Source organism: Bradysia coprophila, chromosome X (genome assembly GCF_014529535.1).
Source record: "Bradysia coprophila strain Holo2 chromosome X, BU_Bcop_v1, whole genome shotgun sequence".
NCBI classification, from domain to species: domain Eukaryota; kingdom Metazoa; phylum Arthropoda; class Insecta; order Diptera; family Sciaridae; genus Bradysia; species Bradysia coprophila.
The window spans coordinates 1851074-2139431 of NC_050737.1; the positions used below are offsets into that span (position 1 = coordinate 1851074).

At 34.1% G+C, this 288358-nt stretch overlaps 19 protein-coding genes and 2 long non-coding RNA genes across 44 annotated transcripts in view; 10 read left to right on the forward strand and 11 right to left on the reverse strand.

Moving 5' to 3' along the window:
- Positions 1 to 10021: 10021 nt before the first annotated feature.
- Positions 10022 to 32379, forward strand: LOC119082975. The gene is made up of 3 exons (XR_005088761.1): positions 10022 to 10160; positions 20192 to 20196; positions 32369 to 32379. It is a non-coding gene; the product is annotated as an uncharacterized LOC119082975 (long non-coding RNA).
- Positions 10192 to 56148, reverse strand: LOC119082681. Its single transcript, XM_037192258.1, has 2 exons — positions 55520 to 56148; positions 10192 to 11472 (listed from the first exon to the last, which is right to left on the reverse strand). Exons 1-2 carry the CDS (start codon positions 55608 to 55610, stop codon positions 10709 to 10711), a joined length of 855 nt encoding a protein of 284 aa, XP_037048153.1. The 5' UTR covers positions 55611 to 56148; the 3' UTR covers positions 10192 to 10708.
- An 8494-nt stretch (positions 56149 to 64642) lies between these two features.
- Positions 64643 to 70614, reverse strand: LOC119082116 (alkaline phosphatase-like). Its single transcript, XM_037191500.1, has 12 exons — positions 70249 to 70614; positions 69968 to 70185; positions 66821 to 66895; positions 66474 to 66654; positions 66360 to 66396; positions 66173 to 66302; positions 65928 to 66077; positions 65682 to 65859; positions 65409 to 65578; positions 65258 to 65346; positions 65021 to 65187; positions 64643 to 64956 (listed from the first exon to the last, which is right to left on the reverse strand). The coding sequence occupies exons 1-12, from the start codon at positions 70328 to 70330 to the stop codon at positions 64793 to 64795; spliced, it is 1641 nt and encodes a 546-aa protein (XP_037047395.1). The 5' UTR covers positions 70331 to 70614; the 3' UTR covers positions 64643 to 64792.
- An 8527-nt stretch (positions 70615 to 79141) lies between these two features.
- On the reverse strand, positions 79142 to 85364 carry LOC119081818 (N-terminal kinase-like protein). The gene is made up of 13 exons (XM_037191057.1): positions 84767 to 85364; positions 83495 to 83718; positions 83328 to 83418; positions 83027 to 83262; positions 82875 to 82953; positions 82589 to 82810; positions 82368 to 82523; positions 82040 to 82304; positions 81808 to 81975; positions 81591 to 81739; positions 81392 to 81529; positions 81149 to 81323; positions 79142 to 79820 (listed from the first exon to the last, which is right to left on the reverse strand). The coding sequence occupies exons 1-13, from the start codon at positions 85148 to 85150 to the stop codon at positions 79699 to 79701; spliced, it is 2409 nt and encodes an 802-aa protein (XP_037046952.1). The 5' UTR covers positions 85151 to 85364; the 3' UTR covers positions 79142 to 79698.
- A 2554-nt stretch (positions 85365 to 87918) lies between these two features.
- Positions 87919 to 110872, reverse strand: LOC119082439 (transcription factor kayak). Of its 4 annotated transcripts, none has more exons than XM_037191984.1 (6): positions 92291 to 92998; positions 91919 to 92169; positions 90340 to 90426; positions 89970 to 90168; positions 89801 to 89908; positions 88221 to 89658 (listed from the first exon to the last, which is right to left on the reverse strand). In XM_037191984.1, the coding sequence occupies exons 2-6, from the start codon at positions 91970 to 91972 to the stop codon at positions 89090 to 89092; spliced, it is 1017 nt and encodes a 338-aa protein (XP_037047879.1). In that variant the 5' UTR covers positions 91973 to 92169; positions 92291 to 92998; the 3' UTR covers positions 88221 to 89089. The 4 variants fall into 4 exon arrangements, with proteins under 4 accessions (XP_037047867.1, XP_037047865.1, XP_037047879.1 ...); XM_037191979.1 differs by having other exon boundaries at positions 91919 to 92097; positions 92196 to 92998; XM_037191972.1 differs by lacking the exons at positions 91919 to 92169; positions 92291 to 92998 and adding an exon at positions 109960 to 110872 and having other exon boundaries at positions 87919 to 89658.
- Positions 110873 to 118227: 7355 nt separating this feature from the next.
- Positions 118228 to 121183, forward strand: LOC119082509 (D-beta-hydroxybutyrate dehydrogenase, mitochondrial). The gene is made up of 4 exons (XM_037192025.1): positions 118228 to 118732; positions 118802 to 119001; positions 119072 to 119624; positions 120952 to 121183. Exons 1-4 carry the CDS (start codon positions 118581 to 118583, stop codon positions 121058 to 121060), a joined length of 1014 nt encoding a protein of 337 aa, XP_037047920.1. The 5' UTR covers positions 118228 to 118580; the 3' UTR covers positions 121061 to 121183.
- On the reverse strand, positions 121105 to 124670 carry LOC119082747 (probable glucosamine 6-phosphate N-acetyltransferase). Of its 4 annotated transcripts, none has more exons than XM_037192358.1 (9): positions 124485 to 124670; positions 123967 to 124013; positions 123691 to 123901; positions 123544 to 123627; positions 123441 to 123484; positions 123220 to 123281; positions 123060 to 123158; positions 122926 to 122999; positions 121105 to 121781 (listed from the first exon to the last, which is right to left on the reverse strand). In XM_037192358.1, the coding sequence occupies exons 2-9, from the start codon at positions 123973 to 123975 to the stop codon at positions 121768 to 121770; spliced, it is 597 nt and encodes a 198-aa protein (XP_037048253.1). In that variant the 5' UTR covers positions 123976 to 124013; positions 124485 to 124670; the 3' UTR covers positions 121105 to 121767. The 4 variants fall into 4 exon arrangements, with proteins under 4 accessions (XP_037048253.1, XP_037048236.1, XP_037048243.1 ...); XM_037192341.1 differs by lacking the exon at positions 124485 to 124670 and adding an exon at positions 124179 to 124215; XM_037192348.1 differs by lacking the exon at positions 121105 to 121781 and having other exon boundaries at positions 122596 to 122999; positions 124485 to 124668.
- Positions 124671 to 125213: 543 nt separating this feature from the next.
- LOC119082575 (complex I intermediate-associated protein 30, mitochondrial) lies at positions 125214 to 127416 on the forward strand. Its single transcript, XM_037192103.1, has 4 exons — positions 125214 to 125624; positions 125689 to 125906; positions 125976 to 126161; positions 127034 to 127416. The coding sequence occupies exons 1-4, from the start codon at positions 125297 to 125299 to the stop codon at positions 127262 to 127264; spliced, it is 963 nt and encodes a 320-aa protein (XP_037047998.1). The 5' UTR covers positions 125214 to 125296; the 3' UTR covers positions 127265 to 127416.
- Positions 127409 to 129286, reverse strand: LOC119082549 (probable cardiolipin synthase (CMP-forming)). 2 transcript variants are annotated; one of them, XR_005088656.1, is made up of 6 exons: positions 129074 to 129258; positions 128461 to 129010; positions 128179 to 128394; positions 127867 to 128002; positions 127596 to 127798; positions 127409 to 127562 (listed from the first exon to the last, which is right to left on the reverse strand). XR_005088656.1 is itself a non-coding variant. In XM_037192069.1 (5 exons), exons 2-5 carry the CDS (start codon positions 128956 to 128958, stop codon positions 127659 to 127661), a joined length of 990 nt encoding a protein of 329 aa, XP_037047964.1. In that variant the 5' UTR covers positions 128959 to 129010; positions 129074 to 129286; the 3' UTR covers positions 127409 to 127658. The 2 variants fall into 2 exon arrangements, 1 of the variants encoding a protein (XP_037047964.1); XM_037192069.1 differs by having other exon boundaries at positions 127409 to 127798; positions 129074 to 129286.
- A 2222-nt stretch (positions 129287 to 131508) lies between these two features.
- LOC119082597 (progestin and adipoQ receptor family member 4) lies at positions 131509 to 147157 on the reverse strand. 5 transcript variants are annotated; one of them, XM_037192150.1, is made up of 8 exons: positions 147043 to 147157; positions 145219 to 145220; positions 144622 to 145007; positions 139945 to 140157; positions 139780 to 139877; positions 139540 to 139677; positions 135007 to 135147; positions 131509 to 134484 (listed from the first exon to the last, which is right to left on the reverse strand). In XM_037192150.1, exons 3-8 carry the CDS (start codon positions 144866 to 144868, stop codon positions 134383 to 134385), a joined length of 939 nt encoding a protein of 312 aa, XP_037048045.1. In that variant the 5' UTR covers positions 144869 to 145007; positions 145219 to 145220; positions 147043 to 147157; the 3' UTR covers positions 131509 to 134382. The 5 variants fall into 5 exon arrangements, with proteins under 5 accessions (XP_037048045.1, XP_037048064.1, XP_037048068.1 ...); XM_037192169.1 differs by having other exon boundaries at positions 146829 to 147114; XM_037192173.1 differs by lacking the exon at positions 145219 to 145220 and having other exon boundaries at positions 147043 to 147103.
- A 45895-nt stretch (positions 147158 to 193052) lies between these two features.
- LOC119085662 (probable serine/threonine-protein kinase DDB_G0282963) lies at positions 193053 to 215072 on the forward strand. The gene is made up of 14 exons (XM_037196110.1): positions 193053 to 194116; positions 194792 to 197842; positions 203759 to 203970; positions 205912 to 206134; positions 206227 to 207363; positions 210322 to 210400; positions 211438 to 211504; positions 211595 to 211708; positions 212309 to 212399; positions 212467 to 212637; positions 212725 to 212894; positions 212964 to 213077; positions 213305 to 213513; positions 214297 to 215072. The coding sequence occupies exons 1-14, from the start codon at positions 193286 to 193288 to the stop codon at positions 214416 to 214418; spliced, it is 6591 nt and encodes a 2196-aa protein (XP_037052005.1). The 5' UTR covers positions 193053 to 193285; the 3' UTR covers positions 214419 to 215072.
- Positions 215073 to 218030: 2958 nt separating this feature from the next.
- On the reverse strand, positions 218031 to 229374 carry LOC119082136 (activin receptor type-2B). Of its 4 annotated transcripts, none has more exons than XM_037191526.1 (9): positions 228947 to 229374; positions 226237 to 226395; positions 225998 to 226171; positions 225774 to 225928; positions 225516 to 225704; positions 225123 to 225456; positions 224850 to 225055; positions 224682 to 224774; positions 218031 to 223305 (listed from the first exon to the last, which is right to left on the reverse strand). In XM_037191526.1, exons 1-9 carry the CDS (start codon positions 228987 to 228989, stop codon positions 223129 to 223131), a joined length of 1530 nt encoding a protein of 509 aa, XP_037047421.1. In that variant the 5' UTR covers positions 228990 to 229374; the 3' UTR covers positions 218031 to 223128. The 4 variants fall into 4 exon arrangements, with proteins under 4 accessions (XP_037047421.1, XP_037047439.1, XP_037047429.1 ...); XM_037191544.1 differs by having other exon boundaries at positions 225774 to 225913; positions 228947 to 229349; XM_037191534.1 differs by having other exon boundaries at positions 225774 to 225925; positions 228947 to 229349.
- A 4491-nt stretch (positions 229375 to 233865) lies between these two features.
- On the forward strand, positions 233866 to 239160 carry LOC119081687 (probable serine/threonine-protein kinase kinX). Of its 2 annotated transcripts, none has more exons than XM_037190785.1 (6): positions 233866 to 234106; positions 234475 to 235334; positions 235393 to 235554; positions 235610 to 238102; positions 238217 to 238367; positions 238433 to 239160. In XM_037190785.1, the coding sequence occupies exons 2-6, from the start codon at positions 234651 to 234653 to the stop codon at positions 238960 to 238962; spliced, it is 4020 nt and encodes a 1339-aa protein (XP_037046680.1). In that variant the 5' UTR covers positions 233866 to 234106; positions 234475 to 234650; the 3' UTR covers positions 238963 to 239160. The 2 variants fall into 2 exon arrangements, with proteins under 2 accessions (XP_037046680.1, XP_037046688.1); XM_037190793.1 differs by having other exon boundaries at positions 233868 to 234106; positions 235610 to 238096; positions 238211 to 238367.
- A 2166-nt stretch (positions 239161 to 241326) lies between these two features.
- On the forward strand, positions 241327 to 243874 carry LOC119082219 (leucine-rich repeat-containing protein 70-like). Its single transcript, XM_037191676.1, has 5 exons — positions 241327 to 241791; positions 242099 to 242306; positions 242373 to 243130; positions 243220 to 243434; positions 243508 to 243874. The coding sequence occupies exons 1-5, from the start codon at positions 241741 to 241743 to the stop codon at positions 243800 to 243802; spliced, it is 1527 nt and encodes a 508-aa protein (XP_037047571.1). The 5' UTR covers positions 241327 to 241740; the 3' UTR covers positions 243803 to 243874.
- Positions 243875 to 243964: 90 nt separating this feature from the next.
- Positions 243965 to 246514, reverse strand: LOC119082125. Its single transcript, XM_037191509.1, has 5 exons — positions 246361 to 246514; positions 246085 to 246278; positions 245807 to 246013; positions 245053 to 245245; positions 243965 to 244993 (listed from the first exon to the last, which is right to left on the reverse strand). Exons 1-5 carry the CDS (start codon positions 246385 to 246387, stop codon positions 243998 to 244000), a joined length of 1617 nt encoding a protein of 538 aa, XP_037047404.1. The 5' UTR covers positions 246388 to 246514; the 3' UTR covers positions 243965 to 243997.
- A 2438-nt stretch (positions 246515 to 248952) lies between these two features.
- On the reverse strand, positions 248953 to 264027 carry LOC119081947 (NADP-dependent malic enzyme). Of its 3 annotated transcripts, none has more exons than XM_037191237.1 (10): positions 263695 to 264027; positions 259058 to 259176; positions 258873 to 258979; positions 250944 to 251102; positions 250693 to 250869; positions 250222 to 250620; positions 249812 to 250151; positions 249621 to 249748; positions 249262 to 249556; positions 248953 to 249187 (listed from the first exon to the last, which is right to left on the reverse strand). In XM_037191237.1, the coding sequence occupies exons 1-10, from the start codon at positions 263757 to 263759 to the stop codon at positions 249072 to 249074; spliced, it is 1905 nt and encodes a 634-aa protein (XP_037047132.1). In that variant the 5' UTR covers positions 263760 to 264027; the 3' UTR covers positions 248953 to 249071. The 3 variants fall into 3 exon arrangements, with proteins under 3 accessions (XP_037047132.1, XP_037047122.1, XP_037047141.1); XM_037191227.1 differs by lacking the exon at positions 263695 to 264027 and adding an exon at positions 259365 to 259616; XM_037191246.1 differs by lacking the exons at positions 258873 to 258979; positions 259058 to 259176; positions 263695 to 264027 and adding an exon at positions 254050 to 254071.
- On the forward strand, positions 260015 to 267949 carry LOC119082831 (protein hemingway). 4 transcript variants are annotated; one of them, XM_037192496.1, is made up of 3 exons: positions 260015 to 260110; positions 267345 to 267532; positions 267592 to 267949. In XM_037192496.1, exons 1-3 carry the CDS (start codon positions 260060 to 260062, stop codon positions 267875 to 267877), a joined length of 525 nt encoding a protein of 174 aa, XP_037048391.1. In that variant the 5' UTR covers positions 260015 to 260059; the 3' UTR covers positions 267878 to 267949. The 4 variants fall into 4 exon arrangements, with proteins under 4 accessions (XP_037048391.1, XP_037048400.1, XP_037048384.1 ...); XM_037192505.1 differs by lacking the exon at positions 260015 to 260110 and adding an exon at positions 266422 to 266700; XM_037192489.1 differs by lacking the exon at positions 260015 to 260110 and adding an exon at positions 266752 to 266992.
- A 1653-nt stretch (positions 267950 to 269602) lies between these two features.
- LOC119081943 (patj homolog) lies at positions 269603 to 274521 on the forward strand. The gene is made up of 4 exons (XM_037191211.1): positions 269603 to 270024; positions 270122 to 271113; positions 271182 to 271544; positions 273670 to 274521. The coding sequence occupies exons 2-4, from the start codon at positions 270184 to 270186 to the stop codon at positions 274330 to 274332; spliced, it is 1956 nt and encodes a 651-aa protein (XP_037047106.1). The 5' UTR covers positions 269603 to 270024; positions 270122 to 270183; the 3' UTR covers positions 274333 to 274521.
- A 3732-nt stretch (positions 274522 to 278253) lies between these two features.
- On the reverse strand, positions 278254 to 281364 carry LOC119082518 (retinol dehydrogenase 13). Its single transcript, XM_037192035.1, has 6 exons — positions 281085 to 281364; positions 280956 to 281026; positions 280363 to 280890; positions 280244 to 280307; positions 280034 to 280180; positions 278254 to 278381 (listed from the first exon to the last, which is right to left on the reverse strand). Exons 1-6 carry the CDS (start codon positions 281180 to 281182, stop codon positions 278279 to 278281), a joined length of 1011 nt encoding a protein of 336 aa, XP_037047930.1. The 5' UTR covers positions 281183 to 281364; the 3' UTR covers positions 278254 to 278278.
- On the forward strand, positions 279456 to 279881 carry LOC119082940. Its single transcript, XR_005088750.1, has 2 exons — positions 279456 to 279591; positions 279651 to 279881. It is a non-coding gene; the product is annotated as an uncharacterized LOC119082940 (long non-coding RNA).
- A 3439-nt stretch (positions 281365 to 284803) lies between the features above and the next one.
- Positions 284804 to 288358, forward strand: part of LOC119081788 (serine/threonine-protein kinase D1) — a 15335-nt gene continuing 11780 nt past the window's right edge. Inside the window, exons 1-2 of one of the 4 annotated variants that reach the window (XM_037191028.1) lie at positions 284804 to 285107; positions 286750 to 286880. In XM_037191028.1, the coding sequence (XP_037046923.1) occupies positions 286755 to 286880 (126 nt within the window). In that variant the 5' untranslated portion in view covers positions 284804 to 285107; positions 286750 to 286754. Of the gene's footprint in view, positions 285108 to 285394; positions 285550 to 285804; positions 285979 to 286749; positions 286881 to 288358 lie in introns of those variants that run through there. The other 3 variants (XM_037191001.1, XM_037191010.1, XM_037191018.1) reach the window with 3 other exon arrangements.

Here is a 288358-nt window from a genome sequence, read left to right on the forward strand (position 1 = left end):
TATATACGGTGAGCGTATGTCTGTTTGAACTGCACCAATTAGATGTAGCATCATAGAAGAAAAGAAAAACACATACAATAGTGATTAAAATCTCTGATATTAGAGAACTGTAGTGTTGATGAATGGAAATTAGTATGCAAGTCAATTCCAGTTTAATAATTTTTATGAGATAATCAACAGGAAGGATAAACTTTGATATTTCACAAATCACTCGTTATCCTCTTCACTGTTCTCTTAAGTTTGAATGTTGGGAATACGGTCAAACAAACAAACCTTAATAAAGTATGAATGATTTTCCATTGATGATTGTAGAGTATTTCCTTCTAGGGAACCGTTGTGTTTCAACTTGCAATGAAAGCATGCATCACAGACTTAACGATACGGTACGAAATGCATAACATTAGCCAAGATCTGGTAAAATCATACATACAATGGTTGAAGTAACCGGTACTTCATTCGATTCACTGTCTTCCTAAATTTTCTGGAATTTTTCGGAAGTTTTTGAACCACTTTACACTTTCTAGATATTCTCGATTTTTCTAAATTTTCTCGAATTCTTGACCTTTTCGACATTTTCTTGATTTCCTTAAATCACTCAATCCAATTTTCGTGATTTTTTTTTCTAGATTTCCTTGACTAAACATATGATGTTCGAAATTCGAAGTTCGAATTTCGAACTGACGATTCTATTTTACATTGCAAATCTGTTATCGATAACGACTTCAGGAATAAACGACAAGCTATGACTAGTAGCCTTATATAGCAAAAAATATGTCCAACATAATGAAGTAAAAGATTTGTAATCTTTCAACATTTCAAGTAATCGATCCTCGTTTTAGATATCAGCTAATGAAGCGGTTAAAAATAAATTGTAAAAAAATTGCTGTCTTTCGAATGCATATAATATTGGGGAACGATAATAATAAAGAACGCTTTACAAAAACGTAAAAATTAGAGCAATGAACTGTAAAGGGTACCTATTTTGTTTTCGAGGCAAACCATTTACAGTTCTCACTATTCTGTAGGGCAAAAACTTTGTAGTATTTCAAACGCGATAATGGTATGGTAAAGATGTGATTACTATAAGAAATTTCACTCATCCAGAAATTTTACTTGGTTGTAAGGTAGAATAGACAGTGAGACAAAATATATATCGGAGAACTTTGAATTTGATATATTAGTTTTAAATTCAAATAAAAAAAAATATCTTGTGGTCATTGGTGTGGAAAATTTGGAGAACTTCCAGAGGAATCGTGCTTATTTATCAAGGCGTGTGGGAATATTACGAAATTAATCAGAAAATCGAAAGTCTTAGACAACAGTTGAACGTCGATTTTTTGCCAATTCGTCAAAAGAATCCGGCGCTTGTTACACAGTTTACCGCCACCTCAATTAGGAACTGATTTGAATAATGATGAGTTTCGCATATCAATCGGCGTACGTCTTGGCGTTGTAATTGTTAACAAATACGGCAGATATAGATTATCATGCAGCAAAGCATCCGGAACACTTAAGTGGAATTCCCAGACGGTGAGACATGGATCAGGAAATGATTTATTTCAACGAGCATTCCGATCAGCACCGATTCTCGTACCTTGGGCGAAGGGTAAATCACTCCTATAGGATTATACGTGTGTAGACACTTTTGCGAAATCGTATGTGAACAGAACGGCACGTGAATTGGGTTGAGCAGCGAAAAAAGCAGAAGCTGATAAATTTGACCATTACACCGATTTGATGAGCCAATTTATATTCGTTCCGATTGCAACGGAAGCCTCTGGTGTGATTGGCAAATGCGGTTTAGATTTAATTAAAACAAATTGGCAGCAGAATAACGGAAAAAACGCACGAAAAACTTAATTAATTAACTTAATTCAAAGATTAGGGTTGGTGGCAATGTTGCGTCCGTTTTAGGAACATAACCACATTCGAAGGATTTAAATGAAATTCATTATTTGTGAACTAATTTTGTTATAGAAAATAATAAAAAATTGTATCATCTTGTGGTTAGTCTTACCGATATGCCCCGAACCAATCCTGATACGACAGCACTAAAACGAACATTTAATTATTTTTGCAATATTTTAGACTGGTTCTTATTTCAGCATATAACTCAAATAGAATCTTAATGTAACATGACAAGATTTTTCAAGCAGCGGTTTTTCCTATCCGGTCTGCTAGATTTATTGCTTGATTTTCCTTTGGTTCAAACCCTAATTTAAAGTTTTGGTTTTAAGAACAAGAAAAAGAAGACTCGGCGGTTCATTGGTTCAATGCAACCGGAAAAATTGCGGAACTACGCGACGCCGCCCCATTGTTAATATTAATTGTTTTTGATAGTTGTGCATTTTGTTCGCTGTCACGGTTGATTATGTTCGAAAAAAAAGTGCTTCGATAACACTGTAGGCAATCAATACAGACTTTATGCAATCCGCGATTTAGCGTTCATTTCACAAACAAAATCCATACACAATACTTTCAACAAGCAGTAATGTACCGTACGTACAATATTTATACACACGTTACAAACGATAATTTCATTTTAATTACGAAAACGTACAAAATTTTTCTTAATTTCAATAAAATTACACACTCCACAGGGACTTGCATCACAAATTATACGTTATCCAAAAGCAAATATATAGACAGGCATTTTAATTCCACGTACATATTACATTTATGTACGATCCATAACACGATATAAAACATCAACAAATCATCACAATAATAGCAAAGTAAAAATGTAGAGAGTGAAAAAAAAAAGAATTCCAATAAATTAACATCTGTGTGGTGTACCGCATTTGATGGCATCACGAAATGTGCTGTGTTCGTTTTTATTTGTGACTGTTGCAAACGTTTTTCTTCCTGGATGCTTCTGCATTTGTTTTTTCATCTTCTTCGTCTCTAAAGCAATTGTGCATTTTAGTTGCATTTAAAATTAGCTTTGTCTTACAACACCATTTAAATCATGAGAGACAATGTACATTCTCTTGAATGTTCATTATGTCTATTCATCGTTGTGAAGGTGAATTTTATAGCACCATTAAAATAATATTGTCATATAACAAATGTTCCTTAGTAAATGTTTGTTCACTATCTAGCTGGGTGACGACGGCATAGGATTTTCTTTGCATTTATTTATCGAAACAATCAGATAACTCAAACATGTGTTATAGGTGAGTAAATTCTACGTAATCTGTTATCGAAAACAACGAGGAAAAAGGCATCTATGTGTTTAGAGCAAATTTATTTTTTTCCAGCAGCAAAATTAACGTTTTTGTCTTCAAATTAATTTTTTTTCTGCAAAATTATTCTTGTCATATGCAAGTTTATCAGTGCCTTAGCAGCGGATTTATTGTTCTATCAGCAGCAATATTATGCCAAAAGATTTCTTGCAAATTTTTGGTAGCATTTTTATTCTTTTATCTGCAAAAATCTACTGTTTCCTGAGGAGCAGGTTATTGCAATAATTTTTTTATTTTTTTTATTTTTTCCTTTTTCATCCGGTAGCAGAACGCACAACGAAATCTTCGTAGAAGCCAGTATTCCCTATGGTTAAACAAATCGTTTTTTCGACACTTTTCGTAGAAGGAGGAATTCTCTTTTGTTTAACAAATCGTTTTTTTGACACATTATATACCCAAACGTACGTGAATGGTCGTAGGATCAAGCATAGTTTCCATTATATACTGAAACGTACATGAATGGTCGTAAGATCTTCGTAGGATCAAGCATAGTTTCCATTATATACCGTTTATTGTTTCCTGAGAAGAACACAAAACGTTTTTTGCGCTTGAAGACTGAAATTCGACGAATTTCGACACGTACTTTGATCGAGAAGTTATTGGAGAGCGTTGATGTAATACATTCACAGATCTTTCGTCTAGGTCGATTTCTGGCGCGACTATGAACGTATAACGCACAAATAGCCAAATACCTAAAAATTGTTCAATTTAAAATACTAGTCGCAAGAATTACCAGGTAATGCTACAAAATCTAATAATACTTCAAAAAAAATTAATGTATCCTTTTGTGGCCGCTGACCACCACACCTGAATTTCTAAGATATACCGAACCACTATCATTAATTAACCCGTATACAAATCGGTCATAAAAAAGCAAAACAAATTATGATGATGCAAGCTTCGCACTACGCACGTAGAAACTATGCACTAATATTGAAATGCATCGTAATCTCGTAATAAATTGAAGATTTCATCACAAGTGTGTATACAATGAAATTATTCATCAAGTACCTTCCATAATACGTATATCATTGTTAAGCGACATCTCAAAAGACTCTCAGCCTTAATTATTATTATACTTTTCGGTGAATTTCGATACAAAATAAAAGATTCCTCTGTTGATTGGTATTATGTGCAATGGATACGCATACAGTTGATCTTAATAAAGTACAATCTACAAAAATGAAGTAACAAAAAGATCAATCAGACTTATACCATGATTTCAATGGTCTTGTTGAAGAGGCAATCAATTCTAAATTTTATGCCCAACGCTAAGATATTTTCGGATGATTAAAATAAACAATCGAAATTTGAATTATGAAACATTTTTATTGAATATTTAGTTGATGAAAAAGATTATTATTTTTAGACTTTGTACGCAGTGAAAGGGCTTGCTAATCGTCCTACACAGCACTTACAGTTTGTAGAACGCGAGCCATTTTAATTTCCGAAACTAGTAAAAGACTTCACAAAAGGCAAAATAAATTGTTTGAATAGATATTGAAGGAAGAAGAGGAAGAACTAATCACTCACATACACTAACATGGTCCAACAATTTTCTAAAAATTCACATTTTGTCCCACTTAGCTGTCCAGTTTCAAAGAGATTTCGTGTTGCGATGTTGCGTGTTGTGGCGCTGTTAAACGAATTTTTATTGAGCATTTGGATGCACTTTTGATATTTGTAGATGTTATTAGTCAGCTTGGAGTCATGAACATCGGTACCGTCGTTTTGGTAGCAGTGGAACCTGGCGTAGTCTACAGAGAGAGTGGTTGAAAGGTGGTTGGGATTGCAATCGATAGTGGTTGGAATTCTAATAGCAATTGGACACAAATTCGGTCCCATAAATCCAAGGGAAGTCGATAGAGAAACACCAAAGTTTAAAAAACATGATTTTCAGTAGCTCAGTCCCCTTGCTGTTAGTTATAATATAATCAATATTTCCGATTAGATGGAAAATTAGGAAAAATTCTTAAATGGTACTGTGGTGGAAAATTATTTATCAAATTAATTTTACTCCCAAACTACCGTTATCTACAATTCCCTCTTCTTTTATATCAATAATTTATAAATAAAACAAGGCTGAGCGAGTCCATAATGCAGCAGAAACCAAGTGTATTGTTTGAAAAAGAGGAAAAAAAACTCCGAACCTTTTATTACCAACAAGCCTACACTCAATAACAAACAATAACAACGAAACCATTAAAGGTTAAAACATCAGATTTGCATAAATTGAATGATTAAATTACTCATTGTTTTCTGATGCAGTTTAACAGTTACTTACCCAAATATCTCTCTCAATGTATGTCTATATGAACTGAAATCATTAATCACATTTCAAAAAATCTTATGAAATTCTCAAAAATGTATTTACGGAATTATATCGCTGGTTGAAATCATTGTAGGTCTCAGTGATTAACAGCTTGCCTTAACATGCTTCAAAATATTTTATTACTTTTTTGAGATTTTTCCGTTTTTTCCGTATTTTAATTTGAATAGAACAAACCCATAAAATGCAATCAGCATGACTTTAATCATTTCCTAACCATAAAACGTTGTTTAGTGTAATTAGTTTTCTGTTAACCGCAATATCGACTCTATCTGTACAAAAGTATACTCAATCTGTTCGGTCGGATTTCTTTTCAATATTCTGTTTCTTAATTTATTTCTATTTCGTTCCAAGACAATTCCACTCTACCAATGACGGTCTCGCTACTTCATGCCAATTTTCAACAATAAACAATGGTTTTCTACCTCTAAACTGCCCAAGACCAATTTCCATTCGAACATTAGTTTATTTCCACCATAAATCTCGTGATAAACTGACTTTTCGTATGCCATACCATATATCTATCCAGATAGATTTATATATAAGCACATCTGAACTTGTATTCAAATATATACAACGCTCTCTGCTCATAAATAGTTAATCAAATTTGTTAACTTTTGTCTTTTAAAGTTATGTGTGTTTTGCATGAACGAATTATTATTTACCTACACACAATGACTGTTGGAGTTATAATAAAGTCATGTATGGAGTGTCCACAATATGGACACAATGTTATTGTTTGAAATTTAAATTCACTTAAAATGGCAATAAAAGCAGAGAGATATTATATCAAAGCAAGAACTAGAATGTAGATAGAGTTACCATCTGGAATTTTTTTGTTTGTTCATATGCAAATACACCTCACTTAGTCGACAACAGTTACTTCTTTGCAGATTCTGTACTGCAGACTGTAAATTTAGACAGGACTAAATATGGGAAATGGCAGAGAAGATAAGATACAGAGAAAATTTTGTCCTCTGCAGTTTTTAACGAGTTGCAATGTTAAGAGGCATCGGTGCATTGCTGAAAAGCATACATTAAATACTGGATTTTAGTTTACTTTTGATGATATATTTCCATCTGAATCCTTTTTGAAAAATGTAAGACCGCAATTCCCTACACGAATGTGGTAGCTTTCAGCAGAAAATAGATTTGGTCGTGGCAGTTTGACCGGCTCTGAGAAACGTGAGCCGTTTATGAAAATTTCGTTAAATTGCTCACTTTTCTCAGAGCTGGTCAAACGAATATAGCCAAATGTATTTTCTGTTGAAAGCTAACACAATCGTATTGCGGTCATACATTTTTGAAAAAGGATTCTGATGGAAAGATATCATCAAAAAAGAAATATGAGGCACACAAATTTAGGCTACAATTTTAGGTAAGTACCGGTGCCTCTTAATTAACTTACGATAATGTTTCAAATGACAATATTTACAAGATCTTGAGTGAAATAACTCATGATTAATATCAGAATTAGTTAGAACAAATAGCTTTTTCTGTAGTTTTCACGTGATCTTTCGAAATATTGGGTGGACTACAATATCATACTATCTGTTCTACTGCTACAGAGGAACAACACTTACCCCGATTTCTTTTAGAAATTACAGAATTTTACTATGGCCTTTTATTGACTGGAACCTTAATAATATTGACAATATTAGAGCACCTTCGCTGGTGTTATATTTGTTTAACTTTAAGTGTCAAAACGGCAATTATATTAACATTTTATTGACGAATCTGTTAGTTCTTTTATTCAATTATTTTTATGAGATTGATACAGAGCGTATTTTTAGGAATTCAATTCGGAAAAATTCCAGCAATTTATTTTAAAAAAAATCTTTAAAATTCCTAAATTTACAAATTACGAAATAGGAATTTTTTTAAACAATTTTATCGAGTTTTTAAGAATTAAATTCCTAAAGTTAGGTCCTAGATTGATATACAATCTTTTACTTGAACATACAAATGTTGCTATAAAAGACTTATTTATGTTGCTTATTTTTGTCGTCAAAGTCAATAATAACGGATCAACGGCTGTAAGCAATTATTCAAGTATTGGAGTTGTTTTCTTTACTCTAAAATAATATGAACGTGTAGTTTACGAAACCAGAAACTCCAAAAAAATAGTCTTCATTAACCTGTTACAGACGGCAAACATATGACCAGTATTATTATCGGGTCTATTACTTCCATCGATCAAATTATTTTTAATCTTTTGATTTCAATTCTTGTACTTCAATTGTTTTAACATAAATTTTACTATATAAGGGACCATATTACCCAGAGCTGTCATTATTTTTATCGTCGTTATCGATTACAGATGAATATCCGTAGTTCACAGGTCAATAAATTTCTGCCTTCTAACTCTTCAATTTTAGCTATGACAACGGTGACAATACACAAAAGAAAAACTCGTCAGCGCTTTTTATTCTTAAATAAATTGTTTTTATTACATTTTATGGTTGTTGTGTTTTACATGAACTTATTTTAGTATAAAATTATATACAAAAAAGTACGTATATCAATAACACTTACTTACTAGGCACATGGGAAATAAGTAATTTTTCATATAATATTCTTTAGCACAAAAATAATACCTTGTCATGGTTTAGTGAAATGTGATTCGAAATGGATTAAAATGTTTGACGAATAAGGTAAAATTGTGTTAAAATGTTATACATATATTCAACCGTATCTAGGTAATCTTACAGTAAGTTACAGTTTCTTAATGCTTGTTCGTAGAAGATTTGTCTTTCTGTTTTTGGCTATCGATATTTTCGGATAATAAAAAAAAATATTTTGAATTTTCGCATTACACAATATCAACTCGATCAACCCTTGCGTCTAGTCAGTTACATTTTCCACAGAGTGTACTCTCTAAAGATACATTAAGAAAATGAAAAAGTGAATGAATCACCGCTCAGTTAGCCTTAATCATCCCTGGATTCTTCAAGAGTACTCGGCGAAAAAAAATCACTGATCTGAGGATAAATATTTTTGCTTAAGTCAGACCTACTAAACCCACTATGCCATCATTAGTGAAAATTTAGGATCGTCGCCTAGCGTTATTGATTTACAAGTTTTATTGCAAACTCCGCCAAAAGATTTCTAAACTAAAGCACATTACCATGGCAGAGTAAAATAAACTTTACTCTGTCGTGCACATTACACATTTCGACGAAAATTGTTGGACCTTGATTCAAGCAGATGCCGAGGTCAATAGACAAGAAGCTCTTTCCATCCCTTTTCCGATATGAATAAAAGGTAACTTTTAGTCGACACAAATTGAAGTTTTTTAAATAGTTTTCCTCATGTTGATGTTGGAGTGACGCCCTAGAATTTTAGTACTAAAGTACTTTTGTAAATGAAATGTTGAACATTTCATGAATATATTCCTCTACACTCCGATTGAGGATCAAAAGGCGTATTTTGTATTGTTTAAGTACGCTGGATAGCTCCATCATATAACACGAAAAAAATATGTTTAGATGGCTATTGACCTCTGATCTACCTCGGATCAGATTCTAAAAAAGTTTTTTTTTGGATTTTGCACACCGAGTAGAAAGCAAGAGCTGTAATCACACAAGCCAAAAATATTTTTACCTGAGTTGCGTGGCAAAGTTGTTGAAATTTTGTGTTCCTCATTTAGAGGTGCGAAAATACATATTTTCGCACCAGACGAATAAAAGTAAACATTTATTGCAAATAACAATGTCTGGTATTTCGAAGCAATTAAGCAACTTTTACATCTCCATTAAAAATGCAATTTACGAATTGAGAAAAAGAAGTCATTGTGTCGATGACACTGACCTAAACCGAGTTAATTTTAATTTCGAAAATAATTACTTAAATTAACTTTGAATCTAAACTAAATAATTTAAAATTGGTAATTTTTGTTGTTGTTGGATTGGATACGTTGGTCTTGACAACATAATATTAATTACAACTTTTCTCTGGAAGGTTTTCACTTCACTGGAAAGAGCGATTACAAATTGTTCATTTTACCACTCACCATACCATAATGCGGGAATATATTTGTTGTCCAAGCAACGTAATTTGATATCTTTAAAGTTTCTTTTAAGATCCAACAGAATTTCGATTAAAATGCAATCAAATCGTTCGTTAATCCAAGCTGAGCCAAGTATTCAGCAAGTTGTACTTTCACACCAAAAAATTTAATGCAAACTTCTTATCTACGACTTGCTGAATAATTGCCCTCGGACGAATGAGTGTGGAAAATGAAGCCTCAAAATGCAATTGGTTATGTCTGCATTAGATTGAAACCTTTTCCAAGTTATATATTAAGGTCATAATAGTTTTCCTCATGCCTTCCAAAAGTTATTATTTACATTCGGCTCAAAATAAACGGTAAAGAAGATAACTAAAAGCTGAACAACATATTACGTGTTCCAATTTGAAATTAACAGTGGGTACACGTTCTAAGGCTAAGTACACAGATCGCGAAAAATACCTGAAAAATGATTGTATGTTGAATAAAATTGTGGAACGAGTTGAAAAATGATTGAAACAACACTTTTACAATCATACAACTATGATGTGTCATCTGGTTTTCTTGCATCGTAGATGTACGGCTTTCATTCCTTTGAAATGCTTATGATGACATAGTATGTAGAAAAGGTTAAAATTTTTCTTGATCATTTGCTAGGTGGTTTCACTTAATTATTCAGACATTTTTCATGAGCTGAGTACTCATATGGATGAGTCAGAAATGATTCTGTTGGTTCGGTAAAAGTTATTGTCTTAAACGTCTAAATAATTAACTAAGAAAATATGCCTAAGGAATTTGCATAATTTAAAAGATTTTTTCTTTATTTCACTAACGGCAGCTCAATTCACATATCAATAAAGTGGACATGTCCGATCAAATTTTTTGTATATTTTTTTCACCATTTTTATTTTTAAATCGCCTAATAGTCACTGTTTTCGCGTTTAAAATCATTAAAAATGAACAAACTCTCATAAAAATCACAGTTTTTATTTAAAATTAAATTTCTATAGAAATACTTTTTGCTTCACTAAACGGTAAAAGTAATGGTTGGCTAACTCAAAACTAAATTGTACACAATTGCGAAAAAAAGAGAAAATAGCACCCCAATCATTCGACATAAAAAGTTTAGCTCAGCGCCAACAACGGCTCATATTCACCGCCCTCTTTTGGTCCCAGCTTCTTCTTGTACTTTTTCTCCAATTTGGTCAGGGTCAATTTCTTCTTGATCTTACTGATGCTCGATTTCTTCTGTTTTTCCTGAGCCTTTTCCTCATCCAACAACTGCAATTGTTCGAAAATATTTTTCGGATTCGGATGGGTCGATGTGGAATTTTTGTTCGCATAAACGACCACAAAATGTGAGTAAGCTGGATCGGTTGGTGTATTAATATCGGCAAAATCACGGAAATTCGAAAATTGATCGTCACCGAATGAATTGTATTTAGCTTGGGTGTATGGAGCGGCTTGCGGACCATGTCCATGTCCATTGTTTTTGTAGAAGCTGTAGTAGTCGTTACTCTCCAAACCTCTTATTGGTGGATCATTGTCCTGATAGAATGTTCCACCACGAATAACACCAAAATCGCCCGAACCCAATATCGATTGATCGTATTGACGATTGGCGGCGAAGCGATGACTGTCCTGTGTGTAGTATGGTCGGGAATGGCCGAGTGGTTGTACATCACGGAAAAAAGATGGTAGGAAATTTTGTGCCGCCTGTGGCTGAGGATCTACCGGCACGTCGTCCGATGACCGTTCAATGTTGCCGAATTGCTGTTGATATGGTCGATAGTTTTGCCGTTGATAGTATGTTTGGTGTGATGCTAATACGGATGGATGAAAATCACTCGGTTCCATTAGCATATCTGAGTCGTCTTCCGCAATATGCTCTGAAAGTGAGAAAATAAATTTCAATGAATTTTATGAAAGATTTCTGTGCATTGTTGTTAACGACTAATCTATTTAGGCAATCAAAACATTCTACTTCGTGCATCAAAACATTTGCTGTGTGATGAAAACTCGTTGAATAATATAAAATCAAATGCGCGGTTACCATATTTTGCGAACGAAAGAAAAAAAATTGTAATAAAAAGATCAACTCTTAATTAAACAACAAAATGTCAGCAATTGGAAAGGAATCGATTTTTTTTTCAATTCATTTCATTTAGAATAGTAACACAACCAACAACGAAGAAATAAAGAAGAAGGAAAAAAATATTGCAATACGAATCCAATCGATAGAGAAGCGACAAATCGTGACTTATGATTTGCGACACCACGTAACGTTTCATATAAAATGTTGTGTCTCTCTGCAAAAAGTTTTATCGAAAAAAAATAATATAAAAACGAAAATCTGCTATTATAGGATTGCACTTTGTTGCATCCATATTTAGATATAGCGGAAAACTTAGTCTGTCAGTCGCGTATTTAAAAGTTTTATTTTTTGATATTTGTAATAAACAGATGAATCGATGGCGTAAATACTTTTAACACTTTCGATACCTAAAAGAGCATGCGTTATGTAAGTCACGATGATGGAAATTTGAATAATATTTTTTACATTGATGTCCAGCTCGTTTAAGTGCCTATAAGTTGAATTATCTCAATGACTTATATCCGCATTATAATAGTATATTACGCAGACGCACCGACTTTCATAGTAAGGTCGTGTGGGGCAAACGTTTTTGATAGCAGTTTAAATTAACATTAACACTGAGAATTCGTCACAGATAATTTTGTTTAGAAAAACTGATGAACTGATGAAGATGTCATCAAAGCTATTTTTTACTATGAGGCATGATAGCTCATTTTTGTGCAATTGCATAGTACAGAAAAGTAGATCATGGTGGTTTCACACGGGTAAAATCAACGCACTTCAAGCAAACATGCTTCTCATGACAGCTGCCAAAAAGAGTACTATTTTATATGAAAATTTGTTCCAAATTGTTTTACGGTGCTAAAATTGTTAGACAAACTGTCGAGTTTCTGTTCCCTATTAAGAGTACATACCACTCATGCTTGAAGTGCGTTGGTAAAATTTATTTTCCTCACAGCACCTTCTGGAAATTTGTTTTCCATCAATGAGAGTGATGGGGTCTTTCGTGAATCCAATATGGTACGGTCCGTAATCTACTATCACTTGCAGCACCCTACAAAAATTAGTGACACCTGATGATCTCCATAGAAGATCGTAATCTCATCTAATATTTTGGAACGGCCTTAACGCTGACTAGACAGGGAATGTTTGATTCTAATTTAAAAACATAAACTGTGTGGGAATCGATACGATTTGGATCGAATATTCCTGCTTAAATGTTATATTCACAATTGAATTCTCATTAAATAACTTTTTCGAATTGCTCAATTGTACAGTGCAAAAAATTAATCTACACGGAGAGAATACAGTGACTTTATGACTATAGGTGAGGAACTTTTTCGTTCTAACTTACAAGCCTGTGAAATTTAGCTGTAGTCTATCGAATCTATTACTTCTTTTGACCTAACTACATTTCATAGATTACATAAAATCTTTTATTTCTGTAGTTATGTGCATTTTACTTTATAAGACAACATTTGCCAAATATGATTGCTTATTTATGTCATCAATTTGGGATCAATAGCGCCGATAACAGATGACATAGCTCCAAAGTTTTTTTATCAGACAGAAAGTAGCGTGTGTTTATGCACGGTTCTACAAATTATCTTTAACCTGTCACAGGCGGCAAGCATGTGACCAGTATTATTATCGGGTCTATTACTTCCATCGATCAAAGTATTTTTAATTAGATGATTTCAAATCTTGTACTTCAATTTTTGTAACATTAATTTTGCCATATAAAGAACCACATTACCCAGAGCTTGTCATTATGTTTGTCGTCGTTGTCGATAACAGATGAACAGCCGTATGTGACAGGTTAAGTTTTTCTTTTGAATTACTTAATTGGAACAATTCGATGTTCTCTTTTAATAGAATCATTCTTCAAAAACTGTGATACGTCGGTGAGGGAAAAAACCGGAATTTATGTGCACATTTGAGAGGTAGAAAGGGTCTACGTTGGAAATTTAGTCAATCTTAGTGATTGTCGGTCCAAAATGACGTAAAAACAAATTCTCTGACCCAACCAGTTCATTGTTGCTGTTTTTCTTTTTTTTTTTTTAATTCCTTAACGACTTTGACAGTTTATTTCCATGTAGTTTCAATGAATTTAGATACAATTGGGGAAGAGAAGATAGTAATTATAAAAATTTAATCACAATATACCATGTACGACTGTCTGGAAAGTAAGCTCTAGGATCATAATTCCCTCCACACACAAACATCGATAAAATTGAAACCATGGAAAACCCTCACAGAATGAAGAAAAAAAAAATACAAAATCAAACACTACAATTAAATCCACAAAGCAATATCATACACACACTCTAATTCAAATTGATAGGTTAATTATGTCCGGCAATTAAAATAAAAATTGTGTTAAATATTTCCTGATTATAACGTAAATTGTTAATGAAAAGGTGTTCAACTATTAACGAACCACTATTATTTGACTCGCAGTCCAATCAATGTATTGTATACACAACGCTCATACACGATTTTGAATTCCTTTTCAATTAAAACTTCGTACTTAAGTGTAACAAAAGTGATTATAACAAAAAAAAATCTCTTTAATAAGAATTTCCACAGCTTATTATAGCCTTGATGCTATTAAAGATTTTTTCCCCATTTCTCATGTGTGAAATCGTGACAAACTGTTGAGTGGATAACATTTTGATGTCTACCATAAATTAATGTTAATATTCGAACGATTTATAAATTAATAAATTTTCAGTTTAGATCGCGTTTCAGTTTCAGCTTCATAATATTTATTGAGATATTTGCATGCGTGCCACACTCATTACTCTTTTTCTGTCAGTAAAAATATGGTGTATGTGGTAAGTTGTCAATGTCTTCCAATATCAAGGACTGACAAACGGGCGATATAATTTTTTTTTCTTTTTCATTCTCATTTATTATGGTAAGTTCATTAACAAGGTGTTCGTTTAATCGTGTGATTTACTTTGCATAACGAAATGGTAGATATATATATATTGGCAAGTCAGACATAATAAAAAGTGGTGCTTATGGACGCCTTTGTAAGTTTGTCGATACGTTTGTAAAGAGAGCAACAAAAACAAAATTTATTGATATCTCGATAGATATTCAAATTGGACGGACGGCAACGATTATGATTGCGAAACGTGTAAGGTCGAACATTTTAAAATCGTAAAATTTGATTATCGTTACCGTTGTTTCGATTGAGTTAATAGCTTTAGACGATATGGAATGTGATTTCATATCTTTTTTAATGGTCCACGGTCAGCAAACTCAGGTAAATATTTGAAGATGCGAAACTTTGCGCAGTTTCGGTCAATCTTACCACCTAATATCCTTTGCTTATTGATTATCGTCAAATGACAAAAAAATGAAGGGTGAATTCGCGAATTCTTCGTCTAATTTCTTTGAAGTAAAATACCACGGATCAATTCAAATTGTCGGTAACATTTGACAGCTAGAGCCTTAATGAGAAAATCATGGAACAATTTTTGCCCATAGGCTCACTAATTTCGGTTCCACGGTTCGAGAATGTTGGTTGAGAAATCGCGTTTACATAGAAAAATCCACCCTCTTAACTCAAAGTTAAATAACTTTCACAAAAAGAATCGAACTTGATATTTTGGAATACGACAGGGCTTGAGGAGCGCTGCAAGAATAAAGTATAAAATTTTGAAAATTGTTAGTACTGTAAGCGAGAGCCGTTTCTGGAAAAAATTGAAAATTTTTTGAGGATCTGGTAACATTCTGGACAATTGGCCCTTAGACCCTACTAACTAGAAATACAAAAACATTTTTCTGCTATGTTATGTTATGTGTGCAACTGATAAGTTTGTTGTACGTCTAGACCATTGTAAGTACTAGTGCGTGACTATCTGGAAAGCTGGTACTGTCCTACTATGTCTACACGAAACTTTCGCGATTTATATCGTCAATTCGTTAGAATCTAAAGGAGAATTCGATCTAGTGAAAACGTTCAATCGCTGAACATCCGAGTTACATGCAGACTTTATTGCTCCGAATCTTCATTTCGTTTACATTTTAACAGGTTGTGAAATTCATATCTTTATACATTACAGGCACATCAAACTGTGCCAGACATTGTGAAAATGCTAGAAAAATGCATTATTCGTTCTACTATAACAGCGAAGTCAACTAAACTTCAGCAGCTGAATAATACGGTTGGTTTCTTTATTGTTTTTTATGCTTTTCGTACAGTCTGCATTTGTTTCATGTCGTTATTGTCATGTTAACATAAATATTTCATTAAAAATTAATTACTGAATCGTGCAGATATAGGATTAACGATACGGTTTTTTTAAGGACGTTTCACAAGTTAATAAATTATTGTGAACACACACACAAAATAAATTTAAAAACAAAACAAAAAAGTTCGTCTCAATGTTCTGAATCTAATTACAATCCATTATCTATTCAGATATTGCTCTCAATCGATCCGTGCCGAAGGTCGAATCTCTCAATTGCATAGCATTAAAATGAGAAAATGTAAATCTTTGGCTGGTAGAAGCACATCACATCATTTACCATTATTACCATTATTATCGCTGTTCAAAATCTTTTGTTGAAATTTTATATCTATCGAAAATAGTAATCATTTGGTCTTCTATAAATATATAAATATATTGTAGCTGCCTGATGCTATGTGTGTGTCCAATTGTGAGTTTTATGTATACTCAATGATACATGTGTCCCCAAGAAGTGTATGCATTATATACAACATCTATTAGGTATAGGTATGCACATAAAATTGTATAATAAAATCAACGTCTCATAAAAGACATTATTTATAACTGCGGTCACACATCAACACGAGTCATTAATTATAAATTATTAATAAACTCTTAAATCAATATCTTTTAATGGTAATGTCTTCCTATGTGTAAGTCAGTTTTATTAACATTGGATGGCCTGCGGCCCCGTACGTACTTTTTTTTTTAATTAAAAGTAAACCGACAATTTGTTTTTATTTCTCGGAATACATTGAAAAATAATTTCACTTGGATTGGATGCACTGTGATAGAATTGGTAGCAATAATTTGGATTGGTTCGGCAGCTTGATTTTAACTGGTTCTACACCAGTAGCGCCATGAATAGAGTTTTTTTTTTGTAAATAAAGAGTGATGGCGGAAACTGTTAATGTTGTTATACATATTGTAGGGTTCAATTTGTTCGTATAAATATAATTGTGATGAATTCGCTGGTGAAAAGGGAAAGGATTTCATATGAAATTTAGTACGACCTGCTGTAACGAGCTGAAACAAAATGTGGTTTAAAAATTGTATTTTCCAGTTTGTTCCTCCTTTAAGGGAACCAAAAAACCAACCAGAAACGTACTAACGGTAAACGCTGAACCTTGGGCTAATATATGGTGGAACGCAACTTGTTCAGATACTTTGGCCCTATCGAACATTGTACTTTCTTGTCAGAATAGAATCGCGGGATAGCAGTTGGTTTTATAAAGAAATCATCGAGAACCACACTTTCGGTCCATTTGCTGTAATGAAGTTGGGTCCAAGTTGTAACGAAGACCTTAAATTATTCACAGATGTAACCAAAAGAATATATCTTGTAATATGTAACTGGTGGAAGAATGTAACTGTTCGGGACAATGTTTGATTCAACGAATTATTGTGCTCAGCGCCACAATGCTAGCTGACAAAGCGTTTTCACGAATTTTCATGTTTTTCGTGAATTTCAAAAATCGTGAAAGTTTGCGAAAAGTTATTAAAATTCGCAAAAACGTTTTCAACAAGCTCTGTTGGTTACGTTATGAAAACCTTATGGGAAATGCCGACAATCCTGATTAATATAAACTCTTAAAGAGATCTGAATCGATCGAAAAAGAGAAGCCTGAGTGAGGATTTCTTTATTATGTAGAAATTTATCATTCCAATTCCATTTACTACTAGGGAAGCATAAGTCAATCCATCCGTGTATTAAACACGTCTAAATGAGCATGAAATGATTCCTATCGATTTGAAATAAATGTTAGTTTTGACAATACGAAAACGAGGCGTCGCGAATGTACTTATATCCACTTTAGAAATTATAATAAACAGTTGAACAGATCGGACTCTTTTTGCAAGTCACTTTATATGCCCATAAAATATGGTTTGGTGTACACAACAAGACACAAAGATTCAATCATAAATTATGTGCACTGTCTTTTGAAAGAAAAAAAGAAAACTTTTACTCGCCATGCAACGAAACACTTATAACTCTCGCATGTTTCACATAGATTCATCAATAATTGCAAATTTGATTATTTTCAGCGCGCTAAAATGCAATTAAATTTGACGTATTGGAAAAGATTAAAATTATGTTATTCAAGTGAAAAGTAATAACGGCCGTTAAAATTGTATTATATGCAATATCATTCATCATGGAAATGCACCCAGTCAAAAGTACCAACCGAGAAATTGAAAAACTTGCGTTCGGTGTGTGCGATTAATAATTGATTAATTAATGAACATTTTGTAGTGTTGCCGTGTGTGTTACCAATCGACAGCATTTTAAATTGCATTTTGAATGGGAGAATTTTTATATAATGCGAATGAGATTTGTGTTCTACAGAATTAAACATCATAAGACTGTAATTTATGACTGATAACTCGGTTTGAAAATGAGGTTCTGTTTATGGCTAGTGCAGATGGACAGTCATTATTTGCGATCGCTTGGAACTGGCTAATCACTGGTCTGGTATGTGCAACAAGGACAATAACGAGCGATGGGCTGAGTCTTAAATATTTTGAGGGATTCTTTTGAAAATCCACCTATCAAAATCGGACCCATTTCGTCTAGGATGGATATATACATGGTTTAAAGGGTCTTTACCAGTAGACCTCAAAACAGGCTTCACACAGTCTCGAGCCACACCTGGTTGCTGGCGGAAGATCTCCGAAGCTGGAAAGATAGTGTTTTTTATCCGAATTTTTTGGCCGTTATAAATAGACGTTCCGGTTGAGAGTGGGCTTGTTCGAAAGCTCAGCTTAAGTACTTTCGTGTAATGCCTAGTTTGATTAGATTCATTGATATATGTTTGCAAAAATGAGCAAGAAAAATTTTCAAAATCTGTGTGAACTTTAGACAGGTCAGGGCTGGTACTGATGACGCTTAATGTGAACCTAAGATGCTAGTCGTAACATACATTGTCTAAGCTTCCCATTGATACCTCATTTGCAGTGCTGATGATTGCTGCCGAGTTTTACGAGTAGCGGTTGTACTAACATAAAATTCTGTTATGTCGACAATCACCAGAACTGCAAATGAGGTATCAACGGAAAGCTTAGACAATGTATGTTACGACTAGCGTGTTAGGTTCACATTAAGCGTCATCAGTACCAACCCAGACCTGTATAAAGTTCACACAGATTTTGAAAATTTTTCTTGCACATTTTTGCAAACATATATCAATGTATCTAATCAAACTAGGCATGACCCAAAAGTATTCAGCTCAGCTTTCGAACGAGCCCACTCTCAACCGGAACTATGACATATAACGGCCAAAAAATTCGGATAAAAAACACTATCTTTCCAACTTCGGAGATCCTCCGCCAGCAACCAGGTGTGGCTCAAGACTGTGTGAGGCCTGTTTTGAGGTCTACTGGCAAAGACCTTTCAAACCATGGATATATCCATCGCAGACGAAATGGGTTCGATTTTGATAGGTGGATTTTCAAAAGAATCCCTCTTTGTGTCGAAGATATTTAAAAGAATAGAAGTGATAAATTTAGCAATTATACTTTGATAAGCTTTCCGTATCTATAAAGTTAAATGCTACCCACACATTAATCAAATCCCGACAGGGCTCAATATTTGGATATGTAATCAGGGCCTTTTTGGGAACTTATTCGAAATCAAGAAAATTTGAGAAAATCATTCAAGTTTTTTTGATTTTTCAATTTTCCAAAAGTCCTTGATTATCTTTAATTTTCTAAGAATAACACCCAAAAATTTTATTTAATGTTATTTGAAAACAGAAACAAAATTCTAAGCTAAGTACATCGGGTGTAGTGAAAAATGATCAAAAAATATTTTTTTTTTCGAATTTTCTTGATTTTGTCTTTAAGAGTCAATTCGCCAAAACTTCGAACAGCTTATATGGAATCGGGATTCAAGTAAACGAGCTACGTCTCAAATGAATCGCCGTTCAATTCTGAGAATATCGTGAAACAACTTTTTTCCCGAAAATTTTTTGTTGGTCTGTCATGGCCTTTAGAAAATTTTTCTCCGAAGTGGTCGCGAAAATCCTTTTTCATCAATTACTCAAACATGCGATATGTGAAAAATGTCAAATTGATCACGTTTATAAAGGTCAAACAAGGTTCGGCCCACCCAGCCGCGGCAACAAGTCAAAAACCTCGAGAAAACCGAAATTTTTGAAGGGCTCTGGGCGGCTGAGAAAGTTAGTTCGATTGAGTATTCGAATATAAATTGAACATGATTGTGATAACCGATTGGAAGCCTAAAACAATACAAAATTGTTCAGATACCAGACTCTGTCTCTTGCACTAAAGATATGGAATTTTTCCTTCGATCCATTATTGCACTTGGGCTAGTCACACTGTTTCATCCGTTTTTCTGTCACAACAATTGAATCTAATTGATAGAAAAAATTGCATAAAAATTGCAATGCAATTTCAAATGTATTACCAATCGCATCGCATGAACATGAATGAATGAGTCGATTATCGATGTATTAAATAACAACGTGTACGCTCGATGGTAAAACTGAATCATTTTGACCATGACTGCTATTATACATTTTGCGCTTGTAATAAAGTCATGATGTATCCAATAGGTGACTTTAATTAGAAAATATAAAACGAATCCAAGTGATTTGTTATGACAGATTTATGTTAATGTTAATTCTGTTAAACTTGAAGTCTCTTTGGTAATGACATATGCACAATTTAAAATTTGTAATTGAACATTTTATTTCTAAATGCAAAGGTTGATTTACCTTAAAGACATTTCGATTTGATATTTTTTTTTTAAATACTTTATCCAAGTGGGATTGGCTTCATTTTATGCCATTCAATAAAAGATAATTGATGATCTTGGAATATATGATTTTTTTCTCGAATGAATTCAACTTGAAAGTTCAGCATGCCAAAAGACTATTTCTCTCCTACACATTTAATTGGAGATTTCCCAATAGTTTTGGATTAGTTAAACAAAAGACATAGTACCTTGTAGAAGAACATAATGATATTGTGAGGAACGATGGGAATTTTTTCGAAATTGCTTTGCATGCATCGAACCATTAAAATGATGACTCAGAAAGAGTTTAAACGAGTCGTTAGGCTTAAAAATTCGAATCCAAATTTTCGATAGAAGAATCCAATATCCTGTCCAATTGATCTTAATCTTAATTGGTTCTATATTTTAAAATGCCTGCTAAGACTAATGAAGTAGTAGATTTGTTGTGCACCAATCTCAATCTGTTCATTATAAATGCTTAGCAAGACTTGTTAATTATAATTGTGATCTAGGCATAGAGAGGACAATATAAATTACCTCTTCAACTCCTGTGTTATGCCTGCAATTACCATTTGCGTAAGTCAAAGACCTCTTTACCATTCTCTCAATCCAATGCATAGAATTGTTTTAATCATGGTCTTCCTTCTGTATAGGAAGTAGCAATTAAGCAAACATTGGTGTTTTGAGAAACAATGGACAACAATTTACAAAATGAAATGAACTTTAATTTTCCATAAAAGAGCCGTAAGACAAATCAATTCAACGGCTTTGTGTAATTATTATGCATTTGTAAAGCATTTAAACAATAGACATTTACCCACACCTTTCTTTTTCGGGAAATTTACGTAACATAATTAATTTATTTCCGACCATTTATTCACTTTTGACGAATTTTTACGTTCGTCTTAAAAAGAAACAAGAAAAAATCCACAAAAAAATAATTTATTTTCATTTTTAATTTGATTACGTATTATAATATGCACGCAGTGGAAACCGATCAAAATCATTGATAATAAAACCAATTAACGAAAACAAAGTCTATCACCGCACAACACCGATTCGGAGATTTTTTTTTCTTTCTTTATTCGATAAAAAAAAGTTACGTCAATTTTCTAACATAATTTCTTACATTGTGCTACATAATTTCGCCAACATCCGATTTTTTTCTCTCATTTTGAAGAAATTTCTTCAAAAGATTTAAAGCGAATAAAGAAACAAAACAACATCAACGAAAAAAAAAATCTCGTTAAATCGTACATCAAACTGACCTATCCAAAAATGAAAATGAAAATTTGTATGTTACTGAACCGGTCGTTTAATATTAATGTGTGTTGTTGGATATATGGTACCATATACAACGCAAGTGTCATGTTCATAACGAAAAATATGTGTGCTTTGCATAAATTAGCCGAATTTTACATCATCAACGAAAATTATGGAAGGTATAAGTAAATATTGCATATGGTGTGTCGCTTGTTGAGCCAAAATTATGTAAAACAAGCACCGGAATCAGAAATAACATGAAATTGTTGCAGTTGTTCGATTGTTTATTAAATTTATAATGTCTACACATCCAGCAACAACAACAACAACAACATAAGCAATATAAATATTCGAATGGTGTTGTTAATTGTTCTAATGATGTTCAGTTCAAATTGATTTTACAGGGCGACCGATGGTGTCTTTTACATAAATTGTACTCCATTAGTTCGCTTTATTTAATGAAGAAATTATTCTTCCTGCACCTGCTCGTACGAGATGCAATTTTCATCGTTCGTCCTCGTTTGAAATTTTTTTTACATAAAAGGAATGTCTGAGATTAGCTAAGGGAACTAGGAAAAGCAAACAATTTTCTGCTGCATCGTCAATTTTCCAACAGGGACTGTGATTAGGGTCGAAATTTCTAGGTCGAAGTGTAGTCAGTGTAGATATTGAAACAGCATCAGCTCAATCCTTTTTAGCAAATGGGTAAATGTTTTAATTCGAAAGATTTGTAAGCTAAAGCAATAAGTAAGTACATTCCGTTATATATTTGAACTGTGCGTATTATACACCCTGTGCATGACTTGTGTACTTTTAACACTCACTTTGCTTTTGTTTAATAAAATAAACATAATTTAAATTGGCAAAATAATATAGCGAGAAAAAAAGGAACACGCGGAGAAAGTGGTGGTTTTTTCATTGATTTCAGCCTGGGTGTGTGTGCAATCTCAGCAATAAGATCTTTAACAAGACATCGATGTTAATATTTATTATTGTTATGTTTAAAGTTAATTGAAATGAAATAATATTTGCTGTTAGATTTGGTTTTTGTCTAATCTCGCAAAAATAATCAAATTTACAATATTTTCGTCGAGAGCATAAATATATGCCCGCGTCCTGTGTGTATGTACAAACAGTAGAGAGGTAATTTTTTGTTGCAAAAAAAAAGATGAGTCGGAGCGATAACAGACACGGTGTTATTAATGACTTAATCACTTTCTACGAGTTACTTTGCGCCATTCAGTTTTAGAAATTTCATAACGATGTGTTTTGTTTAGGAATTACGTGATGATTTTAAACCATAATTTTAATTTAAAAACAAATTTTAATAAAATGTCATCGTTAAATTGCTGCTATAATATTTGAAAGAGATCAGCGTAGAATATTTACGAGGGAAAACCATACCGAAGCATTTACCCGAGCGAAAAAAATAGCAAGTTTAAATATAGTTTTATGGATTATGGTTTTATGGTCCGTGTCCGAATAGTTTTAATATGAGCTGTCTCCATTAATGGGCGGAGGGGTATAAGATTTTCATAATAATATATCTCTATGCACTTTACAGCAAGCTTTACAGTAGACCAAGCAAACTTTTAGTAGCGCGATATATAAAAAACTATTTTTGCTATACTAGAACTTGAAACCGGTATACAAGCTTGTGGTAAACAAGGCCTACTCCATATCGAAATAGAGTCCACCTAGATAGCCAAAGCAGACAACATATACCGGTCTCATTCTATCAGTCCCGGAGGATCGACTTGAAGTTTACCTGATTGGGTATTTCAACCTACAACGTCTGATACGGCAACCGTCTGATATGTGCAACGGAAAGTTGTTGACCAGTTACTCCTACTTCAAATCATGTTAAATTCGATGTATCGCCTAGGTCTCAAGAAAGCGATCGATTTGTTTTTAACTGATTTTGATTTTTGACGTGATAGAGCCCTACAAATGTTATATTTCTTGACCTATATACAACAAACCGGAAAAAAAGATCTTTTCCTTCATTAGTTTTTACACATCGACTTTCCTATACAAGGCAATAAGACATACTTGATGGCTTATTTTTGTTGTCGTTGTTATTAGACGAAAAAGATTGTTGGGTGTAAATGGACCCCTCAGCCTCATATATCTTGTGTCTTTTTTCACTCGGGTCAGTGCACGGTCTTTGTACGCTTTATTTAATTCAGCTAAACGCTCTCAAAAATTTAATAAAACACAAATTCACGATAAACATCAGCGTATGAACCATGTAACAAAGACGAATAACCTTTCATTCTCAATTAAAGAGAAATTGTTCGTTCAGTAATATCTTCTTTCATCGTTTTTTTGTAGTTATATTACAATTACCGTTCAGTGTGGGATGATATACCTCTATACGATCCGAATAGAAATAATAATCACATAAAGTACACCAAGGTCCAACAAAAAAAGAACGAATAGGAAAGAGTGATGATCAATTTATATATATCCGAATAAAGGTTACACTTTCGTTGAACTTGGACGATGATTACTTGATGGATGGTAGATGAAAGTTTATCGTGTATGAGACGACGTCTTGAAAAGAAAAATACCGGCTGGCGCATCAGTGAAAAGAATTTTTTTTGTAAGTCACACAATTCAATTTAATTGTCAGACATTCATTTGGCAGAAATTTTTAATTTATTTCCGCATATAAAATATGCATATCATTGCTGCATATCGTTGATGATGACACAAGATAAGTAGTAATAAAAACTATCCGAGTAGATATACGAGAAGTTGATGTATACAAGTGTAAATACATGAAATCGCAGAAACAGAAATGTTGAATGATTTATTTCAATGGCTGATTGTTAAAGTTACCGTTGATTTATTTGTATCCATAAGAGTTTTCATTAGCTAATTTTACAATAAACTTTCCTGTTGCTTCGAACAAATACGTTTTCCGGATATTTCAAATGTTTGCATAGTTAGATCAGGCAGTCATTACAAATGTCGTACACAGTCACCTTCGTTGAGTTTCTTCTTCTTTTGAATATTTTTAACATCGATAAAAGTTCACATATCTACCAAATTTTACATTGTAGATTCTAGAAGCATGTACCGTAGGGATGACCATAAGATCGAAGGATTAAATAATCAGTCAAAAAGCCCTAAAGGGTGAAAATAACTGATATCGCTGAGGGTGATTCTACACCTGTACGAAAAATTTTTATCGACCAAAAATTGACCAAAAAAATTGTAGAAAGAAAATTCTAACAAAAAAAATTGCTTACAGTAAGTCGGCAGAAACACTTGCACCACTTTCACTCTCTATTGGCATGGCCAAGATCAGAGGAACAAATAATTCGATGATGGAAGTAAAATTACGTGTTTTTATTAAAGAATTTTTTCTTTAAACATAACATAATTGGCCGGCTAGTATGCTTTAGTGTTATGAGAATCTTTTACATGCGGTATTGCTGTAGTTGTAGTCGTTAAATCTGTTTTTTGTTTAAATCATCGCCTAGTGTTTGAAAATCTTTTACTTCAGAGGTTTGGACATATAGTTAGGAATATACAAGAAAACAATAACCAGATCTTTTCGGTTATTTTTATCGCAATTTTTGAAGACTTTGCAGATGATTGCTGCCATGAAAATTATTTTGTTGGAGATATTTTAGCGAGATCTATGACGAAACTTTCATTTTACTGTTTCTTTTCGGATCTTCTTTTATAAAATGAATTCTGTCTGTTCTTATCCTTTCTTCTTAAATAAGTGGTTTGAATTATTAGATGTATTTGTAAGAACGATTGCAAGTCACTAAAGTCGGTTTAAGCTGATTTCGATATACTCTTCTGACTCTCTTTTACTTTTTGTTCCTTGATTTTCATGAGTCGAACTCAGTGCGATTCTGTGTGATATCTGATAAGTATTGAGTTTTATCACGTTACAAAGCTATGCTTTCTGGATGGATGGATTTGTTCTAAGATTTTTCAACTTCAAAAACCTAAGAAAAAAAATTCAAAATGAAGCGAAACGTCAAGCCTAAGATTATAATAAGCAAATGAAATTAATATCCGTTTCAATATCACAAACAAATGCACCGCAACTTAACATAAAAGCAATAAATAAACTGAGTAAATTACGAGATCAAAACATCATTTGTGGATTGCAAGAATAATATAAACACACCGTTTACTATCCACTATATCCAGCCAGTCGCTAAGAAGCTAAAATCCAAATGGTAATTTGATCGAAATCGCATCTCCTTGAATATTTATTCGAAATATCTAATTAATTTAAATTCGATGAGGTTAATACTATTTCATTAGACACTTTTAGTGGATTTAATCTAGATCGAGTAATCAAAATGGAATATTTATTTACCAAAGGCTGTGTGCGTTTTCCAACCAATCCAAAAGTACATTTTTATCCATAAAGTTTCTAGTTTCTTGAGGAGGTAAATTTATTTTTACCCGCGCACTGGATTGTTTAACCGTTTGTCACTCAACGAGCGATATGTATATTGCGACAATGTTATATTGTACACATAGCACGTTATACATATATTGATAGGTATCATGTTTTTTTTGTTCAAAGTCTCTGTCGTATTTTAATTTCAATTTTACAAACGATTATTTTTATCGTTAATTTGTCGTTATTGAAAATTTATGGTTATGACATTTTTAGTTTCTAGCTCTAAAGTTGTCTCAAGTTTATCGAGTTATTGGATATATTTCATTGACGCATAGATATGTGTATATACCGAGGGATCACTGTATAATCAGCCACAAGAAAACCTTCCCAGTACATAAATTAACCACAAAGTGTTCGAATCAATTATAAAGAGCTGAATTTTTCATTCAACGCAAAATGGACATCTCCACTAAATTGAATTTTTCATTCAACGCAAAGGCGGACAACTCGACTTAGCTGAATTTTTCATTCAACGCAAAAACGGATTCGAACGTAAAACAGTTTCTGTTTGTTTACCGGTTGAAGCTTTTCGGAGAATGCTTCAGACAGATTGACAAAATAATAGAAACCGAAATGATCGGATACCATTTTGTCATAGAGGTTAAGGTTACAATATTTCGTTGCTGAATGATTGCACGCATGAATTTGTGCCACCGAGAATTGAAATACGACGGATTTCAATATCGATAACTAGATTGAAATGTCCAAAATTACAACACCCGTTTTCATGGCTTATTACAACACTCAAACCAGTGTTGAAATGAAATTCGTATGAGTTATTACAGCATTCGTTTTAAAAAAATGCAAAGCAACGTGATCGATCAAATTCGAAGAGTGATTGTTTACAATGAAAATTCTGAATTTTTGTGCATTTGTCTATTTCAATTCTCGGTTGGCACAAAGCATGATGTGTTACACGTATTGTAATGAGATTTTTTCAGCACACGACCCAATTTTCCTTACTCGCTCCGCTCGTAAGGAAAACTTGGGTCTAGTGCTGAAAAAATCAACATTACAATACTTGTAACACAACATACTATTGTTGTTTTTTTTTCTATCTGTAAAGAATAGCGTTGTGCAAAACATTTTTGTGCGGTAACAATTGTAAATTTAATTAATAAAAAAAAATGAAATAAATTTTGTGATTAGAAAATCAATAAAATAACTTTATTGCAAAAGTCTTCTTTTAACAATAAAATTACTAATTCTTTTTGGTAGTCTTATGCATCGCTAGTTTTTCTATTACCCAATTCTTTGCTTATATTTTTTTTTTTAAATTTAATTCTGCGTTAAAACATGAAAAAAATGTGTTAAAAAGTGAAATCTAATTTCAGATACGCTTAATGAGCAGCTTAGCTGCACATAATTTTAAAATATCGAAATATATTTACGGTGTACACAGCACTCGCAATATAAAAATATATTGGAAGAATTTCATCAAACCAATCAATATTATATTAACTTCAGCGTTTCTTCAATCCAACAGTAAAATATATGTGTTTTGAAGAGTTCCTATTAATTTTATAATAAATAATTGTTCGCGCTATTTCATCTATATAATATGTACTTTATAGGCAAGACAACACAACACATAATGCTTTTAATTACTTTTTAACAGACAGGAAATATTTTTTTTTAGAAATATTCGATGCAATTTTCTTGATTAGAAAATTCACTGCAGACATGATAGGTGACTGTTAAATGGTGGACTAAATTTAAAATAATATTTGCCGCATCAATTAAAAATATTTTGCATTCACTTCGGAAAAAGATGTTTTAGCGAACGAAAAGAGTTTCATAATTAATCGATTCTGTTACTTCGTTCGATGTAAGGACGTTGAACAGATGGGCACAAAATCTTTTACTTCACTTGATTCAACATTTTGTTTGTCTATTATTGGGGTTGCTAACATAACACAATCGAGTGAAACTCAACATACAGATTGCAATTTCTCTAGTAGTCAGAATTTACGAAAACAAAGACATTTAAAAAAATCTCAGTCAGTTCTTCTCTTCTTTGTGAACCTATTGTTACAAACCAAATTCTACTTTTCATCATTTTGGTGAAATGGTATTTTTCATGCCTTGGGCAAAAATTACGGAATTTTTCTCGTAATTTGGGCCCTCGGCATGAAAAGTTGTATACGCATCTGTTGTGGACGGTTTATTTTAGGCACTTTCGCTTGTCGCCCTCACTTCGTTCGGGCTACAACTCGCGAAATTGCCTAAAATATACCGTCCACAACATATACGTAAATAACTATTACATAACTAGGGATAAAAAGATGAAAAGTAAAGTTTTCGTGTGAATTTTGTTGATCCGAGGCGAAGCCGAGGTCAATAAACACACGAAAACGAGACTTTTTACTTTTATACCGAGTTATGTAATGGATTTTACATGCTGAGGGCGTCTAAAGTAGTGCTTAAAACATTAAAAGTACGGCTTTCGACGCATGTAGCATGTAAAAACTAATGTTTTGTCGCCAAGTTTGCATTCAGAGAATTTTTCGTAACACTATTTCATGTTATTTTTAAGACGTTGAGCCTACTTTGGAGAAGTAGTCCCATGCGTAATTTCAATATTACATAGTAGTTTGCCCCCAGTGAAAACGATCCATTACCGAACCTTATTGCTTAAAAACACATTCAGAGTTTACTTTTATCACAAAACTGTTACGTAATGTAAAGAATTACTTTCGCAGAATCCAATGTAATCTATCAATACTAAAAAGTTTTTGAATTTTTTGGAAACATTTCACCAAATTTTCGTGAGACCTACCAAAAATCCCTTAAAATGTAATACTCTGTCTACAGAATAATTACGAATTCCAATAAATGCAGTTTCATTCTCGGAAATCATTTTATTTATTTATTCGCATTCCTTATTTGCTTGTAGGCGCCATTATCGCTTCAATATATTACCACCCAGTACACAGCCACAAAAAAAGCCCACACAATGATACAACCAGTCAAGTCCAAAGCTATTCAAATTTGATTCAATTGTTAAATAGAACAAACTTTTCTGCATGGTCATTGCGAAAAGTAAAACGCACTAATAACTTAATGACTCCAAATTGACAATTCAAATTCAAATTACCATTTTTTCGCTCAACAAAACTTAACAATACACTCCATGGAATCGGTACAAAACTAATATGTATGTGCTCCATCAGATATTGTTTGTTATTATGCACATTACACCTCAATTTTGAATTTGAAAGAAAAAAAAATCCTTTCAAAATCACATCAATTCATTACAATTTTAATATGTCAATGCTTTTTCATTGTCAATGTTAAGAAAACGTACGAGAGCTTTATAGATGGTTTATAATTTCACGCTATGCATAAAAGTTTTTCTGAGTCTTTTTTTCTTTTTTGATGATTGGGGTCTTTTCGGTTATTTGAAGTGATTCTTTTGTTATTTTAATTTTTATTAAATTATAGTCAGACGAGATCGAATGCTAGAGAAGGCAGAGAAGCAAAAAAAAAAAACGGCCATTAAATGAATGAATATTTAATTGGAACGAATTGTAATAGGAGTGTTGATTCTTGTTATAAATTAACTTGTGAACATGAACTAGTTATTTACCTTGTGATTTACAATTAAAGTGACGTAGAATTAGATTTAATTTGTAAGTCTCTTTGTAAGATCTAATCTAAATTATCCAATTGATATTAATTGCCAACGCCGAACAAAACAAAAAAAGAAGATCAGAAAAAATCTGAATATTTTGCTCAGCAAAAGGTTAAATCGATCGTTAAAAATCAGAGCTTCGGTCAATGCAATGGAATTATATTGAGCAAGTTTTTCGACGATGAACGTATATTGTTTCCAAGATGAAAAGAACTTCTAATGATTTTAGCCTATCAACATTATAAAAATGGGGAGATCGGTAGAGATTAAAATGACAAATAACTTGACTGTATATGTTTTGGATACCTACACGAATTATAGGTTGCAAATTATGGTTTCTCATATTCAATACTAATTTTCAGAATATTTATTTAGCTTGTCATTTGATTTTTAAAGCCTGATTCTGAGTCCTATAAGACTCGAAAGATAATCAAGAATCTAGCATTAAATTTTTTTTTATCAATTGAGGCCATAAATAGACAAATAGCTGGAAAACAAACTACAAATCTGTTGTAGACAACGATGAAAAAATGGAGCAGTTAAGCAACGCACTTCAAGAATGAGAGGTACTCAGTACTCTAAACAAAGTAGTGAAACTGGACAGTGTATCAAACAATATTTGGCACTGTAAAAAAATTTGGAATTTTTTTCGTTCGAAATAGTACTCTATTTGGCAGCTATCACTTGAAGTGCGTTGATTTATAGTATTTTTCGTACCAAGACAGGAAATGACGATTTTTTCAGCACCAGTCCTAAGTTATTAAAAATTAGCACGTGTGCTGAAAAAAACCATTTCCTGTCGAGGTACGAACAACGTTTTGTGCATCGGACAACTGAAATAGACAAAACACATCAATTTACTTGAAAACATACACACTTCACATTCACCATATTAAATTTAATCAATCGTATAGTCATAGAAAAATTCATGTAATTCTTTTCCCGCACTATAAATCGTAAAGAAATTAATTTTTTTTCCCGCACGATATATAGTTCGGGAAAAACCGACATTTCTTAATGAAAAATCATGGCAAAATAGGTCGTATTTCAGTTGTCGGATGCACAAAGTCATTTGAACTACTGCCTTTTATGATAAAATTTTGTTCAAACTAAAACAAAGTAGTTAGAAGATATGCCAATACCAAACACAATCTTTGTAAACCAAAGAACTTATAGATTTAATATCACACGGTGATATGCTGTCTAGTAAACAAGAATTATCGCGATCAGAGAAAAAATAACTAGTGAATGTAGTAGTCCTACATTGTAGCCCTCCATAGCCATAGCCTTCCATTTTTGTCGCTTATCATGAAACAAGGCTTCATTTAGTGCCAAAAATGTACAAAAGCACACTTCTTAGACTAACTGGACTAATTGTTCTCACTATTTTATATTGCGAAGTCTTCGAACAAGAAAACAAACCGCTCTCGTCACGGTCGATCATATGCAAAATTTATCGAAGATCATTTCGATTTATGGCATGAATAAACTCCCATATCTCTAAGTTAATTTAAAATTGATTTACAGCGACTGGGACCAGGTGATTATCTTTAGTATCTTGTGTGTGTGAGACGAAACCACAATTATTATCGATGTAAGTGTCATATAATTTGACAATAAAAAAGCTTTCGCGTGTACCTTTAATTATTTGTTGGATATTGCGTGTTTAGTACTTTGGTCAAATTAAGTTTTTTTTTCTTAGTCTGGCTTAATGAACAATAAAAACATCAATTTTACGCCATCCGTTATTATTGACATTATAAAAGCAGAAATTATCATCGAACATAATAAAAGTCTCTTATTATACTAAGTAAGTTTTTCGTCTCAGTCTCAAACAAAACGGTTTTGTCACTACAACAACCTTCATAGTTATATATATGTGTACAACATTATATTGACTTATTACATTTTCTGCCGCATGTAAAATGCATGTAATGCATAAGCTGAATAAAAACATCCATAAATTTTTCCAGTTTTTTTTTCTTCTTTCTTTTTAGACTTTTTATACTTTATTCGAATCAAGAAAACTTTCTCTCTGGAATTCAAGAAATGTAATCAATTATGGCTTTAGACATTTTACAATATATCTACTCATTTATGGGTGACTTCTTTTTTTCCGCGACGAACACGTATGTCAACATATCTGATGGAAAATTGAGAATGATTTTCTGCAACTTGATTTTCGCTATATTTTATGAAATACAGAAATTTTATTTGCAAATACTCTGCATGGGGTTATGTAAATATTAAAAAAAAAAGAAAAAAAGAAAATCGCTATGACGATAGATAACACAGACTTTTTTGTCGTTTTGTGAAGCTGATACGATCAAATCGTCCAACTAACTGAATCAGATCATTCAAAATTCGCTTACCAATTAAATTCTGTAACCAATGGACTTCCATTGGAAAAACTTCAGCTACACTAATTGAACTATTGATCGTCGATGTGATTAACTGGCTTTTTATAAAAATGATCAACTTAAATTGGAATAGCAGTATTTATGTGTATTTTAAAGTTTACACATCATCGAACGAACCTTTTCGCAGACTGTTATGTCCTTTGAATGAATTCCTTGCTCGGATCGATTAATCGAGCCAATCACACTGTTTGGTTCACACAATTAGAACAGTTTTGTGGCGCTTGCGTGAAGTACACTGTGCTACTGTACACATAATGGTCTGTTAATGGTGTCATTTTGCACACCTGTATCTCATATCCTTTAATACGTAACGTGTACCCTATACCCTATGACAGGGCATATTTTATAGATGTTAAAAAATTCGATAAAAGCTCTTGGAACATTGAAACACTCAAAATAAATGCTTCTAAAGTATAAATAGAGAAAATTTAAATTTGTAAAATAGGCTCAGCTAGTCAGGCCACTTTTGACCTATTATCACCACTACGTCGGCAATCGAAATAATTTCAGTATTTTCATTTTAAACGGGACAATATTGAGTGGCATAGATTTCATAAGTTAAAAAAATTATCAGTCCAGCCCATACATATGAACCTTTTACGAAAGCTGAAAGTGTTATTCTCGTGCAACCTTCCTGTATCAAGTGAATTTGTTATACCAATGGCAGCAGAGCATTTTTGATTGATTTTACGTGTTCACTTCATATTAGTCACAATAATAAGCTGATCAGTAGAGGACCTAGATATTAAAAATGTTCCGAATTACAATTCACAAAAACATTAATCGAATAATTGAGTTCTTTTATCGAGTGGGCCTTTGGCATCGACAAGACGAGAAAATATTTGGAAAATTGTTTTTTTCAATGTATTATACCCTCTTCCCAATATCGATCGTAGCAGGAGCGATTTCAAGTGATAACCAAATGGAAGCGAAAATACTCCTCGTTGAATCGACCATGATGGCCACCCTTTTGCTGATGAAACTTTTGTATGTTATTTGGAGGAAACGAGAAATACTCGAGCTTCTGCATCGAATCGGTGATTATCATATCGATGATGGCGAGACTTTCACCACAGTTAATGATAAATTGAACATTTTCATGACATTTGCAATGGTTCTCCTATGTTCGGTTTGTCTTTGTGCAGCATCAATTTCTTTCGTTGTACCGTTTGTCGGTACAGACAGAAATCTTTTTTTCCGAATCGGATTTCCATTAGACTGGAGAAACAATGAATTTGCGTACTGGATGGCATTTACGTTCATCTCGACACAAATGGCATTTTCAGCCATTCTAGTATCATTTTCCATAATTATGTGGTATTTAATGGCAAACTGTAGCTGGAGATACGAGATACTTGGACAGCAGGTGATGAGAATGGGCAAAATGCGAAACCCAGAGTCAGAAGAGGAACATCGAATGTCGGATACTGAAAAAGATGACATGTATATTCGAGACGTAGTTAAGACCATTAAAAGGAGCAGCCCTTTGATAAAGTAAGAGATCTTAGACTGAGACTAGATCTTTTAACAGATTTTGCATTTGATGTTGGGACAGGATGACAAATGATATGGATTCATTCCTATCCAAGATATTCGCTGTCCAAATGACTACCAGTGGTTTGAGCATCTGTACATCGATTTACAGCATGGCATTCGTTAGTTGATTATACATTTTATCTATTTTTGACTACCAAATTATTCTTACAGACCAAAGAAGACAATTTCATCGAACTTATAATTCATTCTTTTGTTCTGCTCTATAACATTTTTGACATTTTCATGATCATGTTCTATGGCAACGCAATAATGGTGGCAAGTGATCGGCTCACATACCATTTGTACGAATCAGATTGGATTCGTCGGTCGCAGTCAATTAAAAGGAAAGTTCTGATTTTTGGCGAACTTCTAATGCAACCACATTTGCTGATTGTACTGAAAACATTTCCACTGACACTGAAAACATTCATGAGGGTAGAAAATAATATAACTGAGTCTGTGCGACAGGATATTTTGAGCGATTTCGTATTTCAGGTTCTTAACTCCGCGTACAGTATGTTCAACATTTTGAAGAATTTTAAATAAATGACGGATACTGCGGGTGAAAATAACCTGTCATCCGCATGAACGAGATAAATGGGTCAAAAGCTTACATGGGATTGATGAATAAAAAATTCCAAAGAATAATTCATTGAAAAATTTACAGCCAACAAACTGATCAATTAGGCTGGTCAGTGTTAAAATAAACAATTATTCGAAATCATTTTATTTTTCCTTAGACGTTCGTTTACCAAATATTTGTGTCCACCCGCCCAATTAGGGAAAAAGTGTGTGAAAATCGGTTAAAATGTTTCTCGAAGTGAATCTGAAACCAATCTGACTACGCGTTTAAAAATGAATTATTTTCGGAGTAAGTATCTGAATCTTTTTTGACTGCAATTATTAGTTGCTAAGAGAGTGTAGCACTACACACTGAAGAAACTGCAAGAACAATACGAGACTAAAAGATATAATAAGTCATCTGTTATCGGAGACAACGACAAAAATAAGTAATGACCTCCTTCCGATGTGGTATATACAGCAAAGTGCGTGGTAAAACTAATGAAGTAATGTTTGATGAAAAGATGAAACGAAGTAACAGACTTGATAATTTTACTGGTGGTGCCTGCCACCTGTGTTAACTTTCGTAATTTGCTTTGAGATGCCATATTACTTCAACAGTTTTGTCGTGAGTTCACGTACAAGCGTACAATCCTGAAAGCAAGAACAACCATCGGTAATGGTATAATGTGTCACAGTCTCGTTATAGTGAGACTTTAATTTCTTTAATTGATGAACCGGTCAGACATCAAACATAAATTTGTTAGATGACGGGAAAGAACCCTTATTCAAAACATATAAGTTTTGCGTCGCTATTCGTAGCTAGAGTTACACATCGAAGATAATTTCTGGAAAGTAACAAGAAAAGTTAGCCAAACAAATGATTTTTCAACATAAGATCAATTTTATTCACGTGTACCAGTATATGCATTCATCTGTACGATAACTCTGAATATAAATCATCTAAATTGAAGTTATAAATTCCATTTCGAACAGATGAAAATGCTGTTCGGAAAAGCACACACATGCTAGACTTATGATGATGTTTATCGCTTGGCAATTGTGTATATTTTGTATATTATATGATGGCAAGACAGGGAATCAATAAATTATTTATCGGAAGAAAGTTGTTGCACATTATCTAGCCCGTTCAGCGTACATTAATAATAATAATTCGTTTCATAATAATTACGACAACCATTACCACCAGCATATTAGCATCTTCACCTTATATTCCATGTTTAGCAAAAATTAAAAGTAAATGGTCGGTATGTTGGTATCGAATCGAATTGTGTATTTTGTTGATGTTTTGTACATTATATGAAAGGTAAAAAAGAAATATGGAAAAAAATGCTGACTTTAGTTCGCTTCTTCCGGCGATAAATCTTCTTTGTATGTTTAACGAGTGTATGGTCGCATAGTTACATTTATTACACATTTCTCCCAAACAATTTTTGATAGATTTCTTATTTTTTTCTCTGTCTCTCTCCGAATAACAAGTTTTGGTTTAATACACTGAATTTAATATCACTGCGACTCGCAATGGAAGTTTAATTTTTTTTTTGCTTTATTTTATAAATAAATTAGAGTGTTCGATTGCAGCAAACTGACAGACTTTGTCCGACAGGAGAAATTGATTTACAATCACAAAATGGATATAATTGGCTGAAAACGCATAAAAGATTGAGAAAATAAATAACTGCGAACTGAGTCGATGGGGACACATTTAACAGTTTACCGCGTCTTCCCTTCGATGGAACACCAAGATGATGATGTCATTTTCGGTGTAGCTTTTTTTTCTTTCTTTTTTGTACTCGTCTTTTGATTTAACGTACACTTATTTATCGAAAACGATATTTTCATATTTCGGTTCTTTATGTGCAAAAACAAACATGTTTCATGTGCAGAGAAAGTGACAACCGTGTATCTAGAGATGAAAATAAGAAATAATTACAATGTTTTTTTTTTGTCGGACGGTATATACGGAATGCCGTTTATAATATGATGCGATCATTTTGTAATGAGATGATTATTATGCACTTTGGCGATATAAACAATTTCATCTCTCCCATCGGTATAAGATCACCGTAATTATTTATTGCGTAACGGATGTGTTAAATTGTTTTTAACATTAATATCACACCAAATCTCGTTTCGATTATAGTCATGTGATATATTACTTTAAATAATGGGTTCCGGTTCCACATTGTGGAATACGAAAATCTTTTATGCTCACACGCACAGATTATTATCGATGAAATTGCAGTGGTGAAAATTATTCTTACAGCTGCGTTGGCGGCGAACTAGTTTTTAAAAAAGCTTAAAATTTTAACAACAAATTAAACTAATTGCACTGAATCGGTTCAAATCTGAGATAAATTAAGGTAACATACGAAAACTGTTACACGAAAATGTGAAAATATATACTTTGACCGACTGGCGGCTTACTACGGAAAGTGGAGGAGTGAAGGTCTGGCAAGCATTTAGTGGAAGAAAATGAGATATGTTTACCATCGATAAGAACTGATTGTTCCTTTTTGTTTTGTTTTGACGTGGGAAATTAAATGTCATAGCATTGCTCCTAGCAATAACAAAGCTGATGGTATCAGAACATGCTCTACATTTCTTTCGTTAATAAGGAAGATATGCTTAGTTTGCACGCATACATGTATGGAACTTTCGAGGCATTTTTACGTCTGATCTAGGAGTGCTCATGCTAGGAGCAGTGATGTGTAAATGTTCTTGCAACATCTCAAAACCTTACAAACTAAGCCAAATCACGATAAGCAAATCTTTTACTTCTTTCGTTTAGGGTTTCCTATTGCTTGATAAAAAATGTTCTACTTGGATTAGTCACAATAAAAATTTCGCCATATCAGAGAACACTATTCAGGACTCTTCGGTTATTTTCGACGTTGATATCAGATGATTATGATCAGGTAAAGAAAATAAACTTATAGAGTTGACTAGAACGAATGTTTCAGGTAACTGGATCGTTATTCACCGACAACGTATTTAACATTAATGAATGAGCCATTAGCTCGATCACAACTGTCTTCGGGAACAATGACTGCCACAGTTTCAATCTTTCAAGGATTGTTCGATTAAAATTGTTCCGAAAATATGGCGTCCAATTTCAATTTCTGTATGTTTCTTCGGTAGGTGGAATGCTGTCTCATGCTTGCCTTTTCACATTGTGAATTTTGTATGTTTCGTAATAGAATTAGGAAAGAATATCTCAAGTCTACGAACAAAGAAATCGAAATGTAGTTTCTCAAGGGATTAATTTTTTGGATTTTAATTTCGAAACGTCTTCTTAACAAAAGCTCATATATGTGCGGTCTACCGAAAGCATACAATATTAGTATGAGTCGTCGATTCGTCGATGTAATATATTATCGCAGTTACGCACTCCAAATCTAAATCCAATTTAAATTCGTTATTAACATTGAATCTACAAACATTTCATTTTCCATTTCGTTTTTTTTTTTATTTTAATTATTCTCTCTTTGTGAAATAAATTATTGCGATTGTTCGTTGATATATTAAGTAATTTAATATCAGCGTTTCGCGCGACATTATTGTACTATGATTACCGAACTTCGTTTGTGACAAAAAGTCATGAAATATGTTGTAATTCAAGAACGCGAAATTGTCGTTTAAATTTTTTTTCTTTATTTTAGCTTTTGTTTGTGAAATTTGTTCAGCAATCGAAACATCAATACCACAGTGCTTGTTACTAGGAATTTTTTTATGTAACATATATCGTTTAAACGTGAAGACGTGACTCAGATATTAATTAAATATTCACAATAAAGAAGAAGAAAAAAATGAGAGGAATTGTTTATAGTGTAGATGAGGCGTAATATTGTTTTTATGCAAAAGTCTGATCATGACAAATTAACGTAAATCTTCTTTCATTAAAAGTTAACGAGACTGCCATTAGCACCTATGTATAAATGAATCATCAATATAATTTAAATAGACTAATTTCTACATGGCAATATTGTATTCACATTAAGAAAGATATATCTCTATTGAGTTGATGAATATCTTAAGTTGTCTTGGTTCGGTAGATGAATGATGCTAATTTAAATAGTAATTATGAATGATGAAAGTAGTAGATTAATCATTTGTGTTGAAAGGAAGTTTCCGAATACAATTGTTTTAGTCGACAGAACGTTCCAGTTTATTTGCGGAAATGGATAAAATTTGAAGGTCTCTTCTCTGTTGAATATTGTCTATTGATAAAATAATGGACCTAAAGAAATGCAAAAGATTTCGAGTCACAAACAATCGCTACAAAACGAAAATTCGGTATAGCTGATCAGCAAAAATTTGAATGAAACCTTCGATACACTCCTGCTGTGTGTACACAGCTTTCCGAAACTAATTTTTCCACCATTTTATTTACAAAATCCTCAGAATTCTAGTTAAAAAAAATAATGAAAAGGCGTTTCATAATGAAACTTGGAGAAGTTAACGTCTTACGGACAGATATGTATCTAACTACACGACAAAAGTAAGCAATGAGCTCTGGCTATCATGTCTTATAAAGCAAAATTTATGTTGAAACAAATGAGGTCATGAGAAGCTTGTCATCTGACAAAGATTAAATAAATTTTAAATTAAATTCCATCACACGTAACTAGGAATTTTCTATTGGGTGCTCTTGACCCGGTCGGTACAAGTGCAAGTCAATAATTACACGAAAAACCAGAAAAAAGTTATTTAATTTTTCCCTTACATATGTGTTTCATCTGAGATTATTCGTATTGTAACGTGATAGTGAGACGTAAAATTCGAACAACTGTAACATCTCAAAGGAATTCGCCATGGGAATCTCGTAGTTACATCTTGTACCATTTTAGTAGACATAGGACTCATAATGACTCACTCATTTGGTAAGTTCTTCGAAAGATTATGTATTTAAAAAAACACCTGGATTTTCCTACCCCAAGCTCATTCTTGGATGAATAGACAGAGAAAAATTTATTTATTCATTTGCAATGTGAAAATAAATACAAACTTTCATGAGTTTGAAAGTTCAAACCAAGTAAAAAGAAGAAAGAAAGAAAAACATTTGTGAAAAGAAGTAACTGATTCCTAAGCCGACTGAAAATTACTTGATAGCACCGATACAATAGAACTGCTGGTAATTTTATTGGAAACATTAAGAACTAGCGCTGCAGATTAAATTTAGTTTCCAATTTCATAAGTGTAAAATTGAAGATGAGAAACGCAATTAAAATGATTGCGGAAAGTAAAGCACACTGAAATTGCTTTATACCACAAGCGCAATTCAATTTATTTTTTAATCGACAGAAAAGCATAAAAAAATCTAACAAATAATCGAGTATATGAGACATGTATGTGAAAAAAATGAATGTACGTGCCATATGAAAACTAAACAATAAGTGGATTTACTTCTTAGTTACACTACGGTATTTCATATTGTTATATAATTATGTTAATACCGAAAAACGAGTCATCAATTACAACAACAACAAAAATTAAAATATTTCAACATTTCTCTTCAAAAATTAATATTAGTTGACTGTGGTGCATAACGAGCAAATTCAACGAAACAACACAAAAAAAGCAACAAACTCGCCTTAATTTGTGTAACTACCTCCGAACCGTACCAAGCCAAACATATAAACCGAAGGTCAGCTTAATTAATTTTGCACAGAAATTTCTTAAAATATGTAATAAAATTGCTCGAGCAATACATTTATTATTTCTAACATTTTTATTGAATATAATACACGAAATATCGCTTCGAAAAACCGTTTACTTGATGTGTCCACATAATATTTGTAATTTTAGACAATCCATATATTCGATTTTTAATATGCAATCACCTATGACGGAATCATTTTATGGAAAACATTGGGTTGTATATACGAATATTGTTCGTTTTACTTTTATTGATATTAATATTATATTGTCTTGCAGACCACGTGCCGGGCTTACTCGTAAGGTGAGTACAGGGAGTGCATTTCATTCTGATTGGAGATGGAATTTAAAACGGAACCGATCCAACCTTTAAAATCCGGTTAACCATCTGTTACCGGCATCAATGACAAAAATAATAGATCGACCTCCAGTTAGTGTGGTCTGATAAGGGGCCATTCAAATAGTGCGCACGCACTTAAGGGGGAGGGGGTGTCTAAAATTGGGACTTTTTATATGGAAAAACGCGTGCGAAACGGTGGGAGGGGTCAAAAAATAGCCGCACACCACGTGCGCACTTTATGAATGGTCCCTAAGGTCAAATGTATGTTAAAGCGAATGAAGTAAAAGATTTTGCAACAAGCACTGTGTTATACTCTAAATAACTGAAGTAAAAGGTTTAATGATTTTGTTGCGATAAAAGGTTAATATAACAATCAATTAAGATTACTTGCAGATGATCAATATTTCTTAATTGACACACTGCAAAGCAAAGACGGAAGTGACTTTAGAAAATCAAGTCCAACACCAACATAAACTGAACTCATCATTAGATTTTAATTTTCTTGCGTTTAGTATCTTTGTTCGTCCTACATCGTTCCACATGTTGTCAACAAAAGAAGCGTGAAGAGAGTCGTTTCACTCACATGTACTCGTGGAATTGAAGAAACGTAAAGACAAGCGCTTCTCATATGATATGGAATGCAAGTGAAACGAATACAATCAAAGAAACAAACGAAACCCACGGAAAATAAAATCTAATGATGAGTTCAGTTTAGTTGCTATTCATATGTCATAGCTCTTAAGATTATAGTATGAACATAGGAATTCATTAGAAGAGGTAGAAAACAATTTGACTGTGTTAATCATCTACTATTGACAACGACGACAAGAATAAGTGACGAGCTCTAGATAGTGATCTTTTATGTAGTGAAATGTACGATAAAAATATTGAAGTGACAGAATTATCAAGAGTTGAGAGGTACCTTACTCAAACGAAGTAACAGATTTAATGATCGAAAACCGTACTTTTCATGTTCTTCCGACGCCTTTGGAATGTAAAATCCATTACATAGCTAGGGATTAAAATGAAAAGTCTAGCTTTCGTGTGTTTATTGACCTCGGCTTCGCACACGAAATTTTCATCTTTTAATCCCTAGTTATGTAAAACACTATGACATAACTAGGGATAAAAAGATTAAAAGTAGAGTTTTCATTTTTATCCCAAGTTATGTAATCGATTTTACATGCGGAGGGCATCGAAAGACGTGCTTGAAACATAAAGAGTACGGTTTTCGAATTATGTAGCAAAATAACACAATATACCCGACCGAGTGATCTCTTTCGTTAAAAATGAATGAATGAATAATGAGTGAAACGGAGAAAATTCAAACTGGTTATTTATTTTTTGTTGTTCTGGACTGAGATACCTTGACACCCTGTGAAAAGTTCAACTAATTAAAAGCGTTTGTAAATGTTTTAATAACAAGGAAAAAAAATGTGATTTTTTCTTTCAAACAAATTATTTTTACTGAAATCTCATTCCATAAAGGCGACCACATATTTTGAAACATAATTCACAGAAAGATATCTCGAATATACTGTAGTGGATGAATGGTGGTCTGATTCCGTTAGTTTTACAGAAAATATTGTTAACACGATTTGACATAATTATTCATTTTATTCGAAATAAAATAAGTTTTTATTACAAACGGCATCTGAACTGGAAAATTGCTTTAAAAGAGTAGGTTGGCATTAGTAAAAGGTATTATGTATATGGGAGATTTGAGATATATATATAGATTAAAATCATTTTTTAATTTTCGTGAGATATTCAAATTCAGTGTCTGAAAAGAAACAAAAAAAATGGTTTTTATTGCAGACAAAAATTTCAAAAATTTTAACTAGGCACGCGAAACTTGTCTGGTTTAATTCATTGAATTGTTCATATATAGTTTTGTAAATTAAAATGTAATTGAAGTGTGACCAATTCCGAATAATAGATAGGAGACATAGATTACTTTTCAATTTCAATATTACAAGCGTTTCAAGTTTAAACTTATTTCTGCATTTATATTATTGGCACATAAAGCCATCATGCGTTTCCATTTATTTTCTCTGTATTCTTGAATGACTCCATGACTTAAGGAAACATTCTCAATCTTTCAGTCTCAGTCACGGGACCAAATAAATAAGCGACGAGCTCTGACCAGTGTTACCAGTACAGCAAATATCATGTTGAAAATTGTGAAGTAGAAGATTTTGTATCGAATAAAGGTTAGCTTAAACAACCGAAGTATCAGATTAAACACAAATATGTTTACCGTTTTTATAAAAATAACGCTACTTTTGATATTTTAGTAATTTAATCCTACTGAAACATCAGTTTCAAACTAAAAAATAGAGCTGATTATCGAAAAAATTATGTAAGAAGTCTATAAGCAACCGAGCAGAAATAGCCTCGTAAGTTAAACACCTAGAACGGTGAAAAGCTATCAACTTTCTGAATTGTCCAAAGTTTTATAAAGTCTCTGTTTCAAAAAACGATTGAACACCAGCAACATTTCGTTAAACTGACGGAAACAAAAATATTCTGAAAATTCTGTAACATTTTTAAGCTTCTGAACTGTGCGGATAATTTAGGCTGTTTTATGTCTCCGATGTAAAACTTAACACAGGTTGGAAAATGTGAGTAAGATTTTGAACAAAAGTGGTTTATTTTGTATAAAAAGTAAATTCGCTTTGTGCAAATGATTAGCCTGCGTGTCTGTAGCACATCATTTCATTTATATCCAAAACGTATTAGCAGCAAAACATTTTAAAGTAATTTCTCGAAGCCAGTCTGTCTCCCCGCTCTCCAACCGAAACATAATAAAATTTAGTTGTTTAAATGTAACAATTAATTCTATTTGAGTAGATGATAAATTGCAAAATAAAACTTAGAAAAAAAACCTGAGTGCTCGCTTAAGTGTCACACTTTCAGTTATACATTCGTTTATTAATTGTGGAGAACAACAGATTAAAATTTGAATGTACCTTTTATAATACACAATCCCAAGCACCATTATTCAATGGAAAGTTTGATGTAATTTTCCCTCTGTATTTTTCCGAGAACACAGTTTTGATTGTACTGTTCCAATATATTGCACATAAATATACTATGCTTACGATTGTAATTATTGCTCGTACAAAGTGACATTATAAACGCTGTTATTATTGGAGATTATTGTTACGAATTTATAATTAATATTTTCTAATCTGGGGATTTATTTCAAAATACAGACATTAAACTGGAATCAAAAGCAAATAGATGAATGATTTTTGTGTGTAAGAATATTTCATTTTTGTCACGTAGGCTGTAACTTGTTTTGTTTCGGTTTGCAAGTGAGTGAGCCAGGAACTATATGTATAATAATTTTCAAAACATTTATTTAAACACATTTAGAAATGTACTTACAACGTGCAATAATTAATGGAATTGCTTAATTTCAATTCAGTTAATTTTATAAAATGTAAATTCACGAATACCGTTTACTTTGTGCTACCACATTTAATTCTTAGAATAACGTCTTGTAAGTGAATCGATTTATCACGCCCAAGGCAACTAGGGTTGTACTTTAACATATTTACGGGAAAGAAAATTGACATAATCTCTATATTGAACATTTATAGAGTGATTCTTCATGGAAATTAGGAACTGAATCGTCCTAACTCTTACCTATTCCTGACCTCTTGACTAGATCAGCGCATTATTAGTACATTACCATGCTCCATAGTTTATAGGAGAATGGAGTTTAGAAACCAAGGGTAAAATCTATTAGTATTTAGTACTTTTCTTCATAAAAAGACTGCTGTCACTGAATTATTTTTTCATGAACAAACTTCACTGCTGTGACATTTCATGGGAATGAATCAATGTGAAGTTGTTACACAAAAAAATAGTCCAGTGAGATTGAAGTACTATAAAAAATGTGGCGCCTCTACAGGCCAACCGACTAACTAGGCGAATAAAGCTTTATTGCTGAATAAATTTCATAATTTCAATTTATTTACGTCTGTTACACTGAAGTACTAGATTTGGAATTTATTTTGATGAACGCACACATAGCGCACTACGAATTTCTAATCTTTAAGAAAGGAAGAAGTAGGAGAAAGTTTCTTAGCTAATGTTGGTGGCTGTAAGGATGCAATAAGCTTATTCAATATCGACTATTTGTTCAATCAATTTTAGTTAAGCACTTGGAAATAAACTAGCAGATGTGAGTAGGGCGAAAATGATTTCTTGCGACCCTGGTCCCACATATGACATATTTACCGCTAGCAATAGCTATTTAGATGCTACATGCGTCGAAAACCGTACTTTTCATGTTTCAAGTTTTACGTTACTTTCCTAACGCATGCTAAAATGCTTTTTTAGGGAATGAGAAGTTTCCAGCTCGAGCAAAAGACGAGTCTATCTCTAGTTATGTAATAGTATATTACTCTAAAACTTCAAGACGTTTTTTCCCCAGTCGCTTGCAATGTTCGGTTTTTGGAACAATTGCTACACTACTCGCTCTGACGACTTCGAATTATATTTGTCTCACTCGCACTTATGGTAATTCTAAGTGAATGTGAGAACTTCATTGATGTAGCGAATTCGGTAAGGGGATCGAAATTCATTAGCATTTTTAAGTAGATGCTTAATTACAACATGAATTTCTTGCGAGAGAGCTTTAAAGCTTAGTATGACTTTCTAAAAAAAAATGTTACGTTAAATTGGTAGCGCACTAATAAGTTTGATAAAAAAAATCGATTCAATCGTTTCACGACCGTATCACGCTGATTCACGTTTATTGGAGTCTTACAGTCAGCTAATTAATAGAATTTCCCGCAGAATAAAATTGTTATAAAAAAATCCTTTCCATAATTTTCAACGTATATTCAACGTACAAACAATTTCATAACCACCATTTCGAACCTCATAACAAACTCATCACATTAAAAATATCATCATTTCAGTAATGATCCCTACCGTATTAAAATTATTATTAATTATTATTATATTCCGAGTTATTACTTTTTTCTTCAATTTCTATCCTCTTTCATTTTTCAGTGTTGTGTTATTATAATATACATACATCGAACTGGCTGCAGATATAGATAGTTACATAAGCTTGTACTATTGATATTTCAAATTTAACGTAATTCATATCATAAACTCTTCAATTATGTGTGTTTGACATGCCGTGAATGGTTGGATATATATAAGTATGAAATTCGATGGCATATTGTTAAATAATCTCTTTTTTCATCTTCAGTAGCAAATATCAATTTATTTAAAGTTTTTTTATTATTTCTACTTCTTCTCTTCATTTTATTTTTAAGATTGATTTTATTTGCTGAATAATAATTCAGAAAACGTGAATTTCAAATAAACCATTTTTTTCCACTTCAAGTAATATATATTTTTGCTGTTGTTAAATGTCACTACTTATCTTCCATGTAGAAAAATAATAATTCAACAAAACATAAGTCATGTTTGGAAAAGTCAATAAAACGATTATGTGTTATGGTCAATATGATTATGCTGGTTTTGTTCGAGTTATTTGTTCACTGATGTTTTTGGCATATTGAAGTTTTTGTTGTTGATTTTTTTCTGTCATAGAGCAGAAGACGACGAGGAAAAAATGCTATACAACACCGGAGAAAGTGTTTCTGTCGTGTTATATCATTATTTTATAAATATGAGTATAAGAAGCAATATTATGTGTGTAAATACAAACTACTTGAGTAAACATAGCGATTCATTTATTTGCATTTTTAAGAGATAACCGTTGTGTGCCTTTTTTATACAATTTTTACAGAAATGTTATGCCATATAAGTCATATATGGACCATCATCATTATATTCCATATGTTGTGCTACTGCAATTTGGATTTTAAAAAAATAAATGCTTTCGTTGGCATTGCAAAAGGTTGTCTGCGGTCAATAAACATAATCTCTTTTAGAGGGTTAATTTGGTAGATAAATAAATGGAAATTATTTGCTTAGTCTAAAATAGCATTCGAAACGATTTTAGGATTTTGGAAGGGCAAGATATAATTATCGAATCTGTTACTCCTTTTGATCAAATATTTTCAGATAGAAAAATCTTGTACTTCATTAATTTTTAACATGAATTTGGCTATTATATTAGATGACATAGACCAGTGTTCTTCGCTTATTTTTGCTTTTACTGTTTCTTAAAGTATTTCTAATCATTTTCAAAAAATATAGACCGCAATGACGACCACAAATGTGTTAACTTTCAATAAAAACAGATTCTTTGTCCCAGTGTGACCAGTTCTGAAGAAAATGAGCATGAGTAATCATCAATGTCGTCCTACGTTTAAAAAAAAATCTTTTCATAGGTCATCATCAAAAATTCAAAGGAAAACGCAGAAAATGTATCGAAGCATCGTTTGCTCTTAAGGAAGTGTTATTATGATTAATCAAAATACTTCTTGTGTTTTACAGGCGAGTGAATTCACCACCTATGATTTCATTGTCGTGTAACATCTCATTTTTATTCCGTGCTGTGAATTCGTTCGTGAACGTCGTTATATATAGTTTCGTATAAAGACCCAACATTATCGAAAGTCGGATAGACTATGTATTTAAATTATACACCGGAACCAGGGGCAGTTCCAGAAAATGTTCTGACCCAGGCGATCGGAATTTAATAAATCTCTGACTTTTTTTGATTAAATACATTCTATAGGTAAAAAATTCGTAAAATTTAACATTCTGAGCGGTATCGATGCCAAGCTGTTTGCTATTGAGTGATGAGTAGAAATTTTCTTGATTTTGCAAAACAGTATCAATGTTCGATTCCACAAATGGCTGACTTCCAACTTAAGGGTATCGTTAGAGAGGATCTCCTTGCTGGAAGCGATTCTTTAACTTTCAAAGACAACATCGACGGCAAAGATACGCAATTATCTATCCGGTTTTATATAGCAAAATGTAAGTGAAAAATTTTGAAGTAATAGATTTTGCTGCAATCAGTTGACAATGAATTAGATCAAACAAAGTAGTAGAATAGAAGAAAATACTGGAGGTATGTTTGCTATCTGTGAATTCGCTACACTATAGAAATCGTCTCACAGCCCAAGCGATGACTCTTTTATTTTGAGTAATGCAGAAATATATTTGCCGAAAAATCCAAAGCAAATATCTAAACACAAAAAAGATCTTATCAATTTCCGATCAAGTAAATAAATAGTCCAAGCCACATATCAAAATCAAATTACCCTTGGACTCCATAAATAATAAGTCACGCAAATATTTATAGCTACGTTCGACTAACAAATGATGAAGAAAAAACTGTAATATCAAACAAAGCCCAGATTAATGTAGGTGCACTATTTCCTAACAAAAATTCGGTACACAAATCGACATTGAAATTAAATTCAAAAATCAATAAACTCAAATTTTAATTACAATTTTCATGAATTTATAATATATCTCATACACGGTGTCATACGGTTCATGTTCGCTTTTGTTATGCTTATTACAAAAAAAAAAGCTCAGACCAATTTATCACAAGTATTTTAATTAATGATTGTTTCCATTGTTTTCGATCACCTAATCTGAATAAAAACAATGACCATAAAATGCCTCGAAATCGTTTAAGGTGAAAAACAAACAATTTCAAATTAAACGTGTGAATAATTAAGTGTAACCGATACTTGAGACTGTTTGTTTTTCGAATTAGTTTTTACAAGCCATACAACAAATCACCTGCAAACATCAAATTATGTTGGAATTGGCTTGAACTTCACTTGTTCTCTAATTAAACAAAAAAATGCGCACACATAATACACAACAACACAGAAATTTATTTATTCGAAGTAAAATGATCTATGGTTCGACAACAAATTGTGAGAAAATAGAAGCAAGGTTAGCTCATTAATAATGTAAAAATGTCTTTAACTTTACGTACACAAACACATATCTGAAACGAAATCCCATTACGTTAAATTGTCTACGGCATGGCATTGCAAATTATCTTCCATAGAAAGCAAACATAAATTTACGTTTTGGTTATGTTCAACTAAACTTATTTTTATATTTAAAAATTTAAAAAAAAATTATTGTGTGGTTACGCGGTGTGTAGCCGAATGATTCATGATTTATGGAAGAATTACATTTAATTTTTCAGTTTTTTAATTATTCTTAAAAAATATTTTATTTTAATTACAACGGGAGTAATCTTGTTGAAGCTTGAAGGGCATCTGTTGCACATTAAGCACAAGTTCATAAATCAATTATTTCAACATTAGCTTTATGACAGACTTTACATAGTTGCTCTTAATTGAATGAAGAGTCAACTTCTGTATGCACGCACAGGAGTGAATCTTTGTGTCAATCTGCCACAAAGATTCACGTGGACGAAGCTAGCTAGACTTTAACTAGACTGTAAGGAAAAGTTACAATAATTACAATTCAATAATTAAAATATTCAGACACAAGACATCACCCTTCTGCTCTATAGATAGGTATAATATTGGGAAACAAAATTTTTAATATATCTCTCAAAAACAGCTAGTCACATATTATCGACAACGATAACAAAAATAAGTCATGAGCCCGAATAAGTACTCTCTACTCTCTTATGTAGAAAACTATACTGTGCAGCGAAAGAAGTAAAATATTTGATATCTAGCACTAGCAGCTACTTAAAGCAAATGAAGTAAAAGATTTAATCGTTATGTGGTTTTGATGCCTCATCGCTCAAAGATTTCTCGAAGATTTTCTTTGATTTTTAGAGATATTTTTTACACTTTCAAAGGATTTTCAAGCATGATTACTCGATTTTTAAGAATTTGTCTTTAATTTTCAAGTATTTTCTTTGATTTTTAATGATTCTCTTTAATTTTTTATATTTATCTGCCCCTCAGCCACATGTAAAAAAATATATTATCTCGCTCAGTTCATCAGGAAAAATCGACAGGCGAATAGCGCATCTATTCGACCATCGCTGTGTTTAGATTATATTATTATTATATACATGGGAGGTATGCGTTACTAATTGAAATGAATTTATTGCAATGTTTTAATTAGAATTTTAAAATAATTCTTGGACGCATGAATGAACGGTTCTTCGTAGACGCTTGAATAAACGGTGCCACCATGATTTAGAATTCCTATATGACTGTATGGTACGGATCTAAGAAATAATTAATTGCCAGCACGATAATGCATTTATAGATTACTATCGACATTTCAATTGAGCATAAAATATTGAATATAAAAAGACAAAAAAAAATATTTATTGAAAATGGAATTATAATTTATGTAGACCGCAAAAATGTAACATCAGATAATGAATGCACTTTGAATTGATATTTCAAAATATGAAAACACCAAACCTTGTACAGAAAAATGTATCGATCGCTTATGAATATATATTATTGTGCAGCACAAACATCGCGTTATACACATTACAACGTTGTTTATTGTTTCTCACTGGAAGACCATTTTATTTTATAAAAGGCGCTTTTATACACTATTTCAGTTTAAAAAACGAAATATCTATATCACTCTGCTAAAATAAACACTGGCAAACAACATGATCTTTTATTACTGAAAACAAAATCATAAAAATATAATATGTGTATGGCCTAGTGCGGCTTTTCGTGTAATATCCAATACACTACACATATTACATAAAATGCTTGCAGTGACATAAATTCAATAATTGTGTGAGGTGGAGCATTACACTGATGCAATAATAATCCTAATATTCTTTTATGCCAAGATGCGAATTATAATGGCATTGCGCTCCATTGAAATTAGCATTATTTTCCATCTCTTTTGAGATGTTTCGGGGTCATGTTTGCAATTATTTTTCATTTTGATACACTCGTACGTACCGAATGTAAGCGAATCGGTCTTACTGGTGTATCGTTTCATGCTTTTGTGAATGTTCTAAAAATGTAACGATCGATCGATCGATTTTTTTTACTTAATCTTTTCTACAGGAAATCGTTAATGTCAGATACATGAGAGCTAGGGTCAAATTCGGTTAAAAGTTTTAACAATAAGTTTCACGATCGAATTGAATGTTTCGATTTATGTTGTTCGTGTACTGTTGGCCGTATGAGTTGAAAGTAAAAACACAAATTTTATCCATTTGGAAATAACAATTTAACTTTCAAAAGCTAAACGTTGTTATCCTAAAACTAGAAAAGACAGCAAAGGTAAAAAAATAAATATATGTCAACGGTGGTCATATTCCAAATGATATTCCTAGTAAACGTATGCATGAACGATTTCTTCACACAGATGGTATGCTCAACGAAAACAGAACTAATATAAAGGAATTGTGATTATGTTGACGAACTAGGTCCCACCTGCTGGGTGGGTCAGATCCCTTGACTGTTTGTCTGAGCTTCTCAAGAGTACTTTTATTGGTCAATTCAATAAAATTTAATCTCGCTTCGCTCTGGCCGCAAACTTCACACTCATTAATTTTGGTTCTGTTTATTCAGTTTTCAATCAAATAACAAGACTCCAGATCGTTTTAACAAAGAGTATAAAAGGATTCTTTTGAGAATCACTCACAAAAACTTATTTAGAATAGAAGAACTACTAGAACGGTCTAATAAAGCTCTCATTGATGATTTAATTCTGGTTAATTTCATTGAAAATCTATGAAATGTTGTCTATAAAATGACACGGTAAAAAATTGCATATGTTTTAAATGAAACTTAAACCCGTGTGATTTTCGGCCCTCGCTTCGCTCTGGCCGCAAACTTCACACTCGTTAATTTTTGTTCTATTTATTCGGTTTTGTTTACATGTCACATAACAAGAAAAGTACTATTGAAATAGATACAAAAATTCTGTTAGCAACATCAGATTGTTCGTTAGACCAACATAATCTATCTTGGAACTTAACCTCAGGAATTAATTCCATTCTCCACCAAACATTTTTTTTAATCGGTTGAGAATTACTCTAGTTGTCGTGTTTAAAAAAAAAGAGCAGAAAAGGCTTCTTTCGAGAACTACTACCAGATGGTTGAACCGATAACATCCATTTTCGAACTTGACCTGAGGATTTCAATCCTCCATCAAATAAAAAAAAGAAATTTGAAAATCTATTCAGCTTTGCTCCAGTTATCGTGTTAACAAAGAGCAGAAAGGGCTTCTTTCGAGAACTACTCCCAGCCCAGATTATTTAACCGATACCACCCATTTTCGAACTTGACCCGAGGATTTCAATACTTCATTGAATAAAAAAAAGTTTTTGAAAATCCGTTGTGATTTACGGATTTCATCGCGTATTTATAACGTCGTTTGGGAAAAACGTTGTTCCTAATAACTTATGCTAAAATGATTTTTTTAGCGACTTAGATTAGATTAGAATTCGTTTGGAAAATAACTTTTAGTATTCTACAATCGACGAGTGTATCACATTACAATATCAAAAATCTGTGATTTAATGTATGAATTTGCTAGACACAAGTCAGAGCTCATTGATTTCTTTGTCGTCACCGTAGATAACTACTGACAACAGAGGTCTGCAGTTCATTCAGGAATTGACATGAAAAGTGTCCAAAACTCAGATTAGTATGGATGTACGGTTACGCTTTTTAAAAGAACATACAGTCGATCATACTTTTTGTTTGTGATAATTATTATAAGTCCGTTGCAACGTAAGCTGTAGATCCTACAGCCCGGTGTAGGATGTTTTCTCTAGAGCTTTGAGATTTCTTACACACCTTGAAACAAGGTAAGATTTATTGACAAGAAATCGTGTGAAAAACCGTCTTGGCTTGTTTGCTTGCGTAGTTCCTTTGTTATCGAGCAAGTATTAATTTACATTCCATCAATAGAACCAATAAAATAAATGAATAGATGGGCAAAATGTGTTCGCTCATGCATCAAACCTAGTGAACGATCACAAATATCCAAAATGCATTTGAATTTCAATTATAGAATGTGACATTCAATTTATAGAAGTCAATTAATGATTAACAAACTGATGAATGAGCATAAAACCGAAGAGAAATGGAATTACGAGATTTACATAAAAATTAACACAAAAAAGCCGATGTTTTATGTAACACCTTCCATTGGCCTTAGTGACAATATTTTTCCATAATCGAATAGCAAATCGGTGTTTATACGACTATCAAACCATTAAATAATCATGTGAATGGTCTCGAAGTTGGAAATAAAAATATTTTCGTTTGCATTTCTTCGCGGCGCTGGAGAGCAATGTTTTTTTTTGTTGTTGTTCCGAATCAGGAAATCAATCGCTTCCATCAGATTAGTTTGTGTTTTAATCGACTCCATATACCATAACGATGAGATTAAGTGGAAATGCAGTGTTTTCGCATGGTTTTTTTTCCTTATCTTTCTTTTGTTGAAATTAACTCAATTTTTTTTTTAAAGATCGCGGCTTTTTCGTATGGTTTTGGAACAATTTTGTGTAAATGCATGGAAATGTTAGATAATTTTTAATTTCATTGATCAAATTATTGCATAAGATAATACTGTTTCATTTTCACGATTTTGATATTAAACCGAATACCGTAACCTATACTTATCTGGTGTATACACACCGAATTATAATGAGAAATAACCATAACAACTTTTGTGTTTGGTATTAATGGGTAGGCAAACGAAAAACTAAATGAAATTTCTGTATTGGATGATTTGAACTCTATCGCTCAGAGGTTAATGGACATTTAATTTTTTTTTTCTTATTTTTATTTTTTTACTTTTTGTTTTTTTTTTGTGTGCTTTGAGCACTGGTAGTAATTTAACTATCAACTTAATGAACAGGTTGATTATGGGGTAATTACACGAATTAACTTGTTGGTAGAAGTGATTTCAATAGCTTCCTGGATATAAAATTGAATTGTTGCCGTGATGAAGAAGAAAGAAAAAAAAAAGATCACGAAAAAGAAAGTGTCGTTATGAAAAAAACCCAATTTTAACGAGTGATAGGAGAACATAGAGTTTTTACATAAACGACACTTTTGTGAACGTGGGACCTGATTTTCTAATGAGTTAAACGCTCCACTTCTGACTTTCTGCTGAAACGACCTATTTTAACCTAAATTCTACTCTGAGACACCCGACTAATTGAACTTTTAGTACTTAATTTCAAGGATCTGAACACAGATCTTCAAAAATTTTATTTTGCTACAAAAAATTCAACAAAGAATTTACTTAGCTTGATGCCGAATCATAGGTCATATTGAATTGCCAACTGTGACATGGCACAAAAAAAAATGTGTACCTACTGTGCAAACGCTTTAACAGATTTATTGGGGCCATATAACATTTAATTGGAGCATTACTTGATGATATTATGTGGCGCTAACGATTCACAAAAAGAAAAATGAAAAAAAGAAGTTTCGTAACAGTTACCCGAAGTTACCCAATAATGGTTTGATTCTCAATTTAACAAAATTCGTTCAATTCGACATTTTCGGAAATCTTTGCGTGTTAGAGATCACAAATATTACGAGTTCATACGAACACGTTATGAGCTACTTAGGAAACAGATCTGGCAAATATTTAAAAACGATGAAAATGGTATCTTTGCGGCCGAAATCACAGAAGTGTTTACTCAATAGAGAATACGTTCTGCATTTTTTCCGATACATTTGGTTAATTTTCTAGAGTTTTTAGTTAACTTATTGGAAATTATTCTTAAATATCAGGCTATGTTCCGTCGTATGCTCTTTCCACATTAAATTGCACTTGACAATCCATCCGAAAGCGGTTTTGTTGAAGTAAACTTATTATTGTTATCCAATTCACTTTAACAGAAAAACTGGTTCCAGAGAGTGCCCTTCGAAGTATAACAAAACATTCACAAGATTCCGAGCAAAATTCATAGAGTTTAAAAACCGACATAATTTTCAAGTGGTAAATTTTAGTTTTGAATGAACTCCATGCAATCATCATGTCAATCTTTATGGCGATCACATGAATAAGTCTTTTACAAGCTTCAGGTACGTAATAATGTCATTACTGATGTAAAGTCGGACTGTGGGAAGTAAACGTAAACTTTAATTCCCGCTTTATTAGTTAGCATGGTATATTACTTAATTTATTCGATACAGACTGTTACTTCCACTCTAAATATGTAAACTAAAGTACGAAACTGTTAATTTAACTAGAATTCCAGTTCATGCTTAATTTAGTTGGAATTTGAAAGGGATGTCACTTGTAGCTAGTTTCATAACATTAGTCTGAATAGAAATTTTGATCGAAAGAAGTGAAACTTCATGTAAAGCCGAGGCGAAGCCGAATTTGACAACACACAACACAAATAAACATAAGCGCAAAAATCCAGTTTAGGCCTGAGTTTGGAACAAAATTCACAACTCAGCGTAACAATGAGTAAAATTTGCATACTTTGCAACGGCCTGCAGCCTCGTGGCATAATAGTTATTTTCCTAACGCATGCTGAACGGCTTTTCTAGAAGTTTCCAACACGAGCCGGAGGCGAGTTCTGGAATCAAATTCGCTAAAAAAACCTTTCAGCATAAGTTAACGAAAATAACAATTCTGTGCACGAGTGGGATCCTTATGTTCACACGCGTAACTTTTACGCACAAATGAGTAAATATATATAAATAATAATTCATTTACATTTACGCACTACGTGTATATAAACATACAATTATGAGTATGCTGTCGTATTTCGTATCTTCTTTCAATTGAACTGCAGATCAATTTTTAATCCATGCACGAACAATTGTGTTTCATTATTCTACATTGAGTTAGAAATCAAAACTTGCCATTCTATAAAAAAATATTTATTTTTGGTCATGCCCAGTTTACACATAAAATGTGCATAAAATTAAATCAAGGAAATAATAATATTCTATGACTATTTGTAAGTTTTATTGCAATAAAAAGAAATTTAAAACAAAACGAATTCCATTTGACTTAAACATTTTAAAATGTGATGTAGACAAGGATTGATTGCCGTTAACCAGATAAATTCAATTAAACAGAAAAATTGTAATTACTAACCTTCGTATTTATGATTTTCTGATGTGGGTATCCCATAAACAACAACTGCACAAAAGAGTGTCACCAACCATATTTCCATGGTAAGCTTCATGTTTATTATACAAATTTAATAATAATTCAAACAAAAAAACAATAAATTTTCAATTTTCTCACAAATTATCTTTTTACGATGAATTAAGAGAAAAACGTTTTTTTTTATTTTAAATTTTCTGTTTTTTGCAATATGACGAGGAACGATGTTCGTATATAAAACTTGGATATTATTAATAACCAGTAACAACAACAACAACAACCAAAAATTATTTATTCATTTTCCAGCAGAGAAAATATTAAGTACACAATTTTAATGTTGGAAGACAAATTTTCCTATTTTCTCAATGACACAAAAATTGGTTAATTTAATTTTTTTTATATTTTAAGTGCGTTCGCGTGCTGCTTTAAATTTATTACAAGACGGAAAATATAATTACTCCAACACTTTCCGTTTTCATTCATTCAATGAGTCAACAGAAACAAGCAAATTTCAAACAAAATAAAAAGAACGATTTTGTATCAAGAAAAGACGGAAAACTTTTTCTTTCACAGTATACTGCAGAAATACACGTCTGTTTCGTTTGACTGCCGCAGTCAATCTGAAACACACAGTCCATTACTTTCTACTTTGCGTATAAACATATAGCACGTTGTTGTTACAGACTACAAGTCTTATACCGTGATGATTGTTTTGAATGAAATAAAGAAAAAAAAAATCCCATTCAATTACAACGCGTCTATAAGTTTGTATATTAAATGTACGATCAGTATTTATATTCCAAAATATCTAATGTGGTGCATTCGAAAATTTGCGCTTAGAAATATATTTTGTTAAAAGGTGCAAAAATATCAAAAAAAACAATGAGAGTCACGAGGGTTAGTATGACGATATGAGCGAAGCGAATGCGATGATTCGTGAAATATAAAGACAACTAAGAATACTGACAGTTGTAGATAGGTCCGATATTTGTAATTTTAAGGTCCACCTGGAAACATTGATTCTTGTACTTTATTTTACTTTGCTGAAACTAGCGATTGGAGTTCTATGGTCGATCCTTTTGTGACAAAACCCATGGGCTGGGCAGATATTTCTAAAATTAGTTGACAAAGGTTTTTCAAAAAGAATAATTTTAAGTTGTGAGGATTGTCTTCTAATTGAAAGAATTTTTTTAGTTTTCAAATGATTTTTGGAGGTTTTTTTCGATGAAAGGACTTTTTAGTGTTCAAAAATTTTCAAAGGATTTTAAAGTTTTTGTTCGGTTGACAGATCGATTTTCTAGGTTACCAGTTGAAAAATGCTTTGGTTCCGCCAAAAAATTCTGAACATCATGGAGTCATTTCGGAAGTCCTACATCAAAAAACTGGTAGTGAAGTTTGGAACGAAATACAAAACAACGATTTTTCTGTTGTTAGTGTTGGAGTGTGTGGACTGGCTTCAGGATATTACGGATAAGTCCTTTATACGGACTTCCAATGAAACGCGACTTTACCTTTCGGCTGTTTATTGGAGAGTGACTTAACACAATTTTACACTTAACTAAGGTCACTAAGTTCTTACTATTACATTTAGACTTCATTGGATCACTAGATAGAATTATATCAAGTGTATATTCCAACAGTTAGTGTTGATAAATAGATAAAAAGTTGAAAAGTAGAGTTTTCGTGTGAATTTTGTTGATCCAAGGCGAAACCGAGGTCAATAAACACACGAAAACGAGCATTTGAAATCTAAACCAATTTTCTTGTTTTCTCTTTTCTCTAGGTGTAATAAGCCACTTTCAACCCTAGGGAAAACAAAAGTATGTAAAAAATGTAGACTGGCAGAAAGGAACCACAATTACGTTTACAGTTACAAATAAAGTCCAATCCAATTTCCTTGAAGCAATAAAAATGCTTTGAAATTTGCATGTATACAACACTCTGTCAGTCAAAATCATTTTTTAATCATGCTATATATCCAAGCTAAATTGACAACAAAATTGGACATCATTTTATCATAAAAAAGTGTGGGCTGCCCATAATGAACTCCACGTGTTCTATCGATTAAGATAGACAAAATAAAATTTCAAAAATTTTCAATATAAATTCTGCGCGTGATGATCTATATCAATTAGTTTGTATACAGATGTAATGATATCTAAGCGCCTATTGATCTGTTGTATAACGCTTCTCATATCACTCTTTGACTAACCTGTTATTTGGTTTCGGCCTGTAAGTTCAACGTTTGAAAAGGAACAAAATAAAATCAATCCCTTGGGATGTGCAGTTGTATGTAAATACTAAAATTATTAACCAAAAACATTTTGTGATCCAGCGCTAAAGGATTATTTTGGAGTAAGATTCTCTCATTCAACATAAATAGCCTCAATAAACAACACACTCTACGGATCCGTAGAGTGTGTGTTGTTCGTATTGAGGCTATTTAATTCAACATGCGAAACATTGAAGCAAGAAGTCTTGCACATCAATAATTGCGTAAAGGATTCTCTCATTCGACATGTGAAATACTGATCCATGAAATAGTATTCAACTTGTCTTGTACATCAAGAGCAATTTATCAAACCAGACTTACATCACTCGATTCTAACTTACAACTTGACGTAGAGCTTTATAATGTTTACGTACGAAAATAATAAAGTGAACACTCAACAACACATCATCCAAGTCACATTCCCCATTTTTAGGTGATGACAACATTTTACTACAAATTCGGAACAGCTTACCGGCCACATATGATCAAAATGGAACAAGAACTATGTCAGTTTTTAAAAGATAACACAAAGTCAAAACTATATTTTTTGTTGTTGTGAGAAAATGTAGAGAAACAGAGAAATAGGTAACTTCCTCGTCCAATAAAGGTACAAGAATATAGAAACACATTTTGGATTAAATGATTCGATTAAGAACTTCAACATGTGTAGGGTCGCAGATATATCAAAGATTTTGACTGGGAATGCAAAAAATTTCTAATACACTGGATACAGTCTCCTCGATCAGTCAATAAATCTAAAGTTAAGCTATTTGCAGTTAGCGAATATTTCGAAATAAAGACAAAACCCGCTTTACAATGGAAGAAGTTGCAACCATTACTCTGAAACTCGGCTCCGAAATATCAAAAATGTATTCGCATGTGATAAACCTCAATTCAATCACACTGTAACGACTGTAACATACATAAATTTTACGAATTTCACGGTAGAAAATTCTTATTCGACGACGGAATGGTTTTACAGATAACCTCTTAAGCCAGACTTTACGGTCCGTAGTCACCTGGTTCTTACTTGAAAGCGAATTCGTCACTCATATAATATGAAATATAACAACATATTTTGTAACATCGCTATTCCTCGCTCATATTGACGTACAACCGAGGGGTGACTCACTTCTAGATTAAATGGATTAAATGGATTAAATGGATTAAATGGATTAAATGGATTAAATGGATTAAATGGATTTAATGTATTAAATGGATTTACGTGTTACGGCATGTTTCATTTTCATTTACATTGCCTAATCACGTAAAGCATTGTACTTACAAGGTTCCAAGTTGTTATTTGACAAGTGGGGAATACAGCCCTCCCCTTCGGGTCGGGCTGTAACACCCCACTTATCAAATAAACAACTTGGAACCTCGGAAGTAATATACTATTAATGGATTAAATGGATTAAATGGATTTAATGGATTAAATGAAATAAAAATTGGATTAAATGGATTAAATAGGAAAAAAGTTCATTTTACCAAATACTGTAAAAGTCTTAAAAATTGTTGATTTTGATCGAACCACGTACTACAACTCATACTACAATGTTAAAAAGCGAAAAAATCCACTTTTAGGAGTTTTTGGTGTAAAGTGGATTAAATAAATTTAATACCATTTTTACAAAAAAAAATCCTATACCTCACGAGTACTTAAACGAGCTGGGGTTCGTTTCTATTTTTCGCAATTACTTTACAAATTTTTCAGGTGGGTAGCCTAATTATTTCGGTAAAACTAAAATTTTTTTTTGGATTTAATGGATTAAATGGAAGTGCGTCACCCCTCGCGTACAACTGTGTTAATAGACATAAAAAATCAAACGATTTTTAAGCCAGAAATGTTACATTATTGCGAAAAAAAATCCTATTTTAGTGGAATTTAATTTAACCCAGATTAGTCCAACCAAATTTGGTGTGGACATTAGGATGTATGATCCATTTGTAACTGTAATATCGTAGCATGACACGCCAAAATCAAATCAAAATATTATTCAACTTAAAGTGTATCAACAAAAGAAGTGTCTCCCCAGTGAAAGCATTCCAATTTCCATTAAACGCAATAAAGCCATCAGACAGTGGTGTGCCCACATATAAAAATTGTTTGTAACAAAAGCCAATTATTATTATTTTTCTGTATGAAGCATTTAAACAATAATGTGCTCACAACTGACATGTATAGTATATTGCTTTTATATATGCTAATTTCCAGTGGTTTATTAAATCTAAGCACAAAAAATGCTCAAGTCTCTTCTGATGCTCGTTATGTAAGTTGTAAGTTGTTGGCATAAACTTTTTGTTCATTAATAATGTCGCCAAATAATATTGAATGGCTTGATTCGATTGTTCATACTGATGTATAAAACATAAGTTAGTGGACTGCACACTTAAAAATTATAATTTTTGTGATTTTCAAATATAAATTTTAAAGGAGTCATCATTAAATTACTATTCGCTATAAAATCTATGTAAACTCACTGGTACCTTCTCGTTTACTATAGTTATATTTACTTATCTGTTTTCGACGATTGATTTTACACGCGAAAGTCAGATCAACCGTTCAACGAGATACAACACTTCACATGTAAAAAATTAATTAATTAATTGTCACGAGAAAAATTTAAAAATTGTCTTACTTTCGCCCCCAAAGCTTGTAAAAACTAAACTTTTACGTTTAACCTTCACTGAATTTACAGGAATCGGTCGAAATTTGACAGAAGACCTTTTTAGAAACAGTAACGACTAATCGACAACAGTGACAAAATTAAACATTGAACTGAGCCAAGTGTTCACTTTTATGGCAAAAAGTGCAGTAAAACGAAAGAAGTAAAATCACTTCATAGTACTTGAAACGAAAGATGTAGCAGATTCAACTGTCAAATCGTTATCTCTTGTCATTTCTGAAAGGTAAACATATTGGGTTGACTTTGAAACAATGGAATTTCATTTCGTTTTTATTGGATGCACCTTTCTGTCTCTCTGGGCGACTTTCAGATGAGAGTCGCTTGAAAGAGCCATGGAAAGACATAGAATTACAAACCAATGGATTAGACAACAAACAAAAATTTTGGATGTCATGAAGGACGGCAGAGTAAAATAAACCAGGCGGAAGCGGTTCATTTTCGAAACGTCAAATAAGGAACCTAGTACACTAGATGAAAATGAACTCAAATGAACACTGACATAAATTGAAAAAATTTATTCGCAAAAAATATGGGGCTACTAGATTATTCAGGTCCCTCGCCAAATCGGCGCTCCTGCCCGGTTAACTTTACTCTGTCATGCATGGAGTGTTTAGCATCTCTGAAATGAAAATGGTCTGGCGATATCGCAAGAATGACTGATGATTGGACAAAAACAATCATGAATCACCCACAACACGACCAATCGACCACCAGAACGATGTACAAATGTAATTAAGAGAGCAACAGGGTCGAATTGACATCAAGTGGCAATGGAAGAAGAAGAGACCTTTATACCCATTATCGAATCTTGGCATTATAAGCGTGACAGAGGCGTTTGTTGAAACTACTGAAGTAGATTAATCACGTTTATATCAATCCGTTGAAAATGCTTTAACAAAAGAGTCGAAACTTGTAATGATGTATACGTACATTGTGTATTGATATGTTATTTCGTATGCTCCTTGTGCAACTATTCCTATCTTAAATATGAACTATCATGTGCGGACATCACTTCGAATCCCTATATCTTTCATTATCTACACACTAAATAAACAGTCAACATGTTAAGTGGAACAGATCAAGTTGTTATCCCATCACAAGAACGGTACACATTGGGGAGCGTCATTCTTGCCTGAAATAACATTTCACATCACTTTAAAACATATCAAATTCAATCAAAAATGGACTCAACTGCAAGAAGGTAGGTAAAAATGTAAGATATGTTAAAGCTGCGTTGTAATTATTATACCGAAATAAATTGACTCATTTTACATAATCGTAATTCTGTAATTCTATTCTGACAATTTAAGAACCTGGCATGTACATATAAGCACACACATATCCCAAATCACGAACTAAATTTGAACCATTGGCGACCTTTTAATTGTAAAAACTTTCAATAGCTACAAATTCTTAAGATGATCGTGAAAAACATTTAATTACGTAAAAATTTCTGCCTCAAAATTAAAAACTAGAAGCGAAATGGGCTGACATAATCGCTTTAAGGTGTGCTGCATTGAAATTAAACTCTTTTTTTGTTGTTGAAATTTGCATACCTAAGTTTGGATACTTTCTTGGCAAGATATTCATACACTGATCTTACATCTCTCATCTATGCGATCGAGAGGAGTTACCAGAAATTCGTGTAACAAAACTTTTTTTTTTGCTTTTCGCTTTTCTTAACAACATCAGAATAACGTGAATGTTTTGTGTTATGCATAAACATACCAATTTGATTGAGATTGGAATCTGATTCAAATAATGCGTTGGACTAATTTTCTGAATTGTTTCATTGATCGTTGTGATATACTTTTGGAAACATGTAATTAAGATGTAGATTTTGAAGATTTATTGTTCGGTGTTTGGCTAGATTGGCTTGGAATTATTGTATACAGATAATAATTCATGTGCTTGTATAACCGATATTGATATTTTCGATGTGTTGTAATGGCAACTACAAGACTTTTATGTGGGGTGTAGCGACATATCAATGCTAAAGAAATGTAATGCAGAAAAGTAGCTTGAATTGGACGTTATAACATCGGTATGCCACACCAGTAATTTCAGATCATTTTTTTTGCTAATCGGTTTGATTTTGAGTTTGCATCAATGTGGAATGGAATCTAGGAGTTGGCGAGTAAGACCTCGACAATCTACACATAGTGCTTAAAAAAGCATTTATGCACTCGATGGCATAAATAACTATTTCTCAACACAGTGACGTAAAGGAAAAATTTCGTTGAGAAAACCATCGCATGCAACATCTACTACATCGTGCGAGAAAATTCCTTCATACCTCCTTGGCAGATGAATAATCACTTACAATAAAGGTAACGAAAGTCTTACTTTTTTTCAATGAGCTGATAAAGTATTCAGCGACTTCAGCTCAGAAATACCATCCTACATTCACATGTTATCGAGACTTGGCTTTTCAGCAGGGAGGTTTGTTTTTATCTATTATAAAATAATCTTACCAGGAGGCGGAAAATTCGATAATCATATCAGGAAGACAGTTTCATGTACATTTCAACCACCGACCGTAGCAAGTTTATTTGAATCGAGAAAACCTTCGGCAATAAAAATTATCGCAAAAACCGTATTATTTCCATGGACTGATGCGGTGCTGTGAGCAAAGCAATATATCCATAGAATTACTTTCTTATTACTTTGACGAAGAGTCAGGGGTGGTTTGCCAAAAATTTTGAGCCAGTTAGTAAAACGAAAATTTCTATATTTTTCCAACTCGATGTGGATTTATCGGGAAGATAAATTTTGGTCGAAATCATAGCTCTCCTAGCATATGAACATGATAAATATTCAGAGGCTTATGCAATTAAAATAGGCCTTGTACTTCTTTCGACATTAGTCATGATTTCTTGGTGTGACAAAAACACACAAATTTGTATCATTTTTGACGTTGGAAAAATGAGTGTTCGTGCTAGGAGCGTGCTATGCTAAAACATTTACCAATATTAGGAAAAAGTCTTTTCATAGCGATGTGACAATGAAGCGTTGTGAAAAGGGCGTCTTCTTGTCATTCTAAGAGGTGCCATTTTAGGTGAGAAAATCATTTTCTCCCCTAAAATGGCGGGTTAGCCATATTGGGTGAGAAAATGATCATTTTCTCACCGGCCTTCGCTTCGCTTTGGCCGCAAACTTTTGCTCTTCGTGAAATTCCCTATTTTCTCCCCTTGATTGTTAGCACATAGCTAACAGTCCAGTTAGCTCAATCGGTAGAGCGATGGACTCATGGCCTATGGGTCCCGGGTTCGACTCCCGGTGTGAACATGCTCATATGGTTTTTCCTAATCATGGATGATTAGTGTCTGCTATTAGTTTCAACTAATTGGCTTTATCGACTGTAAAATAGTCTAACAAAAATTATCGGAATCGCAAAAAAATGATTTCTGAGGTGTAAACACCATCATGACTTAAAAAAAAAGTCAAAGAATGCTGTTCAGCAGCTCCATCTATGATTTCCACCTATAATTTCGAATTGATAGATATTCAAAAAAATGCGTGGGCACGCACAACAGGCCCTTTGGCGGCCAAGGTGCAGGAGTCTATGAATATAAATTCCACCCACTTAATCTATCTATCTATCTAGCACATAACTATTCTATCATCATCATCTGACTTCTTACTCTCGAGGGAGCATAGAGAGTCTACAAATTGTCGCCATCGAATTCGGTTTGGAGCAAGCATTTATTCTTTCCCGGCTTCGACGACTGTTCGTTTCCACGTGATTTTGGGTCTGCCTCTTTTACGTGTTCCCTGTAGGTTCCAGTCCAGTGTGCAGTCCTTTGCTAAGAAATTTCCCACATAACAGAAGCTCTCAACTTCGCCCATTGTTTCTCCTTCGATTTTCAGGTTGCACGCTGCAGTTGCGCATTAGTTTCGTCTTCGTCACGTTTATCTTTCGTCCCACTTGCCCAGCATATTTAACAAGTAGACGTATCGATTCTTGCATGTCTCGTGCTGCCTGTGCCATGAGCGTCAAATCGTCAGCAAAATCAATGTCTTCGAGACGTTCGGTGTGCGTCCATTGAATACCTCTGGTTCCGGTATTTACTTTTGCGCATCACCCAGTCTATTCTATAACATTTGGTAAACTAACGGCAAACAAATTCTTCACCTTCGTTCAAGACAACATCCGTTTAAAAAATAATTTTTATTTATTTTCAACATTTTTCGCGAATTTCAATTACATTTTGTACGGTAGAAATTTTAACAATATTAAATAACAATCGACTAGAGTACGAAATCAACTACAAATGAAAATTCTCGCAGAAAATTTTCTGATTAGACAAACGCTAGAACCAATAATACTACAGATAAACTGGCCACGGTGAACACTTTATTCGGTGATATCTTCGAACCACTTGAGCAAAATCTGCCTTTGTCACCAGGACTAATGCACATCGCATACTTTATGCCTTCAGCAATGAAGTTCTGCTCATAGGTGCCTAATGAATAGCAAACCTTGCAAAGACTGATTTAACACATACTAATGAAGAAGTTAATGCGAACCTGTAAATAAGTGGGACCAGGGACCAACAGCAAATACAGCTACGTCTTCTCCGCCATGACTTTCCATATCCAGCGGCACAGTTGCTGGATGCTGAAAATCGGTTCGGTAAAAATCCATCGTCTTGGGATTTATCCGGGTGCCATTCGGGTGTACGTGTTTGTAGTGGCTAAGTGACAAACAAAGAAGGAAAACCAATTATTTCAAGTCGAAATCAACTGTTATTTTAAACCATTTACCTCATTCCATTAGCGTAACTCAATGTGAAAAATGGCTTTCCATCTTCGGTGGACGTATCGCCTAAGCCTAGAATATTGTTTCCACGCCGCTAAAATGAATCAAAAATCAATAAGAAAGTGGTAAACGAGCATCTCGCTTAGTTTCATTTACTGGATAACCACCAATGGACATTGTATGACTGTGATCCGATGTTACAATAACGAGTGTGTCGCTTAAATCAGCTTGATTTATAACGTAATCCACTGCATGATGCAATTGTTTTGTTTCATCAAGCGCAATACGTGCACGGTTTTCGTGATGAGCCATATCGATTCTTCCAGCTGTTGAAAGATATTTTTTTAAAGATTGTGGTAAAACCTTAAGAAAATGTTGTCGTGTGGAAAAGTATGAAACTACGACCGTTTGTTTGAAAACGATACATACCTTCAATCAGAAGCAGGTAGCCATTAGGATTTAGGTTCAGCATGTTCATCGCAACCAAAGCCATTTCACTTAAATCCGGTTCTGTGTCAGGTTTTTCCAAATTATAGCTCAAATGATCATCGTTGAAAATTCCCAGTAAATAGTCAACTTCAGATGTATTCACACTGAGCATGCTTTTCTGTAGACACGAATGTCGAACTGTTCTTGAATATGTATTCTGTTAATTCAAGGCTCGAAATTATTTACCCTGTCGTCTACGAATACAGGTCTGCCGGTAATAGATCGTTGTGCCAGCCATTCATCGATCAAATTTCTCTCATCATTGCGAAGACCACCTTTAACCGAATTTTTGTTTCCGGTTGGAACAAATCTGTTTCGACCACCACCTAAAAATACCTTCACAGAGATACACAAATTTAAATTGTGATTTCAGCGAACTTTGAACGGAATATCGATTCCCGAAATGAAAAAAATTCCCTTCTACAGTGTACCTGCATATTTTTACCAACATCACTATAAACCAGCTGATGTGCAAGGTCAAGGCATCCCTTTGGCGTAACACCATCATGTTCCCAGTTCCTATGGGCCGACTTAGCATACGCAGCTGCTGGTGTCGCGTGCCTAGAAAGTTGTTAAATTCAATGCCTAGAAGCCAAACCACTTTTAAAGACGACTCACGTTAATCTTGTTGTGGTGACAACACCAGTCGCCTTGCCTTCAATAAATATTTATTTTAATGTCGAATTAAATATTATGCAAGCACTAGAAACCGCAAAGACCGTAAAAATTTACCCGAATCCTGTGCCCATTTGAAAATATTCTCCAGATGATAATCGCCATTCTGCTCAGCCGTACAATTTCCATACTGAACGGATGATGTTACACCCAATGTACCGTAATTATTTTTGACACCGGAAAATAAAGCTGTCGCTGTACAGGCTGAGTCACCGACCTGGTGATTTACGCAATACGTCTAATAAAGAATTCAGACGGAATTAAATTTTATCTGACTGATGGCCATCGCCATACAGTTGTACATAACATTGATCCAATAAAATATCCGTCCAGAAAGTGATCGAGGTTCCTGCGGATGGTTCAGTATTATGTATAACTGCTGGCAAGGTTTTTTTTTAGTTTACTTTAGCCAATCCAGTATATGGAAATTTTTCGAACGATAACTTCTTTTCCTCTCCACCCATGTACATCCTTGTAGCCTAAAAGAAAAGTTGAAATGGAACGTTATTCTTACATATAAGTGATACAGGTTTTCTAGTTTCAGAAATATTGCAAAGTATTGATATAACATTAAAGACACCCACTACAAAGTACAAAGTACAAGGTGTAAGGACACTCGCGAAGGCGGCTGTCACCAAAATATTTGGATAGTTTAGAGTATATTGGTGCACAAAACGTTATATTTTAAGTTTAATTCAGGGGTTGCTTAAAAATGTTTACGCTACCATTTTAATAACCTTGATTGATTGATCAATTCAACTGAAATAAAACTGAACTGACGTTGAACAATCTCAGAAAATATCACCGAAAGTCAGAGTGCTGTAACCATAGACTATTTTTCGGAAAACAGTTTCTCAATTTTTAAAATTTTCCCGCTTTTCCCTAACATTTTCCTAATTTTACCAAATAAAAAAAGAATTGGTAAAATTTAGGAAGAAATAAGAAAACCAAAAATTGTCTTCATCTGTAACTCAATCAAACAGAGTATGGAATTACGTGGAACTAAATTATTATCAGTCAGGAAAGTGTTTGATTTCTTGTGTCCTACCGGTGTTGACGTGTGGAGCAGAAACGTTAACACTAACTAAAGCATCCGAGAACAAGCTCATAGTAGCACAAAGAGCAATGGAACGCTTAGAGACAAAATGACGAATCAGTGAATTCGGCAACAAACGAGAGTCGTAAACGTGATGGAAGGGATAGCATCGCTGAAGTGGAATTGGGCAGGACACATTGCGACGAACGTTGACCACCAGAAAGATAGACGAACTTGATCAAGCGAATGGTGAGGACAAACTGGCAGCAAATGGCAACGGATCGTTCAGAATGGAAGACAAAGTGGAGGCCTACATCTGGCAGTGAATATCAACGTGCTGATTAAGAAGAAGAAGAAGAAATTTTTATACTTTGTTGTACTATGTGTCAATTGAACTATAAAGGACTATTCAAAGAGTGTCCGTTCCCACTTGCACGCTATAATACGTTCTTCGAAACCCCCTGAAAAAGTGCGTACGAAATGTGGTTATCGAAAATTCAAATTCAAATTCTCTTTATCTGTTACTGGTGGTCGCTTATCATCGTAAACACATCTTGATTATTACTCGAATTTTACTGTCCTTTTTTCAGAACCGTTTTAAAAGACTAAAATATGACATTACTGGGTATGAAAGGTATGAAAAACAAATGAATACATCAATTATTCACCTTCATTGATGATAGATTTAATAAAATAGTTATAATCATTTCACAGTCGATAAAATTTATTTAAAATGTTTGGGACTTGTGTGTGTGGTTTGAACATATTTATTAGGGAATGGGTAAGGATAAAATTTGCGTAGGATTATTGGACGGAACGGAACAAAATGTGGTTGTGGGCGACACTGATATTTGATTTTGATGAACACTCAATGTTCTCATCACAATTTTATTGCCCAGATTGTCCAAAACAATTAACCAGTAAGATATTGACTCATTTCAATCCGAAATTTACCCATCCAAACTCTTCAAATATAACTTGAAGTTATAACAAAATTTGAATTAAAATTTTTATTGAGAAAATCCATAGAAGTTGGACCTCTAATGATTATCCTTCTACTTAATTCACTTTTATTCCACAATTTTATTCAATGAGACATAAAGATATCAAAACATTTTTCTACAAGCAACTAATAAAACCGAACAAACTGTTGACTCGGTTAACAAGAATTTACTAAACTGTGGTTGAATGGAAAACCAATGAATGATACCTGTTCATGCGGTTTACTGAAAACTACTCCGTGCTTTTTTTTTAATCTATTTATACTCAAAAAATACCCCTTTGAGTGAGAGTTATTTGGAGGCATTATTAAATCAATTTTATTTATGTCTCATTATCGGTTTGGACTTGGGGTGAGACATGGAATTTCAATTAAAACCGATTACGAATTACAATGGATTCTACATTATGTCTCTCAATAATCACTCAAGACCCATCAAAAATTATTTTTCATGCTTGCGGGTCGAAAATTGTTCTTTCTATCCTTCATTGAATTTAATGAGGTTTCCTTATCTTGTAAAATACATAGCAAAACTAGTGATAAACGTGAGAAGTCATGTTTTCGTTTGTTTATTGAACGCAGCTTCGCTTCGTATCATCAAACTTCACCCGAAAATTGGATTTTTCAACTTTTTATCTCTTTATCTCTGCCAATTTATACCAATAACTTTTACATGACTAGTGTGAATGTTGTTGATCCGAGGCGAAGCCGAGGTCCCTAAACACATGAAAAAGAGACTTTTCATTTTTAACCCGTGTTGATGTACTGGATTTTACATCGGCGGCGCAGAAAATGATGCTTAAAAAATTAGGGTCAATTTTGAATTCTTTTCTCGAGTTTTCGTGCATGAAAAATTACATACGTACATGTCGTGGACGATTGATTTTAGGCCTAAAGTTAATTGTCCAAGACACACACGTAAATAGCTATTGTTAACAGTCTATCAAACGGATCCGGACCGACAACATTGGGACACTCGAGGTTTGGTTAACCGAATTTACGATCTGCAATTTTGCATTAAAATTGAATTTGAATGAGTTTGGATCATTTGAATTTATGTTTTCGCGAATTTTCTGCACATTTAACCGATTTCGAGTTTCACAGGCTGAATGTGAACTAATTTGAACCGAAAGTGTGATGTGTCACTAGTATCGGGTTTGCAAATCTTCTATATTAGAAATGGTACGTATGTATTTGTGTGTCTTAGTCGAATTGCTCAAAAACCATGAGTCAATAAAAGTGAATATCTTTTTGTACTGAAATAGTTATAAACTTCGCTTTGTATAAATAAACCTCACTAACGTAATTGAAACACTAAAATTGTACTCATATAATTCAGTTATTGTAAAGAATAAAACGCGCCAAAACGTAGTCAGAATTTATATCAAGAAAATTGATAAACTTTGTGTGCAAATTAGTAGCAAAATATTCTCAATGAAAATGCGAAAGCTTTCCTAGACAACCTTGTGTCATAGCCAAAATCTCGTTTTTTTACACGACGCCCCAATAACTTACCATTAACGTCGGTATAGACATTCCATCTCCAATGAAGAAAATCATATTTTTCGCAACGTTTTTATTGAGCTGGTCTAACTGCAGTTGACGGTGCAATGTAGCCAGAGTATTTTCATACCAAAAATCCTTTGACGCCTCTCCCAATGGACCCACAGCTCGTTCGGGATTGGGAAGATTCCACTGGGGCATCGGATTGCTGGGCGGTTCATCGTTTTTCGCTAATATAGAAATAGAGACAATATTTGCACTGAATTACGCTGAATTTATTGTCGGTTGTTTACCATTTGTTTTTGGAGCACAATTAACATGATCGGTATGCAGCAGACATAAAATTAAGAAAATATTCCGAATTTCGATTAACATCTTTTGACGACCTGTTTTTTTTTCTCGGTTGTACTGTTTTACGTTTTTAATTACAACAATTACGATAAATTGGAGTGCTGGTAATTATTTGTCTGCTGACAACACTTGACTGAGTAAATCGAAACCTTTTGAATTGTAATATACCTCAACAAGTCAATACATTTGAGTTGCTGGGCGATATAAAAAGTGACATGTGAATACACACTTATTTTAAAATTCTGTTAAAAATTCAGAAACAAACTCATTTAATGGCGCACTACGACAATCGACAATCAAAAATGTAACAAAACATTCGGTTGGTATTACGTACAGGTGGTTTGTATGAGATATATGAGATGCCACTTAACATTGTTCTCATCAATTAGACTTTTTGTTACAATTTCATTTAATCCAAAACCAGACGTTTGTCACTATCTCCTACATACATATCGAGTAAGTGAGACTCTAACGTGATCAGTATATAGGTAAATAGAATGTTTGCAAATTTTTGTTCTGTCTCTGTTTATTTTGAAGGTCACGTCTCGCACGGATCTAGGGCAAAATACATATCGGTCGTTTTCAGACGAGACCATAAAATTCGGAGGGTTTTTGAGAGTAGGAAAAAGTTGTTTACGCGTTTAAGTACCTTTTAATGACAAATAATTTGAGGCAACATCGCTGAGGCATACAAAAGTGTCTAAAATATACCGTGAGTGAGTGAGTGAATTTTTGGAATTTTACGCGTGATTTATCTATACATTTGCCCGTTTGGGCAGCTGATTTTAGCCATTTTCGCAATGTACAACCAGAACCTGCGATGTAGCGCAAAACCAATTACGTCCATAAAATATGCGTATAAATACAAAGCAACAAAATCACGAGAAAAATTCCAAAAAATTTCATCACTTTCGCACCCTAATCATGTAATTTATTTTTCATACCTAGGACCCGAAAAGTGCGACTTCGTCGCACCTTTTTTTCCGTCCAATATGAACAATACTATTCGTACCACGGACTAAAAGTCTTTTTTAGCATATTCGATTCCAGACCTCGCCTTCGGCTCTGTCTGGAAACTTCTCACACGCTAAAAAAGATTTTTAGTCTTAGGTACGAAATGTACTATTGTATGCTTGCTAAGAGGGCCGAAAGTAAAGCTGTCAATTCGCGGGGCGAAAGCTTTCGCTTTCGCCCCTTGAATTGACATTTCTTTACTTTCGGTCCTCTTAGCAAGCATACAAAACTTAATACGTAACTCTTTCGGCCTCCTCAATCGATACGTAAATAACTATTGTATGCTTGCTAAGAGGACCGAAAGTAAAGCTGTCAATTCGCGGGGCGAAAGCTTTCGCTTTCGCCCCTTGAATTAACATTTCTTTACTTTCGGTCCTCTTAGCAAGCATACAAAACTTAATACGTAACTCTTTCGGCCTACTCAATCGATACGTAAATAACTATTTCATGTGTCGGGCCGAAAATGAGGGAGTTTTGAGCATGTACAACTCGCGAAATTGCCTAAAAACAATCGTCCAAAACAGATACACAAATAACTATTGTGTAGTGTATACTGCATATCTTAGACTAATCATACCTAGACAGGAAATTACGAACAGAATTACGTAAAATTTGAGGTACCGTCATTTAATACGAAATATGTAATTTTTCCCTGCTAAATTGGTTGGCAAATTAGCGCATAAAATTTAAATGTGTCTACTGAAAGGATGAAAATTGTCAACGCTTACAACGAAAAACTCTACGTGAAATTGTAGAAAATGTATAAGATACAAATTGGTGTATCACACATTTTATCGTACGAAATGCCAGTCTATGTAAAGAATGAATTTCGCGAAATTTGTGAAAATAACTTTTAGGTTGTCGCCTAATCTTTAGTTATTTTTTTTTAAATACTGTTTTGCCAACGTAAAAAATCATTTTTTTCATATCTAAGCTGTTCCTCTCTCATTTTCTCTGAATTCTTTTAATTCGTATGCTATTTGAAATTGCAAATCAGAGAATACAGTGAAACCAAGAAGCTTAGATACGAAAATGTAACCTATAAGCGTGAAAACGCTTGCGAGAATTTTTCCGAATTTTCGTGATTTTATAGATTCACAAAAATGGTGAGAATTTTGCGAAAGTGGGATTTTTTACGTGTACAGTCAACGTTTTTCTAGTTTTACTAACAAAAATACGATACTCGATAAATTTGCCACTGTTAAATTTCAAGTGGTTCTTGCCTTAAAACTAAAGAGGCACTGGTAGTAGAGATCGCATCACCAATGAATGATACTCTGAATTTTACTATGGTGTTCCATTATTCCTCCTCTATCCCATTTTGTATCAAGGCAATATTTTTTTCAAATTACGGTTCATTGCAATGCTTTGGAACGGTGTCTCTGTTGCGTATAAAATCTATACCCTACGTGCTAACGCAAAACATTAAAAGGAATAAATTATAATGTGAAATGCCACATATTCATAAATATTTTAATTTTCATGGAATGAGAGTAGCATATTGTCACTTTGCTTTTAAATTTGGAATGCGATTGACTGGCATTGACCCGTTACAAAGTTTTTGTATTGATTTCAAAAAAGAAAGTTAAAAAACTTTTTCTTAAATTTTAAAGAGGTCACGTTATTCCCACAATTTCTTAACATTGAACCTCATCAATCTTCAATCAGAACCTTTTTTTCACGTTTAACGATTTCTACACTTGAAAACTGCTGGCCTCAAATCGTTTAAAATGATTCAGTGAGCTAGACATTTCATTTGATACGAGTGTGTAGGCTTTAAAAAAATCTTTAATTTATGACGAGCCAACTTTAAAGCTTGCGAATCGTCTTCGTTTCTCATCAAAATGTAGTCAATGTTAGGTTTCTACTTATTCACTAAGTGAATCTCACTTTAAGATCATGTTCTTCATTGAACTCATAAAAGTAAAACAAATAGTAGGACACTACTAACATATGCATGTGAGTGCAACCGGGCTCATTGAAATGGTATAAAAACGGAGTCTAATCCTTAGATGAACATTAACAATTAATAAAAATAATTTCTTTATCGTTGTCTGAAGTTAAACACTGGTTTTATGATTGTATTTTACAGTCTTTACACTCTTATCTTTATTGTTTCGTTAGATACGTTAAACCTAGAAACATCTTACGGCTCGGAATCATAAAACTTACTTTGGCCAAATGGAGAAAAATGTAGATCTGGTTGTGGTCTCCATCATGGCTTCATGGTGAAAAATCGATTTAAAGAATGTCTTGGCCATATTTATGGTAAGTAATTTTTATGATTCTTTAAATATTTTAAGAATGAAAAAAGTTTCAGTTGAGGAATTGCGAACCATGTAAAAAATAAAGTTGTTCGGAGCTTTATAGCTACTTCTGCTACTAGAACTGTAAAATTGTACTCTATGTGAGACGTGAACAAATTACGAGCCAAAACAAGTGCGTTTTATGTATAAAGTACAGTGCATGGTGAGTAGAGTGGTCCATATTTGTATGCATTTTTTTGTGGCTTGTTGACAAAGTCAAAAATTGGAGAAACGAAAGTCCAATTGTCCATTCTCAAGACGAAACCAATGTTGCAAAAAACCCTTTCAATAGACATATTCCATGTGCGTAAAATGGGAAGACCTAGCAGCGATTCGGTCTAACGGAACGAAATTACAAACACGCGACCCGTAACAAGATCAATGAGGTACGCGCTGAGACCTCAATCTAAATTACATAAAATAAATCATTAAACTCTGACCCTGGTTGAAACAACTAAAAATCAGGAATATTTTTGCATACATTAGTCGTAGACAAAAATTAAGCATTGAAGAAAAAGAAGAGTTACAAATTAGGCCAATTTTCAAAAAGAATAGAATGAAATAGTAAAATTATAAGTTAACTCTTATTCGGGAACTTTGAACTAGCCGTGATTGTCGGTTTTATGTGGAATTGGTCTTAACTGATTTTTATAGAGTTCTGTATTCCAAGTGTTTTTAAATGATGTACACATGCAGCAACACCACTCGAAAATTTTTGTAACACAAAGCGATGACTTTTATCTTAGCTTTCCCTAAAACTATTTTTGGAAAAATTTAGGAAAATGAAGGAAATGGTTTCCTGCAAAATCACGACTTCACAATAAGATAAAAGATAAATTTCATCTGAGAGCAGCAAGATCTATGGACTGGATAAAAAAATCGGCTGGTGCGACTGGCTTAGCTGACCGACGCATAGATATATAGATACAACATTTCCAAATTTCCGATATAAGTCGACCAGCTATCACACATTATATTCCATTGGTTCACATTTTTGCCAGAAGATTGGACAAGGTGGCAAGGATGGGTGGGCAGAAGTTTATTCGTGACAAAAAACACGCAAGATTTGATACGAAATGTTTTTACATAATTTTTTATTTAATATCCTAAATAATTATAATTTTACAAACTAAAATATACAAATTGTACAATTGATCAGACAAAACCAAAAAAATAATGAAAATTAAAGTCAACGTCAGTGAAATCTAGACACGAATTTGCTTCAGCTTGTCCACTCAAACAAACAAAAGCATGCGCTGTGGATTGGTAAAACCATATAGGTACGTAGGAACAGTTTTGTTTGTATGAGTGTACCAACTGAAAAACAGCTGTTAGCAAATTCATGTCTAAATTTCACTGACGTCGACTGTAATTCGTCTGAACTGAGAAATTTTCTAAACTTTCTTTTTATAAATAACGGCGACTGTAAATCAAGGTACGAAATGTTCACCCTAACTACAATATCGATACTTTTGTAAAAAGCTCAAATACCATTTACAGTTCGTGTGTTGAGATTATGGAGAAACTGGCGATTCCGCTACCAATAATGTGAGTAAATTGAAAGGGACAAAAAAAATTAAAAAATCCCGAAAATAGCTGGTCTTTCTTCGATAAAATTACGAAAGATTTTTAGTAAAAATTGCCATGAAGTGCAATACATTCAATGTGATGTTGTTGTTGTTTTTGACCATACCAACAACTGTTTTCTTATGATGACAACTTTAATAGTACATTGAATGACAAGGGGCGAAAGTAAAAAAATTCAACCGTGTGCGAGAGTTGGAGCCCGCGCCGAAGGCAAGGGCTCTAATCGCACAGGTTGAATTTTTTTACTTTTGGCCCGAGTCGTTCATACTATTTTTTTTGATACCAACATTGAAAATTGATACGTATCGCAAACATCGCAACAAAATGTTAAAATAAAAAGGCATTTAGCCAGAAAATGCGGGGGTCCAGGGGGCGGCAGCCCCCTGGTATATGAAAAATTAAATAATTTAGCCATCCCAACAATAACACACACAAAAATTAAGATATAACTAACAAATCATTCAGTAACAAAAAGTATCAACTTTGTATGCTAATTTCAATAAGAACACTGGCGCACAGTGTTTTACAATTTTGATCAAAGTATTCTGCATAATATGAGCGGATTTTGTTGACAACTCGACTCATTTCTCTCATTTTCTGTGACGTCAGTCACTTTCGCTGTTCGTTCAGCTGCGTTCGCTCTTCGTTAAGTACTTTCTCCCCGTGGGATGCATTTTTTTACTTTCGCCCCTCATATGCGGGGCGAAAGTATCATTTTTCAATGTTGGTATCAAAAAAAATATTATCCTATGAAGTAAGAGAGCGATCAATTCAAGGCCAAATAGTAAAAACATATTTCGACCTCAATCGATACTCTAGCTTCAAAAACTACTTTTGAAGGTCGACGCCCATTGTGAGGATTTGTTACAAACAATTTTTTTTACCTAACACAGATTGGCCATCAATTGGCTTAGGCTCAGCCCATCCTTCACGAAAAGTTGTGCTGATCTTGTACTGGAATGAGTTAAAATTAACGGAAAGCTAGGGCTCTTACACGTTAGCTATAGCATAAGCTCTACACATCATAGTGAACAAAACGTGATTAAGATTCATCTAGCAGATAAAAATCCACGCTAGATGGTTGCTTGTTGATATTTTTTCTATTAATGATAAACGAAACCAAATCTGAATTATTCCGTTCCGTACTTGTCACTTTTGTTCAAAAAACCTCGAAAATTTCTATTAAATAGAAACAAAGTGAATCGTTTGATCCATCGAAACTGCATTTCCTTTCAGAAACAGTTAGTTATCTAGTGTCGACAGCGATGATAGTAATAAGAAATGAACTCTGCAGGAATCGTTTTTATGAAAAAAGATTTAACACTAGCCAGAGAACAACTGGAAAATGCGATAATTTTCATCTGGTTCTTGTTGCATTTTCCAGGACAGTTGCTATTCCTGGATTGTAAATGATATGGCACGTTTGTGAAAGCTTTAAGATGAACATCTGAAGTGAAATCATTTTTGCTCATAATGTCCGGAGCTGGGCTGGAACTAGCAACCTCTGGTTTATAAATCCAGCGCCTATCTATGAGCAAAAATGCTTTCATTTCAGATTTTGATGTCTAGTATGTTTCACTAAATAAAAATAAAAATTTGTTGGTTTTACACCAGAGTTCATAGGAACTCACAATTCTCGTCGTTAAGATGAAGGTGAATATGAAATATTCCACTGCGATCTTAAGTTTCCTCAATGACTTTGAAAATAATATATACCAATCGGGCGGAAAATACTTGTCAAACATGATAAATTAGCATAGAACAAAATGCTTTAATCAAAAACGACACAAATTAAAGAGAAAGCCTGTAAAGACGAAAGTAAATTTGCTAATAATTTGGTCCTTGCTGAAAAATTAGCTCCAATTTCGTTCAATATTTTTTGTTTTTTTTTTGTTTTATTCGATAATCTATTGAAGAAAATCCATTTAGAAATATTCAAACGACATTATATAGGATAAAAACGACTGTTCGTTCGACAGGACAAATTTTTTTTATCTATGATTCTTATTTTAATATGAAAGGCCATTAATCATTTCTTCATTTTTTTTTTCGTTTATATAATTTTATCAAAAGATCTTTTTTATTCAATTCACTGACTTCTTTTTTACGTTTTCGATCTTTCGTTCGTCCATTTAAATAATTTCCCCTCACCAGAAACACCATTTAAATTGATGAAGCAATATTTAGAGCATCTACCTACATTCATCATTGCGTCAATTGCTATTTTGCGGACTTTCATTCAGGAATAACTACGGATATAATTGGGAAGATCAGGTCGACCTGATTTGATTCAGGCTAAACTGAGAATGATCTTAACCTGAACTCGAACATAAGATATCAGTTTCAACCTGAACCTGACCTGAAGTTAACACACCTGAAATGACAATTTCGGTTTCAGGTTCATTCAAGTTCAACCTGAACGTGACCTGAGACAGGTTTTCTCATATCAGGTTCAGGTGACATATTTCGGCATTAAATGGAAGATTACTTAAGTTGACTGGAATTTATAAGTCTGGATATGATAAACGTTACTTATGAATCAGTTTCAATCATCGTGTCAAATACTTCAATTGCCAATGTCCTAGACATATAATTCAAGCGGCTAAACTGGTGTTATTGTGAATCCGTCCAAAGAAGGAGTCTGGTTCTATAGAGTGTAATGAATTAAAGTTTTTAAGAACTACTTAATGCAAAGGCAATGGTGGAAAGACTTTTGAAAGCCAAAATGATCTCTGAGTGATGGTATGATAAAAAGATTATTTACGAGCCCCAGGTTTCCAAGCACACATTTGTTTGACTCGATATTTTCTTTCAGTGCTCTTAATTGGGAGAAGGCAAATAATTCAAATACGTTGTTATAAGGGCTACACCGTATTCAATTCACAATTGAAAAAATCTTTTATCAAACACCAAGGCGTCACTTGAAATAGATGGTTAATATTTGGTTGTTCATCGTATAGGCTCACTAAAAAGCGAGGCCATTTGTACCCTGGGGCATGAATGCGTAGGAAAAATTGTGTCGCTAAATAAGGAATTGTACAATCAGAAAATGTCTTAATTGCTAGCAAAACCAGTATCGATTCGTATTTATTGTAGCATTTCCACCACTGTTTCATAAGTGTGACGTAGAAGGCACGATGGCTCTGCAATGTTGAAGTTTATACGTAGAAGAAGTTCAAATAGCGCCAAACGACGAAGTTGGATAAACCAATGCGTTTTGCTCTGTCAGTCTGAATAACAATGACTTTGAATCGTTTCTAAAAATTTTCAATTTTTCTAGGGACGAGTGAACGGCAAAGCATGGAATGTTACACTTGGCGACGCATTTCGAAAACCTACTATATGAAAAATTACCCTCTAGTAACATAGGCAGCCGTAAGCACCTTTATCTTGACAGAATGGAAACAAGGGCCTAATATTGAGAATTGTTTCACTAAAAAATTCATCCAATTAAGTGAATTTTTTAAGTGGAATTAGCTAAAATTCAGTGAAATAATTCTCAATATTAGGTCGTAATGGAAACATTAACTTCGGAAAACATATTGTGATTTTGAATGACCACTGTACGGTAGGTACTACTCATATGGTAGTGAAAGTGAAAATAATAATTTCAGCTACAATAAATGTAACGTAGATGGCTCTAACAGAAACATAAAATTTAATGATTTCTGAGGGACATTTTTCTTCGCGATTTTTTATTCGGTTACAAGTGATAAACGTTTTCATTCATAAGAAATAATTTATCTGAGTCTAATGCACTTATCAATTTTAGCATCAGCGCAAATGGAAAAGGAAAAAGGAATACATTTTTGAATCACAAAAAAACGCAATGAACCACAAAATTTCCACTTCTAGACAATTCTTTATAAATTTCGATATCACATTATCAACATTCATATTTTTGTTTTATAAAAAGGAAAAACTTTTTTTTTTGTTAAGACGTTACAATATTAAAAATGTTGAAGCTGTTTCTTTGTTTGTTTGTTTTTTTTATACATTTTAGTTTTATCATCTGTGTGATTCACAGTTAATGTCAACCAAATTTGGTCTTCGTTTGATTCAGTTTGTTTGCCAGTTGGCCGACTCACAAAAACACATTGTCATAGAAAGGATATGCGGTGTAATTGTGTATGACCGGACAAGCTGACAAACAAGCTGAAGTAAACTAAGACACAAATTTGGTTGACATTTACTGTATTTCCATTGTTTTCTTTTAATCTTTATAATTTATATTTAGTGACGTTAATTCTATCTAAAAAAAATGTCGAAACAATTTCGTTCTCTCACAACTAATGATAAGTTTCCCATTGAACTGATAAAACGATTTTTTCTTTTTTTTCTGTTTGTTTTGCTGTTGTTTTAAATGTTTTTTGTTTGTTTGTTTGTTTAAATAATTTTTTGTTATTTATATAGTTAGCAATTCTTTGACCAATTTCTACTTTCCACAGAAAAAAATAATTATTAACAAAACCTCGAACCTTATTTTTAAAGCTTTTTTGCTCCTAATTTTAAAGGACCCCGTGTTGCACGAAGTACTTCCAGTTCCCTTTGTCGTTGCATCTTCTTTTCTTCGCGTTTCCGGCGTGCCTCGTCGATTTTAGGATTACCTTTGAAATTAACATTCAGCTGCTTAGTTTCAACAGAAGAAATAAACTTTGTTTAAGAGCTAAACACAATAAAAGTCAACCATATTTGTGTCTGAGTTTGCTTCAGCTGTTTTTTACCAGCTGGTCCGCTAATACAATCACACTAATTACACGGTTTTACCATTACCAAGCGTGTGGTATGTGACTAGTGTAGTAAGCCGTACAAGCTTATCCAGTGAGTTAGTATGAGTGGGCCAGCTGAACAAAATTTAGACACGAATTTGGTTGACTTTAACTGTAAATTCATTAAATTAGATGGGATAAGAACCTTTCACGTGACCATGCGTTTCAACATATTAAATAGAAAATGTTCACATGATGTCTGTGTACAATGTGCGTACATAACATAGACTGTTAAAAATTTGAAAAAATCAAGAAAGTTCCCGAAATTGTTTCCGAAATAGTCTGGCGTAGTAAATCTTGCATCGAATATCTCTGAGGAACAAATTTATTTGACAAAAACTGCACTACCAAAGGATATAAGCATCGTGATTGAAATGAAAACGAATGAAAATTTAAAAAAAAATACTTTGTTGGTGGTGTGCTCTGTGATTTAACATATAAATCCAAAAACATGGGGTACAGACTGTAACTCATGCCAGTCTGCATTCTGATGATTTTCTTGCAGGAAGAACTTGTTGATTTCTCCGCTCGATCGATCGATAAATTTGAACTTTCGGAAAGAGTTAGTCATCTGTTATCGACAATGACGACAAAAATAAGCAATGGCCCTGTGTGGCTAGAGTTCTCTTATATAGGTATGCTTAAACTGATGAAATAGTAGATTTTCATCAAACTCTAGGCGATATTTTAAACAAGTGAAGTACTTAACAGATTAAGCAACTATAATTACTGCGAAACATGTACAGTTTATTGAGGTGCAAGTTCTGAAGAAACAGAAGCAGTACCCAGATACAGCATATTTGGTAGTGCCGCTGTCAGTTTTATTCCACTAAACCAATTATTTTGATTAACTGTGCATATCACCACATCCATCAAAGATACATTGTCATTGCTTTTACGTGCATCGAATACAAATTTAATTTCACAAGGGCTTTTCGTGTAACAATTGTGCGTGAAAGGATAAAGCACTTTAGAATGGGCAACCGTTTATGGGTGATTTTGGATCACGTCATGGTTGGTATGTTTTACAAAACCTTTTTGGTGAATCTTTCACTTTTCTCAAATTCAATTCTATCGAAATGTGTGGTTGGTGCTTTGAGCATTAAACGGCAGAAAAGGATAAGGACCGAGTAACGCGAATCTGTACTTTCAACGACTAATTTTACCTGTAAATGTTTCTTCATTGATCGGTTCAAATTCACCATCGCCCCAAGTGTCATTGCCCCAGTTTGTGTTCGAATTATTTGAAGTTGGGCTAATGTTGTTGTGGTTATTCAATTCATTTGACACCTCTTTGGGGTCTTTTGGTAGATCTTCCTTAATGTCAACCGATTCCTCATTCTAAAGTGAATTAAAGTATGAGTGACGTGGTAAAGTGTAGAGGAAAATCTTAATTTTGCTTGTCTTACCGGTTCTTCCTCTAAACTACCCCATTCCTCATTGTCCCAACCATCACGGAGATCCAACAAATTTCCTGCAGCTAAATTATTGCTCGTTGATGCTGGTGCAGATTCAACTGCATTCGGTGAACTAGGATCCTGGGATGTCTGGAATGGAAAACTTTTATTTTTCTCTGCCTAGGTCAAAAATGATCTTTCGTTCCCGTACATCCATGTCACCCCAATTTTCATTGTCCCAATACTCGTTGCCGTAATCACTAGCCGATACTGATGTTGTTTCATTACTTTCATGTTCCAATGAAGTCATCGACGTTACGCTAGATGTTGTCGTCGATAAACTACTACTTGATGGATGTTCTATTGAGATGGTGAGAAATCAAACAAATGAACGATCACCGTGACCGGACTGTATCGTGTTAAATTACCCAGTGAAGCAGGTTTGCTCAATGTTTTAGTTAAGTGTCGTTGACTTGGTGGTCGCGATGAATCACTCTGACTTCGATAGAACTTTGCCGTTACGGTAGTCATTGCCCATCCAGCCCACGTTGCTGCTGCATTTCCCAGGGATGGTGTAGCCGTGTGAACATCAGCCTCTGCGATTTCAATGTCGTATTTCAATCGAATTTTCTATTTTCTCACAACAAAATGTAACATTACCCATTCGTTCACGTAGGCTAGGATCTTCTGATACGCGTTCCAATTTTCCCAAAAATCCACGTAACGTTTTGAAAGTGTGATCGCGCACAGTTTTATCCGGATCCACGGTCAATGTACATAGTGCTGGCAATATACGATTGGCTACTTCAGACAATAAAAAATATTGCTGCGTTGTAGCTAAGGCTAATACACCAGCGCCACGAGCAGGTGGAAATGTATCTTTGATTGCACGCATAAACGCAGACACTAATACTCGTTGCCGCACCTTAAACACGATCCGCTATTAATTCCTCTGGTCGTTTTGAGTAGCTTTAGCAATTGAATTTACCTGCGGGTGAAGATGCTTGGCTATATTCCCTAAACAAACCGTTGTGTTAGTCCTAATGCCTCCTTGATCATCTTTCGCTTGTAAACGAGCAAAATGTCTGAGGACTTCGACATTTAAGTTATTGTAATTCAATTTTGGCGCCAAATGTATTATCGACTGGAATGGAAGGATTTGTATTAGCTCGGCAGCGTTGGAGAATGATGTGGAGGAAAAAAAATTACTTCGATAGTTTGATCCCGTATGTAAGGATTAGTGTCCAAAAAACCATGGGCTACATTCGGAAAAATTTGTTCATTAACTACTTGTGGTTGTAAATGTCCAACGAAATGCACCAGTGTATTCAATAGTCTAGCACGTGTAACGCGATCGGTAGAGGTAAACAATTTTACAACGCATGGCACGATACGCTTCTGGTATTCGGCTTCGTCCAGTAAATTTCCTAGCTGAAAATGATTTCGAAAGTGACTGACGGAGGCGCAAAATTGCTGCAAAATTTCGAGAACTTACCTTAAACATTGGGGGTAATATCGCTGAACCAGCATCTCCATATTCATATGCCGTAATTAGTTGGGGAAGTATTTTGTGTCTGTTGAATTTGAAGATAGAAAAAAAATGAAATTTCCCAAATGTCCAATGTGGTCGACTCTAATTCGACTTACTTGCATACGCTTTTCGGAAAATTATCTAATTGTGCCGTTATCGAGTTAAAAAATCGCAACTTTTCAGCCTTGTCTTTGATTTGAATCTCTTCCAGGAACAGCAACGTATCGACCAAATCATTCTTGAAAAATCCGTCCGGTTTTCGGCATTTCGTTATGATATCGGCTGGATTCGGTCTACTTGAAGGATTAGCACCAACCAATTCACAATACAGAGGCGCTAGAGATTTAGGTATCTGGAAATCGGAGGATGTTTAACAAACTATTCGACACAAGTCCGGTCGTATTTCAATCGCCTTACGTTTTTGATATTTTGTAAATTCGTACTACTTTTCAGTGGCCCGTTGTATGATTCCCAAACTAAGCAACCAAGTCCCCACATATCGGTCGAACTGTATTAGAAAGAACCGGAAAAAGTGTTCAATAATTTCCAACGGCCAGCAAACAAAAAATTGCAAAGACACGTACCATTTCGTTACGCTTTTTAATTTTGATGGATCATTTTTCTCCGGCGGATCGTACACTTCTAACGACGGTGGAACCTTTACTGGTGGCATTGGATTACCATCGATTGGTGAAACATATTCTAAGCCACCCAGTTTCCATTCGCCGCAAGTATTTACATACACGGACCATGATGAGACATTGTTATGGCGCAGATTTCCGTCGTTGTTCAGGAATGATAATCCGCGCTAGTAAAATTTGTTTAGAATTAGACTCAACGGCTTAATTACAAACTACTGGTGGAAGTTCGACTGTCGATTTTCACTCTTACTATTTCTAAATTCGTAAGAATGGCTTTGAGTTTCCCTTAATTTAAATAACTTACCTCCTCCCCTTCGACCCTGAAACCCAAAATATAGTCGTGTAGCTACGACGGTTCTTTAAACATGAAACAGTCGTAGCTTCTCGAAGCCTAGCGAGAGACCACGGGCCTTTCATTCCCCATTTTCGAATCCGTCAACGGAAGTGAGTCACACAATCAACGAAACGTACAAAGACTTGTCATTGTCTGGAGTTTTTTCGACTTTAAAAATGAAGATGCATCACGACACACATAATAAACAAATCTCTGAACGAATGGATTTGATACTCTGGGTACTCTGGATATAATCATACATTTGCGCGATTCCATAGATCGTGACTCCAATCTTAACGTTGAATGGTCAAGGTCTCTGTCACAGGCAAGTACTAGCGCACGTCACAAGGTGTATCGTAATAAAGGTATAAAATATGGAGAGGGAGGAGGAGGGACATTTCAACAATGCGGTAAATCGTGTAATTGTCAAACCGACTCAAATACTTTCGATGATAAAATTCATCGCAACCTCAACGTTGACATCATCAATTTTATTAATTAATCGAACATTTTGACGGCGTAAGAGTGTGTTGGTTTTACAACCCAATACAGTCGGTGCAGTGCAGCTAATTGATTTTCATAATATGATGGAAAATCGGTCAGAGGATCCATTATAAATTGAGACAATTCGGATATTCGCTAAAAATTACAGAATTTCCACATTTTCGAGATATTAAGTGGAAATGATTCACGTATTCACCTGTTACACAAAATGGAATAATTTTTTATTCCGATTTTTCCACTATTTTCGCCTTTTTGCATAGTCTATTAGCACTTTGTTTACACAACCGAAACAACATATGTTGGCAAAATGAACAGAAAAACGTACCAACTCCAAACATTGAAACAATGAGTAAAAAAAATCGATACAAATCACTCACCGTTACTTGAAATATGCCCCAAGCAAGGTAAAGATCTTTTTGCGGTGATCCCATATCCAAATGTTCAATGTACGTTCCCAGCGGTTCGACTAGTTCGGTAGCCACATAAAGTACCTTATCCGTTTCTAAGCTATCCAAAAATTGCAACAAACACGGATGTCGCAAAGTCTTCAGTTTCTTAATTGAATGTCGTAGTATTTCCAGTTTCGTGTCCGACCCACTTTTAATATCATAAACAAACACCGACACCAGCTGTTCGTCCGTGGTATTTTTCTTTTTGCCCCTGTGTAGGCTCCAAATACTTTTCGATTCCAGACCGTGTACCTGTTCCCCGATTTCATACGGGAAGTCTTTCGATTGATCCCGCGAAAAGAAGGACCACATCTTACTGTTTAATTTGCGAATGGCAATTCTGTTTTACTGTGAACAATCCAAACAAAATTTATTTCTTTTCACCATTCCACAGAGTTTATCTTGTGGATTTATTGGAGTGTTTCCGTTCTTTCTTTCTTTTTTGTATGTGTATTTTTGTCGAGTTGCGTTGCTATTTTTGACGAGAAAAATAAATTCTAAATTAGTCGTGCTTTTAGCCCGAATCGAACTGTCAATGCTGTTTTTCATTGTTCGGATGTTGCGTGACATTTCTGTGAAATGCGATAAACAAATGGCGCAAAATTTTTCAAACGGTTAGTGAAAAAGAAAGAATCAAAGTACGGTTTTCGGAACAGCTTGAAAATATAGTGGAGGTTGATATTGAAATCTTATTTTAAGATCTTAAGTTGGACGGCTCAAAATAGAATTCAAAAAAGAATTCAGTTAGTATTTGAGGCATAAACACAGTCTGTCATCTGTCACCCACATTGAGCTACCATAAAGCACTTAATTTGATTCCCTGCCAGAGATCACATTAGTAGAGCTGCGGTAAAATACATTTACAGTGTGAGCGTGCGCCGAAACAAGTGAACACAATTTTAAACTACTTTTATGGTAGAGAAAACGAGCGAAGCGAGCTGTTTATTTTTTCTTTTGTTGTCGCTCCTTTGATCGAAATAGTACTTTTCCTAACGCATGCTAAAGTTGTTTTTTCTTGCGAATCAGAGTTTTCCACCACGAGCCGGAGGCGAGATATGGAATCTAATTCATAGAGTTAAACTCGAGAGGTGGCATGGTGGCACTAATACTAATCGGCACCCCAGATATGTTTAAAAGTGACAGCGCCACCATGCCATCTCTCGAGTGTACTTCTGTGATCTAATTCGCTAAAAAAACTCTAGCGAGCGATAGGAGCAACTTTTTGTTTATAGTATACCGGAAATTAGCCACACTAGATACACAATGTTCTTATCCCAAACCGCTATAGAACTACTTTTATGACTTGCACTTTGACCCGGTTAGAAATCTAAAATCCAGTAAGATCTAAGTTATTTTTGCATCTGAACAACGTGGCATAAATTTTTGATTTATCGTAATTTCGTCGTTTAATACTTTGCAAACAGTCTCGGAATTATAAGAAGTAACAATTACAATCCAATCGGCGCTGTTCATTCTACATGCATTACCAACGTTACACCATTTACGTATGTATAACGTGTAAATCGATTGGATTGTAATTGTTGAAAATGTAATTTCTTATAATACTCCCACAGCTCAGCTTTTTCAATAAAAAATGACCTGAATCCGCTTCACAAAATAAGTTTTTTTTACAGAAAATAGTCAAATACGCCCTAATGTCCCTAACCAGCGCTTCTCTCTATTCAGCTTCATCCAGACTATCCGCTTACTACCAACAGCAATTTCGATTTTCTACGATTTGTGACTGCTGACGTACCCTCGTTCAAGCCCTTCTATCGCTAGATAACAAAAGTCACAGAAAAAATGTTTTTCGTATTGGATAATGTAACAATTTGGCATACGTGGCCTTATGAGGGAATCAAAGTTCCGTGAGGCACTGGCCTATGATGTAAGTGGAGAATGCGAATTCAAAACCAATTCATTCTATTCGTTTCATATGAAATATCCAAGCTATGAAACATATAAAGATGCATAGTTACGCATTGCATGTACGTCAACCAACTGGTCAAGGGCGACGAATTGGAAGTGAAATGTTATAAATATAGGATCCGAGCGGAGCGAGCGAAAAAAAATAGTTCCATCACTTCTGTGTAAATGTCAATTACTTACATAGAACTTGATAGAAGTTTAAACTGCACTGATGTCTGATGATTCAAGGACATGAGAAATTAGGATTTTATGAAGAAACGACGTGTTGCTGCAGAATTCAATAAGTCTGTATCTTATTCTGTGCCAAGTGATGCGAAGTATGAGTGGTGACTAATTTGGAATGTCAAAAAGAAAAACGCCCAGATTTTTTTTTTATTTCTTTTAAATTCAATTTAATTCTTTTGTATTGAACTATTTTATATTCTTTTATGGCATCGGAAAAATGCGTAATTTTTTGTTTTTTGTTTTTTTTTAGTTTTTTTTTAAATTTTCGTTTTGTTTCTTTGAATTGTTTTTCGCTCTAAATATTTATCAACTAAATTTGTTTTAATATAAAAACTTAATTTTATTCTAAAAAATATATTTTAGTTTATTAAAAAGTGTTTCTTTTATGTGTGTTTTGTGTGTATTTGTGTGTGTATATATAAATATATAGATGTTTCGAATAACACTTCTTTATTATTGCAATTTACATAAGTTCTGGTTTTCTCATTTATGGTTTCAAAAAGAATTCAGAAAAGTTAGAAAAAGAATGCTTCACTTTTCAAAAAATAGTTTTCTAATTGCAAATATGTTTTTTTTTTACTTTATTTAAACTTATCTTCTCTTAGTTAATTTCATTTTCTTTTTTATTCAAAATAGATTGTAGATTAATAGAAAAATTTATAATTTATTTATCATGGTCATACCATTTCATAATAACACAAACATTATTGGATGGATATTGACATCATTTCAATTTATTTTTATTTTTAAATTTAAATATTACCTTTTTTGTTGCATTTTTTTATTTAAATTAAATTTGCTTTTAAATTATTATTGACAAAAAAATCGTTTTTGAGCGGTTTCTCCCTTTCTTTCTTTCGTTCTTTCTCTCTCTCTCTAAATATTTATTTAATTTTCTCTCCTTCTCTTTTCTCTAATATAATTTACCAATTCCGCCATTTCTAAAGCATTATCAATTTGTAATTCAAATTCTTAAAATTGACCATAAAGTTCATTTGAAATGTAGAATCAGTTTTGCATGATACTTTCACTAATTCCGATTCGCTTTTAACTGGAAACAACATAAATCAATTTGTTAGAGCTTTGCGGAGCCTTTGAGTTTCTTTTGATTTTTTTTTCGAATTTCCGTGTGGATTTCCTTGGAATTCTTTAAGTTTCTCGAAAATTCGGGAAAAATCTTGAGAATTTTATAAATTTTCGATAATTTTGAAGAAGGTTCAAGAATTTTTAAGAATTTCAATTCGTGAAAATAGACTCAGATTGTTAATCCAAGACAAACGTTCAACAGCTCGTTCAAGCTCATAACAAATTGAATTACTCTATTTCGTCTTAAGATGCCAGTCTTCCATTTGCTAATTTTAGGTAGATTTTCTTAATCAAAATGCAAACAGACACATGATATCAAACACGAATCGTTTAACAAAAAATCTGCAAAATTGATTCCATTTCAAATTGATGCGATCCTTCAAGTATGAAAAGAATATGAATTACAAACAATGAGTTCTGTTTTTTAACGCAAAAAAAAATTAAAAATATTTTGTTAATGTCATAAAATCTTTAGTTTCGGCTATAAAATGTAAAAAATAATTTGCTTAAATATTAAATATAAATTAAAATTGATGCCAAGCGACCGGAGAGAGATGGAGATTTTCGTAGTTTTTTTTTCTCTTGTTTTCTTTCGTTTTTAGTTTAATTTTCGTGTCTTTGTCCGATCTCTCCGGCCAGTCGCAAGTCAAACAATAATAAATAACAGAAATAAAAAAAAAAACAGAAAATATAAAATAATTATAAGAAAACGAAATTCATACAAAAACAAAACCAAAAATATTTTGCTTTTCGTTGATTAATTTAATGTTTTTAGATTGGGGGATAAACGGCGACAAAAAATTAATTTTTCTTTTCTTTTCTCTTTTAAAAGAAGGGAAGAAACGGAATTTCTCCTCTCATTTTGAATTAGAAACTAATAAACAAAAAAAAAGTAATACACAATATCACAACGCCATCTATTTCTCTCTTTTTTTATTAGAATTTAATGGACACAATTTAAACTTTACCTTCGTCCATACATCTCGTCTTTCATCCTTTCAACATTAAACATTATAAACTGACTAACTTGGATGGCTCTGATGTCGGTGTGACCAATTCTAATGGATTTCGATTCAATGAAGGCATCAGCGGCTGTGAAACCGGCGTCAGACCGGTGCCACCATCCATCAAACTGTCATAATTGAATACACCGGTTGACGGTGTGGTGATGGGCACACCAGCAATGTCCATTATATTTTTGTTCATGCTCAACGCTTGCGATGGCGTTATGTGGGTGAACACGTTCAATGAGCTGGGCCGATTCGGTTTGGTTTGAGTGGGAGGACAGAATGGCGATGCGGATGGCGGTGCGGCAATGACTGGATTGGAATTGGACATTAGCATTCGTTTGGGTGGTGGCGGTTCGTCATCTTTGTAGGCTGGATCGATTGGTTCCGCTTTGATTTTGTCGAGAATCAGACGACATTGGGCACGATGATTGTCCAGACAGTATTCTAGGTCTTCCTTCACCAGCTGTAATTCCTGGATGTCGGACTGAAGTTTCTGTTTCTCCTTTTCCAATTGGTTGACTTTGTCGACGAGGTCGTTTGTCTGGTCAACGCGTCGTTTTCGACATCTTGCTGCAATGGGAAATTGATATGAGATTGGGGGGTAGATGTGGATATGCAGATGTTATTTCTCGAGGCTAGCAATCGTTGTTCGTTTGACTTTCCGCTCGAAAAAGAACGAGTGCCTTATTTCATCTTAAACAGCAATCCTTACCAGCAGCTAATTTGTTGCGCTCTCTGCGTACTTTTCGCTTAGCTTCTTCCTCCGGAGTTAAATTTGAAGGATGTTTCGGTCGACGACCTCCCATATTTCGTCTTGTTGCTATAAAAGAATGGTTTAACGTTAAACCAATACACGACAAACAAAAATTTTCAAATTTTACCTTTTTGTCCTGCTGTAGTTACTTCTTCGGTTACAGCTGGTGGCGATGTTTGCCACGATGAACTATCTGAGCTGGATCCAGTTGATCCGAGACTGTGATCTTGATGATCTTGTTCAAATGAAAATGTTGGTAATGGCGCAACGAATCCCGCCTGACAGGGTACCGAAGTTGGTGGATCGTTTGTTAATTCGAAAAATGTCTGTAAATTGGAGATGATTTTTATTTAAAAAGTTGGTTTGAAACTTTGCATAAGCAAAGGAACTTTTTTTTGGGACTGAGATCTCACAGTTAGTGGATTAGGATAGGTCGGTGAATGGATATTGGTAATTTCCAAAGTTAATAGGTTTAACAAACTCTGTGCAGTACTAACCTGTTCAATATTTCTTAGAGTTGTAGGTGTTAAGGTTGCAGTTGTTCGAGTAGGTACACCACTGTGTATGCCATCCAAGGAAACGAGCTGAAATAAATGAAACGAAAAAATGTTAAAAATTGTTATTCATAGAACGAAAATATTTAGAATAAAATAATCTTGTAATGAAGTACAAATCGACGACGTCCAGTACCACGAAATTGGCAAAAATATTTTTTTTCCAAAGTCACAAAATAAGCATCGTGTCTTATCAATGTTTTTTACCTAATATTTATTCATTATCAAAGCACTGACAAAATGTAAATTTTCCCCAAACAGAAATCCTTCTACATAACGCAGTGAACTGAAAGCGATCAAAAATATATAAAAAAATGGTCGCGTCAATCCCGATAAAACAAATATATTCACCATGACTAATCTTACCAACATAGGAAGTAAAACGATGAAATAATCTTATCAATTAGAGATTGTCATTGCATTTTGTTTCAAACAGAAATTAGGGAAATTTGTGACTAACGGTGATGTGGATAATGTTATCAGGAAGACCAGTATCGGTTACTGTTGAGTTAAATTTTAAAATTAAATGAACTGTGCGAAAATTTTGATCGGGAAGACCAGCACTTGGTTGTTGATGTTTATATTTATCAACTATTTGCTATCACAGTTCGTTAACAATTTAAACAAAATGATTGTACTATGCTAAGACGATTGGTCATATTGGGATCTTTTTTGTTTACCGAGAAGATTTGATAAAGAATTTCACAATTTCCGTAACATTTTAACCTTTTGGAATAGAAAAGATATAAAGTTAAATTTTCGTGTGTAATCCGTTGACCCAGGTCTAGCCTAGGTCAACAATTAGACAACAATAAAACCTTTCATTTTTGAGTAGAGTATAACACTTTACATGCTACATGCTTCGAAAACCGTACTTTTTATGCTTCAAGCACTACTTTCGACACCCTCTAGCTTGTAAAATCCATTACATAATTCGGGATAAACCTGAAAACTCTCGTTTTCGTGTGTTTATTGACCTCGGTTACGCCTCGCATCACCAAAATTCACACGAAAACTCTGCTTTTCATCTCTTTATTTCCCTAGTCATGTAAAATACTATCACACGTGAAACGCTCTTGAAATCTGCCTAAGAGCCGAGAAAATTGCTATTAAGGGCGCTGGGTAAAAATTGGTAAAATTTTTGGTAATTTGATAATTTTTATACCGCCCAGTACACACTTTAAAGCAGAAAGATATATTAATTACAACATATCGCGAAACACAATAATTGAATTGTTGAAACGTTTCTTTTCTACAAGTTAAAGGAAGAATTAATGAAATAGTTATTTTCAATCATTGGCTGCAGTTGTAAAATTAACAAATGAATGTCAAAGGAAAAGCAAAAAATCTCATCATTTTGTGAAGAAAACCAATCGAATCAGCGAATCCAATTTCGATTCCAATTTCCCAAATGTGTGTTTTTCGGCTAATCCCACTTTACACCGTTGAAATATAAATATTCACATAACGCTAAGATGTTCTCTGAACAATTTTTTTTTCCTTTGATGAAATGAAAATTTACCTGTTGCATGAAAAGCTCGGTTGCTAGAAAATTCGCTATTTCACAGGCATCCATAGTAATAAATATACACAAAAAAAATTATCTATACAGAGAATGTCTATACACACTCTATAACCACACACAGCACTTAACGTAAATTTTATTCGATTTTGAAACAATAAAAATAAATTGAACTAAAACTGATGCAAAAAAAAAAAAAATTATTCTCTGAATGTGTGCTCGTTGCTCGATGATTCTTTTATAAGAATTTTCTAAAAGGAAAGGCAACGTAACTCACATATATAATAAGTGTGTACACAATGATATGAGTATTTAATATGTTCAATTCAATATTAATTGTCTCTTAAAAAATAAATTTTTATAAACACCCACTGGAGAGCACACGGTTTTCGTTTTAATCGTGCGATGAAATCAAACAACAATAATAATTGTATTACGAAGAATTATTTTCGAATTTGAATTTATTTGTATTTCCGTTGTGTCGTTTTTTTTATATTTTTGGTGTGATAAAAAAGAAACAGTTGATTTCAATGTATGGATGGATGAAAAACGGAAAATTCTTATCTCTTTTTCTCTCCTCTTTTCTTTTCGTTTTAATTCGTCGAACACACAATAAACTTCAGCTTTTTTTGTTCTTGTATTTAAACTTTCGTAGTATATCTAAACGTTATACATATCATTCGAAACAAGATAAATTAAATTCGCGAATATTTTAATCTTTTTTCTTGTTTGTCCAAAGTTTTATTTTTGTTGTTGTTGTAGTTGTGTGATTTATTTTTAAACAATTGCGTCACAATTTCGCGTCGATTTCGTATGATCGTATAAATGTATTAAAATGAAATTAAAATTTACGATAAAAATTATAATTTTTTTTTTCTTTAAATTAGATTTAATTGAAAATATCTTTCTATAATTATTTCGTTCGTTCGTTTTTAGTTTTGTTTAAATTTATTTAAATAAAATTAAGAAGCCTCTGGTCTGTCTAAATATATTCAAAATTTCAACGAGTTAGAAATTTCTCAGCATCGAAACTAAGAGTGTAAAATTTTAAATTGAACAAATCAGAGGCTTTCGGTCGACTGTCAGTAGCTTCATTTAATTAGTCAACATTTACCTACCGATTCATACACCAAGACCAGAGAGATGAACGAGAACCAAAAAAATATATATAAAATAACATTCGCGTCGTTTTTCCGACGACGATGTATTTGAAAATTAAATTATCATTTACAGTTTTAAAGCGAAAGAAAATACAGATGATATTTGTATATATGGAGCATCAGCTTGAAAAACAACGGAATGAACGAAAGACGAAAAAAAATCCATGACGATTGTGAGAGTGCTGAGCAAAAATTATTAGTTTTTTTCAGTTTAATTGACTCAACACTTTTTGGGTGAAATTAATTCGATGGATTAAGAATTACATTGTACAGAGTTTATAGTATAAGTCGTGAACAAAATTATCATTATGCCATTGCAACATTATAAGCCCACAATACACATGTTCGTCTTCTACATGCAAAATCGTTTTTTTTTCTCATTTCTTCTAACGATCTTTAAAATTCAATTAAATTTTGGACAATTGCCAGTAAAGTGTCTTGTTTGCATTACACTCGCTATTATAATGTATTGCATATACACACAGAAAAACCGTGAAAATACATTTCGCATTCGTACATTGTAGATGAGAGGTACAGTTTTTGTTGATGCTGAAGTCACATACTAGCGAAAAATAGAAAAATTGAAAATTTGTTTTAATGGATAAAATACCTTGAATAACAAGAGAGATAATTTTGGGGACTACTCGCCGATGGGTGAGCCAGCACATCCCATTGAAATATCGATATTGTTTTTTGCAACAAGATGTCACATATTTTGCTTATTTTAGTTTTTCAAAATATCCTACTCATCAATGCCGATCGAATGATATCAATTTTGGGGACTACTGGCCGATGGGTGAAGTTAAGTAACGTTTTTAACATACCTCGTAGGTTGAATGGCTTTCATTGATAGAGGTGCTTATATATGTTAAATTCTTCGCTTAATTTGTTTATGACACTGTGAAATATTCTTCGAAACGTTTGCTTTTATTATTCTTGAAATGCATTTGACGGCGATTCGATTAAAATGCGGAATTTTATTCACCTTTGATTTTGTGTATTGTTTGCGATCTATGTAATGTTGAAAATGTGATCAACAAAACGAATGACGACATACATCAAGTCAATTCAATGAGAAATGATAGAAAGTGTAATTTAGTATCAAATTACAATTCAATTGAATTGTTCGTTTCCATTATGTATTCGATGTAAAGTAAACTCAATCGAACGATTTTAATGTATGTACGAGCCAAAGTTCTGCTAACGATAAATAGTTACCTTTAAGTTAAAAACGCCAAAAGAAGCAACAAACTATGTTTACCGTCAAGTTTAAAGTTAAATCTTTACAAATACGACATAGGATTTGAAATTTAAATGGGAAATTGCTTTGCTATTTACTGTTTTTTGTTTGTTTAAATCAAAAAAAATAATAATAAAAATTCGTTAATTGGCTGAATTCGAACAAAACAACAACAACAAAAGAGAAGAGAACGTAAATAAGAATCAAACAAAGTCAAAAACGTATATTTTGCATGTGCGTCGAGAGTGTTCGAATATTAAGTATATCCAACAACAAAATTATTATACCAGCCGTGAGTTAAGTTAAGTTTTGTTACAAAGAAAAAAAAAAGGTTTTTACCCTTTCGGATTTCCGCATTGATATATTGTTGGAGGTAATTACAAGCAGAAGTTGAGTACTAATTCATTATGCGGGACACTCCAAATGTGTTTTAAGTTGTGCATTTGGATTCGCGGTTCGTTTAATTAAATCACACAACACACACGGGTAAGAGATGATAATACACTTGGAACGAGACGCTTGAAAAATGTTTATAAAAAAAGAGGAATGAATTCGCCTGCAAAATCTATTTCGTTGTTTATGTATACGGTTGGGTTTTATAATATCTACATTTACAATAGATTTTCTATGAATCAATTAAGCAACAGAGGTTTACCATTTGCACCTTGAAATAAAACAGAAGAATTTACAGATAGGTTAACACACAGAACAAAAAAAAACTCATATAATAACCGTATGGCTGTGGATATAATATTGTTAATTGCGCTGAAACTATAATATTGATTATATTTTATAAATTAAACATTACGATTCTTTTTTTTTTGCTGTGGTTGTTGTATTTATTTAAAATGTCATTGTTAATCGCCGAAGGAAATGCCATTCTTTATCGAATATGATTGTTAAGCGCAAAATGAAGATTTTATATTATTTTTGTTTGTTCATTAGATATACATTTATACATTACATACGTTAGTCGCATCGAAGCTGTACACGGCTCAATTGAATTAATAATTGCACATAGAATTGAGTATAATTTTTAACCTTGCAAAAATGTTTACTTGATTTTGATGGCCTTGTTTTTGTTATACATCGGCATAACGAACCGTTCACTGGGTGTTCGAAAAACGTATGGTGATAAAGTGCTTCAGACCGATTTTCTTATCGAATCGACGAATATTTTTTGTTCGCCTAATTCTAGTGCGATGTGCGAATTAATTTGAATTCATCGATAGGACAGGGTATAGCGATAGGGGGATAAGCTCATCTTGTGAATATATTGAAAGGAAGACCGAAGATTCTTGTAATCCTCCCGAGCTAAATGTTATTCTTCTTAGATTAAGTTCGTCGAAAGTTTAAGAAATTGAAAAACGCGTGTCTAATACGTATTTGACCAAATTCAGACGATATTGTCTGATTCCACATCCTACATACTAGAAAGAGTTTGCATCGTCATATAATCGCATTGTTTACGGCATTTAACAAAACTAAAAGATTATGCGAACTAATAAATCATCGGTTCGTCGACCAAATCAAATTTTATCTGAATAAGAATCTCTTTTAGAACCGCGCATCAGCAAGACATGTTTCACGTGATGGTACACCGGCTTTCTGCTTTTTATTAAAATTAATTGGAAGCGACAGAAAAGTAAAAACCCTCATAATGAATGTTAATTGAAGGCTTAATTGTACGTGATTTCTTTATATATATAGTTGAATATGGCAGAGATGGTGCCATACCACACATGGGACTGTGTTTGAAGTATTTTTAGTTTTACGATTAATTTAACCACATATCACATACAATTGGGCGTAAATCGAGGCGTAAATGCTCAGCCATGGGCAATTGAGTGTATGAATTATAGCTCTGATTGAGATTTGTAATGGGAAGAAGTAATTGACTCTATAATGTAAAATTAATTTGAGACATCCCTGTAAACCTTTCTTTGGATCTCTTATAGATATGAAAATTGAAGTTCTCCCAATTTTTGCAAATTCCTCTCTGTCCCCCTTTCGTACTTTTTTAGTCAAACTTACGTCAGACGCTATATTTACGCACGTCCCCAAAGACCCTCCAAAACCGAGCCAGATAAGTTCAAATACATTTCCAATATAGTCAATATATTGGGCGTATATCTGGCGATAGTAGTGGCAACGATTTCAGATAATGAACATGCTGCTTCAATTATATCAAATGGAAAAATTACGCGTGGTTATTGTTTCTTTTTATCCGTAAACAGATTGCAGTGTTCGTTTTTTAATCAAATTTTCCATGACTCATTTGTCATCATCAGCAAATATAGGTTTAAAATTTAAAAAAAAATATTTAAACTTATGGTAGTTCGTTCATTATAATTATTATCTTACTAATGATACTATACTACTACTGCTGCTGCATATCACATTTTCAAAAATACATTTCTTAGAAAAGCATATTATCAACAACGGAACAAGCGGATATTTATATTTATTGTATTATTAAACAGAAAAAAATAACGAATTCGCAACATGCGATGACTCATTGAAAATTCAATGTATTTTTCTGTATACGCGTGCGCCACAAACTTTAGTCAGGTACCTCTTTTTTTCCGACTTCATTGTGTAAATACCAGCAGTTTAATATTCTTTTTTTTTGTTACAACGTCGCGCTCAATGTATAGCAATATTTATAACTGGTGTTGTTGTAGTATAGAGGTAACTCAACTTGTATTATAACGCAGTCAGTTTGCAAGACAATATGTACCAAGTCATAAAAATGAATTAATTAGACAACACGAAACCAACAACCAACACCCAAATCTATATTTTATTGTTCACGTTCTATTGAGTAGGACAAAATTGAATAAAAAAAAAAATTGAAATAAATTTCTTCAACGAATTTATTGATATTCGCGTATATTTGTGACGTTTTTCGAATGAAAAGAACGAGAAGATGTAGACGTAGAAAAAGACACCAGAAGACAAAACAAAACTCAAAACAATATTATGTAGGAATTGTACAACATTAAAAAACTTTTATTTTCCACACACGAAACTTGTGGTCTCCTATAACATTTTTGTTGACTTTTTGCGTGTGCAACGCAAAAAAAAAGCACACTGTACGACGTGCTTAGACCCAATATTCTCAGAAGAGAGCGAGATGCTCGAATGTTCGAATTGGCCATGGTCATGCATACATTTAAATTTAAAATTCGATCAAGACGTTAAGTTAATGATTTTGTTTTTTAATGTATTTTATACATATATATATATATATATATATATATCGACACTCGCAATCACCCATCTAACCTTTTTACTATTCGTATCCATTCAATATTGGTGTTTGTTAAAAGCGAAATAACAATATCGAGAACACGTGTTCGCAGTATATATATTGTAATGAATGGTATATGTATATAGGAGTTAGATACATTAATGGAGTGAGTTATTAGGTTTTATGCTTAAAAATGGCTAGGTTTTGAATTTTCGCTCAAAAACAGACACAATTATTTCGCAATTTTACGTTATTTATATTGTCAATACGGAGTTTGTTTTATTTGTGAATTTTGCAAAGGCAAAAGCAACAGCGAAAAAAAAAATTGAAAAATATAATTCCCCGTGTGTGTTGACCAAAAACTTTGTGAAAGTAACACAAGAACAAGTTTTGCAAACGAAATAAAATGTTTTTATTGATTTTTTAAATTTATAATGAATAGATTGTTCTCGATATTTTATGCAAATTTTTTTGTTTTTAATTTTTATGTTACTGAATAATTGGTTGTTAAATATTTACTTTTGAGATGTTCCCACATGATTGAGTCAAAATAATTTTTTTTTAAAATTTTCATTTACGTCGATATCGGTTCTTTACCGTAAAAAACGGGTGGCAACAATTCCAACGAAAATTGTTTTCATATAAACACTTTTGCAGAATTGCTCCTATTTCAATTTAGTATTATATATCGTGATATGTATGCGGTCATGATCTAGTTATACATTTCGGTCTCAAGGAATTTTGTCGCAATTATTACCGTACGAAATTGTAGGGGTTTTACCATGTCGTCATTTTTCGATTTATTTTTGCTATACACCTCTTTGACTTGACGGCAGGTAAGCAAATTTGTCTTTGGGCATATGATCTTTGAAGATGCATATTTGAATATGAATACCGAAATTGGAAATTTTATTGGGTCATTACGTATAGGGTTCGAATAAGGTTCTCCCGTGAGCTTCCAGACTAGTAGAAACAATAAACAGCAAGTCGTTTATGACACTGCATTGTGAGGATGAACCTCATGAAAATATAAAAATGAAATAAATGGCAGAACAAGAAAAACAAAATACATTTCACTGAGTGGTGTGTGTATGCTATCAACGTTTTGTTGTACTTTCAGTATTTAGCAATATCTTTCTATTTATATTGAGTGACGCATTCCACAGGTGAAAAAACATACATTTTCAATAACGTTATCTGTTTCAAGAATTTATTTTATTTTTCTTATAGTACAATAACCAATGATAAATGATTTACAGAAAACAAATCAGTTGTTGGTTTTTTTTAAATATTTTTTTTTTTTTCGTTCGTGTTTTATACGAAACAGAGTGAAATATTTGTTTAAGAAACGTAAAATATGGGACAGACACTCCATAATTATTGCCAAAGAGGCGAGCCATATTAGATTAATCCTTTGTCTAGTGGATAGGATCTTGAAATCCGAGCACGAGATCACACTAAAATTGATATACGTGACGGGAAACAATACCTAATGCATAGTACTTTACAACTTGGAATCAGACTGATTCCTTAAAACTTCGAGCCGGATATACAGAGGCATAATCGGGTCAAAGATGTAGTTATACCAACGTGCAGGCAGACATGCTAGTGCCAAATAAAAATATTTTGCAAATTGACACTTGCCTCCGTCATTGAATTATAAGCCGAAGTATCTGGACACCGTCAGCCTGGTGTCAAGTTGAAATAAAGTGCTAGATAGTAGATACACTTCGAAAAAATCGGATTTTGACATCAGCCTGCCAATGTCCAAACTTTTTGAAACTAAATGATTGAAAAAGCTCATCAGCACCATATCGGTCATCTGTTACTTTCAATAAAATAAGTAAAAGATTGATTGACGATACGTCTGCCGTTTCTGAAAGACCATTCACATACAACGGACAGCTCACGATTGATAAAAATCGCGATGGCATTCTGTTAATGGGTCAATGACATCGAATATGAAATCTAATCAAATATACGACGGTTATGCCAAGTTTAATGGTAAACAATAACATGAACTCCGATCATATGAAAAACGGTAACCATTTGAAAATTTCCCGATAACCAGAGATTTTGAAACAAGTTTCCCGCTCAGATTGTTCTGATCTATTCATTCGGCAAAGATTGCATTTTTCAGAAACCAAAAACTAAACAAAAATCCCAGTGACCAGATTACAAGGTTACCGCTTGTCCTGTATGCATAAATTGATTTCTTTTAATCTCGATATAATGTTTTGACAACACATTACTGATATCGAAACAGAAAAACGCTCAGAGATCTTTCGTTTAAAGTAAAATTTGATGCAGCGCTATGGTATGAGTCATGGCCAAAAAGGTAACGGATCTTTTTCTAGTACCTTCATTGGTTGTATAGCTTATTTTTAATCAATTTTTTCAATTCAAATTTTTTTGTAAAGACCAAACGACAGCACAAATATTTGCTCGACGCTAACAGTTAACAAGTTTTTGTTTTTCGTATTTAATTTATGGAAAACGTTTATCAGACAACTTTGTTAATAAATTGCAGTGTTCGATTGAAATCCAATTCTGCAACGAATTTGTAATTAAATACAACTATTCGTTTGAAAACGTTTTTTTTTCACTCTTCATTTGCAAATTACTGCATGAGTTTGAGCAGAAATATACCGAGTAGATAACAAATAAAACATTCATGTCAGGTTTATTTGTCGAACGTTTTATCAGATATTAATTCCAAAATTATCAAGTCGCAAATAAAAAAAAAAAAATTGAAAATATTTTGCTATCTGAAACGTTAAACAAATAAACAAAAAAAAATTGTTATCTATGAATGAAATCATCGTTCAACTTTGTTTTAAGAGTTTAAGTTGACATTTTCGATAGATTTTTTTGGAAGGCGCACTTTATTACGCTATTTCACCGAATGGAATTGACGAGAGAAAAAAAATCACAACAAAACACGTCAATTGATTCGTCTTCAGTTTAACAATTTATGCAAACTTACCATTTTAGAAATAGGAGTCAGAGGAAGATTTGAATTGCCAATCGAACTGAACGAGCTATTCAGATAAACGTCGTTAAAGATGTTACTGTCCAGCGTCATTTAAAGACTTATTGCGAATGTTATCGCAAAACGTTCAAATTGCAAAAAAAAAAAAAATTAATTTCAAGTTGAAACCACCGATGTAAAGTGTTATGTAATTTTGTGTTTCTCGACACAAACTGAGAAACCACACTTGTTGATTGTTTGAACAAAAAAATATATTTTTTTTACACAAAGTCGAGGTTCACTGTTCTACGTACTGGCACGAACTGATAAGAACCGAAATTGTTCAGAAAAAAAAATCAATTTGAAGAGAAAACCCAAATTATCATTTTACAAATTTAGTTGAAAAATTTTTCTTATTTAAATAACACAACACCCACAAAAATTTTGTATACAAAAATTTCAATATATTTATTTCTCAATTTTCAAGTTGTTCACGCGGACAGCAGTGTTGAACTGACTGGATCTGACTGTTGACTGACTCATCAACATTTCTGTTTTATACCGCCATGTGTATGTATCTTGTATAGAAAGAAATTTTGTACGTATTCCGACCACAGCTCGTATATAATACTTACAATATAATAAATTGTTGTTCCGAGAGGCTTTAAACAAAGAGAATATTAACTGAGTGAGAATTTATTTGCTAATGAATTTTTGTTACACTCTTTGCAGTTTTTTTTCTTCAATTTTTTTTTTTATATTTTGCTGTGTTGATGTTTGAGGTGACATACAGGTACATTTTATTCATTGATATTAAATTTTTTGTTGTTATCTTATCAACCATTTTATTTGCTTGTCTGATATATTTGTATAAATTTACAGACAAGCAAATCATTTATTAAACGCAAAATGATAAATGAAATATTGTGAAGCTTATTTCATTCAACACCCAGGCTAAGCCTAGCACATTAAATCGATCAGGTTGAATTTTATCGAAAATCCAAGAATTTTATTTTATTCCCGAAACTAAATCTTTTAGTTTCGAGAATTATAATACCGATTATTATGAGTACAATCGGAAAAAGTTATTTTGATTGATAAGAGCATTGCAGGTGTTATTTGGAACGAACAATCGATCCGCAACGTTTGGTTACATCCACTAGAAGGACGTACCCGTAATCAGTCTGTGTTCAAACCAGCTTTTCCCAGCTTATAATATCGTTGTGTATCCCAGTTTGGACAAGGCGAAGTGGTAAGTAGTAAAGAAGAAACACAGATAGACGAGGTCCTTAATCTAGAATCTCCATTTTGTCGATCTCCTTTTCAATAATGCGCTTCAGAATCTTAAGAAGGGAATTCATCCAATCTGTCAATATTAAGGGTCCAGAAAAAATGTTTATGATGGACTGAATGTACCATGCATGATAACAGATATAATAAATGCGCAAAATAATTTCTCTGTTTGATGAACTCGTAAACGAACTTTTTCAACTTGATGCAATTAATTTAAAGTGACAAGAACACATGAACATTGACAGGAAAGGGGGGCCTAACCCAACGAACAGTTAAAAATAATTTTAAAAAAACTGGGAGTGAGTTAACATTAAATTCGGAAATACTTTTTTTTTGCGTGTCTTAAGAAAGAGGAAATTGGTTTTTAAAACCATTTTTTTCATCCAATAATACAGTGTTATATACTTGAATTTGCGCATAAATTACTTATTTCGAGAGACTATTGTTCCACAATGACATATGAATACATTTCATCAATGAATGTGGCTTTAACGCCATGAGTGGAATAAATTATCCGATAAATATGTCAACCATTTCGATATTATTATCGATGTTACTATTTTTGATGGCTGAAATTAAAATATAGTTCAACATCGTGATAACGACCTTCGTCAACCTAATGTTATCCCCTATCTGAGGTATTACTAGGTCTCACAGTGATCTTCTCAACAGTTGAGGATTTACAGCCCATGTGCGATCGATTTTATCAGCAATACTGTTTATTCCCAATGAAGCAACGCAATCGTTGTTTAATTTAAGGTTTCATTGCTACACACTGTGATCATCCGCTTTTCTTTTTCTTCACCCAGCTTCAATTGCATCGATTATAATGGAGTGGAGAAACCCATGATGATGACGCATTTTGTCATAATAATTTAAAAATTCTGTTGCGTGGGGTGAATGTTTTTTGACTGCATGGTTGGAGATAGACAATAATAATACGAAAAAAACATGCCTGACAGTTTACTGATCATTTACAAAATATTCCTAAAAATGTATGGATCTTCTTTTGGAACTCTGACATTACTTTTTACAATCTTAAACCTTGATAGTGACAGACAGTTTTATTACGAATGGGAGATCTTTGAGTCGCCGAGTCTAAAAAGATTGACCAGATGCAAAACCAAACTATTTCTGAATTGCTTCTACATTCAAAGTTTGGACTAAAATCACAATGTATGAGATACATTGTATGCGTGTTGTTGGTGTGGTGTTATTTTAGGCCTATGTCATTGCATGGCACAATAGAACAATCTCGAATCTTCTTTCAATTTTTTTTTTTTTTAGAAAACTGAGAGTTAAATTAGGCCCTGCATTCGACCCAGTATCTTCTCAGGCCACTTTAAAACTTCTTTCAAATAAATTAAATTATATAGAGATTTGAAAACCCTACACAACCCATCGTAATGCCATTTATGCACCAACCCATGTCCCATGTGTATGTGTAAGCTCAGACAAACGTCAAATGCGTTCCAAAATATTCAATTTTTACTTCATCGTTGAATCTTTACAACTATGCTATCACAGGCAAACCAACGGAAATAAAACACTCAACAGTCTCATATTGATTTAAGTGGCGACAAAAATCGGAGATGATAACGATGCATAGATAAAATACTATGAAATGCTGTCCATTAAAAATGGTAAATTTGTAGGACTCTATCCATTATATATATATGTTAAACAGAGACCCACTTAAAGCAAACTTAAATCTATGAATCGTTGTAACCTTAATTTTTCTTTCAACATTAAAAAGATACGAAACTTTTAAATCAAAACCCATAAATTCGTTAATTTCGTCGAAATCATTGAATGGTTCCGAAAAATCCCTTCACATTTGTGAACAATGTTATTTAACAAAAATAATTCCCTCGTTTCATCAGAAAATTAAAATTATTCAACGTAAAACCAATATACGAAAAATATAATAATTTGTGATTGACGTCATGAAATGAAACGTTTTTTTTTAGTTTGAATTTCGATATGTATAGGTAAAAAGAGAGAGTTGGTAATACCCGGTGCCGTCTTGGTAATAATGCTGAGACAAGAGCATGAGCTTTGTTGGTGTGTTGTGTATGTATTATTTATAAAATAAGACTTTATTCAAGTGGCAATAGACGTTTTTTCTACGAATTCTGGTGATGTCATGATGTTAAATGCCGTTGAAATATAAAAACAAGTTGAAGAATGTTCGTGTGTTGCTAATATATATGTACAAAAGTTAGGTCTTGGATGCTCTTTTACATGTTCGTTTTTTTTAAGAGAAACAACGATGATGTCATCGTTTGTTTTTTTCTGTATGAACTTCAGCGGATAACATTATACCTGATCGGAACGTGTATTATCATGAAAATAATAAATCTACGTGCTCATTATTACCTAAGGAGGGATGAAACTGAACTTTAATCCAAAATAGAAGAGCTATGCGTTTATGGTTTTGAACTGACCGAACTGACCGTTGTACTTTGAACATGAATATTCAATTTGTTTTTAAATTGTCGGGTTCAAAGGTATAGGGTTTTTGGGTTTTTATTAGTCAGCGTGGCAATGTGCGTGCTTGTAGACTCATTGTGCGTTCCTATTGGTTTGGTTAAATGAGGTGTTAACAATTATCTTTCTTTAGATTTAATTTTTATTTACTTAACTAGACTGAGGTCGGGAGGTACATAAAGTTTGTATGAAAATGTTCTATTTTCTGAAGTTCGAGATTCTATGCACAATGTTTTGGTGATCTGTGTATTAGTACTTGTTTTAGTATTATTATTATTAGTATTAGTATTTCGTTGGAGGAAATGCGTTCAACTGTAGATATAACAAACCTAAAGTTACAACTTCTACCAAGAAAATCCTTTAAATGATATTTTAATGATCTCCAACCAAAATTCTCCTAATTGTTTCTTATGAATATAAAATCTATTAAGCAAATCCTACTTACTTACTCTCTACAACTCTGTTAACTCCGATGTTAACTTTTGGTCATTATTTCTTTACTTACACTGTTAATTATTCAAACCATTGAAACCAACTCTTGTAACGATTATATACGGGACAGTTTACATTTAATAAAATAAAAATTCTTTTTCTATCAAATGCCAGTGATTTGAACTCATTAAATGTCTTTGATTGTCAATTATGTATATCAATTGGAATTAATTTAAAAAGTTGGAACCTTTTAATTGTGGGAAATGATGGTTTATATCGCTCGAATGACGGTCAATCGTTGGTTCTATTGAACTGAAAACTCTCCATAGTTTTATTGAAGGAAAAATTATGAATGAACCGCTATGGTTTTGAAAAACGTGCATATAATGCAGCGGAAATTGATTGAAAGAATTTTATCGGTGAATGTTCTTGTATAATGAAATTGGTTCGGTTCAACTTTTCATTCATAAAAACTACGAATTGTGAAAGGAAAAAAATAGTACATTTCGTACCTAGGACTAAAAGACTTTTTTCATACCTAGGACCCGAAAAGTGCGACTTCATCGTACTTTTTCTCCGTCGGATATGAAAAATATTATTCGTATCACGGACCAAAAGTCTTTTATAGAGTATTCGATTCCAGACCTTGCCTTCGGCTCTGTCTGGAAACCTCTCACACGCTACTAAAAAAGACTTTTAGTCGTAGGTACGAAATATACTATTTTGTGCTTGAAGACTATGTTCATTGTTTGTCATTTATTGACATTGCGAGTTTTACGCACCGGGATTTAAAATGTGTTCACTTTATTATAAAACATTTTGTGCCACCGAGAATTGAAATACAACTCTTTTCAGCACTCATTTTAGTGTTGTAAAATGACTTATTTCAGCACCCGTTTGATGTGATATTGGGTGCTAGTGCTGAAAAAATCAACATTACAATACTTGTAACACAACATACTATTCTGCATTCTACGATCGAAAAGTTCAATTTTTCTGTACTTCTCAGATTTGCGGCCAAGAAAGTACTTTCTCGGACGTACTCTCCGGCCGAAAATGAATTTTCAAATATATTTTTCCGGCCGCGAGCAGGTGTGCATGCCTTATTTTTGAAATGGCTGTAGAGTGATTTCTATGTTCATGGTGTTGTGGTTTCGCCTCATTTCAGTTTTCAAGCACAAAAATCGTCGTTTGTGACTCGTGATGAAAGTTGAATTTTTCGGTACACGTCATAAGCTTGTCCTACTCGGCTCCACCTCGTTAGGAAAGGCTTACGACTAGTACCGAAAAATTCAACTTTGCATCACTCGTAACAAAATGTACTATTTAGCGTGTGACAGAGCCGAAGGCGGGTCTGGAATCGAATACGCTGAAAAAGACTTTTAGTCCGTGGTACGAATAGTATTTTTCATATTGGACTGAGAAAAAGTGCGACGAAGTCCTAGGTATGAAAACTAAATTTTCATTACAATTGGAAAAACGTGAGAAAGTATTAAAAGTGAGAAACTGCTTCATGGGGGACGAAATATATATTACACACTTGTCACGAAGAGGCTTGCCGAGACTGATAGTGACAAGTGTGTACCCTATTTTATCACATAAGCGAAAACGAGACAACAACATAGACCTGAAGTGTAATTTTTGAATTATTCTTCTAGTTAAAATGACATTATAAATTTGTAAATAAATCTTAAGTGACACAAAACGGAACAGATGGAAACAATGAAAGTGATAATGTACAGTACATTAAAATAAACAATTTGACTCATCCACTCGTCTATATCTAAATAACGTACCAATGAATTTTAAATCATCAATTCGTCGGCTAAATCTTCCGAATGAAATTTAAATTTGCGACTGAAATGCAAAATCTAGGCGATGCTAACTATATATTCCAAACTAAATTTGAAAATATTTGCAACATTTAAAAAAAATTACTGCAAGGCCTTACTCATCATTTCTTTTTTACCTTTAAAAATTGTGCAGTTTGAAACTGAAAAATAATCTTGTTCGAACACGAATCGAAAACACCTGTCGCAGACCAGTCAAGATTAAGTCAACTCACGAAGACGGTTTCTTTGTACTAAAGTGTTTATTGAACCGAAAACAAATGTTTTTTTTCAGTCACTAGTCAATAGTATATTATTGACATTAGAGTGGAAGCATCCAGGTTTGCCGAGGCAGAAGTAGGAGCATTACCCTGTCAGTTGAAAATAATGTCAGGCTATAATTTCTAGGACATTTATAATGAGGAGAAATCATAACGCGTATGCAATAATACTGAGCTAAATAACAATAAGAAACAGTATCGTATTTCCGAATTCGTGACATGTGCAGTGTACGTGTGCAGCTATATTGTACTGGCTATTTATATATATATATACGCAAGAAAACACGATTCCTTTTATAAATGTATAGATAAAATTAATGTTTTAATAAGAATAAAACGTCTTAGCATTGTGCGCGATATTAAAATTGCGATGTTATCTACTATTTATCACACTTCATTTGATTAAACAAAAATCATTTTTTGTAATTGTTTTTTTATGTCTATTAATGTGAATGAAAAAATGCACATACAGCCCTCAATCTGACATAAATGTGCAATGCATTAATTTCACAATTTTTTTTTTTTGCATATCGTTATCGACATTATAACAGAAAATACAATTGAAACTAAGATTGCGAGGCAAGCAGAAATGGTTAAATGCGGCAATATTATTGCTGTAATAGAAATATAATGAAATTTTATGTGACAGTATAGCGATAAGAATTGAAGGCTTTGGGGACGTCCAGAAAAGACGCAATGGGAAACTTTAAGGATGAGAGTAAAGAGCGGATGTCCTTTCTAGATTAAATATAAAAAAAGCATTGAGCATTCAGTATATTGAGCTGAAACATAATTGTGATAATTATTATTGCATGATTAGTACTAGAACGTCCCAGTGGTCCCAGGAAGGTTTCGTTGTTTTACTTAGTTCTATTACCAGTGCAGTTGTGATTCGCTTACGAAAATTTTCTGTATTTCTAAATTGAGTGCTAACCGATTGAAAAGGGTTTGTAATTGCTTTTAGAGGGTTTTGATTCTCACCCCTTCTATGCAACCACAAATTCTTATCAACTTAGAACTATTTCGATTAAAACTTTCATGGAAGTAAAATACATCGACATCAGAATAAAATTGTTAACAGACGATCGATTGACATATCCGGGTGCCTTCCTTGCGAATTCGTATAACACTTGTCCTCAATTTTTCAAAATGCTCTTCTAGCATTGCTAGGCTGCAACGCAAGATTTCTGACCCATGGCTCAATCTCAATTGTCAACAGATGAACACCTGACTGAACGCATAACCTTTGCTATGGAGCACTAACACTACGCATTTTATAGAATGGAATTACAAATTTGATCTTCTTATCTTCTGGTTGCCATTGAACATATTTCTTACGTCATTTTTGCTATATGAAACTTTGATACCAATGTGGGGAAGAGAGAGGACAGGTTGCATTAAATGGTGTTAACAACGAAATGTACAAATACACTACAGAAATACGCCTCTGTTAAAGATAAAAAAATGATATTACCAAGTGAAGGACAATGCAGATAAGAATGAGATCGATGCGACATATTACAGTCATAACCTGGCCATTAGATTTTGGCGATGAGAAATGTACTCGTCTACCGCCATTACACAGGGGTGTAACTTAGAACAATTTTTATTGTTGCTGCTTAGAACATTTTTGATTTTTGTACCAGCCCTGTTTGAATGTCGTTCAAAAACATCGAACCGTTTTTTAATTTTCTGAATGTCAGCTCATTACCGACAATACCACAACATGTACCGAAATATTTTTTGAACCGGTGGGTGGCGAATTAAAGTCGCATTTGCGTCTAGTTCTCCAATTAATTTAATTAAAATCTGATTCTTATTGTAAAAAAAAACTTGGAACGAGCCGAACAATTCTTATGATCTGGAATTTTGATTACCCAACGCAGATCCAGTCAAATAAATCGACAAACATTTTAAATGCAAATTTAACCGATTTCCGTGATACAATTGGAAATTCCAGATCATACGAATTGTTCGGCTCGTTCCAAGGTTTTTTTTTTTAAATAATATCAAATTTTTATTAATTTAATTAAAGAAATAGATGCCCTAAACGAGTAATTATTCCGTGGACCAGCTGGTAATCGATCAAATGGTAATTTACAGCCAGGTTCTACACTGAAATTCAACTTGACAAAATCAAAACCAAAATCTGCTGCCTTTTTCATATAGTTCGTTAATGTTATAGTTTTCGGCAACAACGATTTTCTGTTATAGCAACTTTTAATTGTCTTCGGCAATTGCCTAACATCGATGGTATTTTACGACAATTTTTATGGTAAAGTGGTACACCCGTGCATTAAGCACAGAGCGACCGTGATTTTCAATTAAAAATGCTAGCAAAATACTACACTAATATACTGTGAGCGTGGTATACCATATTTGGTATAATAAAGCGACACACATATTTCTCATTTTCGCTCACTATCCCTCTTTAAATATATATATGTATTTGGTGTTCGATGGTTTTGTGCAAATTAAGCAGTTTGTTGTGAAATTATATTTGACGAAAATGTATGTGTGTGGCTGTGTGTATGAAATTCACAGCAAGAAAAATGTGTTATTGATTTTTTGACCATCGATTGTGATTGTTCGAAAAATTGAGTGGGTGTGGGTGGTGCATAGCATGGTTATATTAATTTTACGAAATTCGTCTTTTTTTTCTAATTTCATAAAACCCCGACCGTTTTCTGACCGTTTCTATGAAATGTACAATGGGTTCACTTAGCGGATATGCAACTTTTCACGGTTTTATTGGACGAAAGCAGGATTGGATCTTTTTTAGCATATACACAATTGCCAAATATCCGGTTTCCATTAGTTGAAATTCCAACCATTTTCGACATTGAAAACAGTGTTGAATGATCAAAAAATTATTCATAAACAAACTGAAGAGACCACGAAATAATAAAAAAAAACCGCACAAAGGATTCGTGTGAGTCCACACAGTCGACGAAATTACACAAAAGATTCGCAATAACGAAAAGGTCCACTATTTTGAACTTGACAATAAAGACATAAACAAAGAAGTTAAGCGAAAAACAAGTAGGTATACTTTGAACCCATCAACAACGTGCATTGTGTGTCGAACTTACCTTTCGATTCAGTGCATTTTCGGAAGAACTTTGACTAACATCCAAATCCTCTTCATCGCTAGATGAATTGGTCTGTTCCACTTTCAATTCGAGCTTCATGTTTACGGAATTGTCTATTGGGTTGCAAATGTTCCTCGGCTTAACACTTTTTTGCGATTACTTTTTGTGGTGCGTTTACGGATGCACAAATGACCGAATGCTAATAATTCAACCACGCCCGACAAAATCAATGTGTCCGATTATTTTGTATATCAATCACTTCGATAACCACTCACTTAAAGTTCAAATATTCCAAAATATCGATGGAAAACGCAGAAAATTACAAAAAATAATTTTATTTGAACGATTTCACAAGACCGAATAATAAAACACAGAATTTTGACATTAGCTCGGTTTCTTTGTCGTCTTTGCGCCGTAGTGTTACGATGACGTTTCGTTTATTCAGCTATTCAGCCGCATACACACACACAGTTTTTGCATAAAAATTTCGAATGAGTCATTCTCGTGGTAGTCCAGTCAATACAGTATGAATTCAAATTTGTAGGAGTACGAGCGAAGAAACACTTTGTTTAAGAAGACGGTTGTTACATTCTCTTCTTGGACTTTGCTTCATATTACATTGTTCTACGTTGCTGATCGGTGTGTTTAAACTGAATAATTGGCATTTTCCTTGGATGAAACTTTAATGTATAGTGAAAAAGATGCCATTGAATCAACTGGCCATTAAATTGACACGATTTTTTCAGCTTGGTCTTCGGTATTTGGGCAACCGGTAAGCATAGACCGGAAATGCAACCAGTAAAATTGAATATCGGCTACAGTTTCTTTGCTTTCATTTTTTCACGTAGGTTTGTTCCGGAAAATTTTGTCAGAAACCGTTATTTAATTCAATGGTTTTCAAAAAAGACAAGGTAAATGAGATGGTATGGTTATGGTTATGTCTCAGTTTAAGCCGTGGCGTCAATTTCTTTCTTTATTTGTGTGCTTTTTTTGTTGTTGAACGAGTACAACACAGACATTGGACGAAATCCACCTCGATTATTTTTAATGTCTCATTAATGTTGATTGAGAGGTTAACCAGGAATTAGCAAACTAGTTTATATTTGACATGCACACTATTCCTCACGCAAGAGTTCGTACAAGTAAAAGCTACTCAACGTTGCCTAAAAACAGTCCAGGAACTACTACACCTACATTTTTATGTACTAGCTACGAGGTGTGTCACGGGGTTTTTGGGAAGCTTGTGATTTGAAATTACATTCAAATCGTTTCCATTTTATTTTGGAAGAATTCAAGTTGAGTAATTGTTTAACCATTTAGAAAAGTGTCATTCAGGGTGCACTTGTTTTATTCTTATACTGAAGTCATCCATTTGTTGTCTTTTTTCACTTTTGCATTGAGTTGAACAATTGCTCTAAAACAAACGAGGATGAAGACATAACAGCAAACCTTCAATAGACTGTATGGTCAGAGTCACTGAAAGAACCCTGAAGAGGATTGCTTGGCAATCGAAACCGTGGTCGGTCATATAAATAAAATAGCGCAATTTCAAGAATAGTGGTTTTATTTACTCGTGAATATCCCTATCCCTCAAAAGACTTTCCAAAAGGTACAGGCTAGGACAAGGACAGTCATATCGAACCTATTTCTTGATTTGATCTAAGTATTTTGGAGAAAATGAAATAAAATCTTTAACTTCATTTGTTTGAAAATTCGTTGTACTACGTATAGGGCCAAGTCAGCTACAGCTCCAGCTCTTATGGTTGGTGTCGTTATAGATAACAGATGATAAAATGTACTCGCATTTCTTACTGAATCCTTATGAAATTGCAATTAAAAGTTTACAATTTTGAAATCAATTGCTACTCAATTATGCAGTACATTCCTATTATTAGTGCTAATTTTATAAAATATAAGTTTTAAATAATGCAAGTCGTTTATTCGCATCATTAGGTATAAGTAAAAGAAACTCGATCACTTAGACGCTGTTGCGTATATAATACTCGCAGATTGTCTAATGAAATACATTCAGTCAAACGATGTAAACGATTGGTAAGAAACAAAACGTTTTCAAGTTGACAAATGAATAGCATCTACGTCCTTGTTTCGAACTGTTTGTTTTGCCAAGTGTGAGAGAATGATAATATGGCTGCAATCACACTAGACTAAATAAAAAGTTCCAAACAATTGTTTAAGCCAATGAAGTAATGAGTCATTTTCTGGAATCGCAGAGTGTAAATTCTCGTTGCTTTGGAATAGGAAATGTGAACCAATTTTTTTTGTCAGCAACGCACTTCAAGCAAAAGTGCTATTAATGACAGCTGCCAAATAGAGTACTATTTTGTATGAAATTTTATCCCCACTCTTTTTACAGTGTAAAATTTTGTATGGAGCGCTGTCAAGTTTCAGTATACCCTATTTAAAGTAACACTTTTGCTTGAAGTGCGTTGCTGTCAGTCAAAAATATTAGATGAATGTTGCTTGCGTTAAATGAAGTAAAATTTACATTAATTGCTTTATCTTGAAACAGTGTAAAACGAAAAAAGACATCGTACAACGCACTTCAAGCAAAAGTGGTACTTGAAGTGCGTTGCATCGTACATTTTGTTAATTTAATATTCCAAATATTCTACTACAATGCTAATTGCTTTGTCTAGCGAAAAACGTATAGTTCCCAAACGAAAATTTCCCTCTACTTTACGGGTATTCTACATCTACCTCAGCTAGTTCTTGAACAAGATTTGTTCAGGTAAAAATATACTCCGTAAAGACCACTACACCTCCATACTACTCCCATTTTTCTTGGTAGGTTTTCTACAATGTAATATGGTGTGTGTTTACTATCACGATACTATTATAACTGACGTTTATATAACAATGTTACTCGATACTAACAACTCCAACAATTCAAAAGAAATGGGGAACCGGAACCTTATGATCATATTAATCTAATAGCGTCACGTGTAATAATTTTCGTTTATATACACAGTTTTGTTCATCACAAATTTACAAAACAGTCTGTTGTTCTGTTGAAAATAAATTCATTAATTAACGTCTCTGTCTGCTCTGAGTGTGAAAAAAAATTTAATATCCGGAAATAACTTACATTTTAATCGTGGTGCATCATTTTGTTTTTCTGTATATTTTCGCACCATTCGCACTCAGTTTATAAATGTGTTGGTTGCGTGTATTTAGAACGCAGGGATGGCTTATGCGTTTGGATTTTTTTTTCTATTTTTTTTTTCTATTTACTTAACTTTTGCTTTGAAATGTATTTTCTTTTTATTTATTTTAACTGACAGAACAACGTTTCAAATGTAAAATTGTTGGGAAAAGAAATCGTTATCGCTTGAACGCTATCTATTAGTTTTGTAGATTCAACAATGTGAAACTATTCTTAGTAAAGTAATATAATGATAAGAAATTGGAAGAAATGGCGACAACACAATAACAAATAATCGATCCATTCGACTGAAACCAGTAAATAATTATTTACTCTTTACGGCTGATTTATTAACTCTACCGATTCGTCTCTGGTTGTTGTTATTGCTCTTATTCGTCAAATAAAAATAAAAATGTTTGAACGATCCAGGAAGAGAGATTGCACCCTAAGCAGTAGTTAGTTTTTTACGAAGTTTAAATTTTTAATTAAATTCTATTCTTACGACAAGTCAAGTCAGATAAGAAAGTTGACTTTGACCAACGCACTCCTAGAACAGGCACAAGAACAGATTTTTTTAACGGTAAAAATTTATATGAAAAATTCTGACTGCGTCCAGTAGGCCCCTATTTCAATTCTGACCAAGAAATTGATTATTTTTTTGTAGCAACAGTTTTTTTCACTCTGAAAGTCTCCATAGCCACAATCATTTCTGGGGTAGTTGAACATTCATGGGATGTTTCAGATGACTGCGACTCCGGTAAATCGCTCTATCGATCTTTCGAATCATTTACAGAGATTGTGCGTGAGGAAAATGGGAAATGTGGGTAAAATTTAATTTCAGTCGCTGAATAGGTAATCTACATTGCCTGTCACAGCTGTACTTTTTGTATGGGGAGCAACAGCTTTAGCAGCTATTGTAGATTACCTGGAGACAAAGTTACGTGTGACAGGTCAGATTTTCGACTCTTTTTTGACAGTACTCCAATTTTCCACGAGTTGAGGCCAAATAATCCGTTTGGTCCACAATTATTCTAATACTCGATGCCCTTCACTGCGAAGAGAAACACTAGCATTGAGACACTTGTGTCATACATGACATGAAAATATTTTTTTATGGTTGCTTCTCTCAGTTTTTTTTTTACAAATTTGTCTAAAACTAGAATTCACATTTGTCACTAGCGTGTTTCATACCCCAAAATACTCAAAGAGTTGTCTAAATTTAATATAAGTTTTCTATTGGTGTTGTGTCCGGGGACAGACGAATGAATCAGAATTGTCGAGCAAGAAAGTCTTAAACTTTGTGGAGTATAGAATGATTTGTCTGTTTTCAACCGTTTCATAAAAGTTATAATTTTTGGTAAAATCAAAGTGGCTACGCCCGATACTATAGCGGATGATACGGACGTTCCCGAAACGGTTTGATCGTGCTTTTGTAGTTTAATTTTTGGAATAATAATATTTTCACCTAACGCCCAAACTATTACTCCTAATTTATCGGAAACACAGCAACCAGCACTCCCGAACGTGAATGGAACACATGCTTTTTTCGATGTATCCATGGCATGCGAACCGATAACAACACAATTCTCGCAGTTTATGAAAAATGATATTGGATATTCCGAGATTTGCGGCTTGATCACGGATCCTGCAAACTTTATGTTTCCCGCGCTGCAGCAAAATATAAACCCCCTTTTATGAAGGATGCGATGCTGTAGTAATAGCGGATAATCATCGGATTGATAGGCACTGAAAATTAATAGGTTGTAAAAATAGCGCACTTAAATAACGATTAAGTAAATGGAGCGTACCAAAACTTCTGGTTTCCTAGTGTCATCAAAATAATATTCCATTTCCTCATGAGTTTGCTCGATTCCTGATCAACATATCTCAGACATTGTAGAAGTGCTTTTTGTTCTTCCCGATTTTGTTACACTTTACGAAATGAATCGAGGACCGATCGGATGCCAGATTGGTTAATAATTTGAATATTACAGTCCCGTGCTTATAGATTCCACCCAAATCCTGTTCACGCAAAAATTCTGTTCGTGCATTTTGTCCTTCTCATCACCAGAATACTCGTAATAATGGTGTTGAGGAATTTCGCGCCTTGTCATTCACAATAACACACAAAGTGACATCTTCCTTATACAAAATGTGTCATTTTGTCAATTATTGTGAGTCCCGGTTCAGATGCCATTCGAACTCTTCATCGTCAGAAATAATAACGCCAATAAAATTCATTCGTCACAAACATTTGTCCATGACCCGACGTTTTAAATGGAATAAAGCGTCCTTGCAGCTCTGTAAAACGAAAACAACAAGACTAGACCTGTAAATTTGAGATTTTAAGTGGAAACGATACAGCATTTAAGAACGACGTTGGTTCATGCTTGAATTATGGTTGAAAGTATACTTAACAGGTACGGTTGCCTTTCAAAAATTTATCTCGAAAATGAAAAGGCATAAAAATTCGTCAATCATAAGCCATTATATGTCCTTTCGACATCTACGCTGAACAACTCAGATACTATAGCACACCGTACTTACCAAACAAATACTTTACGACAGCCATATCATCCGAGTATAACGTTGGTTTTACTGGAAAATTAAACGATTCTTCAGTCTTGAGGATTTTGTTATATCCTTGACTTTCGCTTGGAAAAGTTCTCTTAAGAGGTTCCGAGCCTACGCTGAAATTGTAGCCTACATTTCTGCGTTTCGAATTTTTTGATCGCTGATATCTTTTTACGAGAGCCCTTTTTGAAAAATGTACGACCACATTTTCGAGTAAAAATATGTCAGCTTTGAATAAAAAATAAAATTGTCTGTGAAAGTTCCATGTGCTTTGAGAAAACTGTACCTTTGATGCAAATTTGGGGCATCGGTACAGTTTTCTCAAAGCACATGGAACTTTCACAGACAATTTTATTTTTTATTCAAAGCTGACATATTTTTACTCGAAAATGTGGTCGTACATTTTTCAAAAAGGGCTCTCGTAAAAAGATATCAGCGATCAAAAATTTCGAAACGCAGAAATGTAGGCTACAATTTCAGCGTAGGCTCGGAACCTCTTAAGTGACATCGGATCCATTTCGATCAATAATGCTATTTAATAAACAATCAATAAAATTTCCCGTTTGGATGACAATTTTGAAAAGTCAAAACAAAACATACAATACACAGAGAAATGATCCATGTGAAGCGTTCCATGCAGAGAAATGATAGCAACAAACAATAGCTTTAAATCACCAAAATTTATAGTTCATTCACAAAAATAGATTAATTTTTAAATTTTCATCGTTTTTTTTTCTCAGTATAGGTATGTTAAATTAAGTAGGTGCAAGGCTTTTGGTTTCAAAGTACGTTAACAGAGGATGTATAGCGACGTAGCGGGGATCTCCATTTATTAAGTGCGAGGCTACGCAGAGTTTCTGTGGTGAGGTTCAATGAAAGTAGAAATCAGGTATGGTCTGTCCATAAAAACGGAGGACATAGCGATTTCATATAAAGAAACTCACCATTCATTCAAAATTCACCAAACACATTCAAAATATGCGAAATGTTATGTCCTCAGCTCCATATACATTCATTGGTGAGGTTGGGTTTTTGGAAACTTTTGGTTAAAATGATACAGATAAAAATTGACGTCGAGGATAAAATGTCCAAGGTAAATATATGGGCGGAGGTAATGCCATTTAGACGCGTGGCATACCACATTAGTTCGATACTAATGACACATTTTTTTTAAATGGTTGACTATGATTTACTTGTGTTTCACAAAATATTTTTGCTATCTCACAACAGATGGCCCAGCTTTCTATGTATTTCTTTGCTTTTAATACAGTAAAGAGACGGCGTTTGTATCGAACTTTCGTGCCACCGCACTTCTGATTCGGTTATGTATGGCATTACTTTGAAAATGTCGTCCTTAAGACGACAGTTTGCATAAGATACAACAACGCAAATAGACACTACTTTAATTATTCGCCTAGTCGGTTGGCCTGTAGAGGCGCCATTTTTTTACAGTACTTCATTCTAACTGGACTATTTTTTTGTGTAACAACTTCACATTGATTCATTCCCATGGAATGTCACAGCAGTGAAGTTTGTTCATGAAAAAATAATTCAGTGACAGCAGTCTTTTTATGAAGAAAAGTACTAAATACTAATACTAATCATTTTTTAAGTGTCGATACAAAGATACACCCAACCCAAACTCCCTCTCCGAGCTTATGCATAATGTTAGTCATACCACAGAGAGAAATATAAAATCGTTTATCTGCCTAGACCAATAATTTTCCTATTATCCCTGTAGATGCATTTTTGTTTTTCTCGGTATATATGTTCTCGGCAGATAAAAAGGTGTATCCACCTCTTGCCAAAATTGTTATCTTGACGTGTGGTCATTACGGTTCTCACCTTCGGCTCGACTAGCAATGCCCACACGTCTCGATAATAATTTTGGCGGGAAGTGCATAATCTTATATTTAAAGTCATCTGATTTCTAGTCAACAGTAAAAATAAGCGATGAGCCTTGGCTATAGTTATCTTATTAAAAGGATTTTCTATTGAAAACTCGGCGATGTACAAGAGAAGTAAAGATTTCACATTCATATAGCGATCGACACAGAGTTTCTGAATGGATAACTAATTCTACTTTTTGCCGAAAAAAACTCCCTGTATTTGTACCATTTGCCCTTACCCTGCTACAGGGTGATAGTTATATCGTTTAATTAGAATTGTCAAGCATATTGGACAGATAGTCTCGGTTCGGAGAGTAAAAAAGAACTCTTAACTTACCCTCTGTGCATTGCTCGTGAAAAATTTACTCAAGACGCTTCGTGTTTCACCGGCCCTTTTTTTTTGTTCAGATGAAATAAACCATTTTTACGATGATCATTCCAAACTATCCAATCATTGAGATTTAAATTGAATCTGTCTCTCAAAACCGTTCTTACGAAGATAATGAATAAAAGAAAACCAAAGAAATTCGAGAATATAATTCCAAATTATACCAATACAAAGGTCAGCTTTTTTTCATTCATTTAAATATGTAATATACCTACGAATGGTGTGTGCTCGACACAAACGTAAAGACCAAAAATGATGATCGATGCAGAAAGTGTTTGGTTCAGGGGCCATACGGTTCTTTGTTTGAATATTTGTTGTTTTAAATACCATTATTAAGAGTTGATTGATAGGAGTGTGAACTGTTTTATTAATCAAATCAGAAAATTTTCAACCGACTTCTATCCAAGTTTTTAAGGATTCGTAGATTGTAACGATCAGCATATCGAATTTTGTCGCCTATTGCGCGCACAGTCCATTTTCGTGAATGTGGCCGGTCGATGTAAAAATTCCATTGAATAAATTTATTTATTTCCAAATCCACGAGTGAACAAACCGTCTCAATGATCTCTGATTCGAAAGATTACCGTTGAGCAGCAAACAATCGAAAATGATCCGTAATTATTTATCGAAGGAGATATTAATTTCACTATCAGTGATCGGAGGATGTGCATTGATTGTTTCGATCATTCGACCGAAACGTAGACTTCGCGTTACCGAGAAGAATTGTGTTTTTATAACAGGATGTGATTCTGGACTCGGGTAAAAATATAATTTCCTGAAGATAAGATCATTTCAATTAGAATTACATTTTTCGTTCTTAAATCTCAGATTAACACTGGCCATCAAATGCCATGAGCTAGGACTGTTTGTGATTGCCGGTTGCTTAAATGTTGAGTCTGACGGTGCCAAAAAATTGACCAGTTATGCCAATAACAGGATGATTGTCGCAGAAGTAGATATTCGGAATAACGGTAGCATTAAAGCTGCAGGAGACAAAGTTAGCGATTTGCTGATACGAAATGGATTGAGTATGTGTTTTACGTAATTTTTTTTTTGGCCAATGTGTGATAATCTTCTTTTTTCTGTAAAAAAAAACAGACTTCACAGCTCTAATCAATAATGCCGGAATAATGGTTTTGGGAGAATTCGAATGGCAGACAATGGCTATGATCGAAAGTCAGATCGAGGTGAATCTGATTGGCACGATGAAATTGACCAAACAATTTCTACCAATGTGTCGCCAATATAATGCTAGAATCATAGTAGTGACTAGTCACTGTTCTCTGCAAGCTCTACCTAGCATCTCACCGTATGGTGCATCCAAAGGAGGGTTAGGGTTTTTCGTTGACGCACTTCGCGTCGAAATGAAAAAGTATCAGGTCGATGTTGTCAACTTCATACCCGGATCGTTTATCATGCAGAGTAATATTTTCGCGAGGCAACAAGAGTATTCCCAGGAAATGAGAAAGCAAATGACCGATGAACAGCTGCAATTCTACGGCGATTATTTCAATGAATTCAACAACTATTTGCTGCAGTTGGATCAATACAGAAAGCCTGGCTTGATTGGAGATGTCGCTTTGTTGAATTTATTCGAAAGAGCGCTGCTGGAAGTCAATCCTCGTTCAATTTATATAAATCAAAATTGGCGGTAAGTCTTAATACTCTGAATTTAATCTGATTGCATTGACGGAGCACCTAGCATAGTAGTAGAATATTGCAGTCAAAGAAAGCAAAAAATTAGGACAGTACACCTTCAAGCTCACATCGCTGGTGAAAATATTACTGTACTTGACACACTAGGCAATATTCTAATACTATGCTAGGTTCTTCGACTGAGGAGACATTTTCTGTTTTGTGGCTTACTGGTTTTTTTGTGAATTTTGCATGTTTTTTATGGAGAAATCAGAAACTCAAGTGAAACACAGAAACAGAAAATGTGTGGATGAGATTGTTGGCAGTCAACATATAACCAAAATGAACAATGAAAAAGTTTAGGATGTTAACTGTCTCTAATGCGAAAAAGATGAATTTTTCGCGGCTATTTCAGCGGCCATCGTTGGATACCTTCATTTTTAGCTGATGACAACGATTGTTATTGATAAAACTAGTTCAAAAACTTAATTTCAAAATCTTGGAGTTATTGTTGCACCACTTGTTTCACTTCTCTAATGTAATACTCAGGATCAAAGAACATTCTAATGTACAACGAGATTCAACATTTTTCTCTTCGGCTTCAGCTATTCGTTTGATCTTTCTTCATACACCAGTCTGAAGGCGCGTATTATTATACAACGGCACGAGTAGCTAACGAAAACTTAAAGGTTAACCTTAATTTTGAGCCTCATTGTAATGCGACATTAAAATTTCAACACTTCCTTAGAGCGTTAAATAGCATAATCTGTCGATATTGAAACTATCGCTTCATTTGATCGAAGATTTTCAGTGATTATTTCAGAAATCTTTTACTTCATTTTTGTTGAACATGCTTTTTGCTAAATAATACGTCATCAGACAGTCGTCGTTTATTATTGCTGTCATTGGCGATAACAGATGACAATAACAATAGGTTAAGCAAATTGGCATTGACCTGACCAAAATTTGCAAGTTTTTTAAAATAATTTCGAAGTGTCAGAGTTAAGCCAAATTCAGGCATTGGATTCTGTACATTACAAAAATTACGCACAGAAATGTCTGGTCAATAGGTCAGCTTTCTATCTTCGTTTCTAAACCAAAGATTAAACTGTATTCAACAACATTTCTACTGTCTTGCACACTTAATCCCACTATCGTATCTAAGCAGTTTTGCTTGGTCTCTGTGATTATTCGGATCTGTTGAAATAGCATACGAAATGAGAAAAATTATACAAACGGAGATGATCAGCAGTAACAGCTGAGATACGAAAGTGGGATGTTTTACGTGGGCAAAGCAGTAAATTTTTTTTTGGAACTAAAATATTTTTTGTTTTTAATTTAAGGTACGCTGCCTATCATTTCTTATGTGGCATAAGTCCTGTTTGCATTCGAGACTGGCTAATCGTACGTTTTATGACAATGCCCACCTACAAACCAACTGCAAAAAAATAATGTTCAAAAATATAGAAAAAAAAAACAATCGAAAGGCTTACAAGTGCATAGTTAAAGATTTATTAAGAAGTCAATAAAACCACCCCCGAAATATTATCACTTAAAAGAAAAATAAAAATAAAACAAAAAATAATAAAAAATATGGCGCCTATGGTCAAAAATAAAATTGCGGCAGACCTGAGCGTTCATTAAGTGTATATTACTTGGCACAATTATATCTGTACAAACTTTTATTTGAGACCATACGCGCTATAAAATCAAAACGAAAATATTTACAGGTTTTTTCTTTATGTGAACAACGCTAAATAATTTAGCAAAACTTAAAAAAAAAACACAATGACTGTTAATGACCGTGTAGTAAACACACATATTTGGAAACCCACAGATTATACACCGACTGTACTCTTATCAAGCAATTGACGATGAGTAATAAATAATTTCATATAAAAAAATGATGAAAAAAATGTTTGTTTCGAGTGTGTTTTAGATTATATTAATTTGTGGGTTAATTGTTATTAGACCGCCGTTTCATCAATACAAACCGAAGGTACCTAGTTCATTCATTCATTATAAATATTGATTCGTGTTATCAAGCGTCTGCGGTGTAAAAAGAACATCAATTAAGTCAAGATTAATTTTATCGGTTCCTCTCCAGTTATATCAACGGCATTCCCTAATTATTATTTTTTTTCCTTCTATCGTCATCATCACTCATTGTCTTCTATATCCAAAAAAAAAATTAAATAAAAGTTCGAAATCAAAAGAATTAATCGAACCATTGAAGTAATACAAGAATTGTATTACCTCAATGCTTCAAACTATATAAATTAACCAGGCTGCTAAAATGAGGATTCCATTCGTGTTAGTTACGCTTTGACACTCCTTATTCGCCAACAAGATCGACAACAAACTCACAACACCAAAATACCAACCGATAGAAATCCTCATTCAAATCAAAATTATAAACTCGTGTTCTTCAAAAACGATGGTCATTTTGAATTCTTAATATTGTGCTAATTGGCATAGATTTAGGGATTTGGGATGTCGTGGGATCTTTATGAATGAAACTATTTCCAAAAAATGAATGAATGAAAATTTAACTCGGATGTTATGCGTAGTTCGAAGTTAAAAATATTTTTAGGTTGCTGAAACTCGTCGATTGTCCCTTTTGGCCGGACTGGCTATCTGAAGGCCGATTGGTCGATATCTGAAGCGACAGCCAAAATTATAAATGATGACTCGAACTGCGTTTAAATAAGCAAACGGCTTGTCACACTCTGCCTGATCGCACATTACGGCCAGCCCGGGCCTGATCGTCCCATAAATAAAATTTCAGTCTTCAGACAAAATTAAGACTAAACATTTTTTATGATTGCTCGTTGCATTCCGCCTTAGAAACTATTCGTTCGCTTAAGACAAATAAAATGTAAACGATCGTGACGAAAAGTAGACAACAGCTGCGAGCTAAGATATGTTTGAGATTGAATGCTCCATGAAAGCTTTAAATTAGAGATTCTGTTGAAATGTGAATTCTGTTATCGAAAAATCAACAGGGTTGGGCTGCACTAATTACTGGTCAAATCTTTATTCGACGAAATTTCCACACTTAAAGCAGAGGAACTTTCGGTTGAGACAGAAAAAATTAGTGAACTTTCAAGCGAGAACTTCACCTTTACGTAAATAAAAGAAAACTGCACAGCGATTGGCGCAACCCAACCCTAAAAGTTGGTTTCTACCACTGAACGCCCATCTCCCTCTATGCCAACTTCTTCTTTTTTTTTTTTAAATAAAATTTTGAGTTTACAATTTCGATTTGTTAGCAACACTGGCGGCTAATTGTCAAGATGAATTCGTGTTGTGCGAACCATTGGTATGATTCGTATTAACAGTGGCGTATCGAATTTGCATTGTATTTGAATTGCCCGGCTCCAGTACATATCTGAAAATGGTTCAATATTGTAGCACGAACAAATCGTACACATAAAGAGTATAAACATACCCGAGCGACGAATAAAACGGGATCAATTTGTCTTTGCATTCCAGGCACATTTTATAACAGCCCAGTTGTTGTGCGAGCAGTGTTACGGTCACAGTTATTCTGAAAAGAAATTTAATTGCACAACAATATAAGACATAGGTTCGAAAAGCACTCTACTTACAGTTTTCCCAACTGCTTTCCGCGGTATGTGTCGTTTACGACAACATCCTCTAGTCGAGCTTTCTGTATGGAAAATGAATGAAAAGGTTCGTCCATTTAGTGTTCACCCTCAAAGTTAACAATTAGATCGGAAGGCACAAGAGATTAAATGCTAGCTTGTCAATTGAAGCGAAAGACGACTAGTGGTCGTTAACAGGTTATTGTGTTCGGAAAAAGACTTACCAGTCCACAGTCGTGGATAAACTTATGTTCAATAACCAGCGTGGCTGAGGGAGGAAAGAACAAAAAATTATTTGGGTGATACAAATCCAACAAAAATATCTACCTGCGCCAATAATCGACTGATTTCTGGTATCTTCGATAACGGTAACAAAGTAATCTCCCTTGACCTTCATCTGATCGAATTTGCCTGCAAAGACCGCCAGAAAATTTCGTCATTCCTGGCAGTAAACCAAACTTGGATGCAACTTACGCAAAAAATCTATTCTGGACACATTACCAACCGCAGTCAATTGACTTAGCAACTGCAAGAATCCTTTATCGAAATCACTTTCCCGAAGTGGTCTTACTTTCATCCATGATTCACCAGGATCGGCGGCCGTAATATATGGCTTAAATATGGCAGAACTCTTTCGAAAGTCCAAAGAATTGAGTAGATTTGGATCGTAAAGGTATTGGTCAACCTAAAAAAATTCAAATTGATTCGATTGATTTTGCTTAAAAATTCAAACCAAACAAAAAGCATTACCGGTCCCATTGTGGAGTATTGTGATGCCAATTTGCGGAAGTCCAAACCTAAAATATTTTCACTGTCAATAATAGGTGACATTTTGATTGGGTCTGATAACCAGTGATTAAAACAATGAGCATATACGAAAAGTGAAGGTGGCATAAATGCTGACCTTAAAGATACCAGTTCAACTGGTTTACGATGGTGTCTTGCGGTTATAAATACCATTCCAGAAGAATGTATTTTATTCATCGACGAAGACAGTACAACTTGAAAGAAGATATCGGTGATATTCGCACCTCGGAAGCGAATTTTGTGAATTTATTGTTTTTCAGGCAGTGGAAATTAGCCCTTCAATTCTGCAGTCCATACAGTTGGTGTAATTATACCCACTTCCCGCACTACCCACAGTAAACTTCGGAATCGATTTCGAAAATTGGAAGAAATTTTATTGTGATACGAGCTCACTAAATTCAAACTGATTTTCGTTTCACATCGTATTTGCTGCACCTTTTCCGAATATTATATAAATTTACCTTTGAATTTAGATGAAGTATTTAGAATAGTCTCGATCTGTTATCAACTGATTTGTTACTGATTGTGAATGTCACACATCACCTCTAATTTATGGCAGTTGACGTGGATTCGAAACGTTTATACTTTCACCTTAATGCATCAAAACAATTCTTTCAATATTTTTATTCCTAGAATGGTACGCCGTGTGTGTGTAAAATAATAAATAAATGACAGTTGATAAGGCAGATCAGGCCGATCAGGCTGTTCACGCTGTTCAGCAAAAAAAAAATGTCGATGTTAGCGATGTGTTTAGCCCATTGAGTTGGGCAACTTTTTTTTTTTTAAGAGAAAGGCGCGACTAATTTAAATGTTTTGTTTGTCATAAAGGTTGGTCAGTATTACTGAATTCATTAAGCTATGTAGTCGTCTTTTATAGTTGACCGACTTGACTGATATAACTTCTATAGAATATTGTTTCAATATATAATCCAAAAAGTCTAGCGGTTAGTACTTTCTTACTGAACGCAAAGCAAGGTTTCTCCATTTGATGTAACAAATTTATAGAATTCGCCACATCCATCTTCAGAAGCTATAGGGGAGGACAAATACTCTGTCGTTTTTTAAAACTTAAAAATTCTTTAAAATTACCTGTCGAAATCGTCGGAATCTTAAACAACACATAGAGCATAGCTGTTCACTTTATTCGGATGACGTCAAAAAAATCGATTTAAAAAAGTGACAGCTGTCACCGGGTTTCATAAAGGCACACCAAGTGGAACGATTGTTTTGATACTGTGATTGTGCAATAAGCGGCGATGAATTAGTATTTTAAATGAATTCTATAAAAAATTCAAGCTGCCTCATCACCACACTAAACAGTACACTATTCAGGAGATGTGATACAATCTCATGTCTCCGATCAAGCCAGTTAAATGGACACATCCCGATTTTACAAAATGCACATCTCATTCACACCACACCGAATCTAAACCTATTTTGGGAAAGGCATCGCAAAGGTGGCTACAATAAAAATGTGAAACGAGTAGGCCAAAAAGAGTTGATTCTGGAAGGTTTCAAGCAGCTGAAGAAGGAGATTGTTCTGTGGAGAAAGGAGGTTCAAGAGAAACTTGAAGCCGATCCGATTGCTATTTTTCGACCCGGTAAATGACTTTGACACAGCAGTTGCTTTATGAATTCCAATGTATCATACCGATACCATTGCAGGTGAAACGGATGTGAAGTGGCAGTTCAAAGATGAGTCCGATTTCGAGAACTGGAAAGTAACCAATGACAGCGATCACAATGAAGGACAGAGTTTTAGTACGTTTGAGATGAGTGCTTCCGGTCATGGTTTGTTCAGCGGCAATGTCCAATCGAAAATTCCGCTCGATGGCAGAATCAAAAGATCCGGATACTGTAACATTCAGACGCTGAGAGCGAGGGTAAATATTCTGTTCCCTTTGCATAGTGAGTAAAAGTCAACTTGAATTATTCCCTTGGTTTTGCTACAGAAATCCTTCAAACGAGAAGTATACTTGGATTGGACTCCATATAATATGTTAATAATAAAGTTACGAGGCGATGGTCGCTCTTATCTGTTGAATATAGCGAGCGAAGGACAATACGACATCTGGTGGAATGACGTATTCCATTATGTATTATATACTAGAGGCGGACCACACTGGCAAATAGCAAAGGTAATTTCAAATTTGTTTTTATAACGAAGGTGGATGGCCAGACTGACCGCCGATGAATTTATGATGGTCGTATCTTAGCTTAGACATCCAATGTAGATTTTCTTGAAAAATGAAATTCAAAGACGAAAAAAAATTGAAACTTCCGTCAGTTCCGTCGGACTTTCCAAAGTTTAAAAAAAAATCTACGAAATTTAGTGTCACTTTAACATTGTTTAAATGATCGCTGATTTCCCCATTGCTAAACGTCTCAACCTTTACGGCTATTCCTATTTGATACTTCTCGAATTGTCAACAGACCAAGTACCCTATTATCCAAAAACGAGAGGTCATTCAACTTGAAATTAAGATGTTATGTAGAGCAACATTTGACACAATTTGGAATAATGATTATATCTGTTCAATGGGGTTGAGTAGATGTACTTGCGACGAAGGAGGTTTCATTGCTACTGTTCGCTGAAATGGTTACGGACTTTTACTTTCTAATTTCAATGATGTGCTTTCTTCTCAGTTTTCCTAATTTTTTCGTTAAAACTGTTGTCAGCATTTTCTGGCATTTATCTGCCGGATATTTAAAAAAAAAACTTAAAGATAGTCATTGTTTGCCAGCACATTCCAGCTTCAATCTGGACAATAAAAATTTACTTTGATCAGCAGACTCTAACTGTATATTTGATGAGCTCGTGCAATTGTAGTCATCCTTAGGGGGAATAACTATTTCATTTTTACTTTTTTTTTCACATTCTTCAACCAATCCGATTCTTTGTCACTAATATCATTCAAAATATGCCGCATTCCTTCACCCTACTTCGTCATCCGAGTCCGTCCACACACATTCTGTCTCTAAAAATCTGTTCCTATTTTATCGTTTTCAGATTCCATTATCGAAATTCTTTTTGTCATCGAAAGGACGCATTCAAGATAGACAGTGTGCGCTGCCATTAAACCGGGTATCCGCCTTTGGAATATCTGTAGGTGCTCGTGCCGGTCACGAAGGTCCGTTCAGTTTAGAAATCGATTATATTGGACTGGAATTCGATCCGCTGCACACCGAAGAGTTTGCGTATGAATTGTACAAAATGCCTAAATATACTACCGCCACATAGACTGTACGGCCAATACTGTTGTCGTCGATTTTTCTTTTTGGATGGGGCCAATCATGCATTTGACCCTCAGGAAAGTATGAGTATTCGTCGGGTTTGTGTTTGATTAAATGATTGGCTTGACTTAGTTGAATAAAAACTCCAATGTTTTTGAATTTAAAATTTTTTTTTTTCTTTTTCATTGGGAAATGTGCTTCACTTTTCGTTTCTTTTCGCAGAGACTGTTAACCAACTTTAACTGCCTACAAACCTAGTCAGACTTATTATATTTACAATTTCTTTTTTGTCGTTTACTTTTGTATGAACAAATATGTTGGGGTGAAGCCTAAAATCGATTAACGGTTTTATGTTGGTTGATAGAATACATTCGGCTGGTTCAGCAACTATAGTGCCAATTTCACTTTTCATCCGTTTTTCCTTTCACTTTTCTCGATTCTTTGATTATTTTATAAGTATCCTTGCTCACTATATAGCTTAAAGCAGCAGCAAATGTTGTCGCACCAGTAAAATACCATAGTCCATGCAGTGCTGGATGATCTGCAAATTTTTAATGAAAAAAAAAATTGCCCGAAGTTCATTGAGTCATTCCGTTTTGATTAAATTACCAGCATAGTCCCAAATCGGGGCACCGAGGCTGCTGGCTATTGTTATCAATTGCACGGCTGTGTTTACTTTACTGATGAAAGTGGGTTCCAATTGTGCGGTCGCATGTGTTACATCGAAATATCGTGACAAAGTTTTCTAAATTGGAAACAAAAATTAATTTATCGATCGTTGACACCAGGTCAGTCCTTTTGTGAAATTGCCATTTCTCATGGAACATTCTTCTCAAACCAAGCGGAATATCTAGATAACGCAACTTAACGAAGAAGAATTCCATGGCAAGTCCATGATCGGAAATTCGCCTCAATATTTACTGGTGGTGGTAGACTGATGTATCGTATGACAAAGCCAGCGGCGATTAGGAAAACGTCTCGAAATAGCACCATTCCACACAGCCACACAGGAAATAAATTTGTGTAAGTTAACGAAATGACTAACGATCCAACCAGCAATTTATCGGCCATCGGATCCAAAAACGATCCCATCTTACTCGCTTGTGACGGCCAATTTCGGGCAATGTAACCATCCAACTGAAAAAGGGTACAAAAACATCACTTGATACAGTTCCAGTCAATTCGCAATCGTAGAACACTAACAATATCAGTGATTCCGGCAAAGACCAATAGTCCCATGCCTAACGCATAATCCTGTTGGACAATCACATAGCCTAAATACGGTGCCAAGACGCCACGTCCAACACACAGTAGATTTGGAATAGTAAAGACATTTTCCCGTTCCACAATTTCTTCCATTTCTTCCATTTTCTCGCGCACCTTTTCCTTGACAATCGTTTTTCTGATTCGCATGTCCTTGACGAAATCATCTCTTTTCTCCAACAGGATTCCCCGTTTTATTTCGATTGCATTTTTGATTAAATCCTTTCCAGCTTTTAGCTGAATGTTTGTCGGTTTTTTGTTTTGGTACAGTACCAGATTATTACAAATGCCAGTAATCGGAACATAACTGATGTTACACATTGGATAGAGCACCTTTTGCGGTCTCGTCAGAGTCAGATAATTTCTAAAAATATTCCGACAACCATTCATTTGCCTCGGGAGTCCATACAGGATTCCGAAAACCTTCGACGACAACATGTCGATTCGACTGTGTGTTTATCCTAGCTGTGTTTGGTAAACGCAACACTACCTACAAAAATAGAATTGTCCTGTTTGTGATATAATCACATGTGTACATTTTCCATGAAGTTACCTCGTTGAATTAGTCGGTCTAATTAGCCTGACACGCTGGCAGTAGACCATATCAATATTTCGATGAATATGTTCCTTCCGTCACACGACAGTTTCTATTATTTATTCAGTTTTTTGCAATCAAAATATACGCAGTTTCGCTTTTGTTATTACCCAACAGACCTGTCACACTACTGTCAATTAAAAACACCGCTACAGGCAGGGATTCTTGTTTCGTGCCTAACATCGATGTGACGGCGTACGTTATTGGAACAAGTTTACAAAAAAGGTTCACTTTTGGAGAAAATAGGGCGGGAAAATTATGCGAAAATTTGAATAGAGCTGTTAAATGAATTTTTTACCGAAAATATATGAACTTTCGGTCACTTTTTTCGCTAGCAGACAATATACATTTTCTGTCAAAGTTTCATTTGCAGTGGCAGTACCTGTAAGACTCAAGAACTTTTCCAATAAGTAAATCAAGAATTGTTTCTGTATGGATTCGATGTCATCAATGTAAACTTGTGCAGATGGGTTCCAAATAGTCGATGCATATTCAAGGCGTGATCGTACATATGCCATGTAAAGTATCCGTTGTGTTTCTTTTGTGAAGTTTCCATTTGAAAAGTGTTTGATGCAACCAACCATCTGCCGAGCTTTCATCGTCATCTGTTCTATGTGATGACCAGGATGATACCACTTGTTAAAACGAACGCCAATCTCAGTGATTTCTTCAACTCTTTCGACCACGTGATTACCCATTGTGTAGTCGACTTAGATAAAACTTGATTCGCTACGGTATGCGCTGAATATGTGGCATTTGTCGTTGTTGAATTGAAGACGATTTGTCTCATTCCATTTGTCGATATCTCGTTGCGTATCTTGAAAGTCACATATGATTGACGCCAATTTCATGTCATCAGCAAACAATAGCATATGTGCAAATCGTACCACGTCGACCAAGTCATCGATGAAAACGGTGAACATCAACGGTCCCAGTGAGCTGCCAGGTGGTACTCCAGATGGTGACTCGTACAATCTGGACTTTGACTTTCCAATTTGAACAAAATTTGTACGGCCGATCAAGTATTGCCACAACCATCTTGCAGTCTTTTTACCAATTTTAAATCTGGCAAATTTGATGATAAGCAGCATAATGACCATTTTGTCGAAAGCGGTCTACTGATAATCACCAATGAATGTGTCCAATTGACAATTTCGTTCGAATGTTTGGTGTGCGAGGGTAGTCTGGACTAACAAGTTTGTGACAACTGACTTCTTGTTTCTGAACCCATGTTGTGCGCTTTTCAATTGAGGCTGGATTATCTTATTATCTTGCTGATGTCTTTTTTGACAACGATATCGTGAATTTTCATGAGCATTGTTTGAATTGCGATGATTCTGTAGTTTTTAACATCAGTTTTGGCCCCTTTCTTCTTGTATACCGCATCGATTCGATTTATTTTTCCTGCTGTCGCTATTTTGCCACTGTCGAACGATTTTTGATGCAACAACCATACTGGCCAGGCGACTGCTGATGCACACACTTTCATGACAAACGGTTTGATTTCATCGGGACCAGCACCGCCCTTCGGATCGAGTGAATGAATTGCGGCTTCGATGTCAAAAAATCATAAAATGAAAAATTTTCTCTTACAATCGCTGAGTCAGTTAAGTCACCAGTTATTCATAGACCTAGTTGGGGATTTTCTTCAACGAACTCACAAATTATGTCAAAATAATATAGAAATGGGTGTTTATATCCTCCGGGCCAACATTAGGCCATTTTTGAGAAATCTTTAACGATGTGTTTTCGATGCCACAAGCATGATAAATAACTGGAGACAAAGAATTTGTGTAGACTTACCTTTTGAATATTGTTAATATATGGATGAAGTTATTAGGAACTCAATTAAAAAATATTCGCTTGTTTTTGAATTTATTTATTTCTTGCATCCTTGCAAAATGTAATGAATGTTTTACAACGTTTATATAATTATAATGATGTAAAATAGTTGTAATAAGTACACTATTAAAATTGAATTAAGTTTTATATATTGCTTTATAGCCTAAATAGTTAATTTTTATTATTTTGTTTTTACCTATTTTTTTTAATTATATTTTGTTTTGTTTTTAGAGAGAAGACCATTTTAGGTAATTTAATTTGATGAAGAAAGTTAGATCAATGGAATTTTTTTATTACTCGCGGCACCACCCGAAAATGATTGATTACTCGATGACATTTGGAATAATTTTCATTTTTGCGAAACCTCGCGAGTAAAAACTTACGTCGTTGTTCGGACTTTGTTATTTTGACTAGTGGGTTATAGTCCTTGCCAACGGTACGAACTATAACCTTCCCACTCGTCAAAGAAAAATATGTCCAAACAAGGACGTACTCTACTAATTAGATTTCTTATATAATTATTTAAATAAAATATTTTTTTCTCTTTTTTTATTTTGATCATTAGAATAAAAAGTGGCTCGTAATGCCTAATCGTTTATTAAATAAAGGTGGTGTGAACACAAAGCTATTATCGATACAAGTAACGAAAGGGGGGTTGTTGTTTTTGCACTGAATATCAGCTCATCCTATGGTAGATTCCATTTCGTTGCATGCATCGAATAAGTTTTTTTTTTGTAATTAGGCTGAGAAAAAGAGAACTGTTCTTTTAGCATCGTACCGTTCACATTTGTGGTACTGCTGGATTTCCTTAAGATGTGATGTCGCGAAGAGCATTCAATTTGTGTACAAGCATATGTTCGGCCTGTGGATCATCACTATGAAAGTTTCGATCGATAAGTTTAAATAACAGATAGACAGAATACATCTTTTGCACAACATTATTACAAAAAAAAAACTATTTCTACTTTCTTAATCAGATGCTTCTTTAACGCCAATCATTTTCATAATTCAACAATTTAAAAATATTCTCAAGAATCGAGTTTCAGGATATTGCATTCACGTTTCACTTAAAATCGGGACACTAAGACGTTTTCAGATGCTCAGAAAAATTATGCTGTTAAGCCCATTGATAAACGTCTAGAATTTTGTCGTATTCATCCCCCAAATCCACATTAGGCTATAACAGTCGATCGTCTCAAAATCGCGCTAGTGGCACTTTGGAGAAGTTCCACATCAACAGTAAAATAATCGAAAACTAAAGGAAGCGATTTACGGTTTAATCTCAACTATTTCGAACTTATTGAGGATTTTCGTACATGTGGAACATGTGGAATATAAGTGAAATGCATGAAAACCTAAATGGACAAAGTTTATATGAAAATTAATGTGATTTTGTGGATGGGTCGACCTATCCGAAGCCTATTATCGAATTTTATTCTGTGGATATATTTACAATTAGAGCCCCAACATTTAAAATTTACGTACGGATTTATCGAAGATGTATTACGGACGAAATACCCGCGGTATGGTATTGTCGTCTTTCGATGGATAATAAGAAATACCTTGGATAAGTGGGCTGACTCCAAAAGGAGACACACACCTTTAACAAAAACTTAAGACCAGGCTCGTAGATAACCTTAAACAGACTGTATATTGAATGAAAATCTTTTACTTTATTTTTGTTGCTGATGTCGTTAGCTTATGATCATAGCCGTCTGTCAAAGGTAACTAATCGAATGAGATCACGCAATAAATTGAAAATCTTATTTATTTAGAAGGATAAAATAAAATTTGTTTTTTTTTTTTTAAATAAAAGTTGTGGGGTTTTATTAATTATAATTAGAATGACCACAAATCGGGGACAGTCTCTTTATAACAAAAACCTGTGATTACCTGAGTTGCTTATATATCCGGTTTAAATTTTATATTACTGAACTCCGTGTTTTTTCTATAATGTCATAAATCCATGTTTTCGCACATGATGTTGCAGCTAATTTTAGTTTTCTTTTTTTTATTTTCTTTTTTTTTAAATATTTTTTTATTTTAAATCTTGAAACAGTATAATATAGCGTATCGTCCGAGGCAAAACGAAAACATAAAATAAAAATTATCAGGAGCCTAAAGTCCAGTAATTCTCGCTCTATTTTCATTTTTGCGTTTCTTTAATACTTTGTCACTATTTTATAAGTGTCTTGTTAGACCGTTAGATTTTTTGAAGTTTTTATAGATTTTCTTTTGTTTGTTTTGTTTTGTTTTTTCGTAAATGTAACTTAAATAAGAAGAACTTGTTTCGTACGATAAAATTCTGGTAGTAAAAATAGAACTATTTCAAATTGAAAAACTATACAAATATAGAAGAGTTGTATTGTAGTACCGAAGTCATTTTTTTGCTTTTAAGAATCACAACATTTTTTGGAAATTTTTCATTTTTTGTTCTTTGGTTTTTATGTTTTTTTTTTCTTTCTTTTATTTTATTTTATTTATTTATCTATCAAAGTATTTCCCTATCTCCCGTTATAAATATTCATTTATTTTTCTTCCTATAAACAAATAATTTTGTTTTTCGTTTTTTTTATCATTTAAGTTTATTTTTAAATTATTTTCTATGTTCATTTCATTTGTTCAACACATAAATTTGCTAAAAAAAATCCATCTAAAACTGAAAAATAAAATTTCTTAAAATCTAAATCCATTTTCGGGTTAATTTAATTTTTTTATGTAATTTTTAAAAGGGGTGCGCCATAAGGAAGCATAATTAGAAGCATTTTTAGTTTGAGGGTTTTTTTTTGTATTATTTTTAAATTTATTTTTAGTTTTGTATCTAAGGGTTTTCATTTTTTTTGTTTATTTTTTGTGTGTGTGTGCATATGTATGAATATGTGTTACATGATATAGTATATAACTTGTGCGTGTTATATAATATACATAACGTTTCTTTTGTATATTTACACATACAGCCATTTGGTATATTATTTCTTTTTCATTTTGTTTTGTATTCATACAATAATTTTCATTTTTGTATTTATTCGCTCAAAACTAAATACTTTTGTTAAATTTTTGGTTAAAATGATTTTTTTTCTTTATTACATATTTTTTTTTTTTTGTCAACAATGCAGCGACAATAAAAATAATTTCTGACTAAATTTGTTTTAAAAGCGTACTTCTTTCATTACTTTTACGTAATGTCCTAATTTTCTAATTTTTTTTGTAACTTATTTGTTTTTTTGTTTTAAATTTTCTTTTCATTTTTTTCACTTTAATCCTAGGAAGTTGATATATTTTAGATTAAATAATTTTTTTTGTTTAATAATTGTTTAAATTCAATTTTTGGAATTTTTTTGTTTTGTTTAAAGATTCAATATAGGAAGATGTAATTGCAAGATTTAAGAAATAAATTTGTGATTCGATTTTTTTAAAACAACTGGTCATAGCTCTGGATGCGATTGATTAATACTTGCTAAAGGTACACTTTCATTGGTTGCATAGCATTGGGCTTTCGACATCCATTCCATATCTCTCATAGTTGCCTAATTGAAGTAAAATAGAAACAGAAAAAAATGGTATTTTGAGTTGTACATGGCAATTTAACTTAAAGACGTATCTTCGTGATTAGAAGCCCGAATCTCACAAATTCAAAAATCCCCGTTTCGACAGTGTTGAGGTCGAAAACGAAAACACAAAAGGTGAGCGAGCTAATACAAAAAGTGGAAAATCTGATTTCCGCATGCCGCCAAAACCCTTCCACATTTTACTAATTAATGTCTCATCAGTCAAATATCCAGTCCAAGAGAACTAGGGACTACTGATGTATACATATGCAACGATATCGTATGTGACAATACCTTTAATTATATGAAGAGACTTTTTTGAAAGAAAGTTTCCCGAGAAAAAATGGAAAGTTTTGATGAATACAAACTTAATAACGATACGTAACAATCAGATGTAAGAGTCTTTTGTCATTGAGTTTATTTCCGTAGTATACATCGGATCATTCACTGTTTTATCATACTTAAACTTTAATAGTTGGAAAATGGTTTCGTTTTACTTACCTGGTGCATTGAATACACTGCCACGACGACTAATACATGCATAATATTATGGGAATTAAGGCAAAAGTCAACGCTTCCTGGACACCATTTTTCCGGCAAATGTTCAGCACCAATTGCTCCGCCAATAATGGATACCCCGTCCTAGAATTGAGCAAGGTAAAGCAAAGTACATTTCATTAGTTTTCCTGATTTTTTATTTTCAGAACAAAACCACAACTTCTATTCTCATTTTTAAAATTTGAATGTGGTGTGGGTGGTGTGGTTAAATATCTTTCGAATTCTCCTAATTCCGAAAGGTTCAGATGATAATGCATATAGATAAATAACAACTAGAAAATCATATGGACGCCCAAGTTTTCTGGAAATGCCCATGTTGGAGCTTCACTTTTATGGGCTGGGCCTCCCACTCACCTCTAATTCAAAGTACAAAAAAATAATATCTAACTCGGCCCAAAGTTCTTCACAGACAGTTACATCATTTGATCTAAGTATTTTACGAAGATGAAAAGAAAGTCTTACAATTCAATTGTTTTAAAATGTAAGTGGTATGAGTCGACATTAGCTAGAGTTCAGTATCTCGACTCTTTTTTTTCTTATATCGTTGATTGTCTTCACAGTGCTGCGTTATCAATGTCTGCAATATTCTCCCCCTGAAGAACATGGTGAGATTAATTGACAATCTTTTTCATTCCTCTACTATTAAATATGGCCTGAAAGGTACAAAATCCATTTTCCAATTTCTATTAATCGTACCGCGCAAGGTATTCTGGAGTTAAGTTTTTGTTTGCTGACCGAGTTATCAGGGAGATAGCGATTTTCACTTTTAATTGTAAGTTGACGCAAAACTTGTTAAAACAGTTATAAAAACGTCTCCATACAAAGTATGTGTATAGTCAGAGGCAGTGAAATTTCAGCATGAATTTGCTTCAGCTGTTCTTCAGCTGATCGATACAACAATCAAAACTGTTTATACTTTTTTATACGGCTTCAAGACTACCACGCGCGTGCATGTAGCAGCTTCAATCGTATAAAAAAGAATAAACAGTTTTGATTGTTTGTGTGGATCAGCTGAAAAACAGCTGAAGCAAATTCATGCTGTAGTTTTACTACCTCCAACTTATAATTATAAGTGAAAATCGCTATTAATTAATCGTTAAGATTCAGTTAGCAACTAAAACACATGTCGGGAGATAATTCGGTTAGCAATATAACATAACACACAAATTAGAACAGTTGTTCGGAATAGTAATCTGTGAAGTAGATACGAGTGTTTAGTAGGTAGCTACGCCCATAGTATCGCGAACGTAGATTGCTGCCTGTAGAATGAATATAACATAAATTGAAATGAAATGGTCCAGCAATTACATTACACACTTGATGTGAGGTCGAAATCTGCCCCTATGCAAAATTGATTTTTTTCAGAACTTCTCATTTCCCGAACCATTCGCTTAAAAATGTTATCCTTGGTCAATCGAATAAATGTTTGTGCACTGGGCAACTGAAATACGACATATTTTGCGATGATTTTTTGTTATGAAATGTCAGTTTATTGCGAACGATATGTGCGGTAAAAAAATTCTTTACATGCTACATGCGTCGAAAACCGTACTTTTCATGTTTCAAGCACTTCTTTCGACGCCCTTAGCATGTAAAATCCATTACATACCTCGGGATAAAAAGTGAAAAGTCTCGTTTTCGTGTGTTTATTGACCTCGGCTTTGCCTCGGATCAACAAAATTCACACGAAAACTCTACTTTTATCTTTTTATCCCTAGTCATGTAAAATACTATTTCTTTATGATTTTTATCGTGCGAGAACGGTTTTGAATGAATTTTTCCATGACTATTCGATTGAACAAATTTAATAATATTATGGTGAATGTGAAGTTTGAATTTTTTCAAGTAAATTGATGTGTTTTGTCTATTTCACTTGTCCGATGCACAAAGTGTTGTTCGTACCTCGACAGTAATAGTCATTTACGTCACAAGGACTGAAGCCCGAAAGTACTTTTCGGTGTGACGTATCGAGTGTTGTAGGCCTACATTTTTACTTTCGGTTATCTTCTCAGGCCTATAATAGTATTTTTTGTACCAAGTCAGGAAATGACGATTTTTTCAGCACCAGTCCTACGGTTACGAGCGAAGCGAGAAAAAATCCATTTCCTGTCGAGGTACGAACAACGTTTTGTGACCTGACAACTGAAATAGACATGAATTTACTTGAAAAAAATCAAACTTCACATTCACCATATTAAATTTGCTCAATCATATAGTCATGGAAAAATTCATTCAAAACCGTTCTCGCACGATAAATCGTAAAGAAATGATTTTTTTTCGCACGCTATATCGTTCGGGAAAACCTGACATTTCATAACAAAAAATCATGCCAAAATATGTCGTATTTCAGTTGCCCGGTGCAGAAATGGATTTTTCATACCTAGGACCCGAAAAGTACGACTTTGTCCATCCAATATGAAAAATACTATTCGTACCACGGACTAAAAGTCTTTTTTAGCGTATTCGATTCCAAACCTCGCCTTCGGCTTTGTCTGGAAACTTCTCACACGCTAAAAAAGACTTTTAGTCCTAGGTACGAAATGTACCATTTTCTTGACTGGTGCTGAAAAAATCGTCATTTCCTGTCTTTATACGAAAAATTCTATAATAAGTACGCTATAGCTCACGTATATACATTTACATGACAGTCCACTGCAATTTGTCCGAGTGAACACGTCATATACATAAATACGAAATGGTAAAATCATATCACATGATATTCAACGAGCGTGCATAAACATCAAACATAGTTCTACTGTTATTTATTGACTTTTCACGAACAAATTAGCAAAACCCCATCAATTCGGTCTAATTTCCCTATTTAAATATTTATTGTCAATTTCATTTTTAATGTTGAATGTTGTATAACCCTATCGGTATACAAGAATTATTTTCTCTTTTTTTTCAAATTGGATCATATAAATAAATAAATAACCTGTATGCATAATACAGGGTATGGGCGATCGCTTGCATTATTTCGTTGATAATCCAAGTGATTACACTTAATTAAATGTCAATAAGATATAATTTGATTCATTGATTGCACCTAATCCATACTGAGTGCATATAATAGCCATTTACGGTACGAGCGACTAGAACTAGATTGGATTAATGCGGTATCATGTCCATTGTCTTACTGTGCATGGAATTCTTAAGTGGTCACCAGAAGACAAGAATGGGATTATGTATCAGATGACAGGTGATACCGACAATATAGCTAGAAAAGGCACAGGAAATTAAATGTTGAAGAATTCCCACTAAAACGAGTTATGCAGTTATTTTACTAATTTGAGTTCAATCTAAGCCAACGAGTCTTAAGTATGGCAATAATCTGTTATAAATATAGAATCGGGAAAACAAGCGAAATGAATTCCTTGGAAATACTTAGTTCAAATGAAGTAATAGATCCTATAGTAATATTACTGATCTGCCTGCCGTCGGTGAAATGTGTGTGTTATGTTATGCAACCTCTACATTTCCCTATAGTGCATTTTGAAACTAATTATTCTCGAAATGACCCTTCATACTCAAAATGACGTAAAAAAAAATGTCTGAATTTAAAAGTTACCATTCATGGACTAGTCGTGTGTCCATTTTCCTAATTAATTTGTAATTTGTCCTATTAAACACATAAGCTAAACATACATAATCTGAGTACACATCCATCAGGATAAAGACCGATTGAATGTCAACCGATTGCCGTATAAAATATTTACGGGAGAAAATGAAATTTGCACTGGACATAACGTTGTAACAAAGAGAAGTTAATTTTCTTGCTGCAAAATTGATTGAAATAAAGTGCTACCGTTAGCAATATTTGCAATTGCAGTTTGATTTATCGTTAATTGGACATTGATTCTTTGCAGTGGTAGCATTCATTGACTTTTGTTCTTTCTTTTAATTTTTAGCTTCTTTAAATCTACAGTTTGCATGAACAGACTTAAGACTGTTAAACAGGTAAGATCTTTCCTAAGGTATGTGCGAAATAGATGCAAGATGTGATTGAAAACGTGATAGAAAGAGGCGAAAACAGGACCAATTTTTGGAAAATTGGTTTGCTTAATTTACAAAAACAAATTTGGAAATTTGTAAGAAAATTTTGGAAAATTTTAGGTAAGTTTTAACAAATTTGCTTTAAAAAAATCCAAAAATAATCCCTGGGTGAAAATGGTCGTCGAACTTTATGAATGATACCACCAACGCAACGCAAGCATGTGCATGATTTATATTCTTAATAGAGTACTGAAACTGGACAATCATACAAACTTTGACACTGTTAAAAAGGTTGAAAAAAAAAAACCATCATACACAATAGGACATCTGTCATAGTCTCTATGACCACTCATGCTTGTAGTGCATTAAGTGAAATTTCGCTGATGCTCTTTAGCATTATAGTAAGATGTAAAACTTTTCTCGTTATGTAGAAATAATGAGGTTTTGAATTTTTCAAACTGTAAACATTATGCTTGCACTTACCTGTAAGTAGACATGCACCATTGATTCTGTATTTCCTCCAGCCAATTTAAACATTCTTAATACTACCAAATGCACTCTCATCACAAACGGAAATAGGAAGCACAGTCTCCGTTGCCAAGGAGAAGACGCTAACAATGCCTATACGTACACGAAAAGGACACATTTTTTATATCATAATTATAACACGGTCACACGTCCACGCCACACGATGTGTGTGGTAGTAAATGTGTAAAACTTTACCTTATAGAGTCCATACAAACATAGCACACAATAGCCCAAAATAAGAATTGATTTGATTCTCCAACAAAACCCCGTTGCGGTAACAAAAGTAACGGCTCCTACAATGAACCCCATTAAAATGAAGAACAAAATGCAATATTCATTGGGGCACGGTGTTATAATTACCGAAACTTTGACTCATCCATATGCCAAACATATCCAACTTGAGTAATCGATAATAAACCACTTCGCCATGGTCGAGATTCATGAATAAATGGTAAAGAAAACTTCCACACCACGGTGCCAAAGAGCCAATCAAGTGGCACCACGATAAAAATCGGAAATCGGTCCAAGGCATCAAATATGGAACTGTTGCCAAGATGTATATCACTGGTATTCCTGATTGAAAATAAACATTTCAGTTTTCGCTGTGTGTCTAGGTGTTTATGGTATGCTATGGGAAACAGTTTGATGATTTTATCATTGAATCGCTGTTATGTGTGTTATATGATCTCAGACGAGAGCACTATCTCTTAGTAAACACTTTACATAGATTGAGATAAGTTTCTGAGAATGTTTGTAAAAGTAAAGAAATTTCCGCACAGCTAAATCTGCAGTGATAATTCTGGCAGCATTTTCCAATCAACTTTTTCTGTGTTTTCAAATTCAGAGCCGACCTATATTCCAGTTATTTTGTTAATTGACAGCTTGGATCCGAAACAACTCAACAAAATTTCGGCGTGGCCTTATTCTCAAGTGCAATTAACCAAAACTACAGTTCACACATCATTTATGGTGACCACAAGCGTTATATGGTCAGTGTGTGATAAAATAGCCGAAAGAACACAATCAGCGTTGGTTGCAATTTAGTGATTTCGACCACATTATATACATTTAATTGTGTCAATCTGATGGTTACGAACGTGTTATCTGGATGATATAGCATTGTCATATTTTGTAATGTCCATAGGGTGGATGAACATAGAAAACATACATGCTGTTAATAAGGGGAAAACAGTTTCAAGTCTTTTTTAATTGAAACTCGCAACGGATTAGGTCAACCTAAAATTCCAGTCAGGCTCCTAACATTTTACAAGCTAGAAGCATTTAGCAGTCATTAACACATTCAAAATAATTGCGGCTTGTCAACTTTCGGCACCCTGGACTTTACTTAAATCGTTGTGAAATACCTCCAAATAAATTTCTAAAAATCTAGAATTCAGTTTTGGATTTTTAGAAATTTATTTGGAGGCTTCCTCGACTATTTAAATAAAGTCCAGGGTGCCGAAAGTTGGAAAGCCGCAATAAATTTCAATGTGTTAAATCTGTTACTTCACTTTTTCATCATAAAATCTTTTCCTTCATTAATTCTAACATAACTTCTGCTATATAAGTCAGCTAATTGCTTGCTTTTGTTGACGTTGTCAGTAAAACCAACATTTCCCAGTCGCTAATATGTGAATTCAATGGCAAAATTTTGTTGTCTAAGAAGACCAGATCCCTAATTCACTTAAAATCGAAGTGAATCCTTAGTTAGAACACGAGCATTTATGAGAATATGCACTCAATGCAAGTGTACCCTTTATATGGCGACTATACATATGGAATATTTGAAGATTAATATTGGACAAATTATAGAATTGAATTTTGGAACTTATCTCTTTAACCGAGTAACCCTACTCATCTGAATGGGGCCATCAATAAATATCTACAAAATAGGCATCTGTCAGTTGGTAACAAAGTGTACAAAACCCGTATGAGTAATATTTTGCTGCTGAAGCACCACCGATATATTAAGCCAGACTTAATTGGCACAACTACTGCATTTAATGGTTACTAATTAGGAGCTTAACAACTACATTGGCTCATTGAAAAATTGGATACATTTACGCTACACCATGCAGCTATCGATTACAAGCACCCTTATTCTACATGAATAGGTCAGTGTGGTGACATTCATTCCGTATACATTTATTCCTCTTTAGATGGAATAATTGTTGCGTCTAATAAGGACAAAGTTTAGAAGTTTGTGGAATTTGGTCTGACTTCATTTCGATTTGTCATTGTTGAACCGTAAAACGAATTTTTATTTTTGAATCGAAAGAATTTACTTCGAGTAACAAATTGCTTTTTGAAAGTAAAAAAAAACGCTTCATCGCTACATTTGAGATCAGGACAGATTAATCAACGAACGTTGTGGCTGACAAACGCAGCACCAGATTGTTAATAATGTAAAAAAAAATCCAAAAACGAATAATGATATACTGTCTGAATACACCATATAGATATACTTAATGTATTATCGTCATACGGACGACGCTTTAGTATGGTGGGGTGGTTTAATAATATTATCCCATAATTTTCAAACAAATTTTCCCTTTAACTGAAAATGTAATAAGAAACTTTAGCCACCTTTATAATGTAATTGAAAATGATTGCTTTTCGGTTATCGGTAATTGCTTTTATTTAATTATTTTTTATTTATCAGCGCCTCTCTCTTTCTCTGCCTCTCACTGTCCCTCTCAGTCAACATATTTTATAAATAAGTTTATCAACATTAATTATTGATACTGTTTATTGAGTACACATTCGTATCCATCACTCCTCCGCAACTGGTGAATGTCGTTTATAAAAATAGGATTTTTTTATATTGGGGATGGTAAATGTTACAAATTTGACCAGTTTTTGTACTTTTCAGATTGGTTTCATTGGAATCGTTTGGAACAAACAGATTGTAGGGCAACCATTTCTTCTTTTGATTTTTCTTTTAAACGATAAATCACTTACAATACTAAAAAGCGGAATTCTTTCCGACCCGTGGTAGTTTGGGTCTATAATTAACAAGTCTATTTTTATGCATCTTCTTTTCACCGGAAACCTGGTTAATATTTTGTTCGCAATAAACTGTTGCTCTGAATCCGCATTTTTTTTTTCAATTAAAAGAACACTATTTAGGTCTTCCCAGTCACGCGGTATTTACGTATTTATACAGAGAGAACTGGTCTATGTAGTATATCATTAAGTTTGTTCACAATTCCAGGCTAACGAACCGTGCATTCAGTTTCGCGAAATTACTTCTGCAAAATTATTTTTTCGCTTACAGCTAAGGAAGTTGCACAAAGAATTCAAAGTTTCATCATTTTCTCGGAGAGTTTCCATTCTCCTATTATGTTGGAAACATCCGCCAACGTTAGGTCCAATTTTTTTTTCTACGACATACCTACCCTGTCAGACTCTGGCCGTTTTGTGTTAATAATAGAAAATCTGCCTACACGAACGTACAATATCGACAAAGGTAATAAAAATGTTATTTCAAAATTCTCTTACAAGTGGAACGTCATTGAAAAATACTTATTCCGAGATTTATTCAGATTATGGTCGAATAGAACGCCATTGAATATACTTGACGGTGGAGCAATTGAAGTCTCAAATTGAATACTTCAAATAAGTTGAAGGATATTGAAATGTTGAAAAAATATTGTGTTCAACAAGTTTTTTTTTGTGTGGTTGTGGTTGATGGATGTCCGTAATTTCTGAATTGATCGACCGCTTTTCCTGCATCTACTTTTACCTGTGTCCTAAAAATACGTACTTCAGCATCTCCCTAAATAACAGCAAATTGATAGTTATAGTCATCTGTTATCGACAGTGCCGATAAACATATAAGAACTGTAGCAGCTACGGTGTAGCTAGTGGCTAGTGTTCTCTTAGAACAAAATGCAAGATCTCATATATTGCCTAGTGTTTGATATTAAATCTTGAACAGAATAATTCACAAATTTAATGATTACATGGTCATGCTCTTGCTGGAAAAGTGAAAGGTTCATCCGATTAAAAAATAAAATTTTCAAAAATTTTGTAATGAAGGCGTTTTATTATCATTTGAAGTTTTTTTTTAACGGATCCCCGAGGTGTTATTCTGAAAACACACGAAACATCGAAAACTTGTTTACGACCAAATTTTCCTTTGATCTTCGAAGCTTAACGAAAAAATAAATAAGATCGTAAAACGTCGTGACTTATTTTTGGCTAATACATTCGATAAAACGTTTTTCTCAGTGTGACGCTTTATTTTTGACCAAATGTTGAAAGCACGTTTTCGATGCTTCGTGTCTTGAGTATTAGCGTGTCGGATCACTTCGCAAGCTTTCAACTTCGGTTTGGGGACATTTGGTTTTGTTATAAGGAACATCTAGCTTGACGAAAATACACAAATTTCGTCAAGTTGAATTTTCTTGTAAAAATACCGAGTGAAATTTACTGTTACGCGAAATTTCGACTGATTGAGAACCGTAATCGTTTTGTCTGTCCAATTTACTCAAGTTATTTGAAGTTGATGGAATATATAATCTGAAGGAAATTCTTGTTGGTGTGGAAATAGAATTGCAAAGGACCACTTAAGGGAAGGTTTTTGAAGGAATTAGTTTGATCCGGAGGCATGGGATATGGGTATGGAATATTTTATATTTCCGCGCCAGTCCCAACATTTCCTTATTATTACTTCCCGTATGTCATTCTATCGATCTTAGCACAAATTTCTCGTTTATTTTCCAATTTGCACAAAAATAGACTAGACAGTTATTGACGTTTGCTTCGAACCTGCCAGTGAAACATTATACAAAAAACAGAATATCCGAAATAATGACACGTAACCACCCACATTTTTGGGATGTGACCATCGTCAATATTTCATTTGCTAAAAATCATTATGGATCGTTCGCTCATAATTACTTATAATGAATGTGAATTTAAATGATTAGCATCAGCCCAACCAGTCCAATATACAATTCGATTTATTCGAATGGAATGAAAAAAAAAAGGTTGAAATTGGAATTTCTAATAACATCAACTCCGCATACTCACCGTGCGTTAAAATATTCACCGTTTCGTTGTGATAGTAAAACAGGCTGTTCAAGCATCCCCTGAAATTCGTTAATGGACGATATCCAGTGTGAACGTACGGATTGAACTGTAGATGACGCGGCATGTCTTTCCATTGGAGCAAATCAACGGACGTGGACTTGGTGAATTGATCGATCTTATTGCCATCCATTTCGATGTGATTGGCTTTGTCATCCGAACCAACTATCAATTCATTATTTTCGATCATTTTTCGTGTAGATCACTTCCTTATTTATCACACACGCACTCTTTAATTTCGTCTGCCGATTTATGAATTGTTATTATGACTGTTTTTGCTACCTTTCAAGCATTTTTGTTGCTATACTTTCTTCAATGGTTGAGACGTACTGTGGGTTTTGTTTTTTTTTTTCTTTTTTTTAGAGAAAAAGTAGATGGAAAACCGTTGAATTACAAAATAATTTATTTTTACAGTTTTTTTTTCTTCAATTAAGCGAAGTGTAAATCAATGTGGATTTATTGCAATGTGCACAGAAAAAAGAAGAAAAACAACAAACAAACACAGAAAATACAAAAATCACTTCTAAGATCCACACGTACTACTCGTACCACGGTATAAACATTTAATGAATAGTGTACAAGTGCTTGCAGCTACTTAAATAATACACTACCTTCTTCCAAATTAAAGCGATCTAATTTATTGTCAATTGCGAAGAATCCTTACAAGTCTTTCCAAATGAAAATAAAAACGAACTCAAGGATTTTATGGGTTTATTTTTTTGATATTGAATGTAAGTATATTTGTGTACATATAAATTTCGAGAAATTCGTACGATTTATTATATCCCTAATTTGTCGCAGTGCAGCGGATGGGTAATGCATTTTTACTGCACATGTTACACCTAGAATAGTGCTTTACGTTGCCTATATATATATTATGTACCTATGTACACACAGTAGTTTTACTAGACTGCACTGCACGTACATTATATTCGACTACAGTTTCTTGTTGTTGTTGCCCCTCGGCGCTGATAAAATGCTTTTAACATGAACATGAAAGAATAAAAGAAGAAGAAAAAAAACTAAAGAAACACAATCAATCCACACAATCCATCCGACAAGCCAATTTTCGATGTACACATTTTACTGTAAAAGGTTACAAAATCAATAACAGAAGCGAGTAAAGATCAATTATCTTTAAGTTGTACTTTGTGTGTTATTTTGCTGTCCGTTCGACTATATGTTCATTGTAATTTTAAACTGCGAATTTGTTTTTAATGTCGTTCGATTGTTCATTTAAAATACACAAAGTGGTTCACCGATCTATATATCCGAACCTGACATTATAAAAATACACCACTGACTGAAAATAGTTGTTCAATCCCATCGGTTCCACCTTTAGCGTAAATGGCGCAAAATAAAAGAAAAACTATAAATATATATGGGGACACCGTATAATGTGGCTTGTAAAGTGGTTTCCCAATTCCAAAAATACACAAACGTGCTAAGCACATTTATTGATCTTTCCGAAAAAGACTAAACACAAATTCATACAAAAAAAAAAAGTTTTTTTTTTTCTTTTTGGCAAGCGAAAAAGAAAATTTGTTTTTGCCCGAGAGCAAAATGTTATTTGCTTTTTTGTGTATAACCGAAAAACACGCATTCCGGAATGGATTGACTAAACAAAATATTAATAAAAGGAGAGAGAGTTGTTCCATATTAATGTAGTTTCGTAAATATAACATTTCGGAATATTATTTTGCCTATTTTTATGCATAATAAAATACACCACACGTAAAATTATTATTTAACAAAAATAAAAATTCGGTGTGTAAGAGTCTAAACGATTACACACATCAACACCTCATAAAAGTTAGCAAAAAATGTGGTTTATTCTGCTAATATAATAAACATAAATAAAGTCATCGAGAATCCATTCGAAATAATTGATATGGAGAAACAAGCTAAAGAAAACTCTGCAATATCTGCAAAGCGTATTCGACTGAAAAAGAAATCACGCCTCAAGATCGCGTTACACAACTTTCTAATAAAACATCCCTCCTCTCTCTCTCGGTGACTACACAGTTCGAAAAGGTATACAGCACATATAAAACAGAAAAGGTGACATGTTCGTACTGGCAAAAAAAGAGGGACAATTTTCACACAATCACTATGAGAATAACTTTTTTTTTACATTTCGATTCGCTCACATTTTTTTCGGATCACAAATTTCACGAAATTGATGAGAAAAACCCAATTTTTCTATTTTTATAATTCAAACAATTTCCATCCACTGTACACGGGAAAATGAATATACATTTCAATGAAACCTTTAAAACTATCGAACTTTTTGTGCAATATTTCTGTTTCTCTTTTTTTTTTGTTTAACCAAAGCCCATTAAAATGAAATCATTTTTCCTTTACCCCCTAAACAAATCGCGAAACTTGTTTGTGGCCGGATCGAGCAATTTTGTTGGACTGAATATGTAAAGGAAAAGATTTTCCAATTTTCCTCCGACTTATAATTCTGCGTTCTATAAAACTTGTAATGTGTTCATGCTTACACACGGAAATATCCGAACCAGACGAACGGTTTTTCCGCTAAATGCTATATGCTCTGTGTTGGCTATGCTCTGTGTGACTATGCTCCCATATAACGATTATACGAAGAAGAAAACAAAAAGCAGCATAATATACACGAACGTGAGGGGAATGTTTGCTCTGTTTATGAATGGATTTTGAGAAAATGTTCGATGTAGAGAAATACAGGCATCAATAGTGGGTATGCGTAATATTTTATACTTTTTGTTGGAAAAGTTTGGCTGATGATATGACAGATTGAATATGGCACACTGGCTTAATGGACAAATTATGTTTTCGTGATAATGTTTATCTATTGGTGTTATAGAAACACCACTTGATGGCTTGATAAGAAACGAAGAAGTTTAATATTGATGTTCTTACTATAGAGCATAATACACCTCTGTTCACCGGATCAATTGCGATACTTCCTATTTACTGTCCTATTTACTGTCCGTGTTCTTTGTATATACGTCTCTCTCTACGAATTTTGCTTTTAAATTTTTTGTGTTAATTAATTTTTCACAGCAAGTTTCCTTAACTTTTCCTTGACTTAAATTCACCATACAAGAACAAAATTGAGAGTTTGGGTAGTTATAGTAACAACTGACTTTTTTTTCGCACACATATTAACACAAATGACCTGTATTTTCCCTGAAAGTATACCAGACGAACCGGCAACATGAAGCTTACTACACTGTTGGAAATGTCGTTGGAAAGTTGTAGAATTCACGACTGAACTTAACTCAAATACACTTTTTATGGGCTTAATGCTCTACGGGTTTATTTGTTCCGCATTGTTTTTGCTACCTTCAGGAGACACATAAAGAATCGTCGAACTTTGGTCCAAAAAAGAAATGGTTCTCATAATTATTTCTAACTCTTTGGTTGGATCGGAAAACAAAATCTTCTTCTAGCAAAACTCTACATTGTACGGTATAACATTTCCATTTCGAAAAAAAAACTTTCGGTGAGCGATTATGCTAAGTCAATGTGGTGTGTTTTGTTTGAAGGTACTGAAATGACTGCTTTCTTGTTCGCCTCTACAGGAATTTAAACAAAATAAAAATTAATCATCTACGCATCATCGACGGATGGATCAGGTTTTTATTGCGGATTCTGATAATTACCGATTGCCAACATAACCAAATTAATCTCCTAGGTTATCCCTTTACTCCGGGATCCCTATTATCAAAGTTAAAACCCTTCCTACATACAGCATTGAAGGTAACGCTTTCCACCGAAACTGTTCTCAATCGAACACAAAAGCATATAATAAATCTAACAGTCTACCGAAATTTCTCACGCTACTTAAAAAAAAACGTTTTATACTCGCATCGCTTGTATGGGATTCTGAATAAAAACTTGAATTCGAAATCGGGTTAATATGGAGATAAAAGCTTGAATAAAAAGATTTAACGATCAAAAAAGAAGAGTTACAGATGTTGTACCTAAATGGTAACATTGAATCGTTTTCGTTTCCAATGATTCTAAAAAGAATTTAAGTTGTGTGAAATGTGTGTTCCGTACAGATAATCCCTAAAATTGCTACTTCCACATGTAATATAATAAAGGTAAATTTGTTATTATATCGAGGCATCCACTCAGTATACGTATGACGTTTTTCTTTTTTTACAAATAATCGGATCTTCGTTTGAAGACAGGAAAGCGTGACTCCTGTCTTCAGGAAATAAATAGACAGCTTTTCTTGGTACCATCAGCCTTCAAATATTTTCTATGTGAATGCTAGTAGCAGTGCTACGCTTGATGCTTTATTATTGAAATGATCTTTCTACAATTATTTTTGAATTAAACTTGTCTCTAAGCGATGAGGTCCGGCTAGTAACCTTATAATTTCAAAATGTTTGGTCTTTACAAGTGTCGTCTGTGGAAGTAAATAAATAAATCCGATTTGCTAACCCCATAATGCGATAGGCGATAATAGCCGTAATTCGGCATTTTCTCTGCTTGCATTTTCAAGCTTAACGTGTTCATCTCGCTCATATTAAAACCGTGTTCTTTTACAGAATTGTTGCAGTAATTTTTCAATTTTCTTTCTGGGAGTTGCGCAAATCGTAATAATTTTTACAGTGGCTCGTCATTAACGATAGGTACAATCCCCCATTAAAAAAAATAAAACTGAACTTGCGAAGATTGGTCTGTTAAAAAAAAAAAAAATTAAGTAAAACTTTCTCTACATCTGTTATATAAAGCGTGAGGGTGACACTATTTACCCTGTAACTATGAATAAGTTTCTCATTCCATCGCAAGAAAACAATAAGAAATACAATTACAATTAAATTAGTATAAAAATAGCAGAAAAAAACACTTTTTGACCACTTTTGACTGTTCCTGTAACCTGTAACCTGTAACTGTTTTGACTGTAACCGATGTAAAGAATGTTTTACATAAATTATTCAGAAAAAGTGCTAAACATTAAATTCTTTTGGACTTGTCTTCTTCAAAAATGCAGCCTTAACAGAACAATCTACGTAAGTTCAATTTTATTTTACTTTAACTTTAACTTTAACTTTTATTTACCTATCGTAAATGAAGAGCCACTGTAAAAATTATTACCGCTCCCCGCAACTCCCTTCATTAAATATCGCAAATATATTTGAAGTACTAATATTTTACATGACTAGGGGCAAGTAGACTTTTTGTATAAATTTTGTTAATCCGAGGCGTAGCCGAGGTCCATTACATATGGAAACGAAATATTTATGATTGTCTTGGAATTACACCCATTTCTGCATTCACAGATTTGAGGAATAGAAAAGAACTTTAGCTAATCGAAATTTCTTTACAATTACTACAAAGCTTTGATTTAACCTGTTACAGGCGGCAAGCATATGACCAGTATTATTATCGGGTATATTACTTATATCGATCAAAGTATTTTTAATCTGTTGATTTCAAATCTAGTACTTCCATTTTTTAAACATTGTACTCTTATATGAAAGACCATATTACCCAGACCTTGTCATTATTTTTGAAGTCGTTATTGAAGTCGTTTGTAAAAGCTTTAGTTACACAAAAGCCACAGAATACACATCCCAGCTGGTCAAAATTTATTTTGGATTTTACAAGTTATCTGATGCAATATACCGCTGATTCAATTTTTGCATTTTTTTTAAAGCTCAGCTGTTCACTTCAGTATTAATTTTGCTAATAAATAATAGAAGGGATACCGGATTTAAAAACATAGCGTAAGCGATAAATTTCACGAATATTTTTTCCCTAGCAATGAAAATGAAGCGAATGAAAAATATTACGGTTATTAATTGTGGTTCGTATCCACTGGTTCCAAATATGCATTTAAAATTTGTTAAATATTCTATGTGTTATGTTATGTTACACTAGCATTACAGTATATGATGATGATGTGTAGTGTATGTCCAAAAAATTATCTGAAAAAGCTTTTTATATCAATCAATCCCAAATATAATGTACAGGGGAAATTAGATTATATTGATAAGAAAACAGATTACCCATCAAAAATTGTGAACTTACGAGACGGTTGTCAGAGGCGCAGAACTTTATTTTGACCAATAAATTTTGATAAATGAAATTGGTAACAACATTGTGTCAGACTAGACCAAGGTTCTGAAAGAACCAGGTTAAGACACCCACGAAGGCGGGTGACACCGAAATCGATAAACTCACTCAGTACAGATTGTGTGTGAATAAATCTTTAGGAAAATTCTGAATTTTGTTTTTGTTACGTTGCTTTTTTCATATAAACTTCGTAGCCGCTGAACTCAATTTGTGTTAACTCAGAGTTGTCTTAACCTGGTTCTTTCAGAACCTTGGACTAGACTGTGTCAATCGTCCACGATCTATTTACCTAAATTAAAACTTTAGTTAATTCTAAGTGCCCATTAGGTTAATATAAGTCTAACGCAAAAATAGCGTTCGATCTCCTTTATGAAACTCGTGAAACTCAAGTCTCGGGTGACTTGCTGCCCTCGCTACGCGCTGTCCACAAACCACACCCTCGAAATGAAAGTCCACCTTTTTTTCTTGGTGAACAAAATATTGTTAAAATGCTGATTTTGGTAGGCTGTTTTACAACAAGAAGCGAAGCTGGACCGTGTGTCATAAACCTTTTAACAAATTTGGAAAAAATTTGCATACTCTATTGATGTCACTACGATCATTCAAGGTTGCTAGTGAACAAAATGTTTTCGTGAGGTAAAGTTAACTTATTATAACTTGCCTTGGGGTACTTGTCAAAGTATTTGCTTCTCGTTCAACGTGGTACGTTGAGAGCGAGAGGACAGAAGGCCAGTTTATTTTAACTTGCCTTGAGGGGCTTGTCAAAATATCTTCTTCTCTTTCATCATAACACTCTATACACGGAGCCAAAACTTTACCTCAAGTTTTTGAATAAAATACCTTACTTGGCAATGGGGAAAATGGTGGAAATTGTACTTCTTGTGTTAAATTTACCGATCGAGCAGCAGCCGATTGTTAAGATTGTTAAGTAATGAACTATTTTTGTGCAAAACAATCAATTTTTGAGCCTTACAGGCCTTGCAGGAAAAGTTTCATATTTGTTTTCTGTTGAGTCAACCAGCCGGTATTTAGTTGACGCATCTAATAGACGCTGCACGCTGTGTCTGTATTTTATAAAAGCATATGAAAAACCTTTTGAACTCACTTCACGACTATACGTTTTTGTTTGATATACGTCTAGTGTTAAAGTTCAAAACTATTTCCACATTCCACATCGAAATGGTGAAGACCTCTGAACCTCTTTGCACCGCACACATTGTTTTATTAGACTTTCTCTCTATATTTATATCTAATCTACCTATGCACGGCATATAAATACCACACATTTCCTCAATTGAATTTTATTTTTATATTTCCTCGTGTAACAAAGCACAATTACATTAATTTTCTGTTGCTGATATAATATTTATCATGCTAATGGATATGAATTTCCAATTTTGTCTACAGATAAACTTTGAGAGGAAATTGATTTACAGCGGAGTGAGATGAGCTTAACGCAGAAAAAAAAAACGTCCGTAAACAGTGGTTGGTAATATTATTTTAAGACTTTGGGGAAAAAACGAAAAGAACAGGAGGCATTCAGCAGTCGTTCTAAATTTAAAATAAATTTTGAAATGCTAAGCATTTTTCCTCTCGATCTCTAAAGTCGTTTCTCATGTTTTGCTACGTCAGTGTCACTGACTCAGTGATGAATGTGCATCAAGTTGTGTAGGTAAGTGTTCTTAAACGTAATAGAATTACGTCTTGAATTTCATACTTCCTCTAGTTCAGGTCGATTTCAGTTAGCCAGAAATTTTCATACAAATTTCCTGGTCTGACCATTCCGGTTTCAGGTCATAAAACTGATCAATAATGATTTATTGCCAAACTTAATTCGATATCAGATGCCATCATCAGTGGCTGAAAACATTAATAATCGCACAATCCATAAAATTTTACATCCAATTGCTACGCAAAGACTAACTAATTCACGGCCACTTACTTTTAAAACATCGGTGGTCACATTGAATCAAATTTTAATCTAAACAAAACCAAAAACGTTCAGCAGACGACCAACAATTTGACTAGATAGAAACTGACTGATGAATCTACAAAACGTTATAAACGAATAGACAAAGCAATGGCACTATAGTGCAAATTTCGTCGGAAATTAATATTTATGATGTTGTATATAGTCGGTAACAATCAGTTTGCTTGTTGAGAAAATTCGGCCAATTTTTTTCTTCTGATATCATCTCTAGTATTTCTCTCTTTTTCTGGTTGTTTTCGTAGTACACAATTTATCACATCCTGACCTTCCGCATTTTAAGTCGTAAGCAGGTAACAGTCGCACGTCTTCCATAAAATTCGAAATTCCTCTAGGTATTCGAGTTGGATTTATTGAATTTATTTATTTAACGCTGAGATGTTGGGAGCTATAAGTTGGTTCTTCGTATATAATATAGATTAAGTTCAGCTCGTTTAGTATGGGTTTATTACGTAGGTGGAAGCACGGGTTTTTAGGGGGTATAAGGGGTATAAGGCAAAGTTCTTTCAGAACCTTGGTATGAGGCAAGTGTGTTAACTTGTAAAAATAAAAAATCAAAACCCATCGCTGACCAGTGGCGACTCGCTTGACGAACGAATAATGCGAGAACAAATTCCTTAATCTATTAAACGTTACAATTTTTAAGTTTTACGTCAACTTATGAGTGGGTAGTACGATGAAAAATTAATGAAACAGGGTGATATGATGATCAATAATGAAACGTCGGAAAAAAGATGTGAAACATTTTTTTTTCAAATTCTTAGACCAGTGTCCCGCGTCACATTAAGTCTGCCACCACAATGCTTGCAATAAAGATTTTACTACTTGTTTCGTACCGGTTAAGATGGCACACTACTTATTGAGAGCCATCTGTTGAAAAGCTTCGTGTAAACAGCGTTTTTTTGTATAAAATAAACCACAATTTGTGTAATCATTATTGAACGGAATTCACATCGAGAAACGTATCGCACTACAAAATATTAAAGTTTGGACCTTTTATCACCAAATTGCAGAAAAAAAAATGTTTAAAATAATTTATGAAACGAATGATAATAACGTTTTAAAACAGCACTACACTGGTCACGAAACATGTAGAATTTCACATTATTTACCAAAGCACCTAGCTTTGTATTTACACATACAGATGCTTTGGGCTTATTGAAATCGATATTCCAAATATTCCCAAATGGAATTTGATTAAAATCACTTCTAATTAATTAAAAATAGGAAAGAAAACCCGAAATGATTGAAGAACTGCCATTTTTTCATTTCTGGAGCTTTCATTTTAAGAGGATTATGATTATGGTACATATTATGGTTTATTTTATAGCAGGAGACAGGGTTCGCTGGAACCGGATTCTCGATCAGAACAAGGCCCATAAATGGCTGTAGCGCCGGAGAAGTAAGAAGTTTGAAGTAAGTATGGTTTATTTTATACAAAAGACGCTGTTTACATGAAGCTTCCAACAGATGGCCGATGTAGTAAGTAGTATGCCCTCTTAATGTGATAATATGGTATATGTTTCAAAACGTGACCTAACAAGAAACTATCAACGACGAGTAATGCTGGTCTATCTTTGACGAAAATCCACACTTTCTTGACTATTTTGAACGTTGTAAGAGATCAGTTTTTTAGAAGGAGTGAAACTTGGTAGAGAAATAATTTTTGAAGCAAAGACCAAAAAAAACCCCATTTTTCAGAATTAACGTAAGTGCAAATAACGGTAAATTTCTCTACCGTAGGTCAAATACTATCATCTGAATGTCTCAAACTCTCTCCTGTAAAGCAAAAGGCATTGTTTGATTGGATTTCGTATTCGTATTTTGTAGATCCTTGAAGACGAGATATAATAAACGTGTGAACGACAGCTGGCACCTATGGGAGCAACTCACTCCAAGAACAGGCACAAAAACAGATTTTTTAACGGTCATCAAAAAGCCTCTTATTTTGGTCCCTGCAATGGTATTATAATGCTTAGTTTCCTCCACTTTAGTGTCCACTCCACTCAACAAAAAGTACTCCGTGAGAGAGCCGTGTGAGAGCGAGCTGTCAAATAAACAAAGGAAAAATTGAAAAAATTCAATTTTGTCTCTCACACGGAGTACTTTTTAGCCCCGTACGAAGTACTGGGGGCTTATAAGATTAATATGCCGTTTGTAACACGTCGAATTGGAAGCAGACAGTAAGGGCAAAGCATTTGGTTATGTTAATAGATGACGAATCCGCAATAAAAAAAATGTCCGTCCGTCCGTCCGTCCGTCTGTGACCCCTCTAGCTTGAGCAAATCACAACCTATTTTCAAAATTCTTTTTTTCCCCGATTGGTATCGACAAAAGTAAGGTCAAGTTCGAAAATGGGCATGGTAGGGTCGGCCCCTCCAGAGCTAGGGCCCTATAGGTGTTTTTCAGTCTTTCGACGATATCTACCGAAATACGCACGCAATAGCTGCTTGTGATATATCAAATGAAAGGTATTGACGAGTAGAACAAAGTTGCTGAACATTGTTTTTGGGTAAGATGCAACGTGGGCTCGTTGGGAGGGCTAAGTGTTTTTTTCACACAAATCGAGTAAATCTTATCCGATTTTGCTAGATTTAGTTTTTTATGGAAGGTAATTGAATACCGAAAAGAACGTGACGAAAAAAGTTTCAAATTTAGGCCCTTGGACTAAGACCGCTACTCGGCCCTAAGTGTTTTTTGCACATAAATCGAGTAAATCTCATCCGATTTTGCTAGTTTTTGTTTCATTTGAGAGATAATTGAATGCCGAATAGAATGATGGCGAAAAAAGTTTCAAATTTGGGCCCTTGCACTAAGGCCGCTACTCGGCCCTAAGTGCTTTTTGCACATAAATCGAGTAAATCTCAACCGATTTTGCTAGATTTAGTTTTTTATGGAAGGTAATTGAATACAGAAAAGAACGTGACGAAAAAAGTTTCAAATTTGGGCCCTTGGACTAAGGCCGCTACTCGGCCCTAAGTGTTTTTTGCACATAAATCGAGTAAATCTCATCCGATTTTGCTAGATTTAGTTTTTTATGGAAGGTAATTGAATACCGCAAAGAACGTGGCGAAAAAAGTTTCAAATTTGGGCCCTTGGACTAAGGCCGCTACTCGGCCCTAAGTGTTTTTTGCACATAAATCGAGTAAATCTCATCCGATTTTGCTAGTTTTTGTTTCATTTGAGAGGTAATTGAATACCCAATGGAAGGTTGGCAAAAAATTTTGGGTTTCTAAAATAATGTCGTAAATTGTTGGTTTTATTTGAAAGGTACTTCGTACGGGCTTTCGTAATTGCGCTATGCGCAATTTTAAAAATGAACAGTTTCAGTAAATTTGACAATGCCCAACTTGACTCGCATTTTGGTAACAGACGCATTAGAGGGTTGTAGACGTATTAGGGTTCCGGGCTTATTAGGGCTACGGACGTATCACGGACGCAGCAAACGCTCCGACTGTTCTGATGCCTTGTTTGGTAAGAGGAAACTAAATTTACTGTTATGTAGGGAGAGAATGTGAGAGAATTGCATACAAAATTGGTTCCACTTTCTTTCACAGATGACAGCTGTCACTCACATGATCATTATTTCGCCACAGGCCTACCCACTTATCATTTCTCTGGTCACGACTGAAAATTGTAAAACATGTTTTTGAAAATGTTGAGCCACTCCTGTAAATTTGTTTATAGAAATTTTCCATATATTTTCAGCTTACATCAGCGAAATCAATTCGATTAATTTACTTAAATTAAAAGTGAATCTTAAAAAAAAAAATATGCTAACAGATAGGCGTTGCCAAAGTGTTCCATAATGGAATGGTCCAGTGTACCATAAAAATTGCACAAATGAGTCAAGAACCAATTACGTACATTTTCCCCATAAATCTGTGGAAAAAATCCATTTCCTGTTTCATTTGATGTTGCATAACATACTTTTTAGATTCGGATATTTCTTTTTTTTTTCTCTCATATTAAATTCGAACTCTGCAACATAAATTTACGAGCGAAAATTGCCTTCCTGTATGTGCCCCAAATTTTGCAAGTCTATACATATATGCTACAACATAGGCTACAACAGCAGTTCGGTTGGTCACCAGCTGATATAAAATTCAGATTCATTGCACATGCACACAATCTCCCTCTTCTTTCGGTTGTGCTGATACTGAAGAACGTGTTTTTGGGTTGCTTCAACGTATAAAATAGAGTATGCGATAGTGATATTTCTTTTGGGTATTCTTGTCTCGACTTGTGGTTTTTCAAACTTGCTTTTAGCTCGGGCTACAACCTTCCTAGTTGAAAAGGAATCTCCAACGTTTAACATTGCATTCAAAGTAGTTCGTAAATGAATTTTTATATATATTTCCTCCTGACACATACCTTGTTCCTTACATGTGCCTAAACTGGAATTTTGCTCACACGATGTGTTGTCAACAGAATATTCTTCTCGGGTTGAAAATAGGTATTTACACACCTCATTTGATCAGGAAACCTACAGTTAGAAATCAACCTTTGTTTTCACAGCAAATTCACCTTTTAGAAACGGCAAGTGTACTGCGACACAATCAGAAAGTCTGTTACTTCTTTTGTTCAAAGTACCGCAAATGTGTTCGATACAAACCATTGACTGTATTCCATATTTTAACCGGGGGTCATCGTTTATTTTTGTTGTTTCTGTCGATAACATAATGATTAGACGTTTCTCAAAGGCAGGCATCGAAACCATAAACAAAAATGGCGCATATTGTTTTGTGAATTGACAGCAATGTCAATCATGTCAATAGTTTTCAAAAAAAAAATATTCGAAATATAACGTGTGTCAAATCGACAGATATCTCAACAAAAGCGTCTGATTCGATATCTGTTTTTTTTTTTCGAGCCTCGGTAACCTAAAGTATAGTTTCCACTTAAAAAGAGCACTCCGTTTAACCTCCGTCTACATGACAGTTGTAAAATAGAACAAAAGAACTGTCACGCAAACGGAGTGGAAATTGAATTTGTTTCAATTTTTTACTCCGTTTACGTTACAGTTCCTTGATCTATTTTACAACTGTCATGTAAACGGAGGCTAAACGGAGTGCTCTTTTTAAGTGGAAACTATACTTAAATATTGGTTTCGTTACCACATAGCGTCTTCACCCGGTGTGGATCAGTGAATTGTAAAAACAAAATCCTTCACAGATCATAGAGTCATACGGATCTGCTAATTTCTTCCCAAACTTGCACGATTTCAATTGATTTCCTAATTAAATTAATTTTTAAAATATCCACGCATTTACAGCATTCTTCACTTATACCGCTCTCCTGCGCACTCTCTTTTTGCATTTTTGCTATTTTTCATATAAAATATATGCAGTGTATGCATAAAAAAGTGAACGGACCGTAAAAAAATAACAGTTAGGTCACAAACGGAAATCTGCATAGCCGACTGAACCACCAAATATCAGCCATCCACGCTGTGTGTGATGTTAATACCACAAATGTACCGAAATGCAATGAAAGTACAAACCAGGTATGGTCTGTCCATACAAACCGGAGGAAACAGCGATTTCTTATCAACAAACTCACCTTTCAATGAAAATCATTGAGAGGTGAGTTTGTTTATATGAAATCGCTATTTCCTCCACTAAATACAAATTTTGACAGTAGACCTATAGAGTATACTTTCATTGCCGAAATGTTTTCAAGCCGGTAGCGGATGGTACATTTCCGTGTCATAAATTTACGTCGAATACTTCTCCAATTATATAAATGAAAATTTTGATTCTTTTTGTTTAAAAACAATTTGAAACGAGCAGTACAATGTATGTACAATCTAAAATTTTCATTACCTTCCGAAAACCTATTTAAATAAATCGACAAACATTTTACATGCAAATATAACATATTTTTGGAATGTAATTGAAAAGTCTGGATCAGAAGTTCAGAAGAGTTGATCTGATGGTTTCAAAGTATTTTTGAAATCAGAAATAAATTTGTTTATTTGGAGAAGCAGATTTCTTTAACGAGTATTATCCAGCAGACCAGCTGGTAATCGATCAAAACGAATTGGTAATTTGAGTGGTACCAACCAGTGTCTACACGAAAATTCAACTTGACAAAACCAAAAGCAAAATCCTCGTTTTATTGCAGTTCGTTCAAATCATCATCTCTATGTTTTGAATTTTTCAACCGAATATTTTTCGGAAAATTAATAAAAATAATTGAAATAAATGCTGTGACTGACGACATTGACAATATTGTGAAGTGTTTCATTCTGGATAATTTCAATTTCATTCTGGATAATTTCCATTTTAATGAAAAAACACACCAACAACAACAACAATTTTATGGTTTTTCGGGCTCTGTATTGTCAAATTTCATCGTGAAATTTCACAAAATCGATGTTCAATAATATCCAAGGCGCTTCTACGTCAATCATACAACACATTCAACACATTTTTAACAATTTTTGGTGTAAATTTAAGCCTTTGCCAGCTATTGAAGTGAGTAAATATTTTCGGTACGGATGAATATTGTAGAAATTGGTGTGATCTAATCTCATTGCTGATAAAAATTGTGAAAATACGAAAAATACGAGAAAATATGGCGGCCAAATTTTTGAGGTTTTCACGCTTGGCAATTTTTTTTTGCATCGAATTCTTAGTGAATATTAGAGGCTTTCGGATGTTATTTTTCAACTTTTCGCATGATTTCAAGCGGGACTACATCTGATTCAACTGAACGACTGGCTTTGATTATTCGATTCGATAGCTTTGTGCATAATAAAATTGCTGTTTTCTATCGATGTTGATGTTCGACAAACGCAATACAAAAAAATACATTGCAGCAGAAACACACAGAAGAAGAAGAAGAAAATGTAGAGAAGACATAGCCGAACATAGCTCAAGTTTCTATTATTGGCCTTGAACGTTCGAAATTTAATCCATTTTGTTTACATTTCAACATTATGTGTGTGCGACTCGCTTATCTAATTTCCATTTAATTGTATTTTAGATGCCTCGTCCGCGAAGACGTCATAGAGACTCTAGATCAAGATCAAAGTCATCGACCAACTATCGTGAGAAAAGGCGAAGGATCGAAGTAGATGATAATTCGAGAAAATCCGCCAGGTAAGTTTCCCAATTATGAATGTTTATTATAAATGCGTTTATGATGGTAGTGTCCAGTTCATACCGAATGCACGGAAAGAATGAATCTTTCCGCATTGCCGTTCAGAGAGAATAGTTTCGATTTCCTTGTAATATGTGATGTGACTATGAATTGTATTGTTTTGTTACATGAAATGGAGAAACCTCGTTTTGCGTTCAGCAAATTGTATTGTTTTGTTACATGAAATGGAGAAACCTCGTTTTGCGTTCAGCAAATTGTATTGTTTTGTTACATGAAATGGAGAAACCTCGTTTTGCGTTCAGCAAATTGTATTGTTTTGTTACATGAAATGGAGAAACCTCGTTTTGCGTTCAGCAAATTGTATTGTTTTGTTACATGAAATGGAGAAACCTCGTTTTGCGTTCAGCAAATTGTATTGTTTTGTTACATGAAATGGAGAAACCTCGTTTTGCGTTCAGCAAATTGTATTGTTTTGTTACATGAAATGGAGAAACCTCGTTTTGCGTTCAGCAAATTGTATTGTTTTGTTACATGAAATGGAGAAACCTCGTTTTGCGTTTAATTGCACAAATAGTACCAAACGGCGTAACAATCATACGCTGGTGGCACTAAAGATTCACTCAACATTCTAGGCTATGTTTTACTTTGCGAACGGTATGGTTAGGGCGAATGGTTTGGTTCGAATAGTTCGTTTTATTGTCATTTTCTGAGAAAATTCATAGCGGAACAACATACGTACTGCATTAACTCCATTCATCCAATCGAATTTCGGTAGCCTTTCCACCCTATCTAATGGCATTTTCAGCCAAAGTTCGTCAATCCACGTTTTTTTACACCTGGTCCAAATTATGCCAAAGCAAACAACGCATTTACGACTGTCAATGGCCTTTCCATTAAACTAGGTACACAATTCGAGCCCGAATTTTAGCAACTGTCTTGATGTCTGTGACCGTGTTAGCGTGTTTGTTGTAATAACAAATATTGCAACAATATTTGGCTGTAACGTAGCCTCAGTCGCAGTTGTTTTTTGAAAATCGAGCATTATCTTAACAGCGTAACGATTTGTTTGTACGACAGCGTTGTTATCCTAGCGACCTATCAAATCTGCTCAACAATTCCTGATTGAAAAGCGATAAATATTGTAGTTAGATCGTGCTTTCTGCAGTTCCATTACGCCGTTGACTCGCGTGGATGGTTTGTCTGACAAGTTTTGTCCATGTTCATCAACCTTTCCGACTTCTTTGGAAGAATTTATGGTGATTGACTCATTATGTCAAAAAACGTTCTCTCAAAAAATATTCCTCTAGTTCCTCTAGATTCAAAAGTATCTACCGACACCAGAGAAAGGTATGTAGGAAAGATGACTTCGTCATTCATGCCGACATTCAACAACACGCTCGGAATCAATTCATTGTTATTCAACAATCTAGATGACCATTCGTAAATTGTTGCTGTTGAAATGCCATTGAGCCGAAATTAGTGTGTGGCTATTGTAAGGAGCAAGAGTGGAAGGTTGATGCAGTAGAGAGTTGACTGACTGTCGACTCTCTAATTTTACAGTGAAGAATCGTAGTAGAACATGACAAATAGGACCAAAACACGTTTTCAATTCCTCGTTTGTTTTGAGCATAAGGCAAGCACATGAACCATTTCGTGTGGATGGGATCGAAAATTATGCTGCGTTTTCTATGGTAATTTGATATTTACTGCAGACTAAACAGTGGAAAACGCAGCAGAATTGTTTGTGTGCTTTCGGCCTAAATCATTTTGCTGATGTAGATTCTAATTCCACGGGACTAAACACTACTTTGGACTTGGATTCTTCATGTCGTTTTATTTATTTTCAAAAAAGGAAATCTTTAACAAATGATGCACGTAGCTCCAGCGTGTATACAATTCTAAGGAGCTATACATTTCTTGGATTATAAATTATTCACTGTTGACCCTACCTAGATCACATACTAAATCTGAGGTGGAAATGATGTTTCTCTATCAATACAAATTTTCGACGATACCCTTACGTTACACTTAATATTACTTCGGCATTTGAATTTTCGATGAAAATTGTAATCAGCACCGTGTCATCGGTGCAAGTCTGAATGTTAGACGCAATAACAGCCAATGAATTGGCCGATCCAGTCAATGTTCTGCAACGGCTTGGAATTAGAATTTCGTATTTCTATGCAATGATCTGGTACCGAATTTTACTCCAGACGCTGCAATTGACTGTAACGTGGTACACGTTAAGTTCATTAAAAAAAAGGCCAGCAAAAGCATTCTTTCCGTATACTAAAAACAAATGTGAAATTTTGTATTGTATTATGGACTACATAGCACCATATTGTCATTCAAAGAATGAGGATGCAACACTTCACCCCATTTCATATTCCGCAACTGTATACACATATAACCAATTGACAACTTTTAACGATGCTGTTTATCAAAAGGAAAATTTTTTATTTTGAATTTTCTTGTAGTTTCAGTCCGTACGTATAGACTGCCTAGAATGTTTATAATAGCAAAACAAAATGCATCATTCCTAAAATGAAACGTACACACAGAGCTTGCAACGTTCGTTGTGGGCGAATCGAAATGAGAAATTAAATCACAAAAATGCATTCTTGAATACAATGTCGTTTTTTTTTCATTTAATACTAAAAATAAGCTCTCTCTCGCTCGTTATGCGGATTTTTTTTTTTTGCCAATATTCTTTCATAGAAAAGTTGAGATGTTGTTAAGTTGTTATTGCAAATATAATCTGTGGCTGTATGGGAAACATAGAAAATGGCATTTTGCGAAAGTTTTTATGTTGTGTGTTGCGGTGTTCTTTCCCTTTGAACAATTTTTTATTCTTCTTTTATGTTGGGTATTTGCTTTTCCATTGATAGATGCTCATTTGATACAAAAACACTGAATCGTAAATAGTTTGTTCAAATTTAACGAGCGAAGAACGATTGTTGTAAGAATATGAATTGTTTGTTAGTCGAAGAGTCAACTGTCAAGTTTACAGTGTCAACTGACATGTCTTTTCGATGTCAGAATGAATGTCTTTGTCGCACTAGTGCAATACATTGTTTTAACATCAACGCCATTTCAATACATGAATCCAAAATAACAATGTAACATGTACATTACCCGGATCAATTCCGAGTTTGACATTTGATATGCACAAAATCAAAATCGAGACACAAGTTAGCAACAAGATTTAATGTATAGTGGTGGGATCCTCATTTCTACGTATCACATAGACACACTTAACGTGTTAGACATAGAATATCCGATCGACAGGGGATTGTAACCAGCACTCATTACCAATTCCTATGGATCATGTCAATTAATCTTCCTTCTCTTCGCTTACCGTGAAGTTTTTAATTTATATCTCACTGTAATCCCATATCCGTAATCACTGTATATAGGGTGTTGGTTATAGAAGTCGCCCAAACAATTCTGACATGGGAGGGAGTCTTACCAGTTTTTCATTATTAAACCCAACCGGAGATGGAATGACTCCAATAATTAACCAAACAATGGGGCGACAGTTATTAATAGAGCCGTAGTTGATCAATGTGCGCAATTACTTATTTAATTACCGGGTAAAAATGGAATCCTTTCAATCCTCAAATTCTATTGTGTTTTGAGGAGTGAGATTGTTCTTGTTGAGGATTTCATTTTGACTAGGTCTTGAAGAAGTTTTGTGAACTCAATTGCACCTTTGGACAAAGTATTTTTGGTATCGCCCTCAACATACTCTTATGGTAGTAAAATCATGATTATTATCATTTCTGTCGTCGCAAAATTTTTCCACCCAGCGTCGGGACAATATCTTCCGCTTTGCATTCATAAGCTGGATTTCATGAGTCAAACAATATCTCTGTTCATTCATTTAAATGTGTTTGTTGTTCAGGTGGTATTTTCCTTTTCGAAACACAATCGACATTGATCTTACGTTAAATAAAATCAATTTATGGTCACCATTTAAGTTAACTAACACAGCAACATAGAAATTGTCTTAAAAATACCATTTAGATACAATGTAATATTACAGATTTTCGGCAATTGCCTAATGACAATTGAAGTATTTTAACAAGAGTCGATGTTGTCTAAATTTCTATTTCTTGAAAAATTGACATTCGAACAGGGGTGGTACAGAAATCGAAAATGTGCTCAACAACAATAAAATTTGTGCTAAGTTTCACCCCTGCCATTAAAAACAATGAATTTTTTTCACCTTTCGCGTGAATGATCATTTGAAGAAATTATGACCTTCAAATGTTATGTGTGTGCTCAACTCTCAGTGTAACACTAAAACGGCTATTAGTAATTGAACAACACATTCTTTAAGGCTACATTACTTATTTCTAATGCAAAAATGGTGTATTCTGTAGACTTATCGACTGATTTTGTATTTTTCTGTTGTATATTTGAGCATTCGACTTAAATAATAAGATATGACAATGATCATGTTTTTTTCGTTCATTTACTACGCCTGTATGTACATATGTGTCTCTCCATATATACTTAAGCGAAACATGCAAGCATTACGTTTCGGTGAGATTTAGAAGAATAATTTTTTTTTCATGAAATCGTTTTGAAGGTTGACATGTTGGATGTTTGTTTCGCTTGTTTATTAGATAAATGAACGTCTGCTAATGACAATTATTATCAACATGTGTTTAACATCCGTTAGGCTGTTATAGCGTGTTGTGTTACATATTCAAATCATGCGAATACGAAGATTACACGTTACAAAATGATCAAGTTCATTTCTTGCATAAAATTTGACTCTTTTTCCCAGAGACGAACCGTGTTCCATTTTTATTTATTAGAATAGATTTGCGGTTTTCAAAAACTTCGAAATTGTTTGTAGATATCTGGCACTAGGTAACCGTTACTTAAACAATAAAATTTGCCACATTGACCCATATTGGGATCAGTATCTTTGGTTTTCATCAGAATCTCGTGTACGATTTCTGGTTATTTGAAGTTCTTTCTGGTTCCAACGAGATAGACCGACCTTCTTTTTAGTTTATTTGAATTTGATGTCAAGAACTTGTTCTCTTTTTGCTGATCTCTACCTCAGCCAGTCTATCACACAACTATTCGCCAAATGATCTATTTATGAAAGTAATCCGATATCTCTTACAAACACAAACAAACCACTGCAAACTTAGCGATAACCTTCTCATCACTGATTGATCCTATCTCGTCTTTTGATCTTTAATCTGAGACTCTTGAGGATCTGCCATCTCTATATATGCAAATATATCTAGAGCCCAAAATACAGGCACAAATTGCACTTGTCCTCTTCTAATAAGTAGGAACTGTTCACAATCGATTAAACTTCTTCCTGTAAAACGAATCGTTCAAAAGTCAAGTGTTTCAAAATTCTCCATAATTTGTGATCAAGTTTCTTGTTTGAGAGACGAGGTTGATAATATGAAACATCATTATGTTCACAAAACAAAATCAAATTCAAATAGTCACACTTATGGTACGTATCATGAAAATCGTTACCGCTTGATATGTTGTTTTCCTTTTAAAGCTTTTCTGAAATTTGTCGATATATAATTAACCATATCTTTGACAGCATGAAGTGTGAGTGTAACCAATTCACGTGAATTTTATTTTCCTATACAAATAACACGTATAAATGATACGATTCCCAATCAGGTTCTAAATTGTCACTGATTTTGATCTAAGCAAATATTGGCTTCATTTTCGTTACAATATTTATATGAATAGACACCAGTGTGCTTTTATCCGTATTAATAATATTTTGTTGTTCGAAAAATGATTTCCAAGTTTCAATAGCAAACGCACAGTCATTACATTTGATTGTTCAGGAAAAGGTCGATCGATACCAAATTAGTTGTGTATTCTAAAGTGATGCTCTTGAACGGCAAATATAACACATAAATAGTTTGAAAAGGATAGCCGGAAAAGAGATTGAAATGAATATGCGAATTGTTTGAGGTTTTTTTTTTTGCTTCTTTAGTTTTCAATACACAGCGAGCTTTTTTTTTGAAAGCAAGAAAAATCGTCGGTTTGGATTATATTGATCGTGTTAGGTATGAGTTTGAGTATCTGGTTTTTGTACAATATTTATACGCAATCATTTCCTGTGTACATTTCCAAATGATTTGTATGAAAAATGGATATTTTAATGGACGACCACTCCAATTATGGTTGGTCGGTAAATTACGCTGAATAGTTTTCCTTTTAACTACTTTTTAAAGCTTTGCGATGGAATTGAATGTTTATTGATAGAACAAATTCATTCAATTACAATATCAATCCAATGGATATATTAGCCGGACTGCAAACTTTTGCTAAAATATCCTGGTACACTTTACCTTATTGTTTAAGAATAAGTCGAAAGTCCTGCTGGTGTAATTGATGTTAATATTTGGAAGACCAGCTCATATATCACTAGTATAATTGTCGAATCTGTCCAATCTGTTACTTCTTTCAGTCTAAGTAACAACAAATTGATACAAATCTTTTACTTCATTTGTTAAACATACATTTCACTATGTATAAGGACACAGATGGCATCCTTTTTTCTATTCACTCCACTTACACTTGCATGTATGGAATGAATTAGCATCGCATACACCGATACTATGAAAGTTATAATTCCACAGCTGTATCGAAAAGACAAGTCTAGTTCCATAAGTTACCTTTGAGAACATTTAATGTCGTAATCTTATCGGAGAATTGTACGCAGCAATCAAATAACAGAGAACTGACATTGTGCGCAACCATCAAATTTTACAACCCAAATTATCTTTATTGCCATTCGATGTGAACCACCACAAAGTTGGTACCGCCAGTTTTTACATTCCTTTAAATTCAAAGTCAACATAAAGTAGCGTATTCCACTCGAATCTAAGCCGCCAAAATCGTTACGTATATTTTATCGCGAAAATGTTCGTTCCAATAATTAATCAAATAGTTTCAGAAAAACTACTCTATTCAGAGGAGAGAAAAAAAAACCACAATTCATTGGAAGTCAAAATGAAACCGAAAGTGTTCGCCAAATATACAGCAAGAACTTTTTGAATTACAAGCAAGAAAATTTTTTTTTTTTGTTTAAATATATGGCAGTGACTCAACCAAATATAAAAACTGTTTTTATTTAAATTATTTATTTTTTTGTCATAATTCTCTCAAAGCAATAGTAACACCGGCCGAAATATATAGAAATAAATATAAAATAAAAACGGCATTGTGCTTAGTATATATGCACAGGCAACACACATAATATGCCAAAAAGAGAAAAAGGTGTAAGACCTCATAAAAAAAATGCGGAAATAATAATTGCGAGAATTTTTTTTCGTTGTTATTTGTCTTGTTGTGTTGCAACGAGTGTGTTAAAAAAAAGCTTTACACGATTTTTTAATGCATTTTTGTTTTATTTTTAAATATAAATATTTAATGGACAGGGAAGATTGGCTATTCTATTTTAAGTGGGCGGACAATTTTAATTTTTAAATTACACGTAACCCATCCACTTTATTATTAAACGGTGCACTTTTCCAATATGCTTCTTCTTCTTCTGCATATTTTTTTTTACTCCAAGTTTTTTTTTTTTTGTTCTTTTTCTACCTCTCTACAACAATTAACCGATTTTAATTTTGTTCGGTTTCCGTACAATGTGATGACGTACGAATTGCACAAAATAATAAATCAATATTTATTGTCTGCACTAAATTGTTCAAGTGAAGGAAATGTGTGTGCACAAAGATGTTGTGTTACAAAGCGTTGTAATACCGTTTAAGATATACTTTTAGTAATAATAATAATAAAAAAAACTTAAATGTTGGTCATTGGAATAAATTATATCCAATGGAACAATGAGAAAGAAAAAACGTTTACATTTTCAAGATAAAGAAGTATTTTATGCAAATGATATACATCCGAGCATATATAAATCCTGGCTGGGGATCTTTGTGCATCTTTGTTTTCAATTATTATTAAGAATAATAATATGTCATAGTGTTTACCCGAAGCTGTTGTTTTGTGTACGTCCATCACACAATGTCTGTAGTCGTCTTCACTGCTTCTTATTTATTATTATTTTTATTTAATTGTGTAAACAGTCCGACCATCTCAGCGAACAATTCTTTCCTTATTATTTTAAATCACGACAATTTCAACCTGACAATAAACCAATTGATTCCACATTACAATAAATTATTAACCGTCTTACAAAAGCCTTGCCATCCTAACGAACGAAATTATTGGGTGTTTTTGCAGGTCTTTTTTCTTCTTTACCTTAAATAAAAAAAAAAAAATTACGATCGTGGGTAAACAAGCTTTTCACTTCAAATTTGTGCAATTTACCACAATGTAAATTATATTTTTGCAATATTTCTGCAATTTAAAATAATTTTTAGGTGATCTGAATCAATATCTGACTTTTTCCCCGTCGATAAATTTATATCGTTTAAATAATATAAGTGTGGAGATCAGGTTTCCACTTAATTTATCGTCTGTGTGCGGGACTGCAAAAATTATACCTCGTTCTGACAAGAAGGTCGACTGAACGATTTCAACTAATATTTCTGTTGATTTATTATTAAAGAAGAATTTCAATTTTTATTTTTAAAATTTTTAATTTATTTTTTCTTCGATTGAAATTAATAATCGTCTGCTTAAACCATCTTTCTATTATCAAAAATTCAATATTTTTTTTCTCATCTAAACTTTCGGTCTGGTAATCAAAAACATATTGAAACATTTCAAGTAATTTTAAGTCGGTTTGTCGAAGCGGTTTTACATTTGAAATATTTTTTTTTTCGTGTGTGGAATTCTATTATTTGCCAGCACATGAGGCATTTTAATATTGTGAAAATTGTATTCACACATTAAATGTTGTTTAACATTCGCACAGCATTAACGAAATTCGACTAGCATGCAAAAGTTACGAAGATGTAAAATTTTTACGCGAAAGTAATAAAGACAGCAAACCACGAAAATTTTGAATTTGTTTAAGAAAATAAACAAAAAAAAAATTGAATTCACAAGTCATTTATTTAATCATTATCGCAGCGAGCTAATAGACATTGCATGCAGAGTAAATGCAAATACACCTTTCAAATCCGTCACACATTGTCATAATCATTGCTCCTCAGCGCTTCCAATGCTGGAAATGTAACCGAAGGGTTTTAAAATTATCTCTTCTTTCGTTGCTTTTGAAGTACAATCTTGAACATAATATTGTATCTAAAGTAAGTGTTCTTTGCTCAATCCATTCAACTCTTCTACCTCAAGATACATGAGTAAATTCTTTTGGTTGGATATGCAAGAAGACCTTCCTCTGATTTTTCATCAAATTTCCAACAGTTCCATAGTCGCCATATTCACTTTTGACTAGCAGGCGGTTTGATGTCGAAAGTCTTTTTACGCCAAGATAAGCAGTTTGAAAATCTGCTTTCTTCATACACTGGTTCTACAACCGAAGGCTGTGGACTTTTTGTCAAGATGAAATTATTATGAAATATTTGCTTATTCCATTGAACCTTCATTCGGTTAACTTATGCATCGCTGGCGTATATTAAAAATGAAAAATTACGGAACTCGCAAACGATGATGATGATAATGATGATGCTGATGTCAGTTCACTTTAATATCTTAATTAAATAAATGTAATTATCGATCCTTGTGAGCATTAATTAAACTTCTGTTTTTTCGATTGAAAAAATCAATCCATATTCATATCGTCCACTTGATGAATGGATATGTAATAACGTCCAGATTAGCACTGTACATATATAAATTACAGTTATTATGGAATGACGATTAAAATAAAACATTGCACTCATCAAACGACTTCATTAGCATCCAATACGAAGCATTACGTACGTGTTAAATAAGACATTAATCTTTAATTGCGAAAAAATGTTTATTCCAAATGCTAATATTAAACTGGTAATTTGTATTAAACATAGACGATTGGTAGAATTGTAAGGATAAATTTAAGCAGATTGTACAAAATATATGTATAGCACTCCGTCATCTTACAATTTCAAAACGAACATTTGTCAATTGACAAGATATTTTCTTCAAGAAATTGGTGGGATTTTTGCCAGTTTAAAAATTTATTATATTTTTAAATGTTGCACTTACCTGTTGAGCTTCTTTAGGGGTCACTTCCAAAAATTATGAACTTAAATCGAACGAAAACAATCCAAGTCAAAATAAATATTTCTGTAAAAAAGTAATTTGTACGTACACTGCCTAGGCAGGGTATGAATAGCAGGATGTGTTTTTAGTTGAAGCTTTTATTGCTTTTGTCTACCCGATTTCTTTAATATTGATGATTGTCTGATAATTAATAATTTTTGTGTTAATCACTTTGTGATCCCCAGCCAATGGCAAAAATTTGGTTAAAAAAGGTGTAGAGAGTTTTCTAACACCTAAGCTTTTCAGAGAAATCAATCTTGTTTATCTGATTAATATGCCTCTGATTAATATGCTTCCATAGTACGTCACCTGCTTCACACAAAATTAGGCGCATATTTTTGGGAAATTTCGCAAAAATAGACCCTGACGCAAAAGAGCCTCCTCATTGTGTGACATCATTTGTGTATAACCCCTAATTTATCTATTGTTGTGAGGAGATTTACCTTACTCGAACTCTGTAAAACGATGGTTGCTTAAAGGGTTTTCAAAAAGAAGTACTAGATTATAACCTTGTTCGTGTCGATGAAGTAATGACTCATTTTCCTGGGGTGCAGGGAGTAGAAACTATTTAAAAAACAGAATACTCGAGATCTAAATTTTTTACTGGCTCTCACATGCAAATCAAGCCCAAATGAAGTGATTCTACGAAATCGATATATGTATAAGTCATTTGTATAATAATTCTTAATCACTCTGCAGAGCTTAACATCATCGTTTTGTGATATTTGTCGGACCAACGCTGTAGGTATCAATGTTACGAGAGAGAGAAAAGAAAAACCGCACGCGAATATTTTTTTAACAGAATTTTTGTGTTCTTAAAATATTTTTTTTTGTTCCCCAATTTTTTATTTGATCCGTTTCATTTCGTTCTGTTTGCATCCATTTATTCATTCGGCTCCGTTATTTATATATTTCGTTTTGTTTTATTACTAAATAAAATGCACTCACTCTGATACCTCCAGACGTGTATTTTAAGTCAAAAACGTTTTAGTCTCGCTTGTCAATAAATAATTACTTAAAAGGTATATGAATAATTAAGTTTCATTTCCTTACAACATAACTCTCTGAACAAACATGTTGACAAATTGTTCATTACACATCTCAAAAAGGTGGTTTTAATGCATGACTTCTTTTCGTGGCTTCCTTGAACGACACGACGATTTTTCTATTTTTTTCAACAAAAAACAACAAAGCCTCATACTGCAACAACGAATTAATCGCCAGCTTTATTTGATACTTCTCTATATTAATATTTATGTCACTTATTCCACAGACCTATAAATAAGAATATTATACTATCGTTTCAATGGAATATAATGACTTCCTAACAACATCGACAGTGTTGTTGCCACATAATAATGATAGAAATCACTGTTCTTTATTCGTCGTGTTGTTCGTTAATTTCACAATGATGATTATGAGCCGAATCATGTTGCTTGTTTGTTTCAATTTTTTTTTAATTATTTCGATTTCAAAATATTTCAGTTAATGTAGACAATTATTGATCAAGATTTAAGGTTTTTGTTTCACTCGTTTTCTTGTTTACATTACCACAAAATTATTAACGGCAGAGGAAGAAAGCTGGTTGTTGGTTAGTAAAATCTATAGATCCCATCAAATATCTACACTTGCCTCAATTCTATATTTAGAAACCGTTTAATGTGCTTCTTCATCACCTTCAACACGTATAAGTGTCTTACGAACCCGACACCGATTTATTTTAATTACAGTGTACACACAAGACCAAACTTAAAATCAACCAATGTCTTCCTAGCCGCTTCCACTCAACCATTTCTTGAATGCCACATTTTTTTCTCTTCTGTTTGTTTATTCATACAATAACAGTTTGTTATTAACTATTAATGTATAATATTGCTATTTATTTGTCATACAAACACGCACAGTTGAAGGACGTTCCGTGGCGTGGTACATATTTTGTTTTTAGTTGAATAACCGCCGTTTGTAACGTTATTTTTAAACACAGAAAATTCTGAAACAGAAAAAAAAACTCTGAATTCTAAGAGCTGTCTTGTCTATTGTTTTGTTAAAAAAAAAAACAATTTAACTCACTTTTTCCGTTACACAAAAGATTTTGATGTTTCTCTCTTATTTGAATATTATTTTGATCGATCTGTACATTTCGTCGGTGTTCTTCTTTTTTTTCTTCCATAAAGATGAAAAATGCATTCACCTTGACCCAAATGTAAATTTTAAAATTTATCGTTTTTGAATCATATTGAATCGCGGGGTAATCAATAAAAGTGATTCAGTCATCTTATTGTTGGATCAATTTAGTAAATTAACAACTGTAAAATTATTCACTGATTCTCGGTTTTTTTTTGCCTCTTTCGTTGCTGATTTAATTTAATGCAATTTTACCGAGCAAAAAAACGAACGCGAAGCATGAAAAATTTAACATTTTTAATTACATTTTAACAAATTAACCATTTAAAATTCTGTGCAGATTACTGAAAAATTTATCAGAAAAAGGTAGAATCGCTAGTGGCTCTCATGAATACTAAAAATAAATTAATACCAGCCCTCCATATACGGTCAGTAATGATTTAAACGAGTTTGCGGTTTTATACTTTTGTTGTTTTTTTTTTTTTTAATTTAAATTTAATATGAAACATTTCATAAGAGTTGCATATGGGGATTGGCGTGTCGTGTTTTTTCCTTACCAACTTTTTTTTTGTACCACGATTAAACACATTAAATTAAATTTTGTATAAATCCATACCACAATTTCCAGAAATATGATGCGTGTTATACTTGGGGAACCTCTATAAATTTGTTAGACATTTTGTTAAATGAGAGATGATTAAATGGATATTATGTGCATACTGTGGTCATGTCATGGCACAGTATATATATTAATAAATTAAAATTTCAGAAACCCCTCAATTTACTTCATTTTATTTGCATGTTCGTTCATTTAAAGGTGTACTCTCTAGTTACATAACATACGTTGACTATTTCATAGAATCATTGTTTTCTGACAATGCTCTGATGGATTCTATATCACTTCTAGATAGTCTTACTCAGAAGTTATCGACAGATCATTTAATTATTACTCAACTCACCTGTTTATTGGTCTATAATGACGAAGTGAGCATATTGTTGACCTTATTATTGTTGTAAGTATGAAAAAAAAAACGAGATCCTCAACGTCTTACTAATTTCAAGAGTATCAAATCTGTCACTTCCATTGTGTGATATTTTCAAAGTTTTCGTACAAAGTATTTCATTTCATTTATTTTCACCTACCAGGGAATACCACTCAAGAAGCATCAATTATTTTGATCGTCGTTATCGATAACAGATGAATATTTATTTGTTTTTTTAACTGATTATATGATCTACCTGGGTTAAGGCTTGAAACAGGTTAAATTCAGATGTTCCAAAATTAACGCAATCGCCTTGTACAGAATCACCAGCAGTCTTAAAGTGACAGGATTTCTATACAACGACGTGTGTAGTTGAAAACCACTAAGTCATTTACAAGGCGAATGATCTAAAAGACCTGCATTTGACCAGTTTGTCAATCCTTAACCTGGGTCAGAATAATTCATTTTTGCACCAAATGCCATAAAGTCTTATTGTTGTAAGCCGGTCGATAAAAGGCAATGAGAACTATTGTGGTATTTTCCACTTGCGTATTCAGTTCTCTGACCGTTCGTACACCCAAAAGTAATTTATGGATGATGCAAAGTAAAATGATGAATGTTCTGTGTCTCCTTCAAGTGAAATAAAAAAAAAATGTCCGTACCGCTGAAACACGACTAATGTCTTCGCTACAATCCCCATTTTATACTATTTTCGAATTCACACTCTTAGGCGGTTATTATTTATTATAAACAAAAAAACTTGTAAAGCGATACCTAATTCATACTCGCAGAAGAAAAAAAGCGAAACCACAGCAATGACTTCTTTTACAATATTAAAATAGCCATTAAAACTACAATCCTACATTTAACATTTAGCTTTGAATGTTGCAGTTCTTTTGTCAAACAGCGTCCCATAACAAATACTTCTAGTAAAAAAACACATTTATTAATATAACATGATGACTAACACATTAAGGGTGGGCAGCAATTTTTCAAAGACACACAGTTTAATATTAATACGGAAAAAAGAGCATAAAACTAAGCGGCAGTAAACGAAGAAATATTTTACCTTTTAGAAAAACGAAAGAATCAAGGAAACTTTCAGACAAAAAAATGAAACAACAAAACTCTGTTGCAGACTCTCAATTAGTATAATAATGAAATATATGAGACAGAGCGAACGAGAAATAAATTCATTTTATGTGGTAGCTCTGAACACGATTTAGATGATTACCTTTTATTAACCGTTTGATTGGTTACAGATTATAAGAAAATAAAAAAAAAAATCGTTAGGTCTCGGCTACCCATAATTTTTCATATTGGCAATGTGTGGGTGGTTGAGCGGGCATCCTTTTTGTTAACTAATAAAATCAATTTAATAAACGAAAGTTTTTCTTGTGAAATTACGAAAAATTGATGATGTTCTTAAGCAAATTACTCATCAATTAAGAAGTGCTACTTTTTTATAATGAATTTATATGACAGGGCATAAAAGATATTGGGTCAACCAAATCTCACACAAAACCGTTCGGTTTCATCAGAATCGATAAATAATTCCTTTGCACAATTTCATGTGCATGAGTAATTTGTTACATATTGAACAATATTTTTAAAATCGAATGACGGAAACTTATAGTTTTGTGTGTTGTACACATCTTCTCGTCGTATTTTTCGTTTTGTTTCGTATAACCTTCTCATCTTCTTTATACATGACTTGGTCTTGATATGATATATATTATAAATGATTTACCGGAAACGTTAAATCTTTTTAACAATAAACGAAACGATTTGTATCATTAAACTCAATTTCAATATTTATTTGCATATTGACTGATTGAATTGTGCACTTTGTGGCCTAAATTTATTTTCAATTTCAATAAGATTTACTGCTTTCTCTAGGTCATAATATTTTGAGTTTATGTGTCGGGTCAGTGATTTAAATTATTATTTTTGGTCGGAAAAATCTGTTAAGGTAAGTGATGAATTCCGTAGACGTCCTAAAAAACGATACAAAATTATTCATTTTTACCGAGTAATTTCACCGTTTATGTCTACGAGTTGAACGACTACGTAGAAGCAATACTTTCAAGAATAATATTTTCTGTGAACTTTATCTGTAGATCATTTTGAAAAATCAAGGATCTTAAAAGTATTAATGTTAACGCACCCATCCATGAAGCCGTTCTTTTTGTGAGTAACAACATTATATATCAAAATCACACAAAACAATGATGCGTCAAAGGTTTACCAACTCATCATCCACATTAAAACGAAACACATTAATTATTCTCTAGGTCATCATGAGAATAATAGCAAATATATCTGTGGATTAGGTTGAACGATTTTGCTCTAGAAAGGATTGCCATTTTGATAACTTAAACTACCAAGAGCAGAAGCTTAAAAGTCGCAAAAAAAATCATCTACGGAGATGTAATTAGTGACATGGTGGAATGTTTGAACGATCAAACAATAAACATTTTGAACGTCTAGATTCAAAGGTTTTTGTTTCTCATTTGGGCCATTCATCTCATTCTGAAACAGAGTGAATAATTCGCTTTGTGCATGTCGCTATTTAAACCAGGGCCTACTTTTTGGAAACTAATTTCTTGAATTTCTCGATTTTCTCTAAAAGTTTCTAAAAAGTAGGCCCTGATTTAAACATTGAATCTGTTACTACTTTTGTTTAAAATATCACCTTGTTTACATCTGTATTAAAATCTTTTTCTTCATAGTTTGAACGGATTTTTTGTTATATATAAGAGAAAACACTGGTCGGAGCATAATTTTGTCGTTTTTGCCGATAGCAGATGATTTTCAAAGATTAGTAAATCCTGTTGTAACTTTTTTTCAATTGTACAACGGTCTCAAGATTTTAAAAAAATATTTCAGAAAAGTCTAACTCAAAATTGAAGCGATCGCTTCCATCAGGTCTCCCGCAGTGTTCAAATTAACTGGCGCATATTTTATTATGATTCGGAATTGAGTTGTCAATACGCAGACTGTGTCAATCAATTGCATAATCGTTAAGCTCATTATAGGATTAAATGTTGTTTGTAAACAAAAGATTAAAAATGTTGAAAAATCGACATATATCTCATCTCCGTCTCGTTTGGGAATTAAGTCCAGACAATTTTTTATTCTAACGAGCATAGCAGTTCACAAGGTCAAACATTTGTTTTAGTCAAAACTTTATTTCTTTTACTGTTCCTAATTAGATCAAATTAACGATAAAACAAATGAAAATGAATTCAAAGTCCAAGATCAAAATTTTTGTCGAATATAGTTAATCCCATTGATAATCACTTAATTCAATTATTAAACACCCTCGCAAAAAGAGGTATTTTTTTCCTAATGTCTACCTATTGAGGTACTTATTAACTCATTATGTGACTGTGACACCAAGTTTAAACCATTGACATGGCGCTATGGGTACGTACAATAGCAATAACAAGCATTTATTTTCATAACATTTATTAGTATGGATGATATTTGAATGTAGGATTTTTTTGAAATTGATATTGAACACAGTTTGCATGGTAAGTCCGACCTTGGTGACAATTGAAATTTGTTAAGTTTTCTTTCGGAGGCTTTCGAATTCTTTTATTTAACCAATTTAGACATGTGGAATGTTAAAGGCATCTTTTACATACTAAACGAGACTTTTAAAATAATTTTATTTTTCTAAAATGAACTGAAGGTTTTTCCGCGACCAATTTTTCGTTTAAATGTGTAGCAAGTGGTAGTACGTATTGCCAGAAGACATGATGAATTATTAACACTTTAAAATGTCTCAATCAATTTCTATGTCATCGATAAATTTTGTTTTTATTTATTCATTGGAAGTTTTTGTTGTAATGGAAGTTTATCGAACGTAGCTCTATAAATAGGTGTGTTAACAAACAAAGTGAAGCCTTCTGTTTTGCGTTGCAATTTTTACACTTGAAAATTTGCATTTGCAATAAATAATGCAAAAATGGCATGACTTAATGTAGAAGGTATAGTTCGCCGTAAACTGTTGACATTGTTTAAAGCTCGGGCAGTCTTGACCGAACCAAACTTAAACCTAATAAATGAAGGCTACGGACGATATATCACTTTCAAATATTACAAATGAAACGTTAGGTAGACTTTTACAATTAAAAATCTTATACTACGGTGTAATATGTTACTTCTCGTATTTAAGGCGCTTTCAAAAGTTTGATACAAAATCTGTCATACTTACTCTTTAACAAAAAATTCGGGAACAGAACTGATCCAGTCTTTAAGTGCGCTTCGGTCGGATGAGTCAATGAGCTTACCTCTTCCAAATTCTACTTCATACCACTGATTCCTAGATTGGTGTTTATAGTATTTTTCTCTCGTTCTACTCCGAAATTAGACATTTTATGGATTACCTGGTTAGTAAGAGGCTATTCATAAGGTACGCTCGAAAAAAGTGATGTATTGCAGACCTATCGACCTGTCTGGAGAAAATTTCGTTTCGTCAGACATCCCTCCCCTAAAGAGCTTGCATAATTTGTGAACAGCCCCCAAGCTGCGTACATACAATAGCCGACGAAGTATTAAAAATATTCAATCCAGTCTAGAAAATATTGTGAATTACTCTCTGTGTATGCTTATATTCTATGTGTGACCAGAGATGACCCATGGCCCTTTCGCTGGACCTCAATTATTTGCAAGCAAGATTTTTCTTCCGATATTTTTCGAAACGATCATTTGTATATCAATTTGTTGTTGGTATATTTTGGGCCAATTTTTCGTTCGATTTAAATTGTAAATTTCAAATCCAGGTGAATTTCTATGAATAATTTTTTAGTTATTTTTTATTATTGCGATAAATTGTATATCTGTTTGAAATGTTGAACAAAATGTCGCAACCGACACGTTTATTTTTTATTTTTTGTACACCGATTCAGTTACAATTGTTCCATAGTTTCGTATTCGTTTGAGTTCTGGTTTGTGATAAATGTGTACTATTATTTACTTAGCCACAATTTTTTTCCTTGAATGGAAAGGAATAATCCGAATGTGCGTCAAATCGAATTTGTGTAATTAAAAAAAAAAAAGTTAGCTTCTGCTACACCTTTTTTTTCCTGTGTTGTTGTTTAATGACATTTTGCTAAATGAACAGTATTCAATCAAGAATTGCATTTCATTGTAACGTTTCTAAACATGTGTGTGCACTTTTTTCGCTACAAGAAGGTCGAAAATCGATCATATTATTCTTTTGGTATGCATGAAGTTTTGAGGTCGTTAAACTTGGTTTACAAATTGATTGTGTAGTCAATTCAACAAAACTTTAACATTAACTAATTTAAATGTCTCTGTTGCTGTTTATAAGGTCACCTTTAGTATATGATAACTTTAAACTAAATTGCCAGAGAGTTTGTAGAGCTCTCAATAATAGATGATTTAAAAAAAAAAAAAGAAAAAATAGAAGAGCAGATAAATGCTCAACGAATCATTGAGAACAGACATAGTCGAGGTAATTAGAATAGTTGAATGATACGGGCTGTGTGCCAATAATTTGTAAATATCCATGTGAACGACCACTACAGCTATTTGATATGTTATCTCTCGCAAAATAAATTAACACCACAAACAGCTGATTATATATAGTTGTGTGGTATACAGAACGAAAAAAAAAAACAAAATTAAAGTAAAAAGAATGAATAATGCAATTCTATACACCATCAAGAGCAAAAACCAAGTTATATACAAACTAAAGTATAAAACGGATTCTCCATTGTATGCGTGATTTTCACACCAATGTACAAATAATATTTTATTTTGAAAGACCCGCTCGTGATCGACCAAAACCAACAGCAAAAAAAAAACTCTTGCAGTTTACTTAAACTAACTGATGTTTTTGTGTATCTCTTTTAATGTTTTCCAGTTTTCCTTCATATTAATTCACTCGCTTATAGACTCGCGCAAACAAAGTCCAATGCGTCGAGAGTCTGGCAGATTTTATTTTATCGAGAATATTATTGTCTAAGTGTTGGGACATGGTTTTAAATACATATGTAACATATTTGTTGTGTGTCTCTTCTGAATTTTGGTGTGTTGGTTTTTTGTGCTTTCTCAGTTAGATACATTCATTTTTAATATGATTTTATAGTGTCGATATAATACGCACAATATAAATTTTTGTTGTAAAAATATATCTCTCTGTGTATAGTTGGAGAAACAAACTTGAGTATATTGTTTAATATTAATAAAATATGTATAAGGTCTGTTGACGATGTACAACAGGGTCTCTGTATCTTGAACATGCATGCAACAATTCAGTTTTAATGATTACTTTTGTGTGGACGGAAGGTGAAAAGTGAAAATAATTATTGTCATACAGAAACGGGAGTGTTGTAGTTTTGGGAAGAAAAATAAGAAAAATGTTTGTTGAAAGTTGATGGAAATTACACCAAAATATATATAAATCCAAGAAAAAATAAAAAGTTTTATTTCAATAAGTTGTTTATAACAAAATTAATTGAAAAACCGCGAAAAATGAGTGTTTTCATAATAAACAAAATCTGTGAAACTCTTTTAATATCAAAACGAATCTTGGCAAAATTTATAACAGACATTGGAATTGGGATATTCTTCGACTGACTCATTATTTTTATTGAAAAATTATTTTTAAATATAAAAAAAATCCAACCCGACGACACATTGATTGCAAATTGACTATACAGATCTTTAAGCATTCCGATGTATACTCTCAGTGTAAAAATAACTTAAGTGACCTGATCTCATCATGCATGTACAACATTTTTCGATGCAACTAAAAACTGTTATCTCTGTCCACTTGAAATTATCGCAGACTGAGATGATTTGTATGATAAGTCACTGTTACTGGATGGGAACATCATTTGGAACCTGTCTCGGTGTACTCTTATCGAACGGTGTTTTATTATCCATTGATTTCGAGAAAAAGAAAACTGGAGTGTTCGAAGTGTGTTCAAATTGTCAGATAATCATAAATTCCAACGAATAAAAGGGTCTTCCAGCAACAGACAGTTGTGAACCACACAAAACAATTCAATTAATCAAACAGCTCACAAATTACCTTACCATTATAATCTCCTAGTTCCTGCTTTAAGCTCCATGTGTAGTAATTTCGTCATTCGACCGAATGTCATAAAATCAATCTCGTGATTAGGCAATGTTAAATGTTTGAAAAGAAAAAAATATTTCAACGAACCGAGATTATAGATTTCTGGTTTCTTTGCCTTTTGTTCAATGCGACAAAGTATAGAAACCTACATCAAAAAATTGGTGTGCTTATCAATTCATTTCAAGGAATACATATTCACATTTCAAGTATTATCTCTTGCACGACACCTAATCTCCTGTCCCACTAACAAAACATTTAACGCAACACACGAAAAATATTGGTGGATTCGGTCTGAGGTTGAATGCATAGAGCATTATATACCATAGATAGGTGTTTACAGAAAATGTGTATCACCTTCGAGTAGCTGATAATATTACAGTTATAATTTTTTTTTTGATACACAAACGTAAATTGATATCTTGACTAGATATTCTTGATCATCATTGAGTTTAAGTTGACATTCAAATTAATGTCGTTTTTTTTCGTATAATTTTTTTTTCTTCAATACCGTTTGACTTAAGCCGCCGCTGATAAGCAATGTATTTTACAATGTACAAATAACATTGTCAGTGGTCTTAAATGCTCGCAAACCTGTTATATAAATGATCGACCAATTGGTCAACCGATTTTCCATGAAACTTGTTTAAATTCGACTTCCGAATTTCACATAACGAAAGGGTGAGTCATTTCTTCTATGATTAGATACTATGGTCATGTGTAACTGTTGTCCACAGTATTTTTGATCATGCTGAAGTGAGTCAACAATATTTTATCAAACATCAAAGGGTACACAAATTTCGCAGATCGAATCGCATTTACCTTGACCAATTCCACCTCACAAACTATCTCAATCTAACCAATTTGTGCCATTTCCATTTGCGCCCAAATCTATCCGGTTCGAATCGAATGATATAATCGGAAAAGAGGGATCCGAATATTTAATTACTTTTTTATTATCGTCACTTCGTCATTCGATCGATAAAGTTTTGTGTTTAAAATTGTCATTTAGTTTATTCACCCAGTTAATTACAATTCCTACAGTCTTAATCAAGTGTGATTAATTGGTTGAAAAATGAATATTATTTTGAAACGCCGCTCGCATGGACAGTCAAGTTTTTTTTTCTTTAAATGTGCGTTGACTCGATGGCGTTGACTTAATTGAACTAAACCGATTCGATAAGATCGACAACATTATTCAGCAGAACATATTTTCTCATTAAAATGTTTGTAGAACGGCGATCAGACTTATGAGAATAATTATCAACAATTTGTGTCCACAAAGAAAACTTCAGGGTTCTGTAGGAGACCCTTGAAAAAAAAAATGACATTTTGATGGTTCATTAAGCGATAATAAATAGTCTTGGCAGGTATCTGGTTGCTGATTGGTATTTTTGAAGCAATAAATGTGACGAATTCTACCGTTTTCAGAAGAGGTTTCACATTATTTAAACACTGAGTTGTCCATTTGCAATTAGGAAATATGATTTAAATATGATGAGGGAACGCAATAAAAGGCTTTAGAGTTCTACTAACAGTCATATGTTCGCTTTAAAAATTATGAGTCGCTCGGAAGCCCCATTCTGTCCCAAAGTATGTTACAAATTGTCAGTGTTCTAATAATAAAAAGAAATTGTTTCAGTAGCAGCCTATAGCTCATCTCAGTTGACAATAGAGAATGAAATACTGTTCAGCCAATTCAAAACAAAAGTAACGTAAAACCGATTCAATAAAATATGTTTTAACTGCCATACGATTGTGATAATGGAAATGTGATAAAAACATAATCAAGCAAAAGTAAAAGAATTATTAAAAAACAAAAAAATTATTTTAAAAAAAAACAAGAAAACTAAACGAAGCAAAACTAATAGAAAATTTTAAAAAAGTAAAGTAAAACAAAATCAAAATAAAACTTTTAAAATGTCTACCGGACAAATTGCACAGCGGCCTTACAGTTCATTTCGGACGAAATACGCCATCAATAGTTCTCCCGTATTAGGGGCAAGGATGTCATCGTATACAAATAAGTCAAGGAATGCACCATTAAGGCCCATTTCGAGCACAACTAATAAAACTACTGACGATTTATTAAAACCACTAAATAAAACGTATAGTAAGCCAACAACAAATGGAGATAGAACAACGACTGTATCAAATGGAAAACAAGAACTTACTTCTAAGACTACAAAAACAACAACAACTTCGTCATGGAACAATAAATTATTTTATTCATCCACGCGAACCTATGCATCGAAATCATTTAATTTTATTGAAAACAACAAACAAATGAACAAAAATCGAGCATCCAGTACGACAATTCATTCGAAATCGCCAAACAGTAGCGGCACATCGGTCGAATCAATCGTACCGAAATACGGCCAATCGATGTCATCCAATGGACAACCGAAAAATGTATTCAATGGATCACAGAAACGGGCATACAACACTGCCAAGTCAGTGAAAGAGAATGTTCCTAATGCGAATAGCCATAAAAAGACTTTGATATCGAATTCATCGAACGCAGTGCATCAAAAGCATATCAAGGAAAATGTCAACACATTTTCCAGCAAATACCCGAACGGTTTACCGTTTGAAGATGAATTTTATCGTAAAGGTCGATCATACTCAGGTGCTTCCGATGCCAGTAAGATAAGCTCGTACAGCAGTTACGAACAAAGTCTACCATTCGAAGATGAATTTTCGCGGAAACCATCCAACGAACCACTTTACGTCGACTTCACCAAATCGATACCAATCAACTCGAAACAACAAAAAATGCATTTAAATGCCAATTATTTTAATAAATTTGATAACATTAGCAGGGATTCAAACAAGGCACACGATCAACAGGTGGTTTATGTTGCTGTAGCATCATGGGTTCCAAAATGCAATGATTTTCATAGCAAGGAACCCATGACCAAGGACTGCATGTAAGTGTATTGACATTGAAAATGATTTAGAAAAATTCTATTGAATTGAACGATTTGATAAATAAAATCCTACGACGAGTCTACCATGGAAACAGTGATGTGTATACATATACAACATGTCATCCACCCAATGAATTAAAAAAACATCAATCAAATTTCACCGAAACAAATTAGATGCATCATCCAGTTTGGTTCGAAATTTGTACATGTTCAATGAGTTTGAATTTAAAGAAAGAAAAAAAAATTATTCAAAGTTCATTGATCAGTTTTTTGACCTTTATTGAATTTGAAGTTTAGCAAATTGATTTTGGTTTTTTCACTACGATTTTATTCTACATCATTGCACGTGGGATGATCAAAATGTACTCTCAAATTATTAACAAATTTCTATGCCCATTTGTCATTTGTTTTAAATAAAAAACATTAAATTGAATTTCACACAGATATTACTTACCCATGTGTAATAGCCATTGATATTGAATTATATTTTACTATTCCATTCATGCCATGACCCTGGGTTACGATTTCTATGACTTGATCGATATTTTTATGAACTTTTTCGCCTAATTGTGTGGTGTTCAAATCTACGAATTACGGAAGAATTGAATGTAACCGACCATTGTTACCTATACGATATCTCGTTATGTAACTCAATGACCAGTAAAAACGTACGAATAATTAAAAAGGAAAAAACAGAATCTGTGAACTCGCATAATAATCACAATTATTTACATACATTTAACTGAGATTAAGTTGGGTGGGTGGAAATGAGATTTCTGGATTAAAATAAAACTTTAATTTTTCAAGGCTGAGAAGTCAAGCTATAAATTGGTAGATCTCTCTGCGTATTATATCTATAACAAGTTGCCATACCACATTATATGGCATTACTAAAGAGATGTCATGTCTTGTTATGCTATAAGAATTAGATTAAAATAATAAAAAAAAGCGAATTCGTTGCAAAAATAAATTGAAAATCCGAATTGTATAATTTATGAAGACTTTGCGGTGTGGATCCAATGCCTCACAAAGTAGGTAGAAGTTTGTCAAATATTCCATTTTAAAAATTCAATTAAAATGGTCTAATGGAAGTTGAGGATTTTTATTAAATTAAAAAAGAATTTTATTAAAGGAGGTTATTGGACTGGACCAACGAACAAATTTTTTGATAGTCACTTTGACATGTTGTTTCAATTTATTTAACTTGTGATTAGGCACGTGTGCTGGAAACGAATTAGATTTTGACAATTTTGGTATAGGAAAATTAGTCACATTTTTGATTAATGATCAAAAACTATTGGTGGCAATTCGGAACATTTAATTGGATCAAACACAATGCTGTTAATGCTTAAATACATCTGAAGTTCAGTTCAAATCATATTCATAGGCTAAAGTTATCTCAGTTGTGAATTAACTGAAAATGTGCGAAAGACAACGATCAATTCTTTATATTGTGCAGGTTTTGAAGGCCTTCGTAAATTCAATTTTAAGCGACAAAAGTGATCGCCATTTATTCTGAAACTTGTTAAAAGTATAGTTTGGTACGAAATCTCTTGCTTTATTGCAGCAAACGTTTTGCAATGTTAACTGAACACATGTCACAGCTCAACGTTTATTTTTATTGTCGTCATCGATAACAGTTGACTAGCCGTTTCCACTATCTCGTCGAAGCGCTGACTTTATACTGTAAATGAAACAAATCATTCAATGGTGATATCTAATTTTCGCCACTTCATCGATTAGCTTAGGTCGTTACAATTTCACTGGTACAAACTGAAATTCACTGTATGTTTGAAGACGACAACTACACAAACGCCGGATTCACCTCTGAAGATGTAATGAAAAAAAGATGAAGAAAACAAATAGGCAAACTATTTAGCTGGATTACAATACTGTTGGTTTTACCTTATTGAGAAATAAACTTGTCTAAAAACCGATCGTGACTGCGATTTCTTGTTGAAAATAAATCTTGTCTCTCTCCCGAAACCGTAACCCAAATGACATTCTACTGGTTGATTCCATAAAACCCAATACCGTTTTGAATTTCATTCCGACGGTTAGTCTGTTTGATGGTCAAAAAATAAATTTGTATCGTTTGCAAGACAAATGTACAGTTTTGTAATGACATTTTGCACAATTTATGTTCAGAATTTTTATTCTTTCGTCATGGAACATATTTGTTGTGAATAGGCAATAACACACTAATATGAAGACGCTTCAAGTAGTCATGGTTTCTACTTCTCTTTCGGTTGTTTTTTCTTCAAGTTTTTCAAAAAATAATGGAACTGATACAAAGTTCATTTAGGAAAACATGGCACCCATCCCACATCGGAGATGAAAAAAAAAAAAGTATCAAGAAAACAAAAAAAAAATTTTTGAGTTGACCTTAAACGATATAAGCAGTTCAATGAGTGAGTTTTCATGTTTTATTACATGCGTTCAATGAAATCAAATCCTATATAAGGTAAAACGTCTAGTACAAGTTAATCATGTTCATTCAAAATATTTGTCGTAAAATAAATCACTTTTAATAAATAAAAATTGCTTGTTTAATAATAAACCTTAATCTTTTTCAATAATATAACATAAAATGTGTGAAAGTCCACATAATATAAAGTACAATTTCCATCGTTTACAAATAAAGTTTTTTTTTTTATTTTTTTAAACTTGGAACTTAAAAATGTGTACATCTGAAATGCACAAAATGAGAAATTCAATTTTTTGTTTAATAAGAAAATTTTCTTTCTTTTTATTTAAAAATCAAAAAAAAATAAATTAAATTATTGAAGGTAGGCTTTAAAACATAATTTACATAATAAAACAAAATTATACAAAATGTTCATAAGAATGTAATATATGAGTACTCTTAAATGGTATGGACGACCTATTGAACGATGCTTGCAAAATATATAAAAAAAAAATTTGCAGCAAGGTTGTTGAAATTTCAAGATATTTTCAATGTGTACAATTTTGTTTACCATTTTTTTTAATATCATTCCATATGACAAATGGTGTTCGTTCTCGTTCACAGTATAAGGCAATGCAAAGTCTATAATGAAGGGAAACATTTCAATTTCCTAAACAAACCATGTCGCAACAGAACAAACACAAATGTGTGTTTGAATGCATTTTCCTCCTTCATTTTGAACGAACTTCCTCAAAACCTCAACTTTTCTAATTGGATTCCTTTTTTTTTGACATTTTCAAATATGAATGAACCGAAAACCTCAACGTAGCTGAAACAAAGTTTTTATTATTTCATTCCTATTATATAATTTATGCATCGAGCAATCACATCCAGTGTTATTCGATCATAATCAATCATTGTAGGTGTTGATATTAAATGTTATTTGTTTTTTTGATTTTTGTTAGTTCGGTTTTTTTTTCTCTTTATTCTTCATCTGCTCCGCGATTCATATTTTTTTCGTGTGTGTAATCGCAAGTAGCTGGAATCGGAGAAAAAAAAATCATTCAGAGACTTTGACATTGGTTATTGAAATATTATAAACTGAAAGAAAAAGAGAGAATTAAGAAGGAAAAAAAAATTTGGCGCATGACATTCATTCATGAATAAATATTTTTTTTATTTATTTATTGTTAATAATATTATTTAATCGTATTAGCAACGTAAAAAGCGAAATCTTTATTGTAATTGCCTATTATGGTTGTAACAATGGCATTCCACATGTGAGGAGTATTAATGGGTACAAATTTTGATGTGTGTTTTTTCTTCGTCTTCTTCTTTTAAACGAAAATGAATATTTCGCGATACATGGAATAATAAAATTCAATTAACGTGTTTTGTGTCTTGTCCATTTGTGTTTTCGGTCACTTCTTACACATCCAATGCCCTTCAGATCCGATTTCTGTTATTTTCGGTGTCAATTGGTTAAGTGATTTCTAATTTCATTAGGTTATGCCACGATTCAAAAAATCGATTGTTCCAATCAGGGCCATTTTTGAGGGAAAATAATTTTCTAAATTCAACAAAACTTCCTAAAACTTGACCTTACCAAATTCTGGAAAATTGTAAGAAAATTTAGGAAATTTTTTGAAAATTTTAACAAGTTTTGGGAAATTTAGAAAACCTAATTTCCATCAGCAAAAAATGGTTCTACGTCCAATAAATTTTATCCGAGTCTATTCTCTTTTGTAACACGGGATTGGAATTTGTTGTTGTCGAAAAATTCATAGGATTGCATTGGGCATTAACAAAGAAATTGATTGTCTACGGGGTTATATGGATTCGAACATCATTCGTAATAGACGTTTGTTTCGGTATGAGCGCTTTAACATTAAAATATTGATACAAAATTACAGCAAAAGGACTCAATTCAATTCATCAAGCTTTAACCTGGTTGATTAATTTTAGTGAACATGTTAAGACCAGGACATTCAGTGATCCCTTCGTTTAACATTCGTTTCGTTTGAGTGTTTTCGTGTTTAAACTTTAAAGAGTGAACTACGATTATAAGTAGTTGAGTACAAACAACATAACCTTTTCTTATCACATAATTGGAACATCATTGCACAATTTCTCACATCCTGACCTAGTCTTCTTACACCATTTCACTGGTTTCTTACTTCGGATCCCTAGACAATAGATTAACCACTTTAGAGAACTTTATGGAACGACTACTCTTCCGTATAATAGCGATATGTATTCGAAGCAATTCGATGATATGCACATCATGGCAACCACACAAAGTATGCAGAACGTAGTAATGATCACTTAATACTAATTTCAACAAACTCAAATGACAAAATGCTCTTCCTAGAACGTGTTTACTGGAATGTAGCAATCACAAAAACACAATTGTAAATACCATCCTCAATGCATCATCTTAAGAATGCAAAACAGCGTGTCGATCTTACAAAATATTCTTAAAATTATTTTTATCACTTTCACTGAACTTCAAATTGGGTCTTATCACTCACTCTGATTATATCTTTTCGTGCTACTCATTGTTATCGAAGAAAACGTTATCGGTGTCATAATAACAAGAACAAATCATGAGTGTTGCCGACTTTATTATTATCAATAAATATTTATTCTGATTCATCCTAGGAAACGGAGGGACATAGTTTTTGTATAATGATTAAAATCTCTGTCACATTTGATATGGTCGACATTGAACACTGAAATGAGTTACATTTTCGAAGCGAGAGAAGATCAACATGCGTTCCATTGGAATGATTATATTCATGTGTTACTGAAAAATTGATAAAAATTGAACTTGTATTGGGTGGCAAAGTCTGTAGTGACCAAACCACTACATACTTGTGTGTGAGAATGTGTGCCTTTTCCAACATATTATATTTGAATAATAAATGTTCCAAGTAATGCAATAACACATTCTTATCAGCTGGACATTTATAAATTGTTAAAAATAAAAGAAGAAAAAAATACAACAAACTTATTATCAAATAAGGGGCCGTTCATAAATTACGTAACGCAAAAATCAACATTTTTCAGACCCCCCCCCCGGGTCTGTAACGCTAAAAGGGTCAAGTTTGACCCAATTTTGTTAGAACCGTAACGCTTGCCTCATACCCCCCCCTCCCCCCTCTAGCGTTACGTAATTTATGAACGGCCCCTAAATGGAACTGAATGCTGTGTGTTGTAGTATTCATTCACTTTGAATGGATCTTTATTTATTTCAATTCCACATTCAACTTAATAAACATAACAAAATTGATGTAAAACTTCAGTCTCCAGCAATTAATAATAAATCAAAAGAAATATTTATTTACATTGAATGGGACACTGTTGTTTCGGTTAAAACATTGCGAATGTGGAAGAGTTTTTGTGATTTTTGTTTTGGCTGCGGAACAGCCTCTGCGCCTCCATACAATGATATGTAGGTACGATTTTTTATTTGTTGAAGCTCAAGTTTAATCACACACAGGATTCGGTTTGTTTTCCATGACAATTTTTGTTCCCTTCAAATTCAATTTTGTTTTTGTTTCAAATTGTGAATTTTACTAAAAAAAAAAATATTTTCTTTCATTTTTTAGTTATGAACGTTCGTCTCGCCGCAAACCGCTATCGGATCGGTCTAAACGATCACACAACAGACGAAGTCCAACATCACAACGACGTACGAATCGATACCGTCACAGGGAAGATCGTTCTCACAGCAATTCGCGACGTCGTCATCGGCACAAAGAAAGAGAAGATAGGATAACACCACCCAAGGTAAAAGAATTCTAATTTGTATTTAGGAGAATTTTCTATTTAAATTCGTTTATGAAAAAAAAAATTATTATGGCGCGTTCAAACCGATCAAACTGCAATTGTAGATTAGTTTTTTTTGTTAAAAAAAAAAATTGTGTAAAAGTTGAGTGATTGTGTGAATGTGGATGACTTTGTAACGACGATCAATGGCATGTTTTTGTCCAACAAATCAAATCAAAAATTTAATTTATTCAAACCGCATTCGGTCTGTTCGGTTCACATCGAAATAATGTCGAAATGTTTCAGGCGAGTGTAGAACAACAACAACAAAGCAAAAACTATTTCTAGATGGAACGTATTAAGTGAAGGTTTTCTTGAAACATAATTAGATATTGATAATGAATGGCAATTCGTCTTGCAATTGAACTGACACACCGAAATTTATTTAGATTTTGTTTTGACTGCTAGCGTAATTTGAAAATTTTGTCAATGAAATTGACTTTAATGAGTGAATTAATTTCGTTAATTAAATTTATCGATTTTCTTTATTCGTCTTAACCAGACCAGACCAGTCTCGAATGATTGTGTTTGTTGTTGCTGCTTTTTTTCCTACTTCGGACATTAAGAAAAATATTTATTTTTAAGACGAGATTAACTACTGACGTTCTCGGTTATATTTTTAACAAATCTTTTTATTGAACCACAGCATTCTCTGAATAATGATCGTTTAATAACACAAACGGTTTTGATATAAACAAATTAATTGCGAATAGCGCCAGCAGCAGGACTTTAACACCGTAATCATGAGTCGAAAACGTGGACTTGAGGTGTGTCATTTTAACTCTGACAAAAATAAATCGTTTTTGAAAAAAGTCTTTCACTTAGTTTCCATAAATTATTGTTCCACAATGAAGCTCACTATAGGGAAATCATTTTCTTTAATGAGACAACTCACTTCATCGGAAAGTCCTTCCAGTGAAGCTTTTAAATCGCATCGCTACATTTCTTGTCAAATACTTGCCAGAGGCTGACTAATACGTTGTTATAATGACATGGACCGACAACAATTTTCAATAAATTCGATAAAAATCAGCTCATTTCCACTTTGAACAAATGAACAGTGGAGTCATGTTTATAGTCGAATCGAGGCCGTTAATGACTTTTTTAATTCTATAGTCACCATTTCCTCTATGAGTTAATATGACTGCTTTCAGTTAGCTAATCTTTCTGTAATTATCGGAAAGAAGAAAATATTACAATTCATTGGTCAAGACGACATAAAACTAGATTTTCAGTTCCTGCTGATGATGAATGGAGAATGATACAGTCCATGTATCCAAGCCATATGTCATTTAATATATTACAGAATTGTATTTAATGTTGTATTAGATGGCTGGGCTATTAGATAATTACTGGACTTTCTTTTTGCCGTTTCGCAATGACTAATTGGTTCCATAAATTGTATAATAACTCCACGTTTGTGTTTGTGTGTTTTCTTGTTCCTTTCCTTCATCTTATTCCACCTAAAGAATTAGTTGTGACAATATGTTGTTTTGACACGATTTTTACACTTTGAAGAAGAATTATATCAGTCAGTCTAATGTGGTTACACATTTAGTATATAAAGTCGAAAATAAAATTTATCAAATCGGATTCAACATCATGTGGGATTTGAACTAAAATTAAACAATTTCTATTTCGAGGGTGTGAATCAAAAAGAAGAAGAAAAAAATTACCAAAACAATTTAACTTCCGTTTTGCGCATAAAAAAAAATTTAATCATTAAATTTTGCAGGGAAGAGGGTGCCTCATTTTTTCAATCAATGCATTCAGCATCCATACTAGCGCCATGTTGTGACGTCACTATTATTTATCTAGAAGGATAAATAGGAAATTATTGATAAGTGCAACCATTGTTGCCTCGTTTTCGCTCATATAGGATATCGATACATGAGAGGCAATATCGGCATGCCTCGATTGTACATCTCATGTATCGATAATCCGTTGATATGTAACAATCCCAAAACATTGTTTCGTCTAGGTGTGTCCTTTGACTTGATGAGATATGCAAGTTTTTTCTTCTTCGTTAAACTGATTTTGCGCATTGCATTAGTCTAGACAGTACAATTTTTCTATTTTTCATATTTACCGAAAGAAAAGCAATGCTATTCCACCTTCTTTTTTTCGATTGACGGCCTATATTGTTGATCGATCAGGTCACCGTTCCATTTCCGTTTCATGTGCGTTATAACCCATTTAACCATAATTTTCAATGTCAGATCAATGGAAACACAATCAGATAGACATCAATTACAGTCCACATACACGCACACAGACTAATTAAGTCACCCTGTGACAATTTGACGCTGTTTTCCTTCTGAATACAATGAAAAAACTGGTGAAAATTTAGCACTTTTTGACGATCCGTTTTTATATTGATGATCAACACTGTGATGATGTGAACAGCTTCTATAAATAAAAAAAAGAAGAAGAGAAACAGAAAACGAAATAACCTTACATTTTCTCACAGTATGGCTATGTAGTAATCATTTTTCAGATGAAAAATCTTTTGCTTATTTTCTTTTACTCTAATTTGCATTATATACTATCTGGTGTTGGCACCAATACACGCACACGGCCAGTTCTATTTTCCATTCTATTGGCAAGCATTTTCGTTGATCTTGCATTTGTGTATATTTTCGTAAAATAAAAAAAAGGAAAAGAAAAAATAGTTTTTCACTTTATGTAGCGTGTAGGTATAATACAGCGATGTACATAATCCGTTTCAGTTTCGAACGTATAATTAGTAACTCAACTATACTATTGAAACAGTGAAAAACGTAATGATCTTCGTCCGATCAGCGATCGCAAATTCGGATTCTCGGTTGTTGATTTTTTGTTAAGATTTGGAGCCAACTCATATATTCGTTATACTACATACGTTTCGGTAAAGCAGATATCTCGCGCGCGAGGATTTGCTTCTTTTTTTTTTGTTCAATCATATTAAAACGACCTCAAGTTACTGAAAAAAAAAGATTATTTAGAAAAAAGTCAAGTTTTCGAAGTTTGGGTGAATTATTTTTTGTTTTTCTTAGAAGTTCTCAGTGAATTTCCTTTGTATTTATCAGTGATATCTGTGCGAAATTGTTTCACGATTCTGACGTTGGATTTGAATCAATTTTACCAGAAAATAATCTTGTGTACGATCGAAATTCAACGAAAACATTGACTGGTGTTGTTTTGGTTATTTTAGTTTTTTTTTTTCATTTATAATTTAATTCTGTTATTGCTGACATCGTCAAACAAATCCGCGATATTATTTTGTGTTTGCGATTGCATTTTTCGACACTTTTTTTTAAATTCAGTTTCGGTTCAGTTTCACTATGCTGTTCTTTTATTATTATTATTATTATGAACTGAACATTAGTTTTATCAATTTCACATTAGTTTTGCGAGCAATTTTTGCTTTGTAAAAATCCTTGTTCTATTTTGTTTCTTTCGATGCCATTACTACTTTAACCGTATGATGTATTTTTAGAAGATATAAGTATATTTTCGCGATATTTTAAATGTTAATTTCCAATTTTTGTACGCCACACAGAGGTAGTTGAAGCAATAATAAAAATAAATTATTTGAAAAAAAAAGAAGCTTAAAAGTGATGTATTGATTGGAATTTATTTTTAGTTAAAAAGAAAATAAAAGAAAGGCAAACAGAGTGTGTAGTGTAGTGTATATATGAGTGTGCGGTAAGCGGTCATAGAAAAATATTAGTTACAAAATTTAAGATAAAAAGTCGTCTAATGGTCTATATATCTCCAGCTAAGTCTGCGATAACGATGTTTTAGTGCTACAAGTTTTTTTAATTTTTTTTTTTTTTAAATTTTTCTGTTTAAAACAAAACACAAAAAAGACAATCGATGATAATTGACGATAGAATGTCAACAGACGTTGAAATAAAGAGTAACGACGGTTGTACGCCTAGAAATGCATTATTCTGTTGCCATTCGCCAGTATGCTTAAACGGACCTAAAATCCTACCAGTCGATTATCAAACAACCATCCGGCAACCGGATGTTATTCCAGTGAGTGTACCCGATCTATCCAAATTGGGTATGATGAATTCAAACCAAAGAGATGTTAATAAATCTGAAATTCAGTCAGAAGCTGTAGCTACAGGTGGAAAGCAGCTGCCGTCGTCGTCGACACAGGACGTTCGGCTCGGTGTTGTACTGCGTCGGGTTACGCCGCCGCGTAAAACGGTGATGGTGAAAAAATCGGATCCATTGATGGGCGTGGTTTTACGAAAGGTAGAAAAACATACGCTTGCAATTCCTAAACCGCGACCTGCTGAACGTAGTCCTCCTCCTAAAAAAGCTTCTGCTAAAATTCAACCGGCTGTTGAAAAGGCCAATCCAAAACAACCAGCTGCATCGTCAGTTGTTGTGCCACCGGTGGTTGTAACTCCAGCCCAAATACCTACACAACCTGTTAATTTGCTTAAAAATCGACCTCCTCTTGAAATTCATCGCATTGAAGGCGATAAAATAATCATTATTCGCCGCATACCAAAAGCAAATCCTCCTGCAGGTCAAGATAAAACACATTCGGGTCAAGGGAAACACAACGATATTAGTAAAACCCATTCCGGTCACAAAAGCCATAAACACCATTCCGGTCATGGTAAATTAAAGTCTAGTGCTTCCGGAGTGCTGGCCAATGGTTCATCGAAAAATGGATCATCAAATCAGGTTACATTCTCGTTGTGTAATTTAAATGTCTTTTTTGAGTATTTGTATCGACTGGATTTTGTACAATATCCTCGTGTCCAAACAAATAAAAAAAAAATGTCTTTGTCTCTGTGGGACCCGAAATTGATTCTAGCTTTGTCGCTAATATCCATACCCACTAACGCTTCATTACATCATCCATATAGTTATACACATTCAGCATTGTGTACTTGTGTATTGAACTGTATTTTTATCCCGCATTTTACATAACTGAATCAAGTTTATGTGAGTGAAGAACTTTCGGGTGAAAAAGATTTTTTTTTTCTTTTGCCTTTCGTTTAAATAATCGAACACATAATAATACTTATGTTGCAGGTATTATATACATACTTGGTATTCAGTTAGTGATTTGTTGCTATTTTTATGATCTAATTGGGATGTTATTTACAGAGATTAAAATCTCTACTTTGGCTACACATTATGATACATAAGGGATCGGAAAGTTGTCGTTAATTCGTTCAATGAAATGTTTACATTAAAAAACTCACTTGATTCCAATGCGGATGCGAAATGTTATTTTTAAGGAAAAAGAAATATGGTTCAATTACAAGTATTTCCATTCTGAAAAAGCAAAGCAAAGCAAAATATTTCAAAAAGAAAGAAAAACAATTTTATTACGAAACTATGCCATAAACAAGAAATTTTTTCCAGAAACGTATTTCCACTTATGATTTTCCAATGTTTTGTGAAAACGAAATGAATTTGTATCCAACCACACACACCATATCACCGGCCATGCCAACAGCGACAACAACAGCACCACCATCATCATCATCAATGAAATCAATTCCATCGAAATACATAAATACAACAAAAAATGACAACAACAATCCAATTACAAACTATTCCACTTTCATCACAACGTTTGATAACAGTAACTGTCCGGTAAATCGCAGTGAAAATAATGCTGAGCCAAATGCACAATACTCGTTCGGGCAATTGCCTGCCGCAGCTATTTCGCAGAATCGAGTTAATTGTGATAATTTAAGTGGTGCGACGAGTCGTAATCCTCTCTGTTGTAAGCCCTCATCGAGAGGTAAAGTGTTGAATTACAATGATCACAATATTAACTTCAGCCAATCCAATTATAATACCCATAACAATAATAATAACAACAATAATAATATTAACAACAACAACAATAATAATAACAACAACGGCAGCATCAGCAACTACAGCATCAACAGTTTCAACAACAATCAAAGTAATAGGAACAATATACCGTCAAGTAACAATGAAAGCGACAATAGCGCCAGAGGAAACGATCGATCATACAAGAGCCACTTGAAGAATTATCATGCAGATAATGACGAAGTAATTGACTTAACGATGAAAGTACCTGTAAGCGAAATGTACAACGACGATATCGATTATATGAACAATTATTTAAGAAGTCTTCCCGACTACAATGAATTGAACAATAAAATCAATCAAGAATATCAGAAATGCGAAGAGATGTACGATCGCTTGCAGAGTATCAATTCCGGATTGAAAAACAATCCATTGGCTAAGTCGAACTCGTGTCAAAGCATACCGAACAAGCGATTTGCCCACAACAATACAAAGCCCAACGAATCGCTGCAAAAGAAAATTTCACGCAGTACGTCCAGTACAACGATTCCGCAACATTATCGGAACGAGAACTTTGATCTGAACAAACATTCGTATATACCGGTTAGTAAGCCGGAAATAAATTTAACGTCCTATCAACCAATACCGAAAGGACATGGAATCTTGCAGAAGAGCGCATCGAATTCGGCAGTAAATCGTACGAACGCCAAACAATATTTGAATAGTTATTGGAGCGACAATATAGCTAAGACAAATCAGCAGAAAATGGGCTGGAATTACAGCAAAATTATGGCCGGCTCGAAGGAAGATTTACGGCCCAAGGCTGATCCACCGGCTCCAAACTTTAAATTGCAAAAGAATTTGTCTTTATCGCAATTGGATAAACGATTGCGTCAAGACTTGTCGAAAGAAGAATTGTACAATTTGATTTGTAATGAAAATCCACCGAAACGTGAACCAACGAAAGTTGAAGTCGAACCAGCGGCACGATCACCGCCCAATAAATTTACCAGCTTTTTGAAGCCATTGTCGAAAAGTATTTCACAGAGCAGTGTTCAAACGGTACTTAGTAAGCCGTTAATTAAGTCGTCAAGTAAATCGAATATTCCTGGATTTTTCCGGCCATTGTGCAAGAGCTCGTCAAACACTCACGTTTTTACCCAGAATCAGCCAATGTCCACTACACCGACGGAGACATTCATACAGAAAGGTCTAGCTAAGAGTTCGTCCAGTTCGTGTGTACTTGGGATTAATAAACCGCAACCAGTGGTACAACCGTTTTTCTTGCGAAAAAATGAATCCTGTTCGACATTAGCGTCTCCAAATATATGGAGCGGTACATCGATTTCAAAGTCGAATGACATGAGCAGTGCACAGAAGCAAATCTTTCGAAACAACGAACTGCTGAAAAACATTCAGTCCAGCCACTCCAATTTGTCATTAAACAAACCGCAAACACCAACAAGGGCAGAAAATTTCTTTGTTACTCAAGTAGTGCCACAACCGAATAAGGTAGTCGTCAATTATCCGCCGTTTACGAAAATCTCATCTATTCAAATACCCATAAATGGCAATTTACCTTCAGCTTTCGGTGATACCAATCAATCGGCTGTGGCACCTGGAATCGATACGAGTAAACAAACTGCTGACGCTCAAAGAAAAATGGGTGGAATTAAAGCGAAAAATTATACGAAAACCGATCATGCAATGAAAGCAAAACAAAGCCAACAACAGCAAGCCAATTGTAATACGGTAACCAATTCAAACAATCAGAAGGACAAGCATGAAGCTGTTATGCAGATTGATTTTAATGACAATATCAACTACACTCAACATTATGCAATGCAGCAGCAGCAGCAACAACAACAGCAACAACAACAACAACAATCGATGAAAAATCCAACAAACTTAATTTCAGACGGTAAAAAATGCACACCCAACAACCATTTGGATCGTCTGAATCAGCAGAATTTCGATAAGCATGAACCGAATCGGCCCACCACGGCAAATACTGGTTTTGATTTCGTTGATGATTTAATGGCACTGCAACAGAAAGGTGTTTATACAACAACGAATAATAATAATACTAATAATGGTACAATTCAAATCGACGCACCAGCAGCAACAACAACAACAACTGTACGTGCTGCACCAAATGCACCAAACAGCCAACACGATGAAATGAAAAAAAACGATTCTATTGCCACCTCTGTACCATATACGAATCAGTCCAAGAATTCCGTGGGCAACATAAGTCGAAGCAATAATTCATCGGCGAACAACGCGGCTGCATTGGCCACGAGCTCTAATTCTAATAAAATTGCAGAATCGTCAAGACGGAACAATCGTTCGCATGAAAATTATAATGCAGCGAAATTGGCTGGTAATAGTTGCAATGACATGCAGCATAACTATCAGAAACAGCAGAGACATCATCACCAAATGCAACAGCAACAACAGCTGATGCAACAAACGATTAAACATTCAATTTCGGGTACACAATTGGACGAAAATTCAAAGTTACTGGCAACAGGTGGCTCATGGTTAGAAAGTGATTTGAATAGTTATGGGCAACTCATATTAGATTCACCATTATCATGCACGATAACCACAGAGGTAGCATCCATTATAAATTATTTATTTTGTTTTTGTTTTTATATTTTTGTTGTTGTTATGTTTGTTTCGTGTTGTGGGTTTTCTTTTCGGATTATCGCAGATCATTTCAAAAAAGTGACAACACTTTTGATCTGATGATTTACAGTGTTTACTTGCTTGCACAATGCACACACAATACGTTGCGCCATTATAGTGTCTTTTTTTGAAGACAAATATTTTTTGATTTAAATTTCTATAACTTTAGGTAAGCGCCGCTTATGATTTTATAAACACAGAGGAAGCTAGTTCTTAGCCAGTTTATTTTTTTATTTTATTTTTGAGTTAGACTAATTATTCTATACGTTGCTTACTAAACATAGATACAGCGCAGCGAGCATAACATCTCGTCTTTTCTAAAATAAATAAAAACGAAAAACAATAAAAAAAACCCAAATCATTGGCATTCAAAGCCCAATCGGTTTTTTATGCGTGGCTCATTACATAATGTTGATGGGCTAGGCAGCAGAATTAAATCTTTCGATTCGAAAAATTTCCAACTTTGATAAGTTATTACGTTCGGCATAAATTACAGTTTTAAGTGAAAGTTGTTGCTTCAAAACGATTTTTCTTTGATGATTCACAGCATTTCCCTCGTACAACATTATTAATATTCCGATCACACACAAACACACACACACACTCTTTATTCCAACTGAATTATTGACTGAATTAATCAAATTGATTTTGTAGGTGTTACTATCCCGATGACAATTTATGGGTTTGATTAAATTTGCTACTGTCTACTCTGCTATTATGGTTGTGCATGACTGGAAAAAATGATCGCATTTCACTCAAATGTCATATTAAATCTTATCGAATTGTGAATTGTCTTCCTCTCGAAGCCGATGCTTGGTTGGATTATTTTTTCTGATTAAAATCTGTTCAAATGCGGTCTCGTATTTTGCCTAACATTACCGGGAGTTTAATTTCCGTTTCTACCATTGCAAAACATCAACTCGAGTTGTCGCATTAGCATCAACTTTTCCCAGAATTTCATCTCAGTATTTCTTGTGCGTTCATAGGTAAACGAAGGAGTGGAAAATTTCAGATAGCCAAAACATAAAATCGATCTCTGCGTCCCGTGTAGGTTGATTTGGTTAAACGGACACAAATAAATATTTTCAGTCAATTGAAGAAGCAGACGAAATGAAAAACATTTTTTTTATGTTTCATACATTATTAGCTCAATAAAAAACCTCCTGAACCTCGCTCAATTGAAACAATATTTTTTTAAACCCGTCGCTAAAAATAGTCGACAATAATTTATTAAGTTCTGGATGCTTAGACGTATGACTTTCATGAACGTTAAAAATAGATTTCCAATTTTTATCCTTCGTCTTCTTCTTCTTCTGTTTCTTCTCGTTTTTCATTATAAACTACATCGTGATATATTTATGAATTAAGTTGGTAAAATGGTGGTGTTTACATGTAAAAAATTTCTTTTATTATTATATTTCTTTACGTGGATGCAATATAACCAAAATGATTTTGGAACTAGAACACACCATATGATGGTGACGGTCGGACATAATGAATGTATACACAACAAGTCTTCTCTCTTTTTTTTATGATTATTTTAAAATAAATTTTATTATTTCAAAACGAGTGAGTCGTCTCGATAGACGTGGAAGCCGTTGAAGACATGCCAGAGGCCGCCGGAATGTCATGAGAAATTTGAGATGAGATCAGATCTTCCAAAGGCTACTTGCTTTGGGGACAAAAGACAGGGAATTTTAGAACTTCTCTTGTCATTTCATTCCTTTGCATGGAATACTTTGTGTCCCATCTAAACAATTTTGCTAAAGACGATCAGATCTTACCGCTCTAATTTAATTTGTTTGACAAATGATGAAACCATAGACTGTCACATTGATTGGCTATAAAAACATTAAGTCTAGTCCATAGTACGATCATTTCAACTGAGTTTTATCACAACGATTCATAAGATCATTACCATCTGCGCAATACTTCTGCAAAGCTTTAACTCACTTCAGAGCAGCTTCCCTTCTTTAGCTGGTAGCTCAAGTCAGATAGAAGATTCTCTAAGGCGGCTATTGTTCGACGGCTCACATCGTACCCTGATGTTTACATTTATATTTGCTAGGAAAATGCAATGATCATAAAGAGAGGGAAAAAAATTACTTCTGGAGATTGTGTACATTCAAATGCAAATATTTATTACATTTCATTATTGTAAACTCGATTGCATCAACAACAACAACAACAAAAAAGTCTTAACATTTAAAAAATTGTAAGATATTTTTAGTTGACCCATATACCATGTCAACACACCACATAGTCGCATTTTACATAAAGAATTTTGTTCTAATTCAAATGCTTTTTATTGTTTTTCACGAACACACATCATCCGATTCAGGTCTGACTTGATTAATGACGATGGGCTATATAAAACTGCGATTTGTCTTTACTACACACTCTCTCACACATCATGTATATGTACATACATCGTGTATCGGAATTATTTACAACGAAACTTTTTTTTTCGAGATTGAAATTCTGTGCGATTTTCATTTTCTAATTATTTTATAAATTTTCTACTCAATGAAACATTACCAGAAAATTGGCATTCGATGGAATTTTTTGACCGATTGCAATATGAGCATAAAACGCGCGTTTATTTTTGGATCAATATTATTTTTATCAAACAAAAATGACGCGATCCAATGTGAGTGGGTTTTTTTTCATCGTCGTGTTAATTTTTCTCTTTCTTAATTTTAACATGGAAAAATATTTCGTCGTTTTATTACGACCAATGCATTTTCGTCACTTTATTTCTCATAATATTTCGTCTGCTTGATGTCAAATAAATTGATAAAATAAAACTTCCTTTCATATAAATTTTATCTACGCGCGCACCATTTCACTTTTGAACAATTTAATTCTAATGAATGATTCTGAGACTGAAATTTATTTTTTCCCATTTTTTCTTTTGTTTTTTACCTTGATACTCAAATAGTCCGGTAAAAATTTCCGTTGAATTACATAAATTAATTTCTAAATTAAATTATCTAATTTGCAGAGGTTTTATTGTTAGAAATGACAGAATTTTATTCGAAAAAAAAAACGATGAAATTAAAATCCCGTCCAATCTTAATGCAAAAACCATAGTTTCCAATCGTATGCCTCGTCTGTACAATAAACGAGAGATCATTATAATACTAGCTGACGTCTTTAATTTATTTCTTTCAATTAAACGAAACATCCAGCCGAGAAAATTAAAACAACAAATTTGCTCGAATTTATTGTGCTGTTTTCCTATTCATTTTTATAGATCTCGTACATTATACGATTCCCATGCAAGGTAAATTTTGTCATAAAAACTATGATTGAACGATATTGAACATTAATGAGTGAGGCGTATGCACTAAAACTTATCTCAATGCATCCATATACACTCACACGATTTATTCAAACAAACGACCAATCGATAGGTGGACAAACTTAACTGAGCAGGAAAAATTCCTTGCATTTTTTGGCACTGAAATACGGATAATGAAAATCGATTAGCATCGCCTGTGTGTGCTTCTTTTTCGGTTTTTCTTATTTTCATGTCTTTCAGTTTGAAAGTTCAAAGACAATGCGAACGTATCATTTTATACGAATCGAACCTCCCGGGTTGTGTTACGTTCTTTCTCTCTCACACACATTCATTCTCTCTCTCTCTCTTCTATAATGTGTCGTTATCGGTAAAACTTTACATTTTTAACAAATTGTGGAAAATATGATTTCAACAGCCCTACCGCGAAGTATTTGTTGATCAATATTTTTGAGTTTTTTTTATCTGTTGTTATCATTTTGAACGACATTCAACAGGGCTGGTACAAAAATCAAAAATGTACTAAACGGCGACAATAAAAATTGTTCTAAGTCACACCCCTGTGGTTGTTGTAATGGAACACCAGAGACCACAATATCCAAAATTGAGTGAAAATAGGCCAGAAAATTTTAGGTGAGATGTTTTCCTTTTGTTCATCATTGTGTCGTGGTATGTCATTTTCTCTTTCAACAAAATAATTTTCGACGAGAATATAATTAAGCTCTGCACACTCTTCTACGACAATGTCCCACGAATTCGATCTTCTCTCATAACTCTCTGTCCGCGAATTTGGTAACTTTTTAAAATAGCTATTCCATGCTGTGATTCATATCACAACACTGTCAAGCTGTCTCTTTTCGTTTCTTGATGTTCCTTTTGATGCCAATATCATGATATTAATTGTTCGCCTCGAGAGTCGTTTGAAGAATTTGCAAAATTTTCTTTTCCGTTGGAGAAATTTCTGTAATTTATTTTTAAAGTCACATAACATAACCGTCGTACATAATGTATACCTTCGTGCGGATATGTAATAGCGATCTATAACCTTTCGATGACGCGTATTTAATAATGTCTTTAGTCAACAGTAAAGAAAATGCCACCAAAACACAAATCGAAAAAAAATATTTTTAATAGAAAAAAAATTCATGAAAAACGACTAACTCTTCATAATATTATCATACAAACAAGAGATGCCAAATATAAACTGTTCATAAAACACTCATAGAAAATTGAAAAATTCCCTCAACGATTATTTTTAGCGGGCTCCGCCGTCTTTAAAGCACAACTAAAACTCAATCTCCCCCCGTGTGTTGATCTCAAATTTTCTATAAAATACTTCTTTTGCTGATACCATCCTCTCTCTGTAGCCGCACATAGTTTGAATCGCCTGTAGAAAAGATCACACAACGCACATTTATAATATGAAAATTTATTTCAACCGAAAATTCCAATTCGTCGGTTTGTCGTTAGACATTTTTTTTTTAAAGAGATTTTATTGTGAAAATCGGGAGCGCGCGCTATTTGAATCAGTCGTAACAATTTCCTCTTGAAATATTTGACTTTTTTGTTGTTGTGTGTAGTTCATAATTTTGTTCGGGTACGTTTATTCCGGAATAGGGTCATGGGCGACCAATAAGTAAAACGCACCTTCAAAGCGATATGTGTCATATGGGATACACTTTACTCATCTTTTTGGATTGATAGAATAATTTTTTTTTTTTTCGTTTTCTTCTCCTTCTATACTCGGTGTGTTTCGAAAAATAAAAGAATAATTTTCTTATTGAATGTGCGCAAGAATTTTCTACTTTCCGTGTGGTATATATGTACATAAACCGAGTATTGTTTTGTGATAAAAGAAAAATATTTTGCTGTGATTTTCTTACAAAATAGTTTTTTTTGCGAATAAGTTATGTAACAGGAAACTCTCATCGGTTCGTGATTAAATGTGTTGTAGTAAATTTGACATTAAATTCTTGTGATTTTCGTCGGAAAAATTTAATTATAAAATTAATCAGTCTACACTCTGACTTTCGTCGTATAACTAAGATCGTAGCGCAGTGAGACGTTGTGTTATTGTTTTAATACATTTTCTGAATGTGATCGTTCGCAAAATATGAACTTGATCGATGTATATCTTTAGACTGACATTAATTTTAACTAAAATGTGTGCGCTGAAATTGTGAATTGAGTGAGACAATGAGTCGGTTGCGAAGGTTTAGTAACGAATTCGAAGACAAAACTATATCCATCGTTTAACCTTTACCTAACACGAAGATCACCGTACATTTTTCAACATTTTTTTTTTCCTCTTCGCTTAATAATTTGTCCATTATATCTCCTGTATCGCGCAGTGGTTTTTCTTTAAAAAAAAAAAAAACGAAAATTTACAAATCGCGTTTCGGTAAACGAAAACACACAATCATTTATGCCGAGTAAAATTCTACCTTCAACCGATTGCTACGAATAAATAAATAAAAAAAAAAATCAGAAGAAAGAAAGAGGAAAATCGTTTTCGTTAAAATTAAACATTTGAAATATAAATGGCATCCTCTTCGCAAAACGATTCGCAAACAACATCATCCGCTTCGTCGTCGTCGTCAACAATAAATGCTCCGGCATCGCGACGGCATCGTTACACACGCAGCTCCACGGCAAGTGTCACCCAGTTGTTGTCGGATAGCTGCAATAGTCTGTTGCAACGATTTCGACGAATTCCAAGTGAAAAACCGGATAAACGGTCAAATACAACACGGTAAATAAACGTAAAAATTGTTGGAAAAGTAAAGTAAAAAAAAATGGATCGTGGAATCCTAATCGAAAAAATGGACGACGCAGAAGTCGACACAAAGAACAACTATGTTGTTGATCACTTTTTATTTTACTTTTTAATTTATTGGAAATGAGATCGTCAATAGTTTTTAATGACAAAATTATGTGCGTGGAATTGATCAAGTTTTATTTTAATTTACATTTTTTCCTCTCATTGGTCCGTTGAAGCAAAGAAAAAAAAAATCGAGATCATCGTAAATAATGTTATTTATGTGGTTTGTGAGGTGTGTTACGTTTTTTTTCTACTTCTTCTTCTTCTTCTTGTTAAATATATAAATCGTTCCGAAACGTTTCGCATTTTCGCGATTATTTTTAGCCCTTCTGAGTGGGCGATGATACGAACACTTTAATCTGAATAACCCAAGGTTATATTTCTCTTTTCTCAAATTGATGCTATTCATTTGTTGGGTGATACATTTCGTATTTTTGATATTTTAAAAGAACCGAACGGGAAAAAAAACTTTGTTTGATGACAAAAGTGCATTAATGTTTGTCTGGATTGATTCTGTAAAAGAAAAAGTTTTGCGCGTGCGAGACAGGGAGAGATATAGAGAGAGACGACCAGAAAAGCGTCTTGATGCAAACAAACAACGTGATTCGGCTGTCTAAGTAAAATGCGAAAATGAGAAGGTTAATAGATTTTCAAACCTAGGTCAAGAACAAATTAATTCTATTTTCATTTACATGCGCTCCAAATGAAAAGTGTTCCAATGTTAAAATGCACAAACATTTTTTGTGCTTTTCGTTAAGTAAATTTTCTTTTTTAACTTGAGTTTGCAATTAATTTCAAAAATCCAAAAAGTTAATTTTCATCAGAACTTGTAATAGCAACGTGTGTGAAACAAAGGAACATTTTAAATTGCTACGCTTAATCATCGAAACATTTCTTTAAAATCGTGGCACGAATGTTTCGCGTTGAAATATTTTTATTTTTTTCGAAACAAAAATTACGATGATTAGTTTGTGTTTTTCCCGAAAACATTTCCAACCGAAAAATAAAAATCACCTGACTCACGTCAATATTTTCTTTGTGTTACACAAAGGATTAGCAATATTCTCGAACAAATAAAGAAGCATAAAACAAAATAATATTTTTGTGTGCTGTGAAAAATATTAATCGGAGAAAACATCCAAAGTTAAAAGCAGACAATTCGTTTTATTTTTACATCCGCACCAGACTCTTGTATAGATCGTAGACGATACTGTTCGTTCACCTGTTCGTATATTGAGGACATCACCTCCAGAACTGAAAATTCATTTTATCAATTCTACGACGATACCAAGACCTTTTACAGTCTCGATAAAACGTACTCTATTCGATTTATATTATGCAGACGATTTCGCGACCTTAATCCACACAACACACAAATCGTTCAAATTGAATACCAATTTCCCGCTCTGGTGCCAAAATATTTTAAAAGCCACACCAAAGCTTGTTCTTTGAACTGAAATCCCAACCTTTGCTTAAACGAAAACAAACCGAGCACACACCGCATTATATCGTGTGGGTATTTCGGTTGATGTGATTGCCAACGCAATTCTCCTGTCATATACTTCTTCAACGCTTCATAGTTTTGCAACGTTCGCATTTTATTTTTAAACACAGTTCATTGTGATTCCACAATTGTTATAGGCAGAAATCGTTGTATTCCTCCTGAATTGCGTGAGTACATAAAAATTACTTTCTGCTCTCATTCAATTTTCATCCGATTAAATTCATAACAAAATCGTTGAGCGAGAATGTCCTTCGATTTATACAGTGTGCCCCGTGAACGTATCTTGATCAATTCACGCGCATAATTCCATAAAACAACTTTTTTTTTTTAAACCGTAAAATCAAACCAAAACAAATGTATTTCGCAAGATTTTCGGAGTTAAGTCCCTGCAAGGAATCAGAGAGTCGTGAGTCTCAATCGAACAATGCAATGGCGGATAAATCAAAACGAAGCGATACCTCATCCGGATACGGTTCATCAACTTCATCATCATCGGCATTCAGTCGGTTACGCTACAATCTCAGCCCGGTTAGTTCCTACTATAAACCGATAATGAGAACCTTCGGGAAACGTGACGACACACCACCAAAAGTTAGTATATGATTTTCGGCTAAGTTCCCGAATTGAAATGTTTCGGTTGGTTTTTTCATATTAAAATCAAAGATTGGTTTCCATTTATTCAGCGAAAAGACATTGACCGTGACAAAACACCCGTTGCTGCAGTACCGAAAACAAGTTCAACCATTTCCCGTTTAGAATCGAAGTACTCGGACGCATTGGGACGGGTGGCTAGACGACGTCAAGAGGAAGATGATCGAGAGAAAACGCTGGAACCGGAGCGACCATATGTTAATCCTATATCTAGAAGTGCAACAACAGTGATGTTGGGTGATAAAGCGCTAGCCGCATATCATCAGAAGGAACGTACTCCGTACAAACTGGGACGAAATCGTAGTAGATACGATATGGAGTCGACTTTCAAGCCACGATCAGAGTTGAGTCTACTGCAAGACAATGTTAGATATAAGCCGAAAAACGAATATGATCCGATTCGACGTAAGGACACACTTTATGATGCATATACGCGGAATGGTCGCTACAACAGTAACTTGAACGGCAACAATTTGAACCATCGCTCAAGACCGGGTATGGATTACGGTTATTACGATGGCGGTGGTAAAGAGAATACATTCAAATCGAAGTACGATCCGGACACAATGTATTCGGAAATCAATAACAATTACCTGGATCACTTTAACGGCGGATCAGCCGCAATAAAAGATCGTGAAAGAAAGCGTGCTATACGATCGTACAAACGAACGGATACTTCGAATGATAGACGTCATACGACTCACCTAAAAGACTTCGACGACGATATCGATATTCCATCAACCAGTAGATTTACAAACAGAAAGAGTTACCAACGATCCCAAACCCAAAAATTCTTCGACAGCGAAAATCTGTTCGCTAGTAACAACAGCAACAACAGCAATAACAACCATCACATCGACAATGGTGCCATAGCCGAAGCAGGTAGTGTTGTGCCTAACGAAGCGATGACTGAAAGAGAAGCAAGACGTAAGGAGATTCAAAGTCTTATCATGAAATATGCACAGCTAGACGATGTGTACAATAAGGCTAGTGAAGATCAAGCCAACAATAACGTGAAGAAGGTCGATTCAATTGGGCTAATGCCATCTACATCAAGTTTGGCCGTGCCGCAGAAAATGAGTGGCGGCTTTGTGCCGCTGAGTAAAACCCAAACCGTGGCTTCTATGTCTTCGATAAGATCTCGCATTCCAAAGGCTTTATCGACATTTGTAAGATTTATTGAGTCGTTTATTGAATTGTGCCGTGTTCAGTTTTTATGCATTTTCCTACACTGTAAATGTTTTGTGACGATGACTTTTAGCAACGATTGGATATTGCTTTCAATAACCCCCCAGAGTCTTCTTGATATTACTAAATTACTAAAATTACCCAAGTGGTGTGAAAGATATATTTTGCGAAATATTTTCCGAAGTTTTGTTAATTGCATTGAATGAATTTCCATCAATTTCCTCTATTTTAAGTAATTTCTTGGAAAATGAGGTTATTTAGGAAAGGGAAACCGTCGATGAACGGTTGTGAACGCGATGGGAAGTTGGGAATCCTCACTAAACGATCGTGAAATAACTTTTTGTTACAACTTTCACTACAAACTCCGGTATTTAATGTTAACAAAATTGAAAACCGCTTGACTCAAATATATTTTATGATATGTACATGGGCAAACACAAGGTCTTTTCGATCGAGTCATGAGCCCCTTGACTATTCAGTTAATTTTTTTTTTGTTTAAGTAACGAAATGAAAGAATCAAATTTTAACATGAAATCAACTCTGTTGAAAACACACACATGATCTGATGCTATCTTAATAACCCTTACTTAACCAAAATTAACACCATTTTTTGTGTGATACCGTTTTACGTGTTTTATGTTGTTTTTAAGGATTTTACTGCCTGCAAATTTACTCACACTTCGGAGTATTACGAACGCTTAGGTAAACAAAATTTGTTTAATTTTTTTGGTAATTCATTGTGGGTTACATGTAATTTGAACAGGATAAATATAAACGGTCACGACCGCGTCCTTTCGACGATCTTTACTTTTATTCCAGTTAACACAATCATCTCTGGAAAAGACAGTTCCTCTGCCGAATATGTCTTTGGAATGAACTGTCTTGTACGGATAGTAAATCGCGAACAGATCGACCAAAAATGACACCAAAAGTTCATTGGTCATTTATCGCACAGGATTGGTTTGTTTACCAAAATGCAATCCAACTGAATAATTTAAATTAAAAAAAAAATGTTTTGCCAAAACTCGTTGTGCCTTTTTAATGTGATCTCCGTTTGTTGCATTTTATTTTAAAAAAATAAAAAATAAATTGAACGGATTAAGGCAAAAAGAGCATCGAACGACAAAATGCTATCAGCACATTAAGTTAGAGTTATACTTTACACACATACGGATGAGATAAAATGAAATTGGTTGCACGCGGTATATTATGTTCAACCGAGAATCTCTGCAATGCAATTTTGTTACATGGAAGATTTAATTTCAGTACACAACCGAGAGAAAGAGAGGTGTGTGTGCAGTACACTTACTGTTTTTAATTTACTAGAGAACCATAACCATAAATTCTCGACCAATTGTGCTTCAATGTCATGACTGCAGAATAATAATATAAATTATCTGCAGAAAACACTCTTTTTTTCGTACTGTCGTGTTGTTTTTCATTTGATATTGTTTTGTTTCACTTGACAACTTGATGAAATTCATTGGGAAATGAAAATCACAAGTGCAAGAACTCTATCGAGTTAGGGGAATTCATTTTTCTTTACATTTCGATTGGTGTATATGAACCAGGGGGAACATAGTAAGCTAGCGAAATTAGTTTTTTTCGGGATTAATTTCACCTATTAGACCTCGATGAGTTGAATCATCCGCGATGAGCTCTGACGATGAAAAGAGTTTTTTTTAAAAATCTAAATGGTAGAAAAGTTTACTTTAATCAAGAGCAGTAAAAACTGTATCATGATACACTTATACCCTTTTGTAGAACTTTAATTAATTATAAAGACTTGTCTGCAGTACGAACTCATTAATTTGGTTATTAAATTTCTCTCGGTTTTTTTTTGTATATTTAAAAGAAAACAACATACCGGAGGGTTACTGCATTCAAAATGATGTTCTTTATGAAATAGTTGCATGTGTTTCAATTGAGTTAGAAAATTAAATCCAAATATTTATTTTAATCCATAACTCAGAAATTGAGGATACAAAACTGTTCTTCGTACTACTTAGTTCCAAGCCATATTATACATTCGTTCATAGAGATAGTGCACCGTTTAAATAACATGCATATCTCTATCGAACGTCGACACATAAGAGTTTATATTTAAGAAGTTATCCAATGAATAAATGATGATGTGTGAATGAGTATTATCAGCACGTAGAACAGAGCATTGAGTTGTTCGTTTCGATTTTTTTTTTATTTTCATAAATTTTTCTTCTATTTATTTTGAATTTAATTTGTTTATTGGAAAGTGATCTTGGTAAAAATCGTCTTTCGAATAAAAATTTTCATTTTCATCAAACTACATGTAACCCACAACAGAGTACTTGAATTTCTACAATTTTTTAAATTAAAAAAATTAATTATTTTGCGCTGAAAAAAAACTAATTTACAATTGCAGTTTATGATTTTTAATTTTTCGTTTAAATACTTTTTTCTTTGATTAAAAAAAAAAATCAAAACCGTCGTGCACGCATTTCTATAGTTTTTTGAACAAATTTTTTAATTTAAACAAAAACAAAATGCTGCTCGATGATATTTTGTCCGAACTAATTATCTTATCGAAAATCGAAATCGTATTTTTCTCGTGTCTGCGATGTGATGGTCACGATGTCCTGTTCCACAAACACACACTATACAATGATTCCAATGCTGTGCGCCACAACTCTACTCCGTGATACAACCAAATCCATCGACAACAACCAATTTCAAATCAATTAACGAAATGCGCCAACCCGCCCAACAACACTATGATGATGGTCCACCAAAAATGTCTATAAAAAAACCTGTATTGAATTGAATCCTTATCAATTTGGACGGCGCTAAAAAATAATAATGATGAACTCTGGTGGTTTAATTGGTTCCCCGATGTTTGGTGGTCTATCCTGTACTAATGTGTGATTGAATGAAATTTTGAATTTGGGGGCGCAACTACACAGGCACCGAAAGTACCGGCGATTCAAGATGATGCTGATGGCCACTTGATTTATCATACGGGCGACATTCTCCATAATAGATGTTCGTGATAATTTTGTGAAAACATAACTGATTTTTTTAAACGTTGATTGTTTGAGAAATTGTTAACGAAATAATTGGGCCGAAAAGGGAGATAGATAGATAGATTTTGGCCTTCCACATGGAAGACACTTTTTTTTAAAGAAAAATTCAAAATTTTAATTAATTTCGTTACCGTTTCTTAAACAATCACCTTTTTATTATTGCTATTCTCACACGACAATAATTTCGGTCGTGATTCCGAAACGTTATTTAATCGAAATATTATCCACGTTGCACATGAACGTTTACTATTTTCGTCCTTTACGGTTTTTAGAACGAAAAAAAAAACAGAAAAATTTGATGGAAATTCGCAATTACGACGAATTTTTGTTCAGTTTTGTTTAAAAAAAATTTTCCACTGAGTGTGGCCCTAGCCGTTCAATCCATCGAAGAAATTAAAGTCAATTTGCTGAGACTTTTAATTATTGATTTTCGGAACTTTGTTTCTTTTCAAAATTCTAATTTACAGTGTCAATCAAATTTAATATCGAGATTTGCTTTCTGCTGTTTAGCCAGCTGATCCACTCCAACAAACACACTGCCTATACGTGATTACACGGATCTAATGGTAACACGTATCTGCGTGTTATTGTTAAGGTCGTACAAATATGTACAAACAGTACATTTGTTTGAATGGAACAGCTGGTAAGACAGCTGAAACAGATTTCTATGTACATTTGGACTTGCCTTGACTGTACACTTTCAAATGGAATTTTGCAGATTATTTACTTCTTTATTTCTTATTCAATTCCTTCAATTTTGCAATTTCCTTAGTTACAATTTTTAATTTTTAAAAATTTCTAATTCTTCTGTGCAAGCTTATTTAAAAATAAAATAAAATGAAAACAAAATTCGATTAAACATTCGTAACAATTTCTACAAAAGAAAAAAACAGTTAATAATAGAAAATAAGAGAAAAACTCGTTAAAAAAAATAAAAATTGAGATTCGTAACGCAATGATTTTAATTCCATTTCGTTTCTTTTTCTCTTTTTCCAGATAAAATCATGGCAACACTTGGCGAAGGAACGTTCGGCCGAGTGGTGAAGGTGAAAGATATGCAAATGTAATGACAAATGAATTAAAAATATTTCTTTTTTTTGTTCGGCGATGTAACTAAAACGATTTTCTCCTGTTTTTCTCTATCTATTTACAGGGACCACTACATGGCTTTAAAGATTATTAAGAATGTGGAGAAATACCGAGAAGCAGCTAAGTTGGAAATAAACGCGTTGGAAAAGATTGCACAAAAAGACCCAAATTGTGTTCAGTAAGTTTCCATTCTTTTATTTCTTTATAAACGAGCTCTCGATCTCATTGAATAACCCTTAGCCTCATATAAAGTTAAGTAACTAAAGTAGCTGCTCATTTAAATTTCTTTCAACTCCCTTTATGCAAAAGATGTACCCTGACGAACGAAACAATTTCGGTAGCAGGTGCATTTTGACCAATCACAGTTGGTGATAGGTATATGGCAAATGTTACTTATATTGTTTGCGAGCTTTTGGTAACTTTCGAAGGCTTTGTTCTTCTGTTTCATTACAATGAAAAAGTGAAATATTTTAGTGTAACACAGCTCTCATAAGCTTCTCTTAAAAGCAAACACACAAATGAGATACGGTGTTTTGGCTTAGCATGGCCGGTCACGCCCGGTGCCTGACTAACTCCATTTATTTCGCCCCAATTTCTTTGATAAAATACTTTTAATTACCCTGCGTAACGTAGTCCTTAAGTTTTTGTCTATTAAATAATGAGGAACCTCCACAATAGTTGCAGTCGTAACCATGAAATTTCAATATGAATGCGCAAAGACTCCACTTCAGAAATGGTTAACTTTAACTGGACTAAAATTTCCAATTTAATTTTTCAGTTTATGCGTGAAAATGTTAGATTGGTTCGACTACCATGGACACATGTGTATCGCATTTGAAATGCTTGGACTCAGCGTTTTTGACTTTCTTGTAAGTGCAAATTTATCGGCTTTTTAGTGACGGTAATTATATTAACATGTCGTCTTCCCAATTGCAGAGAGAAAACAACTATGAGCCGTACTCATTGGACCACGTTCGTCATATGGCTTATCAGTTATGCTATTCAGTGAAATTTCTGCATGAAAATCGGCTTACACACACCGACTTAAAACCTGAAAATATTTTATTCGTTGACAGTGACTATTCAACTTCATACAATCACAAGAAGGTTTGTATCCCATTGCGTCCACTATATCGCTCGTTACTCCCACATGAGCATGACCAAATATAATTTGTCTTCGTTTAATTCTTCCAGAGTCGTGAAGTGAGAAAAGTGAAATGCACAGACGTTCGGTTGATTGATTTCGGTAGTGCAACATTTGACCACGAACATCACAGTACCATCGTATCGACCAGACATTATCGGGCACCGGAAGTGATCCTAGAATTAGGTTGGGCGCAACCTTGTGACGTATGGTCAATCGGGTATGTGTTATTGCTGCCGTTTTCTTAAAAAAAAAAAAAACAATAATTTCGATTTGCCCATCTCAACAGTTGCATCATGTTCGAGTTATACTTGGGTATAACACTTTTTCAAACACATGATAATCGCGAACATTTGGCGATGATGGAACGGATTCTTGGCGTTATTCCATACCGAATGGCACGGTAAGTTACATTTTACTATTTTACCCTCGCAATTTTCTTTACATTTTCTTTTCTTTTCTATAATTACCATCCTCAATTGTTCTATCAAAAAAAAAATCAAATTTCTAAAAACGCTTACTGCCTTTACTTCTTCCGTTTGCTTTCGCCTTAATAAAATAACAAAACCGAATGAATCTACCCAAATAAAAAACCAAACAAACAAACGAAACAAAAAAAAACCCAACTAGCCAACACACTCTTTACAGCAAAACAAAAACAAAATACTTCTATCATGGCAAATTGGACTGGGACGAAAAATCGTCATCTGGATATTACGTTCGGGATCATTGTAAGCCCCTAAATCGATACCTGCAGTCGGAGAGTGAGGATCACTTAGAATTATTCGATTTGATCAAGAAGATGTTGGAGTATGAACCATCGCAAAGAATAACTTTGGGTATGTATTGCTTGACTTGATTTGTGTTGTGAATTCAATTTCTAACCCGTTCTCATTCGATCAACTATCGGTTGCTCAAAACTTCTTATATCCGACGGTTCAAACTGATTAGTCAGTAAGTCGGTAGCATTATACAACGTATGGGAAGATTGTACAAAGCTCAATGGTCTGGGGATCAATGTTCTGACACTCGTCTACCTACGATTATAACTAAGATATCCCCAGTTTTGTTGTTTTAAAAGTTCGTGAAGTCCGAATCAACCCATTTGAACTTAAATTTCACGTGATATCGACGTTACTGCACATGTATAGTACGGTGCCGTAAAATGGTTACCATGTGGTAACTAATCTGGAATGAATTGAGATTCGATTCTTATAATTCTCTAGCAGAATTGTTGACGGAACATTACAGATGATGGAAATGGTACCTCTTGTGTGAAATTTACGAATCCAAGGTGAAGACGAGACTGGTAAATACATAAGAAACCATTACATTTCCATCATTTGTTCCATTGCCAAGTAAGGTTTGTTACTAAAAAAAACATGAGGTAGAGTTTGGTGGCCGTTAAATAAAGAAAAATTTCAAACGTTTTCTGAATCAAATTATTTTCCGTTTTTGAATTGTTTTCTCATGCGCAACACCTCATAAAACTACTTAAAATTATGCGGATACTATCAGACACACAGATTTAAGAATTATCTAGAATGACCTTAATGATTGTCTTAAGCTCTCTCGGCCGAGATTGTTATTTTTAATCAAATTTGTAATTCCTTTCCCACCAGGTGAAGCTCTTAAACATCCATTCTTCAACAAACTGCCCCCACATCAACGACTTACCGAAAAGGGTGCACCATCAACGTCGGCCAGCACAAGCCGTGAACGATCTCATAGTTTATCCAGATGAAATTCAGTACGATTTGGTTATTATTAATTATTTTTTATTATTGGAAAGAAAGAAAGAGAAAAATGTTCTTATGAAAAATTTAGATGCAAATTTCCCCCGCGACCATCATCGATCGATAAAAGTTGCATCTCGTGCGAAAAAGTTTCTTCATCCTATTTTTTTTTGCTACAAAGAAGAAAATGTTTTCTCTCCTTTTTCCATTGTCCTTCCGTTCCGATAGTGTTTTTTTTTTTTTGGTCGGATATTTTTGTTCGTTTAACATCGAATTGTAATGTCCCCCATTTTGCTTCGGAAAGTCAATAATATTTGAAAAGAAGGTTGTCGAATTTAATTTAGATTTGACTTGTAAAACGATTGAGATGGCACAATTTATTTGGATTTTTTTTTTGGTTAAATAGAAAAATGTTTTTGAGATTTAGAAGAAGAGGAAGCGTAAATGTTGAGTAAAAATATATTTTTTTGAGAAGAAATAAAGATGTGCCATTGAAATCACGTTGATAATTAGAAAATAACCAAATCGTGTAGAATCGTCCCCAATTATTTTTATTTTAGAATAAAATATAATTTTCCTTTTGAATTTTTTTTTTCTTCAGTTTCTTTTTTTTGTATAAGTTTAATTTGATTATAAAATGGAAAATGTAATTTTGAAGAAAGGAAAAAAAGATACGAAATTTTGTTCAAATTTCAAAACTTTTTTTTTATTGTTTTAGACATACACTTAGCCGTTACAAATAAAAAAGTTTCAACTGATGTGTTCCAACTGAAATATTGGAATAAATTTTCAAAAAAAAAACAAACTTTTTCTTTGTGAAATGAAAAGTTTTTTTTCTCTTTGGTTTTAAAATTATCATTTTTTTTGCTCCTAATTTTCTGTTCGGAAAATTTCGAAAACAGTCTTGTGAAGTAAGGAAAAAGCAAAATGTATTTTTCTGATTAATTAACTGTAAGTTGTTTGATTTTACTATATTATTCTTCATTTTAATTCAACGAAAAAACAAATGGAAGATACATTGTCGTGGACGTTTACATACAAGAAAATATTGTAATTAATTAACTACACAAAACAATTTGTACATTGCTGAATGAAATGCACGTCGTACGAGTCCAGTACAATGTACAAGAGTCAGATGATGGAAAATATTAAAAAAATTTAAAAAAAATCGTTGTTTTGATTCAAATCCCTGCATCTCATTCAAAAAAAAGAGAGGCCCAAAGAGCTGCTACAAGAGCTTGCTTCAAAACTGTATCGACTTGTTCGGTTGTGGTAACTTGAATTTCTTGGTAAGCTTTGATTTTATTTTTAATCGTCATTTCAAGAAGCGTTCGAGGAATATCAAGTTTGGAGTTATTCAAATAGTACGCACGTCTTTTTACTCTTTACAGATTCTGAAGAAACTCGGTAAATTTCGACAATTTCTAGTAATTTCAATAAACAAATTCCCAATATAATAGTCCCTGTCTTGGATGATTTCGTACAGGTTCCGTGGAAAGAAGTTGATGAAAACACACGAGCAATTTTAATTGTCAATCCTAGCAATTACCGCGCTTGTATTCGTATTGGCCTTTATTAATCACTTAGTAGTATGAAATAGCATTCGTACTGAAAACCACTTTTCGAACGTGTGCCTTTGGTGCCGTCTGATGGATATGACAATCTACAAATTCCAAAGGAAAATCAAAAGATTACGGCTTTCGCTAAAAACAGCGTACCATTACTCCAACTATTCCAAATTGATGATCATGTAACGCCTTTAAGTGGAAAAGTAGAGGCAGATCACTTTATGTCCAACACAAGTCAGTCAGTCCGATTAAGTGCATGCTGCAATAATTGTAGCATGCCGAGTCCGATCTTTTACAAGCGTATCAGTACATACTGGGAATACTACCTTAGCGCAAAATCTTACGGTCTTTTTCTACGTTGAAACCTTTAATACATTTATCGGCAAGAACAATTTGATAAAATCAATGAATGAGTGTCGGATACATCACATCAAATTGCAAATCAAATAAAAAAGAAAAAACGAAGAAAGAATTGACTATAAGAAAAAATAGGTGAACTTGTCACTTGGTTGGTTGAATTGGAAGAAAAAGCGCACTTTGTCTGCAGCACAACTAAACAAATATCCAGACGTTTGTAGTGACATGTTCAACAGCTAAGATAATTGTATCGCAAAGGTAAGACTTATTTAAATCGTCGGCTTATTCTGCGTTTCCATGAAAGCCAGATCGACCATCGAAGTGTAAGCAAGCATTCGATATTCACACTGCACCGCTTTTCTGTGTGAAGTGCATCATATTCTGTTCGAAAATGAATTTAAATTTATTTTGTTTCGTCTTTGTGTTCGCGTGGCTGGCCCAACTGTACACGTCTGAAGAAGAAACAACTGAATTGGAAGTGAAAAGTGGCAATAATTTGGAAATTGTGCGCACAACTCCCGCCGAAGACTACAAATCCGTGCAGGCATTCCAGCATTTCGTCTATCCTAAAAAATACTCAACCTCAACGTCGAACAGCACACTCCTGCCCAGAAACATAACACTCGACAAAATCAATTATCATCAAGCATCGACTAGCCCAAACGAAAAACTACTGCGCATCGTTGACGATCCAGCCGATTATCGACAAAACTATCCAAACAATTATTACAACAATTTTGACACCTACCAGCCGCAGCAAGGATTCCAGCCACATTTCCTGAATCAGGGTAATTCGATGATGCATTTGGTGGACCCGCTGTTTCTGATGGCTACATTAGCGTTTGTCGTCTTTTTGATCAATTCAATTTTGGGTTTGGTGAATAAATTGAATCTGCCGATAATTGGCGGAGGTGCGAAACGCGATCATGCGTTCCATGAACTGAATGATGGTGAGAGGGATCGGATGAATGTGGAGATTTTGGATGAAATTGAGAATATAATCAAAAATGCGTTGTTTGAGTTTAAAAAACATTTAAATTAAATTTCGAAAAAATGAAATTGAACAAATTTGTTTTTAGTTGTTGTTGTTTTACCTACATTTTGTTTTTGTTTTTCATTTATAATTTTTTTTAGTATAATTGTAAGAGTTTTTGTTAGTTTTATTAAAATAGGCGCATATTGTACACACACACTTTTCTCTTAAAATTTAAAAAAGTAAAAGGAAAAACATCAAATTAACGTTCGTCTCTTGATATCTTTCGTTTTTTATACAAAAATTACACAAAACTATCAAAAAGTTCAATTGTTTCCATCATCATCATCATCGTCAACTTGTTGCATCTTAAAATTTAGTTAATAGAAAAATTCTAAAAATTCAAATATTTGATATGGTTACAAGAATTTCAATTTATAAAGTTTCGTTTTTCATTTACAGTTAAAGGCAGTGAAATTTCAACATGAATTTGCTTCAGCTGTTTTTCAGCTGATCCACACATACAATCAAAACTGTTTATACGGCTGAAACTGCTACACGCAATCACTTGGAATTGGAAGTAGTAAAACCGTATAAAGGTGTATATATACAGTTTTGATTGCTTGTGTAGATCAGCCTAAAAACATCTGAAATTCATGCTGAAATTTCTCTGCCTCTAACTGTAATTTTCCGCCGTGTTTCTTCTTTTTTCTTTCTGTTCCGTTACAAAATATTGCCCTCTATTCCAACCACACACAACAAAATCGTATTTCTTTAATAAATTCCATACTGTTCAACAATATTAGCACCATCTTAGAAAATTTATATTCTATCGTTGATTTTATTATCAAGTTATTATCAATTTGGAAATCAAAAGATTTATTTAATCTTTATAGAGACATAGAACTCAGGAGACTTATCGTCCTTCATAGGGTCATGGGTTGAATTGGTGAAAGATTTTTCGATGTGGCAAAGTACGACACATTTGAATATAACCACAGATACCAAACATGTCACTTTAGCGAATAATAACAAAATGAAATTTCATTCGCTTGATTTCGTTTCAATATTTTTGTTTTGTTTTAAATATCAATTTAATATCATTTTTCTTATAATTCGGTAATGTGACATTTCCGGTTTCTGCATTTAATTATTCAATTGTTCTACAATTTTTGTTACCGAAGCGGTAAAAGGTATGTACCTGTCCCACATTGTAGAAACTCTTAAAATGTTGTCAATTGTTGTTGTTGCATTAGTATTGGAAAACAATGAAGAATACATTTGAAATTTTTTTCAATTGCATCTTCATTGGGTTTCAGCACCTTTATTTTGGCATCAATTTAGATTTTGTACGATTTGTGACGACTGAGATAATGCACTAGAGCTACCCGAATCAGTTATCTTCTAACGACCAATAACAAAAGTCCTGAAACAAAACTTTGAAAAATCTAACAATATCCAATGAGGGACGATTAAACTCTGCGTCTAATAGTCAGGGCAACATTTTTTAAAAAAGGCTTTCAAAGTGTAAGATATTGTTTGTTTTTGAATGAATGAGGACGATTATAGGTAGAACGTCCGGAATATAGAAAATTTCATTCAGCTAAAAGAAGCGCCTCTCTGTCGGGAATCTTTATTTATTAGTCTCATATCCCTTGCAGGGTTCATGTAAGAGTTTTTTTTTACACTTGGCAGTGATGGCAGGGCAAGGCTCGTCTCCCGATTTTCGGTTGAGCATTTTAATAACAATGAACAACGTGGAAAATGCAGAAATCTTAATTGGGCTTCTAGACCGAATTTCTCTTTTTCTCTTTGAAATGGACGGAACCCTGAACCCAACTGTTTCAGACTTTTTTTCGACAGCTTGACCGAGCCTAGTTCACTGAACCTTCTTTCTCCGTTATTTTTACCCAAGCAGGAAACTAGATTCAACACAAGATTCTTTCAGAAACATCTAATTATTTGTTGGCAGCAATTATAATAATAAGCGACGACCTATGGCTTATGTGGTGTTCTACAGTTAAACTGAATGTTATGTCAAGCTTCGTGTAAGATTTAGTGTGAAACAATGGTCGATAACATAAACAAAAGAAGTAGCAGATTTGTTAAATTCAAAGAGCTTCTGTAGGGATGACTTCGCTTCACTGCCAATTTTATGTAACTCTTTTCTAATTTTTTTTCCATAAACACAGACGCCACTAAAAAATAATCTCAAATATTTTACTGTTCATCACGGTTATAAAGTAAAAAAAGGAAACGATAGCGCACGTTTGCTTCAGTGTTTCTGTCGTTCGAACGTGAGCATCTTGGCAAAGTTTTTGTGTACAGATTTTCCTAAATCGTTTTTAAAATTCCCACATCAAAAACTTCAGAAATAATCAGACAGTTTAGATAATAAGTCGTCAATCAGCTCTTCAATTTGCAATCCGTTGTAGCCTTAAATAGATCAACTTGCTTCACGACCGCTAAGCTAACGCGCGGGTATAATAAATCGGTTAAAATGAGACGTCCGAGTGACGATATCAAGAAGAATCATTTGGTCCGCTTGATTAACGTCGCATCGATTTTAATTATCAGGTTCTGTTAACAAGATGGCGCTGACTTATTATTCTTGTTCTTCAAATTTATGGTATACTCTACCCTCTAGCCACAGCGATCTTGTAATGAAAATTGCTGTTTCGTTTACAAAATACCCTGTTTCCTTTTCTATATTCTCTTTTTTCTTCGGTGAACGTGTTTTTTCTACAAAAAAAAATTATATTTACTATCTGCCCCATGCGAAAGTTGAGCATTACATGAAAGTTGATCTACATCAAGAAGAATATTTTCGATAATTTTTACGCGAATTCCTTTATGATAATCGACTTTTGCATGGGCAAGGCAATAAACCAGAATACATTGAATGCTTCTACGTAATTTATTAATTCGGAAATACTTTCGTGATACTCGCAAACAGACTCGTGTGTATTTGCATTAGCTTACTACGGTAACAGTGTCCAGTGTCGCCTACGACTCGGATACACAAACTTTATACTTATCGAAAAGACAATTACCGAAGCCTGTTGCTCAAAAACATCACTTGTGAGTTTGCGTTTATCACAAAGCTGTTAACTCATGTCATAAATTACTTCCATCAGCATCGAGCGTAATATACTATTCCGTTTTCACTCGTACTCTTTAATTTAGTTGTGTTCGTTCTAAGTTTTGTTTCTTGTTAAAACAATGTTATCTTTCAATATTTGGCACAAAATTACTTTTTCTCTTTTCAATAAATGTTCCATTTTTCCATTGAGAAACTAGATTTTCATTTTTTTTTTCTTATATTTTTTATATTACTACCGGATCGTGCAGTCTTAACGTAAAGCTAGTTTTGTTTCTGTTCATTTTTTTTCTTATATTTTCACTTTAAATCTAAATCTCTACATCACTAATCTGTTTAGTATTTACCATTTAATGTATTCGTAATAGTTAAAATAAAAAGAAAACTTAAACTTTTCATTGACAATAATGTAAAGTCAAAATATAATAATTATTTTCTACGATTTTTAAAGCTAAAATTATTAAATCGAACTGATTTTTTTTTTTGTTAGGATAAAAACAAATGTTTACTCAAAAACTTGAGGTGAAGTTAACCACTTTACTTCAAGGGTGCCAAACTTTACCTCAAGTTTTTGAGCAATAGTACATTACTTACCAATGTGATAAATGGTTAAAGTGATACTTCTTGTGTGTTTTCACACAAGAAGAGGCCATTTTCCCATTGGTAAATATTGTACTATTAATGTTCCCATTTTGTTAATTCTGTCGTTTTTGTTTTTCATTCACTGTATGATGGCCCTTGCATAGAAAGGGTGTTTTTTGTCACTGTCGTTCTGGTGGGATTATAATTACAACAAATATGAGGGAATGAGTGTGGTATGACGATTTTTTGGGATGTTTAGATTTCACTCGATAGGACTATAGACCATATCTTTGTTGAGCTTATTATTCGGAATTTTATTCCTTAGCTCAAAGATTCGGAAAGTTTAAGAATATTGAGAATTTAAAAAAAAAATCCGAATAACTGGCCCTGCATTTATTAGCCCTATACCGTCAATGTTTCTCGTCTTTACCTTTGTTTTTTATTTACCTAGTAATTCGCCCCTGTCCTGTTGTTGTTGTCTACCCCCTGGATTTTTAAGCAATGGCGTAAAATTTTGCTTGGAATCCCTGGCTAATACTCATCAATACTCACGAACCTTTCACAGACGGTAGGCGTATCAATGATCGGATAGTTATCGAAGCTTGTTTCGATCTCAGTCTTTTCGACTGAAGTAAAATCTTTCTCAACATTTGTTTGGCAATTTATTTTGGTAAATAACACGAAATTAGCTTCAGCTCAGTGTTGCCATTGTGTCTTCGGTGAAGATAACAGGTGATATAACCCGTTCGTGAAACTTTAAGCCCACTTAAAGACCTTTACTATGGTCTAAAGTGATCAGCTATGTTAAAAGGATAAGAAAATTGGTGATGGTGGGGTTCTCAAAATCTGTTGCTAAATGTGAACGTGTCATCTATGTATGGCTCTCATTCATTTGTTAATATTTATTCAAGGTTCTGTCCTTTCCGACAACAAGTTTACAAAATAAGTTCAGTTAACCGAAAGAAGAATCGATTATGATCGACAAAAATGGCCTAATTTCATTACCTCTGGCAAGAGTAACTTCCTGAAAGTCTTCAGAAATATTGACAATTTCGTTGCAGGTAGCAATTTACTCCGATCAACGCTTTCCCATCGTGAATGATCCACGGAAATTTAAAATAAAATATTCTCAAAAACATGAGCAACTTTTGCTTTACACATTCCATTGTTACTGTGAATTATAAAGAAGAGAAATATGTTTTGCTGAATAAGTATATTCACTCGTCAAGCAAAGGAAAACCGAAAACAGTTGCCTGTTAGCAAGTTAGCATAGCCGTATTTGCATTAATATGTTGCACTTAGATAAAAAAAAAACTTTAAATGGCAACACCGATATCTCTTTGAATTTTAAGAAACTGTCGTTTCCATCTGTACTGTCCAATGAAACAATTATTGTGCTCCAACAAAATTCCGATCCGAATCGAATCACAATTTTTATTCAACAAATCAAGACATTATGCTAAAATTGAATATAATACACAACCGGCAATACACATCACACACTGGTCATTTATGCATCTTACTTTTCACTTGCATTCTATGCTTTTCATTATATTAACTAAAAAAATTGATTGCCGGTTGATTATTACAATATTTATGATGGATGCGCATACCGTTGATCTTGGTCGAGTAATGTAAAAGGAAAGTGTAATTTTAAAGGAACGAACTAACGCCACTGGTCGTTTTGCATTATTCCTTTGCCGGTCACAAAATTAAAATTATACATTCAAATGGTACACACATGAACTGCACGAACTTGGACTACATCATTTTTCATTTCGGCTTTGAAAATCTACCAATCGACAACTTAACACGACACTAAAAACTGTACACACAAAAAAAAACCTTTGAAACAATAACGATAAAAAACAAAATTTTCTTTTTAGGAAGAGTTTCGGTTGTTCCGTTTCTGAATTTATAAAATGTTTTTGTTTTCACTTTACGTCGCTACTAAAAAATAATTGGTTTTCTCTTGTCTCTTCACTACGTTTCAAAAAATATTAAATTTCTTTCTCCACCCCGTATTTCTTTCACGAAAGCGTGTATACAATCTATCCACTTAACTTGTGTTTGCATCAAAAATATTAAAAACTTTCATTTAAACGTTCAACATTTTCAACAGTTCTGCCGTCTCATCTCTACATGCTAACGGTGCGATTTTTTATCAGCGTATCGGTGTTCGATTCGATGAAGAGCTGGGTGGCTGGATACCGGGTATGCTGTGATATGCGTTCCATGACACAAGACGACGATAGTCGGGCTTCGGCATCATGATCCCAGCATTCTTCCATTGTATCACAGATGGCATTGAGACCCTGTCGAATTGGAAAAGAAAGGGATTTGATTTGAATGACTTCGCATGGAAGTAAATTGTGCACACTCGACGCAAAGGTCTTTGCTTCCCGAGTTATGTATGTGACGGGACCAATCAAATCAAGAGAATCCACTTATCTGCTCGGGGAGCAAAAGTGGGCGTGTCACATTTATAACCAAACAAGGCATCAGAACAGTCGGAGCGTTTGCTGCGACTTAGCCCCGTACAACCCGTAATCCTATTTCGTCTGCAACCATAATACGTCCGTAGCCCTAATAAGCCCGGAACCCTAATACGTCTACAACCCTCTAATGCGTCTGTTACCAAAATGCAAGTCAAGTTGGGCATTGTCAAATTTACTGAAACTGTTCATTTTTAAAATTGCGCATAGCGCAATTACGAAAGCCCGTATTAAGTACCTTTCAAATAAAACCAACAATTTACGACATTATTTTAGAAACCCAAAATTTTTTGCCAACTTTCCATTGGGTATTCAATTACCTCTCAAATGAAACGAAAACTAGCGAAATCGGATGAGATTTACTCGATTTATGTGCAAAAAGCACTTAGGGCCGAGTAGCGGCCTTAGTCCAAGGGCCCAAATTTGAAACTTTTTTTTGCCATCATTCTATTCGGCATTCAATTATCTCTCAAATGAAACAAAAACTAGCAAAATCGGATGAGATTTACTCGATTTATGTGCAAAAAACACTTAGGGCCGAGTAGCGGCCTTAGTCCAAGGGCCCAAATTTGAAACTTTTTTCGCCATCATTCTATTCGGCATTCAATTATCTCTCAAATGAAACAAAAACTAGCAAAATCGGATGAGATTTACTCGATTTATGTGCAAAAAACACTTAGGGCCGAGTAGCGGCCTTAGTCCAAGGGCCCAAATTTGAAACTTTTTTCGTCACGTTCTTTTTGGTATTCAATTACCTTCCATAAAAAACTAAATCTAGCAAAATCGGATGAGATTTACTCGATTTATGTGCAAAAAACACTTAGGGCCGAGTAACGACCTTTGAGCCCTCCCAACAAGCCCACGTTGCATCTTACCCAAAAACAATGTTCAGCAACTTTGTTCTACTCGTCAATACCTTTCATTTGATATATCACAAGCAGCTATTGCGTGCGTATTTCGGTAGATATCGTCGAAAGACTGAAAAACACCTATAGGGCCCTAGCTCTGGAGGGGCCGACCCTACCATGTCCATTTTCGAACTTGACCTTATTTTTGTCGATACCAATCGGGGAAAAAAAGAATTTTGAAAAAAGGTTGTGATTTACTCAAGCTAGAGGGGTCACGGACGGACGGACGGAAGGACATTATTTTTATATAAGCCCCCAGTACTTCGTACGGGGCTAAAAAATACTCACAGAATGGGATCGCCAATGTTCTGGTATACGCGGACGCATTTTCTTCGTAACAACATTTTCCTGCATCTCTTCAACTGACGGATGAATTCCAAGCTACAAATTCGAGACAAACACGAAAAACAAATTAGATTCTCCTTCACTCTCTCGCAGTTCAACCGTCCAATTTACCTCAGTCTCAAACGGTAGCGTATAATCCGGGATGATACCGTCGTGTTCGGTGCACCGTGAAACTAATTCCCAGAGAACCAGACCGCAAGCGTACACATCAATCCTCAAAAAGGCGTCACGTGTAAAATTGATAGCACCCTCAAGTACTTCGGGCGCCATATAACGACGTGTTCCGACTTGGCCATGAGTTTCGCCGCAAGGTTTACCTGTAGTCGGTAATTTGTTGTGATTAGATAAATGGTTCGCTTTCGTTGTGATAATGTTTGAGTTTACCTGGTTCGAATATCAAAGCCAATCCGAAATCGGCAATGCACGCAGTCAGATCAGCTTTCAGTAAAACATTTTTACTCTTAAAATCGCGATGTGCAACGGCTGGTTTGAGGCCATCGGCTTTGGTGGCTGGAAATTCTTCGTGTAAATGTGTCAAGCCACGCGCCATCGATTCGGCAATTTTGCATAGTTCTGTCCATGTGACGGTGTGCGCTTTCAAATAATCGCATAACGACCCTAGGCTGTGATAAGCGGTTATTAGCCAAAATTCCGATGTTTCCGAATGTTTTTCAACGCCGATGTATTCCAAAATGTTGGGATGTCTCATTCTGGGCAGCTGAAAGTTAGAAATTAGTCGTTTCCACTCAATAATTTTCCGATTGCTATTCGACCAACCTTAAAGATTTCCTGTTCCGACTGCCACGAGTCCTTGTCTTGTAACGGAAATATTTTCACAGCAACCTCGTCCGATTTGAATTGGGCACGCCAAACTGCCCCGAAACGGCCACGAGCCTTCTGCTCGATCAAGTGAATTGGTCTAGGACTATTCAATGTCAATGACGAGCTGGATATGTCTGGTTCATTCTGTTAAAAATATTCATGTGACATTTAGATTGAATCGTTGATTGTAACTGGATGACCAGTTTTCTTTACCGTTGGCACTTCGTTGAACATAGCGGCTTTTCGATTGCGATAAAGAAAGAAACCGCCGACAGATGCTAACACAATAACGCCTGCACAGCATGCAACTATAACAATTATCAAATTCTCATTCGGCTTGTCGGACGGTGGCGCTGGAATGACAACTTCTGAGGTAAATTGAGTTGAATTTTCTGTATCATTAACAAGATTCTGATATGAATGAATCAACAATCTACCTTCAAGTTCTGCAGGCGCTGGCGGCAATGGCACGTATTTGTATTTAAGATTACACATATTACCGCGACAACAACAGTAGTTGATGTTGCTTCTCGGTGGGGAATCGGCAATGCATTCAGTACGATTGCACGAATCGCTGATGAAGCATCCTTTCATGGTGACTGTTTCTTCTCCTAACACCACAGAAAAAATAAACATTTTGACGGTTTCACTTCACGCGATAAATAAATTCACTTACCTGTTGCATTGTCATTTGCCCAAACCACAAAACAGCCGCCAATTTTTCCAGCCTCAACATCACAAGTGACTTTGTTATTTGTACATGTTTCAGGTTCTGTAGTATTGAAGCATGCACATTGTACTTTGCTCTGATCCAGGTTGGCTCGACTCATGGCACCTGTAAGTATCGGATTCGTATTTACTTAAAGTAAGAATTGGGATTCAAATACGAGTTCAATAAATTCCAAAAATAAAATTTCGAATATGGGTCACGTGTGATAATATGGGATATATTATATTGATGGGGATAACATTGGAGATGAACGACAGATAGGAAACTAAAAAATATCACAAGTTCAAAAGGTTCACGAATCGTTTTTTTAGAAGATTATGTTTAGTGTACAGTCTCAGTTAATTAAAACCGGGAAAACATGTATCGATGATCTGCACCACCTTTGCATTAGTTAAAAACAAAAGATTGCATGCACCAAATCGCTCTGCTATAATGATCGTATTCTTCCTACGATTGCGCAAAAAAAGGATGTTATTGTCTCTATTCCGCGAACATTGAATTGGGTCATATGGAAGAGTTGCTTTTTACATCATATCCAACTGACTAATCCTAAACAAACGATAAGTGATTGTTTGATGCATGTGATTTTGAACATTTGGAAATAGGATTTGCGAGCCGATAACTCAGAATGGAAATCTAAGTATTGTTTGAAGATAGGTAGTCGTAAATTTTAAACTTTAAAATCGCTTAGCGTCGATGTACAAATTGTCAATAATCCCTCCAGTTGTCGGTCACACAACTAAAAAAACTTATTTTACATTACAAAGGGAACAAAAAAGGGTACTCGCCATCGGCTCGAGGTAAAAAAAAACCCGATTGGATAAACCAATTATCTCTCAGAAACTTAAGGTATTCAATGAAACATCAAAACGGCGAAACAATACTTGGCAGAACGAAGTAACGTAAAATATATCTCCTGGATGCACACTATGCGTTGAGTAGAATCTTCTCAAGTCAGTGACGAAAAGTAAAACTTTCGTTGTCTTCATTGAGAAAAATGTGCTAAATCGCTTCTAGGCACATGTCTATTGTCACTTGGCGCCCGCAGGACCATCTTCGATTTGTTGTATTATGATGTGCAACGTTGCTTTGTCAACAGTGTGTGACATAATTATAACGTATTTAAACCCGTGCAATCATTGTAGAAGTTTCGTTTGATGGCCGAAAAAATAGAACCATTACTGACCGGTAATTGATAATGCAGACGGTTTAAGAGACATCGAATTTTTCAATTCAAAATTTATTAATTTCCAACGCTAATTGGACTCTGTTCGGAAAAAAGCAAAAAGTTTATTTAAAAGCCGAACGTGTATTTGAAATTGATCAATTTAAAAATTCAAAAGCACATTCTTGTTCTGATAAAAGTGAAGAATGGATATTCATTCTAAATGGAAATTGTAACCTATAAAAAATGCAAACAGTTTAGAGTGTGTTTGTACTGTTGTAGTTCGCAAATTAGGTATGTTGACCGAAGACTCTGCACTTTAAACAAGATTTGTGGATTATTTTTTTAACTGTTTAACCCTAATTGCATGTCCTATTTCTAAATTACAGACCGGCGAATGGTTTAATTATGACTTCGTCTAAATTACATTTTACCCTGTTATAGACAGCATGTGACCAGTATTATTATCTGGTCTATTACTTCCATCGATCAAAGTATTTTTAATTGGTTGATTTCAAATCTTGTACTTCAATTTTTTTAACATGCATTTTATTATATAACGGACCATATTACATAGAGCTTGTTATTATTTTTGGCGTCGTTATCGATAACAGATGAAAAGCCGTATGTGACAGGTTGAATCCAAATCTACTATCTAATCTCAAGACGTTCATTGCATTTGCATTAGAAGTAAACTGTTGAATCCCAATGTACTACCGCAGTCGACGAATACCACAATGAACAACGAAAAGCATATATACGCATTCGAAGATGCTCAAGAAAAATACTACCAATAGGACGAGAGGGAATAGTGGCGCAGACAGACATGCATGAACGAACATATTGTTAAAAATAGCTTCAAAGCAAATTTGTGATTTGTGACAGTAATGTGAAAGGTCATGGTTTTTCATTGGAGCAACAAGTTATTACATTCGACTGAGGAATCACAATCTGTGTTGTCACTCAAATTTCATATTGCATATTGCAAACGGTCGAAAATCGTAGTAATAAATCCAACAAATGCACAGCGGTATTCGTTATCTGTCGGTAAATGTAAAAGTGATGGTTCCTTCAACCGAACATACTGTTTCTGTTAGTCGCTTCCGAGTCTATTCCACTACACACACCAATTCAGATTAATTTCGTCCAAACAACCCTTGAGAGTTCAAGGAATTGCTTATCAGAGAAAGGCTGGAATCGAAAACTCGACTGTCTAGTCTACATCGAATATAACAATTTTTACGAATATAACACACCATAGCCTGTCTGCATTTTTACGATGAAATTTTAATCACAAAAAAATATCTTCGATGCGCGTGTTTATTATTGTCGACGCATTTCAACAAGTTGAACATTTAATCAATTTCGGTTCGTTTAAATGAATCAAAAACAAGAACTATTTTCACATTCAACTTTAAGTCTAGACCACAGACAGTAAGGAATTGTAAATAATTAATGGATTTACACAATAAATGGAATCGTCGCACTTACCGTAACAGCAGCCAAAAATGAGCACAATAATAAATTTCCACATTTTGATGTCCACAAATTGAATAAATCAGATAAGCTTCACGAACAGTTTATTTTTGGAAGACGTCAAACAAAGAAATGGAGTCCGAGGGTCCCATGTATATTTCTGTATTATTATGATTCTGCCATCGATCGCGACAGTTTCTTCACGATTACACTTTTCTTTATCAAAAAAATAAACCAATCAAATTTAGTGAAACTATGGTGCTGTTAAAACACTTGTTTGCATTATGTAGGTGGACCTACGGTTGTTTATAAATGCGAAATTATTATTTATAATTTCAAGGGAAGATGAAAAAAATAATAAAGTAGTAGCACTAAAAAATGTAGTCAAAACTATGTGAATATAAGTCACAATCGTCACACATCTCTCATTTTTCCGACCGCTCGCATTCCATTTTTCGAATTTCGAAATTGCTCATAGCAAACATATGTATTTTTACGCGCGCGCTCCGTATTACGAAGATTTAAGTTTTGTATCGTCTGTATTCGCCTAGTCGGTTGGCCTGTAGAGGCGCCACATTTTTTTTACAGTACTTCATTCTAACTGGACTATTTTTTTGTGAAACAACTTCACATTGATTCATTCCTATGAAATGTCACAGCAGTGAAAATAAGCGCAGTGACAGCAGTAATTTTATGACAGAATGTATTAAAATATGGGAAAACTCTATTACATTTCTTCTTAGTTTCTAAACATCATTCTCCTATAGTGCGTTTCCTTGTTTAAAAGTGGTAAGCAATACGTTTTCGTAATTCCGAGCCATAATCATTACCTTTCCATGCATTCATTTAGCACTGTTTTGAGGACTTTAATTTACTGTCTTCACGACACAGTGAAAAAAGTTTTTCGCACTCAGTGAAATATAGCCATTTTCGCAACAAGTGACGAAAAGTCCTACTTTGCCTTTGTTGCGAAAAACGCTGTATACAACTCGATGATAAATGCTTTTTTAGGCACACGATGTGTATTCTACTCTACACATCTAGTGCCTAAAAGAGCATTTACCACTCGGTTGTATAAACTATGTCCCACCTGTTGGGTGGGTCAGATCCCTTGATTGTTTGTCTGAGTATTTTTATTAGTAATGATTTATTGATTTATTTCAATGAAATGTAATTTTGTATATTGATGGCCACAAAAACGCATTTAGAAGAAGAACTACTAGAACGGTCTAATAAATCTCTCATTGATGATTTAATTCTGTTTAGTTTCACTGAAAAAATCTTCGAAACTTTGTATATAAAATGTCCCGGCAAAAAATGACGTAAGTTTTCAATAAAAAAACTCGTGTGAATTGCAACCGTCGCTTCGCTCTGGCCGCAAACTTCACACTCTATAATTTTGGTTTTTTTGAGAACTACTCCCAGATGGTTGAACCGATACCACCCATTTTCGCAATGTTCTGAAAGAAAAGGTTAAGACACTTCTGAGTTGATCACTAAGGCGGTGACACGCAGATGCTTTTTATTGAACAAACTCATTACAGATTGTTTGAAATATCAACCTGATGAAAACTTTTTTTTTTCTTCAAATTGACATTTCAAACAAACTGTAATGTGTTCAACAAAATGTATCTATTTGTCATAACGACACATGTTTTCAATGAAACTTAAACTCGTGTGACTTGCACACTCGTTAATTTTTGTTCTATTTGTTCGGTTTTGTTTACAAGGTAAAGTCGCACAACATCAGCTTGTTCGTTAGACCAACATAATCTATCTTCAGGCGCGCCGACTTTTGTTTTGGGTGTTGGGTGCTAATGCTCCCGGAAAATTTTTCATTGCAAAGCCTCTTAGAAAGCGCAGAGCGATGGTCAGTTAAAATTTCAACAGACACAGATGTTCCTGTTACGGCATACCGTCGCATCAATAATAGCACCGAGTATTCTGAATATCAAAAACCGATAAATGAGTGACGTAAAATTGAATACTTTAGCGGCGCAGGGGAATTTTTTACAATGGAAATTTAGAACTTTTCCTGCACGGAGAACGGTGACAAAAATTTTAATTTCATACAATGATGACATTAAGATGTCACCAGACCTATTCCAATTTATTTGAGCTAGCGGTTTTGTATCCGTTCTTTGTGGGAAAAATTGTTAGGATGACAAAATCTTAGATAAAGATTAACAAAATCTTATATTTTCTTCTAGACCTCTTGAAGCGATTTTGCTAACATATTCCATACCGTGTAGCAAATGATCACTTTTCCATTTACTAGCTCTTCACGATATGAACTACGAGCATTAAATGGACCACCAGCGAAAAAGTAAAATTTGAAAATCTGCGAGTCTGAGTATACTTTCCCCAATTCTTAAATTGAACACCCATCACTCGATTTTATGATTGTTCTCCTTCTGATCCTTTATCTATTATAGAAAAGATAATGAAGAGAAAAATGGGGCTGAAGTTAGCACAACCAAGACTTTTTACAATCTCAAGCTAACACAAGATCACAAAGGATGAAATTGTTTTATCTTTTCCAGAAATGACCCAAAGTTATTTTGAGTTATACAATGTGTTCATCTTTAAACAGCACCATGTTCGATTTTTTTAGAGTTTTAAAAGGCATCGATGGTCCCATTCAATTAAGTCTATGATACCTTTTCGTGAAATTTGAATTCGCTAAGGTATTTTCAAATTTTGTGCCAAAATATCATAGACTGGAAACACTTTGTTGACTAGTAACATCGATGACTTCTAAAACTCTAAGAAAACTCAAATATGTTCCGAATTCAAAAAGAACCCACTGTATTGCTGAGCCCTAATAATGAGAAATTTTTATGTCTGTTTCGTAGTTTTAGACCACTAGAAATGTTCCTGGGTGTGGAGTCTGTTTGTGATAACAAAAATCAACTACTCTTATATTTTGCCTCGTGTTTTCCAAATTCGATGCTGAGATTTTCGGATTCATTCACTTATGCTTTGTTCTATAACTTAACTTAAATGGAAAAGGAGTGAAGAATCATGTTCCCGATTAATGAAAGTAAAACCATTTTTTATAATGTCACGGCCGTGCAACAATCTCATAATCGCTCTTCTTCTCTTTTGACATCTTTAGATACTTTTTAGAAAAATTATGGAACAAAGTGTAATGAATATCCCAAAAATCTCAGCATAGAAATGGAAGCATAAATATATGGGACATTCTTAAGTTATTTAGAAATATTATGAAACACTCAGCGGAAGCTGTTGACTAGGCCCGTAGTCTACATCTTCAAATTCACGTTGGCATCAAAATATGAAGAAAAATAATAGACTGAATACGTACGAAACTTGTAACTCAACTAACTTGACCATAACCCATATAACCCACCTGCATATTCTAGGAGTTTTAGATTCTTAGATTTCAGCAGTAGCCTCTGCAATGAAACAATATTCTAGGATATTCAGATTGTCGGAATAACTCAATACAATCTGAATATTCATTGATCAGCTCATAAATTTGTGTTGACAAATTCTTGTAGAAAGTAGAAAGCAATTACTTTCTACAAAAATTCTAATTGTAGTCTATACTCTTGGTTTGATTTGTAGGTTTTGATAGAGTAGAAGAAGTCATTTCAAAGAAAAAATGAATAGTGAGAAATAGAATATCAGTTCTGGATAAAGTCTGCCATTTCGTTGGGTTGTACGCACCCAACAAATTCTGGTGTTGGGTGCTTCGGCACCCAACGTTACCTAGAAGTCGGCGCGCCTGTCTATCTTAGAACCTAGCCTCAGGAATTAACTTTTTTTTTTAAATCGGTTGAGAATTACTCCAGTTGTCGTGTTAACAAAAAGCAGAAAAGGCTTCTTTCGAGAACTACTCCCAGATGGTTGAACCGATGCCACCCATTTTCGAACTTGACCTGGGGATTTCAATACTTCGTCGAATAATTTTTTTTTTTGAAAATCGGTTGAATTTTGCTCCAGTTATCGTGGTAACAAAAAGCAGAAAAGGCTTCCTTCGAGAACTACCCAGATGGTTGAACATATACCACCCATGTTTGAACTTGACCTGAGGATTTCAATACTTCGTCAAATAAGTAAAAGTTTTTGAAAATCGGTTGAACTTTGCTCCAGTTATCGTGTTAACAAAGGGCACAAAATTTTAACATTTAACGTTTTTTCATCACATTCCCATACATTTTTTATCATAGTGAACGTGTTACGTACGGTGTATTTTTTTGTAAAACCCATGACTTACAGTCAAGGGAATAACTATTTGCTAACAAGTTAGCTTGATAAATCCAGCGACTATCCAACTCGACCAACGAGACGAGCACAGCAACTCATAATTCTCGTGTTAGCAACAAGATTTTATCTATAATTTGGGTGCCACCTGTCTTCGAAAGTGCTTTAATCTGTTCTTACCGAACCTAGATGTTTACCTGTTCATTCATTACCTTGCGTTCGATTTCGGTTTGCTCCGTTTGCTCATAGCAGTTAGCATAAATTTTCTAGTGACGCCTCTACGAACTTTTCTAATTAAAAAAAAAATGTAGAGACACATTTAAATTGGGGTACCAGCTGCCTTCGCAGCTGTCTTAAACTGTTCTTTCGGAACCTAAGTCTTTAGTCATACCTTCTCTTTCAAAACTCAAATCTTTGCGTTCGATTACAGTTTGATCAGAGCAAGGCTGTATACTTTGGGGAGGTCACGCAGATGCAGATACGCGGGTTACACACCTCGTTTCATACAAAAAATTCACCACGCCATACAAATTCAATTTTGGTGAATTTTTGTGTTCCCGCGTATCTAATAAAATGGCGATCTGCGTGACCTCCCCAAAGTATACAGCCTTGGCTCAGAGCAGTTACATTTTTAAATTTATTTCGATTGGGACCTATAAATTCGAATATGATTGCGATACATAACGCGACGTACGAAAATTAACGCACATGTGCTTCTCATAACCTATCTTTACATTACACGCATTCGCACAACTACTTTATATTTTTTTATGTTTAATTGTGCAGAAAAAAAGACTCGAATATAGAATTTCCGCGACATAACAAAACTTGTTTAGGAAATTGGTTTGAGAAATTAGTTAATTAGAAACTGTAAAATTTGGATTCAACGAAGCTGGACTGAATTAAAACCAAATACAAGACTGCCTGTACGTTCATATTGTCGGAGTAAGTATCTTTGCCGTTTGGTAAAAGTAAATCCGACCATCCATTAAATTAATGTTCATTCTAACAAACATTCATATCATTGACAATGGAAAGAAATAAAATTGGAGATTATGGGTCTTGCGCTGAGGGTCAGGTAAAAAGAATTCTGGCCTTTGGTGTGTCTAAAAGTTTTTTTTTGAAAAATCACGTTCTAACCTAAAGTTCATAAGTGTGCTGCCTGAATTCCTTTATTAGTTTCATAAATTGCGATGTTGTTCATTCGGTCGTAGAACACAAACCAACCAAATTATTTTGACGAACCGAATTTGTATAAGAAAATTGAATTTAAATTAAAATTGCTGACCGATTCTCCGTTTATTTATTTGCAGACATCGTCGTGTAAATTTTTACGTCCTCACGACCGTTTTCAATCAAGGGTCAAATGTTTGTTTAGATTTTGATTGCATTGTGTGCTAACCATATCAAAGAAATCACTCCAGACAATAACAACGACTAGATAGTCTTAACTCACTGAATTTACCAGCTGTCATACAATAATTCCGAAATGGATGATCAGACTCATAACTCTCCACCGTCGTCCAGGAAATCGTCTGTGCTGGGTAAGCTTGACCGTCCCGAGACGCCGAACAGAGGCAGTCCCTACCTGACGCGATCGCGTAAAAGTTCAACTTTGACTGAAGAGAATATCGCAATGCACAATGACACGCCAACCAGTAAAGGTGCTCCTACCAGACGAATCACTCGACGAATGTCACAAAGCAACGAGAATCCCGTTGTTTTAACACCAATGCCACAAGTAGCGAAACGAACCAGACGTTCACCAAGTGTTGCGAGCGGTGATGATTTAATGTCTACGCCGAAAAAGAAGTTCTCTGTGGCGCAGGAGAATGTCGTCATTGAGGAAGATGAAACAGTAGAGGAAAATAAACTGGAATCAACAGGTGCTGGCACAAATGGATCTAAAATTGAAAATGAAGGTGACAAGGAGAATATTAACACAATTGTCAATGGGAATGCATCGGACGAAACACTGCAACACAAGTCACCACCGGATGCAAGCGATGCCAATAAAATAGGTTCGGTAGCGGAACAGCCAATGGAACCAACTACTTTAACGGAAACTGCACCAGCCGATTCTAATGAGCTAGCGGTAAGCACTTTAAATTCAGCCGCACTTCCTGTTGAGGTTTCCACAAAGATTACAGAGTCCGTTAATGCGGATGTCTCGGTAAGTTTAGATTTACTTACTCGCAGTTGTTCGTTTATAACTGGAACTTTCATTTCAGGCCACACAAACCAGTAGCCCACCATCTACATCAGAATCATCGGATCAGAATGTAACTGTTAATTCACAGACTACAGTTGCAATCAATGACCAATCTGAATCTGACTCACCAAAGTTATCCGAATCAATGCTTGACATTGTTCGAAAGTTCACATCAGAAATGGTAGGTTTGATTTTTGCAATAATAGATGGACTCAGCCTAAAATCTAAATTTCCAGAATGCAACAGCAGAAGAAAATCTGGACACGACGAGTGCATCGCTAAATTTCAATGATGCTTCTATCGTGGAGCTGAATGACACTGTTTGCGAAATGAAGACACCAAACAAATTAGCTAAGATTTCTGCCACAGATGTGATTGTCGTTCCGGAAACACCAAATGCGTCGATTATCATCATTCCTGACACTCCAATCCAAACACAAAAGTCTTCAATCACGGAAACTCCGAAATTGAATCCATCCACTGTGCAGTCTATTCAGCAGGTAGATTCGCCGAAGACTCCAGTTCAGGTGAAAACATCAGTTACGAATGACGGTATTGGTCGTGTTACTCGTTTGTCTATGTTAAAGACACCAAAAGTTCTTCCATCGGCTGTACAGGCTGTTCAACAGGTGGATTCGCCGAAAACTCCAGTTCAGGTGAAAAATACTGTGACGCCTGACGATACTCCTTTGGCGATTCCAAAAACTGTTCCGGTGACGCAGCAGTTAAATTCTGTAACATCACTTCAGCAGACTGCCGTTACCACGCCTGTGGCTATCCGAGAAACTGCGAATACTGTTTTGGATGTTATACCATCAACTCCGAATTCCGTACTGAATGTGACAGAATCGGAAGAAGAAAATCTGTTAAGGACTCCTCCAACTCCATCAAAACCAGCTTCAGAACTTAAGTCTAACGTCGAGGTTACGAAAGATGTTACATCTGATAACACTCCTAACACACTGGAACTGGAAGCGGACCCAGCAGAGACTGCGCCATTACAAAACGGAAATGTAGACGAAAATACTGAATCGAAATGGGGCAGCTCAATTCGTCGTAAATCAGATGGAAAACCGATCGACAAATTTGGAGTCACCAAATTGAGTGCAGAAACGGCAACTTCGAAACCGATCAAGAACACATCAACTGTTCACATTGTAGATACAAGCGACGAGGAATCTTGTGACGATGAGGATTCGAACAATGAAAGTGGATCTCGTAACATGTTTCTTGATGATGAAGCTATGGAGAGTAATGGAGAAGCGTCAATGGATGAGGATGAAAGAAAGTTCTTGGAAGAAAACGAGATTCCGGAGGAAGGAATATCGCTTGGATCCGAAAGTGACGAAGCAATGTCCGAAGAAGAGGAATCAGATGATTCCTTCATTGTTTCTGATTCGTCTGTGCAATTGCTCGATGGTACTGGTGATGATATTGGAAACGAGTCCGTGAAACATGATACATCGGTAAATAAATCGAAGCGAGGCAACAAGATTCTTGACACCAGCGACGAAGAGTCTAAAGAAGAACCAAAGAAGTCATCTAAGAAAAGACGTCCCGACAGCTCGTTGAATCGCACCGCCAAATACTCTAGAGTGGATGATGATGATGATGATGAAGATGATCAGCATAACAATGTCAACGAAAGTGGTGACGAAGATGAGCTGGCGAATTTGGACGTTGAACCGAAGAAAACTAGAAGCTCGAAAAGACTTTCCGAATCGACGTCACTATCGAAGAAAGACACAAAACGCCTAAGCCTTCATCCAAACATGAAACTCAGCTCTCTGGAGTCAAATGGCCAAGAAACGGATGTCAATAAAAGCGATTCACTCGAAGCGGATGACAACAGTGAGGAAGATGTTACCCAAGAATTAGCAAATTTGGATGAAGAACCGAAGAGGATCACTCGTTCAAAGAGACATTCTGAATCATTTGAGTCATCTAAAAAGGACAATAAACGAATGAGTTTACATCCAAATACAAAGCTCAGCAGCGTGAAACTGGTTCAGAAAGAAAATGAGCTCAGCAGCGTGAATTTGAATCAGGACGAAAGTACTGAGGATGGTGCTCCAACCACCGCTGAAGAAAGCAGCAGAGCGATTGTCGAAGAAGAACTAGCAAACCTAGATAATGAACCGAAAAAATCTAAAAACAAGAAGAGATTGTCGGAGCTGAACTCTGTTTCCAAAAAAGAAATGAAACGGCTGAGCCTTCACCCCAATACAAAGCTCAGTTCTGTGGAATCGAATGAAGGCGGACAAGAACAAAATCGCGCGCAACAACAACAGTCGAAAGCCGATGAAAATGATTCGACTGGAGCCACGATTGTTCTTGAAGATGGACAAGATATCGCAGAAGAATTAGCAAACCTGGACGACGAACCGAAGATAACAGGAAAGTCGAAGAGACTGTCTGATTCTATGCCCACCTCCAAAAACGATACGAAACGATTAAGTCTGCACCCCAATGCAAAATTGAATCGGTCCGGATTCGATTTTAAAGTGTTTGCATCCACAGTTATCTCAGCTGAAACGAATGATACTGAAAAAGTTATTGCATCCGCCGTTCCCAATACTGCGGCAAATGATCAATCTGCACCTGATGCCGGTCAACAAACAATGGATGTAGAACGTTCGGTTGAAGAAATCCAAGCTAGATGCGACGAGGTACTACAACAGGTGAACGAAACTAGACGGCTCGAAAAATTGAATAAACAACCTATGCAGGTAAGAGACTTCAATCGACATCCATTATTCAATTCTATTTAGAAAGAAACTCTCCTACACCTACCACTAGATGAACCTCACTTTTCTAACATTCACTTTTTTAAACAAATGCAGGAGGACAAATATCAGAGACTCAAGGATAAGAAGGCTGCCAAATTGAAAGAAAAAAGAGAGAAGGAAGCCCGAGAAAAGGAACGAGAAGCACAGGCTGAAGCACAGCGTCAATTGAAACGAGACAAAAAATCGAAGATAGCACAGCTAACAGGTTAGTCCGAAACCATAGAAATTGATCCAACTGGAACCAACTGAATTTTCTGATTTCAATTTTAGAGCAAGAAAAACGCAAAGCCATTCAAAAAGCCATCGACTTTAGCGAAACGATTAAAGCAAGAAAGGCTCAACATTCCATTGTAGTGACAGGAAGTAGCGAATCAACGGAGGAAGAACGGATACCGTCTCCTGTTAAAACTAAAAAGCGAAAACCGAAACGACTACAGATCTTGAATGAAGAACCCAATCAAACGAAGAAGAAAAGACGTGTCGTGGACACCGAGCAAATGCCGGCAAAGCCAGAGGGATTCAAAGCTAACTCAATTCCAGTCAAGTCTAGAGGTAATAAAATCAAGCAGAAGCCTGAAAAAGATAAGGAGGAGGGAGATACAAGCGCTGGTAGCTTTACAGTAGAACCGATGCCAAAAAGTTCAGCCACTCCGTTTGTCGTAACTACTTTACAGTATAATCCAGCGATCAAATTCAGTTCATTTAAAGATAAAGCGATTTCCAATTCAAATGTGCAGCGCGTTAGTTCTGCCGAGCTTTTGAATCGTAAAAAGAAACAAAAGAAGATGCAAACTAATTGATGACTTTGCTAATTTTCGTACTGTGTACTTTAAAGAAATTGAATTTTTGTTGATAAGAAAGAAGAAGAAGAAGGAGAAGTTTGTATATTCGTTGGTTTACTAGTTTTTAAGATATTTTTTTTTTCAAAGAAATGTTTCTGTTCGGAAAATTTATCCATCGATTAATTTAAAAATAAAACAAATTCACATCGCAATGGTCTGGTCATGCATTTTTTATGTTTTCCTGACGTATTGTCGCACGTGTGATACCTAAGTCAGCACTGATAACAACAAAGAATAAATTCCTCCAAAAGCTGCCGTAATTTGCAAAAGAAACTTAATGAAAATTTTAAACAAAATAATTCTTTTGTTAAAATTTTTCACTAAATCCCACATGCAAATTACAACATAATGTATAAATAAGATCATGCTCTAAAACATTCGACAGGCGGTTCATGTACGTACAACGGTAAGTTCTCATTGCAACATCCAATAAATAGTCAAACTTTTGTAAATTGATCACATCCCTTAACAATGGTCTTCTGGTCTTACTCGATTTAGATAAAATCCACCGAAAGACCCTAAAGGGTGAAAGTGTGACGCAAGTCCCTGTTTCTACTTACAAAATAACTGATATCGCTGAGGGTGACTCTTTCTGAGACGAAAGTTTTATCAACAAAAAATTGACCCAAAAAATGTAAGAAAGAAAATTTTAGAAAAAATTGTGTCACAAGTGGCAGATGTTGAGGAAACTAATGTTAGGAAAATAGTTAAAACTATGAAAAATATGTCCTGAATCATTTGCCACATATGACGCAATTCTTTCTTAAATTTTTTGGGTCAATTTTTTGTCGATAAAACTTTTGCCTCAGGAAGCGTCACCCTCAGCGATATCAGTTATTTTGTAAGTAGAAACTGGTACTTGCGTCACACTTTCACCCTTTAGGGATTTTTGGCGGATATCAGTTGTTTTGGAAGTTTATCCCTTACCCGGTCACTAGTTTTGTAAGCATCTCATGTCAACAACAGCTCAAATCCATCGAAAAATCCGATGAAAGTTGGGAAGTGCCAGAGGAATCATCTCTCATCCCAAAATTTTGGAACCAACCTCGGAACACCTCACTTATATCGAAAACAACCTATATCCATCGAAAAATCAGATGGAAGTAAGGAAGAGTTCGACGTTCAATATCTCGGCCAATTTTGAAGCAGCAGTAACGTGTGATAGCTCGTTGAGCTCGTATGGATTCCTAGATTCCAGATATCTTAGTTTGGGGGCCATTGGAGCCAAGTGGGAGAAGTCAAATAGTTGCTGTAAATATGTTCCGCCGTCCTCAAAAAAAAAAAATTGTAAAACATTTTTGGTAGTGGACTTACGTCACGCCCGCTTACTAACGTGCGGGCATGATCTATAGATTTTCATATGTTCGAACTGCAGAGTTGATATTAATCCAATTTTCGAATAATCTAATCTGAAAATGTGAGAAAATCTGCAGCAGAGATAAGAGACTTAGTGGATATATTAAATTAAAAAATTATTTTATTTAAAATTTTCACTAAGTCCCTCATTCAAATGACGGCAGGTATCCAATAGCCTAAATGGAGACAATTTTTACTAATGTCTTCTAGTTTGCCAGTGCCAGATATACCACCGAAAAACTCTTACAAGCGACTAGATTCAACGTGCCATTTGAGATAATTTCCACTTTTTCAGATCATACCATCGAGTATAATGCTTGTGCTTGCATTCAGCCGATTTGTTTTGCTACTCATAAATAATGTGTACATCAAAACACGATTACATTTCATTACGCTCTCATCATCATTAATGAAATCCACAACTAAATTACAGCTACCATGCTTTCCGAGATGAAGTTCAATTTTCAAAACCAAAACACTTTTCCAGCAATTTTCGTTAATATCATTCCATTCAAAACAAAAAAGAAGAAATGAAATATGGTGAAACAATTTCCGAATCGCACTCAAAAATCATTCCAAGTACAACAGAGTAGCCGCTCCCACCCCAAAATTAGAATATCTATCGAAAAAAGGACCGAACTTCATTGAATGCTTTGAGCGATTTGTAAATGTTTACGATTAATAAAGCTGGTTTCCTACCGCCCGCACATTTTCTACAAAATGTTAGAAATCCCAAACGGTGATTGAGACATGACTTCGTTAATGATTAGATGTATTTTACAGGTTGAACTATTGTCCTCTTACATTGCAATCCCGTAATACAACAATCCCGTAATACAAAAATATTTTCGTTTTTAAAATAGAAGACAGATATACCGAAAAGCCATACAATCGATATCAGTTTTGTCAACAAAAACCTTATCAATAAGATAAGATTGCGTAAGTCTCGAGAACAGGGTATACCTTTGTGTAAGGTGGACATAAATAGTGGAATGTTATGTGGTATAAACATTGGTAGCAACGAATTTTAAATTCTCTTTTCACTTAAATTGTACCATTTACAGTTGAAACACCTTCAACAGCACCGTTACTAGGTTTTCTTTTTGCATGTGAATATTAGTAACAGTGAACTGAAAATTAAATCAGACCGGATCGATGTCATTTCTGATTACTAAAACACCCTGCATCAAATTTAATATCAAAAAATCCATACAAAAGGCTGGTATGTCGTTTATCTATTCGTAGCGATAATGGCTTCAATGCAAGACCGTGTCTCAGAACATTAACATTTCGTGTAGAAGTTACTTTTGCGTTACAAGAAAATAAGTTGCAACCTAAAATAAGGCTGAGAGTGAGTGCACTTTCAAAGCACAACACAACATGATGGATATTAAAGGAGTAGGAAATTCAGCACATCTGTCTTATGTGATTGTAAGTTTGTTATGTTTTAAATATCGTTTCTCGGTAAATTGGGTTAAAGTTACTGGTTTACTGGACTTTAAGCATACCTAATATATGAAAGTAATTTTGGAATCAAATAAAAGTTTAAGTTTACCTTTCCTACGAAACGAAATTAATTTTTGCACAAGCTGCATAGTATCATACAGTTAGTCATCAATATAATAGGAATTGGGATGATTCTTCACAAAAATAAAATTGATGACGAATCGAAGATGTATTCTGTTAGTACGCAGACTTACATCGATCATTTCTTATTCAATTCACTACTGTATTCCAGATTATTCTAGTGTCATTCATAACTCTTACAATACATGCCCAAAAAGATGGACATCCATACGAAAGCTTAGAAAACGCATGCAGTAATTGTACCTGCATAGAAAAGGAGACCAATCAACCAAGAAAGTTTTATGCCTTGGACTGCGTATCAAAGAATTTCAGTCAAATTTTAGCTGGTTATCCGCCCAGTTTCGATTTAACTGACAAAGGTACATTTTTGGGTCTTTTTAATCTATTTCACTTATTTGTAATGAAAAATATTTTTTTATTCATAGGCACCATCATGGACATATCATATTCTGGGAATGAAATACCGTTTCTCAACCAACTTCCTGCAACGGAAGTGTTGGTTTATTTCAGCTGTCGTCATTGCGGAATCAAAGAAATTTCAGCTGAAGTTTTTATCGATGTTCCCATGATCTACAGAGTCGATCTTAGCTGGAATGAATTGAGTGACCTGATACCGGAAATATTTAAAGGTCGTTATAATAGGGATGCTTATGAACCGATTGGTTTGGTAGAACTTGATTTAAGTTACAATTTGTTGGAAACATTGGAACCTCGTTTATTCGAACATGTAAAGGGATTAAGAGTGTTGAATCTGGAGCACAACAAACTAAATTTTGAACATCCATCCACCATTGACGCTTTGGCAACGCTTAAAAATGTCGAAAAATTAAATTTAGCCCACACTGGGATCGAAAATTTGCCTGCGAAAATCTTGAATAATAATCTGGTGGAGTTGAATATTTACGGTAACAAGTTTCTGACAGTTCCGGAAAGTTTATCCCTTGGTGGTGTAGCACTGAAGTGGTTGAACGTCGGAGGAAATTTAATCGAAGAGATTGACGATGGAAACTTTACGGGGATGACTTCATTACGGACATTGCACATGAGTGACATGGAGCATCTTGAATACGTTCATCGTGATGCATTTTCGCAAATGACCACACTGGAATCACTATTTTGCCGCAACAATACCAAGCTGACAAGCATTGATATTGGGAGTCTTCACTATCCAACCATCAGAACAGTAAGTCTTTAAAATGAAAACAATGGGCCGCCGGTGGCCAACGGTCATCCATTGTATAATGAGAACATTCAGAGTGTTTACCCTTCCAGTTAGATATTTCAAACTGCTCGCTGATAACATTAGAAATCACTCAAGACAACGCTGATCATTCAGACGACAACGACACCATACCACTGTTATTCTCCAACCTACAGACACTCAAAATTGACAATAATCCATGGCATTGTAACTGTTCCCTGTTCAAATCGTTGCAGAGATTGATGAAATTCGACGAAAGCGATTTTCAGAGTGAACACACTGCAAGGTAGAGTATAATAGCCTTTTGTGTCTACGAATGTTTGGGACACCATAAAAATTTCAGTTACTTTCAATCGAAGGTGTTCCACGCCATACGAACTAACGTCGGACTTACTAGTTGACATCACCATCAACAAACTGTGTCTCGTTTCGAACGTTAAGAAACCACGTGAACCCGGCTACGATCCACCACCATTCTTACGTCCACGATCCATTCTATTCTCATTGCTATCCATACTGATTGTGGTGTTGATCGGTTTGTGCATTGGATTTGCAATTGTTTTGATTAAGAAAAAGCTCAAGCAAAACGAGGTGGGTTTTTCGTCGCCCATTCGGTACACAACGGTGCGAAACAGTACGATTTCGGTAGCATAGGTTTTAGTGAAATTGATTTGTATTTTTTGATAAAAATAAATGTGATGAAAGTAACGGTTGGTGAAGCAAGTGTTGAGACGAGAGTTCTTAGTGAGGCGAAAGTGAAAATGCAAATGTTCCAGACTTACCAAAAAAATCGCCCAATGCCACAAACGCTCTATGAACATTAGCAAAAATAATTTATTAAAATTAACGTCACTCCAAAATGTCTTCATTTAAAAAGTTGTCATTGGCACTTCGCATCGGGATTAAACTAATCTGAGATTTTCCCTCCAGAAACTTTCTCATCTCATCAAAACGGTTCGGCTTTTTATGTCGTACACTGTCTTCACCATCGTCGTCATCGGAATCCGAACAACTTCGGAAGCCTTCATTCAATTTATTACAATCGACAAATTCACTGGGATCGATACCCTTTGCCAGCAGGTGGTTCCGTTCTCTTTCACGCAACGATGCTGCTATCGGTTCAATTTTTCCCTTCAATTGAGCCAGTACCGGCTTGAAGCGCTGCTTAACCACTTTGATATTTTTCTCGGCCAGTTCATCATCCCAACCACGTCGATTTCGGTTCGATTCCTTTGACTCGTCGTCAGACGTGCGTTCCGTTGAAGTGAAAAATTCCTCTTCGTCGGGCTCGATTTCTTTAAATTTCAAATGCAATGCTTCATTTTCAGCAGTAAATTCGCTGTCTCCATTTATATCAGGTCTGTCGGTACAATGGTCGGTGTAATTCACGTTCATCGCCTTACAGTAGGCGACAACGAATCTTTGATATTCACTTTGGCAAACATTAAATGCATTTTCGATTTGGATGATCGATGGCATCAATCCCGTCAATTCATCTTCGTTCAGTTTATGTACACTCTGAATGATGCCATCAATGCGACGACATTCACTGGCTATTGCCAATATTTTCGATGAAGCGCTGATGGAATAACCTTTCAAATTTGAAATTGGCTCCATCGCCACATGATCGATAGTGTTCGCCGATCGATGATTAGTGTCGGTGGGCGCGCTCGAAGTCAGTTGTTCGTATCTGGAATTCTCCCTGCAGATCTCATCGTTCATGGCACGTGAAAGAGCTGAGCACATTGCTTTTGGTAAAAGTTGAGACTGCCCATTGTATATTAGCAATAAACTCAGACGAGTTAGCAAGTGAGATTGAGCGTAAAGGAAGATATTGTACAAATCCTGTATGGATGGTGCAATCGTTAGACATTAGTTAAGTTGATGTCAAACCAAATATTTACCTTAAGGTTTGAAACAGTCGCCTCGTTGCTCGATTTTTCCAAATATTCACTTAGGTCTTCCAGGGGACTAAACAAGTCATCAACCTTTGATAGGACAACCATTTGTTCGAGTGACACAACCACATCACGGATAGATTCAACGATGGTGATTAATGATGTGGTGCATGCGGTCAGCTCTTTAGACGATGTGCTCCTGTAAAGAGTTCAATTTCACCTAATTACATTCGTCAGAAATTCGTGAAATTTAACATTTTTGAAAATTGGTGTTAAATTATGAAGAGAGCAGAGAGCGGCCACGCAGGGTTAAAAGGCCACTTCAGCATGTATCCAATCCCAGTCAGAACGTTTTCAATCATAAACCGACACTGAGATCAATATATTGATATAATCCCCTGAAGGTATGCTAGTTCATCCTAGTTCACTGTAACCTAAAGACAGTTGCACTGAATCATGTGCAACTGAGTGTGGTTTTATCTAGCATCTTTTACCGCGGTGATGTACCTTGCATGCTTTATGAAACAAAGAAATGATCTCCAATTCGTGATTAATTCAGCTGTAGTGTCCGGTGAAAAAATACTGAATCGAATTTATCAAAATTCGACGATCAATGGCAAAGTTTGAGTCAGAGTGAAACGATGCAGTTTTTAAATGGAAGTTCATCAAACTCGTTTCGCGAAAGTCATGCGTAATCAGTCTTGAATATCCTCTCAAAAATAAGACGAAGTTAAAGTGCCGAAACAATGAAAGAACTTACATGCCGCCAGATTGGTGTGTCGATTGAAAAAATGCATTCTCCCGGAAATACGAAATGCTTCTCCTCATGCAGGCATCGAATTCGTCGATGTCGTTCAATAAACGTTCAATGGAATTGTGCAAAAACCATAATTGTCCGTACGATACCAGTTTCGCAAGGCACATAATTGCGTATCCACTAGATATGGTGCATAGAGCGACACCAATTCTATATCAAAACATGTAAAAAAAAAACTGAATTTCTTTTTGGAGTTCTTGACTCTTGCACAGTCAACATACCGCTTGGATACAAATTTTAATGTTAAAATTGATGAAGTAACCAACAATGAGCAACTGATTCCATTGCTGTATTTATGTACCCATGACTCCGATTCCTTGCAGTCATTCGACAAACATTCTTCCAATACTTCACTGTGATCCGACAGGAGTCTACGAGACTTTAGAATTGCAATGATTGTGGCTAGTTTCCGTTTCTGTAGGCGGACCGAAAAAATCAGCAAAACAATTTTATGAGTAATGTGTCCATTGGCACAGATGGAGGATATTGTTTCTCACCGGAATGGCCAATGGAGTGCCCACCATAATGAGCAGATTAGTTTGTGAATTCAGCGAAATAAATGAGTAAATAAATAAACAATTCGAAAATAAATAATAACCTCATCTGGTACGAGGAGCACTGCGGTCTAAATAACAATTATTATGTCAAAGTTGTCAAAGTGATGATTTGACAGAATTCCCAGCTGACAAAATATCAAATTGAAAACATAGAGGGGACTTCAAAATCCAACGGTTAGTATTAGTCGACAACATACTACCAATGTCATAAGTTACTTTAATGGTAATACACTCACGCTACTCGATACACAAGAAAATCGGAATGATAAAATTCTGAACATTAACAATAGAGCTACGACAGGTAGATAGGTTGCAACGGTTGCAACTGTAACTGTCGGAAACCAGTACAAGAGTACCGGCCGTCTTAAGACCATCTGTGTTAGATGGTGTCATGGTTTCTCACAACCATCACAGCACATCAAAAACTATTAAATTCTCTGTAAGGCAGAGTCTGTCCAGTTGTTCATTTGAGGATGTGATGTTACATGTCCACAAGCACACTACATACCATAACACTTAGTCATATATGATACGAAGTGACTATTCGCAGTCATCTACACTACAAATAGTCAATATTAATGCTATTTGCCGTCAACTGCAAATAGTCAATATTGATGCTATTCGCAGTCAACTGCCAATAGTCACTAATGATATTCGCAGTTACTTATTTGTAAAATTGTAAATAACTAAAAATATCTTCTAAAATAAAAGTAGAGCAAGTTGGGAAGATTGTTGGTATGTTACTTATATTAAAACAAAGAAAATTCGTTCAGTCAAAAAATTAGAATTATTCGATAATTTGTAAAGTATATATATTTCAAAATGCAACGAAAGAAACTGATTATCCATTGTATAAGCTTTGGAGACTGTTGGTCACATATACCAACTGAATCATTACGGATTGTTGATCCCTTTGACAAACTGACATTACAAAGTGCTGATCCCTATAACAAACGGTAACATTACAGATTGTCGCTCTCTTTTACAAACTGTAACGTTACATATTGTCGTTCTCTTTTACAAATTGTAGTATTAGATACTGTCGCTCCACTTTATAAACTGTAACACAGAGTGTTGATCCCTTTTATAAACTGTAAAATTACAGACTGTTGATCCCTTTTACAAACTGTGACATTACAGATTTTTGCTGCCTATTACAATGCGATTGTACAGACTCTTGCGCCCCTTTACAAAACTTGAATCACAAATTCTAAAAACAGTCAATATTAATGCTATTCGCAGACTAATTGTGCCTTCTTATTGATGATAAATGATTTTGAGCTGCGCAAAATCATTTCTCATCAATGTGAAGGCATAATTAGTCTGCGAATAGCATTAATATTGACTATTCGCAGTTGACTGCGAATAGCATGTGCCTATATGATTATTTGCTTTAGCTTACTGTGAAAATATCGAATGTCCCATGTCTCCATTACATAGTACGGTGGTATGTGGTGTGCATATTCCGTTGAAAAACTTCTTGAAGACTCACCACTGCTCTAGCTGTAAAACTCTCACTTCTTCAGAGTTGAATCTTGTAACATTACAATGGTGTATTATCGTTGACAGTGCTCGTAGGCCTTACACGAGTTGAGCTCAGGCATGAGCGCCACCGAAAATAAGCCGCCGATGAAGCCGCCGCCGGCCATTTTTGAGCAAGCCGCGCCGCAGCCGAGCCGGTGCCAAAAACACGGCTCAAGCCGGCTTGAAACGGCTGGAAAATGAAATAAAGATTTCGAAAGGTGAATGGGTGAAATAATTTTGAAAACCGAGATTCCTGTTGATCCTAAGCAGCTCAAGTACTTTTTGAATTTTTTTACAAAATTAAGAAAATTTTGAAAATTTTCTTGAATTTTCATGAATTTTCCAGAATGGTATATTACGTCCTCGCTTCTAAGTTTGTTGTTTTGGCAATTATGACCTTTGCGGAACGAGCCGAAGGCGCACAATCAGTTAATTCACAAATTTGAGAAAACTTTATCGATCTTTGCGAATTTTCTCGATTTTTTTTTCTTTTCAATTTTTACTTGATTTTCGTGAGCTTTCGATTTCTTATCGAAAACCATTTTCTTAATGAGTTAAATGAGTGTACCGGAGCATGATTTTCCATTTAGTTCAAGTTTTGAGGCAATAAAACTTGACGTGTTAGTGAACCTTAGACTTAGAGACTTGCTTGTAACAAGACCAGTTCCACTTGCACTTTGAACAACCTAATCTACCTACATTTTCGCTTTCCGTACAATTTCATTTTCATGCTTACTAGTTCATTTTCCATGAATTTATCTAAACGTTTTTATTTTGAAAAAAAGTTAAAAGGAGCCGAGCCGTTTTAAGCCGGCTCAAGCCGACTTTTTCGCCGCCGCCGAGAAATTTTTTTCGGCTAGCCGCCGCCGAGGTTTCTCCGTCGGCGCTCATGCCTGGTTGAGCTCATGCTAACACTTACAAAGTTAGACTAAAGATCAGCTGTATGGTCAAGTTGTTAGTTGAGCTATTTTTTAGTAAGTGTTTGAAAAAAATGTACAACTCCAAAAGTTCAATGAAAATATTTTCTTTTATTTTACAAAAACGGAAAATTATAATTTATTTAGAAATGATACCATAATGAAATGTACAACAATAAATTCTGATTCAAAAGTTGTGGATTTGAGTTTTTACATTTTCGGCCAAGGATACACATCCGGTAATGCCGACTGATAGCTCAATTCGTACGTTTGTGATTTGATGAAGCCTTCCTTATCTTCCGGCTCTGGACGAACGCTAGCTAATCCTGTGAAAAAAATTATCTGTACAGTACACACCCTCCAAACTCATGATAACTACACGCTCATCGGTAAACCGTACCATTTTCGTATGAATATTCCATAACTTTCGTTGCAATCTTCAATGAACATTCGCGAATTGTTTCCAACGGTGGATACAGGCTTCCTTTATCCAGATCAGCGGATGTAACCATATCAGCAAGTTTTTCGGCCGATATTAGAAAGACCTCTTCTGGAATGGTCGATGCACCAGCGCAAATAACACCGAGTGCGACGCCAGGGAATATGTATGAATTATTGCCTTGTCCTGGATAGTATGTCTTTCCATTGTATACGACAGGTGGGAATGGAGAACCAGAAGCAAAGACACATTTACCCTGCGAAATAATTTTTGATTCAATTTCGAATGACCGAATAATGAATTGTGAGATTGTTTCTTACGCTGGTATATTTGTAAGCATCTTCGGCGGTGCATTCAGCTTTACTTGTTGGATTGGAAAGAGCGAAGATTATTGGTCTGTCGTTGAATTCAGCCATTCGCCTCAAAATAGCTGGTGTAAATGCACCTCCTGAAATTATCATTTTTCAGTTTAGTGTTTGATCTACAAGCATCGCCATCAAAAAGGACATACCAATAGCTGCAGCACCAACTAAAACTGTAGGTTTAATTTGTTCGACGGCCTCAGCCAAAGTATCAGCTGGATCATGTTCATGAGCGAATGGTAGTTTATGTTCAGTCAAACCACCTTTTGGACGATTCTTAACAATCAAACCCTTACTATCAACAAGCCACACTTTGCGAGCAGCGTCTGCTTCGCTAAGGCCCTCTTTCTTCATAGCCATAACACACAACGAAGCTATACCCAAAGCAGCTTCTCCGGCTCCTTGGAACAGGATTGTATTGTCACTCAAACGGGTGTTGGTCAATTTCAATGATGCCAATACACCGGCAAGTGCAACTGATGCGGTTCCCTGTTAGAAAAGAAGGAACAAAATTCTCTCAGCATCTCATGGCTGACTATCTAAAATTGCTTATCCCTACCTGGATGTCATCATTGAATGTGCAATAGCTATCTCTGTATTTGTGCAACAAACGGAACGCATTAGAGTTTCCAAAATCTTCGAATTGAATCAAACAATTTTGACCGAAACGACGAACAACGGCCACCATAAATTCTTCGATGAATTCATCGTATTCAGCACCAGTTGTTCGCTTTTGCCTCAGACCAATATACACTGGATCATCTAAAATACTTTGCGTGTTTGTGCCAACATCTAAGGTAATTGGCAGACATTGATGCGGTTTAATTCCAGCCAATGCAGTGTAAAGCGATAATTTTCCAACTGGAATGCCCATTCCATTGGCTCCTAGATCTCCCAGACCCAAAATTCGTTCTCCATCGGTAACGACGATTGCCCGAACGTCAGTCTCTGGCCAATTCTGCATGTGAAAAGGCAATGATTGAAATTCATCTTATACGTTTCGGTTGAGTGACGTTGTTGGATATTTTACCTTGAGAATGTCGTAGACATGGCCTTTATCATGAATCGTAATAAATAAACCTTTCGGATATTGGAAGAGCAAACTGAATAGCTGGCATCCGAGTCCAACAGTTGGAGTGTAAACTAACGGCATCATGTTTCCAATATCAGATGCGAGAACACGGAAAAACAAACGTTCATTGCGTTCCTATCGGTTTAATTAAATTCGGTTCAATTCAAACTAAAACGGAAAAATGGAGAAGATTGATGGATCACTCTTACGTATAGATTGTTGAGGTAGACATATTTGTCGATATCCTTTTCACATCTGTTTAGAAGCAATAAACAATGCTGAACTTGTTCCTCTTCGGTTTTGACGACGGCTGGTAAAAGTCCATTGATGCCCAACAATTGGCGTTCATTTCTGTTGAAAGCTAATCCCTGTAAAGAGGAGAATGTTTCAGTTTTACTGTTTGTAGAAAAAGGCCACACTAAAAATTATTCTGGCCAGCATGTGTTCTCTTATTTAATAGTTTAACTAACGAAGTAAAAGATTCTGCATAATACACCTAAAATTAATTGAGGAGAAAATATATATTACGCGTTATGCGTTAAACTACCAGATTGATATTTCATTCAAAAATCAATTTTAATTAAAAATGTGCCAATATCAATCAGGTGGAACACATTTATGTACGCCTCTGGGTGTAAATCAGAAACCGGGTACTAGAACCATGCCACAGACTCATTACTTTTAATTACAGAGTGGATAAATTGTTATTAGTTAATAAAATTTAATTAGTTTATGTTTTGAGGCAACCAATTTGTTAAAAGGTTTGTGTGTGTTAAATGTTTCTTTCTATTAAAATCCACATTAAAAAAAAAAACAAAATTAATTAATTGGAACCTGCGGTCACTATAAATTTATTAATTGAACCATTTCGCTTATCAATAAATAAATTGCTACCGGTAAAAGTTGTGCAGTCCTGAAAAATATCGCCAATATGACCGAAAGAAATTAATTTCATAACGCGCTCAGTTCACACCAGTCGAGGGCTTTTATGTAATACTAACGATGAATGAATGAATACTTTTTCTTGATGGTACGTGGTGTAATGTGAAGCCTTAACATTACACAGCATCAAGATCTAAAATACTGACGCGTGCCATCTTTCTGAAATTTGTATTTTTGAGGTTGTTAATTGCATTAGGCTAAGAAATTGTGAATAAGAATTAGGACATTTTTTGAACTGTACACAGATATATTGTGTTCGATGAAAATTACTTCTTGTCATAATGCGAATGAAAATTTCTGCAAAAAATTTGCAGAGAAGAATGATTATTACAGCGCTTCCTGCTTTGCTACTTTGTCCTACTTTTTCGAAATTTTTCCTACTGTCCTACGTAGGGCACTTCAGGGACCTTTATTAAGTAACAATATCAAGCGGATTTTGAGCTCTAAAAGTAAATTATTCGACCTAACTTCATATGATTGTTGGCTTAGATTATCAGAGATGAAAGATATTCTTGGACATTTTAAATATCCAGTTATTTCGCGACTGGCAAAAGTGTGTTTTTGTTTGAGCCACGCAAATGCACAAACCTTCTGCAAAATAAAGAGTCGATACAAGGAACAGCAGCCAGTCAAGGATGGTATTGATGCATATAAGGGTGTTATAAATATTCCCGCCATAACTGATCGTCTGCTGTCACTTTGTCACAAACTATCAGGTTTATTGAGATCTCCAAAAATTCTAAGCTGAAAAGTGGTAGAAAAAAAAAACAGCAGGACGAAAGAGCTGATCGTGAACATACTACTAGATTATTCATGTCCCTAGTCAAATCAAGCGCCCTGCCTGGTTTACTTTACTCTGCCGTGTGTAAATTCCAACGGTTCTAACAGCTGCAATTCAGCGAACAAAGACGAAAATCAAAGAATTGAATAAACAGAAACCGTAAATAGAAAAATAGTTATTTATGCAATCTAGGTACAAAGTACTTTATTAAAGGGTTGATATTTCAGAATTTAAAATGGGCCGTTTGTTGTATTGGGAGCATAATAAAGTACTTTGCATTCAGTCAAATACAATATTTTATGCCACAGAGGCATCTAAGGTTTGCATAAATAACTATTTTGAACCTCAGTTGGAATGTCTGTTATTTTCGTTAAAAAATCTCAAAACAATGTCCTGCGGTAGGACACGAAAATTTTAGTGGGACCGCTGTTATTGATTTACATGCTACATGCGTCGAAAACTTAACTTTTCAAGTTATATGATGTAAGCCAACCTATCCCAAATCTACGAGCAATTCTTTGCTGTTAGACTTCACTTCACTGTTAGAAATGCTTCAATTTGATGGATCTACAATTGCTGCAACCACACAACAATTCACGCAATTGGTGGAATAAAATGAGTGAGAACGTGAAATTCCATTCGCTTCAATTATACCACATATTGCCGATCTTTATTCAGGACTGCACAGATTACTTTATCACTCCAGGGTGTCCAGGATTACTTGAAGTCAATAGTATACTACAGTTTGATAGTCCTACAATTGCAGTAACTATACATTATAATTCTAAAGGAAAAAGATTAAATTGATAAGAGGTGAAATTAGTGGTCTTCAGGCAATAGGTGGAATAAAACGAACAAATACGTGGACCATTTTCAAAAATACATTTTGTAAGTAACGCTTACGTTTCGATTGCCAACTAATTTATTGCATTGTTCCAGTTTGTACCACAATTATATCGTAGTCAAGATATTTCGATTCCTGTGTTTCTTTATTTTCACTAGCAACCACAAGACGCAAGGTTACAGCTAATGAAATCATTGTTCCAGTTAATTATTTCTGCAACTGTGATTGTAATTTCAATGGAAAATGTAATCAGAAACCAAAACCACCTTCTTCCTGGGTAAAGTTTAATTGAGTTGATCTGATTTCTATATCAACGATTGCAATAGATAACGAGAAATGCGAAGTTTATTGAATTTTAAAATCGAGAAGCAACCAGTTTTAATCCACATAAAGGCAGTCGAAGTTTTTAATGCAAAAAAAAATCTTTAATCGCACACGATTACATAAACCGTGTCTAGCACACTGGCAGAGTAAATAGTTCGAAAACGGTACAGCAGCTAACGTTTTAAAAAGAAAATACTTTAATTAGCGCTAAACAATTTACTCTTTACTCTTGCAATTAAGATTGTTTTTGAAAGTTTAAGCATATATCCAACATGTATTGTTAACGAACATAATCAGAGTTTCTACGCATTGGTGTAGTAATATTATTAGAGGTCAATTACTTGTTACATTGAGTCAGAATGGGTCATAAATTGAGAATCCGGCTGTTATATGAAAATAAATCGTTTTAACTTCCATAACAAACCATTAATAAAAACTCAACAGAGAGACGAAGAAGAAAAAAAAAACATTCCTTCTAATCAAACTCGATTATGTTTGGCTGTACGCGTTGTTCTAATATTGAATCACTTGAGAAACACTCGTCACTTGTATGATCGCTTCATGTTGAGTTATAATATACATTACACGTAAGGCTGGTCTCGAATTAAAAATAAAAATTGTGGAGAAAGAAATTCATTATTTTTCACAAATTTAACAAAAATAACAAGCTCAGTCTGAGAGTGTTGCGAACTGGAATTATTATCTTATCAATAAAATTAATTACTCGTTTTATTTGACGATTTTGTTTTCATGTAAAAAGTTGCATGTTCAGGCGGCTGGCAATGATAAATTCGTTTTTAATTGTACCCAAGAATGACGTTATTATCTCTGATGTAATAAGTCTGAACGTGAATGACTTGGGTGATTCAATATACAAATATAATTATTGAAACGTAGCATACGATTTTATTATGCTGGTAAAAGTGATTACAAATTCATGTTATTACGGTGTACCAGCGTACAATATATATATTCGCATGAATTATTTGTTTAACCGCGCAGCGATTGAAAGACGGTGTACGAACCTAATACAACCAGCAAAGTAATTCAAACACAACGAAATAATCAAACTTTCCAGACTAATGTGTGTTCAGTTGAATGTTCTAATTTAATGGTTAAAATCGAATGTTTAACGAGATAATCAATTCACAACAATGTTGTTCTCCTACTTGATCGTACACGACCGTATGTTATTACCTATATAATTATGATATAAAAATAAATATCGACACTCCTTTCAACTCTCAATCACCTCACTCATATTCAAATATTTGATTGAAATGAAAAAAAAAATAATTAAAACAACACCCGAGACATGATTGCCCTCTGGTATTGTATCAACATTTCGTGTTGCTATTCTTCAAATATTTGCCGTTTTGTTAGTAAAACGTGGATAAGTGGCAAACATTTTTACATATTGCGCGCGGTGAAACGATTATGCTGTTCGTACAGATTTTTTTCCCATTCAGTAAATCACAAATTTACGATTATTCGATCGGAATACATAAAGCGGATTTTAGCAGGTGCTTAATTTGCAACACTCTTCAATGTTATTTTGAATTGTAGCAAATTCGATTCAAGGATTTTTGTCTCAGTTTTTTGCAATTGTAAATGCAACAGGTAAAGGTTAATTGCGGTGTGTATTTATTTCACAGTAAATTTTAATTTATAAAAATTGCTTGAAATTCGGTTTTGATCCTACGGTGTGGAATTCGTCAGTAGTACCATAATCAGATTGATGACGATTATGAAATTTGATACTTGTACTCTTTCCCGCTGTAAATTGTCTTAATTTGTTACACAGCGATAGTAATTTGGCCAATATATTTATATGTCAAAAAAGAAACGTTCCATCATTTTATGCACGTCATGCCCTCCGTTTTTAATTATAAAAAAATATAATTGTGACGTAGGTACTGTCAATGACTCATCTGGTTTTTACAGAAACAAGCCAACTTTTTACATAAGATGCGTAAATAAATTTTGATGGTCTACAGTCAACGAATCATTGCTAATTATGAGTTAAAAAGTGCCAATCATGCTTCCAGCTAGACAAAACATGTAATTTCATTCAAATTTTGAATTTAGTTTAGGCAACTCAACATTTGTGCTGCTCTTTAGTTCTTTCCTTTAAGCGGTATCTATCTGTCTATCTGCCTGTCTGTGCATATTTCTATTCCCAGTGTATTACAATTATCGGTTCCTTAGAAAATTTGAATCATTCCCAGTTATGATTGGTGGGCAATTACTAATACTCGTCAGTAGTGATATTGATAAGACAATGAAGTAACTAAAATTTGGGACAAACCTCACGAAAAACTTTACTTTAGGGATACTCACTCAAACAAAAGTACGGGTGAGGTGCACGAGTGGGAGTGGTAAAATCGTATTAATAAGTAGGAGTAATTTTGTATGTATGACTGAATCAGCTGTAGAAAAGGCTGAAACAAATTCATTTCTAATTGAGAATTTGTCAGAATTTATGTTCCAGGAAATCGGGAAGCCCCGGGCTATTACAGTCATTTGAGAAATTTTTTAGAATTGACCAGCAACGATAAGTAGGTGACGATTAATCTAAGAATGGAATGAAGATAACCGATTTTTGTCGCATTCTAAAAATTCACTCTTCCATCTCAACTTCAATTTTCGATTACACAAGATCAACGCCGTTCTTCGACTACACGAGATCATAACAAAAAAAAATTGTCGTGATTGTTTCTATTGACAATGTCATGCTTACCTTATAATTTTCAACTATTTCATTTCGAAAACGAACGCATTCTAAAAATAAACCGAAAAAACGGCATTGGCAATGACATCGAATATGTACGTAGATTTGGGCAAATACTTAGGTTTTTGATAAATACTTTTTTATTTGGTAGATAAAGCGATGTTTATGTTTGTTGGTTGTGCGCTGTTTTTTTTAATCTATTTACCAAAACAGAGATGCGAAGCACATAGTTATTTGCGGTCACCATATGATAGACGTATAATCTGTATGTGATAATGGAAATGTTAATTTACTTCGGGAGGTAAATGAAATCGTTCACAGCTGATAATTTAGATGAGGAGTATCTACGTTATTAAAAGTTTTGCCTATTCATAATTTACATTCAAAGCAATGGCATAATCTTTATTATTGCGTAATTAAAACGAACCATCGAAAGTTAGTTTCAGTTGCAATGAATAAAAATAGAAATTTAATAACACTTTGATGCGTCCATAAGGTTCTTATCTTAAATTCAATTAATATTGAAATTACGGCCTTGGATACCTATGTACGTACAAGTCATTAATTATCTTGCTGGAAATAATTTTTTTATTGAAATGTTTTGCGATAAAAAAGTCGTCGATGAGACTCAAAGCTGTAGTAGTTATCCGAAACTCAAAACTTTCGTTATCATTAATCAGGTGGTTAAACTGAAGAGATTATCGAAGTCAATTATATGTTATTAATAACAAGTGGATAAGTCATTTAATCATGTATACAACGATATGTGCACCCAGTATGCGATATAAATTAGGAGTGTGTTTTCTTTGATAGATGATGCGATTGATTCTATTTCTTTATCAAATAACCAGACCTAGAAATTCTAACGCGTTGCTATCCGTGTATAAGTACGTTGTTTCGCCGATAGGGTATGATAGGTCATTCCAAGTCCACTTCACGGTTCGAATAACAATATAATGAGAAACGATTTTTTTTTTCTATAATTTATTGATTTAAAGTGTTGTTTGTATAACAGTTTCTTTGTCCTTGAGGGCTAAATAAACATTTTGTTCAGACTATTTTTGGAAAAGAAAATTGTGATCCATGTTTAGTATAGCCCATACTTAAGTAGTTGATCGAAACAATCATTTTAAATTTTAAATTAATATCGATTTTTGGAGGAGGAGGAGGAGAAAAATACAAATAATTTAGGCCATTGAAACGACGCGACGGAAATGTTGAAAATATCGCAGTAATAGATTTCACATCAATTATTGAACATTTAGTCTTTATACCTTCTCGGACTTTTTGATTTCTTTCATTAAAATATGTTAGTTTGACTGAGCTACAAAGAAAGTAACTCACGACGTTCACAAACTATTAGCAAAATCTCATCACACTTCATGTAATAAGAGTAGAAACATATGAATCGTATATCCTTATCTATCGGAATCTTACTGATACTAACTTATTATACACATCCAGTTCACAGAGATCACTGAGTAACAAATTGCGCAACCTATAAAATCGCAACATTCTATTCGATTGGGAATTATGCAACTAAATTGTTGCGAAATAAGCGAAATTGCAATTGGAATGCATCAGCTGCAATAATTTAAACAAAAAATGTGTTTCCTATGTCATTCATCCGCACTTTTCTGTGTCAGCTCAATATATTGTAGTAGTAATATAGCAGTGATGTCTTTGTAGCTGCTGTTATCTGTTTTTTTTTGTTTATTTAAATGTGTACGTACATTGCACTTCAATGTTTGAACGGTTAATTTAAATAATGAAAACGAAGTTTTAAATTTCATTATCATGACATTGACTGAGGTCATGTCGGGCTGTTCAAAAGTTATGCGGTGTATGAATGCATAACGTTTGATTCTATTATGCTTTACGCATTATGATTTGAAGACCTTTTGTTCCATATCAAGCAAACAAAAATGTATCAATGGAAGTCGTTCGATCGATTTTGTTTTTGAAACCGAATAATTTCAAAGACTTTGAACTTTTGAGTCGGAAATCTATTTACAATAACTCGCGGGTTTTTTTTTCAGTGAGAAAATCGGTAATTTGAAATGCAAAAAATAGACGTCTTAGTGACGACATAGTATAATCGGTGTGTATGTTAACTACCAGGTAACACTCACAGCAATATCCCGATGAAAAATTAAATACGGCGAGACAAAAGTTTAGTTTTGAATGAACCACAATATATAATTCGTTTGGTTTTACGATGGCTTTTGGCATTTCGTAGACAAAATAGTTACATCATTTACGGTCAAGAATTCAATTCTTGAAATTTTATTTAATGACCAGCACATTTCCGGTTTAACAATGACCAAACTTGATTTTTCCATTAATTGTTTCAAAGAATTTTTATATCGGAAATTTTATATTTGTTCCCGATTTACTGCTTTTATGACACATTTCAATTTACCATCAATTAAATTTAAATCACTGGAAAACTACCCGAGACAACTGCACCCCAAGGACCCACACAAATTTTTCAATAAAATGCAAATTGTACGAACCTTATTATACCGAGGATTTTTGATACGTTCCAAACCGGATACGGCACCAGCCACTTCCGTGTCATTGGCCAATCCCCATAGACCAAGTCTGTCGCGAACATTTTTCTCTGAATTACTCATTGTATTAGCACTTGTAGTATGAAAGCGATCAGCTGTTTACTGATTATAGGTTGATTCTACTATACCTTTGGACAACGCGTTCTCAACTGTTTTTGTATGAAAATTGCGCTTGCTTAGTTCCACCGCTGTTTGATTGTACGACGGTGTCTGCTGCGCATGTGTCCCGTTCATTGGGTGAGTGGGTCTGCGATTGTATAGAAAGAAATGTTACTTTTTTTCTGTGAATAAACTCGGGTTTAGATTGCAATATATATCAGTAAATTGTGTACAGACACTCATATAACATAGTTTGTGTCGTATGAGGCGTATGTTGAGTGATGATAAAAAATCATTTATGGATGTACAATAAATTCTTCAGCTTTTTTTATTTACTTTGCATAATTATGGTTCGATCGTGAGATGATATAACTGGGAATACATTTTTGAATTTCCAGAAAATTGAATGACAATGCCGATAACAGTTTTGACATCATGAATACTTTATGCAACAGACAAAATAACGTCACGTAGATTCTGTATATATAAACTCTTCGATTTTGGAACACACAACACAATTTATGTTATAACGCACTTAATCGGTTTATTTTTCTTCACTCACGCGCTTTCCACACAAAGTTCAAGACGATACTAGATAAACCGAAAAGAAAAAAAATATTTGCCCATTCAAGCCACTCGTATTATCCATATGTATAGTGTACACATTACTCGGTATGTATCACAATAAAAATGAGATATACAAATTAATATATAGATCAATGGGTTACATTGTCTTTTATCTTTTCTCTTACCACGCTTTTCGTCGTTACTATTATCTGCTTTTCTTTTATCTATATCTAACAAGTGTCTTCATGTGGCAGTGTTATCATAACACAAAATTGGTATCGGAACTAAGAAAATTAGATAACATTCACTGAAGTTATGCATAGTGTATGAACTTGTTGACGCGCTTTGTGTACGGCATTGTTATTGGTAAAAAAGACACAATAAATTGGTCTTATCGTGACCAAAGACACTTGAGAAGAGGTTGTTTCAGGTGATAGCGTAAATAAAAGAAGTCACGAAACAATATGAAAACTAATTTCATATCAGCATTTAATCAAGGTGTTAATTACGACATGGTTATTCGAATTCGCGATTCAAAAGTGAAATATTTTGTACATCTAAACTGAGACCTATATATATATATATATAATAGCGAATGTAGGTGTTAAACTTTCGTTTTTTTTTTTCTTTCATTACATTCTTAATTAAATTTATGAAAAATTTCAAAGCTGAAATAAACGAGCAAATCATAGAAATATGTATTATGCGATGCGTGATGTCTTTCAAATTACGACGTATATTAAAATTTACGTTGTTTATAAACGTACTACCTATTATGTTTGTTGTTTATTCGATATGTTCCGAAGAGACGTAAAATACACGTTTTGGAATGGTTCGATATTTTTGTGTGTGTCAACTATGAAGTCATTTTACTAAGATAAAAACGAACCATTTAACAACAAAATTTAACTACTTCAATGCAGCATCCTACTGTTATTATTGGGAAATCGAAATTAACAGCTTTGTAGATGATATCCGCACAAGGGTGTGTATTCGTTGTGAACAGTCGCAGCATCATTCTTGAATTAGATCTCAATAATTACCAGGAAAAACTTCATATTTGTACCCAAAGTATACGATTTGTTGTCATACAATTGCTAAAAGTTTTCTATGTGCAGAATAGGCACCAGTTGAATATCACCAGCCGGTGTACAAACAAAAACATTTTGTGTTGTAAACAAATGACAAAATTAGTTCCATTAAAATTTCTCTCAAGCTATGTTTGCCAGTTTTACTCCTCATTGATCGATAAATCTAGTAAAATCCAATTTCTTCATTTGAATTGTTCACGATCAAGAAACAATCGAGATTACATTAGGTACTATCACCCATAAATTGTAAACAATTCAAAGACAACCTACACACAATGCATTTGTACGTTAACGTCATCTATGCGCGCACAAAACACGTATGGATGAAATAAACACAATGTGAAGAATTCGTTTTGATTGTTTATCATACAACAAGTGTGTTAGATGATCAGCTCGTTATATTCAGCTGATACTCATTCTGCACATAGGAAACTTTTAACAATTGTATGTCGTGAGTTCAGGAGCAAGGTTCAAACAATTGATGACTCAGTCTTTGGTACTTTTGGTATGACTGGGTGTCTTTTGGTGTTTTCTTTGCACTACAACCCGAAATAAAACGTAAAGCACTCCCTCGGTGATTGACCTTTCCAAATTATTTAAAAACTTTCAAAAAATGTATCAGTTTCTTATGTTGTTTTGTATGCTATCCTACGATTTCGTTGTCTGGATAATTATTTTGACGATGCCTGTTGGCTATTGGCTCATTTCGACGACACCCTGTGGCAGTCTCTATTTGTGTTAATTTATTACTTTGTTATCTTTGGCCTTTTTTGCTGTGACTGTGAGCTTGCTCTTGTATTTTGTTTTTTGATCTTTAATTTTTTCGGTTCGTCCAAATTTTTGTTTATATCAATCCTTTTCTTTTGATTTTGTTTGCTCTTACAAATCTAACGTGTTCATGGTCCTGCAATTTTGCTCGATTACAAAACTAATTTAGAACAGACTGACTGAAAGGAATTTGCTAGGAGCTAGGACTATCCACGACCCGCACATATTCGCTAATAAATGTAAACGTTTGGTCTCTGCTACAGTGCTACAGAATCTGCAGTAGAGGAAATTCAATTTATTTACAGCTAGCTCAGGGAGGAACGTCTCAGAGATTTCTCGAAAGTTCACTTCGAGAATCTCAAAAAACTTCTAGAATTTTCAAGAATTTTGTTTTGTGCGTGTCATTCTCGTCCTCTGATAGTAGTCAAAGTTCATGTACATTCATTGCGGTACATGCTTTTCTTTGAATATAGAGTAATTATTTAAACTGTGTGACTATGTACACATATTCTTCAAAATTACAAACACTGACGGTTACGGCTACTTAATTATTTCAGATAACAAGACACAGTGTCGTCAAAATTGATGTCAACGACTTACAGATAACAAAAAACTGAACCAATTGAAGTATTTGTTTGCTTAGCTTGTTAGCCTAGGGGGATAAAACTAACAATCAATTCTATTGGAATTTGCTGTTCACTCCGTAAGTGCTGTTCTATTCCAAAACATACCGCATTGCAGGTCATTTTACCGCTCAGTTTTTGACATATTTATTTGTTATATGACGTCAGCGTTATTTAGTCCAACTGTCTGTTGAAAATATTTCAAAGGTTAGCAAAAACAAAAATCATGCGTGCCAGAGAGAAGAATCGTCCTTACTAGCTGGTGGAAACGGAAACTTACTTAAACTAACACCGTGAAGAGTCATGGATGCATTGATGAGATTTGAGAATTTTTTTAAATTAATACTGTAAATGACCGCAATAATGACCCGTTTTCTCAGATAGGACATTCGACATTTTTAACGTTGCGAATTGGCAACGGACTATTAGAATATCTATGAGTAAGTGTTACATAGAAAGCTAAGCATCCATACTTCTTAATTGGAATGGATGCTTTGGGGAAACGCCTATATTCTGGCGTCTTTTAAGTACTGCATTTTCGTTAATATATTTACGAATCGCCCATATGTAGACTCTAATTTCAGCTGAGTATCCATGCCTTTTCAAGGAACTAGACTTCTGATTTTGCACAAAAAAGGCATACTATATGCGCAGTATTCCGACTTTCCCCAGTTTTTTTTTCGACCCCAGTTACAAATTCAAAAATTATAGCAGATAACGTTGAAATTTTGAATTTGTTACGAGTGATAACTTTGTAGCTGATGAAGAGATGTACAATATAATATAACATAAATAGATGAAAGAACTTGCGTGATCAAGATTCCCTTATCAACAAAAACTTTTATTTGATTGGAATGCTATGACTCTTGAGTTTTTACATAATAAAGGACAAAAAATATGCTTATCACGCGGATACGACACAGCTAGAGCTTCTGATTTTAATGGAAACGTTTGTTCTACGATTGATACGTAAAATAAACGTAACGTGGACACCACGCGACACACATACACCGATATAACATCTTAGTGTAACGGATACCAACGATAGTATCAGAAGACCCTGGGCCCCAGATCAATGTCATAATGACACATTTTCTTAATGTAAGCGTCACAGAAAGGAATTGGAGTTTTTTTTGGAGATATTCTATGAATAATACTTGAATCTGCAGATAAGTTGACTACACTGAGCTGAGATATACACTAGTCCTGCCCTACTTTGTTACGATCGTAACTCTTAGCATTTCAGATTATAAAAATTGTCGAATACACATAGGCTCTCGCTGTCTATTTTGTTTATTGTCTGAAAATTTATTTACTCTCTGAAAATCCAAAAATGCTGAGTTCATGGCACTGCTTTTGTGAAATTGAAAGGAAAAAGTTTTGTAAAGAAATGACTGAAAACGTTAATCCTATATCATTGGCTATTATTAGTTGAAATTAGGCTGGCTTTCGAAAGTACAGTATTCATTACACACTCAAGATGTCATTGTCAGATAGGGCATTTTAATTCAATTTAAAACAAAAATTCAAACCGTAAAGGTCGCTTCAGTCATTTGTTGCGCAAAATGCAATTACCGTAAAGCAAACATCGTTACAGAAATTAATACAATAACTTACGTTCCATTCGTCTCTAGATGAATTGCAGCATTTTTATCCGCACATATTGAACCAGAATTGCCCATTTTACCGTTCGTTGAGAAATGTTTAGTTAACACAAAACTGATAGAAATTGAAACTATTGACGTTCGAAAAAAAACACAAATCAACTGAAAACGTTATCGATTAACAACCTCAATTTTTGGGATTATTATTAATTTAATAACGCATGACACACACACAAAAAAATGAAACCAGTGAAAATCCAGCACAGGTTTTAACACGAAAATTTCAACGATATTATGTTCCTCCTGCTATTGGAATAACATATCTTGTGAACAGATCGAACTGAAATGAAACAAAATATTTTACATTATTACGAACATGCTATAAACACGGTCAATTAACGATCTTTTTTTTATAGAATACAACGAAAAAAAGCAAGAGCAAACAAAGCGCATTCATTTTCAATGACCTTGTGGTTGTACTTGCTAATTATGCAATAACCGCATGAGACAGTCACAATATTCGTAGACGATTAGTCTGTCTTGTACTACATTGGGATTTCATTTTTTGTCCCCCATTTTTTTATTGAGATAATCATCTGTGGAACGTAATTTAAGTTATTCGCCTAGGTGACATTCGGAATAATTTACTCACAATATGAGACTGAGAATTTAGGACTAATATCGATAGACAATTTATAAATTCTTCATTGGCAGAATAACAATTTGTCAATTGTTAAATCATCTTTTTGTGAAATTGACACAGAGAGATTTCAACTGATCATTTAATTTATGGATAGAATTTTTCAAATTAGAGCTTTCTGCTCGTTTGAAATAGTTTTTTTTGCCACTGAGTGATAAATGCGCTTTTAGGTGCTTGATGTGTATATATAGTGACTCGAAGCCGCTGGCCTAATGTGACAAACACCACATCATGTGTCTAGAAAAGCATTTATCATCCAGTTGAGTTGAGAAAACAGAATTTTTGAATGTACTGCAACACAGACACATTATATTCATCGAGATGATGTTTATCAATGTACAATGTACAATAAATGAAGATTTTCAGAAACGATTAGTTCCGCATCGATTTATCGAAGGGGTATTCATCTGGTTTATCATTGCGTTGTTCGAAAGATTTTGTAAGAGAAAATTTTATTTTGGTTGAATCGATTTACTGCAGTGTTTACTGCATTTGAACTCATTTGCTGCGAGAATTAGCTGCTCCATAAAAATTGAGAAACTGTGTAGAACCAAAGAAATCGATAAGTTAGAAATTTTCATTAAGTATGTATGTAAGGCTTTTCTGTAAGCATAATTTGGATTATAGTAGATTTTGCTTCTTTATCCAAACTTGGAACTTTTTATTTTGCCAAGTGTGGCGTTTGCAGGTCGAGTCGAAGGCGAGGCACACAATGCAAAATAGAAAATTCCAAACAATTACGTAAGTTATCGAGTGCAGGAAATTAAATTTCCAAAAATTCTTACATTTTTCCATCACTTTTCGTCATTTTATCTAAAAACACAACAGATTACATCGTAAATGTTGTTTTTACCGCCTTTTTAGCTGTTTTTCATGTCTTTGAGCTTAACAGATTACTTTGGAATGAGATCTAACAGAAAACAAAATTTAGAAATTTTAAGAATTTTTGTGAAATTTTGGAAATTTTTGGAAATTAAATTCCCTAAAATAGGCCCTGGGACAGATGTGCAGAATCATAGGCTACTATAAACGAACGATGATCTCGCATTTGTCCCTCTAGTGCAAAACAGTTTATCGATATACCTGTTTCCGGCGCATAAAAATTTATTAAGAGGCATCGATGCTTACCTTAAATTATAGTCTACATTTGCGTGTCTCGTATTTTATTTTGATATTTAAAAAAAATAGTTTTGGTTGTACACTCGCGGAATTCTGAAAACTGACACATTTTCAGTTTTGTGTTTTTTCAATGTTTTGTGATTTTTGCATGAAGTTATGTTGCGACAAAAAAAAAATTACAACGAAGTAGACCATATAAATTTCTCAGCTCGTAAATTTTGAAAATCTGCGCAAAAATTTCTCTATCTTGTTGAAGTTAGTCAAAATAGAACTTTTTATTCTTGGCAGCTGTTTACTTAACTTGAGTTACTGTTAGGAGCATCTCAAAACTACGTACGGTGTTAGTGGCAGTTCTGTTAAGGTATGACTCGCTCAGGCTCGGCTTATAATTTTATGTTTCTTCTTCGAAAACTTTATTGAACTTTATACCTCCCAAGAGGTTGTTAGTATATGATGCGGAATATATTGAAAATTAAATTTTCCATCACATGAGAGAATCATAGAAGCGCTTCTTAGAAGTCATATCATCTCAAGATCATTCAAATCGACTTTACTGTAGTTGAATCAATTGTTCACAGACACAAAAGAATACCGAACCATTTCGCTTAATGGTTTCTCCCCATCAAACCATTGCCTTGGCATCAATTTCACACGCCATGCTTCAAATTGTAATGTTACAGTCAATCGTTAATTGAAAACCAATCAAATAGATACACCAGAAATGTACAATGTGTACACAAAATGTAGTGTTGAATGAGAATCGAAATTGAATTGTAAAAACGCGAATAAATTGTAATGTTTGGGTACGCTTGTAACTAAACAACGCATCTTTGGAAATCAATAAGACAAAAAAAAGCATGTCTTTACTGAAGAGGAACAAAAAACGGTTTAAGCTCTTCGATATTTAGAACTAACCGTGTTTGATGTTTTGAGATAACAAGTTCACGAACTTACAGTTTCACCACATTCAAATAGATTTAAATTCCAATTGTTAATTAAAATTGTGAAAAAAAAATGTCCATCACAAAATTAATGCTGGATATTAGAGGCCAATGGCTTAGGTTTGATCGATATTCTTTTATTTGTGAAAACAGTACTGCTACATAGCAATCATATAACGTAACTTTAATAAACTAAACTTTCGTGGACATAATGAATACTGAATGTTTTATGAAAGGAAATTACACCTGCCGCTTATATGTATGTTTGCTGTGTGTCTATATATCGTTAATGCATGTAGGTAGTCACAGAGCACGTTTCAGTAGTATCCAAACGTTCAAGCAATCAAACATCCGAGGAGACTATAGCTTAGTAAAATTGATGTTTTTAGTTGGTGAATACATAAATTCTTTGATCTCACTTCTTGGCTGTGTAAACTATTCGCTGAGGTCTGCTCAAATAGGATAATATTATGCACAAATTGAATTCTAAAGATGCAAACAATGTCGAAGAAGACGAATTGGAAAGTGCATTTACAGGTCTTTCGTTTAAGGTATTAAACATATAGTAAATTTTACCATGCAGTATCTGTTATATTGCATTTTCGATTGATAAATCGGGGCTTCTAATTTAATACGCTATACTATACTGCTTTGTGTATAATTTCCAATCGTAAACGTAAAGCATTTTGAAATTCGAGTCACGATTCGATGTTTTATTACTGAAAATTGCCGTCACCTGAAAGCAATTAAATGTTAATGGTAAGCGCTCCGATTAATTGCGTGAAACTGGTTGCGTTTTGATTTAAGATAGGGATCAGTAATTGACCTACGTATGTTCCTCCAAGTAACTTACAAATTTGTACGAAAATACTGTGCCCAAATTTTCTATTTTCAATATTGCAGGAAGAAATTCGTGAAGAAAACAGCTCAATCAACGAAGAAAGTTACGCAAATGAAACATTTAGTAGCAGTTCTTCGAATGGAGATAGAGTCCTGAGTAGTCCACCAAGTGAATACGACGAGCGAAACCGATTGTTTCACCTGAACTTCATAAGACGCTTAGTGAAAGACGTATCACCGATTCCAAAGAAGTTGGTTAACTTTAATGGCGATACTTAAAGATATTGTAACAAATTCCAGCAAATTTCAGATACAAAAATGGTACCCGAGCAAGTTTAAGTTTTTCCAATGATCAAATGCGAGATATTGAAAGGTCGAATCGAATTCTTTTGAGTAAGATACTATCTCAGCAGCCATCCAGTCATATACCGAGTGTACGGCGGAATGATCAGTTTGCGGACCCGATAAAGGAGAATGTAAAAAGAGTTTCTAGCGCTACTGTCAATCGTCGAAGGAAGCAAGTGGAAATTGATGCTCACAATCAACTTTTGAAACGAAAAATTGAGAAAATTGCTAGACGAAAATCAACAAATTGATTGTACAACTTTGGGTTTTGTGTTTTTACTGAGACATTTTTAATAAAGAATATCTATCAGGTGTGTGACTTGTATGAATGTTGTTTTGTTAGCACAGTAATACTATGTCACAACGAAGGTCACAACTTATCTTAAATTGAGGTTCTTTGTTTATCTTAGCACAGCTCTGCTTCTAGCATGAACATAAGAAATATTTGTACGTTGGAAAAATGAGTGTTCGTGCTAGAAGAAGTACTATGATCTTAGAGAAGTAATACGAAATTTCAATGACTGATCGGGTGCTTCTGTTTTATGCTTCCTAAGGAAAGCTTACTATGACGTAACATAAATCATTATACACAAACGAAAGTCAGTTCTAGACATTCAACCGAAATGTGATCAAGGATTTGACGCGAACGTAAAACAAAAGCTACACAAAGAGGAAATTGAGGAGACATTAAGTCTGCAACTAACGAGATTACCACGAAAAATGTTGAATTGAGACAGGTGCGACAGGTTCGACAGGTTTGTAAGCCCCAAAAGTTCCATGCGAAGTTAGTTTTGAATTTCATAGTTTGAGCAAGAATTAGTTTCAACACGCATTTAAAGTAGTAAAAGTTCATCAGTGTTTAAAACTGTTAAGCTGATAGATCAACCAGGTATCCTAAACAATTATGGTTAAACAATTTGTCTCGGACCCGGGCAAATATTCATATAAAATAGTTTGTCAGCCAAAAGAAAATCCTCCAGAATTTTACGAAAGAAAATCCACAAAATCATAGAAAATCCTTTAAGATCAAATAAAAAAAGAAAGTCCTTGAACACGGCAGAGTAAAAGTAAACCAGGCAGGAGCGCTTGTTTGACTAGGGACCTGAATAATCTAGTAGCCCTATGTTTTTTGCGAATTAAATTTTTCAACTTATGTCAGTGTTCATTTGAGTTCATTTTCATACAGGTCCCTCATTTGACGTTTCAATAATGAACCGCTCCTGCCAGGTTTACTTTTACTCTGCCGTGCCTTGAAAAATGAAACAAAGCTCCTGAAAAACCATATACAATCAGTAAAAAATCCTCTGAAAATCCCCAGGGTATTTTGGAAAATCCTTTGTCAACGAAATATACAAATATATGCCCCATGCTCAGGCCCCTTTTCCATCCCGTTTAGTTCCAGCGAATACGGATATTCGCTTAAAAAATTTCTTGTAGACTGAATGCGAAGTTTTTGAAGCCTTTTGTAAATAAAATGACTTACGTCAAGGCAGCTGCCTTGCCTGGGTTCAAAAGGCTGAAAATCTTAAAATACTATTAAAGTTTTACGATCAGTAAGTGAACGACTAGAAAATAAAGCAAAACAGGATGGTAGAGACGAACATGACCTTTGGAAAGTGTATACTGCATTGTACTTCTTAGATGATGGAAATTTTTAATTGCTTGTCATATCCGAACATTTTTATGTTTCATATGAAAAATAAACTTTAAGACAAAAAAAAAACTCATCGGCAAATGTACCGGCAAATTCAAACTGTACCTACGAATGTTGAAAATGTTCTTACCCTTGCTGCTGGGCTTCCCAAACCATTCATCTAAATTATAAGCATTGTACATGACACCAAATTTTCGTCACCAGTCAGAAAACGGAGCAGATTCATTTTCTTCTTCTGACTGACCTATCTTTATTCCTTTAACATTTGTATGAAATGACAGCGAGTGTACCATAATACATTGTATTCGATTTGTAAACATTTTACATTCTATTCATTCGCAAATTGCAATGTTGCACACACAACCAAACAGATGAGAAAGATTCGTTCTACAAAACGTATTCACTGACAGATTCGTTGAAGATTTCATTGTAGTTACTTATATAGTGCATTTCGTTCAACAGTCTTTTTCTCTTGGTTGTACATGTTTCGAACCAATCAACGACATAGCAACGACAATCATTTGACAGTTGATAAGGAAAAAAAAACTGAATTTATTATGAAAGTGCGGGTTCCACGAGAATTTAATAATAAAACGACACTGATTCTGGCTTTCGTTTAGCTGCCACAGCATTTTTCGTTCGATTTCGATTCTAAAAAAAGATCAATCGATTCGCGAGACCGGAAACTCAAGATACTGTTTTCGTTTGATGTTGATCTAGTAAATGTGTTATTAAGAATGTAAGGTAGGGCGAGAAATATCGATCTTTTTATACATAATTAACCTACAACGAATTTGTATTGAAAAATGTTCGAATTCAATTGAAAATTTCGTGCTTTTAGTCAAACCAATCCGATAATGTTGAACTAATGGCATAGCGACTGACAAATCTCGCCCGATTGCAATGGTTTTGAGTACAGAATGGTCACAAGTTGAAGTGATTGATCTGGTCAACGATGGCAATGGACTTGGTTTCATGTTGGTAGGTGGCAAGAGTACTGGTGTTGTCATCAAGGCATTGATACCCGGTGGTGTAGCCGAACGAGATGGACGATTGAATTGTGGAGATCATGTCCTACAAATCGGAGATGTGAATCTACGAGGATTTTGTTCGGAACAGGTAGCTACCGTTCTCCGACAAAGCGGAACACAAGTTCGTATCATTGTTGCTAGACCTGTCGAACCGACTGCTCCAGATTATCAAACACTTGCTAGCCATGCACCCATCATACCAACAAAACTATTAACTGATCCCGAAGAATTGGAACGACAGCTAATTCAAACAGCAGCATTCACTGGTTCGTTTATTGCTGCTACCATAACCGACCAGTTAATATCGCCGCATAGTGCTGATGTTTCAATCGTTGATGGGATATTATCCCAACGGAACAGTATGGCATTGGTGTCACCGTGTTCGTTAAATATTCCCTCGATAGTAACAAATTATATGGATCTGCCGGAAACGGAAACATATGAAGTGGAACTGCGCAAAAATGTTTACGGACTGGGCATTACAGTGGCTGGTTATGTGTGCGAAGAGGAAGATCTCTCTGGCATATTTGTGAAGAGTATCATCGAAGGAAGTGCAGCGGAAACGAGTCAGAAAATTCAAATAAACGACCGAATCGTTGCTGTAGATGGTCGATCACTTTCTGGCGTTACCAATCATCAAGCAGTTGAAATTTTACGGAACACAGATATTCGGGTTAAATTAACATTGGAACGGTTCCTACGCGGAAGAAAGTACGAACATCTACAAGTGGCCTTAACGGACGCGAAGGAAAGTCGACATCAATCTCTACCACCAAGTCCATCTATTGCAACATTAACATGGGTATGAAGTCGATCTCCTTTGTCCTTCCGAGTATATAGTCAGCCAATAAAACAATTTCCCGTTTTCAGGTACCTGCAAAATCAGACATTGAATCGTTGGTTACGGAAGACAGTGGAGATTGTCAAATTGACATTGAACTTGAATCCCATACCACCATCGATTCAAATATATTCGGCCACGAAAACGGTAACGGTGATAGTGAGTTCAACAGTTCGAAGGAAACAACACCAACACCAACACCAAGCATCGATTCGATGACAGCTGCATGGGTGCAAGAATATCCAGCAAGTAAAATCCTTGTAGCCGAATTCAATAAACTGGCAGGACTGGGAATCAGTTTGGAGGGAACAGTGGACGTTGAAGATGGCATTGAAAAACGGCCGCATCATTTCATTCGATCGATACTTGACGATGGACCAGTTGGACTACTAGTAAGTTATATCTCAATGTTGTTGTTAGTTAGTGGTACTTTTTGTCGGGTCTAACCATTTGCAAATCTTATTGTGGTGACTGGTTTAATAACCGAAAGATTAGACGTCGGGAAAATAACAAGGTTTTTGGATCGGTGTAAAAATTCCGTTTGATTTTTTCATAACCTGGGTGTGAAGTGTCATTTTTACGTCTGGGCGCACGATTGAAATTGGTTCTAAACCAAATAGTTCTGATTCATCTTCATTAATGTTACAGATTTCAAGACATTTAATTACGAACACTTTCATGCACCGAGATGAGCCGAAGAACTCTCAAGATTGAATTTTGCTGGAAATCAGTGTAAGAGATGAAGATTTAATAAATTATCTAGCAAGAGCGGTCACTGATTTTATAATGTCTTACTCGAGTCGTACTTAGATTTATCACGGTATAAATTCAGACAGATAAGAAAATTGAAAATTACATTTCATTGTTAGGCTAATTGAGATTTTCTTGCGATTTCGACCTGGCTGAGTGGAACGCCTATGCCAAATAGAAAACGTGAAGCAAAAACACCTTTTATTTTCTTGCGGCCAGAAAATGCGTCATTAAAAACCTGTTTTTCGCATTTTCTGGGCGCAAGACAACAAAGCACCGTGTCTCACTGTCGCCTTCGGCTCGAAATACAACCTTCCCAGCACTGCTTCGAGATACTCAAGGATTTTTTGTAACGATCACTAGTGAATGAGATGACTCTCTGCTCTAACAAAAGTCCTACAGATTTCAAGCAATTTCAAAACGAAATTTCGTTCATCACGGGACTCGTCATGGATTTGCGATCGGAATGAAGGAAGATTGTAGTTTTATCGTTCCATTGGTTCAACGGAAACTGATTGTATTCCCAGGGCGAGAGTTTAGTTTTCTTTTGTTAACGGTAGTCGTAACGGTATTGTATTTGAAGCGTTTCGTTACTTTGTTTTCTGCCTCACAACCGATTTTAAACCTTTCTCACTCACTTCAGTCGAAAATTGCTCCCAATTCGTGATTTTCAAGCAACCCAATTTCTCAAAACGAATTAATTTATTGAAAAATTTGAAATAGAGGAAATTTAATGATAAACCAAAAAAGTGTAAAAAATAAATCGGCAAAATTCAGTTCATAACCGTAATACGACTAGTATCCGTGCATTTCCAGCAAATCTTCACTGCAATCGCTACAGTAGCTCCATGGAATATGATGAATACACCGCTCGCTGTCCGAATCCGTTTCATTCCATTTCATGGCAATCATCATCTGCCTTAACATATCTTCTTCTCTAGTGTCGTACCGTTGGTTCGTTCGAAACGTATCGTAACCTTCGTATCCGCTTAAACCATTCTTCCACGTAACGGCAAAATGATCCGGAAACTCGTTGACCAATTTCGTTTGGATCTGATTGCTAAGATCTTTAAACAACATCGGAGCACATCTGGCATGAATATCGTTTTTGGCATTCGTTTCGGTCGGATTCCAATACAGAGTCCATGTACCGTGACCATTACCTTTGGATATGTGATCTCTGATGCAATGGTATGTGAATGAAGCAAATACATTGTTAACGGGAATGTTATCTTTGTTTAATTGCGCCCATTTGACTGAACCTTCTGTTGGATCCATTATGGAAAGTTCGGACTCGAATTCCTGACGAAGTTTATGCACAAATTGCTGATATTTCGGAACGTCCAAAGTCTCTCGATTTTGATATTTAAACGAAAAAATCCATTCTCCACCCATGATACAGGAACAAAGGCTGACGATTGTTGGTAGATTTTCGGTGAAGGTGACGTGTAAGGTTAATGTATATAATTAGATGTCCTTATCGGTAGTAACTAAAGTTTGTGTCCAGCACTATATTTTCGAAGGTTTTAGCTTTAAAAATGTACAAATTCGCAGATGCTTGATGCTTTGCCGACTGTACGTACAAGACTGATGCGGTGTCGTAATTTATGTCTACTTCGTTACTTTGTTCTTAAAAAGAGGGGATGAAGAGCCGTCGTATCTCCCTGCCTATAGGAAATGTTTTAGCGTCCATTGATTTGATATTCAATTAACGTTTTCGACTCAACGATCAATTTGTTGACAATTTTCGTCTCTTTAATATTTTAGGGTAGCCTCAAGCCAGGTGACGAAATCCTACAAGTGAACGAACACAAACTGCAAGGTTTGAAGCATACGGATGTCGTTAAAATTCTGAAGGAACTGCCGAATGAAGTAAAAATGATATGTGCTCGTGGGCCGAACGCACCGACTGTGATAAATACTTCACAAAATGTGGAAGCTTTCGAAAGTAGAAGTATATTACCCGGTGGTCATATGTCCTTGCAAGGCCTGTTACTAACTAAAGCTCAATCAGAAAGTTCAATATATACATCGAGTACAGCTACGATAACCGATCAACAACGATCCAAATCCGTTGAACAAGTGTCCGGATTAGCATTATGGAGCAGTGAGGTGGTGTACATTGATATTGAGAAAACGGAGCGCGGTTTCGGGTTTTCTATACTCGACTATCAAGATCCATTGGATCCGGAAGGAACGGTTATTGTTGTGCGTGGCTTAATATCTGGTGGTGCGGCTGAAACGACGTGTTTACTATTTCCGGGTGACAGGCTGATATCGGTTGCTGAACACAATCTACAGGGTCTGACGTTAGATGAATCGGTGGCAATATTGAAAGGTATGCCACTTGGCATGGTTCGCATTGGTTTGTGCAGGCCACTATCTTCATCGGATGAAAATAACATTGCATCGCCAGAAACACCCACATAACCAAGCGCAATTGAAATATTTTTTGAATTGGATATCTAAGATATAATATTTGGATCGAAGATTTACTCGCAACTGTAACATAATAACAAACTGAATCGAATTTGAATTTGTGTCCGGTTTACCTGAATTTAATTAAGTGCGACAATACGCCGCACAAATGGTAGAGTTATATTCGAGAGGTGAAAGGCTGGCGCCCCTTACGAATAACTTATGAAAAATGCTGAACTGTCAAGCCCAAACAGTAAGTAACTTTTTTGTTATAGTTTTGGTGAGATCACAGGCTTTCTTAAATTCGAAAGAAAAAATTTAAAATTTTCATTAGGGTCCAAGGAGACTTTCCCATTTTCTATGAAAGTCCTTTGAGGCTATCCTAACGACACAAGTAATTGTGTTATTTTATACGTGAATCCCAAGAGAAGCCTAAGGCTACATGTAAAATACCGTTGAGATTCAACAATCAAGATTTTTCGTACGTCAGTTTTGAAATACTAAAACATTTGTATTTTCATGTGTCGGTGCCAAAAATGAGGGAGTTTTGAGATTTTTCTCTGGTTTTCGACATGAAATTTTTTTTGAGTATCTGTTTTGGACGATTGTTTTTAGGCAATTTCGCGAGCTGTAGCCCGAACGAAGTGACACAAATAACTATTGTTGGAGCAGAATTAAAAACATTTCGTTATTTTTACAGCATTTCAGTACTGTTAAACTGAAATTTAACAGATTATGTTAGTGAAATTCAGACATGAATCTGCTTCTGTTGTTTTTAGATAGTCCACTGATACAAACAAAATTTGCTAATACGGATTTTTACGGTTTTACCAATGCTCTATAAGGACTTTTCTTTGCACAAACGGACTAGCTGAAAAACAGATGAAGCAAGTTCATGTCTTAATTTCATTGACGTCATCTGTACTCTAATTACATGAAAACTACGGAAAAACTTACCGCCTCACTATTTCAACGATCTCCAATCTACATACAAATTCTTGGAATAATCAAATTTTTTTATGACGTTGCAAGAAACGGTGTGCACTTATTACGTTTTAGATAAAAAGCGAAAATTTCACCACTAATGAAAATTGTTGAACAAGTTGTTTGGCCCGGTGTTATTCGGCATGTTTTCATCGCTATTTAACGGTCACCTTTCGAATACAACTTTTTCTTTTGTAATGTAATGTAATGGACACGAGCTACCAAATTCAGTGATCATTGAATCTCGTTTTTGATTTTTGTTTTAAAAAGTTTGATCTATACCACAAGACTAAATTGCCATACTCATACCAAAAAGTGACAATAGAGTTCTCTAAAAAAAATGTGTAAATTTAAGAAATTTTTAAACAAAATAATTTGGCAATCCATTTGACTTTAAAAAAGTGATCTAAATTTGGGCCATTTATTTATTTTATAACAAATTAACAGAACTCTAAGCCCAACGATTTTTTTTATAATTTTAAAATTTGAAATTCGATAGAGTCGAAAGTCGAAAAAGAGCGGTTACCTACTTTAAGCCATGTTATGTATAGCAACAAATATAGTCGTAAGTCGTTAGATGCTAATTTTCCAAAATTATCATTTTTTTATTGTCCACTAATTAGGCTAAGAACAATTGTAGGTAGTTAACTGAACAATAATTTTTTATGTTCTTCGTTTAAGCTTGACAGTATTGATATTATGATTTTCTTTGCCATCATGCACATTGCATGGCTGTTAATTGAATAATCTTCTGCCTATAAGTATTACGTTTGTAAAATTATTTCAATTGAAAAAGTTTCCGTCTTTTCATTTGAATGAGTCGACATTTACGGAGTTTTAATTATCCTCATCGTTGTCTGTTTCGATCATCATTGAATGATGTCTTTCAGGGCCTATTTGTAGGGAAATAATTTATTTGAATTTTTATAATTTACTTACATTTATGTACAGTCGGTAACAATCTAAAACCGGTTAATATTAGAAATTTGAAAAATTGTGAAAAAAATGTGAAAATTAGCGAAATTTGAAAGTTTGGAGAATTTTACTCTCGAAAATAGGCTCTGCCCTGAACCAGTTTCAGCACATCAAAGCAAAGGTTAAACGATCCCGATCTATAAATTTAACACACAACTACGAATAGTTCATCAAATCCTCTGAGATTATTTTTAGAAATCATCCTGGTTTATCCTACACCAGGATTCTCAATAAACTATTATTCCCAGTAAGCGGCAGGCATTAATTTAGACATCGAAAATTTAACTGTTAATTTGTATAATTGTCTAATTGAAGGCCTAGATTCTGAAATAATAGGTAGAAATGCCTTCATTTAACTTGCTCATTGACAGATATTACCAACAATAATAAACAATGGTCGGATACATTTGTTAACAATTACATAAACTTAAGGTTCCCATATAGTTAGCCGAGAAAATGCATGCTTTGAAGTTAAGGGTCGAAAAAAATCTTCAACTGGAGTAGTAAAAAGGCTGTTCACCTTGACCTTTACATTTCCATCATGCGATGGGAATAAAGAGACAGTCTTGGCACTCACAAGACAAAGGGGATTTTTTCGGTATTTAAAACTTACTTGGAAGCACGCTTCTTTCCACGCCTTTTAACAATAAAATTAGTTCCAATGCAATTAGTTTAATGCCGGTACTATTAAAAACACCGTTTAAAGCTAAAGGTTTCTTTAAAAAAAACTTGAGACGCGCATTCACACACAGTTTTATATGTAGTCCATTCACTACATTCAATTTTCAATAGAAAAAGGAAATATTACAATAAATTTACACCATTTACTAGTTCCTATAATTGCAATAATATTTACAATTCGTTGAAAAGCTTTTGCAAATTCACCATAAAAAAGAACAATAACCAAGAAAGATTGAGTTGTAGACAGCCGTGAGGTTATTAGTTAATTAAACCGAGGTTATTACCTAATATGTCGCTAACGAATAAGCCACATAAATAGCACTATAAGCAAGTCTCGAAGCAAGTTATACATTTTAGAAAGTAAATAAACAATCGAGTGCAGAATATCCTAGCTTTTTTCCAATTCATCTGAATTAATTACGCAATCTTCCAATCTTCCACATTTAAAAAAAAAGGAAATTCTTTTAGCTCTCAAAATATATGAAAATTAAATGCATTTTTGAAATCGACACATCAAAATTCAATGTAGAAAGCATTTAGTCTAACAAATATAGCATATCACTATAAATTAATTTTAATTGTCACATCTTTTATTGGGATCCCAAAGCTACACTAAAACAACATGATATCATTTCTCAATGAATTTTTAACAAAATGAAACATTTAAATTCTATTATACGAAAAAGAAAAAAAAAAATTATTAATTATATCAATCAATGTTTCAATTTTAGCTGCAAATTTTAATGATACACTACCACAAAAATAAATATTTAACTAGAAAATATCAAAAACAAAAAGGTGATTATTGTGTTATCATTTTTAAGAACTACATTCTTATAAAGTAATAGGTTAACTTAAAAAATAAAATAAAAACTTCACACAAACATTTTATGATTGCCTTGTTAAGTCGACCAATTAAAACTTATATTTATATAGAATTATAAAAAACAAACAAAGATGATAAAATAAATAAAATTAAAAAAAATTATGCTTAAGCTGAAAGCTACTGTAGAGAAAGAATAAGAAGAACTAATAATTCAATTATAAAAACAAACAAAAAAAAAACTAATAAAATTCCAAAGAAAAATAAACTATTGTAAATTAGAAATTGATTGGAAGTTTTTTTTTTCATTTTTACAGGTAGGATCAACTAAATTTGTGTCTAATTTTTAATCAGATGTTTTACCAAATAGTCCTCTCAAACATTTCAACCACAAGCAGATTGATTGTTTGAGTATGTACCAGTGTAATTGGTAAACAACGGAAGTAAACTGAAAGACACAAGTTCATTTGACATTAACTGTATTTTTTATTCAATTTAGAATGAATCCAAGTTCAATGCGCTTAAAGTGCGTCGGAATAAAACAGCAGCTACATGTTCATCCACCAGATCTTTATTTACTTCGGCCTTTTCGCAGTCGCTATCAAAAGAGAAGAAAAACTAAAACAATGAACTACAGAGTTGGTTGTGTGAGATTAGAAAGTGTATGTATCAGAAGAAAACATTCATAGACAATTCAGCAAGAATAACGAAAAATTATTTAGTGATATAATAAACGTAAGTGTCTTTAGTCAGGGTAATTTGGAGCAAGTCTACATATGCAATTTACTAAAGTGATAGTGATTTTCACCAATAATTATAATTTGACGCGAAACCAGGATATTAAACCAAACTAACTTCTTCATAAACTTAGCTCGTCCCGGACTTTATGATTATCTAGCTGAGACTTTTTGATTCTTCTCTAGCCTTAGACTAAACAGATAACTATTTATTCTAAGCTTCTAACTGACTTCTTCACAAAAACTTACTATCCCATCACCTCAATAAAGAATCACGCACCATCAGACAAATGCCAATTTAATTCACCTCAACAGATTCACATCATTTTTAAATTTAAGTTGAATTTAAAGGTTGACATGGTTGATGTCCATATAAAAATCAGACATAAAGTTATATCCAGGCCCTAATCTTTTACAAACTCCTGACATCTATTTATATAATCCTAGAATCTAGTACCTCGATTGTATAAAGTTTAGCGAAGTGTTTAAAGCATTAAACATTAAATTTGTTATTTTTAGTTTTTAGCATGAATTTTACTGTATGAGCAATACTGGGCTGAGAAATTTGTGAAAAATGTAAAACGCAAAAGTAAAAGTTCCTAAATGGAACAGTTCACCAGTTAAAATGTTAGATCTTCAATAACAACTATCGGCAACGACGAGAAAAATAATGAGCTCTAGTGAATCGTTGAAAATGGCGAGGAAATATTATTTTGCACCAATTTTCCAAAATTGTGCTGCTGTTGATAATGACTTTAATTTAAAACAAACTCAATTCCAATTCTCATAATTTGCAAACACATAGCGAATTTCCGTGAGAAGTTAGAATATCCGTGACTGTAACGAATTGGAAACGTATCCGGAACGTAGAACTGGAGAAATTAGATTTTAACCGGTCAACAAAATTTCGATTTGATTAATAGATTATAAAAGGGCAGAATTTTGAAATTTCTTGATAGTTGTCGATTTCTGGACCCTTGAATCAGTTCGTTATTGAGACAAAAATGAGACTATTTTTTGTGGTAATAGTAACAGTTGTAGCAACTGCGTTGGCCCAACGAGAAAATTATGGTAAACATTATTTTGCTTGACCTTAATTGCGTGAAAACTTTTGTTTCTTGCACTTTCAGAAACTCTAAAAACGCCAAGTGTGGTGCCTGATATTGCACCTCTCGACAATGTGCCTGATATTGCACCTCTCGACGACCAGCCACCATACGCATCATACCGAAGTAGTTTGAACGAAGATGCGAATGTACGACGACGACAGATGTTTGACGGTGATGGCTTTTTTTCTGGTGGTTGGCTATTCTAATTTTATTAGAGGTTCTTAGTACTGATAAAAGTGATTATCCCGAAAATAAAAATGTTTTACACTTCCTGCAATCATTGCCTTTGTTAGCCGATACAATCACAGCCTACACACATTGTACAAATTCAGATGGTACACTTCAACAAGTTGGATACTATTCAAAATTAGGATCAGAATAATATATTTGAACAACAAACTTACTTGAAATAATCCCCGGAAACAGTTTTTAAAGTGGGTTCGGTTGCTAAATAAATTGCTGTTTGTGAGCCTTGTGCAGGGCTCTTCATTAGCAACCACATCCATGGATACGTTATTACTTTAGCGCACATTGCATTCATAATGGGTGAACTAAGAGAGTGCGCTTTTATAGAAACTTCAATGACAAAACTGTGTTACAAAACTTGAACTAACTTTCTTAAATGACCAGTTCCTCTGACCAGACCAGGCGTGTACACATTCACTGTAACATTAGTGTCTAAAAATTTAAATTAAAAATGTTATTTCTCCAATGAACTGCATCCCAGTCAAACCTTTAAGTTCTCTAGCCAGATGTCTCGATGCCAGTAGAACACACAGTTTAGAATGGGCGAATGCGTCTCGATGATGGTAAGCTGGTGCCCATTGGCCAGTGTTAAGTGGATCGTCAATATCTATTTTTCCAGACGTATAAGCATGAGCCGAGACATTAATTATGCGACCATTGACTGCATTTTTCAACAACGGTAGCAATAAACTGCTCAACAAGAAGTGCGCTAAATAATTCACTTGCAAATGACTCTCAAAACGATCAACCGTTTTATCGTATTTATTGAATATAGTGCCGGCATTATTAATTAAAACATCGACTTTCTCAAAGTCTTTTGTTACTGATTTGGCGAACCGTTTTACACAATCGAATGACCTCAAATCCAGATATCGTATTTCTACACAGGCGGATGGCTGTTGCTTCTTCACCAATTCCATCACGTCTTGTGCCTTTTTCATATCCTTTGCTCCAACGATTACATGAGCTCCCCTCGCACAAAGCTCTTTCGTTATCTCGAATCCGATGCCTGAACCTGATTGTGGTAAGTGAATTACGTTACGATACACGTACTAATTGTAACAAAAAGGAAACAAGTACCGCCAGTGATTATGACTGTTTGACCATTAATATGATTCGTTGATGGACTATTTTGGCCGCCCATAAAATTTCTGTATGAATGATTCGTTCAATTTGATATGCACTCTTTTAATCAAACCAAAAATTTACCTGACAGTCATAGCTACACCAACAATAATTGCAACAATAATCGGCCACCAACTTTCAAATGGATCAGCATTCGTTAGGCGTGATTTCAGTTCGTCCATTTGTAGCAATAATTAAGTCAATGTTTTATATTAAGTTACCGTATTAATTTTGACTGACCCAGGCACTGCAGTGTCGTTCGTTTCCGAAATGATTTTGTTTGAACGCTTCACTTGTATCTCTGCTGTATGATATAAATATACGAATTCGTTTTCTCCGGATATTCAATTAAGATTTTTTTCTCTACGTTGTAGTGCATCTACCATAAGCAGACACATTTTTAGCCCCGTCCGAAGTACTGGGGGCTTATAAGATTAATATGCCGTTTGTAACACGTCGAATTGGAAGCAGACAGTAAGGGCAAAGCATTTGGTTATGTTCATAGATAACGAATCCGCAATAAAAAAAATGTCCGTCCGTCCGTCCGTCAAAATTCTTTTTTTCCCCGATTGGTATCGACAAAAGTAAGGTCAAGTTCGAAAATGGGCATGGTAGGGTCAGCCCTTCCAGAGCTAGGGCCCTATAGGTGTTTTTCAGTCTTTGGACGATATCTACCGAAATACGCACGCAATAGCTGCTTGTGATATATCAAATGAAAGGTATTGACGACTAGAACAAAGTTGCTGAACATTGTTTTTGGGTAAGATACAACGCGGGCTTGTTGGGAAAGCTCAAAGGTCGTTACTCGGCCCTAAGTGTTTTTTGCACATAAATCGAGTAAATCTCATCCGATTTTGCTAGATTTAGTTTTTTATGGAAGGTAATTGAATACCGCAAAGAACGTGGCGAAAAAATTTGGGTCCTTGGACTAAGGCCGCTACTCGGCCCTAAGTGATTTTTGCACATAAATCGAGTAAATCTCATTCGATTTTGCTAGTTTTTGTTTCATTTGAGAGATAATTGAATGCCGAATAGAATGATGGCAAAAAAGTTTCAAATTTGGGCTCTTGGACTAAGGCCGCTACTCGGCCCTAAGTGTTTTTTGCACATAAATCGAGTAAATCTCATTCGATTTTGCTAGTTTTTGTTTCATTTGAGAGATAATTGAATGCCGAATAGAATGATGGCAAAAAAGTTTCAAATTTGGGCCCTTGGACTAAGGCCGCTACTCGGCCCTAAGTGTTTTTTGCACATAAAGCGAGTAAATATCATCCTATTTTGCTAATTTTTGTTTTATTTGAGAGGTAATTGAATACCCAATAGAAAGTTGGCAAAAAATTTTGGGTTTCTAAAATAATGTCGTAAATTGTTGGTTTTATTTTAGAGGTACTTCGTACGGGCTTTCGTAATTGCGCTATGCGCAATTTTAAAAATGAACACTTTCAGTAAATTTGACCATGCCCAACTTGACTTGCATTTTGGTAACAGACGCATTAGAGGGTTGTAGACGTATTAGGGTTGCGGGCGTATTACGGCTACGGACGTATTATGGTCACGGACGAAATAGGATTACGGGTCGTACGGGGCTAAGTCGCAGCAAACGCTCCGTCTGTTCTGAGCCCTTGTTTATTTCAATTTCATTTTAACCATTTTTATGTGGATTACGTTCTGACTTTTATTAATAATATTTGGACAGCCAGCGTAGGAATGGGAGAAGTGTAAGGGAATCATACATTTACGTGAGTAAGTTCAGTAAATCAAAGTCGATAAGCTTTCATTCATGAAAGATATTTGAAAGGTAAGGACCTGTAGGTGGGTAAGGTCAGACAGGACTGTAACTTTCGTAATTAATTCAATTATTTCCGCTATAAGTTGTTGTTACAGTTATAAATAACGTAACATGCATAAAATGAGCCTGATGTCCCAAATCACAAACGTTTTACGAATCATCATATTTAGATTCGGTAACTAAATCTGTAGTATCGTTTCATTAGTTTAATTCGTTGCTTAAATTCTTGTTAATAACAGACGACTAGTGGTTAGGCATGTTCGATAATTCATTCGACTGATAAAATATCGATAATGCGATTATCAGTCGATATTTATCGACTATCGATAAAGCATGCGATTGATAAAGCAATCGATTGTAATTGTATCGATTATTTGGAAATTGTATCATCGATTGATGATATTTTTTAATGACCATGCCTAAGTGGTTTCCAAAAGGTTGATACTTTTTATAGAAAACAATCGAATGATGATAGAGAATATGTCACAGAATATCTTACCAAGGGATAATTTTAGATGTTGTTCCTACCGAGCTGACAAAAAAGATCAAATTTAATGGTTGAATATATTCGAAGGGCGACTTCAGCACTTGGGATGTGTGTACCTAGTATATATAATGATAACAGTTAACTTCGACTCAATTATTTCCAATAGAGCAGCAGCAACAACAGAAAATATACTGAAAGGCCGGTTTCGCTTGCATCAATTCATCCTAGTCCACCTGATGAATAAATCATAAGATGATTGTGATTAGTCAATTTCGTTTATTTTCCTATTGCTGTCTATGGAAAAATAGAAATTCAGAAAATAGAAACGAACGAATATTCAATCTATATCACTCAAACCGCTATTTTTTGAACGAATCTTGGCTCACATCTAAATTATGATGAAGTTAGTTTCGAATTTTGTTGAAGCAAAATTTGTGTGTGAGCCTCTTCACAAACTTTTTACGAAAAACCAGACGTAAAAATAACTTATGACAAACGGTATAAGAGCTTCGCTTTAACTTTTGTTTTCGCATATAAATGAATTTCAATTAATTTAGAAATAATCTAAACGAAACGATTCAAATTTCAAGTTAAGTTCGTCAAGTAAAACAAAAGTTCGGTTTTACGTTATAGCGCTTACTATGCTTCGTCTTGTTTGTTAAGACGACTGTTTTATGTTTCATCTTTTCTGATTTTGCGTCAATAGGCAGGTGCGTGGATGATGACTCCACTTTTGATGATAATGTCAAGGTAAATATAGTGAGGAGATAATGCCATTCAGACGCGCGGCCTAGCACGTAAGTTCGATGCCAATGACATCTTTTTTTTTAAATGGTTGACTACGATTTACTTGTATTTCACAAAAATATTGTCGCTACCTCACAACAGATGGCCTGACTTTCTCTTCCATTTTTTGCGTTCAATGAAGGGATGAGATGGCGTTTGTATCGAACTTTCATGCCACCGCACATCTGATTCGGTTATATATGGCATTACCTCCTCACTATATTTACCTTGGATAATGTGACGATATATATTACAAAATATAACCTACTGTGATGATTACCGGTGCGTGTGCTTTATATGTAAATCGGAGTTGTTGTGTCACCGAGCATCTGATAAAACACCGGTTGGCGTTGACTCTCAAACAGCACACATCCTTGGTCTCGTGAGGGAAAAGTGTTTGGTTGATTGTATATTTTAAAATGTAGATAACGGGAAGGGTGAAGGGGTTACACATTCTGAAAACAATCCTCCCTAATTATTTTGCTCGATTGATTTAATAATTTCGCAATATTTTTGGCTTACACCATGACACCAAGGTTTCTATATTGGGCTACCTGTAGCTACTTTGAAGCTAAAATTAAATTTCATCATAAAATCCTTCGAAAGACAATTTGATCTTAGGTGCTATCTGTAATGTATCTAAACCAGTATGACATTTTCTTACTTTAAAGCAGACTTATATCTAACTCGTATGGTATAGCAATAATAGGTCGTGCCGCATTTTGGTTGTGGATTGTGTGAGTGTGTTTTTTTACTTTTATTTGTCAACGTCAACCACAAAATGAAGAAATAAACGAAATAGGATTTTATTATTTATTTCTATTCGGTCTGTAGAGGACGAAAAAAATCTAAAGGAAACACAGAAACATGTTTCAGTTTCAGTTGTCCAAGTAAACAATCGTACATTTTTCGATAATCATGTGTAGTTTAATGTGATTGTGTTGTTTTTAAACGATAAATAAATATAAAGTTTGGTGTTATAAAGATTTTGTTAATGCAATTTTTTCGGATATATTTCTTGAAAACCGAACACCAAAACCTACAGGTGGGCTAAACTTTCTCCCATGTCTGAAGACGAAATTTTAATTAAATTATTTCATTAAATTCGATGATAAATTACTCATTGTTCGGGAGTGGGCATTAAATTGTGAAGCTAAATAATCGAGTTTGGAAATTTGTAATTTTCTTTAACAATTTTTTTTTATTACAATCTACGTAAGCAAACAAAGATGACCCATACAAAATAATAAGTATACCTAAAAAAGTATACAGACTGAGACACACGGGACGTGTTCGGTTTAGAATTTTTATTTTCATTAAGTGATTGTTGAACTCTGATATATTCCAATTAGAAAAAGCATAATCAGAGAATTTTATTATATTAGCAGACGAGAGAGCGCAAACAAAAAACTAAAAATTGTTAAGATTTTGGCAAGTTTGTCACGATAAACTTACCTCTTTATCTAATAAACAATCATTCTCTCAAGGTATTTATTTCAAATCATTAAAGTTGAGTGGGCGTGTTTACATTACAAACATTTTCGCATTCCATTGATCTGATGGATAGAAATTAGATTGGTTATTAGTTTGTTTATTGTGAGCTTTAATGAAAAACATTAACATGACACGAATATAACGTGTTCTTTTATTACCTTTTCGAAATTGTTCTACATTAACATTATGTATTGAAATTCAACAGTTTTAAGTCTGGGCATAATATGAATGTCATTAAATTGTGGTGGTAAATTATGTTTTTATTTTTGGTGCGGTAGTGTTTGCGTTTAGTGTTACATTTAAAGAAAAACCTAAACAAGCCACATGTCTGCATCCATAGCGACGGGGTTTCGGCGTATAAAATTCATAGAGTGTGTAGATATATCTCAATGTTGCGAAATCGTAAATAACTCCACACGCAGGTGAAGATGGGAAGACTACTCGCCACTTTAGTTTTGTAAAGTAACCGAAAAAAAATCGTTTTTGTTGTTTTCAAAATATACATATCAGATTACCGAACACTCAACACAAATTATATTTGTACAGAGACCTTTTTTCGGCGGCTTTTCACGTCTGCCAATATTTCTCTATTGTTAAAGGTTCTTAGTCTTTCAGTAATTTTTTAGCGGAGAAGAGGTGAAATTGCCAAAATAGAATTTGTGCCACCGAGAATTGAAATACGACGGATTTCAATATCGATAACTAGATTGAAATGTCCAAAATTACAACACCCGTTTTCATGGCTTATTACAACACTCAAACCAGTGTTGAAATGAAATTCGTATGAGTTATTACAGCATTCGTTTTAAAAAAAATGCAAAGCAACGTGATCGATCAAATTCGAAGAGTGATTGTTTACAGTGAAAATTCTGAATTTTTGTGCATTTGTCTATTTCAATTCTCGGTTGGCACAAAGCATGATGTGTTACACGTATTGTAATGAGATTTTTTCAGCACACGACCCAATTTTCCTTACTCGCTCCGCTCGTAAGGAAAACTTGGGTCTAGTGCTGAAAAAATCAACATTACAATACTTGTAACACAACATACTATTAATCCACTCCAAAATCGTCGAACATTTAGAGAGACCATGCTTCTTAAGTTTAATCATCGATTCAAAGATTTTGTTTTTAAAAATATCATTCCAAACAATCGTACTAACAAGTTCTTTAATTTTCTCGATCCCGAAACAGTGACCATGGAAGGACCGGAAATAACATTTTTATTCCAATTTGGAAACCTTCGTGATACAGTAACCTGTGCCTGCAGTGCAATAACTCTAAAATCACTGAAAGATATGGCGTGCGAATTTATTAATTCTAAGGTAAGCAAACATACAACAAACAAAAAAATTCCTAAAAATAAAATTAACTCCAAACCACATCGCGCCATAATAAATTCACTCGAATTCGCTCTGGTTACTATCAGTAGCCGCTAATGGTTAATCGAAAACATAAAGAAACATTAAATTCCACTGATTACTCTCCCAAAAATAACAACATTAACCGTGTCACAATATCATATGATTCATCACCTCATCCATTTGTTTATAAAAAAACATCTTTATTTATGCTTCCGTTTCGTTTCCCATATCGCATCATGGTTGTATTAAATTTATACATTATAAGTATATACCAACGCCATTGAATTAAGGTGCTTAAATGTTAAAAAATTACTTTTCATTTTGACTAACACTTCAGGTCAATTTTTTTGATTTTTTCAATTTTATGATGAGGTAATATCTAGGATTGCTGACATACGTGATTCAATGATGTAATTGTGTTATTATTTTGCGATCATGACGTCAATTACGTATCAAGCGATGTATCGAGTTATATGCATTCGTTTTAAAATCAAAAGCTCTTGGGTATTTTTCAACAAAAAAAAATGTCAACAACTTTTTATCGGACATTTAATATCATTATTGTCATTCAAGGTATACGGGGGGGGGGGACATTGTTTAACATACCAACTGATATACACGTTTATCACTTATGTTATTGCTTTCTAACACTCTCTTTTTTGTGCTATTCATGATAACGATTCGTTTAGGCGAATTTGCCGATTAAATTTGTAAAACATAAATGTATCAATTTCGAAACGTTGTTGTTGATATGAAAATTACTCTGTATTAGGGTTGTAGGTTACATGCTGTTCGATATAACTCACGGCATTCGTATTACGGATGAATACAACAGCAACAAAAAAAAAACTCGACTCGCAGAGTGATAAGAGTTTTGTCGACGTTTTTGTTTTGCTTGAATCAACAGATTACGTTTATCAGAACTATCTCAATCAATTCAATTGTAGACTATTCGATTAGACGGAAATTGGTTGTAAATTTGTCGGATATCGGGCGGATGAAATGACTTGATGTGATCGAAATTTGGAAAGAAATGGTAAGGGCAATGATTCTTTGAACATAAACACAAACATTTTTTATCTGTGATTGACACAAACTATAGTTTGCTATCGCAAGTAGAATGATGTGTGAGTGTGTGTAACACTGCGACTGCCTTTCATGGAACGGTAATTATTTGTTTAACCAGTCGTTGTCGAAATTAAATATCGACGATTGTCTTCAAATCCTTACCACGAACGATAAACTACCGTTCACATAATGTATTCGTTCATTATGAATGACGAATAGATGTAGGATGAACAATGCTCGAGCAGTGCCACTGAAAATTGGAATTTGTAATCAAAGTCTTGGAACAGAGTACACGACCAGACTTCCTATGTATCAGATACTTTCAATAATTCCGTGAAATCAATATACTGCACTGATACCCTGATCGGTTT

What these genes read in the sequence shown, in the direction of transcription:
- LOC119082597 (XM_037192150.1), bottom strand. Translation starts at nt 144,868, where the DNA reads ATGATCGAAAATAATGAATTGATAGTTGGTTCGGATGACAAAGCCAAT. An exon ending in ATGGATGAGTCAAAGTTTCG is followed by an intron (nt 139,878 to 139,944) that starts GTAATTATAACA and finishes GGTTCATTGTAG; the next exon opens with GAGCCGTTACTTTTGTTACC. An exon ending in CAGTGTATTCAATGCACCAG is followed by an intron (nt 134,485 to 135,006) that starts GTAAGTAAAACG and finishes TACTTCAATTAG; the next exon opens with GCAACTATGAGAGATATGGA.
- LOC119081687 (XM_037190785.1), top strand. Translation starts at nt 234,651, where the DNA reads ATGGATGATCAGACTCATAACTCTCCACCGTCGTCCAGGAAATCGTCT. An exon ending in CCGTTAATGCGGATGTCTCG is followed by an intron (nt 235,335 to 235,392) that starts GTAAGTTTAGAT and finishes CTTTCATTTCAG; the next exon opens with GCCACACAAACCAGTAGCCC. An exon ending in GAAAGTTCACATCAGAAATG is followed by an intron (nt 235,555 to 235,609) that starts GTAGGTTTGATT and finishes CTAAATTTCCAG; the next exon opens with AATGCAACAGCAGAAGAAAA.
- LOC119082116 (XM_037191500.1), bottom strand. Translation starts at nt 70,330, where the DNA reads ATGTTAATCGAAATTCGGAATATTTTCTTAATTTTATGTCTGCTGCAT. An exon ending in CTGTATTCGTAGACGACAGG is followed by an intron (nt 65,860 to 65,927) that starts GTAAATAATTTC and finishes TCGTGTCTACAG; the next exon opens with AAAAGCATGCTCAGTGTGAA. An exon ending in AGTTACGCTAATGGAATGAG is followed by an intron (nt 65,188 to 65,257) that starts GTAAATGGTTTA and finishes TTTGTCACTTAG; the next exon opens with CCACTACAAACACGTACACC.
- LOC119082509 (XM_037192025.1), top strand. Translation starts at nt 118,581, where the DNA reads ATGATCCGTAATTATTTATCGAAGGAGATATTAATTTCACTATCAGTG. An exon ending in GCTGATACGAAATGGATTGA is followed by an intron (nt 119,002 to 119,071) that starts GTATGTGTTTTA and finishes AAAAAAAAACAG; the next exon opens with ACTTCACAGCTCTAATCAAT. An exon ending in TATATAAATCAAAATTGGCG is followed by an intron (nt 119,625 to 120,951) that starts GTAAGTCTTAAT and finishes TTTTAATTTAAG; the next exon opens with GTACGCTGCCTATCATTTCT.
- LOC119082549 (XM_037192069.1), bottom strand. Translation starts at nt 128,958, where the DNA reads ATGTTGTCGTCGAAGGTTTTCGGAATCCTGTATGGACTCCCGAGGCAA. An exon ending in TTGCCGGAATCACTGATATT is followed by an intron (nt 128,395 to 128,460) that starts GTTAGTGTTCTA and finishes ACCCTTTTTCAG; the next exon opens with TTGGATGGTTACATTGCCCG. An exon ending in ACATCAGTCTACCACCACCA is followed by an intron (nt 128,003 to 128,178) that starts GTAAATATTGAG and finishes TTTCCAATTTAG; the next exon opens with AAAACTTTGTCACGATATTT.
- LOC119085662 (XM_037196110.1), top strand. Translation starts at nt 193,286, where the DNA reads ATGATAATTGACGATAGAATGTCAACAGACGTTGAAATAAAGAGTAAC. An exon ending in AAACGGTCAAATACAACACG is followed by an intron (nt 203,971 to 205,911) that starts GTAAATAAACGT and finishes GTATTTCGCAAG; the next exon opens with ATTTTCGGAGTTAAGTCCCT. An exon ending in CGACATTCTCCATAATAGAT is followed by an intron (nt 210,401 to 211,437) that starts GTTCGTGATAAT and finishes CTCTTTTTCCAG; the next exon opens with ATAAAATCATGGCAACACTT.
- LOC119082518 (XM_037192035.1), bottom strand. Translation starts at nt 281,182, where the DNA reads ATGGACGAACTGAAATCACGCCTAACGAATGCTGATCCATTTGAAAGT. An exon ending in GGTGTAGCTATGACTGTCAG is followed by an intron (nt 281,027 to 281,084) that starts GTAAATTTTTGG and finishes TCATTCATACAG; the next exon opens with AAATTTTATGGGCGGCCAAA. An exon ending in AACAGTCATAATCACTGGCG is followed by an intron (nt 280,891 to 280,955) that starts GTACTTGTTTCC and finishes TACCACAATCAG; the next exon opens with GTTCAGGCATCGGATTCGAG.
- LOC119082125 (XM_037191509.1), bottom strand. Translation starts at nt 246,387, where the DNA reads ATGGTGGGCACTCCATTGGCCATTCCG. An exon ending in ACACACCAATCTGGCGGCAT is followed by an intron (nt 245,246 to 245,806) that starts GTAAGTTCTTTC and finishes AACTCTTTACAG; the next exon opens with GAGCACATCGTCTAAAGAGC. An exon ending in CGACTGTTTCAAACCTTAAG is followed by an intron (nt 244,994 to 245,052) that starts GTAAATATTTGG and finishes CCATCCATACAG; the next exon opens with GATTTGTACAATATCTTCCT.
- LOC119081818 (XM_037191057.1), bottom strand. Translation starts at nt 85,150, where the DNA reads ATGTGGTCCTTCTTTTCGCGGGATCAATCGAAAGACTTCCCGTATGAA. An exon ending in GGGGCATATTTCAAGTAACG is followed by an intron (nt 83,719 to 84,766) that starts GTGAGTGATTTG and finishes AAATTTTACTAG; the next exon opens with CGCGGATTATCATTCCTGAA. An exon ending in CCAAGCATCTTCACCCGCAG is followed by an intron (nt 82,305 to 82,367) that starts GTAAATTCAATT and finishes ATCGTGTTTAAG; the next exon opens with GTGCGGCAACGAGTATTAGT.
- LOC119082575 (XM_037192103.1), top strand. Translation starts at nt 125,297, where the DNA reads ATGAATTCTATAAAAAATTCAAGCTGCCTCATCACCACACTAAACAGT. An exon ending in GATTGCTATTTTTCGACCCG is followed by an intron (nt 125,625 to 125,688) that starts GTAAATGACTTT and finishes ATACCATTGCAG; the next exon opens with GTGAAACGGATGTGAAGTGG. An exon ending in CACACTGGCAAATAGCAAAG is followed by an intron (nt 126,162 to 127,033) that starts GTAATTTCAAAT and finishes TATCGTTTTCAG; the next exon opens with ATTCCATTATCGAAATTCTT.
- LOC119082747 (XM_037192333.1), bottom strand. Translation starts at nt 124,200, where the DNA reads ATGAATAAAATACATTCTTCTG. An exon ending in GTCCAGAATAGATTTTTTGC is followed by an intron (nt 123,628 to 123,690) that starts GTAAGTTGCATC and finishes CGGTCTTTGCAG; the next exon opens with GCAAATTCGATCAGATGAAG. An exon ending in TCAGTCGATTATTGGCGCAG is followed by an intron (nt 123,485 to 123,543) that starts GTAGATATTTTT and finishes TTCCTCCCTCAG; the next exon opens with CCACGCTGGTTATTGAACAT.
- LOC119081947 (XM_037191227.1), bottom strand. Translation starts at nt 259,465, where the DNA reads ATGATGTCAAAACTGTTATCGGCATTGTCATTCAATTTTCTGGAAATT. An exon ending in AAAATCCTCGGTATAATAAG is followed by an intron (nt 251,103 to 258,872) that starts GTTCGTACAATT and finishes TCCTCTTTACAG; the next exon opens with GGATTAGCTTTCAACAGAAA. An exon ending in ATGTCTACGACATTCTCAAG is followed by an intron (nt 250,621 to 250,692) that starts GTAAAATATCCA and finishes TTTCACATGCAG; the next exon opens with AATTGGCCAGAGACTGACGT.
- LOC119082439 (XM_037191972.1), bottom strand. Translation starts at nt 110,058, where the DNA reads ATGAAGCTCGAATTGAAAGTGGAACAGACCAATTCATCTAGCGATGAA. An exon ending in AAAATGCACTGAATCGAAAG is followed by an intron (nt 90,427 to 109,959) that starts GTAAGTTCGACA and finishes CATTTATTTCAG; the next exon opens with CTCGTTTCCTTGGATGGCAT. An exon ending in AACTACAGCAGGACAAAAAG is followed by an intron (nt 89,909 to 89,969) that starts GTAAAATTTGAA and finishes ATTCTTTTATAG; the next exon opens with CAACAAGACGAAATATGGGA.
- LOC119082681 (XM_037192258.1), bottom strand. Translation starts at nt 55,610, where the DNA reads ATGAAGCTTACCATGGAAATATGGTTGGTGACACTCTTTTGTGCAGTT. An exon ending in AGAAAATCATAAATACGAAG is followed by an intron (nt 11,473 to 55,519) that starts GTTAGTAATTAC and finishes TCTCACTTTCAG; the next exon opens with AGCATATTGCGGAAGACGAC.
- LOC119082219 (XM_037191676.1), top strand. Translation starts at nt 241,741, where the DNA reads ATGATGGATATTAAAGGAGTAGGAAATTCAGCACATCTGTCTTATGTG. An exon ending in CACATCTGTCTTATGTGATT is followed by an intron (nt 241,792 to 242,098) that starts GTAAGTTTGTTA and finishes ACTGTATTCCAG; the next exon opens with ATTATTCTAGTGTCATTCAT. An exon ending in TTTCGATTTAACTGACAAAG is followed by an intron (nt 242,307 to 242,372) that starts GTACATTTTTGG and finishes TTTTATTCATAG; the next exon opens with GCACCATCATGGACATATCA.
- LOC119082831 (XM_037192489.1), top strand. Translation starts at nt 266,912, where the DNA reads ATGCACAAATTGAATTCTAAAGATGCAAACAATGTCGAAGAAGACGAA. An exon ending in TTACAGGTCTTTCGTTTAAG is followed by an intron (nt 266,993 to 267,344) that starts GTATTAAACATA and finishes TCAATATTGCAG; the next exon opens with GAAGAAATTCGTGAAGAAAA. An exon ending in GTATCACCGATTCCAAAGAA is followed by an intron (nt 267,533 to 267,591) that starts GTTGGTTAACTT and finishes AGCAAATTTCAG; the next exon opens with ATACAAAAATGGTACCCGAG.
- LOC119082136 (XM_037191517.1), bottom strand. Translation starts at nt 228,989, where the DNA reads ATGTGGAAATTTATTATTGTGCTCATTTTTGGCTGCTGTTACG. An exon ending in TGTTCAACGAAGTGCCAACG is followed by an intron (nt 225,705 to 225,773) that starts GTAAAGAAAACT and finishes TATTTTTAACAG; the next exon opens with AATGAACCAGACATATCCAG. An exon ending in GGCTTTGATATTCGAACCAG is followed by an intron (nt 225,056 to 225,122) that starts GTAAACTCAAAC and finishes TACCGACTACAG; the next exon opens with GTAAACCTTGCGGCGAAACT.
- LOC119081943 (XM_037191211.1), top strand. Translation starts at nt 270,184, where the DNA reads ATGGTTTTGAGTACAGAATGGTCACAAGTTGAAGTGATTGATCTGGTC. An exon ending in CTATTGCAACATTAACATGG is followed by an intron (nt 271,114 to 271,181) that starts GTATGAAGTCGA and finishes TCCCGTTTTCAG; the next exon opens with GTACCTGCAAAATCAGACAT. An exon ending in ATGGACCAGTTGGACTACTA is followed by an intron (nt 271,545 to 273,669) that starts GTAAGTTATATC and finishes TTAATATTTTAG; the next exon opens with GGTAGCCTCAAGCCAGGTGA.